This window comes from Emydura macquarii, unplaced genomic scaffold, assembly GCF_026122565.2.
Source record: "Emydura macquarii macquarii isolate MOO-44397 ecotype Brisbane River unplaced genomic scaffold, CSIRO-AGI_Emac_v2 contig_2897, whole genome shotgun sequence".
Lineage (NCBI taxonomy): Eukaryota > Metazoa > Chordata > Testudines > Chelidae > Emydura > Emydura macquarii.
In genome coordinates this window covers 51,083,709-51,357,982 of record NW_027133034.1, presented here as the reverse complement: position 1 = coordinate 51,357,982, position 274,274 = coordinate 51,083,709, and the positions used below count along the sequence as shown (strand labels likewise).

The 274,274-nt window shown below is 41.9% G+C and overlaps 3 protein-coding genes, 1 long non-coding RNA gene and 1 pseudogene across 9 annotated transcripts; 2 read left to right on the top strand and 3 right to left on the bottom strand.

The window, feature by feature from the left end:
• Window positions 1-1,933: 1,933 nt before the first annotated feature.
• Window positions 1,934-121,961, bottom strand: JMY (junction mediating and regulatory protein, p53 cofactor). The gene is made up of 10 exons (XM_067568754.1): window positions 120,625-121,961; window positions 97,771-97,944; window positions 79,667-79,817; window positions 66,285-66,454; window positions 36,446-36,611; window positions 32,146-32,333; window positions 19,144-19,230; window positions 8,705-8,800; window positions 6,357-6,915; window positions 1,934-2,292 (listed from the first exon to the last, which is right to left on the bottom strand). The coding sequence occupies exons 1-10, from the start codon at window positions 121,546-121,548 to the stop codon at window positions 1,985-1,987; spliced, it is 2,823 nt and encodes a 940-aa protein (XP_067424855.1). The 5' UTR covers window positions 121,549-121,961; the 3' UTR covers window positions 1,934-1,984.
• Window positions 121,962-155,171: 33,210 nt separating this feature from the next.
• On the top strand, window positions 155,172-159,956 carry LOC137167060 (uncharacterized). Of its 2 annotated transcripts, none has more exons than XR_010923954.1 (4): window positions 155,172-155,262; window positions 156,022-156,060; window positions 157,882-157,897; window positions 159,764-159,956. It is a non-coding gene; the product is annotated as an uncharacterized lncRNA (long non-coding RNA). The 2 variants fall into 2 exon arrangements; XR_010923953.1 differs by having other exon boundaries at window positions 155,221-155,262; window positions 156,025-156,060.
• A 3,201-nt stretch (window positions 159,957-163,157) lies between these two features.
• Window positions 163,158-195,291, bottom strand: LOC137167014 (betaine--homocysteine S-methyltransferase 1). The gene is made up of 8 exons (XM_067568959.1): window positions 195,135-195,291; window positions 190,990-191,122; window positions 177,352-177,470; window positions 174,401-174,592; window positions 172,949-173,096; window positions 171,986-172,168; window positions 165,269-165,497; window positions 163,158-163,983 (listed from the first exon to the last, which is right to left on the bottom strand). Exons 1-8 carry the CDS (start codon window positions 195,177-195,179, stop codon window positions 163,791-163,793), a joined length of 1,242 nt encoding a protein of 413 aa, XP_067425060.1. The 5' UTR covers window positions 195,180-195,291; the 3' UTR covers window positions 163,158-163,790.
• A 17-nt stretch (window positions 195,292-195,308) lies between these two features.
• On the top strand, window positions 195,309-274,064 carry DMGDH (dimethylglycine dehydrogenase). 5 transcript variants are annotated; one of them, XR_010923923.1, is made up of 18 exons: window positions 195,314-195,911; window positions 198,700-198,874; window positions 213,178-213,276; window positions 215,840-216,004; window positions 218,201-218,405; window positions 230,747-230,995; window positions 232,571-232,769; window positions 235,839-236,008; window positions 237,104-237,257; window positions 238,235-238,400; window positions 239,195-239,325; window positions 241,013-241,230; window positions 242,103-242,260; window positions 243,350-243,409; window positions 266,072-266,206; window positions 266,884-267,079; window positions 271,576-271,725; window positions 272,702-274,064. XR_010923923.1 is itself a non-coding variant. In XM_067568956.1 (17 exons), the coding sequence occupies exons 1-17, from the start codon at window positions 195,802-195,804 to the stop codon at window positions 271,617-271,619; spliced, it is 2,634 nt and encodes an 877-aa protein (XP_067425057.1). In that variant the 5' UTR covers window positions 195,314-195,801; the 3' UTR covers window positions 271,620-274,064. The 5 variants fall into 5 exon arrangements, 3 of the variants coding, with proteins under 3 accessions (XP_067425059.1, XP_067425057.1, XP_067425058.1); XM_067568956.1 differs by having other exon boundaries at window positions 271,576-274,064; XR_010923924.1 differs by having other exon boundaries at window positions 195,317-195,911; window positions 266,884-267,426; window positions 271,576-274,064.
• Window positions 207,278-208,091, bottom strand: LOC137166683 (sphingosine 1-phosphate receptor 3-like; annotated as a pseudogene).
• Window positions 274,065-274,274: the final 210 nt, after the last annotated feature.

Here is a 274,274-nt window from a genome sequence, read left to right as displayed (position 1 = left end):
ATCATAAAAGTATACTCTCACAGTGAGAGTATTTTAGGCTCAGGTAATATTGGCTTACAAAAGAAGATGGTAAGTGGTGTTCTATCAATACCTCAGATAAAAAAAAAGGGAAGGATTTTGAGGAAAGCAGTTTACAATATCCTGTGGTATCAAAGAGAATTCTTCCCAAGAGGAAAACAAGATTCAAAAGGATGCAATTATGCTTACAAAAACTACTATATAAAGCTAAATAACTAAAATATGTTTGGTCAAATGTCTAGGAAGAGTGACAGCAGAATAAATGCACTAAAAAAGTAATTCAGCGCCACACTATTGTCTTTCTTTGATTATAACAATGGCCACAAAAAATCATGAGAGACTCAAACCTGCTGTCATTGTGCAGCTGATGATAGTATTGAGGAGGATGTCAGAGTCTGAATGTTCAACAACTGTAGTGAAAGCCATACAACGCTGGAGATCATATCAACTTTTGACTGTGCACTCCATCAACTTACAAGCACATCTACATCTTTGGGTGAAGACAGTTTCACACATCCTAGCAACAAAGCTGGATCAGGAGAAACAAAGTTAAACTAAATACAATCAATTAATATGACTCTCTCTAGTGGATAATTACCAGGAGGACGTAATTATTTATTTTCTTTTTTAAAATTTAGAATATGGTATTAAATTGGCATTACAATTTATTTAATGGCTTTAATTTAATACTGATTTATAATCACAATAAAATATTGTAGGTTGTTTGTTTTACTGAGCTACCATCCTTTTTTAATAGCTGTGGTACTTGCACTAAACATCATTTCCCAGCTGTGGCGTTGTCCCAAAAGCTCTCTCAATCCCTGGGGTGCATTACTGCTTACTTATTAACATACAAATAGGGTGTTTTTTGCTACCACTATATATGGTTTGAACACAATATGTATTATTTATTTATTCCCTTTAACCCACTATATACACTTCGTGAGAGTCCATTACTAAGAAACATATTTTAAAAAGTTTTTTTTAAGAGATCCTTGTGCCTTTCTCCTTGATCTAGATTTACATTTTTATTTACTTACAAATGTTTATTTGACCCCTTTATTTATATTTAAATATGGCCATGTTCCAGCACATCTGCTACAGAAATACAGTACTCTGTTTATCCATTTCATAGGAGCAGCACAGAAGAATCTGTCTTTAGACTACCACCACAATCTTGATCTTAAAAACTAAAATTCCTTGCCTATTTCTGCATTGTTATGAATTCATTTAAAACTAGCCATCTTAAGTCTAATGTCAGCACTTGTATCACATGTAGCTACAATGCCTGGAAATTTGTGTGGTATTTTATGAATCGCATAGGTGTAAATTATACTGGCATATTTACTGTTTATGGTTTAGAAATCTCATTAGTCAGACCCTTCACAGATCTGAAAGAAAGCTATCCACACAGGGTAGCCAACAAGACCTCAATATGCTTCGTAGTCAGATCTAATCTTTGACTTGTAATTATTTGGCCTCAAGCGGGAAACACATTGGATTTTTACACATCAGAAGCAATTAGAGAACATTTAACATTAGAAAATGTAGGGGTATATTCAAGAGTGATTTTGTTGCATTATTATTTCTGAAAACCCTTTTCAATCTTATAAGGTACAGTCTCTTCAATTTACTGAAGTGTAGGTTATATGTGTACGACAATTTCTGTCAGTGGTTCAGCAACAAAAAAAAGTTTACAAAAACAATTTCTGGCAACAGCCCAGAAAAATATTTCCCATATTATAAACTTATCTCCCTTTGAAACGTCAGTGGATCTCAGATTACACATGCACATTTTACCAGTTTTTGTATAGATAGATAGATAAGACAGATAGGTAAGGTAAGGTAAGATGATTTAGTCACACTCTTAAGTCTCCTAGACTTTCTAACCCAAGCTTAGCAGGTATTCTAAAAAAAGTGTCAACATAATACAATTTAATTTTTAAAAATGTAGGAACTTTACAGGTTAATTTTCCCAGTCTGTGCAAGGCAAACTCTCTTCTTCATCTTCTGATTCAGGTGATGCCTCCTTAATTCTTCGCAGTGCTTCATGGATGCTACGTGTTAAAGGGTCAGTGTCAGGCAGAATTGTAAAAGACTCTCTCAGAACATCTTTCTGCACCTTCTTCAGTTTCACCCCTTTCCTTATCTGTGCCAAGATGTTATTGCTGTCATCTTCATCCGGGAAAGGAGGGAGACTTCTCTGCTCAACCTTTTTTAGGTGAAAACTACCACGCTTCAAGGAAGCCAGCACCTCATCCATTGGGGAACTCACTAGAGTAAATCAAAAGATTGAGTTAGTACTAAGTTTATTATATTTACACATCTCAGCATCTTCATTTTTATTTCCTGTATGACAAAAAGTACCCAAAATGTAGTTACCACAGCAATTTTGCACTCTAAATAGAGGGGAAATATTGGTATTTTAGATACTACCATGTGATAACTGTTGGTAAGTGCTAATTTTCTAATGGTGTTTTTATATCCAAATGTATTTTTCTCTACTGACAGGAAGAAATTATATTTGTACCGTGAACACAACAACATGACTTCTGAAAACCAAGTAACATCAGCATATGGTATACAGAATGGCTACTTTGGCAGGTAAGTTTTCCTGCCTGCAAGACAAAAATCAGTTACATATATATAATCAAAATACATTATGAAGTCCATTTCCTGTGGCTGAAGCTCTGGTAGAGAGCACATAACTTAACTGACTGGACTGCATACTCTGAGTAATGCAAGCACCAGAGGAGAAACTGAATTCTCAGGACATGCCTGTGGGTATCTGGTTTGTTCCCACTGCATGGCTTCTATAACAAGCCATGGAGAGTAGCAGATATGGTCAGCTGCAACAGCATATATTTTCCCCTCCTCCAAACTGAAATGCAGCATTTTTGGCCAGTGGATTTACACAGTACTAAATCCCAGCCTGCTCAGACACTCCCCTCCCCTGCAATTATTTTAAGCAGAGCAGCAATTGAGCTTTGTCAAGGTAAGCAGTGAGGGCCCTCTTTACAGTCTACCTGAAGCTTAACTTCACTGTGGGCTTTGCAAATCTACAGAGTAGGTGGAGACCAGCATTAATATGTGTAACCCTCCCAAAAACCCAGCATTTTCAATACAATGTGAACTAGCTATGTACTAGCATATCCAAAGAGAAACATTTATCCATAGCTGAAAAATTCTCTCCAGTTCTCATAAGTAGGGATAAGACTATCACGGAGGTCACAGATTCCATGACTTCCAGAGACCTCCGTGAAATTAGCTTTTCAGCTTCCACCCCGTAACCTCGGGTTGCTACTGGGCTGGGTAGGAACCCCGCTGCCCACAGCCACGAGGGGCAATGGGGGACTCCCCCCAGCCCAAGCCACTGCAGGACCCTGGAGCTGGATAGCTCTGAGCCACAGGCAGCAGGGGGACGTCAGAGCCCTGGGGTCCCTCTGCTACCCATGGTGGCTTTGAGCTTTGGGGTCCCCACCACCTGTGGCAGCTGATAGGGGTGGTCTCTGGAGCTACCAGCCGCAACAGGGGACCCCGCAATCCCAAGATGTGGCGGAGGACCCCAGCCTGTACCTCCCAGATCCCAGCTGCTGGGCCTGCAGTGGCTCTGAGCTCGGAGATCCCCACCACCCGCAGTAGCTGACGCTGGAATCTCTGAAATTTCCAGCCACTGCAGGGGGATCCCGCAGCTTCCAGCCACTGCGGGGGGATCCTGCAACCCCAAGCCACAGCAGGAGACCCCAGCCTACACACCCTTCCGCTCCTGCCCTCCCCCCAAAAACCTTCCTAGCTCCTGTGTGTGTAGTTTGATTTTATGTTTTTATTTATATTTATGTTAGCTTAACTAGATATCCAATTAAACATACAATTACAGAGGGGGCTGGTAGCCTCCTCTTGTTACTGACATTTTCAGTATTAGTTTCTGTTTTCAGTTGCTTATAAACTTTGCCAAACCAATCATTAGGGTTGATAATTTCCATATCAGGTGTCTGCCTCAAGCTGAATTATTTTGGAAAATTTAACCCAAAATGGTTTAGTCACTTCTGAGAACAAGATTGGAGGAAAATGTTGTTTTGTTCATGAAAAAAACAAAATCTGGTGACTTCTTCATAAGAAAGGTCTAACATCGCTATGATTTGGAGCAGGGATTTGAAAATTTGCTGAGGAGTAGCCTTTCTGTCAGGGCCCCTGCACTCCCCCTGTGAAAAGCTGCCCAAAGTTGGTCAGGCTAGCTCAGATTTTTGTAAAGACAAATGCATAAGGGTACATCCTAAGCTCCTTTTCTGATCTTCTACCTGTTGTGAATCAAGTATCTGTGTCTCTTGTATGGCATCTGCACAGCAACATTTTATAAGATGTAGTTGTAGGTCCATAAGCCATTTCAAGGCTTCTTCTGACACGTTGTGGATACCATCTAATTTAACTTTGAATCCGTATTTGGGGCATTGCGTTATGATGTGTTCAATGATCCTATATATACACAAACATTTCTTGTAACTTTGTGTGCCAAGCTGTTTGAAAGCATCATAACGTTGAGGACCAATTTTTAAACTGCTTTAAGCCTGACTAATATACTTCAATTGTCCCAAAAGTTTCCTTTCTAGTTTCAGACTGACCATTAGGAATTTCATGCCAAAAGAAGCTTTTTGGAAAAAACTAAAAAGGGAGTTAAAAACAGACAAAATTACAGAAACTTATATAATTAGCTCCTGAGGTACTAATATGATTCCATATTAGTACTAAACAAATGTAATTACACTCTTCATTTCACATAGATTTTGCAATACCTAAAATCGATGTAAAACAGAATTCTAGAGAGTAAGGATCATCCCACCTAGAAACACATGCATATACCAAACCCCCAATTGTGTATGGCATTTCATGCAGGAAGAGCTGTAAGGCACCACTGACTTGAACAGAAAACTGCATAGGTGCAAGAGTCTGCACACACAGATCTGCTTGCAGGATCAGGGCCTTTATGTGCTTACAAAAGAAGAGCGTTCTTTTGTAGATGGTAGAAGTTAAAAGCATCAGTAATGGTAACATCGACCTTTGCCACACACCAATCAACCTCAAGTAAGAGTCTGTGCTGACATCATGCCCATGATGTCAGACACCTGAGAACACTTCTGTCTCTAAGGAGATTTAAAAGCTCTTGCAACACTAATGAATTTCGACAAGGAAGATGATTAAAGGTTTGTACCCAAACTTTGTAAGTTGGTCAAATGCACAAGTTTTTATTCAGACTTAACTTACAATCTGTTTGAACTTCACAGATTTCAGTCATGGACAAATCTGGAAAACACTTTGTGGAAAAAAAAAATATTTGCCACGTGATTAAAAAAATGGACGGTTGGATCTACGTCAACTCAAAATATCCTATGGTCTCATTCACCACAAGAAAGTTCAAAGAAGACCTTCTTTTTTTGAGGGAGTCAGGTGATTAGCAATAAAGGTTGCAAATAAAGTCTCTAACAATGGAGTCACTACCATGGCTCTGTGCATGAGACAAAAGGAGCTTCTCTTATGTCCAACTGTAGTTCTCAGCATACTTTTAGTTAAGGTTAATTAAATCACAGCACTGGCACAGAGCTAGAAAGGTAAGTATTTTAGAAAACAAAATAAAATTTGCTAAATGGAAAAAGTGTGAAATCCTGGCTCTATTTAAGTCAATTGGAAGACTCCCAGTGACTTCTTGGAGCAAGGATTCCCCCAAAATTGATAAGGAAAGACTATTTTTCCATGTTTCCCAGAGGAAACAATGAAAATTAAATAGGAAAATTTTAAAATTCATCACCTATACCTCAATGTTTATTGAATTTCTAACTAGCACTTTTAACTAGCACAATATTTATTTAATTTCTAACTAGCACTAGCTAGTGGCAGTTTACTCAAGGCTGCCAACACCAACTGGATTGGTGGGGAAGAGACAGGATACGCAAAGGTGGCAAAGCGAGACAGATAAGGTAAGTATTGCTATTAATTTCATTTTTGTACACAGCAGAAGTTTTTGCACCCATGTCTGATCAAAAGAAGTCTGTCATGTAATGTCTGTCAACTGAAAAACTGAACTCTCAGGTGCAATTTGCAGTTTATGTGGAGTTATAGCTAACTGAACCAACAGCATATACTATAGTACAAATCCCCACCACCTGAGTTCACCAAACTTATCAGTCAAGGGCACTCTAACAAGTGTTGCAATGCTAATTATACATAAAATCAAACACACCCTTAACCCTTTTCTGTATGGCAATCAAAAAGAGGGAAAGAAAATGACTACAAATTCATTTCTTAGCAGTTAATTACATTTAAATAAATATAAATACAAATATTACCTCTCCTCCTTTGTAAACCCTCTAGATCACCTGTCTTCTTAAGTTTCTTCTTGGCACTGACTAACTGATTGCTATCTAAAAGATGGGCTGATGGAACAGTGGCAGATTGTGAGACTCCCTTATCCTGACTCTCCTGTTTAACGGGGCTGTCACTTTTCTGTAAGGATTCTGTGGAATCTTCCTTGACAGGCAGAGGCAGAGGCGGTGGTGGTGGTGGCGGTGGTGGCGGCAAAGGAGGGGAAAGTGGAACTACAGTAACAATATCTGGTTGAAGCTCATTACTGGCAAGAAGTGGAAGTGCAGTATCATGAGACAGTTCAGAGGTAACGCCATTGGGAGGTAATGAACTATCTTCAAGTTGTTCTAAGCTTCTGGGCTCCTGGGTTTGTAAAGGTTGGATTACTTTTTCTGATTCCACCTCCTCAGTTTTCTCTTGGATCTGTGTGATTACTGGTAGAGAGCGAGGTTGATCTACACAGGGCACTGAGCTGGCTGTACTTGTTCTTGCATGAGCCAGTCGCAGTCTGGTTGATTTAAGTATTACTTGCCCAGGGTACCGCTAAAAGGAAACAGTTATTTAAAATTAGATAAGTATATGCAATATATTACACTAGAAATGAAAGAACATTTGATCAGGTGTTTGCCTTTGTGACAAGGAAACTCATTTTAATTTTTTTTCTTTGCTTTTGTATTGCAATGGAATCATACTGAAGGTCTATTGCACTGCCGTATATTTTCAAAGAAAATGTTCCAATAAGATGTGCCAGCATAAGGCAGCACAATGGTGTACCACGGCATATTTATATAAGGGGAATGTCTTAGTTTAAAGTTTTGTAAGCATGTAAATCCATAATTCCAGATTACATCTTCCACATGTTGCAAGCCGCCTTCACCCCTCCCCTTTCCCCATTCATACCAGATTTATGTAACCTGCAAGGATGCTGCACTTGGGTCTGGAGGTGACAAGCACATTCCTCAAAGATTATAAATGCTGCACCACTGGGATAATCCCAGTCGTCCTCTCTCCTCGTTATGTAACTACTGGTTACAACAAAGGCTGGAGTGGCAGAAAGATCCTAGGTTCTATTTGAGGTGATCCCTTGTCTCACTTCAGGGTCTTGGTCAACTCAATCTTTGTGCTTAGATCAACTCAGGGATGCAAATGAATAGAAATCATACTTCTCCAAGAACCAGACATTTCATCTGAATTGATGGTTCCTGGCAAACAAAAATACAATCTTCTTTCTCACCCCATAAAACAGGGCAGTGAGTCTTGCAGCAGTACGTTCAGACCATCAGGTCCATTGAACTGGTCTCAAATGCATCACTGTACTACTCACCAAGATAACAAGAAAACCTTTAACACTTTTCAGTGGTTTTCTTCTACTGGCTCTCAAAATACTAGAATTTTCTGTCAAAAGATTAGCTTTTGAAGTGGTCTTAACCTGGCCTCTACATCTGCCCCCCTACCCCAGTTTGTGTCCTTGCAAATTGCAACTGTGCATAAAAACTGATGAAAGTGAAATTAAAGGCTGCATTTGAAAACTGAGCTCAAAGAGTATTTTAAAATAAATTACCACAAATGCCTAAAACACAACATTTTTATAAAGCTACACAGACCCTAATTATATGGATATATTATACATAATGTAGCCATTATTAATTTGATTAATATTCCATTGCTCCAATATGTGAATTTACTACAGTGTACAGAGGCGGTATGTTTCTAGCAGTCTTGCAAGCAATTCAGGTGGGGTGGAAAAACCCATTTTTTATATCACTACTAAACAAGATTTCTAATAATGGAAATTCTCCAATTTTGCTATTTGTTCAGTCTTAGACAAATAGACCATAAACCATTAACAGGAATTAATATTGTCCCCTTTCCTTGTATTCCCACGGCTGTATCCATCTGTTGTGTCTTGTCTGGTAATGAACTGTAAACTCTTTGTGCCAGGAACTTTTAGGTGCTGTGGTAATACACACAACAATAGGTCACATGACCCAATACATGTGGAAAATAGTACCTGGATCGTGTCTATATAAGGAATAGAAAGACCCTGCTTCAGCTCCTGATCATTTTCCTGTAAATGTTAATTAATTGAGAAGAGAAGCTGGAGGGTAAGCATAGAACTATGGAGGCAATACATCCAAAATATTTTATTTACTGCTGCACCTTATTTCCTCTTAAATTTTAGAATATGGGAATTTTAACACCTATTCCCCAAATGAATGCTTTTAAGTATTTAATGAAAAACAGATCTCAGCATATTATCAGAATATAATTGAAGTGTATTTTTTAAAATAAACCCTACACCAGGGTGAAAAATGGTCATTACTTTGATTACCTGTTTAAATGTGCGAAGTCTGTCCAGTGTTTTCTGTCGTTCCTGACTAACCCAAGAGCTCTTTCTTTCCTCTTCATCTTCCAGGTCATCTTTCTTCTAAGAAAGACATAAAAAAATACATCAATTATTACATATAGAACAACGTTCATCAGAAGAATTCAGATTCAAGGTATTCTTGAGGTCAAGGGCTTATTAGGATTCCAAAAAGATTAGATACGTATATGAATAACAAGAATATCCTGAGTTATAAAAGCAAACTAAACAAGAATTTTGGAAGGTATATAAACCCTTGAACTTTAGGACAAACTCATCTTTAACTTTTGGGCACTAGAAAAATGGTTACTAACCTTTCTGTAATTGTAGTTCTCTGAGATGTGTTGCATATGTCTATTCCAAAGTAGGAGTGTGCATACCCCGAGCACAGTTACTGGAATTTTTTCCCTCAGTGGTATCCATCAGGTTGCCTCCAGCAACCTCAGGTGCTGCATGTTCATAGCGCTGGCATAAAAGGCCCTGCGGACCCTGCGCCTCCTCAGTTTCTTATTGGCTGACTCTGATAAGAGGGGAAGGAGAGTGTTTTTTGGAATGTCCACGTGCAACAAATCTCAAAGAACAACAATTACAAAAAGGTTAGTAACCATTTTCTCTTTGAGTGCTTGTATATGTCCATTTCAATGTAGGTGGCTCTCAAGCAGTTGTACAGGAGATGGGTTCGGATTTCAAAGAACAAGATGACTAAGACTGCATGGCCGAAGTTGGCATCGTCTGTGGTCTGCTTGGTGATGGCATAGTGTATTGAGAACGTGTGCACCAAAAACCTGTTTGCTGTCCTGTAGATATCCTGAACAGGGACTTGCCCTAGGAAAGCGACTGAAGAGACCTGAGATCTTGCTGAATGATTGGTCAGGTTACCTGGAGGCAGAACACCAGCCAACTTGTAACGTACATGCATCATTTAACCCGGGACAAAATCCTTTGAGCAGAGATGGGAAGGCCATTCATCCTCTCTGCTGTCATTATGAACAGCTACGTTTGATCAGAGAAATGGCTTGGTTCTTTGTATTAAGAATGTCAGGGCATGTCTGATAACCAAGAAGCGTAGACACTGCTTCTCCCCGTTCTGGAAGAACACTGTTAAAATGATTGCTTGACTGCAGTGGAATTGCAAAACCACTTTCAGGAGGAATGCCAAGTGGGGATGCAACTGCATCCTTGGAGTTCCTATATGGGGGGCACAGATCTCCTAAACACTTATGGCCAAGGTGATAGCCACTAAGAAGGCTACTTTCCAGGAGAGGTGCACCAACGAGCAATGTTGCTAGCAGGGTTTCTCACTCCAGGAGGCACAATGCCTTAAAATGGATTAAATATGTTATGCAGAACTCCCACAGCTGGATTGCTTCCTGGCATGGAGGGAAAAGTGAGCTCCATCCTGCCTGTTGATGTAAAACATGCCAGTCGTGTTGTCTGTGAGAACCGACACAATTTTGTTTATAATGTGAGAACGCTTGACAGGCTAGGCAGACTACCCTGAACTCTCTAACATTGATATGAAGAGAGAGCTCTTCTGGGGACCAAAGGCCTTCTGTCCTGAGAGACCCTAAGTGAATTCTCTAGCCTAGCACTGATGTGTCCAAGTCTAGAGACATCAATTGTTGGTGCCGCAAAAATGGGCACTCCACAGACCACACAGTGGTCCAACCACCAAGTCAGAGGACTTGAGCAGGGACGTGAGCACTGAATCTAGAAGATGCTGCAAAGATGAATATATCATGGCTAACCAGGTTGGAGAGGTCTGAGACGCAGCCTTATGTGTTGCACTATGTAAGTTCATGATGCCATGTGGCCCAGAAGACTTAGACATTTTCAAGCTGTCATGACCAAATGAGTCTGCAGGGACCTTATCAAGACCATGATTACCTAAAACCAGTTTTCTGGATGCAAGGCTTTTGTGTGGATGGAGTCGAGAACCACACTGATGAACTCTATCCTGTGCACTGAGGCAGGGTGGATTTCTGTGTGTTTATCAGTGGGCCTAGGGCCTGGAAGGTAGATTGGATGAAATGGATGTTGGATTCCACCTGAGCTCTGGACCATCCTCTGACTAGCCAATCATCGAGATATGGAAAGACACGTACTCCCCATTTCCTAAGGAAAGTCGCCACCACTGCCATACATTTGGTGAAAACCTGCAGAGCGGCTGACAGGCCAAAAACGGAAGCACTGCAAACTGGTAATGTACATAATTCACAACAAATCTTAAGAACCTTATGTGGCCTTGGAAAATTGATATGTGGAAGTATGTGTCCTTTAAATTGAGGCCTAATCTCCGGATCAGGAGAGCGAATGATGGAAGCCAGGGAGATCATGCGGAACTTTAAATTCTTGAGATAGTGATGGAGACAACACAGATCTAGGATAGGTCTGAGACCACTGTCGACTTTTGGGATTAGGAAATAATGGGAATTGAACCTCTTTCCTCTTATGTCACGTGATACCTCTTCTCCGGCTCCCACCCAAAGGGGGGGATCGGATTTCTTGTTCCAACAGTTGCTTGTGAGAAGGATTCCTGAAGAGGGATGATGGGGGTGGGAAGGTGGGGTAGACAAAAACTGGAAGGTGTATACCACTTCTATTGTGCTGAGTACCCAATGGCCTGAAGTAATATGGGTCCAGGCACTGAAGAAGTGGGAGAGGCAGTTTGAAAACAGAAAGGTAGCTGGCTCTTGTATTGTGGGGATTGAGATGCTGACCTCAAGCATCTTGTCAAAACAAGTGTTTCAAGCTCCCCATGTGTCTGGAGGCATTCTGCATTTGCCCTTCTGAGGAGACAAGTGGAGGAAGTCTACGCATGAACCCCCTGCTCTTCCTTCTCTGCTGGTCCTGTCTGTCTGCCTGGGCAAAGTAATGGCCAGTAATGCTTCCTGGAGTATATAGCTCCAGGGATTTCAAGGTCACCTGAGAGTCCTTAAGCCCGTGGAGCCTAGCATCGGTTTGTCCAAAAAGAGCAAGGACCCTTCAAAGGGGAGATCTTGGAGGGTTTGTTGGACCTCCTGTGGAAAACACGACAACAGGAACCACGAGCATGTGTGGCCATAGATCTTGCCGCAGAATCAGCCACGTCCAGAGTTGCCTCTAAAGAGACTCTCGCTACTGTTTTCCCTTCCTCAATCATTGAGAACTCCTGTCTGGCATCCTGAGGGAGCAGGTCCTTAAATTTTTGCATAATCTCCCATATATTGAAGTCATAGAAGCCCAGCAGACAGAATGTCCAGCAGCCTGTGAGTTGCCTTCTTGACCACCTCTGCCTGGATGCCTCGGTTCAAGGCTGCCCACTTTAATAAGTCTTGGTAAGCCTTGTGGTCATCTTGCAGAGGGAACACATCCACTGCCACCACAGCCTCATCAGGGGAAGAAGAGACTAGGACAAGTTGAGGGCCCTCCACTCCTCTCTCCATATCAACCAGGACCTGCGGGGTGACCTGTTCTTGAGGCTTGGTACTGGGCCCTGTAGCGGAGTCTGGATCAGGGGCCACATGGTGAGGTACCAGAGGTGCTCTGCTCTTGGAGGCCGCCAAGTAGGAGAACCTCAAGCGAGTGCCCTGACCTTGGGGGAACCCCTAAGGGTTCCAGAAGGGCCAATGCATGGGTGCCAGCTCCCATGGACCTGATGGCCAAGTGCTTGAAGCCATGGCAGAGTAGGAATGGCCAATGGAGTAATGTGGGTGGCTGCGATGGTGGGAAGAATAGGACTCCGCTTTAGACTACGACAAAGAGTCCTGGCATGGTGATGCAGATCCCCTTGGTGCCAGCGATCAGTGCCACAGAGAAGCCTGCGAAGAGACTATCATAGGGGGTTTTCCCCAAGAGGGCAGTCCTGGTACCATACAGTGGCTGGGGGATAATTCCTTGATGCTTAACACTACTGGTGGTACTGAGTCCTGTACTGCCAGAGACACAGGAACCCGTAATGAATGCAGGTTCCCAACATAGTTAGCTTTTTTGATTGCCATTGCACACTGAGTGGATGTTTTCAGAGAACTATCCACAATGACTCCAAGATCTCTTTCTTGATTAGTAACAGCTAACTTAGATACCATCACTTTATAGACATTACTCTGCATTTATCAACAATTAATTTCATCTGCCAGTTTGTTGCCCAATCTCCCAGTTTTGTGAGGTCCCTTTGTAACTCTTTGCAGTTTTCTTTGGAGTTAACTATCTTGAGTAGTTTTGTATCATCTGCAAATTTTGCCACCTCACTGTTTACTCCTTTTTCCAGATCATTTATGAATATGTTGAATGATACTGGTCCTAGTACAGACCCCAGGAGAACACCACTATTTACGTCTCTCCATTCTGGAAACTGACCATTTATTCCTACCCTTTGTTTCCTATCTTTTAGCCAATTACTGATCCATGAGAGGACCTTCCCTCTTATCCCATGACAACTTGCTTTGCTTAAGAGCCTCTGGTGACCGACCTTGTCAAAGGTTTTCTGAAAATTTAAGTACACGGTATCGACTGGATCAACCTTGTCCATATGCTTGTTGACCCCTTCAAAGAATTCTTGTAGTTTGGTGAGGCATGATTTCCCTTTACTAAAACCACTGACACTTCCCCAACAAACGTATTCATCTGTGTGTCTGATAATTCTGTTTTTTTACTACAGTTTCAGCCAATTTGCCTGGTACTGAAGTTAGGTTTATCGGCCTGTAATTGCCAGGATTCCCTCTGCAGCCTTTTTAAAAAATTGGTGTCACATTAACTATCCTCCAGTCATCTGGTACAGAAGCTGATTTAAATGATAGGTTACATACCACGGTTAGTAGTTCTGCAATTTCACATTTGCGCTCCTTCAGAATTCTTGTGAGAATTCCTTCTGGTCCTGGTGATTTTTTAATGTGTAATTTATCAATTTGTTCCAAAGCCACCTCTAATGACAGCTCAATCTGGGACAGTTCCTCAGATTTGTCACCTAAAAAGAATGGCTCAGGTTTGGGAATCTCCTCACATTCTCAGCCGTGAAGACCAATGCAAAGAATTCATTTAATTTCTCCACAATAGTCTTATCTTTCTTGAGTGCTCCTTTAGCATCTTGATCATCCAGTGACCTCACTGGTTGTTTAGCATGCTTCCTGCTTCTGAAGTACTTAAAAAGTACCATAAGCTACAACCAATCTAGGAGACTTTTTGAAGCCTTTAGTTCTGTCAAAATAGGATGTGCATAGAGTACTTTCTAATGAATGTAATCTCTGTTACCCTTTATCAGAATGTGGTTTTGGAAAAAAAATCTATGACCTTGTTTAAATAAAATTTGAAGCCACTTTAGATAGAAACTTGGGGATTGATTCCATAGAAACCTTGTCATTGTGGAAAACTGTGTATGGCAGGCCTGTCATCAGTGCAACTCCCTTACCCAATGATCTTGCCACCAGGAGAGTTGCCTAAATGAAAGATGGAAAAGGGTATGTGACCTGGTGTTTGAAGGGTGAGCCAATGAGCCTTAACAGAACTAGATTTAAATCCCAAACTGTAACAGGGTCTTTGACTGGAGGAAAAACTTTTGTTAAACCTTTCATAAATCTCTTCACCACTGGGTGAGAGAACACTGAGGATCCAGGTACAGGTGTGTGAGATGGCTGCTAACTATTTTCAGGGAGCTTAATCAAGGCTCCAATTTGTTAAGGTGCAACAAATTGTCAGGAATAGTAAAAATCTGATATTTTGATCATGACGTATGTTGTAGCACCGATTTGGAAAATCTCTCCAATTTTACTAGATACATAGAGACCTGGTAGAATCTTTTCTACTGTGTATTAGTTCTGCATGTCAGAGGAACACCCGCTATCTGAAGAAGATAACCATTCAGCGTCCATTCTGTCAGATGAAGTATTGCAAGATTCTGAGAGATCAGATCCAAAATTAAAGATAAGGTTATGAGTGGTCGCATCAAGAGGCTCTGAAGGTCTGCATACCAGAATTGCCTGGGGGCACACCAGGACAATCAGAAGTAATCTGGCTGCTTCTGCTTGATCTGCTTTATTATCCTTAGCAGGAGAGGAATCAGCAGTATTTCGAGAATATGCCGGGTGTAAAAGGGACTAGAAATGCATCTGATATGGCTCCTGGGCTTTTTCCTCCCCTGGAACAGAACTGATGATACTTGTTGTCTTTCGTTGAGAACAGGACCATGCAAGAGAAACCCCTTCTCAGGGGATGGTGTGAATGGCTTCCTGTTTTATAGAACTATTGTGACTGTTCACAAATCACCTGCTTAGAGTGGCTGCTAGCACACTGTGGATCCCAGGAAGGCACACAGCAGTTAAGGTAATGCTATGGAGGACAGAGAAATTCCATGATCTTATTGCCTCTTTGCATAAGGAGGAAGGATCTTGCTCCTGGTTTATATAAAATAAAACAGTGGTTGTGTTTTCCATCATTACTTGAATAGTAAGGCCTTTTTTTCCTTGGAGAAAAACCTCACAGGTTTGTAGGTGGCCCTTAAATGCAGTATGTTTATGTGGAGGGACTTTTCCCAAGGGGACCAAACTCCTTGAGCTGTTAACCTGGCCATGTGGGCTCCCCAGTTCAGAGCAGAGCTGTCTGTTACAAGAATTTTTGATAGAGGAGCTGAGGCAAAGGAGACTCCCTTACACAAGTGTCTCGAAAGTCCATCCACCACTTCAGTAACTGGAGAGCCTTGGCTTGGCTGTATACTAACACATCCAGGTGATATCTGCTTGGTCAGTATACTGAACCCAACCAGCCCTGTACATTTCTCAGATGAAGTCTCATATGTTGGGAGACAAAGATGCATGTTGTCATGAGGTCTAGCCACCTGATGTACATTCTGACAGAGGTCAGTTGGTAGATTTGGGGGAGATTATATAACCAAAGCATTATTTGGAACCTTTCTGGAGGTAGGCAAGCCATGGAGTCTAATACAGCTCCAATGAATTCTATTCTCTGAGAAGAGGTCAATACAGACTTTTCTTTGTTTACTAAAAGGCACAGATGAGAGAATAATTGAAAGATATGCTGACCGTTTTCCTCCACTTTTTGTGATGTCCTCTGAACTACCTAGTGATCCAAGTATGGGAATACCTGCGTACCTGTTTTTCTGAGGTAGGCTGCTATGACAGCTAGACACTTTGTGAATACCCTAGGAGCTGCTAATAGTCCAAATGGTAATTACCAATAAAGGGTTCTATCAGCCTCAGAAAATGTTTGTGAGCCAGATGGATTGTGATGTGAAAACAGAGATTCTCATATAATCACTGAATCCAGAAGCTTGGGATTTATGGAAAAAACGGCAAATAGGGAAAGACTTGTAATAAAATCATGTGAGTTGGTGACACCGTGAAGGCAGCTCCTTAAAGCTTGTTGTAGTGTTCAAGAGAGACAAGGCAGACTGATTTCAGTATGTCAGGATATGCTTAATAAAACAGTAAATTAAATTAACTTGGAACACCAGAGTCCTTTACTTTATAGTAAGAGCTGGACTAAAACGATCAATTTTCACTGAGAGAGTGAAAATTGATATTTTTTAAATTTCTTGAAAGAATATATAAATTCATATGTGATCTTTCACAAGCAGCCTTTTCATGATGAAAATCATGTATCACGACAAATTTATCATACATGTATGATATAAAATGTGTCTACTTTCACCACTTTAATCAGAATTTGACACTGAAGAGACAACTTGGATTGTGGTGCATCTCTGTCCCAAGTATTACTACTAAATATAAATATTACAGTGTCCAAGACCCACAAGGAGTTTTGAAAATTCACTCCATCTAAAAGGAACTGTGTGTGAAATATGGCAGTTTAAACAGCTAATACAGCCACAGAGATGGGGAAAAAACCAATGCCATCAAGTATACAGCTGAAAGATTCTGGGACTACGTATAGTTTTCTATAACATTAGGTAACAGAGGAAGTTACTTTTCGGAAGGTGCCTATAATTTCATCCCTAACATCTGTTGTAGGAGATAGTTACCCAGGATTCTCAATGTTCAGTTACACATTGCTATGGAGGGCGGCAGGTGTGGACATGCCAATGTGACTGAAATATTGTTTTTCCACAATTTGTAAGCAAGTGGATTCACCAACCAACGTTAGGTTCAGTTATCTGGCATGGCTGTAATTAACAGGGCTGAAAGCTCATGTTCATATAGGGCCACAGACTGCCGATTCTGAATGACAAGTATCAGGGATGGATACAGTGTTATAAACAGCCTTTGACTGTAACTATATTTGGTACCAGACTTAAATACAACTGTAAACCCTAATGTAACTATAGCTTACAGGACAAGATTCATTGAGTGTTCAAATATGCAAAAAAGGTCCTTCCTAGGCTTTTCCAAGTTACAGTATTTTACTGCTTTTTGCAAGACAATCTTTCAACAGTTAATGGCAGTGATACTACTTCATATTCATAGACCATCACAATTTGCCATTTACCTAACTTACTAAAAGAAAACTGATGTTTCTTGTTTCTTTGCAATTGTTTCTTGCAATTTACTTAAGATACTGTAGCAGAGAGACCTCAATAGTGTTGCAAAATATTACATTATAATTTTTTTGATAGGTCATTACAAACTACTCTGCATCTTCACTGAATATTAAGATATAGCTACAAGTAGGTTTAGTCACAATACTTGAAAATATAACAATACAAAGCTAGCAAAACTTAATATGTCAAAGTGTTCAGGCTAATCAAAGAAATTCCATGAAGTTCCAAGGACAAGCAAATGTCAGGAAGCCTCCTTAACCATAAAAGCACGTTTATTACCCCAAGATTGTTTATATTAAGAAAAATCTCTACTTCTCTTTAAAACACCAGGAAAAGCATTTGTAGTTGGAAATGTTTTAAACCTTTTTATTTTTTAAACGTTTGTGAAATGCATACTTGCAAATATGTTAACTAAATGCTAAGCTCCTAATATCTTTGCTATGTAAAGAGTAAAATGCTTTATGTACCAAGATGGAATCTAATGAACTTGCTAACTAATTACTAATGTAAGAAGCCACTAAAGTATATGATATTTATATTCATGGGAAAAATTAATTCATTACTGGCAGTGCTCAAGGAACTTTCACACCTCACTCAGGAAGACAAGAAGAATCATCTTTCCAAAAATTGTCACGTAGAATCAACAACTTCTTTAATAACTGATTAAGCTAAGTACTTTGTTTTGAGAACAAAATAATTTTATATAAAGAATAGGAAGACTTTTTGAAAGCAATTTCATTTCCTGCTGAACTCTATTAAAACTGAAAGAATATCTCAGAAAATGGACCAAATAAAGAGTTAAAACTCTAAACTTAAAGATGTTGAGACTCTCCTGCCACAAAGGAAGAGAAAATAAAACGGTCAAGAAAGAAAGAATTACAACCCAATGCCTATAAAAGTTAACAAACTACATAGTCATAAGATGAAGAGGCCCCTAAGGACAACCCATGGAAGTTGAACCCAGTGAAGGGGTGACAGCAACCAACTTTAAATATTTAAATTTAAATATTTTCTTTGATTTCATAGGATTTAACTAAGATTGCTTACTTTGGCCATCTATAAAGCTGACTGGTTATAACTGGACAAGTCTCATTTGCCCTTAAACAAATTGTTTTGCTCATACATAAACAGTTTAAGTATCTAATAAAATACTAAGAGTGAACTTACATTAATTTTGGGAAACAATATAATTTGGCCTTAACATAAGAGGCAAGTTCACTCTCAAGGATGTAATCTCTATTAAAAGCTTTGCACACAGAAACATACAGAAGAGATTTTAATGGAAGTAATGAGTTTATCATTTATGTTCTGTCACACGTCTTGTCTAGTTTAATTAATTGTTTTCTTTTCCTTTCTTTATACCCATGGTTAACAATTATGATTATTTTGCTTGAACTCAATTGTGATGTCCCCACAATATATAAAAAAACTAAGTAAAATAATGGAGTCACAGAAATGACAATAAAAAAAACAATTAGTAAGAGTTGGCCTACCATTTCTTATTTTTCTAAACTAAATATTTTTATAATTTTTAAAGTAAACTTACTTGGCATCCAACAATTTAAATGTACCTCCTTTTCATCCCACAACACGTTTCTAACTATATTTTATAGTATTTCTTTAAAAATCACTATAAAAACAAGTCCAAAGACCTTAGTGAAAGAAAATATATAACCCCCAATACTGTGTGGGAGTCATTAGTTTAACAATTACTTTGGCACATTCAGTTTTATTTCCAAAAGTAGAAGATATCTTATCTTGAACTTCTACTTACTCATCTTTGTCCAAAGTTTCCAGGAAATGTGCCAACTGTTCAAAATAATAATTCATCTGAAAACACAGCTCTAATTAGTTCATGGTGAGGGATATAAAAAATTAACCAAAGACTAATTCCAGGAACAGAAAACCCAAAACTCACTAGCTGCACAGTATGATGCAGTCTGTATTCTTCTTCACTCTTATGGTGCTGCCGGATCTTTTCATTATGCTTTGCGATACAGATCTCCTGTAGAGACAAAATATTATCTATAAAATATATATTCCCAATATCAACTTATAAAGGCTTACTGTAATATTTTGCAAACCGCACTAAGCATTAAAAAGTAAAACTATGAAAGGACGACTGCTCAAACAAGCTAATTTAACTTTTGAATAAAAACCCAAAATCTAAACACTGTGTTAATACTGTTTGTTGACTACTACCAGGGCATATATAGCCTAGCCTAACACCATTACAGATTTAGCACAACTCACTGATTTTTCAAAAAGTTGAGAGTGCAAAACTGTTCACACAATTCTATGTCTGATTTATGTGAGCAATGACTGCTAACATTCAAGCAAAGTTAGATATTTTATGTATTCAGCTAGACAACTGGCAATTTACAAGTGCAAATTCCTAATTTCCATGTGCAATTGGTGCCTTCACACACAAACGTGGATACGACTGTATCTACATTTTGGCATACACACCTGCACCTTATTTCCAAGAGTCGTGTCTGCCATGTCTAATTTAAAGAACTAATGAAAAATGGCTCTTTAGCCTTGAGTAAGATTTTAGCCTTGAATAAGGTTAAGATTTTGTCACTGTTGTTTTTAGTAAAAGTCACAGACAGGTCACGGACAATAAACCAAAATTCACAGAAGCCCACAACCTGTCTGTGACTTTTACTAAAAGGTAATAGGGGGCTGACTGTAGGGGGGATGACATCTCCAGGTTCCCACTGCAGCTCAGAGCTGCGGGGCCCCCCGCCACCCAAGGGCTGAAGCTGAAGAAAATGTCACAGAGATCTTTGAAAGTCACGGAATATGTGACATCAGTGACAAAATTTTATCCTTAGCCATGACACTTACTGTGTTACATTACACGCACAGTTACCTTACATTAATTACAGGAACATCTCACAATATTGTAAACTTGGCCAAACTCCAATTGGATTACCACATGGAGCACTGATTGCAACATGCCCCTCCCTAAAGCAGAAGAGGTACACAGTGTGCTCATCCAATACAGAAACAGCACCACTGCAGGCATCATCAAAGGCAGTTGATTTGACTTCAGCCATCAAACAACAGACACCTACAGTGGTGTTAGGAAGGCTCAATTAAGTCAAGAAAACAAAGGAACCAAAATGGCGACCAAAACATAGCAGAAGCCTAAACACTAAGTTTCTTGAACTTTAAGAAAGGAAAATCCTTTACAATCAAAAAATAAAAAAGGAAAAATGCTACCTTCGCCTTGAAGAGGGTAGTGGTGGGCAGAGGTAGGCAGACAGTGTGTGTGCGCACAGTCTCAACTTTCAGAAAGCATTGCCAGGTTCCAAAGAGCAGACACCTACTGTGGAAATCCATGCAGGTAACACTCAAAGAAGAATGTAAGTTTATAACTGAATGCCCTTCTCAACTTCAGCTCTAGCATTTGTTACTGGTAAATACTAAAACTTCTAATTTTTAATAATTTAATTGGTCACAAGAACTGCCTGATTAATAGAACTGGAACCTTGAATCCTCTATTTATCCATACAATAAAGGCACTGGGCAGCAAAAGCTTCCTATAAACTAAACTTCACAGACTACAACAGCAAATTTAGAATGACAAGCGACTTTCAGAAGCTTAGACTTTTTTTAAAAATGTTATTAATTTATCTCTTTTGTTCTCTCTCTAGCTATTATCTTCGTTAAAAGATTATTGTAACTTTTTGGGGAAGGCGCTGCATTTCTGAGCTAATATATATTAATTTGTGAGAAGCATGGAAGGGGAGAGAAGAGAAAGTATAGAAAAAATGACAAAGGTTACTATACTTGCAGATAATTTCTCATAGACAAATGTACCAAAAAGAAGTTGACACTTCAGAGTTGACAATCAAAAAATAACAAAAATGAAAGCGTTTCTAAATGAGTCAGGCAAGTAAATAATTAGCATAAAACCTATGCTGAGCTGCCTTTCTAGTAATCAAGAAATGACCCATTCTAATATTTTAGGTTTCTACTTTAAATATTTATATATAAATAAAAAATCTGATTTGGAATTATTAAAATAAGACCTTTAAAATATGAGATGCTCATTAGGATGTTGCTCTGATGTTACTTGAGCAGGACTACATATACAAATTATCCACTTCCCTTTATCCCCATTTTAAAAGTTGTTAAACTAAAACAAATCCCTAAAGAGAAAGAGTAATTCAAGGTCTAAGATAAAAGAGACAAACATGAAAAGATGACTACATGTTCAAATTTTATTTTTAGCAGCTGCCCTTTCTTTGGCTGTAAGAAGTGCTGATTATATGCTAATTAAAATAGGAATGCTAAAAGTTAAGATGGGGAAAATAAAGGATGGTATTAATGTAAGAAATCAAAGTCTTTTGTTCTGATTCTCTTTAATTTAGAAATTAGACATTCTTAAGATCATGCAGATTTAGTTAAAGATGCATGCTATTTGCATTTTGCAGGCTTTGTTTCAGAAAGCATATGGGAATATCTACCAAAGAGCAGGCTTCTTTTGCGGATTCTATATCAATACGTCATCTCTCTTTTAACCACTGGGCTAATTTCTACAGTGATCTCAAATTGTGCTTCTATTTCTTAAAAAACAGAAAACACAAGTTTACAATTGTTTTCACTTTTTCTCACCAAAAGCTGGTTAACCTTTCAACCTTTGTCACTTGATAAAACTACTTGGTTAATACTACCAGATATGAACACAGATAAAAGTGACCTGTATGAGTTTTATTTTATAGGTTGATTTTGTAACTTCCATACTTTGCATTCATATTTAAATACAATGCAATAAAAATTTGTCTTGCATGGTTTATACTCCAAAGCAATGCTGTTATAGGCAGAGATGGCCACACTATCTATAGTTAAGTTTGTCTAACACTTTCTGTTAAAAGACCCTGTTTTCAGTTGCTAAATTTCAACAGTGAGTGAAATTATCCAATTTAGCAAGGGTTGCGACAGACTCTCCATCACCGGAAATTTTTAAATCAAGACTTTTTTTTTTTTTTTTTTTTAAAGACATAGTCTAGCTCAAAATAAATTATTCTGGGGAAGTCCTATGGCCTGTGTCATATAGTAGGTCAGACTAGATGATCACAATGGTCCGTTCTGTCTTTGGAATCTATGAATTTAACCATTCAGGCTGAAATTTTCAATTCCAGTTGTCTGCCTCAAGCTGAAGTTCTGGGAAAATTTCAAAATGGTTCAGCCATCTTCAAGAATTAAGTTAGGGAAAAGAGTGTGACACTGGCAAAATAATGAGTATTACTACTGTTTCATTTAGAAGACTGAGAGCCTGTTGGAGCTGTCATGGAGGGCAGTCGTGCTGCCCTCTTTCTCTGAAATCTCTATCTCTTGGAGGCTCATGGATCTATGGAACCTAGAACACTGAGCAGGATGTGATCTCTGGGCACTTTGTGACTTAGTAAACATTTTCTGATTTGTAGATGTATGTATGCTCAGATATCATAAAGTAGCCCTTGAGTCCTTTAGAGTGTGCAAGGACTCACCCCATGGTTTCCAAGAATAGTTTACGACTGTCAAAGGCGAGAGTCTCCACAGTATTCTGTACTTCTCTCAAAAACCCCATGAGATGAAGCCATGATGTCCTGCGCATAATCACTGCTGTGGTGGACCTGACAGCAGTGTCTGCAGCATGTCAACATGTTTGAAGAGCTGTTCTGGCCACCAGCTGGCCCTCAGATGACAGACTGGAATTGCCCCCTATGTTCTTGTGGCAGAAGTTCAATAACAACTGTGAATATGTTATAATTTGTAAAATTGTATTTGGCCACGACTGCCTGACCATTTGCAATCCTGAACTGCAGGGTTGCTTACAAATAGGCCTTTCACCCAAACAGATGCTGCCTTTCTTGGTCCTTATATGGGGTAGACTTAGAGAAGTTACTCACCTTGTGTAGTTCTTCGATATGTGTCCCCCTATGGGTACTCCACTGTTGGTGTGTCTGCATCCCTGCACTGCTGTTTGGAGAACTTTGGTAGCAGTCCATCCCACCCATGAATGTGCTGCTCCCCGCCTACCACGAGGCTAGCCACGGTGCATGGGCAATCCCCGCTCAGTCCTTCTCTACCACAGAGCCAACTACTAGAACTCTGAAGTAGAAGGGAGGAGGGTGGGTCGTGGAGCACCCATAGGGACATATATCTGGAAGAATCATAGTTACTGCACAAGGTGAGTAACTTCTTCGAGTAGTGTCCCTATGGGTGCTCTGCTGTAGGTGACTCCTGAGCAGTGCCTACCACTAGAGGCTGAGACTTTGGAGTCAAGTCTGATGTGGGTAATAGTACAGTGGCACTGAATATGGCATCTACAGCCAAATCCCTCAAGATGGCATAATGTTCTGTGAAGGTGTGTGCAGATGCCCAGGTAGCTGCTCTGCAGATTTCTGATATAGAGATACCCTTGGAGAAGGTGACAGATGAGGAGACTGACCTCATAAATTGCATGCATATTGAAGATGGGGGTGTTATGTTATGCCATTGGTAACAGAGTATAATACAGCCCAAAATTCACTTGGAGAGTCTCTGAGCTGAAATCACTGTAGCTTTTGACTTATCTGCAATGTAGAGGAAGAGTCTCTGAGATTTCCTGATGGCTCTCATCCTGTCCAGATAGAAGGCTAAAGCTCTCCTCACATTGAGCATATGGAGGATGGCTTCCTTATTATCCTGATGGGGTCTGGGATGAAAGGCTGGAAGCTGAATAAGCTGATTTATGTGAGATGCAGAAGTCACCTTAGGAGTGAACTGCGGATGTGGTCTAAGTGTGACCTTGTCAGGGAAGACCACCATAAAAGGGGGATGTGCCATCCAAGCCACTATTTCCCCAACCCTTCTTGCAGAGGTGCTAGTGATGCAGAACGCCATCTTCATGGAATGGTGAGTTAACGAACAAGTGACCATGGGTTCAAATGGTGGCTTAGTCAGACCTTTTAACACTAGGTTCAGGTCTCACTGGGTTGTGGGAAGAGATTCACTATGCCTTGAGAAACCTCTTCATAGTCAGATGTGAAAAGATTGAGTATCCTTCTACCTGCTCATGGAAGGCTGCAATGCTGCTTGATGAATTTTCAGTGAACTGATAAGAGTCTCCAGACTTCTTGAGAGTCAACAGGTAGTTTAGGATCACTGACAGGATGAACGTATTAGGGATGACACCTCTGGGCTGGCAGCTGATCTGAAATAGCTTCCATTTCTATAGATATAGTGAGTAGCTCCTTTCTTACTGTGCAATAACATTTCTTGCATTTCTTCAGAGCAAGGTGTCTCTATGCACGGGAATCATGAAGAAGCCAAGTTTTGAACTGTAGAATCTGCAGGTTGCAATGTAGAGAGCGTCTCTCATTCTGTGACAGAAGGTAAGGAGTGATTGGAAGAGTTATCAGTGGACATAGTGCCAGCTCTGACAGGTAAGGGTACCATGTCTGTCTGGGCCAGGTAGGAGCAATCAGTGTGACATTTGCTTTCTTTTTTTTTTTTCAACAGGATTTTCAACAGTATCAAAGGGAATGGGAGAAAAGGCATAAAGAAGGCCCTTGTCCCATAGGAGGAGGAGAGCGCCTCCCATGGAGTGTCACCCGATCCCACTTTGGAGCAGTACCGTAGACATTTCTTGTTCTGGTGAGTAGCAAATACAGCTATTATTGATATCCTCCATTGCTGGAATACGTTGTGGAGTACCACCAAATCTCTCCCCTATTTGTGGTCCTGTGGGAATTTACAATAGACTGTCCACAGTTGTGTTGTGTATTCCCAGCAAGTAGGCCACTGATATTAGGATATCGTGGGAGATGCACCAATTCCATACTTTTAGTGCTTCTAAGCACAGGGAGTGAGACCTGGCATCTCCGTGGTGGTTTATGTAATACATGCAACCCATATTGTCTGTCCCGACCCTCATGTCTTTGATCAGCAGAAGGAAGTGAGCGCGCACACATTTCTGACTGCTCTGAGCTTGAGCAGGTTCATCTGGAGGTACATCTCTGCTGGAGACCACTTGCCATGGATTGTGTGACCACTGAGATGCACACCCATCTTATGAGGGATTCATCGGTTGTCAGGAGATGAGGATGACTGAACAAAATGGATTCCCGTACAGATGTTTACTGGTTTCCTCCACCAGTCCCAAGGATTGCATGACCCTACTGGACATTGATAGTAGTTTGCTTATATTGTCTCTGTTCAGCCTGTAAATTGAATCGAACCACACTTAGAGGCATTTCATGCATAGTCTGGCATGAGCAATAACTGGTGTGCCCAAGGCCAGGTGCCCCAGGAACTGGAGGCAATATCTGGCTGAAATTTGGAGGCTGGATTGTACTGTCTATCAATGAGGAGAGACTGAGAAATCTGTGCTATGAGAGGAGCACTTTTATCTGAATGGAATAGAAGTCAGCTCCGATGAATTTCTACCCTCTGTACCGGTGATAAAAGTTGACTTTTGTTTGTTGATCTGTAGGCCCAGATTCTGAAACAGGTCCAGTGTGGTCTGTGACTTGTTGGGCCTCTGTGAAGGACTGTGGCCCGAGAAGGCAATCATTCAGGTAAAGTTAAATCATGATGCCTTGAAAGTGTAAGTGGGCCAAGAGGACCTTGGAGAATACTCTGGGGGCTGATGAGAGGCTAAAAGGGAGTCCTCTGTATTGGTAGTGGTCCTGAGATAATGTCTGTGGCTCAGTATGACGGAGATGTGAAAATACGCACCTTGAAGGTTGAGGACTGAGAACCAGTCTCCTTTTTTTAACCCTAGAGTAACCGTTGATAACGTGATTATCTTGAACTTCTGAGCCTTGACAAACTTGTTGAGTGTTCTGAGGTCCAATATAGGTCTCCAATCTCCTTTAAGAGTAGAAGCCTCTGCCCCTTAGATGTGTGGGCACTGGCTCTATGGCTCCTATGCCGAGGATATAGTTTATCTCCTGACGTAACAAGCTCTCGTCAGAAGGATCTCTGAAAAGTGACGGAGAAACAGATGGAATATCCATTTGTCAGAGGTTATCTGTCCCCACGTGCTGTGGAATGGGGCGAGATGGTCTCCGAAGGGATGGGTGGGATTTTCCAACGTGAAGTGAGGAGAGTGTTCCACGGGCACCTCACTCAACCAACCAGTCAACACTACCTCTTCGAGGTGGAAGGCCGAGATAAAGTTTGCTGAGATCCTGATGTCTTCCAGCTGGGGAACCTGGTTTCTTTCTCCAGGGTTCATGATCTCTGTGCATTCTGAAATGGATATTGGGATGAGTATTGTGAGTGAGGCTTGAATGGTGGCTGAGGGCTGTACTTTCTTTTATGCAGATCCCACAGTATCGACGGGTGGCCCTCAAATCTTTTAATGTGTGGAGAGAGGCACCAGTCTTTTTAGCAAATAATTTCATTCCCTCAACGACGAGGTCCTCCACTGTTGTTTGGACCTCCTTGGGGAAGCAAGAGAGATTAAGCAATGAAGCCCATCTCATCCCAATGGCAGTTGAAATAGAATGTGCCACTACGTCAGCTAAATCAAGTGCAGACTGGAGAAATGTTTTCATCACCAGCTGGCCCTCGTTAACCAAGGCATTAAATTGGTCCTTGTAAGAATCGGGGAGCTGTTCAATAAAAGAATTAAGTTTCACATAGTTCTGAAAGTCATACTTAGCCCACAAGGCTTGACAGTTAGCTACTCTGTATTGGAGGGTGGCCTTAGTGGTATCTAAAAGTCTCTCAAAATACATGCTTCATCTACTGTGTAGGAGATTCACTAATAATGAAAGATAAGGTGTTTCCTTATTGATTTTAAATTGTAATAGTTTCTTACTTTGTAAAGTTTGTTACGATGGTACTATGATTTGACAATATTAACAAAACAGGAAAAAGAACATGAAGAACAAGTACTAAGAAAAATCTTACACTACTACTGAATTTCAGGTACTATATGTATTTTCAATTGTACATTACACTTTATTTTATGTCTACTTGACATCAGAATTTTATGAATAAAAAGGATTTTTATGACAGTTATATTTTAACTTTTTCAACAGAATCTGAGACAGGGTTTTCAGTTTCTTCGATGATTAGATTAGCTACATCTGCAAAAAAACATAAGCAGGAGCTAGCAAAGGAGAAGCAATCCTAGTCTTCTCCTATTCAGGATTTTAGCCAGAAAGAAGTAACTGGCTCTAGAGTATCTTAAACACACAAAAATTTATACTGCAACAAGAAATATTGGACAGCTCATTAAATTCCTGCTACAGAAGAAGCATATGCCATCTAACAAAGCTTATTTTTTGTGGGGTTTTTTGTTTTGTTTTTTTAAACTGCACAGGGCTTTAAGGCCTCAATTCAGGAAAGATAAACGTGCTTAAATGCTTTGCTGAATCAAGCCCTTAATGAATGGGAATATATTTAGAAAAGTGACAGCCTACTCTCCCTGGAACGTAATCATAAATTTAAAGAGACTCAAGAATGGAGAGATCAGCCAAGAAGTCTCTAAATCCCTCCTCAAAACTCACTTTTTTCACTTAGTCTACAATCAATAACATTCTCACTTCAAACCATCTGATTCTACTGTCACACCTCATCCTGAAGTATTGTTCTGATTGTTCTGTATGTTTAATTTAGACCAGGGGTTCTCAACCAGTGGTACGCGTACCACTAGTGGTACGCGGAAGCCGGCTTGGTGGTACGCGAGGCAAACCGCGCCGCCGCCGCCGATTCCCCCCCCGCCGCCAATCCCCCCCCCGCCGCCGCCGCCAAACGCTGCCGCCGATTCCCCCGCCCGCTGCCGCCGACAAACGCTGCTGCTGATTCCCCCCCCAGGGCCGAGAAACTCGCCGCTGTTCCCCCTGCCGCCGCCGATCCCCCCCCCCCGCCGCCGAGAAAACCTGCCACCGCTGCTCCCCCGTCTGCTGAGAAAAGCCGCCGCTGCTGTTCTTCCTTCCCCCCTGCTGAATCATGCCCCCTTGCTGCCGCCGAAAACGGGCAAATGGCTGTAGGGTTTCGGCGGAGGGTATTGACTGAAAGTGCGTACTGCGCTTATTTTCCGAGTAGTACTCTGGCTAGGTACAGTCAGGCGAAGTGGTACTTGACCTGACTCTACCTGACCGGAGTGGTACTCGGGGAAAAAAAGGTTGAGAACCGCTGATTTAGACTAACTTCCCAGGGTTGGGACATTGTCTTCTTGTAAAGCATTCTGGAACTACAGGTAAACGTTAATACCGCCACTGGCAATAAAAATTCAATGGTACTTTGAGACCTAACATCTGAGTCAAAGCCACAGGACTTTTTCTCCTTCAAATAATTACTAGTAGGTTTAACTGGGCATGGAATTAGAGATGAAATCAGTAATGAAATTTAAAATTAGTTTGAACAACTACAGTAAACAATGCTTTGACTTAGATACTCATCCTGAACTTCCTAAGGATCTTTCCCTAAAACCTGCTGCCTAATAACATAGGACTATTGACATTCCCTGTCCTTTCTCCCTAAAGGTAACCCTGCACATTTAAATACATGTTATTCTGCATGTTTTTTTTTTTTACTAGCTGAAGACTAAGTGTGTGACTCAACCATGGCTGTACTCAACTGAAACAATCACATGCCTGAAGTTTTGACGGCTGCTGCCGAGAACCAGAACTTTCTTCAACAGAAACAAGATATTTCATCACAACCTTTAAAACACATGAAACTGAGTTGAAGACAATCAGTTAATTACAGTTTTAAAATGTATTCAGAAAAATTTCTGTTTTTTCTTCTGCGCTGGCTCAACTACCCTGCTGTAGACATGTCCCTCACCCCGCAAACAGAGCACCTAGGTATACCTCCTCCCAACTTCTTGCACACTCCTACACAGAGTGCAAGGACAGCTGCGGTTCCTGGATTCTCCCAACTGTAAATGTCTGATGCTATTTCAAGGGCCAGTGTTTACCTGTCTACATGGACACTAGAAAGCCACCCCAAAGACTAAAAATAGGCAAGTTTTTCCTGTACAAAGACCAACTGGACTTGTCCTTCTAGTGAGGTCTTCTACACATAAAAGTTTTGCCAGTATAACTATATCAGCTAGACGTGTTTGGAGGTGGGTGGGGTGGAAATCACTCTTAACTGACAGACATGCTGGAAAAAGCCCTAATGCAGACAGATGCCATCCAATATAAAAGCAGTTATATAGACAAAAAATGTCCTTTTGTTACTATAGCTTATTCCACTCAGGGAACTGGTTTGAGCTATACTAGCAAAAAAACCTCTTCTGCTGGTATAAACTGTGTCTCCACCAGGAGGGTTTGCCAGCATAGCTATACCCTTTCTAGAGTAGAAAAGGCCTGAGTCTCAAAAGGTGAACAAGATCATTAATCCATTACTCAAGGGACACAAGTAAAATATTCAAAAGCATCTAACTGACTTAAAAGCCAGTCCCGTTTTCATAAGCGACTAAAGTATTTAGAAGCCCATTAACTTTCAATGGAACTTGGGCTCTTAAGTGCCTAAGCTTCTTTTGAAAATGGGACTGAGGCACTTTTGAAGTCAACCTGAAATAGTCTTCTTCAAAATGTGAGTTGTTGTTCCAAGTAGACCTATAACAATTACCCTTAGCAAGACAGTATATGTAGTGTCGTTTCCAACTGTTTCTTCCCAGTAATTTACAAAGTTCTAATGAAATTTAACACACTATTTGAATATGAAATTATTGTACTATAGCATGTTTGTTATTAAAAACAGAACATAATAGGAGGAAATCCTGAAAGAGTTGAACAAACTATTTTCCATATTCTTTCACATTGAAAAGGCACTAAAACACTTAGACAAAACAAGATTCCAAACAAGTGAACTTGGTGACTGAGCTAACTATTTTCCATGACATTTGCTTTATATAACTGGTTCTCAAACTGGGGGTCACACCTCCTCAGTGTGTCTTGATGTGGTTAGATGGGGGTCAAGAGCTGTGAGCCCCGACCTCGATCGGGTGTGGGGCTGTGAGCCTCCCCACTCCCTCCCTGTGGAAGAACATTGGGGCCGGGGAGAACAGTGGCACAGATACTGTCATACCCCCCAACATTCCTCTGTGCCCTCTAGGGGATTGTGAGGGGAGGAGTGAGGATACAGGAAACCCTGACGTTGCTCCTCCCTCATAGCCCCCTAGGGGGTGAGTGGAGGAGCAGCATTCAAGTGGAGAGAAAACAGCAGTACCAACCACTCCATGCATGCAGGTCAGTTTTCCCACTGGGGGTAGGAAGGAGGGAGAAGGGATTAGGAGCAAAGAGGGGTAGTGGGGAGCCTGCGTTAGGGCAAAGGGGGAGTGGAAAACCCATGCGGATTAGGGACAGTGGGGGGGTGCACCACAGGGGCCTGAGGGTCGCACTCAGAGGCTTGCTCTATGAAAGAGGTCACCAATACAAAAAGTTTGAGAACCACTGATTTACATTATTTTTCTGTTTGTGTTCTTGCCCATGCAATCTTGAGTGAGATATGTGAGACAGTGGTGACTGAAAAGCAGACAGTACAAACGAAGTATACAGTTAGTTATCTGATATCAACTGCTCATTGACTGGATTAACTCTTCAGCTGTTCTTCCAATTTGGTAGATAGCAATGGATGGGGAAAAAAATCAAGACTTTATAGTCCTCTCTAGTATTGTGATGTTTCTACTTTTGTTAAGTAATACATTCACTCAAATAATGAATGTTCATATAATTGTATGGGCTCCAAGGAAACTATAAACAAGTCATTCAGGGAAATAAATGAATGAATGTGTGTACTGAAATTTGACATATGACTTGAAAACGTGATCCATATTTGCAACAATTCTGTGTATGAATCACAACTGTTAATCTTTCAAGATAATCATTTATATTGAAGAGATAATCCATACAGTAATTCAAATCTATTTAAATATTGATTACAAATTAAAGTACCATGAAAAACTTTTGCTTCTCTACTCAAGTGTTTTGATTTTTTTTAATTGGGGAAAAAATCCTAACATGTCTTTAAAAGTCAGTTTAGTTTAATCTGGGAGCCCAAACCCTGATATGCCCTAATCATAACAGTGCATGGTGTCACTATAGGACAGAGTTAAGGTTATTTCAGTGCCTTAATTGTGAATTTCCACACTTCTAACAGGACTGATCCCAAGCTGCCCAAAGAAAAATGGTGGCCCCATTCTGTTACGAAGCAGAGAGGATCACTGAGCAGCAGGTGAATGAAGACAATGATCATCTTTGTTAGGGGCAGTCTGTGGTCTCCATCCCACTGAGAACAATCAAAGATGGAAGCCATTTTGAGAAGGACATCTTAACTGTGGGCGTCTGTGTTCCATTGAATAGGAGATAACAGCTATATTGAAAGAAGACAATTCTTGGTGGAATTCTTTGTAGAAGAATATTCTTCTCTACTAGAGGAGAAACATTCAGTTGTGAAGAACAGCAGTAGCCACCAAAATAAACTAGCTAATAAATATATATTTTTAACCCTAACAAAAACTTTTTCAAAAACAACAAAATGGCCTGAAACCTTGATTATATTGGAAGTCTGAAGAGACTGTTTTTCCATTATTAAGATTACTAGGGACAAAAATATTTATTCAAGGACCCATTTTTAACTAAGAGACTGATTTATAAATGATCTAAAATGAATTGTGTGTTCAAAAGAATAAGTGCTGCAATTTTGCGGTACAGAAAGTTTGAATAGTTGCAAAACTCCTCAACCTTCACTGTGGAACTGTAATTGATACCTCCATAATTTTAAGGCATATCAACAACTTGGTATCCTATATCCCTTATCTCAGAACACTTACATGCAGCCACTGTTCCTGGAGATACCAAGTTTACTGGGTGTTGAGTCTCTCTGTGTGGGCTCCTATCCAAGACTGAATGCCTCTATGGGTTTTACTAAAAGGGGGCAGTCTATACTACAGAAGAGCTGTACAATTAAATATTACCTTTTTGTTTCTGAGGTAGGCTTTCTTGGCTGAAATGCGTCCACGCCTTGCTTCCAGCTGGCGGATTTTCTGTTGCAACTTCTGCAGCTCCTCTCTTTGTAAGTGTATAGATGTTGCTGTATCTTCTTTTTCAAGCATGGCTTCCATACTTTCATAAGTATCATAATACACCACTTCATCTCTCTTCTCTGTTTATAAAATGTCAGCAATAAAATAAGTCAAATCAGTGTATGTGATTGATATAAAACACTAAGTGGGTGGGTTTTTGTTTTTTTGTTTTTGTTTTTTAAACATTAAATCCCGCATTAGACAATGCATAGGAAGAGCTGGTTTTCCTGGCAAAAATAATTGTTCAGTGCAAGGTGTTAAAGGGGCACAACCTTGTAAAGCTCTACAGTTTAGCTAAAAAATAAAATTCCACAGAATTGATGTACCTCCTGTTATTCTTAATGGCTCACACTTCATTCTAAGAAAGATAACTATAAGTAGGCATCTTGAAGGAAACATAACCCCATGTCACCTCAACACTACACGCCTAAAAGTGTCCGAATTTAACTAACATGAGAGGAGAGATTATGCTGCACAGTCATCCAATGTGGTCTCCACTGTAAAGTTCAAGCTATATGGCCACTTCCTAGGGTTTTCTGTTGTGGACTCTTCTGCAGACACCTCATATCTATTGCATGGAAGATAAATTAGGCAACATAACACTAAGATTTCTCCCATCAGAAGGTTTTTCGGCTCCCAATTACAGCTTCTGATCATTGGAGATAGGGATGAGGTTTACCCTGAAGACTTCACATTTAAGAGGACAATGACATTACGAAATGTTTTATCAGTACCTATTAATTTTAAATATGTATTTCACACTTCAGTCTCTCTTGCCTAGAATGGAATGCTAATACACTAATTACAGCACTTGAGTTGAACTGTTAACATTTGCCCTTTAATCTCTTACCAAGAAAGAAAAGAATAAGCTGATGAATCCTTCACTGAAAATGCCTGGGTAAGGGAGACACAAAGGCCTTCTCAACCCCGTCTATCCTCTGCTGCAGGCAGATCAAAGAAAGCTACAAGGAGGGGAGTTCAGTGCTGGTGGCTCAAATCAGAAGGACAGTGAACAGTAAGCACTGGCCTTACTACCAGATGCTCAGCCCTAAGCACATAAGAAGCACTCCCTTCTTATTTCTCCTGCAGCCAGCCACCTCTCAGGAAGGCTGCTACTCTGGTTGCATACAACCCTATAACTTCCTCCTACCCATAAATAGGATTCTTTGGGGGGAAAGGGCTTCCCTCCTCCCTTTATGAGGCTGCCCACCTAAAAAGCAGCACTTTATCTGCATGTACCATCTTCTGCCCCTCATGCTGATTATATCCCCTGATAACAAAGAGCAACTCAATAGAATCCAGTGATTCTAGCAAATAAGGGCAGAACTTCATAAAATTAAAATATAGAATAACAGAAAACATTTGTCATTGAACCTAGAACTCACTTGGAAAAAAAATATTAGCAAAAAAATTTAGCCATACAAGTCACTGGACCGTTTTATGAAACATCAGCCTGCAAAATTTCACTTTTGAATCACCTAAAGAAACTATTTTCTTACAGCTATCAAATGGAAAATCTGTGTGCAGGTTTCATTCTAAAATGAGGCAAAGCTGTAAAATAGGATTTTGCAAATGAAACTGACAGGCTCAATTATACCTTTAAAAAGCATTGCAAGGCTAAAACTGGGACATGAAAGGGGAACTGCATACGTACAAATATTTGAAAGAAAACTCTTGCAATTTTATTGTGTGTTCCATAAGAAAAACCTAAATGATTATTTTAGACCTTTAAAACATGTCCGTGAGGTTGGTAAGTACTGAATCGCTCTAATAACTGGAACATTAAAAAATATGCAAATTAAAAAATTCCTTTTCTGTTTAGGTCCACAACATTCAGACTTACCAGATAAATTAAAATACTAATCCAGCAGCCAACTATTGTCTGTTGATGACATTCCATCCACCACAAATCCCTCATCAGAGATGAAGCTGCACTTTTTGGGTATATTGTCACTTTAAAAGTCTTATTTAATAATTTACAGAATGTGAATTCAAGTACAGACCTTCTTCTGTTGGTAATGCTAAAAACCACCATCATGGGATTCCCTGTTTACTGTCTCAATAGCTTCCAGAGCAAATTTACAAGTAAAAGAATGTTTTTCCCCCCCCTAAATACCAATCTGGACATTTAAGTTAGGATTCTGAAGTAAAGATGTGTTTCTTCTGGCTTTAGGATTATCACAAAAAGAGTCTCAACCGGAATTTAGTTAATTCTGCTAATGCTGCAAAAATCAGTACAGAATCCAACTCTCTTCCAATGGCACTACAGAGTGAATGCAGCTAACAGAAATAAACAGTAGTTACAAATTACAGTGGTTACTAAAATGTACATAGTACAGATCTAAGAAGGCTGCGACTTTTCTGATCATAACTGTACTTTAAAGGAAGTATGGTTGATGATCCAATAAATAGCATTTTTCTCTCTGAGTCAGTGGTAAACCATGTGTTTAGAGGCCATTGTACTCAGAGATGCAATCTTTCAGGAGATGCAGGATGGTCTTGACCATATGTGGCTATTTAAAAATCCTATGGTATTTTTCACAAGAGTAACTGCACTAGCTCCCTTCTGCTGGATAAGTTCCAAATAGGAGTTTCAGTCTGCCTAACTAAAATTCCCCCATAATTTCAACTGGAATAATGTTCTTCGTTTTCTGTCCTAACTTGTGTGTAGTGTTCCTATATTGTTTTAAAATGCTAACTCCTAATACAGACTTCTGTATTCAATAAAATCAACCAAGCCCTTTAGACTTTTTTGGATAAAATCTTTATATAAAAGTGTATTCAATATTGCAAAATAAGAATATTTTTAAAACTTAAAAAAATTGGAGGCAGCTTAAGCAGTGAGCTATGAAGTATTTTTTGGATTCAGTAATGATCTGAAAAGCTTGCTTAAATGTACTATGAGGAAATGTGACGTACACTGCTCTTACAACAGTTCCTCTGTTTTGGTGGAAAAGTTGGTAATAGTGGAATAATCTCAATATCTAAACTGAATCAAAGTACTGGTGACAATGTACCTCAACTCAGAACTACTTCAAGTAACTCAGTGAACCTTCCAGACCTGAAAGTCAACATAACATCATAGTTTTGCTAATATTAATTTAAAGATTTAACTACTTCTCCCTCCTTCCTCCTCCTTTGTCTCTCTTACTAGATAGGTTCCATTCTGGCTGCATGAAAATAAAATGAAGTGGCATCAGAATCAAAACTAGAATCATATCCTAACCTAAAGCAAAGGTTCTTAATCTGTGGTCTCTGAACATACAGTTTTGTATTGAGCACTTACTCATAGCTTGCACAGAGCAGGCTGGGCTGACTGCTAAATTTCATGAAAAGACAGCTAAAAATGTATTAAGCTCTCTTTCGCTATGGGCTCAATTACAGTAATTGCCATAAGGATGTTATAGGATCACACATGTAAGAGGAGGCAGTCCACACTATTGTGAACGGGAGAAAAGTTCCATGAGATGCTCTCTCAAATGTAACTCACTATAGGAGCACATTTGAAAACTTCTGCTCTAGAGTGACTTTTCTAATGAACACATTTCCTCTGCAAGTTATTTAGCACTGAGCCAGCATACAGAGCTAACATCTGAGAAAATCCAGAAGACTAGGCTGGACACAAATACACAATTTCTCTGCACTATCTCTATGGGTCCATTTTAAATGATTTTTGAGCTACATCAGGTCTAGGGGCCACAGTTTGTGTGTCCCTGATCTAAAGTCTGATACAAGGGCAATATAATGTGCTTCAAAATGTGTCAAAAGCTGAGGCTAGGGGTTTCTGATTTGCATGAAGTCTCCTTGAGAGCCACATACTTCTCAAAATTTCTCAAATGAGTGATTTATGTGTGCAACAACTCCTGTAAGTTAGCTAAACTTGCAGACACAAGAACATTTACGAAATAATTCCTTCCTTTCTAGCCCTAATTTTTCCAGATATTGCATAAGAACTCGGGTATGTGATTCCAACTGAAGTTAAAGAGACAAAGCAATACATAAAGGTATAAAAATTTACCCCCTCCTCCTAATGCAGATTTTAACTGAATTGAATTGTACTTATGTTCAAAGTCCTAAACGTTTACTTATTTAAAGAATGCTAAAATTGTTGATTCTCTTAAGTTTTACAGGAGTTCTAGTACTAGTACTATCTCAGGTAACACAGATTATGCACATTAAATGCATACTGCACCTGATACGAGTCTTTTGATGCTTTCAAGCTGTGCTGTCAGCAGCAGCTCTTCATACTTCAAAATCTCAAACTGCACTTCATACAACTGAAGCTGTAGATCATAATAATCAGCTTCCAACTGGTCCAAATGGGCTATGGCTTCTGTACCACCTTGCAAATTCTGCATCTGAATGAAAGGAAAAAAAGAAAAGTGAGCAATAGATGACTACAAGATCCTAGTAACACAAGAACCAAGATCTAGATACAAATCTTTAGGTTTAAAAAAAATCATGCCAAGAAGTAGTTGTAAGAGGTGACACTTCAGATTATTATAAATACGGTTAAACTGAGTACTGTCAATGCTGTAGGAGAATTTTTGACTATTCTCACAACTTCAGATATAATAGTCAACATATTTTCTGTTTAGCACTAGGAGGTCTATGACATAAGGTTATAGTTTGACTGCCCGTTCTTTCAGGATGAAGTACACTCCGAACTTCCTGTTTCTTCTGTTTCTGTATTTCATGGGTTTTTGTGGTTTTTTTGTAGATAGAGAAATAGAGGTCTAATGTAACTATTCAGTGCTGTGTTGCTTAGATGCAAAAATGTTTTTAAATTGTTAGAGATGTTATATCAACAAAACCTAGAAAACTGAAGTTTAGATTGACAATCTAGATTCATGGGTGGGTTTTTTTTTTTTGTTTTTTTTTTAAAACAAGGATTAGGTATATCTTTTTCTCAGTGATCAACAACTGAGGAATCTTCCAACAAATAAAATATAGATAAATATTTTACTCCATGTTTTCCTCTCTCATACACTATGTGCTAACTTTCCTAGATGCAGATATAAAGCAGCATACTTGCCTAACCATAGGCTTTTGTGCCATTTCTCAGGCCTGCTTTCAAAATCTCAGGACATACAGTGCTGCAGCAATGAACAGAAGAGAGAAGAGGACAATGGATCCTTTTTAATTAGAGAGAAAAATCTACAGTTCTTGAGCCTCACTGCTTTGAGGGTAAAGTAAGAGAATAGAGCATTTTCCTGGTTTAAAACAATTATGTCAATTTTTCTGGTTATATGTCAGAAAGAAACATGTAGGATGACATTTTAGAAAACAGCCAAAATGAAAATTCCAATCTTTTCCATTTCTCATTCTAGGCAAGTATGCATAGCAGCCAGATCCTGTTTGGTTGGAAAGTGGGACTAGGAGTTCAGAACAGCATGTTCAGTTGAAATGGAAGAGAATCTCATCTGTTGCTGCATTTTAAATGAGAATCTATGCTCTGGATTCCTCTGGTCCTCCTTCTGACCTACCAATTAGGGCCAAGGCCAAACCCAAGTTCCTAACAAAAATGGGTCCCTGCAAGCCTCTACGGAGTCTGGATTCCCTCCCAGCTGAGGTAAAAGAGAAACACATTTTAGATTCAGTTGAACACATTTTTCTAGTCTGCCCATTCCCTCTTTCTGAGGAAAAAGGATCCAACTTCTACATTATAAATCTTCAACCAGGAAATGGGGCCATCTAGTGAGAAAATGCAAAACATAAGGTAAAAGCTTTGTTGTTTTTGTTTTTGAATTAAAAACAACATTTTGCTTGCCACTAGATTTCTAAGTTATGGTTAAGGATATGATTTGGTCAGGGAGGTCACAAATTCCGGGATTTTCTGGGACCGTTGTGACTTTTGGGACAGAGCTGGAGCAGCTTTCAGCCCTGGGCCTGCTGCTGCCCAACAGCTAATGGGCCAAGCAGCCATCACCATGGAGCAGCTGATTGGCCAGCCAATCTGAGGCTGAAGCAGCTCTCACTCCCCACAGCTGTTTTTCTCCTCCCCTAGGGTATTTTTTAGTAACAGTCAAAGACAGGTCATGGCCTCTGTGAATTTTTCTTTATTACCCTTAACCTGTCCCTGACTTTTACTAAAAATACCCGTGACAGAATCTTAACCTTACTTATGGTGTCCTCGGGGATTAAAACTACACTCTAACAAAGAGTCAACTATAAACTGGTTTCCTATTTTTTATTTATCTGAAATTAATATTTAAACGGTTTTCTGAATTAATCTAGAAAACTTTGTTTCCACACAAGATTTAAACATGGAGTGGACAAACATGGGAGAGGGACTAGCACTTTGTCAAAAACAGCACTGTGTCACTGGCAACTTGGAAGAAAATGATCATGAACACTTATGGATCAATAGCCTAACAGAGAAAGCAGAAGATGTGATACTGGTTGGTATCCGCTACAGACCACCAGATGACACTAGAAGAGTTTTTCCCAACCTTTTCCAGTCTAAGGTACACTTACTACAATAAAATATTTGTGTGGCGTGCTAAAATTATTAAAAGAAAACTTACTTTTAATGAGAAAAGTGAGCTTGCCTTGATGCCCAGAGTCATTGAATCCTGACAGGAAATGTGGAAAATGCAACTTTGGAGCTCTTGCTCCAACAATCTCAGACAGACACTCTGTTTTTTGATGCAAGGCAGGCTTGAAAAACTTAACTCAAGCAGACACATTGTTGAAAACAGCAAAAGAATGGAGATACCAAGTAATCTCACATTGTGCTATTCATCTGCCACCGTCAACCAGAATGAGTCCAAAAGCATCACCAAACTTTATTTTAAAGTACGGTCCATCCTTAATTTGGAAAGTAGCTCTTGAGCCATTTTTGCAAGATTCTTAGCACTTTCCATTGCGAAGGAATGCCAAGGATCTTAGACACAGACAAAGTCTTCTATGTAGGTTGATGGAAAACATGGGCTGAATTTTTCTTCCAGAACTTTCAAATGGTCAAAAATGATGTTGACCAAAAATACAGCCAGTAGGATCTACCATGTTTGCCAGGGAAACATTTCTGTTGTGACTTTTGCTACTTTTTCATGCCAGAGGGCTAGCTTAGATCTAAACCTATGGAGTTTATCCATGCAAGAGAGAAGATTCTCACTTCTACCTTGCATTTCTGCTCATTTCATTGAGGTGATGGAATACATCAGCCAGGTAAGCAAGTTTTGCACACCATGTGACTTGAGAGATCAAATCTGTATACATGGATTCCTCCAAAGATAAGAACATTTTTAACTCCTCTCTCAGCTCATACAAATGTGAGAGAACTTTTCCATGGGAAAGCCAGTGTATTTCTGTGTACAAAAGTAAACTCTGGTTTTTTGCTCCCATTTCCTCGAGCAGCGATAAAGGCGACATTTTAAAGACCGTGATTTTATTAAGTTCACTATCTTTATTGCTCCATCTAACACTAAAGAAAATTCTTCTGGCAGTGTTTTGGCCATGAGTGCTTCATGGTGCAGGAAACAGTGGGCCACCAGCACGTATGGGTTTTATTCTTTGATCATGCTTACGAACCCCTTCACTTTGCCATTCATAGATGCAGCCCCATCTATGCAAACACTAAGACAATTTTTCCAGTGCCGTTCTCCTTTCTCAAGATAGGCTGTTGTCATCCTGAAAATTTCCTCTCCGGTCATATGACCTGGCAGTTGTTTACAAAATAAAAAATTCTCTTATACTCTCAACATTAATGTACTTGATGTTAGCCAAAGAGTTGAGCATGACCACTGATATCTGTTAATCCATTATGCTGCAATGCAAATTTTCCGCTTGATTTTTTCTTAGAACACCATCTCAATGTCAGCTGACATGTCATCGGTGTGGCAATTATCATATCTGAAAGGGGAACTTTTGTGATTTCACTGACTGCATTATTACTCAAACCATTTCTTTGCATGCTGGTAAAATTAATGTCTCTGTGATTGTGTGTAGTTTTTCTGGCTTCATTACAAGCTCAGCGACTAAGTAACTTGCTTCCAGAGCTGTAAACAGTTATACAGTCTTTCATCATTTGTGCTTGTTTTACACATTCTGATCCTTTAAACACTCAAGAAAATATTTATCCTTGGATGGCAATGGACAGATGTTTGCTTATAAGGTGTCGTTTTAACTTACTCGGCACCACTGCATGATTCAAGAGTTTCTCTTCACACACGAGACATTGCAGAAGAGGGCAAGATGGTTCACCTGTAATCAAAAATCCAAATTGCAAATAACTCAAAGTAGCATCAGCTCACCATTAAGTTCACATTCAGCTTCATCATTGAAAGTAGATGAGGAGGCGCCAGAATCTCTTTTCTTCAAATATTTGTCCATTTTAGATTCTTCAATTAAAAATTCACCACCGTAACTTAATGGTTGATAAGAAAACATGGCTACCACAGGATATCACGTGAACAGTAAGGTCATTTGAGCATACCGTGATATAATGTCTGAATCACGCACATACACTCGGGGAAAAAAAAATCACAAATTGTAATTTGGTTCTGACACTAATTAAAATAACTAGATTTTTCCCCCACCTTGCAAGTGACTTTTTCAAAATTCTATGGCACACAAATTCTATGGTTTGGGAACACTGCACTAGAGAACAGGAAGACCGGTTCCTTAACCACGAATCATGGGGGACTTTGATCTGAGCAACATATATAACAAGTCTCATGATGTCAGTACAAAACATCCCTGGAATTGCTAAATATTACATATGACAGTTTCCTAACTCAAAAAGTGTTGCATTCAACACTGGGAAATTCTATTATTAGAAGTCATCTTGATGACTAAAGAGCAACTGATATCGGAACAAAAAATTTGTCGTAACTTAGGTACAAACAATCATGACTTGATCAAATTAGTTATGTGCAAAAAAAAAAAAAAAAGTCTAAACTAGTAACAGATATATTTGATGCTTTAAAAGGGCCAGTTTCACAAAGCTGAAAACAACTTTGAGCCAAGTAGCTGGGAGAAAGCATTTAAACAGAAAAAATATTAATGATAATTGGAAATTGTTTAAGACTGTTTTACTAAATGCCAAAAAATCACAATTGAGAAAGCTAAAAAAAGGTTAAAAGAAAAATATTCAACCTGGCTTAAGGAGAAGTAAAGGCAGCTAACAAACACACACGAGGAAGTTGATGGTAATGAATATAGAAATTACAGAAAATTGATAAGGAAAGCAAAAGGATGCAAGAAGTCTATTGCCAGCACAGTAAAAGACAATGAGAAGAAGTGTATTAGGAACAAAAAGAATCCTAACAATGGTACTGGTCCATTACTAAATGAAAATAGCGGAATAGGTCAAAATAGGTCAAAAAATGTTTAATTATCTGTATTATAACTGTTGTTCTGCAATATGTGATGCAGACATGCATTCCATGTAGGTGGTATGCATGCCAGCACACCACGCTCAAGAATTTTGCCTAGCAGTAGCCGTTGGGATGGCACTCACGGTCTGTGGCACTAGCCCCTCACCTGACTACATAACCACAGTGCCATCCTCCTTCGCACTGAACATCAAAGTACAGGCTCCGATGCAGAGAGGACCAAGGGTTGTGGAATACGTCTGCATCACATCTCAAACAACAACTGTTTTAATACAGGTAAGTAACAGTTTTTGATTCCTTGATAGATGCAGCTGTATAGTCCATGTAGGTGACTCACAAACAGTACTTGAAGGAGGTGGGGCTCAGAGTCTATTTAAACAAGGACTGCAGGATTGCCTTCCCAAACTTTTCATCTGATCTGGATGCAGTAATAATGGAATAGTAGTCTGTAAACATATGTACAGAGAGCCAAGTGGCAGCCCTGCAAATGTCCAATATAGGAACAGCACTTAGAAACACCATGGACATTGCCAGCGTCCTCATGAAATGACCTTACATCCTTTGAGGAAGCATAGTCTGAGCTACTTCATATGCTGTCATAATACAGGAAGTTATCCACCTGGAGATCATCAGAAGACACTGTTTGCCCCTTCTTTCAGTCTGTATATGAAATGGATGAAATGAAGAACAGAAATGTTTAAAGGTCAAACAAGCATCGGCAGACATCCCATGTGTGAAGATGCTGCTCACCTGGAGTTGAATGAATCTTAGGGAAAAACACTGGTAGATACATAACTTGGTTCAAATACAACTGAGAAACCACTGTAGATAAAAAAACTTTGGGTGCGGTCACAGGGTTACTTTGTCTTTGGAAAATTGTGTGTAAGGAGGCCCTGCCATCTAAGCCTGCAATTCACATATACTCCTTGCAGATGTTATTGCTGCAAGGAAAGCAGTTTTCTGACACAGAAGGGAGAAAGAGGAAGTTGCCAGATGGTCAAACAGAAGTCCCATAAGAAACATTAAGACAAGTTAAGGTCCCACAAAGGAACCATTTCTTTCACCCACCGGAGGAAATAAGAGACTCCTTTCAAAAACCTCACCATCATAGAGTTCAGAAACACTGACTTCCCATGGATGGGCAGATGAAATGCTGAAATTGCCACCAAGATGCCCTCTCTATTAACTAAGTGCAAGACCAGAAGACTGAAGGTGTCTACTCCACAATGTTCTGGATACAAGCCATCTTTGGCTGAATTCCCCAAGCTAATGACCACATTAAGAACTGCTTCCTATTAGCCAAATAGACCCTCTTGTGAAGGGCTTTCTACTATTAAGCAAGATTTGCTGGACCACATACGAACATCATTTCTCCTCATCTAACCACACAATACCCACGCCATGAGATGCAGGAAGCTGAATGCTGGATGCAAAAATCTGACCATCTTACTGTATCAGGAGGGTAGGATGAAAAGGAAGAGATACAGGAGGCCGAACAAACAATGCAAGGTGGTCAAAGAACAAACATGGTCTCGGCCACACTGCAGAAATGAGAACAAGCCTAACATGATCCAATTTCAGCTTGAGAATTACCTGCAGGATGATCAGAATTGGAGGAAAAGCACAAAGGATTGCAGATCACTAGCCCAGCTGAAAAGTCTACTGTCATTTGGCCCAGACTGAGACACGCTAGACAGCAAGACAGATGGCATTTCTTGTTGTCTCTTGTGGTGAACGGGTCGATCATCAGACTGCTCCAAACTGCAAAGACAGACCACAGTACGCTGGGCTTCAGAGACTACCTGTGATTGAGGGAGAAATTTCTGCTGAGGGGATCCTCCAAGTGATTATCAATCCCAGATAAATGACCAGCCATGGAGGTAATGTTTTCACCAATGCAAAACCCTGCCAGGGCCTGATGAACTCCTGACACAGCACATGGGAGTATGCACTCCCCCCCACTCTGTTCACATACTACAGTGCAGTGTTATTTTCAGTAAGCATAAGCACCACCATGGCCCTGATATGATCTTGAAGGGCCATTTGGGCCATTTAGCTGGCTAAATTTGGAACCAGAGGGCTTTGCTTCTTTGTTTTATGCCCCTTTTGGGTTAGTTCATGACAGGAGGACTGCCCAAAGAAATGCTGCAAGCAGTATTGGTGCTGTTGACTATCATCGTGATGTCTGTATAGCTGGAGTATAAACTCTGAAGGAACACAAAATAGCTTGGGAATACTTAAGATAGCAGGGTCTCTGTCTTTTCTGAAAACAAAACCTGACCATCAAAAGGTAAGTTCTCATTGGTCTGCTGCACATCAGGTTAAATGCCCATATTCTACACCATGGGGCTCCCTTCATGGGTCACAACTGATGCCATACTTCTGGCTTAGGTATCCACCACATATAGAGTTGACTGTAACGAAGTCTTGGCTACCATACAGCCTTCAGGAATGAACAACTTAAACTCTTCCCCAGAGGCTTTCTGGCAACTTGTCTGCAAAATTAGACATGGCCACCCAATTAAAAAGTCATATTTAGAGAGCAATGCCTGTTGGCTTGCAATGCACATCTGCAAGGAAGAAGTATAAATCTTCCTTCCCAACAAAGTCATCCTTTTGGACTCTTTGTCCTTGGGCATATATTTATACCTTCTGTCACACCATGTCACTTGCTGCAGTTCCCATAAGAGAGTTCGGGACCAGGTGAGAGCAGAAACCCTCAAAACCCTGCATGGGGATGAAGTATTCTTCTCTGCCTGGTTTGAGGTGGGAGGCAACAAAGCAGTAATATTTTAGAGGGCCTTTTCATGCACCAAGAGAGCTTCATTAAATGGGAGGGCTACCCTTCCTGGAGCCAATGGTTGGAGAATATCCAGCAGCTAATGCATATTCTGCAGAAATTCATTCTGGATGCCAAAGGAGATCTTGATATGTTTTGAAGTTCTGAGCACTGAGTGAGAGGAGCAGCCTGGTAGAGTCGCCCAGAGAAGACAAAGCAGCGGTTTGCTGAGCCAACGGATCCTGTTCTTGAACAGGATCCAGTCAGGATAGTTACGGGAGACCCAGAGGGAAAAAAGTGTTATTCAACTTTTGTAACTGTTGTTCTTCAAGATAGGTTGTACATGACCATTCAATTCTTGGGTGTGCACACACCCTGCACACAATTGCCGGAAATTTTCTCCTCGGCTATATCTGTCAGAGTGGTTTGAACATCCTCTGCTGCTGTGCACCACTGGCATTAGTATAAAGGACCCAGCTGACCCTGGGCACCCTTAGGTCCTTCTTTCCAGAACCTCAGTGTAGAGGGGTAGGAAGGCAAGTTGTGGAATGGACAAGTGCAACACATCTCAAAGAACAGTTATGAAAGTTTAATAATAATGCTTTTCTTCGAGTGATTGCACATGTGCATTCCGCTCTTGGTGATTCCCAAGAAGTGAGGGACCTGAGTCCACAGACTGCAGTACAGCTCCACCAAATCTGTCATCATCTCTAGAGTATTGAGTGATGGTGTAAATGGGACGAAAAAGTGCGCACCGATGACCAGATTGCTGCTTCATAAATCTCTTAGACAGAGATCTGCGCTCAGAATGCTGTTGAGGATGTTTGCAATCCTGGGGAGTTTGCAGTCAGCTTGTCTGTTGGTGAACACCTCCTAGATCATAACAACCACTGATAGAGAAAGTCATCTATGACTAAATTCTTTGTGAAGAGATTGGAAGGCTTTTCATTCTGTCTGCTATAGCCATGAACAGTTGGATGGACTGCCAAAACAGTTTGGTCCTAAGAAGAACACCAGTGCTTGTCTAACATCCAATGTGCGTAGCCGTTGTTTCTCCCTATTAGTGTGTGGTTTGGGGTTTAAAAAAAAAAAAAAAAAAAAGAGGTAAGTATGTTGATTAATTGTTATGAAAATCTGTAACTACTATAGAGAAAAAACTTGAATGATGGTGTAAGTATGTCTTATCTTTAAAGAAGACTGTATATGATGGTTCAGAAGTGAGGGCACCCAATTCAGAGACCCTTCCAGCAGAAGTGATAGCAATTAGGAAAACCACCTTCCAGGAGAGGTGTAGTAAGGAGCACATTGCTAAAAGGTTCAAATGGTGGTCCAATAAGTCCAAACAAGACCGAGTTAAAGTCCCACGGGGGAACGGGCTCCCTTAAATGAAGGTACAACCTTTCCAAACCTTTAAGGAATCTGATTGTCATGTCATTAGAAAAAACAGTTATCTACATGAGGGTGGAAAGCTGATACTGCTGCCAGGTGAATCTTGACAGAGGAAACTGCTAAGCCTTGCTATTTCAGATGCAGCAGATACTCAAGTACATGTTGGATGGACAAATGCATCAGCAAAGTGCTTGTTTGACAAGCCCAGATAGAGAACCACTACCATTTTGACAAGTAGGCGGCCCTGGTGGAGGGCTTTCTACTACTTAAGAAGATCTGGCATACTTGCTCCAAGCAAGTCTATTCTCTGGGAGTTATCCATGAAGCTTCCAGGCCATTAGGTGAAGGGACTGCAAGTTCAGATAGAGCAACTGACCATGTCTTGGGAGATCAGATCCAGGTGCAGTGGAAGTGAGATTAGAGAGGTCACTGAGAGGCCGAGTAGAATGGAGGAACTAATGTTGGCAGGGCCACTTTGGGACTATACTGACATGGTCCTGCTTGATCTTTAGTAGCATTCTGTAAGAGTGGGACTGGGGGAGGAGAGGAAGCGTAGTAAAGCTTTTCTGTCCATGGTAGCAGGAAGGCATGATTGAGCCCAGACTGTAGTCTTGCAGGGAGTAGAATTGTTGACAATTTCTGTTGAATTTATTTGCAAATAGGTCAATCTGGGGTGTCACTCTCTGATGGAAAATGCATCTGGTTACATCCAGGCAAAGAGACCATTGATGGTGACTAGAAATGACTTACTCAGGTGGTCTGCTAGCTTGTTCTTCACCTCTGGAAAGTAAGAGGCCTCACAGTTGATTGAATGAGCTATACAAAAATTCTTACAGGTAAACTGCTTCACAAAGGAGGGATGAGCAAGCTCCTCCTTGCCTGCTGATGTAAAACAGCTTTCGTTTTGTCTATAAGAACAAACGGGTTTTCCCCCCTCTGATATGAAGTAGGAAAACCTGACAGGCAAGATGAATAGCCCTGAGTTCTCTGATGTTCTCTGACGTTGATATGAAAAGACAGCTCCCTCGAGAACCAAAGACCCTGAATCTAGAGAGGCTCCAGATGGGCTCCCCATCCTATTAGCCAACTCATTTGAGACCAGAATCACTGACGGCTGAGAAAGAGAATACCTGAACAAATGTTGAGAATATCCAATCACTAATTCAGCAAAATCAGAATCTGACAGTATCGTGAGCACAGTGCCCTGATGAAGATGACTTGACAAGTACACGGAGGCCAGCTATGTCTGAAGGGGCCCGAGTGCAGCCTCGCATGTTGTACTACATATGTGCATGAGGCCATGTGTTCTAGTTTTGGGCTGTTGTAATTATATGAAACTTGAGATCTAGTCACTAGAGACTGAATAGATTGGAATCTAGACTCTGGGAGAAATGCTTTAGCCTGGGTAGAGCCAAATACCACCCCTATAAACTCTATCCTCTCCATTGGGCAAAGGGTAGACTTGTATGCATTTGATCAATAGGCTAGGACCTTGAATGTTGACTGAATGAGTTGAACACTGAACTTAGCCTGAGCACTGGATGAGTCCTGAACTAGCAATCATCCAGATAAGGGTAGATGTACACTCCTATTCTCCTCAAGAAAACTGCTACCAGGGCCATACATTTTGTGAACACCCAAAAAGCTGCAGACAGGCAAACAGAAGCACAGTGAATTGGGAATGTGAGCGCTTCACTATGAACCTGAAGAACCTTGACTTTAGCAAAGCTTTTGATACTGTCTCTCACAGTGTTCTTATCAGCAAGTTAAAGAAGTATGGGTTGGATGAATGGACTATAAAATGGATAGAGAACTGGCTAGAGCATAGGGCTCAACGAGTAGTGATCAATGGCTCCATGTCTAGCTGGCAACCGGTCACCAGCGGAGTGCCCCAGGGGTCGGTCCTGGGGCCGGTTTTGTTCAACATCTTCATTAATGATCTGGAAGATGGGGTAGACTGCACCCTCAGCAAGTTTGCGGATGACACTAAGCTGGGGGGAGTAGTAGATACCCTGGAAGGTAGGGATAGGATACAGAAGGACCTAAACAAACTGGAGGATTGGGCCAAAAGAAATCTAATGAGGTTCAACAAAGAAAAGTGCAGAGTCCTCCACTTAGGAAGGAAGAATCCCATGCACAGCTAGACTGGGGACCGACGAGCTAGGCAGCAGTTCTGCAGAAAAGGACCTGGAGGTAACAGTGGATAAAAAGCTGGATATGAGTCAGCAGTGTGCCCTGGTTGTCAAGAAGGCTAATAACATATTGGGCTGCATTAGGAGGAGTGTTGCCAGCAGGTCACGTGAAGTGATTAGTCCCCTCTATTCGGCATTGGTAAGGCCCCATTTAGAGTATTGTGTCCAGTTTTGGGCCCCCCACTACAAAAAGGATGTAGACAAGTTGGAGAGAGTACAGCGGAGGGCAACAAAAATGATTAGGGGGCTGGAGCACAGGACTTATGAGCAGAGGCTAAGGAAACTGGGCTTGTTTAGTTTGCAAAAGAGAAGAATGAGGGGGGATTTGATAGCAGCCTTTAACTACCTGAAAGGGGGTTCCAGGGAGGATGGAGCTAGGCTGTTCTCAGTGGTGGCAGATGACAGAACAAGGCGCAACGGTCTCAAGTTGCAGTGTGGGAGGTCTAGTTTGGACATTAGGAAAAAGTTTTTCACTAGGAGGGTGGTGAAGCACTGGAATGGGTTACCTAGGGAGGTGGTGGAATCTCCATCTTTAGAGGTTTTTAAGCTGAGGCTTGACAAAGCCCTGGCTGGGATGATATAGCTGAGGTTAGTCCTGCTTTGAGCAGGGGGTTGGACTAGATGACCTCTGAGGTCCCTTCCAACTCTAATATTCTATGATTCTAACCTTCTGTGCCCTGGATTTACTGACACGTGAATGTAAGCATCTCTTAAATCGACAGCGACGTACCAGTCTCTAGAGAGGGATGAATGGATGCCAAGGTGACCATGCAAAACTATCTTTTTAAGATAATTGTTGAGCTGATATAAGTCTAAAATAGATCTGAGATCTCCCTTTGCTTCTGGGATAAGGAAATAATGGAAAGAGAAACCCTTCCCTCTTCAGTTCTGGGGAACCTCCTCTACGACTCCCACCTGAAGGAGAGATTGAACCTCCTGGACCAGAAGTTCTTTATGAGAAGGATCTTTAAAGAGGGACATGGAGGGCGGGACAGAAACAAACTGGAGGGTGTATCCCACTTCTACAGTGCTGAACACACAATGGTTCACGGTAATACAGGACCAAGCATTGAGGAAATGGGGAAAGATGGTGCACAAACAAAGGAAAAGCGTCTGGAGTTCTGGGAACTGGCACTGTGTCCTCAAGCATCCCATCAAAAGGCCTGTTTAATACCCCCTAGATCTGTAGGTGGGGCAGGCATTGATACAAAGGTAGAAGGCGAGGGTGACCTATGTCTATAACCTCTATTCTTTTTTCTTTGCAGGTCCTGTTGGACAGCCAGAGCAGAATATCAGAGGGATTGCTGAGGCCGGAAGTGCTTCCTGGCAGGGCTGAGTTGTACGATCCTAAGGACTTGAAGGCTGTCCTTGAGTCCTTTAACTCACAGAACTTAGAACCAGTCTGCTTCGAAAAGAATGAGGATCCCGCAAAGGGCAGGTCCTGAACAGTCTGTTGGACCTCCTGTGGGAGCCCAGAGGACTGCAACTAGGAGCTCCTACGTGTGGCCACTACTGAAGCCATGGACCTGGCAGCCAAGTCAGTCACATCCAAAGCAACTTGCAGCACAGCCCTTGCCACCAATTTTCCCCTCATTCACTAGCATGGAGAACTCCTGCCTAGCATTATCTGGTTGCATGTTTTTAAATTTTAGCATGGAGTCCCAAACATTAAAATCATACTTGCCCAAAAGTGTATTCTGGTTTGCTATCCTGAGTTGCAACCTTATAGTAGAATAAACTTTCCTACTAAAAAGGTGCAGCATTCCCCTCTGCAATCTGGATTGGTGAATTGCTGTGTCACCTCAATCCCTCAACTCCTGGAGCCCGTCTTACCTTGCCCCGCTGTGTGAACCCCCATTCTTGGGTCAGCCAATGCACAGCCTATGGCAAGCAAGCTGCTGTCAACTACGTGCGCCTTTCTGGCCAGCCACTCTTGGGATCATGCACTGGTATGACCCAAGCCAACACCACCAGTCCCAGATGCAACCCTAGAAATTTCCGTTTTACAATATTCAGTGCTGCCAATTGCATACTGCAGGCTCATTGGTTCATCAATTTATCAAAGAAATTATTATGCACCAGCCTTGTCACTTCAAATTGAGTCTTAACACACCTTAAACCATATGCACTGCTATATATAAAACAAACAAATTTATTAAGTACAGAAAGATTTTAAGTGATTATAAATCACAGGAAAGCAGGTCAGATTTGATAAAAAGTAAATAAAAGGCAAATCACATTCTAAACTAAGCTTAACATTTTCAGCAACTTTACACTTTTACATGATTCTCACCACAGGCTGGCTGGTCTGCTTCCAGCCAGGCCCTCCCCCTGTGATCAGCGTTTCTGTTGCTTGGTGGTGTTTGCAGATAGAGGTGGGGGTGGGAGAGAGAGAGAGAGAGAGAGAGAGAGAGTGCAAAATATCTCTCCTTTTTATCATGTTCCTTCGCCCCCCTCTGGGGCCTCTCCCCCACCCCACCCCATTCACGGTCAGGTGACAAACAATGTCCTTGTATGGCTTCCTCCATACTTGACTCAGTGAGTATTCCCTTATCAATGCATAGGTTAGTCCATTATTCCTGGAAAAGCTGGTTTGTTTTATGCATGCCTTAGTGAAGCATGAACTGCTCTTCAGCTCTCTAGAGTTTTGCCGAGATCTGACTCAAGCCATGACACATATTTGGGAATATTACATAGCAAAGCCTCATAACTACACACATGACATTGCAACAAACATATCACTATAACAATAATGTTCATTGTGCCATGAGCATACCAGAAACATCTTATGAGACACACTTTGCATTAAATACACAATTACACTATAAGGGTGAGCATGAATGATACACAATCACACCATACATGGGGATGCAGTGTGTCACAACAGGCCTAAGTTTTTTCTTTTAATGTCTTTTGATTTTGGAGTTGAGCTCCAATGCCCCTGCCTTTCCCTTTCATTGGCAGCAGATACTATCGGGGACCACAGGGTGATGGTAGAACAGGAATGCATAATTTTGGGTGGGTACATAATTCTTGTGTTTGGCCCTTTTAGAAGTGGGAAAAAGGGATGCAGGGGTCTGCTACAGCCCATTAACTAGTACCTTAATGGCCTTATTGAGTGGCAGGACTTCTCTGGAAGGGCCTGCAATGGCTAAAATATTGAACAGGTGATTAGAGGATTATTTTACTTCTTCCACCTGCTTTCCCAGACTTAGGGCAACCCGCTTTAACAATTCTTGTGTCATCTGGGAGAGGCGACATGCCCCCTCCTAAGTCTATCTCATCAGAGGAGGAGGAAGAGGAAACCAGCACTAGCAGTGCTTGCTCTTCCTCCATTTCTTGATCGGCAAGGTCCTGTTGAGCCAGCTCTTTATGTCTGGTACCAGGCTCATTACTGAGTCAGGAACAGGTGCTGCCCAGTGGGGTAGATGCCACATGCCTTTCCAAGGTCATCAAATAGGAGTGCCTGGAACATTATCTGGAAATGGAGAAAGCCCCGCAAATTCCAAAAAGACCAATGAACACGTGTAGGTCCCCAGTGACCTCTTGGCCAACAAGCGATGGTACTCCTGTGACAGAATCCATGGAAGGATGGAAGTTTCTGGAGGAGGGGTATCAAAAGCAGCTCCAAGGGTGGGAAACGTAGGACCTGATCTCCAATTTGGAAGAAGACTCTCCTTCCGCTGACCACAGAGGCACAGATCCAGATGGTACCAGTAATCAGTTGCAAGGCGGAGAGGCCTGAAGAGAAGCAAGCATCATGGATTTTTCCTCTAACGGTACCAAAGGGTGAGACGTCAGAGTACATGAGGCTGGCATGGTACTGAGCGCCGTAGTGATGCTGCTTGGTCTCCTGTATCCGATAGCATCAACTCTTGCACTGCTAGTGATATTGACACCAACAGGGTCAGGAGGTCGCTGGCGGCCACAAACATCTCTGGGGTGGTTGGTATGGAGAGAGTGTCAGTATGGTGCAGTGCCACAGATGTGGAAGGAACTACTTCTGGCTCCAGATTTGATGGAAACTGCCTACACACCAGAGTCAACAATGCACTCTTCTGTGGTACCAAAGCAGAGGTACCAAAGCTTAAACTGCACTCTATCCTTAACCCCATGCCTAGCAGATTAAGTGCCAAAGATCTCCCTCTTTCTGCAGTCTGCTTCTTATGCTTCTTCTTCAACACTGGGGATGGTGAATGGTGTTGGGACTCAAGCACAGGAGGAGGCACACTCCTTACTGACTCCAAGGCACTCAGTGCCAAATCTAACAGACTTGGCTCAGGTGGAGACTGCCTCCGTGAGTAGAAACTTTAGTCTCACTTCATGATCTTTCCTTGCATGAGGCTTAAAAGTTTCTGCAAATTTGGAAATGCTTCCCAATATGAGCTTCCTCAAGGCACTTCAAGCAACTTGAGTGTGGGTTGCTCATGGGTATAGTCTTACTGCAAGAACTCCGGTCTTGGAGCCCAGTGACCAAGGCATCCCTCGGCACTGGGAATCAACCAAAACCCTCAGGTGGAGTAAAAACCTAGGTAACTAAACAAACACTAAACTATTTACAATAAAATACAAGAGAACACAGTCCAATGAGAGTACTTGCAAAAGCAAGATGAACAGTTCCAGCAACCATCACGGCCCAATGGGTACCACTGGGAGAAAATTTTCTGGCAACTGTACATAGGGCACACACGGCCAAAAGTGGAATGCTGCGGTGATTCAGGATGGGAGACAGCAATGGGACTGGCGATCTTGCTCTGGACTGGATCAAAGAATGGGACCTCAAAGATCAAGGAGCATCTCAAGGATTCCAAGGAGGCCACTGGACAAATGGATATGGCATTGGTGGAGAGTAGGCTCCGACCCAAGATCCCCTGTCCTGTCAGCACGAACAATGCCAATCCTAGTACCAATGGTGATTCAAGGAGAGTATCTGGTGCCTATTGGGCAACAATGAAGCGGATGACCCTGATCTGGATCTTGAGGAATCCCAGAAATTCTCTGGTGACAATGGGGGAGCCAGCTCTGACTGAGTGAATAGACGGCTCTGCTCAATTCCACGTGCCAGAAAGAGAACAGTGCCAGTCAGCACTCCTCTTAAAAGATGAGGAAGAGTCTCCCCAAGCCCTGAAGCAGTCCCAATTAGTCTCCTGGGACATCTTCACTGCACCAGAAGAAGAGTAATGCCTTTTCTTTCTCTTTGGGGAAACAGCAGGATCCAAATGTGAAGCAGCATCACTTGCCAGTTCTGAACACAACCGCTAATCAGAAAAGGGCCTCGGTGCCAAAACTGGCCTTACTGCCTGCTCCAGAAGGTGTTGCTTTAGCCATAAGTCTCTCAAACGACTTACAAATGGAGCACCATTCTTTAATGTGTCCCTCTCCAAGACACAACAAGCACCTCATATGGGGATCATTACTGGGGACGGCCCTCCCACACAACAGACAATGCTTGAACCCTATTAAGGGCAACACACACAGCACCCAGCTACTATAATTAACCCTATATTAACACTAAACTAAATCTAAGGCACTAACAACTATTATCTAGAGGAAAAAACCCTCAGAAAACAGAGTGAAAATGTAAGGTGGAAACACCATACCAACCTCCAACTCCAATCGGAGTATTGAAAAAGGAACTAAAGTGGGTCGAGGCAACACTGCTCTCATATAAAGCAGGGGAGGGGCTAGGGCCACAGGGCATGAGTGCAACCCATGGGTACTGCCAAGCAAAATTCTCCGGCTTCCATGCCTTGGGTGCGCACACACCTACACGGAATTCCCAGGGTGATGCTGTGGCCAAAGGGGCTAAAATGATCCTTGGGGAAACAAGGGAATCTTGAGTAGGATTAAAGGACTGGAAAACAAGCCTTGTAGCGATAGATACAAGGAGCCCAACCTGTTTAGTTTAACAAAGAAAAGAATAGAGGTGACTTGATCAGAGAGTCTGTAAGTACCTACATGGGAAGCAGAACATTGATAACGGGCTCTTCAATCTAGCAAAGGTAAAACAAGATCCAACAACTGGAAGCTGAAGCTAGACAAATTCAGACTAGAAATAAGGCACACATTTTTAATAGAGAGTAATTAATCATTAGAACAATTTAAGGGTTGTGGTAAATTCGGTATCACTGGAGATTCTTAAATCAAGACTAGATGTTTTTCTGAAAGATATGCTCTAGTTCAAAGAATTAATTCAGGGAAGTCCTGTGACCTATGCTACACAAGAGGTCAGACCAGATAATCACAGTGGTCCCTTCTGGCCTTATAATCTATGTTATTTACCTGTAACACCATCTCACTGCTAATCAAGTATTCAGATTCGTATTATTAAACAATATAATATTTAACTTTAAACATTTTTACTGTATATTTACTGAATAAATTTGTGTGTGTTTAATCAGCAGTCTGACATGACTGGAGCATCTCGTAGAGAAATAAGGTTCTACAAGTTGATACTGTAGTAAAACACTGCAACTGCAAATATGAACTTTGTAATTTGCATAACACAGTAACACCAAGACACATTATGTTAGTCTATTACTGGGCATCCACATTAAGTTCCTGACTGTGACCAACAGAACAAGTGGAACATTGATGGCACATTCAGAGTATTTTACAAGCTATTAATAGTTTGAAACAAGACAACAGGCTTGATTCTTCCCTAAAAATAGGGGGGAGGTATAAAACACAGAAATACTGTTCGCCAGACAGTGTAGCATTTAGAAGTGATTTCTCATTGTAAAAGGAAAGCTCTATAGCAAAAGTGTCACTGTTGCACCAAACCTGTTCTGTATCATTCAAATTTCCAGCATACCAGGGACCTTATACTGTGCAAGTCTCTGAGAAAGGAACTTAGCCAGACATGTATCCAAAGTATATTTTTCCTTTAAACTGTTTATATTAAAAGTTAATACAAGGCATTCAATGATTATCTAGAGTGATAAAATTAGCACTAAACTTCCATCATGTTAAGAAAAAAATCAGTATTGTTAAAATTACATAGTATTTTATAGCAACTAAAGAGTAATTTGACAGTTCTCAAGATCTGAGTTGCCCACCAATTTGGAATATTTACTGACTGATGGCATCCATGAATGGTAATGTATGTGTAAAATCACATGATGGTTAACAGTGAAAGAAACAGGAACCGTCTGGAGTGAGAAAAGAATGAGAAGATTCATGTTTAGACATTCGACACACTCCAGCAATCTGGGTTCAACTTCCTGCTCTGCCATCAATGTCCTGCATTAATTTAGGCAAATCACTTAATCTCTCCGGCCCCAATTCAATAAACCCTTAAGCGCATGCTAAACCTTAAGCACTTGAATAATCTCACCTCTATTCAGCAAAGCATTGAAACAGGAATTTAAAGTTAAGCATATGCAAGAGAGAATAAACTTTAACATTGATGTATCTGAGGCTATGGCTACACTGACAGCAGCAAAGTCGCTGCCATCAGATCGATTTCTCTGGATCAACTGAGTGGTCAGTGAAGACCTGCTCAATCGATCCAGAAATTGATGTACTAAGATCACCTTCACAAGTGGCATAGCTGCGTTGACGGGAATGCGGTGTAGACAGTGCACAGAAGAGAAGCAGAGAAGTCAACAAGAGTTACACAAGTTATTTGCGTAGCTTGTGTAACTCCCGTTGACTGCCGCCGAATCTCGGAGGTAAGTGTAGACAGGGTCTGAGAAATATTGTCTGTATACTGACAAAATGCTCATATTGTTACTGCTAATGATGGATTTCACACCTAAGTGAAACAGACAAAGCTGTGTGGTGGCAAGGCTACTGGATACAAAACCACACAAGTGTTGCTTGGATGCAAGACTTTTCCAGATTAAGTAATACACAACAATTATAATCTTTGTCCTGGCTAACTAGGCTTTCCTGAGGTTATAGTCATGATTTATTTTGCTTCATTTAGATTCTCACTCTCTACATCAAAAAACCACTGTCAACATAATTCGATCAGTGACTGTTTTGGGGGACAGTCATGATCAGGACCTTCCAGAAAGCAGGAAAACAAAACTCAGGCCTCATATGAAAATGTGATGAGAGTCTGAGCCCTTGGTCAATGGTGCAGGCATAAAGGCTCATTCTCAAAAGATGTACGTTGTGGTCGGACACGGCACTGGGTGAGCCTAAAGACCAGGAGCAGATCTCTAGCCTTTGGAGTTCTCTGGTAACAGTTCTATATGGTAGGAAATTTTAAAACTTTTTTTTTTAATTAAAAATCTAAAAGGTGACTGAAAAGACCAGTCTTCTACAGATAAGTCAAGTTCCCCCTCCCATCCAGCATCTTGATGGGCATGAAAAGACAAACAGCATCCCCCATCAGCCAGGATGAGGGGGAAAAAAGGTAATGATTTTGCTTTCATGTGATGCTGTGTTAATACTGCGTTGTTATGACATCACATGATGTAATGTTATTACAGATTGCAAAGCAATTTCAGGATGCCAGCTGTTGACAAAGTGGCTCTCCAGCTGTTAAGAAGTTTGCTCAGCACTATACAAAACAGTAAAATCCTGCTGCAAGTCATCACTTTGCCAAGCTATCCTTTTTCAACTCTTCAATTTTTTCTAATAGATCAGTTTATTTCAGACCCTTAAATATTTTTGTGAACATGCTAGATATTTTATGTCTAAATCACTGAAGAAACAATTTGGCTAAAATATTTGCATGGAGAAGACGGCGGTTGGCTTGGTTGCTGTAGTTTTTTAATTTAGAATGAAGTGTTTTCAAGTGAAAGATTGATGAGAAGAGTCTTGAACTTGCTTGTTCTTGCCATAAACAGATGCAGGATGAGTCACAATGAGACAGGGTAATAGTCTGAACTCAAAGACTTAGAAAGTTTAGTTTTTGCTGTGGTAATAAACACATGATAAACTTCCTATTCTTAAAGATTATTTTCAAAGTCTCAGTTATTCTCTGGGAAAACAAATTAAATTAATAAAGAAATAAGACCTACATTATCTTCTAATTACTGTAACTTTCAAAGAGGTTATTTGGGGTTTTTTCACCAACTATTAAAAGCAAAGTGGGTTATCGCTGTTAATGAGTATTTCCCTATTCATTTGTTATTGCATAATTATAAATCTAACTGTTACCACTAGCTGTGTTAATATTGACCATCGGTACATTCTCTTCAGGTACTTGACACTTAGGGTTTCTTTTTAATCATTAGGTATAGAAAAATGCCTGTCTGCAGCAAGAGATCTACACAGAAGATATATTACAAGATTTTTTAAAAAGACCATCTCTGTTGCTATCACCTTTTTATTTGCATGTTTTTGGAGGGAGGAGGGCAGAAGTTTCTAAAGCCATTCTTATGCATGCTAGTAAAAATGGACACCTCAGTCCTACAGCATCTCTCTATTTCTACTAGAATATACACATTACACATCTTTAATACACAAATGTGTAGAGATGTAATATAAGGCAAGCACAATAGACTATTTTGTTTGTGAAGATCACCATCTCATTCCACCACTTACCAAATATTCAAACATCCCAAAAAAGTTTCAAGCTCCAATTTAAGATTACAGTTTCAGACCAGTGTGTTATAACAGCATGCAATTTATGATCACATGTGGTACAAACAACTACCTTTAAAATAAAATTTAAACAGCATTCATCAGAAATTTCAGCAAATCTACATTAAATGAAATGCAGGTTCCATTTTAATGGAGATTGTATATACTTTCACAGCTAACTAATAGGGGTCGGAATTTTCAAAAGAGCCTGTGAGTTAATTTGCCAATTAAAAAAAGTTAAAACACGAAGGAAAGGAAAGATGTTAAAATATGTATGGTGAGCAATCATGGTGAAACATACTTCTCAGGAAAACCTTATATCAAAGGATTATATTGTACCTTTATTGTTACCCCATTGTCTCCTGGACAGTTGATTTAATTGTCAGGAATGCTTATAACATTACAGGAAATGTAAGCTATCATGCCCTTGCAGCTTAACTGTCTTTTTATTATCGTCCTTTTTCCCCGCAAAAAAGAAGACTAAAGGAACAATATGTATTCTCCACTTTTAATGGAACAAATCCCCAATGGAAGTCACATTCCTCCCTATGGTCCCAATTCAGGAAAGCATACCTATTCAGGAAAGGGACTTAAGCAATGCTTAAGTCCCACTGCAGTCAATGGAAGTAAGCACATCCGTAAATGACTTCCTGACTGTGCCCCATGCAAAGAAAAAGGAGAGCAGCTTTGGGATAGGTAAAAATGACTTGGAAACAAAAATTCTCTTTTAAATTGTTAATAATATAATGCAATGTTTTCTATAGATGTCTTGTAATAGCTTTATAAATAAACTATTTACACAGCAGGTTGAGTCTAAGGAATTCAGCAGTACAGTAATAAGGAAAAGGTATGCAATGAGGCACTGGTTGAAACGCATTGACCAATCACACTTCCATGTAACCATGGAATTTTATATATTTAAAGACTTACAAAGGGAGCACTCACTGTGAATACATTTCTGTTTGTCATCATGACGACATGAGTTGGCCACCAGTCCACAAAATGGAATCTGGTCTACCTTTGAGGACATTTACAAAGTTCCTCTCAAACAAGACATGAGCACAAGAACCACAGATGGAATTTAAGAGGTACAAAGGGGTAAACAGAAATTTAGTTATATAAAGATGTGGCTGTTCTTACAGACCACAACAGAAAAAAGTTACATTTTAACTATTATGTGAAACAAAAAAAAAAAAAACAAGACTAACTTGTCCCTCTCACTCCAATTCAGAGGCCCCAGATGTTGATTAATAATTAATAAATTCCAAGACTGCAGATACACAGGCATAATTAGGACTCATAATTCAATACTGGTGAGGCTCAAAAATTGAAGCAGAGGTATAGATGGTGGTAAAAATCCCGAGCCCTTGCTACAGTACAGCTTCCATCATGGCTACCACCAGTGGAGCTGCATCAGTGGTGCATCATGGGCCCTAACAGAAATGTAGGACAGGAAAGGACCTCAAGAGGTCACCTAGTCCAGTCCCCTGCACTGATGACGGTAGTTTAGACAAAGCCTTAAAAGCTGGGACTGCATTAGTTCCACCAGTGTCTTGTTTGAATATGGTCAATTTGAACAGCTAACACCTTTTTAAAATGGCTTTTTCAACAGATATCTTTGTGGGGCTGCAGTGCTCTTCTTCCAACTTGTATATTGGTTTTTTCCTACATATAGGTTTGTTTTAGTTTATTTTAGTTAAGAACATTGAAAAGAATTTATCATTATGATGAAAATGTTGATAGAAGTATTATACGGACAACATCCTTAACAAGATTTTAAATCACAACTTCTGAAATGTTAAGACACTTTATCCCCTAAGTAACCTTTTTTTAGTTATCCACAGAGATTTACCGAAGTTAGTCAACTAAATGCCAGCTATTCTACTAGTCTCTAAATACAATAAACAGTTACAAATAAATAACTTTAGAAGCTGCATTAAAGGGCTTATTGATTACTCAACCTATTCCCTAGCTTATATGTATAGACAGACTATATGTATGTATGACTTTTTACCACGGTAAGGAAGCAACAAACTGGTCCTGGCTGATCATGTAATCATGGCATTATTACAATATGTGGGCTTCAGAGACAATCGTAAGTTTTGTGGATGAAACACAAAATAAGAAGGCAATAAGCAGTATATCTAGGTGCAAGGATTCAAGAACTGAGGAGAAAATTTTGAATGTATTAAAAATGAGGCATAAGTGTTTGAGACCAACAAGCAGTTTGTTGCACTTTCCAAAATATGAACGGCATCCAGACAAATGACACTACTTTGTATTTATCTTTTTAATGCACTAACTTTGTGATAAAAGTGATCATGTGATTTAGCAATGCAGAGATTAGTTCACATGGAAAATTCTGAGTTGAAATCAAAGTTAGAAGAGTGTTTGTACACATATTAATCATTTATATGATTCAGTGATTCTGGAATCATTTTGGCTAGTGAAACAGGCTTAAATATTTCTCTAGAGAAAAAGAGGCAGTATCCAGGGTAGTAGTAAATTGGAAATTCAGTAGCATTCTAGCTGAAGGAGCAAGAATTTTTCTTCACATTTTCATTGTCCTATGTTCTATAAATAAAATATATACGACAATGAAAATGTAAGAAAGTTACTCACCCTGTGCAGTAATGATGTTTCTTCAAGATGTGTGTCCTTATGGGTGCTCCGTTGTAGGTGTGTCTGCGGCCCTGCACTGCTGATTGGAGAACTTTGATAGCAGTGTCTGTTGAGCCTGCGCATGCACTGTCCCCCTCGTGCTGCGCCACAATGCTAGCCAGTGTGCATGGGCTAACCATCCTCAGTTCCTTCTCTACAACAGAGTCAACCATTAAAACACAACTAGAGGGAGAAGGATGGGTTACAGAGCACCCATAGGGGGACACATCTCAAAGAAACATCATTGCATAGGATGCATAACTACTTTGAATAGTTTCCCTATCCGTGCTCCACTGTAGATGTCTACCGAGTAGCACCCCTTTCTGATGGCTAGGACTTTGGAATCGGGTTAGTCACAATTGATAGCACTGTGGAGCCGAAGATTGCATCAGAGGCAGAGTCCCCCATAATCATGTAGTATTTCATGAAGTTATCGACTGATGCTCATGTCACTGCTCTACAGATTTCTGAAAAAGGGAGATATCTTTAAGGAAAGCAATAGATGAGGAGATTGATTTCAAGGAGTGCATACAGATCGAGTCTGGAGGGGTCATGTTACGACTCTGGTAGCATTCAAGATCCACTTGAAAAGCTCTGGGTTGATATAGCTAACCTCTTGGAAAGAAAAGGTCTAGAGGACTTTCTGAAAGGTTTTGTCCTATCCAGGTAGAATGCCAGGGCTCTCCTGACATCTAGCGTGTGGAGTATAGGCTCCATGTTGTGAAGCTTAAGTTAGAAGCTGAAGGACTGATTCATGTGAAGTGATGAGGCAACCTTAGGAATGAATCTTGGATGAAGTCTAAGTGTGACCTTGTCTGGACAACATATTGTCTATGGGGGATGCCGATTTCCCCGATTTTCATTGCTGAGGTGACTGCAATTAAGAGGGCCATTTTCACTGATACTCCTACTCCCTCATGGGACCTAAACCTGGTGCTGTCAACCCTTTCAGCACCAGGTTTAGGTCCCACGAGGGAGTAGGAGGCAAGGTTGTGGAAAGAGGTTTGTTAATCCCTTCAGGAACCTTTTAGTGGTAGGATGAGAGAGGACTGAGTGACCTTCTTCAGGTTGGTGAAACACTATAACTGCCAGGTGGACTTTGAGGGAGCGCAGAGACAAGTCTGACTTTTTAAGAATCAGGGCGTAGTTCAGAACATGAGGAATAGATGTCAAGACTGGAGAGATTTGCCTGGATGTGCACCAAGCCTGGAACCTGGACTACTTTTGCAGGTAAGTGTGGCATGTGGAGGGCTTTCTGCTGTGGAGCAGGACCTCCTATGCCTCTTTTGAACGTGCTTATTCTAAATGTTGGAACCACATAGGAGCCAAGCCTTGAGGCAGAGAACCCTCTAGCTGGAATGTGTGGTGTGTCCCTTGTCCTAAGAGAGGAGATGTGGCGTGGCCAGAAGGGAAATTGGTGGGCATATCGTGAGCTGCATCAGTTAAGGGTACCAGGTTTGTTTCAGCCACGTGGGAGCAATAAGGATTACATGGGTTCTATCCCGTTTTATCTTTATTGGGACCTTCAGTAGGAGAAAAAACGGGGGAAAGGCATAAAGGAAGTCCTTGTCCCAGGGGAGAAGAAGAGCATCACTGGCCGATCCCCACTCTGGAGCAGTACTGTTTGCACTTCCTGTTACAATGGGTGGCGAACAGGTCTATGAGTGCTGTCCCCCAACGTACGAACACGCCATGAAGTACTGTCAGGAGTAACTCCCATTCATGGTTGCTTGGGAATCTGTGCCTCAGACTGTCCGCTACTATGTTTTGTGCACCTGGAAGGTAAGCTGCAGATAGGGTGACATTATGAATGAGGCACCAACTCCAAAGCTTCATTGCCCTCCCTGTGCTCAGAAGCAATCTTGGTGATTGATGTAATACGTGAAAGCTATGTTGTCCATAAGGATTTTTATGTGAGACCCTGTTATGTGCAGTAGGAAATGAGCGCGGGCATTCCTGATCGCTCTTAATTCTAGGAAATAGATATATAAGGATATCTCCGAAAGTGACAATTTTCTCTGTACTTTTAGGTTGTTGAGATGTGCTCCCCATTCCACAAAAGAGATGTGTCAGTAATGAGGAGCACCGATGGCGATATCTGAAGAAAGGGAGTCTCTTTGCCAATGTTGGCCGGGTCCCTACACCAGTTGAGGGATTCCTTGACCGTGAGGGGAAGCGACAAAGGTTTTTGCAGACTGTCTCTGTTCTGCTTGTACATCAAGCCAAACCATATCTGCAGGCATCACATGTGAAGCCTGGCCTGTGGAAACACCGTGGTGCTGGCTGCCATATGCCCCAGGATTTGGAGACAGACTCTGACTAACACTTGAAGGCTGAATTGAGCTGTGTCTATATAAGTGATATCAAGGACAGGAATCTGTCCTCCAGGAGAAAGGTTTTGGCCTGTAGGGAATCCAAATCAGCCCCTATGAACTCCGGACACTGGACCAGAACAAGGGCTGACTTTGGAGAATACTCTTGGGGCCGATGTCAGATTGAAAGGAAGGACTTTGTATTGATAGTGATCATTTCTTAGGGTGAACCCTCAGGAAGTGTCTGCAGACGGTAATATTGAGACATAAAAAATAGCTGATCTGTAGGTCGAGGGCCAAAAACCAGTCTCCCTGTTCAAATCAGGGAATGAGGGAATGATCGTCGACAAAGTAACTATCTTCAATTTCTGAGCTTTGATAAACTTGTTGAGAGCTCTGATGTCTAGGATGGGTCTCCAACTCTTCTTTCTTTTGGGTATTAGGAGATAAAGGGAGTAGAACCCATTGCCTCGAAGACATTGAGATACTAGTTCTATGGCTCCTAGCTGCAGGAGGCAATTTATCTCCTTCCTTAGGAGATTCTTGTGAGAGGGGTCCCTGAAGAGGGACAGGGAAGGGTGTTGGGTAGGGAGATGAAGTGGATGGAATAACTAACCTCAATGATTTCCAAGACCCATTAATCTGCAGTTATGCACTCCCAGGCACTGTGGAACACTGCCAAATGGTGGCCAAATGGGGTAGATAGCAATTGGGAACGCCCTCACAGCGCCTCAACCTACCCTTCAAAAGTGTCTCTGGGCAGGTGGTTGGGAAGAGGGCTAAGGGTCAGAAGGCTTGCGTCTAGAGAATTTATTTCTCTTTCTCTGTGGCTCGTAATTGCGCTGAGACGTGAAGTGGACTGAGTATTGTCTCTGTTGGTATTGACCACTAAATAGTTTCTTTGTCCCAGCAATGGGGGATCTCTGCTCCCAATGTTAATGAACCCACACCTGCACACCCCCAGCTCAGCAGTTATCAGACCAATTCTAGTAATGAATCCTCTATTGGCATCCAAATACTGAATCTGCCTCAAGTTTTACTCCCTTAAGTCATCGTTTACCCATAAACAAATCTAGTGTTTCACTTGAAACATTGTTTCTTCCCTACAAAAACACCTCCCCATATTCAAAACTCTGTTCTGATGCCTGGATCCAAAAGCTGCATCAGTTCCACTGGGACTTTACCTTTTCCTGACTGATTGTGTTGGGGGCTCTGCCTGGCTCCAGCACTCTAGACCCTCAGCTACAACAATCACCTGGGAACCTTGACTGATTCAAGTTTCATGGAGTGGTGAGACCCCAACTCACTCACTCTCTTTTTTTTTTTTTTTTAAACTCCAGGTATAGTTTTCTAAACCAGACTTTTGTAATCAAATTTGAGCTAGATTTCCCCAATGCCCCAATTGAAATTGTGTAATATTGTAACTGTTTGGTTTGTTTGTCTCTCCTTGTATGGCTATTACCACTAGTATCATAAGTTTTATATATCTGGCAATAAAATAACTTCTATAATCAAGCTGGTTGTCAGACTCTCTCCAAACTTAATTTACTCTTGCATGTTCTCAGCTTCCCTATTTTGCTCTACAGCAACACTCCTCTCACCTAAGCCAAAGATCCCTGTAACGTCCAAAAATCCTGTGGTGTTTGCTCATCAAGAGGGTTATTGCCAGAACAACTGTAGCTTGAAAGTGGGGATAGGGATGTGCTGTGGCATGAGACTGGCAGTTTGGAAGTTCTGCTCGACCCAGCCTGCTGAGTCCAGGGGCAGATAAGGGTTGCAGCTTGAAAATGCTGCTCGACCTGGTCCGCTCAGACGCACTCTGTTAATCTGTGTGCGTATGTATGTGTGTGTTCATCTGATTCTGGGGCGGGAGGAACCCAGCCCTGGAAAACCTAGGTCTTGCAGGGTAGCTCCATTGGGAGAAGACTTGCAGAAGGGTGAAGTAGAGTTCCATATGGAAACACAAGTAATACAAGCAGTACATTGATAGAATTACAAAACCACTCCCTTGCCCCCCTGGAATGTAACCCTAATAAATGAGCACAGTCCAAGGTGAAGGGCAAATCTGGTAACAGTTCTGCCATGGAGATGGTCCCAGCTGCTGTACTGGCTGGAATCCCGAGAGATTTCTGGCAATTTCTCAATAAAGTCATTTAGTTTACCATAATTTGTGTAGTCGTACTTTGATAATAGTGCCTGGTAGTTTGCAATTCTAAACTGCAGAGAGGCTGATGAGCATGCCTTCCTACTGAAGAGATCCAGGTGCTTCCAGTCCCCATTGTATGACATATATCTGGCATGGTACTGGCATCCTTGGGAACTGACTGCGTCCACCACAAGGGAGCTGGGTGGCAGATGGGTAAAAAGGAAAATTTTTGTCCATCCACTTGCAGATTGGGGCTCCTGAGGCTGGAGTTTGCAATATGATCTTGGCCGGGTCTGAAATGGCTTGATTAACTGGCAGAACAATTTTGCTGAAGCATGGAATATGTTATCAGCTCATGGTGAGCATCTTTCACCTTCTCCAGGAGTATATGAAGAGTGTCAGTTATCATTTTTCCCAAGTCTTGAAACTGTCTGAAGTCATCTGCCAGAGATGGTGGTGACAGCATGACTGCACCATCCGGGGAGGAGGAGGATATGGCCTTGGCTACAGTATCTTCCTCTACAGTCCCTTTTTGTTCCTCCACATCTCGGGCCAAAGCTTGCAATGATGTGGCTGATGGAGTGTATCTGGAGGAATCTCGGGCCACCCTGGGTGCTCCGAAGGCTGGCTGTCGGTGCGACACTTCTTGAAGCCCGATGACCCATGAATACCATTATCCAGGAGGGGCACCCGGGGCTGATGTACAACAAAGCATTGTCTTTCCTTTTTTGTTTTTTTCTAGGCACGGACCAAAAAAAAGGGTAAAGGAAGCAAACTAGGAGGTTTGCAAAGTAAAGCTCAACAACTGAAAGGGAAGTTAACGATCCACTAAGACAGCTAAATGCTCCATCTCTAGCCAGGGACAGTTGACAAGGAACTGAGAATGGTTAGCTCGGGGGCGCTGGTTAGCCTCCTGGCACAGTGCAAGGGGAGATAGCGCATATGCAGGCTCAACAGGCACTGTTACCAAAGTTCTCCAATCAGCAGCACAGGGATGAGGACACACTTATAATGGATCACTCATAGGGACACTACTCGAAGAAGAAACAAAGCTTCTTACTTCCGCAGCTTTCACCAAGTATGTTACCAGAGAGAAATTGTTTTGGGTTTTTGTTTTGTTTTTTATTTTTTGGGGGGGTTTTGGGACCAGGGAGGGGGAAGTTTGTCACCATTTTTCTGGATCTCAGATGCTGATGTACACAGTCATTTTAAATCCAATATTGCTCTCAGGCCTCCAAGAGCTCTTTGGAACAATGAAGTATTGAGACTATAAACTAAGAGATTTCTGTTCCTGCCCCCACCCCACTCCCATTCTATTTCCTCCACTAAGATTTATTTTTGTAAACACATACTAAAATATTTAACTGAATTAGGAGACAAAAAGTGTCTTCTCAAAGAACTGCTTATTAAACAGTATAAGCAAGGAGACAACAAAGGGTACTGGAGAAAATAGAAGCAAAATGGGAATGAAGGGCACAAATACAAAATCTATATTGCAACTGGCTACCATCTGCCTAACAAGACTGATGACAGCATCTCAATAGTGAAAAATCAAATAGAGATTTTTTGGTAAATAGCATTATAAATAAAAATCTTTAAGAAAAATAAACTCAGAATTAATCCCCAACAAATCCCAATATTTTTAATTTTAAACTGATTCGTATGAGAAATTACCTCTTCTTTCAGTGCATGTTTCTTCTGCTCCAAACATATTTCTTTAGCTCTCATCAGCTGCAGAGTCTCCTTAGAAACTGCATACTGCAGCTTTTCCATACGTTCTATGGCTGCTGCCCACGCTGCCTTACCAAACTTTTTCTGATCTGCTCTCATTCGATCATACACAGCTGTAAAAGAAAACCAAAGCTTTCTTAATAGAAATAAAACAAATACATGAAATTTGATGTGCTGTCAAATTTCATATACAATTTGTTAGTGTATCGCAATTCCTATAAACACATCAACTATTTCTGCTTCAGCGATAGATGCTGACAATAGCAATTATGAAAATAAGTTTCCAGGAGCTTAAACAGGACGCACGATTTCTGCAGTCACACGATCCCCCCAGAACTATTGTTCTCAATTATACTTCTGCTCCTGGCTACTGCAGAAGCAGTTTGAAATTTAGTAAAATTTTAGAAACGTAGTTTGTTTCAAATTTCTGTTTATTTTGTTTTGAGGCACTTGCCATGTTAAGTTTCCCACTTCATCATAGTATTCCTTAGTTCTGCAGCCACAAAAGACACCCACTGACAGAGAATCTAAGTCTTAAAATAAACAACAACAACAGGGTAAAAGATACTCACCTAAATTAAATCTGACTTGAAAGTACATAAAAAGTTGTTATAAAGAGCAGGATGATAAATTGTTCCCCTTAACTACTGAGGACAGGACAAGGGCTTAAATTGCAGCAAGGGATATTTAGGTTAGACATTAGGAAAACATCTTAACTGTAAGGGTAGTTAAGCACTGGAACAAATTACATAAGGAGGTTACGGCATCTCAGGTCACTGGAGGTTTCTAAAAACAGGTTAGACAAACCTGTCAGGGATGACCTAGATCAGTGTTTCTCAATTAAATTTGGCCACGGAACCCTTTTGAACTCCATAAATAATTGCGGAACCCCCCAAACTCTTAACAGTCTTCAAATGTCGAAATAAGCAACGGTCAGCATTTCTCACTTAAATTACACTTACACTGGATACCCTCCGCCGGAAAATCCGAGACATCTTCCCTTTTTCGGCAGCACGGAGATCAGCTGCTCTCGGCGGCGGCACGGAGATCAGTTGCTCGCGGTACCCTAACAGTGTTCCGCGGAACACCAATTGAGAAACACTGACCTAGATAATACTTAGTCCTGTCTCAATGCAGGGAACTGGGTTAGATGACCTATGAGGTCCCTTCCAATCCTACATATCTATGATTCTGTGATACCACCACAGCCCCACATTTTAGCTTTACTGGTGGCAAAGAAAACTCTCCAAATGTGAACTGAATGATATAGGCCCAAGTCTGCAAACAGCCTGAATAAGATCTTTAAAACAAGCATGAGCTGCCATATTCACCCCTGTGGAGGTTATTTCACTGCTCATCATTTTATAGCACAATGGTGCCAATTATCTCCAGAGGGACCCATCCCCTGTCCCCATTCCAACTCACTCCCATACAGCAGCATGTGAGGGACAGTATAACTGCAACTTCCTGGTGTCTATTTATGATGTCCAGGTTGAGGCCCCTGATTTAACAGAAATATCCAGCTGATGTGCTTAGCCCAGGAGTCGTCAAACTTTTGACCCCGTGGCCCCCCTTACCCCTGTTTGGGTGGGGGGCTGGGTGGCAGGACCGGGAATGGGGGAGCCTAAGGCCGAAGTAAGGCCCAGAACAGAGCTCGGGGCAGCACAGGCTGGGTGGCGCTTTCTTCCTGCCCCCGCCCCCACAATGGGGATGGGCTCAGGCCCTGCTGCACCACCCCTGAACATTCCTCCGCGCCCCTCTAGGGGGGCATGACCCATACATTAAGGAACTCTGGTTTAGCCTGTCATTCTAAATTGCCTCCCAGATGTTCCAACTGTTAAGAGCTCCAACTGTTACCTTCCACCTACCAAAACCTCCAGTTTCCCTTGACAACTTCTACGGTACAGTTGTGTGTTCAATACAAAATCGGCAGCACTATGAAAATTAAGAATTATGGAGCAACAAAATTACACTTAATATTAAATTGAACACCAGAATGAATATTGTATTGACTGTACATTTAACATAAAAACATTTTATTTTACTATTTGAAGCTGCTGGAAAATCCAGGCTCCTTGCCACAGAATTAAAGTTCAAGTTAACCATACAGAGTACAGAATGGCCTGGTCATCATATCAAGAACCCTCCAGGCTAGCAGAAATCTCTTGTCTGATAAGATTAGGACTCATTCCTCTTGAGCACCAACCACTACTTGGGCGGAGACAGATAAGCCATTCACTAATTTAAATTATGCACTGCAATCACATCACACTATCTGAACACTTCTGCTAAGTAAAACACGCTGAAGTTCAGGAGTCCACAGATAGAGCATTCTGTCTCCAGATCCTCAAATGAATTTAGGCCTAAATCTGGGCCCAGGTATTTAAAGCAGTGGTAACCTCAATAAGGGATAGCTGTTGAGTGGCAGTCTAGTAACATGGTTACTCTCATCTTGCTTCCTCACTCAGTGACAAATTCCGTCCTTATTTTTATTATTCTTAGAATTACCACAGTGCCTAGTAGCCCTAATCATTGTGGTAGGCACTGTAAAATACGAACAAAAAGACGATTAGCTCTTTGGGGCAGGCACTAAGTATAAGACAAGAGACAACAGAGGGATGGATATATGCAGTGTTGTAGTAACGTCAGTCCCAGAATATTAGAGGGACAAGGTGGGTAAAGTAAAATCTTTTACCGGACCACCTTCTGTTGGTAAGAAAAACAAGCGTTTGAGCTTACCCAGATCTCTTCTTCAGATCTGGAACATTTATTCAGAGCATCACATATAAATATAAGGTGGAATGGAGTGTTTAATGTAAGTAGTTAACACATTTTTCAAGAGATCATTCAAGGCTACTTCACCAGCATTGACAGCAAATAAGTCACAGGAAAACATTTTTCTTTATCAGTTAACATGCTTCTGACTTAAAGTCTTGTCTATATTAGACAGTGCAGTGGTTTAACTAAGGCTTTGTGTACACAAAAAATAAGTCAACCTGATATAGGTCAAATTATAGCTGTGGCTGATGTCCACACTGCCCTCGAGTCAGTGGAGTGCGACCTCACCACCAGGAGCACTTCCACCGACCTCCTAAGGAGCAGTGTGGGGAGCTGAGAGCCCTGTCTCTTTGGTCCCTGCTGGGAAGCTCCCTTAGCTCAGAGCCCCGTCTCTTAGCTCCCTGTGGGCTTTCCCCCTCCCCACTCCTCAGACCCAGTCGGGAGCCTGGGGAAGCTGCCAGGGACTTCTCCCCTCCCCTTTCCCTGCCAGGAACCAGGGGAAGCCACACAGGGGCTTCTCCACCCATGTCAATTTCACATCTCAGTGTTGCAATTGACAAGGCTTCCCCAGGCAGGGAGCAGGTGGAGAAGCACCCAAACTTCTGGTCCCAGATGAAAGTGGAAACCAGCAGCCCAGGCTTGGGCTCTCACTAGAGCAGTAAAATTGACAAGAATGACAGCCCCACAGCTGATGTAAGGGGATGCAGTATCTACATTGACACTGCATCACCCTTATTAAGCTGACAAAAGCCCTACACCTCTCATCGAAGTGGTTTTATTTTGTCAAAAAAACAGGGCAGTTCTGTTGGAGGGGGATTGATTGCAATGTGTACACCACCTCTGTTTTGTCAACCAAAGCTGACTTTGGTTGACAAAGCTTTCTAGTGTAGATCAGGCCTAAATCATGTTTTTAAAAATTCACTTTAGTTAAACAAGTTTAACCCTTGCTTAAATCAGTTTAGCTTGCATTGGTAAGATACCGACTTAAGCTAAATAAATGCAAACAAGAGTTAAACCCTAATTTAGACATGCTTAAACTGGTCTAACTAGAGTGATTTTCAAATTCATTTAGATAAATTGATGCATTTTCTAGTATAGAAAAGGCCTTAGATACATCAGGGAGACTTCCAACCAGAACATACCTTTTGCAGATGAACTTGGATACAGTGTTCTCTGAGTAGTGTAACAAGATAGAGTAGGTTAACAAGATTCTTACAGGTATGTAAGGTCTAACTGATGAAAGACAGGAACAGGAAAAGCTGAGTCAGATGAAAGGGTGAAAAAAAATTGATGTTATGGTTGCCAGCTGCCAGAAAAAGAAGAAAATCCAGCAGGGATTCTAGTATGCATGGAAGGAGCCTAATCACAGAAAGTACTACTGAGCAGGAGCACAAACACCATTGCACTGAGGGGGGATTTTTGTCTGCTACTGTCAGTGTTCCAGAAAGAGGACTGATTAAAAAGTATGTCTGTCAGAGAGATGGACAGGCAGAAACAGATTGAAAGAAAAAAAGAACGAAAGCTCCAGTTTCCTCTGGGGAAAAGAAAAGCACCACAACGAAAACTCATAGACTTTAAGGTCAGAAGGGACCATCACGATCAGCTTGTCTGACCTCCTGCATTGCAGGCCACAGAACTTCACCCACCCACTCCTGTAATAGACCTGTAATCTCTGGCTGAGTTACTGAAGTCCTCAAATCATTAAATCCTTTAAAATCATTAAAAACTCCTAGTTACACAGAATCCACCATTTACACAAATTTAAATCTGCAAGTGACCCGTGCCTTGCGCTGCAGAGGACAGCGAAAACCCCCCAGGGGGTCTCTGCCAATCAGACCCAGGGGGCGGGGGGGAATCCATTCCCAACCCCAAATATGGTGATCATTTAGACTCTGAGCACGTCAGCAAGGCCCACCAGCCAGACACCTCGGAAAGCTCAGTCTTGAAGCCAGTTAGGTTTTTTGCCCCCTCTGTTCCCCTTAGAAGGCTGTTCCAGAACTTCATTCCTCTGATGTTTAGAAACCTTTGTCTAATTTCAAACCTAAACTTGTTGATAGACACTTATATTCATTTGTTCTTGTGTCCACATTGGTGCTTAACTTAAATAACTCCTCTCCCACCCTGGTATTTATCCCTCTGCTGTATTTATGACAGCAATAATATCTCCCCTAAGCCTTCTTTTGGTTAGGCTAAACAAGCCCAGCTCTTTGAGTCTCCTCTCTTAAGGTAGGTTTTCCATTCCTTGGATCATCCTAGTAGCGCTTCTCTACCACTGTTCCAGTTTGAATTAATCTTTCCAGCTGAGGTTTCCCCAGTGCCTTGTATAATGGTACTAACACTTCCCTGTCTCTATTGGAAATACCTTGTCTGATGCAACCTAGGACTACATTAGCCTTTTTCACGGTCACATCACATTGACGGCTCATAGTCATCCTATAATCAACTAATACACTGTAGGAAGGTGCAGTGGCCTTCCTCCGAGCCTGGGCCCGAGGAAGGGTCACAACTGTGGGGCCAGACAGAAAAAGGGCCAGCAGCCCAGTCTGCCTGGCAACCAGGAGGCCGGCTAGCGATAGGTCCTGCCGGCCAACCAATCTGGCAACAGAGGGGCAGAGCCTCAGCCAGGGCTGAGAGTATAAAAAGCAGGCCCCACAGCTGAGAAAGGGAGAAGCTACCGCCGGAGGCAGACGTGCCCTCCCGCCGGCTGCAGCAAAGGCCTGAACCGGGCCGGGCCGCTGCCCCAAGCGAGCGCCTCCCGGAGCGAGGACCCCGGGAGCGGCCCAAGCGACCAACCCCTAAGAGTTGGATAGGGCCCCCGGAACCCCTACACTGGCCTAGGCCTACAGGCCCCAACGACCGGGCCAGGCCTCTAGGCCCCAGTGACTGGACTGAGCCCCGAGTCTGAGGGCTGGGAGATCCCCCCCCACCCCTCCCGAGGCCGGCCCTGACCTGGAGGAGCTGCCTGAGGCCGAGCCATCCCCCGAGCCCGGTGACCTGGAGGAGCTACCCCTCACAGAGGAGCTCCCCGCCTTGCCACCTGTGGACAAGGAGGGACTGGCGGACCTACCTGGGCCGTGTACCCCAGCGATTCCGAGGACCTGGCCGACACAGGTACCTAGGGATACGGGGAGGAAGTGGCCCAGGGACAGCCATAGCCGTGGCTGAGACGGGTCAAGACCCGGTCGGCGTGTTGCGGCGGGAGCCCCGCCGACTCAGTGGCAACGCCTTTGCCACTGCTAGGGCCTTGAGCTGAGTCGCAGTGGAATCGGGTGGGCCTGCGTCTACCTCCCCTTACCCTTGTCCTCGCCACCCAGGGAGTGATTACCATCTTCTGCTCTCCTGACTAGAGGATACTGCTTGCTTGCCTGCCCTGCCTGAGGGCTGGGGCGATAGACTGTTTGCCTGCCCGCCCTGCCTCAGGGCTGGGGCACCAGACTCATAGCAGACACTAACGTTCCCCTTGTAGGAAGGTGCAATGGCCTTCCTCCGAGCCTGGACCCGAGGAAGGGCCACAACCACAGGGCCGGACTGGACCCTATGCTACATGTGGTGGAGAATGCAGACATCCTCCCCCCCCCCCCGATGCAAAGGGGGGGAACGCCTGCCCTGCTAACAAGACCTCAGAATCCCATTCCAGGGGACAAGCTGGATATGGAGATCGAGAAGCTGCTGAAATGGTGGGCTGTCGCCCAACAGTAGCAGCAAGTGGCCCAGCTACATCAGCAGCGGCAGTACTACAGACCCTGTGCACCCAGCAACAGCAGCTGCTCCGGGACCTAGGAGCCCAGAAGCTGGAGTTGCAGTGGCAGTTGATGCAGCAGCTGGTTGCCTGGCTGCGCCCACTCGCCGGGCTGGACAAACCCCGAGAGGGACCCAGGGGCCCGGGCCTATGCTTTGCCAATGGCCCACCAGGAGACCGCCGCTCTCCGTGTCCGAGCCTGAGCTGTACTTACGGCATGGTGTACGCCGGAGAAGGGTGGGCCCGGGGACCCTCGGGTCCGAAGACCACAATCACGGTGGGCCTGGCCGGGAGACGGGTCAAGGCCCTCGTCGACTCCGGGTGTGGGCAGACCCTCTTCATGCGCGGCCTGATCCCCGAGGATGGGAAGCCGATGGGCAAAGTGGGTCTGCGCCGCATCCACGGGGACCTACGGCTCTATCCGACCATGCAGGTCCTGCTAACTATAGGACCACGGACCCGCGTCCTGTCCGTAGGGCTGGCTCCCCGTCTACCCTACCCGGTGACCCTCGGATGGGACAGGCCAGACTTTGCAGAGGTCCTCCAACGGGTGGGTGATGCCGAGGACCCCAATGCCAGGGGCCCCGAAGGGGAAACACCCGACCCCCCGGAGGGCGAGGATCAGCCGGACCCCAACCCCGAAACAGCTCCAGAAACAGAGGAGCCGGGAGGCGAGACAGCTCCGACTGACGGGGACCCGCCGCCCTCAGGCGACCCCACGGCCGACTTCTGCTGGGACCAGAGGGAGGACCCCATCCTCATCCGGACTTACAAACAACTGACTGCGGTAGACGGCGTCCCAACCGACCCCCAACGAGCCGAGCAGTGGCCTCGCTTCGAGTTGCAGCGGGATCGGCTGTACCGCCTGGAGAGAAGCCCGCTGACTCAGAAACCTCACGCCCAGCTGGTGGTGCCCCAACCCCACCATAAGGCCATCTTACGGTTGGCCCATGATGTCCCGGCAGCAGGACACTTAGGCATGGACAAGACCCTAGCCTGGGTCCTCTCCCGGTTTTATTGGCCGGGTGTACACTGGGAGGTCCAGGACTACTGCGCCTCCTGCCCCGAATGCCAACGAGTGGTGCCGGCAGGAGTCCCACAAGCACCCCCTGTCCCCATCCCTGTGGTCGGGACGCCCTTCGAACGGGTGGGCATAGACCTGGAAAGAAGCGTAGCCGGGTTCCGCTATCTCCTGGTCCTCGTTGACTACGCCACCCGCTTCCCAGAGGCCATCCCCCTGAGGAATGCCACCGCCTGGACAGTGGCCAGCGAACTTAAGGTATTCGCCCGAGTAGGATTTCTCCAGGAGCTGCTCACCGACCAAGGCACAAACTTCACCTCCCGGCTGCTGCGAAAGGTGTGCGCCATCCTCGGGATTCGGAAGCTCTGGACTTCCATCTATCATCCCCAAATCGACGGCCTGGTGGAGCGCTTTAATCGCACCTTAAAGCATATGATGTGGAAGTTCCCGCCAGAGGACCTGCGGCAGTGGGATCAACTAATCCCACCCTTGCTCCTTGCCATCCAGGAGGTCCCGCAGGCCTCCACGCAGTTTTCCCAATTTGAACTATTGTACGGCTGTCAGCCTCGGGGGATCCTAGACTTAATGAGAGAGCACTGGGAGCAAGCCCTGTCCCCATCTCAGGGGATGCTCCAGATGTGCTCGCTCTGCAAGAAAACCTCCGCCAGGCTGAGGCACTTGCCCAGGAGAACCTGCAAGCCGCCCAGCAGAGCCAGGCCCAGTCCTACAATCGGGGAGCTCGAACCCGATCCTTTGAACCCAGGGACCAGGTCCTGGTACTGCTGCCCTCTGCAGAATCCAAGCTGCTCGCCAGATGGCAGGGACCCTATGAGGTCCTCCGGGCCATCAACTACAAGATCTACCAACCCGACTGGCAAAAAAGGAAGCAGATGTACCACCTTAACCTGCTAAAGCCATGGTGGGAGCGAGAGAGGCTGTTCATCAACCCGCACCCCCCAGACCCTGAGCTGGGCCCCCTACTCCCCAAGCAAGAGGAGCCAGGAGGACCTCAACTCGGAGACACCTTGACCAAACCCCAATTACGACAGGCCAGGCACCTAATTGAGACCTTCACCTCCACTTTCATGGCGACCCCTGGAAAGACCGACTAGGTGTATCACACCATAGAGACTCGACCCAGGGAGGTGGTGTGGATGGGCACGCCCTCCCCGCCCCCACCCCACCTCCAGGCAGCGGTAGAGAAGGTGATCCAGGCCATGTTACGCCTCTGAGTCATTGAGCCCTCAACAAGGGAGTGGTGGAGTCCAGTGGTGCTAGTGCACAAGCCCATCGGGTCCCGACACTTCTGTATCAACTTCTGGCGGGTCAACGAGATTTCAAAGTTTGACACCTACCCCATGCCTCTCATTGATGAGTTATTATACCTGCTCAGGGAGGCCCAATACTTCTCCATTCTCGACCTTACGAAAGGGTATTGGCAGATCCCGCTGGAAGCACGCTCACGAGAGAAAATGGCCTTATCGACACCTAGCGGCCTGTTAAACTTTGTCAGGATGCCCTTCGGACTTCATGGGGCCCCTGTGACCTTCCAGCAACTGATGGATCAGCTTCTGGCACCCCACATAAGCTACGCTGCCGCCTACTTAGATGACGTGGTCGTCTATAGTCGGGACTGGAGTGACCATCTCAATCAAGTGGCCGCAGTTCTATGGACCCTCCGGGACGCGGGCCTGACCGCTAATCCCCGGAAGTGCCACAGAGTGGCAAGAAACTACATACCTAGGCTATACACTGGGCTGAGGGGTCCTGTGACCCCTGATTGATAAGGTGCAGTCCCTACAAGAATATGCACGGCCGACCACCAAGAAACAGGTCAGACAGTTACTAGGGTTGGCCGGATACTACCGACTGTTTGTATCGAACTTCGCCACCCTCGCCACACCCCCTTACAGACGCCCTGCGAAAGGACTAACCGACCCGTGTCCAGTGGATCCCAGAGCGGGACCGAGCCTTTGCAGCGCTCAAAGGGGCCCTGTCCTTCATAGCCCAGACTTTGCCCGCCCGTTCGTTGTACAGATCGACGCCTCGGCCATTGGACTAGGGGCCGTGTTGACTCAGGTCTTCAGCAGGGAAGAGCACCCCATCCTCTACTTAAGCCGCAGACTGTTTCCCCGTGAGGAGCAATATGCGACGGTGGAGGCGGCGGCCTTGGCCGTGAAGTGGGCCCTGGAAGCCCTGCAGTATTATCTACTGGGGAGCCCCTTTACCGTGGTCATGGATCACACCCCCCTCCGCTGGCTCCAGCGGATGAAAGATACCAACGCCCGGGTGATGCGGTGGTACCTTGCCCTGCAGCCATTCGCCTTCACCATCGAACACCGCGCCGGGAGGGACCATGCCAACGCGGATGCCCTATCCTGGATGGACCCACCGGAGCAGGCCAGCCCCAGAGACCGGGGGCTGGACTTTGGGGGGGGAGGAGGGGGGAGTGGCCTTCCTCCGAGCCTGGGGACAGACAGAAAAAGGGCCCAGTCTGCCCAGCAATCAGGAGGCCGGCTAGCGACAGGTCCTGCCGGCCGACCAATCCGGCAACAGAGCGGCAGAGCCTCACCCAGGGCTGAGAGTATAAAAAGCAGGCCCCACAGCTGAGAAAGGGAGAAGCCCTGGACTGGGACGCAGTGGAGTCGGGTGGGCCTGCGTCCCCCTCCCCTTACCCTTGTCCTCGCCACCCAGGGAGTGATTACCATCCTCTGCTCTCCTGACTAGAGGACACTGCTTGCTCGCCCGCCCTGCCTCAGGGCCGGGGCGATAGACTCATACCAGATGCTAACGTTCCCCTTGTAGGAAGGTGCAGTGGCCTTCCTCCGAGCCTGGGCCTGAGGAAGGGCCACAACCGCAAAGCTGGACCTGACCCCATGCTACATACACTCAGGTCTTTCTCCTCCTCTGTCTTTTCCAACTGATATGACCCCAGTATATTACAAAAATTCTTGTTGTTAGCCCCTGAATGCATGACCTTGCACTCTGCCTTATTAAATTTCATCCCATTTCTATTACTCCACTTTACAAGGTCATCCAGGATCTTCTCATATAATATTCCATACGGGGAATACCTCCCAACTTTGTATCATCTGTACATTTTATTATTAAAGTTTTATTTTATTATTTATTTACTCTCCCACTTTTTATGCCAAGGTCAGTAATAAAAAGGTTAAATAAGATTGGTCCCAAGATCGATCCCTGAGGAACTCCACTAGTAACCTCCCTCCAGCCTGAAAATTCATCTTTCAGTATGACCCGTTATAGTTTCTTCTTTAACCAGTTCCGAATCCACCTTTCAATTTTCAGATTTAAACGTTTTATTAGAAAATGTTTAAGCAAAAAACAAAAAAGCAACGGTCAGGGTTTACAAGGCACAGTAATACAATATCCAGGGATGATATGCAGTGGGGGGGTTGGAGGGTGATCGGGGATCAGGGGGTGGCAGCAGCACAATGAGCTGTGGCCCCGTAGGAGGGGCTGGAAGTGCAGGACTTGAGGGTTGCAGGGGGGTATGTGGGGAGAGGGGGACGCTATCCAGCGTGGGGGGAGGATCCTAGGGAGGCATTTGCCAAGGAAGGCAGGTGAGTCCATGTGCGGGAGTGGGAGTGGAGGCCTGGGGAGTACAATGGCGTGCAGGGGGATATATGGGGAGAGGGGGACGCTATCCATCATGTGGGGAGGATCCCTGGGAGGTATTTGCGAAGCGGAGCAAGTGAGTCCATGCATAGGGGTGGGAGTGTGGGTCTGGGGAGGACAATGGTGGGGTGGGCTGCAGTATCCTGGATGGGGGGTGGCGGTGTTAAACTAATATCCATCTTTTCCAATTTCACTAACCATTTTCCACGTGGAACTGTATCAAATGCCTTACTGAAACCCAGGTAGATTAGATCTATTGCATTTCCTTTGTCTAAAAAAAAAATCAGTTATCTTTTCAAAGGTGATCAGGTTGGTTTGGCATGATCTACTTTTCATAAAACCATGTTGTATTTTACTCCAATTACTGTTAACTTCCATGTTCTTAACTACTTTGTTGGGATAGTATTAAATTACTATAAATCACTGTGATTGACATAAATCAGTAAAGCTTGGTAAATCTGAGTGCTAAAGGATTATGGGAGCAAGACCTTTTAGCACTAGACAGATTATATGGCAAATCACTAAAAATACAGAACTGGCACTTGGCACTGATATAAGCCATAAATATTTATCCAGGGCCCTTTGTATGTAGGTGTGCTGATGTGATAGATCAACTACCATGGTCAGCCAATGGCCAGTTCACCTAGTGTATACATGTGGGTGTGTGTAATGGTGAATCTGGGACTAACTGACCTGGGTCAACTGACCTTGTAGAACAGCACATCATCAGGTGCACGGGTGACTATCTGACAAAATGTACATGTCAGCCAATCCCTGTTGTCCCTCCCCAAATTAATTAGAAAAACAAGTTATAAATAATCATGATATGCTAAATAAGTGCTAGCAGAGCGTATTTTGGGAATATGCGACTCCTTTGGGAAAAGAGTATAAATACTGGGGAATATCACATGCCATAGAGACAGACATTACAATTAACATCTGAAGAGGGACTTTGTTTCTAAAGTCAGGTAGCCAACACCCTACCATAAGAGACCATTAAATAGATCAGGTACTCAAGAAGGAGAAGAACCAGAAAGTCAGGGTAGCCAAGACCTTGCTAAGGGGGACTCAGAAAACAGATGGAAGTACCCAAAGGAACCAAAAGGAAACAAACAAACAAACAAACAAACAAACAGTCTCCATCTAGAATTGGTATCTGTACCTGCTTTGTTTGCTAATTAGGATGCTATGTGGGGCCAGCATAGTTAATGAGGGTTTATGCTTGGTGAATTGAGGCTTACTAAGGAGAGGCATTGTATAGCCTTTTCCGTTTGTCTGTGATATCTGCTTTCCAATAAATAGCTTTGCACTGAAGAGATTGAATCCTAGTCTTCACTGGTATGGTTATTGGGTGCCCAGCTGTGGGTATGTGAATGGATCCCGGCCCAACACATTGTCTTTTTCAATATCTGTTCCAAGACTTTGCATACAATTGAGGCCTAACAGGCCAGTAGTTTCCCAGATTGTGGGAGAATAAAGAGTTAAAAACTGGACAAGTGGTCAGGCCTAAGCTACTGGGAACAGGGTCAAGACACAGGCAAAACTTGTTTCTGTTAATTGGTGTGAATTCTAGTTAGTCTGTTATTTTTCTTCTTTTCCTCCTTTCCTGGCCATCTGTGCCAGGGATGAGGCTAATAAATAATTATCACCATTTTTGTGCAGGGCCTTTTGGTGGGAAGAAAGTATTATCTTCCTTCTCCCCCTGGCATACCTTTACTTCAAAGAATGTTAGTGTAAAATTTATAGGTTTTAAGGTGATGTGCCTGCCCTCTGTATGGTAATCCTGTAAACAACAAACAGGGATGGGTATAATTGTATTAATTATGTACTTGTTAATATTCATTTTATAGGTGTCAATGTAACCAAATAAGGGTCTATGGGGAGTTGCTGGAAATGTATACATTTACATACTGTTATGGATAAAAGGATTGTAAAGTAATCCCTTCATCACTCACTCGTGGCATTGAGGTGGAACGAGCAGGCAATAAAGAGTTCCATCTCCCCAATCCGCCCCAGGGACAACCTGTTTGGTTATTTCTAACACAGATCACTTTTTTCCCCCTTTCTTAAAAATAGGAACTATTACAATTAAACTTAGATTTCAAATAATCTTTATGTGAAAAGTATAAGACAGTGGAAAATGGTTACCTTTCTGTGCTTTGGCTGTTATTTCGAAGTACTTAACAGTAAGATCTTGAATAGAAAGGACAGCCATGTGGGCTTTCCGCTGCCAATCTGCATCTTCCTTTTGTAGACTCTCAATTCTCCTGGGGCCTAAGTAATCATTCTCTATGGAGATCTGAAAATAAATCAGTTCATCATTAATATCAACAAATTAAAGTTGTCCCTATTTTGTCAATGACAGCTAGTTACAGTCAACCAAAGTGGATAAAAATCATGATTTTATTAAAAAGAAAAAAGAAAACAAGTCCATGGCCTCACTAACTTTCTTACTATGCAAACATACACTCAAACAAAAAAAATTGGTAAACCAATAGCTCATACTACATTGCAACCAAAGCCATCTTTGACAATTCAAAACAGCTTAAATGCTTCAACCAGGAAGGCTATACATATTCCTCATCAAGGCTGGCAGTCTAAAGTCAATTGGAGTTGTACTTCGACGTAGAACTGGACAACATTTTTCAGCAAATTGCTTATTTGAGTTGTGGGGCTTTGGAAAGAAGACAGGCAGGAAAATAGCCTGGTTGTCATGGAATAGCGATATCACCTTTGGCAAGAATGCTGGGTGAGGGCAGCTGGACCTTGTCCTTATACCAGTGGTTCCCAACCTTCTCTCTGCCATGGCACACCTTGATACCTTTAATTATTTTGAGGCACACCATCATGTAGTTTCCAAAGGAACTCATGAATATTCATGAGCCAATCCAGAACTCAAATAGTTTTTCAAAAAATTCCATGGCACACCTGCTCAGGCCTGACGGCATACCACTGTGCCACAGCACATTGGTTGGGAAACACTGCCTTATAGAAAGCCACGTAAGGGGGTTCAGAAGCCAGGGCCTTCAGCTTCGAGACTCACCTTGCTGAAGTAATTGCCACCAAGAAAGCAACCTTCCAAGATAGGTGTAGAAGAGAGGGGATCAAAAGGGGGCCCAGTGAGCCTTTATAGGACCAGGTTGAGGTCCCACCGAGGAATCAGGTCTCATACTGGAGGAAACAGCCTCTCCAGGCCTTTGAGAAATCTGGCTGTCGTCTCATGTGAGACCACTGATCTGGCCTGGATCAAAGGGTGAAAGGCCGATATGGCTGACAGGTGTACCTTAACTGATGATAAGACTAGACCGTGTCGGTTCAGATGCAGCAAGTAATCCCAAATGGCTTGAATAGATGATTTAGTCAGAGAGATATTTCAATCAGATGCCCAGTAGGTGAAGCGCTTCCACTTGGCTAAGTATGACGTGCTAGTGGAGGGTTTTCCACTTCCCAACAAGACCTGAGTGGAGCAGGAACATTCCCTCATACTTAGCCATGGAGCATCCATCAGGTGTTGGGAGGCTAGCTGTGGGTGCAGTAGTCAACTAGGATCTTGAGAGATCACATCTGGCTGGGATGGAAGGGCCCAAGGGGGGGCCAACTGCTAGCTCTAGCATGGCCATACCATCACTGGTTTGGGATGCTGCTTGATCTATCAGTATGACATGCGCTTTGTTCCTCTTGTCTTGACCTTTATGAGGACTTTGTGCATGAGGATAATTGGTGGGAAGGCATACATCAGGTCACCTAACCATGGTAGAAGAAAGGTATCGGAAAGTGAGCCACGGTCGAGTCCTTGTAGGGAAGAGAAGCAATGACTCTTCCTGTTCCAACTGGTAGCAAAGAGGTCCACTTGGGGAGTATCCCACCTTTGGAAGATGGACATGGCAAACTCTGGGTGTAAGGATCACTCCTGGAAAGAAGAAAAAGACCTGCTGAGGTGATCTGTTAACGTATTCCTGACCCCCAAGAGGTGCACAGCCTCTGGGAGGATGGCATGACCCACGCAGAAGTCCCATAGATGGACAGCCTCTTGGCAAAGGGCTGGGGACCAGGCTCCCCCTTGCTTGTTGATGTAGTACATTGAGGCCATACTGTCTGTCAATATTTGCACTGCCTTGCTGGACAGCTGGGGAAGAAACACCTTGCAGGCCCCTGGGGTCGCTCTGAGCTCCCTGACATTTATGTGTAATGCCAGCTCCTCCTTGGACCAAAGGCCCTCGGTCTTGAGGTGGGTCCCCCACCCTAGATCTGAAGCATCTGACACCAGCAACAACGTCAGCCATGGTGCTGCAAAGGGGACCCTCTGACACGTGATGCGGTTTTGACCACCATGATAGGGAAGTGAGTATTGGCTGAGAGACTGTGAGGACCATGTCCAGATGGTGTCTGATCGGTGAGTATACTGTTGCCAGCCACATCTGCAGAAGTCTGAGGTGTAACCTCAAGTGCTGGATCACACAAGTGCAAGCTACCATGTGTCCCAACAGCCTGAGACATGCTCTCACTGTGGTGAAGGGACGCACTGATAAGCGGGCTATAAGTTTCAATATGGTAAGGAACCTGGCCTCTAGTGGGAGCGGTCTGGTTTGGGTGGAATCGAGGAAACACTCGAAGAACGTTCTGTTTCAACCCATTTCAAGACAACTTTATTTAGCTGTCTGGCATTTTGACAAATGCCAGAGGGCTATGTTCAGAAAAGATTTTGAGGGATGAATATTGAGGGGGAGAAGAACCTCCCTTATAACCTTTAGCTCAGCGATTAGAGTACTCTCCTAGGATGTGGGTTCAATTCTCCCTCTGCCTGACACAAAAAAGGGCGTAGAATAGATTAACTGACTTGCCCACGTCCCAAAGTACGTCTTTGGTTAAGCCAGAAATTAAACCCAATTTCCCAGTTCAGTACTCTATACATTAGACTATCCTTCCTCCCCAACTGACTCTTCCACGAATAGCAAGAGTTTCTATAGGACAAATTGGATTTTTACTTACACAAGTGTAACATTGCCTTTAAATTGTGCCCTGCAGTAACACCTGTGTATTGCCATTGCATTCAGTGGACTTGTAAACAATTATCTTCATGTACAGAAACAGAATCCATTTACTCTCCCTGAAACATTGTGGTTCTGCAGTGCTACCAGGAGTAAAAAGCAATACAAATTTTGCCATTATGTAAGCACATCAATTCTGAATACACCCTGGGGGCAGGATATATTGAGTAATATCATGCCATTTTTGCATAGCCTCTTTTCAGATTAGAAAGACATCTTAAATTAAATCTGACTGTTCTGGAAAGGGTCTTAAGATTAACATCTTATTCTAAAAATTGGAGAATCAGTCCCAGAAAGCAAACAAGTCAGCGAGTCATTTATTACTGAATGTTAACATTCTGAAGTGACAGATTTGATAGACCGTCTTTCCTTTTAAGAAAGTTGCAACTTATTGAGAACCTATGCTTCCCGGCTTGATCAATTTTCTCAAATGAGTCACCAAACAATTTACTGCGTCTGACAGACTTATGTATCTACAGAGTGGTGTGGTAACAATTGCCCTACAAATTTATCCTAATTGTGATCTCAAGAGTGAAAAGTGAGTGAAAGTGTATAAAATGTCACGATAACCTGTAAACAACAAACATTGATGGGAAAAGATGCAAAAAGTGAAACTGAATTATTCCAACTGATGTAACTCAAGAACTTTAAGATCATGCCTAGTAAACATGAAAAGTGAGAGTCAATAAACCAAAATTCGTGTGTTGGAAATCAGGCCTACTGGTAGACAAAATAATGAGAAGATGGACTATTATGCCATTGGTCTCTTTTGAGGTCCTTAAAAAGAAAGACAGAGGAAAATTGACAGAGAAGCAGCAAAGGCGGACACATACTGACTGAAAGAAGGTGAAGTTTGTTTCTTCCCCAACATGGCTGCTCCCCCCGCTATCTCCTGGGATCAACTGTAACACATCACTGGGCCTTCGTTGTCTTGATTCCAAGAGACATCCTGAACAGACCAGGCAAGGAGAGGGACTCAGATGACATCACCACCTCTACCAGCTTCAGTTAAATTCTGACCACCACCAGGGATGTGAGACTTCTTCTCCATCTCTCTCTCTGACAGACATACACAGTCTTTTTCCTTCCTCATCTTATTTCTTCTCTTTCCTATCCTTGCAACACAAGGGAGAGAGTCAACACAAGACAGAAGCTGTATTTTCTATCTTTGCTATTCTTTTCTTTCCCCTTTCATGTGTGTTTGTCTTCTAGGAAACAGGAACGGACAATAAAAGCAATAGCCCAGCTCAACTACTTTTTTTTCTTTTCCCCCAAAAGGACAGTTATTACCATCTTTAATATAACCTCAGAGATTGTCAAACAAGGGGGTTTCCTTCTGAAGTCTCTCTATAGTTAAAGAAATGGGAACCAGGGATGTTGTTAAAATGAAAGTCTTATTTAATATTTTACATTCCAAATTATCTGTTTTTCCTTTTTTCAGAATCTTAATATTTTATTAAAGGATTTGTAATGATGTGTTTGCCATGGAACTAAGCAGCCTGAGATCTCTTTATACCAAACCGTATTTAAAACTGTTTCATGTCAGACAATTTCAGGGTCATGTTAACACTTTTTACTCTTTAGATGGTTTATGTGGGCCCAAATAAAACAATGTCAATCTTCCAAACCTACAGGTTCATCTTAATTAAGAGCTTAAAAAAGGAATTGAGGATGGGCGAAGCAGCTAGTTATAAGCACATATCAAGCAGAAGCAAGAGTTCTGAAGACTTTTGCTTGGTATATTATCCCTTCATCTGTGTCTGTTAAACAGAGTATACTTCTACAGCTAAAGCAAGGGAAGCTCAAATATATGTATACATGCCACCACAGTCTGCAGTACAGTCACAATGCTCTGCAGCTTCTTTTTGAGGGATCAATTTTTCTCCTAAACTACATTTTCTGGTGACAGCACCTTCCCTAATTTATTTTATAGTCCCCAAAGTGCAGCAGGGATTGTACAGAACAGAAAGTTATAATCAAAACGACTATAGCCTAATTTAGATATGACCGTGAAAGCGGGAATAGGAAGAGATGGGGTTAGGAAGGACAAGGCTAACAGCAGTGAAGTTACTTGGCCTATGCAAATGGATCTCTTGTTGATTCAGTTTAAAAAGTTTGTTTTGTTTTAATTATAAATGAAGGAACCCTATAATTATAATTAAAATGTTTCTGTTCACAGAGGCCTTTTCAGTTGCCTAGATTTTTCTCAAAATTTTTATATTTCAGGCTGAAATTTTCCACAGTTGTGCTATAAGAGTTGCAGAACAGAGACAGATGAACCCTCTTAACAAAAAAGTTATATTCCAGGTGGAGCCCTTACCAAATCTGCAATATCCAACATGGTGACCATTTTCTTAACTGGATGTTCCAGCTAATCCTTTCTAAAAGATTTAACCACTTTCTGCAGAATCCAAATCCAATGAAGCATGGAAGAAGTTATCCTATCCTCAGCTATATCTTTACTTTTGGAGGTTTTTAATGCCTAATTTGCTATTATCTTACCCTGAAAGAAGTGTTGGAACAAGGGTAATTACAAGGACTTCAGAAGCTGTGGTTCTAGGGAAGAAAGGTGGTGGAAGAAATACGGGCTTAAGTCAGCACCTTCAGAGCTTAAGTCAAAGAAAATAGAGATGTTTCAATTCATTATTTCAGAGTAAAGTGGAACATATAAGCAAGCACTGCTGACTACTATGAATACATTTCTGAGAAGACATTTGCTTAGTTATTCAGAGAAAACTAACTGAAGACAGGAGACACAGTTCAGGGCAACTGCATCTCTATTCAGTGGTCCAGCCAGGACAGGCAATCTCAGACTTCTAGCAACGCAGCAGTTGCCTCTCTTTGGTGGAGACCCATGTCTCACTCCCTTCTGAGAAGTGTATATCCAGGCTGAACAGTTTCCTGCCTTCACTGTGTATTTCCCAATCTACCTAAACAGACCTGCTTGCTTTCTCTTCAGAGACGGATAGAGTGATTGCTACATATATAAGTTACCACACAGCTCTTTCTAAGCAAGCCTCCTTTATTCTTAAGGGACAAAGCCTTACAGAGAAAATAAAAGAACCTGCACCCATGCTACTAAGCTTAACAGAGTTCATCCCACTTCTAACACAGGCTTCAGCAAAAAAAGTCTTTCAGCAGCCCACACTAGGCATTTCCTTTGGTTACAAGTGTTGAGCTGAAGCTCTGAACAAGCACACAGTTTTATAACGCTTTAGTAGGCCAGGCCCTTCCAATCCTTCCCTAAGGATTGGGGCCCTCTGTGGACAGGAAGTCCTGTTCATTTGCTGGATCAGAAAGAAAGCCCTGAGTTAAATTCAGGCTACTTAACCAAAATATCTTCTTTTTTTTTTTTTTTTTTTTTTTTGGGGGGGGGGGGCAGGGGGAGGGGATGTTGGTCTCTGGAGAATTTGAACTAGTATATAAACTTGTGTCTCCAGGGGGATAGCTTCAATAGTTGATAATGGAGGAAGTTCATTAGCATGCCCCCCTTCCTATGAGAGAAGGTACGTAAAATGCCACAACACCACATACACAATTGTGTTTTTAACAAAATGTATCCCAAAGGTATTAAGCCTAATTCAATCAGGTTTAATTTGATTTAATTACATTTATTTTAATTCCATATGGTCTGTTCAGGATATTACATGATACTGTCTGTCTGCCACAGCAGGTTCCTATTCCCACCTGGGGTCAGATGGAATTGAATGAGCAAGAAGAGGCTCTTGCACTTAAAAGTATGTCATTACTTCCCCAACAACTCCTTGCTCTGAGCAACCCCCCACCCTGGGTCCTGCACTCTCCCCATCGGCATTACCTGGGTGGGCAGGGACTTTGTCCTTTTCCTGCTGCACCCCCACCATCATGTTTCCAGCTCACTCAGCCCATCCCCAGCAGCCAGGCCGGGCAGGGAGTGAAGGGGTCATGCTGTCGCCGCCTCCCCACCCGGGCTCTTCTGCAGGCAGCCGTTACTCTGCACAGAGGCAGAGACCCTGAGCAGAGTCAGCCGGTGTGAGAAGTGGCTCCATACTGCCCCCCTGCTTCCCACCCAGGCCCAACTGCTGGGGGGGAACGGGCAACCCAGCTGTAAGTGCTGGGGAGAAGTGCTGCAAGAGAAGGACAGAGCACTCTTCCCCCACCACCGGGCTGAGCAGAGCAAGCTGTACAAGGACAGCTCTGCAGTTGCAGAAATATGGGGGGGAAAGGCGGGGGGGCGTGGTACATGACCCTCCCTGGGCGTTGTCTCTGCTAGGCATCATAAAAGCAGACCAGCCTGTCCCCAAAGAAACGGGAGGGTGACAAAAAGAGGAAGAACAACAACTAGAACAGTGTTCTGAACCAATGAATCAAAATAGGCGCTTAGCAGGCGCCAAAGGAGAGTATGCAAAGTGCTTCCTCTTGTGAAACCTATCCCTCTTCCTGGGGTAGTCTCTCTGTCTCGGGGAGGTGGGAAGGGGAAGGGCTACATAAAGGGCTGCTGTGGCCATTAGGGCTGCTGTTGCTGCACCTTGTAATGGCATCTCTGCAGGTGGTATACACACCACAAAAGACTTGATGGTAGCCCTTGAATCCTTAAAGAAATGCAGGGTTTCATCAATTTTGTCCAAAAACAAGGACCTGCCATCGAACAGCAAGTCCTCAATAGATAGCTGGACATCCAGCACAATCCCCGAATTTTGGAGCCAAGAAGCCCTCCTCATAGTAATTGCCAAGGCCATAACCCTGGCCAAAGTATCCACTGCATCCATGGCGGATTGCAATGAAGTTTTTGCTGCCAAGCAGCCCTCAGCAACAAATCCCCACAAATTCATCCTGAGAAGCCTCAGGCAACTGCTCCTCAAATTTGCCATAGCCATCCCCTTGAGGAAGTAAATATTTGGCCAACAGAGCTTGTTGGTTTGCAATCCTCATCTGAAGATTAGGTGTATATCTTCCTGCCTAGAAGATGGCACTTGAAGTCTCTGTCCTTGGGGAAGGACTTGAATCTGCTCTATTGAGCCCTGTGACCGCCATGACCACCAGGGAGTTCAGGCCTGGATGAGAATAAAGCCCTTCATATCCCTGCACCGGCACAACACAGTGCTTCTCTAAGTGCTTGGCCACCAGCGGTACCAAGGCTGGCTTAACCAAATAATTCTTGTGGGATTGAGGAGTACCTCATAAACCGGGAGGGCCACTCTCCCAGGAACAGAGATTTGGCGAATGTCCACAAGTTTATGGGTATTCTCCTGGAGAAACTCCACCTGAATACCCAGGAACAAGGCCACCCAACATAAGTGGTCCTGGTATGCCCTCAAGTCTTTTGGGATGGAAGGGGAGGATGAACCAGGTAACATCACATCATCTGGGGATGAGGATGATGTTGCCTGGACTACAGGGAGATCCTGCTCCTGAGGTGGCAGCATCTCTGGATAAGGAAACTCCAGTGGCTCCATGGGATAGTGAACTGCAGGCATCTGGATTTGCAGCTGGCCTGCAGTCACCAATGCCGCACAAGCAGGGGATCTCACTCTTGTCTTTGATGACAAGTGAAACTTTCAGAAGTGAGGGGCTTCCCACTGGGCCCAAGGCTGCCACTGGTATGGGTAAGGCATTGGTAACCCAGTAGGTACCGAGGCAGGAACCTCCATCCCAACCTCAAGGCACATGCCAACCATGCCAGTGTTGGTCCACCGGTGACCTTCTGACTCCCACACATGAAGTGGAGCAGGAGGATGAGGAGTCTGACTCTGAAGCATAGGAGTCTTGGGACCTAGGAGACATGAAAGCAGCAACTCCAAAGAGAGCCAACAGGTAATCCAGTCATCCAAAACTCAGAACGAGGTCAGGATTAGTGTCCCCAAGGCAGGCAGCACCACCAGTGGCAAAAAGGTCAGTGCTATGGGCAAGGTCAGTCCTGATGCAAACAACGGTACCAGAGTGCCCACATGCCTCAAGGTAGAGGGCAGCGACAGCCTCCATGGAGCCATCTGCAGCATTGTGTTGGTGCCCAGGAAGAAGGGCTCGATACCGAAGAACCCTGTATTGTCTCTGTACCAGCCCTCAAGAGAGGTGCTTCATGGTGCAGTGCTGAGACTTCAGAAGCACGCTCCAACTGGGGTGCCACTGTGGGCTCCAGCCTTGTGAAATTTTGGACCAGCGGTGAGGATGGGACCAAGAAGCAGGGTAGGTCTGCCGCAGCCTGGTATGCCAACATCACTGACACGGTCAATGCTGTTGTCGTTCCCATCGGTGCCGGACTCACCAGATACTCAATGATCAGAACCAGAGTCGATGGTACAGGGTATCTGCCCTCCATACCCTGTACTGAAGGAGGGTCAGAAGCACCCACACCATCCTGCGCACTGGAGCTGGCATCATGCCAGTCCACGCTCTTAGGGGAGGCAGAAGAGTCACTCCAGGACCTGGAGTGCTCCCGATTGGTTTTATGCAAGCTCTTCTTTGGCACAGAGGACAGAGAACTACTCTTGTGCCTCTTCGGAGAGATCCCTTCCCCAGAACGGGAGACAGCAGCACTTTCTGAGCACGAGGACTATCTGCAGCCCAAGGAGTGTCTTGGTACCAGGCCAGGACTCATGGCCTGTTCAAGCAGGTCCTGCTTAAGGTGAAGGTCCCACACCACTTGAGTCCTTGTCTTGAATGATGTACAGATCAAACAGAGCTTCTTAAAGTGGGTTTCACTGAAGTAGAGCAAGTGCCACATGTGGGGATGACTGTTAGGAATTGCCACTCCACACAAAGGAGAATGCTTGAACCCTGTATTGTGATACCCTCACTGGGGAGCACTACCACTAACACTATACTACATTCTATAAAACTTACCTAAACACTAACTATATACAATAAAAAACTAGATTAAGATAAACTGCGAGGTTGTGAAGCTACAACTGTACAGAGCTCCAACCCCAGGCAATGGGTGATGAGAAGGAACTGGGTGGGGGAGAAAGGGGACGTGTTCAGGGCAGCATTGCCTCATATAGCCAGGAGAGACTACAGACACGAGCCCCACCCCTCTATGGGTACTGCTAAATAAAAAAAAGTCTCCAGCTCCAGCATGTGCACACCTACTTGGAATATATGTCTGCATCTACTCGAAGAATTGGGCTAGGTTCCCCTCCTTCCCCAAAATCAATTACATATAGCCCCAGTGTCCCATGCCCCCTTTCACTGAGTGTGATCAAATGGGGCAGAAACCAGGTTGGGCTCCCTGCCCCCATAAACACTCTTCCCAGTTCCTGAAAATTCACCGCCTAGCCATAACAGCTCATTCCCAGACTCCCTCTCATGGCAACATATGCAGCTGGAGCTTCCCTGAACATCCGTGAGCATGGAATTTCCCTCAGCTCACCAAGGGTTGGGAGAAGGAGTAAGAGACAGATCAGGTCTTCCTGCCAACCATCCCTTGGTCCTAGAACACTGCGCCAGCAGACCATTCCCCAAAAAATGGGATGACAGCCTTCTCTTGTTAGTAGTTAACAGTTTGTCCTGTAGCTCACGTAGTAGAAGTCAATGCTCAAGGCCCAGGGTTCAAACCCTGCAGATGATGCATGATAAGGGATTGTTACAGTTGTAAAAACAAGTTCTATTGTGTGTTCCCCCACACTTCAGGAAATCTAGGAAACTGCATTTTAAAACCCTTTGTTAAGAGAATGTTACTTAGTCTGGAAAGTGAAACACTTAAAAGTTAGGAAGTGCCAGATTTACAGCTGCCTGCACAATTCTGCCATCTCATGCATATCCATAATTATACCATCTTTAATTATATGATCATACAATATTTAAATAGTACACACAAATGTACTGTAAAAGTTCTGACAAAGAGACCTAGGTATCTGAATAATGTCACTCTACCTGCCCAGACCTTTAAAATAGTGTAGTGTTTATTACAAACCTGTAATGATGTGGTTTTTTCCTCCCCCTTATATTTAAACTTTAAGACCTCAAACCCTTAATATATAGGGAAATTAAATACATAGTAAGATGAAGCTGTTGAACATCAGTTCAACCTTTATTTACCTTCCAAGTTCCAATTTCAGAGTTGTGTGTTTTTCCTGGAAAAGAATCACTAGAACTGCTGTTCAGGATGATTATGATTTCATTGACTGAAAAACCCAGAATCCTAAACTCAGGCATTAGCAGATAAAATTTTCACTTCATTTTTAAAATGTATTTAAACTTAATTCTATATATAATCTGTTAGTTATATGGGATCTTGAAAATGGGTGTGGGGGACAGTTTTCTTTTTAAAAGGTGTGTGTGAGTGCTTTAAGATGTCCTATAGGCCTTTTGTAGATGAAGGGTTAATATTTAAATAGCATCAGTTTTCAATGCCCATACAGATTTTATATATAATACACACACACGCGCACACACAATTTTGAACACATATTTAGACTGGTATAGGAGAACATTGCACTATTTTATTCCCATAAAGCTGATAATTTAAAAAAAACTAGCAAATTGGGAATACAATTTAAGAGCTTAATTTTGCACAGGTCACAAAGAAAGCATAAGAACAAGGTACTTGATGCATTAGACAACAGGAAATATGAACAAAGCAGCCAACAGGCTGAAGAGCAACTGAAGAGCATTCAACTACTTATAGACAAATTCAGAGCTGTTATAAGTCGATATAACTATATCCATTTAGAATTTCACCTGCTTACACCAGGGTCAAAATTTTGTCTGGATTGTTTTATGCACAAGTAACTTACTACATTAAAAGGTCAGCCACTTTCTTATAGACAGTAATAGGGTGTGTAAGAATAAGATTGTTTGGTCTTCCTTCTCTTGAATGTAAAACTGCTGCTTGGCAATGCACATGTGAATTTGTTCTAAATCACTGTGACTACCAAAAGAAAGAAAAATTTTGATTTCTTAATATTTCATGCAGCATTCATAGTTTAAAAAAAAAAAGACCAGAATTAAGCATGACTTACACTAGATTTGCACAATAGTTCATACAATAGTGTCAGTGTGTATTACTGTACTACAGTTAATCAATAAACTGTCACAAAGAGCAGGAACATACCGCCTTTTACTGAAAGTCATAAATTTGTAGCCAGACTTGACAACCATTTCATAGTCTATCCCATATCATAGTATCCCACAGTAGTAATAAGGGAGGAGCCTCTGCAGATACAGCCCCAGCAAAAGCAGAAAAAAACCTGACTTCCATCATATAAGTTTCTCACTGCTGCTGGGGAAGAAATAGCAGCAGCGGAAGCATAAATACAACTTATTCCATTGGATCAAGAGATTCAGATAAACATTGGATTGCAAGATTCCTGAAAACCCATGCCAAAAAACGTTTGTCCCTTTACTGGCTTCCCCTTTTGTTTCCCATGACACTTAAGTCACTCTTCCTTCCCTCAACATCTTGCATAATTTTATTTCAAACACAAACTCTGTTCAACACTTATCCTCTCTTTTGCCCCTTCACGCTACCCCATCACACAATTTATCCCTGTGTGTGTGTTTCCTCTCACTCAATGTGCCTTTTCCGATTCTCCATTAACTGGTGCTCCTTGTTAACCAGACAACCAATGCACACAAATCCAGAAGGAGGAGATCTCTCCTGTGGCTGCTAGATGGCACTGCAGCACTGTACTTTCCCATTCTCCAGTTTATCCGGATTTCTGATTATCTGATCTGGCCCCAGTCCTAATTATATCAGATAAACCGGGTTCTGCTGTATCTTCCTACACTCCTCATTGTCTCATCCCACTATATTGCCACCTTCCTTCATTCAAATCATAGCTTAGCACATCCGTCACCCCAAAAGCTTATGAACTCTAGATTTACATTTATAAAGCATTTTGGGATCCTTCGGATTAATAAAAAGGACTATATAAAAAGTATGATTCAGAATTTAAACATTCACTTGCATACAAACTCTGTTAATCAGAACAACAGACTGGATGGTTTAAACAGTAAAATGATCAGAGTATATTTCACTGGTTGAATTTGTTATATCACACCATTTCCTCGTGTCATGAGAGATCATTTGGAGCACTGGGAAAGTTCCCAAACACTGGAAGAAAGCTAATGTTGTGCCAATTTTTTTAAAGGTGAAACAGGATAACTTGGGTAATTATAGGCCTGTCCACCTGACATTGATCCCAGACAAGATAATGGTATGGCAGGTAGGGGCCTCAATTAATAAAATAACTGAAGGGAGGGTAATGTAATTAATGCAAATCAATATGGGTTTATGGCAAACAGATTCTGTCAAACTAACTTGATATCTTTTTTTTTTTTTTTTTAATCTATTACAAGTTTCGCTGATAAAAGTAATAGTGTTGACATAATATATTTAGACTTCTCTAAGGTGACTGACTTAGTACCACACAACATTTTGATTAAAAAACTAGAATAATATAAAAATCAACATAGTACACTTTAAATGGATTAAAAACGGTTTAACTGATATGTCTCAAAATAGATAGACAGGGTGAGTGAGGTAATATCTTTGAAGAGACCTGTTGGTGAAAGATAAGCTTTCAAACTACACAGAGCTATTCAGATCTGGGAAAGGTACTCAACTAAATACGAGTGAGTGTCACAGCTACAAGGTGGAGCAGAATTAGCATCAGTAGTTAACACATATTCTAAGGGACATTCAAGGTGAAGTGCTACAAGAGAAGCATGAGGGGGGATTTGATAGCAGCCATTAACTACCTGAAAGGAGGTTCCAGGGACGATTGAGCTAGGCTGTTCTCAGTGGTAGTAGATTACATAACTAGGAGCAATAGTCTGGGGAGGTCTAGATTGGATATTAGGAAAAACTTTGTACTAGGAGTGAGGAATGGGTTATCTAGGAAGGTGGTGGAATCTTCATCCTTAGAGGTTTTTAAGGTGTGCCTTGACAAAGCCCAGGCTGGGATGACTGAGTTGGGGTTGGTCCTGCTTTGACAGGGGGTTGGACTAGATGACCTCCTGGAGGTCCTTCCAACCCTAATCTTCTATGATTCTAACACCACCACTGCAACCACAGGACAAAAAAAAAAAGGGGGGGGGGAGGTTAGATCATTGTAATAAAGCATAAATCCAGTGTCCTTGCTAGATGCTAAGAAGCCTAGTCTTAATAAAGTTACGAATTTAAGTACCAGGCTTGTCCTTTGAAGATGTTGTACAGGTTTCCTTTGAGAATGAGGATTGAGAGGTCAGAGTGATCATTTTGTGAAAAGTGTACGCTCATGAGCGATATGGTGTATTTGTCTTTTATTATTTTTCTGTGTGAGTTCATTCAAGAGCATAGTGATTGCCTGGTTTCACTCACATAGTTGTTATTGGGGCATTTAGTATACTGGATGAGGTATACCACATGTTGTGATAGGCACATGTAGGATCCCCATAGATTTTGAAAGGTGTGTTGTAGGGGCATTAATCATTGTAGTAGTGGAAATATACCTATAGGTTTTGCATCTGTTGTCATGGCAGAGTCTTGGACTGCTTAGAGCTGGTGTGTCCTGGTCTGTGGAAAGCTTGCTTCTAATGACCTTGGGGAGGTAAGGGGTTGTTTGAAGGCCAGAAGAGGGTGTTTGGGATAGATTTCTTTCAGGGTGTGGTCCCCATCGAGTATGTGTTGTAATTATTTGAGGATACCCCATAGATAGAGCCCTGTATGGATACACAAATGTGGATCCGCATCTGATCTGCATCCGTCCTAATCATCTTACCACCATCCACAGTGTAGTCATCCACACCCATATGCACCTGCAGCTCTTGGGCACCCAAATCAGCTGTTTGGAGGCCATCCCTGCTGCAGCCTATGCCACTGATCAGCTGTTCAGGGGCCAGCCCCTCCAGGCAGCTGCCCAATTGCTGATCCATGTGCAAGGGAGCCCCACGGAACAGCTGATTGATTGGCAGCACCCCCCCACCCCCACCTCCCTCACCACACCCTTCATCTCCCCCACTCCAATTCCTCACTTCTCTCAGGCCTGGTATATGCAAAGAAGTTTTACCAGTAAACTATTTCTTAGGGGTCTGAATTATTACCAGTAAAAAGCCCTAATGTGACTGCAGATATAGCAGTATTAAGGTAATTTATACCAGTTTATTATTTGTATTATCATAGAGCTTAGGAGTCTCAGTCATGCGATTCCCCTTCACTAATAAGACTAGCTTTATCCGTGTAAGTTTTATACCAGCATAATTGTGTCCACACTAGGAAGGGTTGTACTGCTCTATCTGTACTGGTATAGCTAAAGCAATACAATTTTCTAATGTAGACAGGGCTATATTTGAGTCAGGGTGCCTCTTGCCTTGCCTGGACACCAGAAGAGAGCGCATTGAGATCACAGAAGAGTGTCTTCCTGCTCAGTTTTCAAGCCTTGTGCCACAGAAGCCAAGAGGAGCAACTGCAGGGAAAATCCTGCTCAACCTCTACAGACCTGGGATGAATCATGCTCAGTCAATTGCAGATAAGTACCATGAGGGGAAGGAGCGTGTTCAGTGCAAACAGAATTACAGAAGAATTTAGCTGCCCAACTCTAATAAGTCTCTACTCAGCACGTGTGAACTAAGATTTTTTCCAAGGCTTAAAGTATCACCAAATTTTCACAGCAAATGCAAAACTTACATCCACAAAACCAGGGCAACCTCCCAGGCAAATATCAGGCCTTTGCTCCTAATCACAGGGGGCACCAGACTTTAATCTTATAGCTATTTCATTGGGAAAGACAAAACAACATATTTTCCCTAGGCTCATTCTCTGAAACAGCTGAATTGTTTTAGCTGAAGCGTTTTTAAAAATAAATCCAGTTCAAGGCAAAATACCCAGCCCAAAGGTTCAGCCCAAACAGTTTAAGCTTAGTAAAGCTATAAGCAACTGAAAACAGGGTCTTTTAATGGACTGTGCGGGGCAACCATAATTGTAAGTGTCACTAGCTGTACCACCTGTAGTTACAATTAAGATTTTTTTTTAAACTGTTATGACATTTATTACAACTATTCTGCAGACATGCTTGTCTGCAGAAGCTGGGTTTCATACAAGCTGACTTTATTATTTTACCTCTTTTATCTATTTTCTTTAGACAAAATGGTGTAGCATTTGTACTGTGTGTCCACAGTTCCTATTGGCATTCAAATACTGAGCTCCAGAAGTATTTCTACTGAGCTCAAGAAAGCCTCTGGCCCCAGTTCCAAGAGGCTATAGCAACCCAGTGGAGTTTTGCTCCACTTCTAAGCTTTCCAGAACTATATATGCTGTGAGTTAGTGTAAATAACTTTATTGCCAACAAGTTTCATTTATAAACAAAGTCTTCTACCCTAGCTATGAAGATGAACATAATTTGTCATCATAGATACAAGTACTGCTTTCTTTCCACCAATGAAATTAAAACAAGAGATGGCATCTTTCTCTGTCACAAGATCCAGCTGACTAACTTGCATACCTCAAAGTTTTCCAAATTAGGAAGAGACCTTAACATACATTCACCTCACGAGACTCAACTATGTACCACTCAAGCTCTCCAATTCAGTAGTTGCAAACAATCTGCCAAGACCCTGGAGTTTAATAAAAAAATATCTTTTGTATGTAATTTTTAATTTACTTTTAACAATGATTTAACATCAGTTAAAGCTTCCTCCTTGCTAAAGCATTAGTTTCTCTTTTCTTGCTTAGCAAAAGAACAAGAGCTCACCTCTTCCTGTCCACTAAAGAGCTAAGTAAAATAGGGAATATTTATCTTGTAGTGAAGGCTTTATTAACTATAACGTTGATGATCTCCAGCTGTATAAGAATTCTGAGCTCTGCACCAGAATTCTCTGTTCATTAAAATTTATCCAACAGGAAAAAAAAAATATTAGAAGTTCAAGTACCTATATACTAACTCACTGTGTTGTCTTCAGCCTGCTAGAGATCCTGAAAGTTACCTCAGTTATAGGCACAGTAATAGGTCAAAATAAAAAGCTCTTTTTGGAAGCTCTTTAATCAATCATTCCCGCAATCGCCCCTCTTTAAAAAAAATCTGAAGCCACCAAGTACCGTTGATAAATGTATGGAAAGAATCATAATGAGACAAAACGACAACATATTCGCTATATAGATTAAACTAAAATACCTCATTTTGGCTCCTATACCTACAATACACGTCTACAGAGCTAGAAATAGGGGCTGTTCACTTTATCAAAAGTGCAGAATATTTCCAACCAACTGTAATGATGAAACTACCTGTGTCGTGATTATTTTTGGTTCATTAATCGCTACATGAGGACAATAAGATTTTCTAAGGAGTTTAAACAGAATAACATCTATAAAAACGTTTAATGACTTTAACGGACTATGTTTTTTCTTGAGTTAAAAGATGTAAAAACTTAATTTAAAAAAAGACCACTAGTGTTAGACCAAATAAGTTTTTAAAGTACATTGTTAGTATTCTAATTAATGGAAACATTGAACACAGACAGAGGCCTGGTCTACACTGCCGCCAGTGGTCAACGGGAGACATGCAAGCTACTTAATGTAGCTTGCATACCTTCCGTCAACTTACTTATGCTGCCGTACCGCAGCATCTCCACTGTGCTGCGTCGATGGGAGACACCCTCTGGTTGACGCAGACTTACTCCTTTCAGGGGGGTGGATTAAGGGTGTCGAGCAGAGAGCACTTCCAGGATCAACACAGCCCGCTCAATTGATCCCGCTGTATCAATTCCTGAAGCCTCAGCAGTGTAGACATACCCTAACTAACTAGCAACTTATTCCTAATGCTTTTACTAGAAAGTCACTGAAAAAAGTCATTCTCCAAAATAAACTTGCTAAATAATTAAACAGTAACAAAGATTTTAGAAAGCATGTTCTCTTCTATTTTTACACATTAGTTAATACTTCCAGTGAGTCACATGACAGTAAACTTCATATACTAAGTAAGAACTTGAACGTGGAATTAAAATGTTCACAAGCACATAAAATTAAACAAAATGATGGTTAGCTGCATGCATTAGGTACAGACTTAAGACAATGACAGTATGTAGTCATTCTAAGAGAAGTTGTAGACGGAGGAAAACAGGTGCAGGCTTTAAAATTCACTCATCTAAAGATAGTTTAATACAGACAGAAGATTCTCAAGCAACAACAGATTTTAAAACATGAAATTCCACATTCCACATCCATGTCTATAACTGGCTTGGTTTCAAGCTACAATGCTATTTTATATGCAAGCAGAAAGCATAGTTTATCTGTTGATAAGAAGTTTATACCTTGATCTGCTGTCTTCTGAGCATTGCAAGTTCCCTCATATCTCGGAATGGCTGTAGTAGGTATTGATACAGTTCTGTGGTAGCTTCAGCAAGACTACTGTAGGCTTCATCTTCCATTTGATACAGTTCAAGCAGCTCAACCATGCTTTCTGTATTCTTGTGTTTTTCCAGCAGCTATATAAAGAGAGGAGAGAAACATTGCTTCAGAAAGTGTGCTCAAAATTTCCTGCTAACAAATTTGATGGCTATTTACAGCTAATGGCTAGCCCTGTCCTTTGCTACCACCCCCACAAAGAAAATCCACTTAGACATGCAAAGGTTCTATGGCATAGTTGCCATACTAAGGAAGGAACTAAGCCAGTCAAGTCTGAACAGCCCTTTGACAACCGCAACTCTGGATGTTCAGTGCACTCCCAATAATCACTGCTTTCCAAGAGCTTCCTTAAGCATAGTGGCACTAGGGACATAGCCATAAGTGGAGATAGGAGATGAAGTCTGATTTACTTTTCACCAATTATGCCATTTACTTATTGCATTTCACTCCATTTAGACAAGAGAGAGGAATCATGTTTTGATTTTTCTAGTTATTTTTTAATACCCACAAAGATAAGAAAGGCATTGCAGAAAAACACAAGACAGGGACATTACCATAAAGGCCTTACAATCGAAGTCCTGACCTTTCAAGCTGCTCTGCATAAGTGGACACCATGGGCCCATACAGAGCCCTAATAAAGTCACTGCATTTCCACATAGGTGAAGGGGTTTGCCTGTGTGGAGCAGCTTGCAGGATAGCGGCCTACATTTCTAGTCTATTTTACTTTCTAGTTCATGTGCTTTAGCACAACTTATTGTCTAGGACTACAAATGAAGCTGGTAATGTCTTAAGAGTTTAAGGCCAGAAAGCACCACCAGCTCATCTAGTCTAACCACCTGTATATCACAAGCCACCAGCACCACCCAGCACGTACACACTAATGAGCCAAATGTATTGCAGCCCACCAGAGATTAAACTATTATGTGCAGAGAACAGGGGGACCAAGATGCACAAACACCTAAGGCCCCCTAAATGGCAGGGAAATGACAGAGATACTCAGATGATCCTGGCAAGTGATCCGCATCCTCATGCTTCAGAGGAAGGCAAAAAAAAAAAAAAAAAAAAAAAACCTAACATTTACACAAAGTTGTCATTAGAATTTAAAAAAAATTTGTGGATGTATTTTAAACTTCATATAAGTCCTAAATTTGAGGCCCAAGTCAACCTAAAACGGTCTCCTCAAGGAAGTCACTGCTTGTACAATCTTCTCTTAAAATACTGTCTGGTACATAATCATAGTCAGTCAAATAAAACAGGGCAGATACACTGACTTCAACTGCCCATGCACAGAGCAGAGGTGAAGCGTGGAAAACTGCATCACATAAGTGCATGAAGCCATGTGTCCCAGAAATCCGAGGAATGGCTTTCATTGGATTCTTGAGTAATCTTGAAGTTGGTGAATGAAGTTCACTATTGTCTGGAAGTGTTCCTGGGGAAAGTAAGCTCTTGAAGACCTGGAATCTAATATGGCTCTTATTAACTATGCACAGTCAGAGTAAATTTGGATTTTTCTCTAAAGTTGAGTCCCAGAAAAGCCACAACTTTTAACATCACTTGAATCAAGCTGGTCATCTGCTGGAGTGATCACCACAAACCAGCCAGTCATCGAGATATGGGTAGATCTGGAACCCATCTCCTCAGGTGAGCTATCACAACTATCAACCACTTGATGATTACCCTCAGTGCTGTGGAAAGACTAAATGGTAGGAACCCATACTCGCAGTGAGATTTTCCCATCAGAAATCTTATGTACTTTCTGTGGAATTGATATGTTGAAATAGGCATCTTACAGGTTAAGAGTTACAAAACAGTCTAGAAATTCCAGTGAGGGAATTTAGAGGCTAAGATCACTATCCTGAACTTGAAATGCAGGATGAACCTGTTGAGAATTCAAAAGATCAAGGAGGGGCCACCAATCCCCTTTATTCTTTGGGATAAAAAATAAAAACCCTGCCCTTGAACTCTGAGGATACAGCCTCCATTTTTCCCAGCTGTAGAAGGGACTTGTTGCTTCAATAGTATCTAGTGAGAAGGGGCCCTGAAAAGGGACTGGAATTGAATAGAAGATGCCATGTTTACAATCTCCGGGACCCTCCAATCTGAGGAGATCCCAGTCCAGGCTTCCCAAAATGACAGGCAGTTGCCAAAGGAGGGTGGGGGAGAAGAGAGAAGAGATTAGAAAGAGAAATCACTGTGGTTCTGTCAGGCTCTCAACATTGGCATCAAACTTGCTGTCTAGTGGAAGCCCTAAACTGTGGGGCAACAGAGTTTTGTCTCCGATAGAATCTGTTTCTTCCTTGCAGCTCTGAAAGACCTCTAGGGCAGATGGCAGGACTGGGTTGAGGACTACTGTCTGAAGGAAGAATGTTGGTGTTCTTGCTTCCTTCCTGAGGATGGAACACAGGGTTTGTCTGCACAGCAAAGAAAAACCCATGGTTGGCTCATACCAGCCAACTTGGGCTCGCGGGGGGTTATTTAATTGCTGTGTAGACTTCTGGGCTCAGGCTGCCCAAGCTCTGGAACTACCCCAACCCGCAGGCTCCCAGAGCTTGGGCTCCAGCCAAAGCCCAGAAGTCTACACAGCAATCAAACAGCCTTGCAGCCCAAGCCCCGCAAGCCTGAGTCGGCTGACATGGCCCAGCCACAGGTTTTTCTTTACTTTGTAAACATACCCATAGAGACCCAGGAAATACAGAGTTGCCCTCACATCTTTAAAAGAATGGAGGGCCTCATCTATTCTAAAAGTTCACTGTCCTCAAATGGAAGATCCTCAGTTTTGGGGTAGATCTGTCTGGGCATCCTCAAGGACTGGAGCCAACATCTCGCTATTGCCACAGATGTGGCCACAGTACATGCTGCTACATCAGATGCATCCAGCACAGCCTGTAAGGTTATGTGGGCAATCAATTAACCTTCTGTCATGATGGTCTTCAGTTCCCCTTGATTATCTTTTGGAATCATGTCTACAAACTGCGTTAAGCTATCCCAATTTTAGGTCTTACTTGAAGAGGAGGGTGTGATAAATTAGCCACCTTCATTTGGAGGTTGGTTAAGGAATATGCTTCATGCCCTAAGAGATCTAATTTCTTCAGTTTCTCTCTCCCAGTGTGGGCTTTGGAGGTCTCCATTTTCACATCCTCTGGAGGCCATTAGGAGTGAACCTAGTACTGGTGAGAATAAAATACTCAATCCTCTGGAAGGGATCTGGTACCTCCTGACAGCTCATTTTGATATGGCTGGAATGGACAATGGTGTGTGTGTGGTGCCATAGGTCTTTCACAAGCTTCAAAAATTCTTCATTTATCCACATGGCAAGCTTGCTGGGCGTGGAATGATGTCAAATGTACAGGAGTCTGGTTTCTCCGGATATAGGTTATGACAGGTGTCTGATGAGGTCCTGGAATACCTTCAAGTCATCCATTGAGGCAGAAGAATTCACGGTGTCCTCTGAGGAGGATGAGATTACACCAGGGACCAGACCTTCCTTTCCTTCTCGTCTCTCAAGTACTGAGACTGTACTGGTTGGCTTGGTTGGGATAGTTTATGCTGCCTATTTGTGGAGTGATCTCCAATCCTGAAGACAGTAGATAAAGCTGACTTTCTGAAGTGTGGTTGCACATCCCAAGGGCCATGGTTGCTAGGGATATGAACACTGAAGTGGGGAAAACATATGAGAACAGCTGTCAGGAAGTTCTTTATGAATTTTTGGCCTCTTCCTGCTACCTCTCATGGAATCCCTTCCTGACTCTGAATGTGTTACCCAAGGAGGGAAAGTAAATGGGTGGAAGACAAGTTCCTGCTGTGTCTGGGAGGACAAGAAGAAATACACTTCCTCAAAGGGAAAGGCCTTTATATCAGCAGTGCTCTGGCTCTGAGGGGAAGAAGTCTACACCTGTGATACTGTCTTAGCCTGGTGTACCTATAACTCAGAGGCTGGTGGTTTGGATATTAAAACTGTCAGTCTCCCAAGGAGATGCAACTCCAGTACCATTTCCACAGAAAAGTTGCTCAGTACCATGTATTCTCTGGATGCCAAGATAGCTAGTATTGAGGTAGTAGGTACCAGGGCTGCAAGTACTGAGGTGCTTGATGCCAAAGCTCTAAGTATCAAAGCACTCTGAGTGTCTATGGTTGACAACAAGAAAGATGTAGTCCACAGTTGAGTGGGTATCACTGGCGTTCTCTTGGTACTCCATACAGGGCACCCAAAGGTGACCTTGTCAGGCTTTTAGCCTGTAGGAGGTTGAGCCCAAGACAAGTCAGAAATTTCACATCTGAAGTCTCAGCCTGCTAGGCACCAAATGATTTGAGATTTGAGGTGATTTGAGATTTGTTTCCTCACTGAAGCAGTGCTCTTTTCTGCCCCATCAGACGGCACGGATGCTGGAATTGTGACAGATGACCAGGGCCTTTCAGAAGGAGCTCAGGGTGGAATCTCTTCTGACCAGGGCACCCATGGAAAGGGGTTAACCAGATAACTTGTCTGGCTTTGATCTTCCTCTTGGTATCCAAGCTCCAAAGCAGGAACAGCTTCAGATTGGCTTCTCACTTTCTGCATGCACTTAGAGAAGGAGCAACATATGGAACATTGCTTGGAGATATGTCCATCACCTCGGTAGAGAAGGTATCAGGAGCGCTAGTTACTAACCTGCATCAAAGCCTCACATGAGGGATGGTCTTAAATCTCGGAGATTTAGCTTCCGTTATGTTATTAGCACCCTGCAGAGGTGCTGGGGTGGGGGGACGGAGGTGGAGAACAGGGGGAGTCATGTCTAGCCTAATCAAAAAAACACTTACCCAAAACCAAAATAAACCCCCTCACACACCACAACTCCAAAACATTTATTGTCTATAACTAATTAACAAGAGGAAAAAGTAGGCACCGCAGGGGCTCTGTATTGCTGCCACAGGCGGTAAGAAGGAACTGAGGGAAGATTGCCTGCTCCATCTTCTGTAGCCTAGGGTAGAGGGGTGCGAGGTATCTAGAGTGCAGGCATGGCCACAATGGAAACTGCTGATCAAAAGGAATACAATCTCATGTGTGAGAGGTGCATGCCCACCAAGAACGGAATGTGTGTAGACAATCAGTCAAAGAACTACTAAACCTTATCTTCATCTCCATATATATAGTCTCTCTATTTAATATTTGAATCCACTTAATATAGTATAAGACAAGTTAGACCCCCTAAATCCCATCAGGAAGCAGTCTACCAGACAGTTTAACTGTACATGTTGAAAGTTTCTCACAGGCACAATCAAGAAGAAATACTATGTAGGCACATGAAAATTCACTAAATACTTTTCTGTAAGATGGAGGCCTTTGAAGAGTTGGCTAACTGCCAAAATAAACTTCATGCATAAGAAGTGCACAGTTGTAAGAGAGTTAACATAAAATGTGTCACACACAAACAGTGTTCATATATTTTCCTCACACCTGTAATTCTCAGCACAAACAATTCAGTGTTATTTTAGCTACACACTTACGGCAGTGTGTGAAAAGTCTAACTTCTTTATAAAATTTGCAATCTTTCATAAAATTTGTTTTAATTGAGAAATGTGTGGTGAGGGGAAGAGTAATCTCTGAATTCTGTACAGACAAGAGTGATGTTGACTCTTAAAATAAAAGTAGTATTCACTGGATACATTTCACAGATGTTACATTGTGTTACACTATTCACAACTAACTTAATCTACATCTTGGGTAACTATTATGTAGACAGTCTGGCTGGTAGAAAAATCCAACCCTTCAACTGAACAGTCCACGCATTTGAAAATATAGCAGATTATTTCCATCCTTAATTTTAAAAAGTCAAATCCTTTGCCCATAAAGCTTTAAAAGCACTGCTTTGAATTAGAGGTTTGTGCAAACATGTATGTGCTGTTTTTAATCTTGGGCCAGATCCAAAACTCACTGAAGTCAGCAGGAGGCTTTCCATGACTACTGGATCAGGGCCCTTGGTGTTGCTCCTTTGTTTTACTCCTATATTGAATGTTATTGTCTTTCATAACCATATACATTTAACTGTTTTACCTAAGATGCTGAAGTGTTACAAAGACATCTCTCTAGGTTACTTATGTTTTCATATATACTTGTTATTTAAAAGAAACACTTTTGAGTACTGTAGCACCATATGAATGAGTGCAAGGTCCTTAGAAGCTTCATAATCCTTCCTGCCATTTTAGATTTGCATCTCAAGAAGGAAGAATCTCTGAGGTTATTTTAAAGCTTCGTTTTTATTACAGAGACATATTTAACTATTGTTTAGCTTCAACTATAATTTTAATTTACAAAGTAAGAGTGCACTACTCTCGCTAAAGCAACTGCTAAATACTCCTGCCCTTTTCTCCAAACATGAGCAGCTTCAAAGAGCTCTCTCCTTTTGTTGCTAAGTCCTTATATATCAGCAAGACTACTGAACATACAAGCCCCAGGAGATCACTTCCAATGCCAATGGAATTAAACCTTAGGCACAATATTAGCAGCAATTAATTAAATTGGAAACGATATGCATGTTCTAATGTTTAAGTTATTTGTATTCCCTTACTCTCTGCACCCATCAAAAGGCATCCCATTACCCCACCCCTCTACCTCCACAAACAACAACAGAAGCGCACACGCACACACACACACACACACACACACACACACACACACACACACACACACACACACACACACACACACACAATTAGTACAGACTAGGTTTGGCCAGAATAGTAGTCTTCAATTATATGGAATCAAGATTACAGAAACTACTTTTACCTTTCTATTCCCACTATGCCATTAACTATTGCACTTAGAGGACCAAGTAGCAGTGATGGTCAAAAAAAGTCTTACTATCTCAGCTCACCAGACTTAAGAGATGAGGATCTTGCTATCAACATCCATGCCTCTGTAACTTCAAGGTTATTATTTGTATTACTGTAGCATCTAGGAGCCACACTCATTGTGATAGGTACTGTACAAAAAGACATCTCCTGCTCCAAAGAGCGTACAATCTAAGTACACGATGAGACACATGATGGAGACAAACAGGGAAGTACAAGGACACAATGAGACAACACTGTTCAGCATGATAGGCCATTGTTATGCTGAGACTACAGGCTATCTTGTTGGACAATTGCAATGTACTCTACAGTGGCCTACATCTTTAACTGATTTGGAAACTTCAGTTGGTGCAGAAGGCAGCCATCCACATGATAAGTGGTGAGTCTCGGAGAGCACATGATACCTGTGCTATGGAACCTGCCCTGGTTAACTGGGAGCTTCCAGACAGGTTTTAAAGGTGTTGGCTTTTACCTATAAAGCCTGTATGGCCTGATACTAGCCTACCTGAGAAATTGTCTCTCTCCTCATGATACGCTGCCACAGCTGCAATCAGCAGAGGCACAGACATGAATTCCTCCTTAATACAACAGAGGGGAAGGGACTAGCATGGTGTTCTCCTTAAGGGCCAAGGGATTCTGGAATACCCCTCCTTCCCTGGTCCAAAATACCTCAGATTTGTAAGCTTTCAAAGTATTCTGCAGAGTCCAATTTTTTCACTTGGCCTTTGAAGAGTGTTAGGGGTTGAGGTATAAGCCAGTGTATGGTAGGGGTTAATATTTGATTATGAGCTGCTGCTTAGTACAAAGAATACATTGATTAAAATAAAAAATCCAAAAACATAATTAAAATGATTGGCAGGGTTATCAGAGTCTGTATAGATAGTTTTAGTTATTCTAAATAAAAAAAAATAAATGAAAATACTGAGAAACATCAAGCAAAGTTTTTCATGCACAAGCATATTCATGCTTTCCCCCATGCATCTCCATATACATGGCATAAGCTCCTTGTAAACATCCCAAAGCCTCTGTCCTGTCTTTGAAATCCCTCCTTTTCTGTGATACCTACTGAAAATTTGACAACAGTAAGGCACTGGTGTGAAAGACCAATACCTAACATGCTATCTAATTTTTGTATTGATTATGCCACACACCATAAAGAGTGTTTTAAAAATATTTGAGAATTTTTTCAAAAAATATACTGGAACTGCATTCTATCCCTTTGCCTTTAAAAAGGCATATATATGAGTCCAGCTGTAAAAGCCTCAGAAATTATACCCTTTAGAAACCTTGTCTGTCTGTTGTATTCACCTTTTGTGGTGTTTTACTTTGACTGGCAGCTTGAGATAGAAACAGTGTTTTTCATTATGTGTATGTACACTGCCTAGCATAATGTGGCCCTAAGCTCTATCACAGTACAAATAATAGACAAATCATTGCAGTCAGTGTAGAAGGGAAAAATGAACAGCTGAACAAGGAGGCTACAGAGGCTGAAAGAGTAGACTATTTACTACTAAAAATACTATTGTGGTTAAGTGAACCACAAAACGGATCTAATCTAATACATGCACTATTGACCATCATCACTATTTTTTCTATAGTTCTTAATATATATTTCCAAATAGCATACATATAATTGTGTGATGGGGATCACGGTTAACTATTCTATTGATTAAGTTGCTAACTCTGACTGTAATTTACAGTTACTATGGCACAGTAGACTTTATAGGCAATGCAAAAGATGTCAATTTAAAACCATGCATCTTTCATAAATAAAAAAAACGTGTGTCTCAAATTTCTTCTCTGAAAGTCAGTAAGCAAATCCACGACAGCATATACAAGTATTTTTGTTTTAAGATGGTAATTGTCTAACCTGCATAACTCACCTCCTAATGCAGCTGTCCTAATCTTGACTAACACTATCATACCAAATAAGGGCCAATAAAAATCCACCATTTGGTTTCGTCACATTACTCAGAAAAGGTGAAGCTACAAGCAGGTCACTCATGTAACTAGCCCTTGTTTGTTAAGTACTTTTTAAATTACTAACAGAAGGATGACATATGAGGTATTTATCTGTATTGGGATGTATTAATACTATGTATTCTGGTGAGAAAAACAGATGGGATGGATGAGTTCACTCTATTTCAAGGTAAACAGAGTATCCAATAACAACTATTCTTCGATTTGGGAAGGTGGAAAACAACCAAACCATAAATAAAGTCACTAATGAACACATTTTCCAACAATGATCAGTTGGGACAAAGTCCCTTTGAACCAAAAAAAATTCTAGGTAACACCTTATCCCCTAAGGGTTTGGCAAAGGACTCTTCTACTTAGATTCTTATAAATTCAGAAGAAATTTGCCTGATAAGAATCAGATCTAAAAGTCCCAAAAGACCAAGAATTTTCAAGAAGGAAGTAGCGTCACTATTGGGAAAAATCTACGCTCTACTATAAAGCACATTAACTCCTGGCCTAAACACATTCTATGTAGGATACCTCATGTAAGGCAAGGGGGGAAAGACAACACTATTCTAGAGTACCAAAACTTAATAGTATTTACAATAAATATATAGCAAGGCCAGTGTCCTCAGGTGCATTGAAGGACTTCATTCTCAAGACTTTTCATTAAGACAACAATGAAGTCTGTTGTTTGCAGAGCTAGGGCATGTATACCTGGCCCACAAAACACCAGTCCAGGAGTTAGGCAGATCAGATATTAGATTTGGGTGTCTGGTTCTCAGAAGACAAAGGTACGAAGTGCACCTTCTCTACCCCTTTTAGTTAATTCCTGGGAGTCACAATACTAGTACCAAACCATAATTGCTCTGCACTCTCAGATGCACATCACCACACTGGTAAGACTTTCCTTAACTCTACGATAGAAAAAAAATTATTAAAACTAAATTCAGACAGAGTTGGGAGGGAGGAGAGGGAAGAGGAGTGTGGCAAAGCCAGACTGAGGGCATAGCTGAGTTTCCTCTTTTCAAAGTCATGGAGGAGGAACTGAGTTGGTTGCAGGGACCACATCTCCTTTAAAGCCTTGGGCACCAAATGCCTAATGCCACAAATCGGCCTTGGTGTGCCCACCCCCAAATGGTCACCGCTCTCCTATATGGTTCCAAGGCTCCACAACACCTTATTCCAATAGAGGAAATAGGAAATGGCTACCTTAAGAAGAAAGTAATGTGACCCAATTTTAAAAGATTTAGGAAAAAGTTTCCAAACTGAAATCTTAAGTTATCAGCAACTAGTGTTGTATCAAAAATAACCAATTATTAGACTAGATGACCCTTACGGTCCCTTCTAATCCAATGGTTCTATGAATTAGAACCAAACCAAACAGAACATGATTCTATGTATTAACATTCAGAGAAGATAAAATGTAGAACCTATTACTATTAATAAAAGGCTAAACTTGTGCATGGATTTGTGGAAGTCCCATATTCCACACATTGTTCCTCCCACTCAGACAATCAAGTCCCATATAATTAGCAATCTATGCAATCATTTCTGTATAGTACAGCTTTCTTAGTAGCAGCAATTTAAATTAATATCAAAGGAATAAAATGCCATAGAATAAACTTGGAGAGTTTGAGGGGTTGTATTTAAATCAGTGTGTAAATTAGTATGTGTGTTATTGATATCCACATTGAAACATGAGATAAAAGCAATTTAACATACATCTCTTATCACCTCACCTACATCACTAGTCCACTTCTGCCAAAACTACTGCAACATCCCACAAGAGTGTCTAACCACCACATGCCCTTATCAACTCAAAAAAAGGCCACAATACCATATCCTCTCCCTAAAGTATGGAATTTTCCCTAAATTGTCCTGGCCTGATGTATCAAATGTCAGCTGGTGCTTGACCAGTGTTAAATTTAAGGTCCAGTCTTCTGATGCATCATAGCTAGAATCAAATATTACATCTCTTTGAAAGACTGGAAAACCTGTCTTTCCACTATTACAAGGCATTTGTTTCTAGCTGCGGTAGACAGAGCTGAGAATCTAAAACAATGGTATTATTTATAGAAAAATTGTAGATCATTTTTATAGCTTTCTAAAGGGTATAATTTCTGAGGCTTGTACAGCTGGATTCATGTACGTGACTTTTTAAAGGCAAAGGAATAGAATGCAGTTCCAGTTCGGTTTTTAAAAAGCTCTCAAACATTTTTAAAACACTCTTTATAGTGTGTGTCATAAACAGAATACTTAATTGTGTACTATGGCACAAAAGATGTTGGCACTCATTTAGGATGACTTATAACAATGACCTGCAAGTCATCTCAAATAAGTGCTAACAAAACATTTAAATTGCACCTCATATTTACCCCATACCAAAAAACTATGGTAAGGTGTTAATTTAAAGAGCACACATCAATAAATTAGGGGGTAAAAATGTTTTACAGGGATGCTGTAATTATCCCAAAAAACAAACACTGAAACCCCAAGAAATTCAGAGTTAAGACTTTCAACAGTGGTTGTCAGCAGCACGTCCCCACAGTCAGTACTGGAAACTGGTTAAATGCTCATGTTGACCATACTTTTCAGTATCATTTTGTAATGTATGAAACTCAGTTATGCTTTCTGAAATGGTAACAAACAATTCTGCCAGGATGACACTAGTACCATTTTTCAATATTAATTCGGGGGAAATGTGTTGCTGAATCACAGGATCAGTAAGCATTCCATTGTATAGCATAGACAGTGTTTGCCTGTGCCATGGACTGCAAAGTAAGACAAACTTCAATAAGTTTCACTGTGAAGACAACAATACAGACAAAGGAACAGCAAAAGACAGAGGAAAGAAGAATGAACAGAACATGGAGGGAAGGAAATGTTGGTCTTCCATATGCTAGGGTTTTGATAGCAAAACATTTTCCACTACCGCCAACACGCGCGTAAACTGTTCTAGGGACAGTCCCAATGTAGACGTGGCCACCAGTGTTAAACACCATGTCATTTAGACCTTCTCAAAGCAGGTTTAAGCAACACTGCATTAAACACCAGCTGTCATCAGAGCCTTGTCTGCATCAGATCTCTTGATACTGCCAATGGAATTGCACCAGTTGAAAAGTTTTGCTACCCAAAAATAAACGAAACACTGAACATGCAATACTACCATAGACATCACCTATGCTGAGGAGGGAGAAGGGTGGATGAAAGTCAAGATATATGAGCAGAGAGATGCTTATAAGGACAATAAAAGGAAAATTTAGTTCTACTGTAAAGTGGATGCAACTCCCCTGCACTCCATGGACATGTACCCATTAACACCGAGGATTAATTTAAGCCGTAGTTCTTTTAATTAAATTAACCTTTTAAGGTATTGTCAATCACTTCCCCAGTCTATGCTCCAAAGTCAAGATCCACCACCTTCCCCCGACGTTAGTAGCTCTGCAAATTTAGACAATGCATCTTCACTAGAAAAGAGTCCTACCCTTATTAATTCATACCACTTATGGCTCAAAGAGACCTATTAAGTCATCTAGTCTATCCTTCCAACAGTAAAGGACTGTTCCTCCAGTGTGTTTTCCAGTACTGTTTTGGTTTTTGATCTAGTTTTAAATAATTCAAGCAACAGCATTTCTACTACTAGCCTTGAAGACTATCCTATAATCCACTAACAAATCTCAGGGTCCAGAGTTCTGGGAGGACATTCCATCATTTTATATAATAGTATTATAATATTTTCCATCTCAGTCTTTACGCATTCTGACATGGTTTGCTTTTAAATATCACTGCAAGAGGAGAAGGTTTTCATTGAGCTACGCACACTGACATCAAGATCTTTGTTCAGACTCATACAGTGAATTTTAGTATCCTACGGAGTATGAGAGTAGTTCAAATGCATTGTTCCAAGATCTAATGTCTTTTGTCAACATTTCTCTGACAATTTCACTCATCTCATCCTGATAAGCCTAAATAATTCTGTGAAATCTGCAACTCTGGATTCACCCACTTTCCTAGCTCACGAATACACTGAACATTGATCTTAGTAAACAACATTTGTGCACCCAATTTTCAACATGGCAAAAGGTTAACTGTGACAGTCCACCCTGTTTTCTATCTTTTAACTATTTTCTTAATACACAGTATTTTCCCTCCTACCCCATCTATTAGGGGTATTTTAATAGTCTCTTGTGAGGGATTTTATCAAAGTGTTTTTGAAAGGCCAAACATCAGCTGGTTCTCCTTTAGCCACTATATTGTTGACAGTCCTAAAGAACGTCTTTTTTTTTAAAGTTGATGCTGACTTATTTTTTTGTGGAAAATAATTGGTCTTCTTATAAGAAGTTACTGGTACGGGGCCCGTGTTTAAAAGGGAGTTCCCTGATTTTAAACAAAGCATTCAAACCATTTTTATGTTAATTTTCCCAAACAAAGGCACCCCCATATCTATTCCATCTATACACAGCCTCTCTTTAGCAATTGGTCTTTTAAGCACCAGTGCTAATATCTCTCTAAACATAAATACCAAAACAGCAGGAGGTTAATCTGGGTGGATGAAGAAGTTTAGAATTAACCTTTCCTCTCCCCGCTGTATGTTCTTTACTCAAATTTTGTCATCTGAAAAGCAAGAGAGTCTCATAAAATTATCAGTTAATTGGATCAAGCCTATATTTCTGCAGACATTCTTCCCTAATAGCAGCTATTTTAAATAGACTAGAATTGTACCAACCATAGTGTACTAGATTAGAGAAAGGGATGTACAAAATGTGTCCTGGCAAAGATTACATAGTGACCTATGGACAACTGCCAGGTCCAGCCATTTACAAGATCCTGTTTTTTAGTGGCTCCTCTGTATCTACTGTATTAACATTACAGTTATGAAAAGCTATATAACAGCTAAGCCCTGCTGGTCATTTGTAGCAGACTATAGACACACTATAAAGGGAAATGGCTGTAAAAAGAAGATGCAATGACTGGAAAGAAGCAGCTGCCTAGTTCTGAGCCTACATATGTGGAAATATTTCTCAGAGAAAAGAGTTTGAAGAAGACAAAATAAAAACTGGATTTTGTAAGCAACTTGGAAAGGACTGACTTTAAAGCTAAGCCCTGCAGGACATTTAATAAAAGAGGGAGAAAGATGATGTAGGAATAAGGGAAGGAAACCAGAGAAGGAGAGATGAAGTAAAGTAGAAAGTGGAGGAGGGAAGCAACACAGCAATAGGTGGAAAGAGAGAAGGAACACCAAGCAACAAAATGTCCTAATTCTGGTCCTGATAAGCAGGAAAGAGCTGGAAGAGCTGAAAAAGTGTATATTACATAGACATCCACCCCCTGTGAATTCTGTCACACTAATGTGATATAAGTGCACATCCCTAGATTATTACCACTATAAAAAGAGTTGAGATATTTATTATGCCTAGAGTCTAGGAGCATGAACAACTCAAACTTTGACACTGAATACAAAATAATTTAAACTGACCTAATGTCAGCAATAAATTCTCCAGTGAACAAAATCCAAGGTGCTTCCTACTGTCAGTCTTCACAGTTAAATAACACACTCAAAGATACTATTTTACTACTGTGTAAGCAGTTCATTTTTCCCCAGGCATTTGCAAAGAAAGCAGAATTGTGAGAGGGGACTTGCTGAAGAGGGAGAGTGACTTCAGTTCCTGGCTCACTAGTCACAAACCATACTGCATGGTATTACTGCATTTTCATTATGTTAGTGTTACTTTTAACATGGGATTTTTAAATTGGGGCCCAGAGTCTTTGAGTAGGTACTCTTTTTTTCAGTGTATGTATAAATTTAAAGCCCCTTTTCTCCTTTGAGTTATATATGGTATTACATACATTCTATTGATTTTAGATAAAACAGTACCCATGATTATTTTTAGTAAAAGCAATACACAAAGAACTAAAGAATTTCTTATTTGCAAAGTTCATCCACACATGTGCACCATATGTAGATGTTAAACATTTTCTTATATCTTTTTTACATGTATGCAGCATTGTCCAATTTTCTAGGACTCTGTTACAGAACAAGGGCTTGTCTACTTGTACAGCACTGCAGCAGTGCAGTTACACCGCTGTAGCGAAGACGCTACTACCCTGACGGGAGAGCTTCTCCTGTTGCTGTAGTTAATCCACCTCCATGAAAAGTGGTAGGTTGGAGTTGACATTGCTCTCCATACCAGGGGTTAGGTCAGTATAACTACATTGCTCAGGGATGTGGATTTTTCACATCCCCGAGTGACACAGTTATACCAATGTAAATTTGTAGTCTAGACCTGGCCCAAGTATCCTACAATGCTTGAGAACAAGAAGGCAACAGTTAAGAGGAGAACTCCCATTAACCTATGGTCACAAGTCTCTCGAAGCATAAGGATTTTGAAGCATAAGTCAATTTTAGAGGTTTGAACCACTGAAAGTGCTTTTTCAAAGATGTATTCATCTATTATAGATGAAGTGCACTAAACTATTAATTTTGTACACTTTTAAAGCAGCTCATTCTTGTATTGTTTTCCCTAGCGCTCTGTTTTGTCAGCAAAGAGCAAAATTACATTTACTATAACCCTAATTTCTGAGAAAAGATACAGCATTACTGCTTCAAAACACACACAACAAATTTCAATTTGTTGCTGTACACAGAATAGAAGTAAAAGAGAAGAGCAATGTATAAACAAGTGAAATGTAAAGACAACAAGGCAAAAAGGTGAACATATAGGTTGTTTAAAAAAAAAAAAAAAGTTAAAAGGACAAAATAATTCCACACAGGACTTCAGAACTTGCATTTCCGGCCCAAGAATTCTTTATAATCTCCCTCAGTCATATGTTTCCATGTCTTCAAATTAATCTCTCACCCTTGATATTAAACTGCTTTTGTTTAATTGATAACATTTTAAGTCACATGCACATGTTTAAATAAAATACAATTGATATTTCAGAAATGCAGAGATGTTCATTTTGAAAAAGGAAAGTGTTGATGTATTTACATTTTTAATTTGCAAGATGGGAAAGATACTCAATTTGTGAATTCCGTTTATCTGAAGATATCATCATGTAGTATCTTCAATGCTACGTTTCACAGCTGCAGTGTGAGTCAGGTGACAAACTCCCTAGATTTTAAGAGTTTTGACTCTGTAAGGCACTTGTAAACTTTGACTAGTCCATGATAAACTGAAAAAACTGCCAATGGGCCTGAGTGCAAATTTTAAATCTAACTCAGACTAAGTTGAAAAAAACAGCTGAGTACAGACAGTACTGAAAAAAAAATCCTCTCTGGTTAGGCTCCCAACTAGGTACTAATTACTGCATGTTATGATTGGGCTTGGAAGGATTAGATTAGTGGTAAATGTTGATTTCATCTCTCTCACTCACACACTCACCAACAAAAAAATATTTCCATCAACAATAAAAATTTACAGATGGCAAAAGAAAATGCTGCTTGAAAACTTTTCCATTTAAAGATATTCACTTATGTTTTGACATATGATTTTGACAATTTGTATTTTAACAATGAACTCCTGGGGAAATTCTGTGCCACTACACAATGCAGAATTTGCACAGAATTAATGTTCTGCGCAGAATTTTCTTTTGAAATTCCTTCCAGAATTGGCACTGCAGAGCTGCTAGCTACCACAAGGGACCACTGAACCCACCAGAGCCCAGTTCCCCAACTCACAAATAGAAAACAGTGCTGGGGTGGAAGGGGATGGAGTTGGAGGGTTCCCGTCAGGCCCTGAAGGAAGGAGGCAACACGCAGTGAACTCCGTATGAGCCTGGGAGCTAGCCTCAGGCTGTTTCTCCCTCTGGATCCCTGGGCTCGGTGGGGGTGGGGGGGTGTGCGCGCGCGCATGGGCAGGTGTCTGGCCCCATGGCTGGGCTCTGGGGAGGAAGACGGGGGAGAACAGAGGAACTGGATTGTCGTAGGGATTTCTTTAACTCACTACTCCTGGAGAAATTGTATTTGCAGACAGATATTTTGAAATAAATTACTAAAATAATTGAAACTGGTGCGATTATACAGTATTATTTTGACAAAATATGCAGAATTTTAAAATACTGTGTGCAGAATTTTTATTTTTTTTGATGCTGAATTCTTCCAGGAGTAGCAATTAAAGAGCTTTAACGTTTTCAATTTCAACTTCTACTGTCATTAAATATATGTCTGATCCCCTGACACACACACACACACACACACACACCCCCCTTCCCTCCCCCCTTCCCATATCTGTGAAAATGTAAATGGATAAAAATAAAAAAGTGCTGAAAATAAATACTGATTTTATCCATCAATATTATATAAAATAAAAATCTAATTCTGCCAAGCCCATTTATGATGTGACAACAGAATGAGGACACAGGCTCATTCCACATAGAATATTATACCAAAAAACTGGCTGACACTAACTTATGTTATTAACCTAGAGTGTGGTTTCAAGCCAATAAGTGAAAGGCTCCAAGCTCATTTGTTTATATATTCAGTGTTGAATCAAGACTTCAGAACAACATTAGTTTCTAATAAAACTATTGCCAATGAGTATTTAACGCCTGTTGACAATCAATTACATTTAGGATTTTCAAGGTGCTCGGTGCTGTCTTAATTCTGATCCCTTTTACTTCAACTGAAAAAATCCCATCTTATTAACTGATGACTACCGCCACAGAAAGGTATATAAAGGGTTAAGAATAAAGAATAAACCAAGATTTCAATCCTCTGAATTTCAAATCGAAGTATAAAACAAATGTATGCTTTATTCTTCTTCCAATAAATCTTGCAAAACTTTCAGATTTAACCATTACAGTTACTAGACAGGATTTAACTTTCTTTACCTTCTGCGGTACTCAAGAACATACTAACAATAATTCTATACACAAACTATTTGATAATCCAGAATGGATATAAAAAGGGAATGCTCTGCTTTAAACAGCAGGACACTGAACTATGAGAAGAGACAACTAGAGCGCATGGCTACATATTTAACAGATACATTTATGTCCAAACTAAAGCCAAATGGTTAGTGATAGTCAAATAACTATGGTTTAGTTTTTAAGTTACTGGAATTATCATGCAAACACGACTTTCTCACTATATTGCCTTCAGTGTAAGATGTTTCCTTTACCAGAACAGAAGCAAAAACATCAAATATGCTTGAGACAGAATTCTTAAAAGAGTTTTTAGCTACTATTTGAATTGTTTTATACTGAAGTTTACAAATTAACTCCTATATTGACAGCATTCCTTTAAAGAAACACTGGTAAATCTAATCAATTGCCAGATGTGAAATAATTCACTGCCAATTTTGTGACTTGACTTTTTGTTGGTTTGTCTCTCTCCTCTATGGCCAGGTAAGAGGACACCACCTACAAAAGCATCTCACTGACTCTACAAAGAAAACAGCATGATTGACTACATGCACTATTCTCAAATACAAGGTGTATGCAAATAGGAAAAAAATATTTTTTTTTCCAGTGATAGCAACCTTAGTTATTTATAATAGTAGATAAGACTTCAGACAGACTTCTTAAGGTTGTCTGCCACTTTGAATCCAAAGCAAAATTAAACCAAGAGTTGAAAACTTAAGATGTATAAGACTATACAGCTGTTTAACAAAGTACTTTGTGGCACACTAAATGGGGGAAGAAATTACAAAAAAAAAAAAAAATCTATTAGTCCCAAAACAATGGTAAGCTAGACAAGAGAATTACATCATGAATTTAAGTTTCATTAAAATTGTTTCTAGACCTTAAGGTCATGAAAATAAACAGAATGTAAACAAATGAAGCAGAGTGATCTTCCTGCATCTGCATTTAGACTGCTGCAATGCCCCTTCAGTTGCTGTTAACATATTTACCAAGCAGCAGCAGGATGAAATTAACATATCTCTAGCCAGTTTCACAACTGCAATTTAGAACCTTGCTGGCAGCAGGGCAACTGTCAAGACTGTCAGCTTCATGCTGCTGCAGTAGAGATGAGCAGCAGCAGAGAAAAGGCCTGTCTACACATACAACACTGCAACAGGATCACTGCAGCAGGTCTGCAGAGAGCTCTCCTATCAGCATAATAAAAGCACCTGTGCAAGTAGCAGAAGCTATGTCTGCAGGAGAAGCTCTCCCATGGACACAGCTCTGTCCACACCAGCGCTTACCTCTGTGTAATTTATGTCGCTCAAGAGGGTGTTTTATTCATCCCTCTGAATGACATACGTCTACACTATAACTTATGTCATCAGAATTTATCCAAAGGCACTGAAACTGTTCACTGAAGGACCCCATAGAGAGGATGCAGAAGGCATATAATATAAGCATTTCCTCAGATCCTTCACTTCATAACTGGCTAAGCAGGAGGGGAGTAAAGCAAGGCTCAGTCTACACTAGAAGTTTGCCAGTGTAGCTACACAGCAAACCCTTCTAATGTAGATGTAGCTTCTACCAGCAAAAACCCTCTTGCTTGTACAGTAAAGTGCATTTCTTGAAAAAAAGAAAAATTACTAAAATAATTTTAAGTAGATTTGGCAGAATTTGATTTTTTAATATAATTTCCATTGATAATATCATTGTTCATTTTTAAACATTTTTTCTGATTTTATCAATTTAAATTTTCACATGTAAGGATAATGGGGAAGGGGGTCAAACCATTATTTAATGACAGTAGATGCTGAGATTCAAAAAGTTATAATTTAAAACAAATGATCACATCAAAATATACAAAGCAAATATCGTTAAATCAAACTCTAAGAAGTTCTCAAGCAGCATTTTTCTTATTTTGTCTATCTGTACATTTCAATTATTATCCAGGGAAATATTTTTTTCATCAGTTTGTGTATTGTGCAATTGACGTTTACTGACATTAGCTGACAAAAATCAAATCCTTCCAAGCCTGATTATATGCTTCCTGTACAACTATTTTGTCTTCCTTATTTTGGATCTTTGTTGCACATTAGAGCCACTGCAAGTGGAGAGAAATGCTTATGGTTTATTAAAACTACAGTTCAGGCAAAGAAAGATGCCTAGTACAAACAGCACCAATTATTAACTGTTGTAAAGATCAATTGGATCATGTAGCACTTAGGAAAAGCAACAGATGGCAGAGTCTGGGACACTACAACAATGAAACTGAGCAAAAAAACCCTTTGTATTGCATCCCCCCATACTCCCTTTGAATTAACGGAATTTACACCTAGGCATATTACAAGTATTTTAGAAGTAATATTACACCATCTTAAAGTGCACAATGAAATTTATCTTATAAAAAGTTACATGAGAAAATGTAAGCCTTAAAGTGTTAAGATGGTATGTATTGTTTGAAATCTTTTTTACACTAATGAAAACGATCTACATTTAACACCACCCCGATGCTAAAAATACACAGCATTGCCCCTCAAAGCTCTAATAAGATATATAGTCATACAAAATTGCAGAAATCTAATACTTCTAACCAATGACAAGTAGATTTCAAGTACAGATGGTGAAGGCAAGTTGAAAGGGAAGATATGAAATGTGACCCAATAGGTTTACATTTCAGAGAGTAAGCCAAGCCCATCTCTAAGGTGTAGAAAACGTCTATCTTCAGAATTACCTATTAACAAATACTGAATACCCCATCATCTGTTCCTCCATTTTCTTAAAATTACAAAGCCAAATTATATGAACTATTTGTTTAAAACAAAGCTATTACCAAGCAAACCGCTTCAACAGGTAGGGAAGCAGAAACCTGAGAGCCAAAAGTGAAAGAGTAGGTCAACCAGTTGGTCTCCTTTCTTAAACATGAAGCACCTTTTAATTAAAGAGGATTGATTTACACAATAGGCTTTGACAGAGATACAGCTGTACTGACATTAGGTATATGATCAGTTCAGTTACCATGGGGAGGAAAGATTGTACTGTAGTCAAATACACACATGCTGCCATGCCATTTTGTCTTCACCAAATTATACGCATTCATCAAGAACGCAAGATATTGATAGCATCTAGAGTGAAAACATCTTATATGACCTCCTGATTATTTTTTTTTCTGCCTGTGATTCTGGTGGAGAAACAGCACAGGTGGAGACCCATCAGGACTCTCAACTGTAGGGTAGTAATACTGAACTAGTGGCTCTAGCACTAAATGAAATTCAAGGTCTTACGTGTGGCTCTCAGAGTCCACTGGCCTCATAGGCACTTCTTTTTTACCACTGGTTCTCAACCAGTACTCCTGGGAGTACGCAGAAGTCTTCTAGGGAGGGGTACATCAACTCATCTAGATATATGCCTAGTTTTACAACAGGCTACATAAAAAGCACCAGTGAAGTCAGTACTAACTAAAAATTCTTACAGACAAAATGAGAAAGTAAGCAATTTTTCAGTAATAGTGCGCTGTGACACTTGTGTCTTTTTATGTCTGATTTTGTAAGCAAGTAGTTTAAGTGAGGTGAAATGTGTACGCAGGATAAATCAGACTCCTGAAAGGGATATAGTAATCTGGAAAGGTTGAGAACCACTGTTTTATACTATACAGTGCCATACAAAAGAGTGCTAAGCAAATGACCAAGAGTCTCCAGGCTGCTTCTCCTTCCTTTCTTGTAGACAAGAATGTAAAACAAGAGGAGTACTGGGCACAATTCATCAGTGGCATATCATCAATTAAGTTAACAGTAAGGATGAATTTGGCCTTTTTGGTAAGAATGCCACAAAAATCACAATGTTCAGTTATGACATAGCATTGTGATGTACTGATGCATAAAAATGCTGCATTGTGATGACATTGTCATGACTCAACATCATTGCATGATCCCCAAAAATGAACATGTTGTGGATCTCCAGGACTCCACTCACTGAGTGAAAGCTGGATCTACCTGAATCCTGATGATTTATGGATCAAAGATCCTAAACTATATAGTCAGAATAGAGAACAAATCTAGCTACTTCCACATAAATAAACCCAGACCTCAACAAATCGGAGCATGAATGCTACAAAAACCCAGATCCAGTGATTGGATCCTGCAGGATCTATCCTATTTTGGCCCAAATTCTATTACATGAATCAAGTATGGCTGCTCCCATGACACTAAAGAAGTGCATCCAAGCACATGAACTTAGCCAAAACCTGGACCTGGCACCTGGATCTTGGCAGTTTTTTTGGTCCTACATTGTACAACCTAAATAAAAAGACAGTAACTACACTGGAAAAATCTAGATCCTCAGCATCTGAGCCAGTAATATTGGAGAAACAAAATCTTGTACCTAGATCCTGCTAATTTGTAACTCCAGTCCCTCAAATTCTACTCCCTAAACAAAACAAAAACAGCAGGTCCCAGTCGACTTAAAAAAATAATGTAGATCTTTTTGCAAACTGGCACAACAGCAACACAAATAGATTCTTCTTGAGCCAGGTCTTTTTATAAACCCCAAATCCTAGAATTCTACTAGCTAAAAAGAAATGTAATTCCAATTCTACTGCAAAAATCCACAAGCTGCTCACTAGCACTGCAAAGACATATCCATATCCAGAGCCTGTTGGAGCCTACAATTTTTTGACCTCAAGCTCCCAAACTGTACTGTCCAATTAAACAACACATGTTGCTGCTCTAACTCAAACAGAAAAATCCAGACTCCCAATGCTTCTTGGTGCAAGAGCAATCTCGCCAGATCCAGCAAATTTTTATCCACAAACCTCTGAATTCTGTTTATAGTTTAGCTGGTCCTAGGACACCAAACAAATCTGGCCCTGACACAATGAGCATTTGAAACAATCTAAATATGGACCTGGATCCAGCAAGATCTAGCCCATTCCCCCCCCTTACATTCCCAAAGTTTTACCTTTTAGCTAGACCTGAAGTGGAGGTTTCCTTTTCTACACTTGTTTTCTATTTAACTTGTATAATTGGAGGGGGGGAAGCAAGGAGGTAGCAACAACAGAGCAGAGTTACAGGGGGTGACACAGAGTGGGAAAAAGTGGTGACTATGGGGTCCGAGCTGAGTTGGAGCCTCACCTCCTGGATGCGTTTGCGGGCCCGCTGCAGCACCTCTTCGTAGCCCTTCTGCCGTAGTTCGCTCAGGCTCTCGTAGTACTCTTCGGGGTCGTCGGTCTCGGTGAAAAGCACCTGGGAGAGGATCTTCCATCCGCAGGTATCCAGGCTGTGGCCCAGGTAAACCTGCAACTGGTAGCACAGCACGTCCATCTCCTGCTCGGACAGCTGCGGTGCCCCAAACAGCACCGTCCACATGCCCGAGGGTTCCTCCGGGAAGACGGGCAGGCACGGCTCCAGCTCCGAGTTCACCGAGCACAGCTGCTGGTGCACGGCCCGCAAGTCTTGGAAAGAGAAGAGGCCGGCCCAGCTGCACTCCTCCCCCAGGGAATCCGGGTCTGCGGCCGGCTCGTCACCCAGCTGGACGGGTTCCGGCAGCAAGAAGAGCGGGGCCGCGGGCTCGTCCTTCACCAGCTCCAGCACCTCAATCTCTTCTGCGGCCCCTGCTAGGCTCGGCGCCGCCGCCGTGCTGCGCGGAGACCTCCGGACCAGACTGGCCTTCACCCGCAGCGGGCTCTTCAGCAGCACCCCTGCCCCAGCTGCGGCGCCTTTATCTGCGCTCCGGGGTAGCGAGTCCGCGCGGGGATGCGCGGAGCTCCTGGCCGGGCCGGAGTCCATCCCACAGGGCGGGGTCCGGCGAGCCGCGGGGGCGCCGGCCTGGGCGGGGGCCCTGTGCTCCGACCCCCCGGGGCTGCCCCGGCGCAGTTCCCGCGAGCCGCTACGCTGCCGCTGCGCCGTCCGGTTGTGGCAGGTGATGGCGAACTTGCCCTCGATCTCGTTCCAGGCCACGATGAAGGCGAACTTGTGCTTCTCCCGCTCGAGGAAGGCGTGAGGCCTCACCGCCACCCAGTCCGCCTCCAGCGTCTCCTCCAGCGCGAAGGCGGACATGGTGCCCCGCTACGCGCCCGCGCTCTGCATCCGCCGCGCCGCCGCCGGCTCACTCACTCACTGCCCGCTTTCAGCCATCTTAGCCGTGAAGGATGCGCCGGAGCCCGGCTGGGGGGGAGGGGAAACCGCCCCTCGCGAGCTCGGCGGTTGCTGCTGCTGCTGCTGCTGCTGTTCGCTGCCTGCCCAGCGCGCGCGACGCTGGCTTAGCCGGCCCCGCCTCCCGCCGCGGTAACGTCCTGTACCGCACTACCGGGCGGGCCGGCGGCTGCTGCCGCGGACAATACAGTCGCCACACAGGTACTTCGCACGGTCACGTGGCCACGAGCGGGCTCTGTTTACAAGCGTCGGCGCTGCAGCGTCTCACGGCGCTCCGCGCTAGGACCCTGTCCCGCCTCCTCCTGTGTGAGCGCCGGTGATGGCGGTGGGTGGCGCCCATCCCCGTCCCCTCCCCCACGCCGACAGACACTGCTCCCCCGCCCTCTTCCGGCGGGGATGCTACTCTCCGCCCTCCTTCCCTTCCCGTTCAGCGTCACCGGACCGGTCCAGCTGACTCGGTGGCCTGCGCCTGAAGGGGCGCGAGGAGCGGCACGTGCGGCGTTCTGAGTCACGGGGGCCCAGTGACGGGGGAGGAGGCGGACTGGGGTCGGCTTGTCCGGAGAGCAGACGTCGGCGGCTGCACGGGCAAGCGCAGTTGGAAGGAAACAAAAAAGCAACAGTTGGGGGAGTTAAAACAAGGACAGTCCTGTAGCACTTTAAAGATTAACAAATTTAATTTCTGCAGGCATAAGCTGTCATGGGCTGCAACCCACTTTGTCAGATAGGGGGTGTATATATACATCCAAGGGTAAGGAACAACAATGGGAGCAAAGTCAATTCAGTTGGAGTAGATGAGGCCTATTCATAACCCTTGATTAGAAGGTGAGGATGTGTGAACAGTGACAATTACTTCTTGTAATGAGATAACCATTCCAAGTCCTTATTCAGACCCAGTTTGATTGTGTCAAGTTTGCATATGAGTTCCAGCTCTGCAGTTTCTCGCTGAAGTCTGTTTTTGAAGTTTTTTTGTAGAAGTATGGAAATTTTCAATCAGAGTGTCCTGGGAGATTGAAGTGCTCTCCGACTGGTTAATGGATGTTACCATTTTTCATGTCTGATTTGGGTACATTTATTTTTTTGTGTAGTGACAGTCCAGTTTGGTCAATGTACATGGCACAGGGGCATTGCTGGCACCTGATGGCGTATATTACATTAGAAGATGTGCAAGCGAATGAGCTCCTTATGGAGTTGGCAACAGGGTTTGTTGCAGGGATAGAGTATTTGCTTCAGGTTGGGGGGGGCTGTCTGTAAGTAAGGATAGGTCTGCCTCCCAGCTTGAGTGAGTGAGGGATCATCTGCTAGGATAGGTTGTAGATCCTTAATGATGTGTTGAAGAGATTTTAGCTGGGGGCTTCTGGGTGACTTCTGGGTACCCGTCTGGCTCTGTCAATGTTTCTTCACCTTCCAGGTGGGTATTGTAGATTTAAGAATGTTTTATGCAGGTCCTGTAGGTATTTGTCTCTGTCTGAGGGATCGGAGCAAATCCAGTTGTATCTTAAGGCTTGGCTGTAGATAATGGATCGTGTAATATGTCCAGGGTGGAAGTTGGAGGCATGAAGATATGTACTGCGGTCAGTTAGTTTTTGGTATAGGGTGGTATTAATGTGACCATCCTTTATTTGTATTGTAGTGTCCAGGAAGTGGATTTCTTGTGTGGACTGGTCCAGGCTGAGGTTGATGGTGGGGTGGAAATTATTGAAATCCCGGTGCAATTCTTCGAGGGACTCTTTCCCGTGGGTCCAGATGACAAAAATGTCATCAATGTAGTGTAGGTAAAGGAGAGGTGCTTGGGGATGAGTTTTGAGAAAGCGGTGTTCTAGGTCAGCCATAAAAATGTTCGCATACTGTGGGGCCATGCGGGTGGCTATAGCTGTGCCACTGACTTGAAGGTATAGATTGCCTCCAAATCTGAAGCAGTTGTGGGTCAGGACAAAGTCACAAAGTTCAGATACCAGGTGTTCCATATCATCATCATCAGGGAAAATGTTCCTGATGGCTTGTACTCCATCTCTTTGTGGAATGTTGGTGTAGAGAGCTTCTACATCCATAGTGGCTACGATCATGTTTTCTGGGAGATCACTGATGGATTGTCATTTTCTCAGGAAGTCAGTGGTATCACAAAGATAGCTAGGAGTGCTGGTGGCATAGGGCCTGAGGAGAGAGTCCCCATAGCCTGACAGTCCTGCTGTGAGAGTGCCAATGCCTGAGATGATGGGGCGTCCAGGATTCCCAGGTTTGTGGATCTTGGGGAGCTGATAGAATAACCCTCGTCGGGGCTCGGGGTGTGTCTGTTAGATTTGTTCCTGTGTTTCTTTAGGGAATTTCTGGGAGTAGATGTTGTAGTTTCTTTTGGTACTCCTCAGTGGGATCAGACGGTAGTGGCTTGTAGAATGTGGTGTTGGAGAATTGTCGGGAGAGTTGGGGGAGTGAATGAACAGCCCGCACCTGTGCTGGCTGGGGCCTGAGTGGCACGTTTCCTTCCTCCCCTCTGCCCCCTCCCCCCCAGCCACCTCCGTGGGGGGATTTAGTCTGGAACCTTTACCTGGCCTTCCCTGTACCGAGGGGTAATTCAGAGTAAATCCCGGTACCACCTCTGCCCAACTCCGCAGCTGCTGGCTCTGGCTGACTCTTGACTGTCCAGGCATAAGTGCCATGGGGCGTCGCCATTTCTGGGATAACGGGGAGAAGTCCTGAGGAGTAAGGGAGGAGGGATCAGTTCAATTCCTCTATCTCTGCCAGATTCTGGGGTAGCTCTGCTTTCACACTTCCATTTGTCTTTGAACACCCGTGTCTCTCTTGGTCACATGATTTAGTTTCTCTTCCATTTCTTGGCATATCAGTGCATTTTTCCTTGTCACAAATCAGTAATCCAAAACATTGTTAAGGGATTCTCCCCTCATTAGTTAATTCTCCATACAGGCATCAAAGGACAAACAACTAATCACTACCCCATCCTGCTGTTTCACTTTCTCCACTGTCCTACCTACCTCTCACACACTCCCTTTCATTTCCAAAATTGCTTCCCTTGCATTTCAAAAAAGACACACCTAAAATGTAGCTTTCTATTTCAAGCACGGAGCCCAGAAAGGATTTAATTGGGATTGAAGACATGAAGTCTCATGCTGCAGTAATGAAGCCATATTCACTAATGGTGGGTACAGATGGCCTGATTTTTTTTTTTTTTTTTTTTGTATTCCTTACATGCCCCAAATACAGTCTTTCCTGGAGAAATGGGAAAGGGTTGGTGTTTTATGTAGGTTATTTTATTTGCTTATAGAGAGTTATTCCTACCTGGACACGTATTACAGAAGTTAAAAACAAACAACTGTTGCCAGTGACTGAGAAATAAAGTCCACCTCTGTTACTAGAAATCTCTCTCTCTGACTAGAGATTGAATAAATACATCTTGCTTGACATCCTAAAATCATCAAATGGAGGTGCTGGAATGCTTCAAAAGGGTAATTTCCAGAGTCAAGGGACCTCCAGCAATGCTCATTGCTGCTCTGCCTCCAGGAGTTCATGCCTGGGTTGTGAATATACAGCAAAAGCATCCTGATGGATTGCAGTCTTTGTGGTGAGACTTGGGGATGAAAGCAGTCTCTGAAATAGTCAGGTCTTGGGTGGTTTTATAGATGATATTTTGATGTAGACTGAGAGCACCAAGGCATCGCAGTTATGTGTTCATGTTTGCCTGCCTACTTAAAGGTGTACATCTGTATTCTGCATTAGTTGAAGCTTTGTGTTGTAGAGCACGAAAGGATTCTTTCCCCAAGAATCAAGCTGCACAGACAACACTGAAGAGAGAGATTTATTCACGATACCGGGAAATCTGCTAAAACAGCTTCAGCTTCCTGATGTTACAGTGATAAGTTATATACCCTTTCTTATCGATTACCTAATACATTTTAAATTCTTTATCTATTCATTTACAAATACAGACATTGTCCCATCTACAAAGAACAACCGTGATAATGGTCGTTAAATACATACTGAAACACTTTTAATCACTTCACTTACATCCAGACTGCTAAGGTTACACTCAGTGGGGGAGGTAGGGTGGAGGTAGAAGGGAGGAGTGGAGGGAGGGGGGGGGAAACCTTTACAGATAGGTGGCAGACAGACAGAAACACAAAAGCAAAGGTGGTGTTCTTATCGAAATTAGAATTACAAGAGGACATCTGGCTTTCTGGGTCAAAGGATGTTTGCATGGGCCATTGTCCTTGAAGATTAGCCATTTACATACGTTTTGATGTACAACTTGTTAGCTGAAAAGTTTCAAGCCTTACAGTGTGGTCTTCAGAAGTAATTCCAAATACAGTACAAACTATACCCAAGCTGGACTATTATACTGTAACGCCCACATCAAAAGAGGGATAACTAGTCACCTGTAATTCAGCTTCTCTTTTTTATATAATTTGACTGGATTCCTGCTTTTAAGTCTCAGTTCCTTAGTATGAGACTGGCTGAAATCTCCCTACCTTTCGTAGATTTTTGGCACTGAGAATTAAGACTCAGTCTGAGACTGAGTCTGAGGCAGTTTTGCAATGCCTTTAGATTGTCCCATTTCACTTCCTGGATGAGTGGGAAACAGAATTCTCCCTAAATTCTAAAAGTAACAACAATAATGGAGGCCCCAAAATATTTGTGAGATAGGGCAAGGCCATTAGAGAAAAATCAGTCATTTGAAAAATGTTCCCCCCCCCCCTTCTAGATCTGAAGGGAGGTGGCATGTGAGTAAGAATAGCTTCTTAAATGAGATTGTCAGATAAGTAGAATAAATAATTTAAATTATCCCTTCTCCAAAAAGCAGGAGTCATAGGAGGCTCTAAAAAAAGTCCTATTTTTGGAAACTTCTGAGTTTGAGGAGAGCCTCTGCAAACCCAAATGTTCTCCTACATGAAGGAACAAAGACACTGTGCAAAGCCATTTCATGTACTCTGGAAAACTATGGAGACCTCCTGAATGCCAAAACTTAGAGCTGATGGGAAAAGCAAGGGAAATGTAGACTCAATGGCAAACAGCCAGAGACAGGACCATACATATGGTCCTCAGGCTGAGAATGATATAAGTTTTGTATTTCAAAGCAGGTATGCAGGAGGAAATGCATTTGTTTACATTAGCATAAATTCAAGCATTGGACCAGACACATGCAGAGTGTCTGGAAAACTTGACTATACCATACATAAAAGCTAGAAAGGAAAAACATCTCAGAGAAAAACTGGTTCAAAAAAGGGAAATGCTCCCATAAAGGATAACCCACATTATAGATAGAAAAAATGTAGATGTGTAATACATACCAGTAAATACATCCAGTCTTTCTGCTAGCATTAATGCTTTTGAGACAATAAAACTGTGGAATCAAGATCTCAGGTCTTTGTGATTCCTGATAGACATAGTGCTGAGGACCTGCACAAAGAAGGATGTATTATCCTAAAAAAGAAAAACTCACGATTGGACCTATGCTGAAGGTTTGTTATACTCTATCCAACCATAATCTACTGCAGCTCAGAAGAGAATTTAGTGGAGTCACTGCATTTGTTAGACACATCACTGTAGGAGCAGGCAACATTACACCTGGGAAGAGAAATGGGGTAGAGCTAGCTGGAAAAAGGATTTTGAGGTCCATGACAAAATTCACGTTTTTGGAAAATGTTTGTCCCAACTCAGAACAAAAATCCAAACTTGACCTTTTTCATGGCTCTGGAAGTCTATATTTTGTTGCAGAAGCATGAAGATCTTCCTGCTGTGGGACTGTTTTGGTGTTTCTGAAATGAAATATGCTCCCCAGACTCCCAGATTCCCCTAGAGTTCTGGTTGTATCGCAGTCCACCACTTGAGCTGGGGAGTTTAGGCATGCTTCTATACGCTGGAGGGGTGTTATATCGGGTGTAGTTTAAAGCAGGCCCTAGGCTACTCTAACCTATGTTGGGACCGTCAGAGAGCCAGTCAGAGCAGCAATCAATTCTTCTGCAGCCTTCAATTCTTCTGCTGCATCCAGCAGAGAACCTCAGTCATCATCTCTAGAGACTGTGCTATTACATTTTGCCAAAATTCTACCCTAAAGGAAAAAGATTGCAAGGAGATAATGTAGTTTCTTAAAAATCACATCAGTTGTGAACATTGAATAGCCTTCAGATTCATTCTGTAAAACATACTTGATTTGCCATCCCATGAATATACATAGGAAAGTTCAGACACATGATGATGAACTAGCATCCGTTTTTAAAGGGAGTTGAAGGAAATTATAGGAAAACTCTAGATATTGTCACCTCAGGATAGGGTGGGATGTCACTTCACAATACAACATCAACAATAGTCAGAACAGAACTGAAATAGACTGTTCTAGAGAGCACTGAAGCACCAGCAGTTGGATTCTAAATGGGGCTGAACTGCTGGTGCTTCAAAAGGCAAAAATCTTTGAGAGCTAGAAGCATTCACATGTTAGAGAACAGAGGCCCAATAGTAGGAATTCAATCAAAATGATCTCTTTAGAAAAAGAATGGTTTCACTCCCTGACAGCAGTTAGGCTGCCAGTATCCTGAGACAACAGTTTGTCATGCTGACCAGTACTGTCTCATTATTTCCTTGAATGCCCCAATCAGTCTGTTTCCATCTGTCATCTCTTGTTTTATACTCTTTGGAGCAGGGACTGTCCTGTGTTTGTACAGAACATAGAACCGTGGGGTCCTGGTTCCTGACTGGAGCACATACATGCTATGAGAATATAAATAATTAATAATCCTCATCATCCCAGGGCCAACTAAAGATGGAAAAAGGCACTTTGAGCCACTGCTGTCACCTAGGAATCTTTGAGTGCCATTGAGCGGTGATGTATCTAATAAGAATCTGAACTGGCAAGCCAGTAAGGAGATAGATTTACTACCTCATTGTAATGTGGGGAGATAACTTCCATGGATTCCTCAACATGCTTTTTCCTGCCCACCAGTCATCTTATCCAGTTTGAGCCTATGCCAGCTAGTTTTCATACAAGATCCTAATTCAGCCAGGCACTGGGAAAGCAAGAAAACTACAGAATCCAGGCTCAATGAGGAGGAGACACAAAGCAGAGTACTATCATCATGTTAGTATGTTAGAATGTTAGTACAGTTCAAAACATTTCACAATCTCTGCTAGCAGCCTCTTATATAGTAAATGTTGAACAGGAGTGGTGGCAGGATGAAACCATGTGGAATCCTACATGTGAGTGCCCTTCAGGAGGATGAACAATTGAATATCACTAATCTCTTGGACCTCCCTGAAATGAGTAATGTGAACCACTGTACAGTGATCTCACCCGCCCCTGGATAAATCATCTTCTGTCTGCTAATGCCGTGAACAGGAGAAACATTCTTTAAAATGTTTGCCTAAACATTCCTATCACCTAATTTGTGACTCCTACAGAAAGAAAAGTGCTTCAGGCTTAACCATAATTACATCCTCTTGAAAGGAATCCAAATGTTTAAACACTTCGGATAAACTAGTTCTAGAACTAAGTCTTTTTGAGAAACCCAAGTTCCATCACTGTATAGTATATTGGGAGAATTTAAATAATTTTCAAACAGTTCCAGACCCATGCTGTTGTAATGTGGTTTGTGTCCATACTGTCACATGCTATGTTTACCAGTTATGCTACTGTAGTAAGGGAGCTAGTCAATCAAATGGTGTGAAGCACTGTAGCATGGGGGTATTGTTTTTTAAATTGCCTCTGTTTTAAAGAATTTTTATTAAGTTTTGGTTGATCAATGTTTTACAATAATTTTGAATAGGTTTGTGTTGCTAATATGGTTCAAATTGCAAATTTCAATCTATTGTTTGTAGATATCTTTTGTAGAATTTAGCAACTTTTCTAAAAGTGTGTCTACACAAAGTGAGGCAGGGCAGTTGATTGCATGAAGTGGTTGTTTGTCCTTGTGATGGTTTACTGCATATAGATAGCAACATTTTTTACAGAACCACTTTGATGTGTCCACTCATGGCACATCTTTTAACTGTATCAGTGATTTCCAGGACTCTTTAAGTACCTATTTTATCATGCCCACAACTGTTTGCTGGAAGCGGAGACTTTTGGTTAATAAAAGATGGCATGGGCTTAAAGGAAGAAGTTGATATTGGCAGCATTCAAGATTCAAGAGCCTTTGGAAGCCTGGACAAGATATGAAAATGAAATCTGTTAAATTTAGACACAACATAGGAATGGAAAAAGATCAGGGTATAATTTGAGTTTAATGAGTAACAATAAGAATGTATTACTAAGAAGTAAATAATCGCTTTCTTTTGTGGTAAACCAAAACCAAATTGTAATTAGAGAGAAAACTGGTACAGCCCACACTGAAGGGGATGCAGAGCTGTAGGTCTGCAGGAGGCACCCTCTGCTACATCCGTTTATGTGTGCAGTGTTTTCCTGACTGCTGCTCCATTTGGTGGTTCACAGATCAATCCTTGCACTCACCCATGTACAGTAACTGCTGAACTGCAATTCCAACAGGCTGTTCCTCAAGGTGTGCATGAGGTGGGAGAGGCCATGACTAAAGGCCAGTCACCATCTGGCCATTAGTTATTTGTAAACAGAATTCCTTCAGACATCTTAAAGGTAGAACAACATCTCTTCATGCTTAAATATCTTGTAACTGGACAAATCTAATTTCACCAAACAGTCCCACAGAAATTCACTTTTGGTTTGATAACAATAATGAGAAATCACACCCCAAATTATTTTGATTCCTCCAAATAGTTTTATAAAAAAATGTCTCCTCAGCCATAATGGTATGTCTAGTAGTGCTGTACCACCAATATTAATGGAGCATAGGAACACATTCAAGAAAAAGGGAACAATACAGTTAGCCACAACCATAAGTCAACGCAATCAGTAAAGAACATTTATTACTAGAAAGGGGAAACCACAAACCACAGAGAAGATAATTCAAATATAATCCACAAAATAGCCACATACATTTTTTTAAATGGAAATTATAGCTCCTCTATCGGTTAATAAAATATACCCACAGTCTAATCTGCATGGCATTATAATGCTGTGCAGAAGTTTACTCTAAAATTCTAAAAAATGAAATGTATACTTGGATGTTACAAACCATCCCCCTCTTCCTGCTAAAATCATTTTCAGAGGAGAGTGGATATAAAACTGGTTTTCTGTCTGAAGTGGCTGTATCACACAACAACATAGACTCATAATATCAGTGGTCTCTTGAATGGCTGTGCTTGCTGCCAATCTGACTTGCCATCACCAATCATCATCATCATCACAGCCCTAATGAGGATGTATTTCCTATTGAGAGAAGAAGTCTATAACATGAAGACTTCCCTTCATGTGGATGCCTGCTAATGCTTTTGCTCACCAACATCTGTTCTGGGTCCTCTGAAAAATATCACTTCCAATTGGGAGGAGGAATAAGATGTGGTAGGTGAAGGATTGTATCTATTAAAAGATAAATGGGTTAATTACCCGTGACTGATTATTTAAGTATATTGTTAATTCACATAGATCCTCACTGTTACGTGTGTATGGACCCTCTATACTGAAACTAGAAACTTATATCAAGTCATGACTTAGAACCATGCACATGCTCTCACACTCTATTGAATATTTAGATTTATGGTAATATAAAGAGCTGCAGGCTTGAGCCTCTTCAGTTCTTTCCACCTAATAAGAATCCATATCTTTAAACTCTTAAGAAGTGGAGACAGAGGATGGGAAGCAGGGATCTATGGTGCCAACCTACTGGAAGAACCACAGTTTTCTTCTTTTCCTCTCTTGGAAGATTAACTAGCAGTAACAGCACTCACAGGAGATGGATCTGACCAGCTAGTTAAATAAGAAACTGTAGAACTGCTCTTCTGAATTAATTCTAGAAGCTGAATCACGAGAATAACTGTGTAAATGTGTGAGGAGTGTCAGATGGCAGCCTTACAGATCCCAATAACAGAGTTATATTTGAGATATGCTGTAAAGGCCATTGTGTGTTAAGAGAATGCTCTACAAGAGAAATATAGTTCTATATACTGTATGTAGATAGTTCATACAAAAAATGTCAGTAGATGGTGCTCCAGAATATGCATACTAGTTTTTAAGTTTTGGAGGACCAGTAAGTTGTTGTACACTGCAAATAGCTTCCAGTGTGCAACTCTTTGCATTCAGTTATGTGAAGAATGTGAGAAATATCTGTATTTTTTATTAATATGATATGTACTTCTATCTGATTACTATCATTCTAGTACAAAGAGTTAACTCAGTCCTGGATGGTTTTACTCATCTTCAGGAAGGCAGACAGTGGCTGTAGATAACAGGTGTCAATTCCGTTGAAGGTTTATCCCTACCATTCTCTGATCAACCGTCTGTTTGATAAACCCTTGTGGGGGGTGGGATTCCAAATGGGAAGAATGAAACAAAGGATTGTGAGGGATTAAAAGCTTCATTCCTCAATCTGAGAGAGTCAGAAAGAGTCAGTAACTGCTGAGGAGACACTGACCCTCCTCTCCCAGATGTGGGGGTACCAGAACTCCTTTAGGCCTACCTAAGTCTTAAGGGAAATGCTAAACTTAAGGTGGATAATACGCAGGTAAGCCTTTTTGTTGTTTTAACCCTTTTTCTCTCTTTTGGTTATGTTCATATGGATAAATTAATAATGCTTTGTTTTGAAGAATCTGTTTGGAGTCCCTGTGTTTACCTACTATTTAAAGCTCCAGGAAGGAAGTTTGTAACTGGGGCCATACCCTGTTGGATTGGCTGAAGAGAGAGTTTGTAAACAGGGGTGCTGAAATCTGGGAAACCAACCTAATGTTGGGATGGAAGTCCATTTTCAGAGATGTACAGGTGGTGTCTGTCACTTGAAAGAGGTATCCATGGAAAGCCTGGAGAGGAGGGGTCAAAGGAACAGCTTGCCCTCGAATCCTGACAGCTGTTAACATTGTGAACTTAATGAGATGTTTTCTATGACTGATGTATCTGCAAGGTCATACCAGGTCTACATACAAACTTGGATCATTTCGACTATTTTTTGTGCAGAGATTTCTCTAGGGCAGGCATAATGGGGACAAACAAAAATAGAGATTTCTTGCACCCAGTTCAAGAAGAAGGCGTCAGTCAGGGAACTATCATTTTTTCCTCCTTTAGACAAAATTGTTGACATTTGGTGTTCACTCTTTTTGCAAAGAGGTCTATCTGAAGTATTCCATATTTGCCGAAAAGAAGTTAAACTATAAGGTCCTTGAAGTACCATTTGTGCTGGACATTGTAATTACTGCTCAGATGATCTGCTAAGATATTGACTTTGCCCAGAAGATAGGCAGCTATATGTATTTCAGTGATGAATACGTGGTGATTTAGTACATGATCTTCGAATTGTATGTAAATGCCTAAGATGTCTTTCTCTTGGTATAAGGGAGAAAAGCTTTGAATACTAGATGAGACACTCATAATGTCAGTACATTTATGTACCACCTGACTTCTGCAGGATTCTACAGGTATTGTATCATTACATTAATTAACTGAGCATAATTGCCTGTTTTAGATGCAACCAACTTTGTCATTACAAAAGGATCTGGATGCACAAATTTCTGACTGCATCCACCACAAAAAGAGAATTAAGGACATGTTGCAGAATAGCCATCATTGACTCAGTTATCTGATTAGAGGGAGATACACTGTCTGCAATTAATAAGTGTACATGCCTCATTTTGAGTTTGGCAAATGGCATCTATTAAAGATAGTCTAAAACCCAGAAGTTCTGAGATGAGGTGAAATGTGTTTCTTGACTGAGATCTATCTGTGCTGCATATAGCTTTTAAAACTGCCTCATCAGTCAAGGAACACTGCATTCTTAGATTCCCAGCCAAGATATCAAATTCAAGATGAGTGACATTAAAACTATTTTATTTTGATTATACTACATCTGTCTATTTAAACTTAATTTATATTCTGTATCACTGATTTTTAACTTGCATATTTTGTTCAAAATGTAACAAATAGCACTGTGCCTATCACCTGGATAGTGTGGTAAATTTACATGAGTTGTAAGTATTTGTACTACAGACTTTGCAAACTGCTCAGCAAAGTGTCTATTATCATAGAAATCAAACAAAGTTGAAAAGCGTACCATTGAAAAGCAATCTGTAGCCGGGAGGGGTGGTCCCCCTCTGAGGAGGACCCAGAGAGGGAGCCAGACCCACCCTGGCTGACAGAAACCTGCCCCAGGGAAACACCTGACTGGAAGCAAGGGGGCGGGTCTAGGCCTTTAAAGGCCCCAGTGGCCCCACCTGACCGGAAGCAGGGGGGCGGAGCTAGGCCTTTAAGAGCCAGGCCGGCGAGCTCAGTTGGTGGGAGGCGGCCAAAGGGGAAGGATGTATCTCCTCCGGAGCCCCTAGCCAAGGCCGGGCCGAGAGGGAGTGGCCGGCCTTAAACCCAGCCTGGGGATCGACCGAGGCCTCCCCCAGGTACCCTACGGCCTGGGAGTTGGAGGGACCGCCAGAGACCCCCTTGGCCTGGGAGCCGGAAGAAGGCCCGTTGGGGCTCCTAGCGGACTACGAGCTGGAGGAGAACCCCCGGAGACACCCGGGGCTTGGGAGAGAGAACCAGACCTGCCAGAGCAGTGCCGAGCCTGGGACCCTGAGGATCTACCGGCTCTGCCCGAGGCCTGGGGGCCGCAGGACCTGGAGGAGCTACCCCCCGAAGACAAGCCCATGGAGCTACCTGAGCTGCCGCCCGTGGACAACGAGGGCCTAGCCGGTCTACCCCACCTCAGCGACCCAGAGGAGGCAGGTACCGGGGGTTTCGGGGAGGAAGAAGCCCAGGGATAGCCGCACGTTGGTGGCTGAGTCAGGGGCAACCTGGGCGGCGTGTTGCGGCCGGATCCCCGCCAACCCAGTGGTAAACACTGTTGCCACTGCCAGGGCCCTGGGCTGGGACGCAGTGGAGACGGGCGGGCCTGCGTCCCCCTTTCCCTATCCTCCGTGAGGAAGCCTTCCCCGCCGTGCCGTTCCAGAGAGCGGCTTGCTCACCTGCCAGCCCTGCCGGAGGGCCTGGCCTTAAGACTGCTTGCCTCGCCAGCCCTGCCGGAGGGCCTGGCCTTAAGACTGCTTGCCTCGAAAGGGGCACAAGACCGCTCCCGGTGGGAGGTAGCCGGGAGGGGTGGTCCCCCTCTGAGGAGGACCCAGAGAGGGGAAAACCTGGACGCTGCTCCCCGGTTCCAGGGGCACGTCCACACAATCCTTTTTCAAATAAATGATAGCATTCTGTTCATGGAAGGGTTCTATACCACCACAAACTATTAAATGGAGAACAAGTGGATTGCAAGGTGATATAGATTCTGAGATGACTTAATTTCTTTGATCAAAATATTCCAGTGTTTTATGTTTATTTGTTCTGTTCCTCCTTTATACATCCCAGGGAAGTCCCTACCCACTTATTAAGGAACCTTATTGATCACTTAGTTTCTCAAGAGGCTCAGGATATGTAGAAGCACACTTGAGTGATATTTTGAGTGATTTGCCAGTCTCACTGCAGAGATTATTAAATCACCAGTGCTGATACACAATAGCAAACCAAATTATAAAACATAGTTTATCCAGTGACTTATCAGGAGTCCCACATCCAGCCTGTGAAGGTCTATGCAATAAGAGGGGAACTCTCTGAAGGTGCAGGTCCTATTACCTATTCCAATCAAATTATTGTTCCACAGTCCTTACAGGACAGCATATTGGAAAGGATACATGCAAGACACAGGGGCCTCACAAAATGCCAATAGGAAGTTTGAATGTCAATGTAGAGACCCAGCTAAGGGCAGGACCTAAAACACAAGGCAGAAACATATTAGCCTTGCAGAGTAATCAGAAAGACACAGCTAATCCTCTCATACCACAACATTTCTTGATAGACTATGGAGTATAAAATAATATTAGACTTGTGTGATGAAAAGGGTCATATCTATCTAGTAACCATGAACTATTTTCTAGATACTTAGAAATGCTGCTTCCCATTAAAACAAGTCCACAGATAAGCTAAATGATATCTTTTCTCATTTTGGCTTTCTAGAAGGAATAGTCACTGACAATATACCATGTTTGCCAGCTCTGAGTTCCAAGATTTTAGGATACAATATACCAGCTCCCACCTCACATTAAAAATAGATATCCAAAAAGCAGTGCATATTGGTAAGAGAATTCTGTTGAGTCATAGGGCAACCCCCTACACCAATCAGCGGAGTAAGCCCAACTCAGTTTATGGGTTGACAGATCAGAACAATGCTGTCAATTTCAAAGGCAAATCTTCATTTTAGGAGCTCCTGCTTAAAGTATATGAGGCTAAGAGGTCCTAAGTGTTGTTCTTTAGCCATTAGAGTAAGGCCTGAACTTTATCCAAGCTTAAACCAGAAGACCCAGTCCTGATCAAATTGATTCTAGAGAAATATTGAACAACACTTGCAATTGTCACTGGACATAGCTGCACCTAAGCTCCTATATATCTGAGACTGACCAGAGTGCTCAGTACAAGAGAAACAGATGGCATTTTCATCTAATTCCATCCTCAGTTGTATTACTATGTGACCATAATAGCAATAGTACACTCACGACCCTCTGTTTCCTACCACCTGGTCTTGGCTACCTCTTGTCACTACCAAGCTTCACACTTGGAAATTTTACCTCCGAGCACTCCTCCCTTCTGTCCCATGTAACAAGAACATGTCCCCAGAAGCAGGATTCAAGAGAAATATGAACCTATAGGAACTGTATAAAGTAAGGTCTTTTCCATCTTTAGGGAAAACAATCACAGTAGCTTCTTTCATAGATTGTGGATGTTCCTTAACAGGATAGCATTGAAAGTATTTCCTTAAATACCTTGTAAAATTCAGGTGGAAAGCCATCAGATCCTGGAGTTTTACCACTCTTCATACTTGTATTGCCTGTAGGATTTCTTTTCTTTATCTAAAGTTTCTTTAAACATTTTGCTTATCTTTGGCAAACCTGTACTTCCAGATATTTTTTAGTAACTTCAGAGCTTGGAGTATCTGAAGTATAGAGATTTTTATAATATGCAGCAAAAGTAGCACATATTTCATTTTGCTGATTGTTCTTAACTGGTGGAATAATATGTTCCTCTTGAATCCCTTTAAGCTATTGAGCCAAGAGCCTATCACTTTTACTTCCTATTTTACAAAACTTCTACTTTGTATAACTAAGGGCTTTTTCAGTGGTATCTGTCATCAGCATTTTCAACTTGCCTCTAACATTAGTTAATTGTTTATATTTTTTTCTGAGTCTGTAATCTCTTGTAACCTTTTTATTGCTTGTTGTAGTTCTATTTTTTCTTGACTTTCTTTTTTCAATTGAAAAATGCTCATCAGCTGACCACTAAATACTGCTTCACCTGCCTTCCAGAGAAATCCTCTTTTTATATTGTCTCTATCATTTATTTTAAAATATTGAACAATGTCCTCTTAATTGCTGCAATCTGATCTTTTTCTTGGAGAAGCAAGCAGTTAATTTTCCAATAAAGTGATCTTTGGGACCTAGGCCAAGCCAGCTAACAAATATTACTTTCACTGGTGCATGATCTGACCATGTAATGTTGCCAGTTTCTGCAGGTCTTGTCTACTTCAATAAGGATTTTTTTAGATTAACTTTAAATCTGTTCTAATATATAACCAACGAGAGTGTGAATAAAATATATAATCTCTTTCCTCAGGTGCAATTCTCTCCAGCAATCTGAGAAATTGACTTGTTGGCACAGAGTAGTCAATGCTGCACCTACTTCCCTATCTCCTGGGTCTTTTTAATCAGTTCTGTCCTAGTAAGTAGTTGGTGCATACTTAAAGTCTCTTCCAAGTGTAATTTCCCCTTCCCCAAAGTGTTGCAGTGTAGTCCTTAAAAAAAGTTTTTTCCTTTTCGTTGGGAGCATAAACTGAGCCCACTGTTATTAATAACCCAGCAGTTGTGCCTTTCAATAATATAAATCATCTTCCTTATCCTTAAATTTACCTTTAATCTGAAAAGGTACATGTTTAGCAAATTTTATGCCCACTTTTTTCTTTTCTTCAACTGAAGCAAAATATATCTGTTGAAACCAGTTACCTTTTATGCCCATAATTTGCCCCTCCTAAAAATGAGTTTCTTGAAGTAGAATAATCTGAAAGTGGGGTTTTAAGTTCTTCCACGGCTTTTTTCCTTTTAAAGACATTATTTTGCCCTTTGACATTCAAAGATGTTACTTTAAAACCAAGAGACATTGAAAGTAACCAGTTTATTGAAAAATCTGAAAATATTGCAATTCATTAGCTGTTTGATGGCATGAACCCTTATATTGCCAATGTCTCTCATGTCTAATTAGGTTGCATTCACTATTGTGTCCCTGAATATGACTTGATTTCTGTTTGTAAACTTCCACATCTACCTCTTATAGCAATTCCTACTTGCCTCCCCAGTTCCCTCCCCTTTTCTGTATTCCCCTTATTCTAAATCCACAAATGAAATACTAACATAACATGCAAAACAGTCCCCAAATGACTGTGCTTCTCTGAACCCTAACCCTCTGTACTCTCCCCATAAGCACTTGGACTGCTTCTCTTGCAATCCAGAGAAGGTATGTTTTCCACCAATGGGACATTGACCCTCACACTTAGAGAGAGAGTGCCATCTGATCATTTGAGTTACAGGAATGGCCTATGCAGAACCCCTAAAGGCTCCTCCTCCTCCTCTCCCCTCTGTTTTTCTCCAATCTCTTCCAACCTTGAAATTACCACCACCACTCTTCTCTTATTGTCCTTTATTTCCTCTGTTTGTAAAGTACAGAACACAGCTATTACTGATCACCCCCAATTTAAGTAAACTTCATACTATTTTCTTTATAACATTAACCTAACTACTGTTTAGCTATTCATTCCTGGTGACTCCCAATAAGTCCCTTCTGGTTAGTTTTAGGATTATGACTCATGTGTCTTGAGTTCTCTTGTTCAGCTTCACTTCTGCCATTGCCAGTATGATCTCTACAGTATTTTGTCTTTTCATATCCTGTCTTCTTTCGCCTGGATCTTACCATTTGCAAAGAGCTTTTCAGCAGCTTATCTGTAGTTACTATCTCTGAATAGGTTTCTTGTACATCTGAGATTTGGGTTTCTATCCCAAGTGACTGGAGTATATTTTTTCCTTGTTTACAGTCTCTTATTATGTAATACTGATTTTGGAAGCTGCCATCCTGAGTGCTCCTGTAATTTCCTTCAGCTCTGTTCTCTTTTTTAAAGTTAGGGTAGAGAGGTCATGGGAAATTTGCAGATTGTGGCCTTTGAGTATGAGCTCTGAATGCTCTCTGGCTTTTTTCATAATTAATTTTTTCTGCTGATAATCATTAAATTTCACAGTTAGCTCTGGATTTATTGTTATTATGAGACCTGGTAAGGGGAGCAGTACCCTGTGTGCTCTCTCCACTTTTACCTCTTCAAGAGAGCTCAGATGTAACAACTCTGCAATTAAAGTTTTTACATACCTGATTAGGTTCCTCCCCTTCAGAGTTTTTAGGCAATCCCTTAATTCTGATGTTGTTCCTTCTTGAACTGTTTTCTACACTGTCCAATTTAAGCTGCATCTCTACCTCTCTCTTTGCTCCATCAGTGCCATGCAGCTCTGTTTTACTCTCACTTTCTTCTCTTAGGGCAGTTTCTAGCACTGTGCTTTTTCCTCTTCCAGGTCAGCAATTTTCTTCTTTACTGTGAGAAGTTTGGTTGTCAGATCATTTCTCATGGTCTTAAACTCAGAGATCATCTCCAGAATGTCTGCTTTGGTAGCCATTTGATTTTATTCAGCTCTGCCATTTCTGCCTGATTTGGCTATCATGTGTTCACTGGGAGCCTGAGAGGTTTATCCACATTGTAAGCCAAAAACATTACTTTTAGTTAGTATCTTTTTTAATTTTGGATTTTTTTTTTTTTTTTTTGATAATCCATCTTATGCAATTGTGCTCTATTTTTAGGGGAGTTTAGTAGGTTTTGAGGATTAATGGAGGCAGATTGCTTTACTATCCCCTCAAAGCTCAGGCTTCAAGTAGCCATGTTATTCTGGCCTCCTCCTATTCTGGCCTGTTTTATTTGTTTCCTTTCTTCCAGGAACTGTTAGACTCTCCAGGTTAATTGTACTAGGTTAATTTTTACCATCCTACTCCTCATTTTGACCCTTTTTAGTCAGGGTTCTGAGTAGGTCATTTAACAGAAACTGATCTACTAAAGATATCCATTTGCTGTGGCTAAGTCAAGTGAACTGTAATCTGTCTTGATTTTTATTGGATCTGTCAGTAGAGTTCAACATGTTGAATCACAAAATACTATTGTCTCAGCTTTTGTTTATACTTGTTCCAGTGAGGTGCTATTCTGTTCCATCTGAGCATGGAGATATTTAATCGTTGACAACACTTCCCCTATTAGCATCAGAGGAACACCCATCAGACCCCACAATTATGTGTACTTTCACTCAGACTACAGAGATTGCATACCGCCCATTTAGACATTATCTAATTATATCTACTGGTACCATAGATGTTTTATTTGGCAACAAATAAATCCTTTTCACATTGGTGCAGGCCCCTGTTTTCACCATCTGGAATTGCAGATGCCTGAACTCATATGCTAGAACTCATATGCAAACTTAACACAATCAAATTGGGTCTGAATAGGAACTTGGAACGGTTATCTCATTACAAGAAGTAATTGTCACTGTTCACACATTCTCACCTTCTAATCAATGGTTGTGAGTAGGCCTCATCTACTCTAACTGAATGGACTTTGTTTACACCTACTCTCCCCATTGTTTCTTCTTACCCTTGGATGTGTATATATATACCTCCTATCTGATTTCTATTGCATGCATCTGAGAAAGTGGGTTGCGGCCCACGAAAGCTTATGCCTGCAGAAATTTGTTAGTCTTTAAAGTGCTACAGGACTTTCTTTTTGTTTTTGCTGTATACAGACTAACACGACTACCCCTCTGGAACTTTTCACCAAAATGAGTCTATCCCCAAAATTATATTAATAAGTCCACTCCCCCCTCATTGTGGGGAAGACATATAACAGCTTTTGTTCCTGAGCTAAGATTTTTAGACGCTCCAAGACCACACTGGTTGAGATAAAACATTAAACAAGTTTATTAAATACAGGAAAATAGATTTCAAGTGATTATAAGTGGCAAGGGTAAAGAGATTAAAAGTAATTAACAAATGAAATAAACATAAGATTTCAGTCAAAGTTCTACATACTATCAAGTAGTTAAGGATGTCAAGGTTAACAATAATTGGGACAAAATACAACATGGCTTTACAAAAGGTAGATTGTACCAGACCAACCTGATCTCCTTTTATGAGAAGATAACAGATTTTTTAGACAAAGGGAATGCAGTGGATCTAATTTACCTAGATTTCAGTAAGGCATTTGATATGGTTCCACATGGGGAATTAATAGTTACATTGGAAAAGATGGGGATTAATATGAAATTTGAAAGGTGGATAAGGAACTGGTTAAAGGGGAGACTACAATGGATCATACTGAAAGGTGAACAGTCAGCCTGGAGGGAGGTTACTAGTGGAGTTCCTCAGGGTTTGGTCTTGAGACCAATTTTATTTAATCTTTTTATTACTAACCTTGGCACAAAAAGTGGGAATGTGCTAATGAAGTTTGCGGATGACACAAAGTTGGGACTAATAACAAGAATCTTTGCTACAAGCTGGGGACGCATCAGTTGGAAGTGACAGAGGAGGAGAAGGACCTGGGCATATTGGTTGATCACAAGATGACTATGAGCCACCAATGTGATGTGGCCATGAAAAAAGCTAATGCGGTCCTAGGATGCATCAGATGAGCTATTTCCAGTAGAGATAGGAAGGTATTAGTACCATTATACAAGGCACTGGTGGGATCTCATCTGGAATACTGTGTGCAGTTCTGGTCCCCCATGTTTAAGAAAGATTAATTCAAACTGGAACAGGTGCAGAGAATAGCTACAAGGATGATTTGTGGAATGGAAAACATACCTTATGAGAGGAGGCTCAAAGAGCTTGGCTTGGTTAGCCTAACCAAAAGAAGATTGAGGGGAGATATGATTGCTCTCTATAAATATATCAGAGGAATAAATACCAGGGAGGGAGAGGAATTATTTAAGTTCAGTGCCAATATGAACACGAGCAAATGGATATAAACTGGCCATCAGGAAGTTTAGACTTGAAATTAGATGCAGATTTCTAACCATCAGAGGAGTGAAGTTCTGGAATAGCCTTCCAAGGGGAGCAGTGGGGGCAAAATACCTCACTGGCTTCAAAACTGAACTTGATAAATGTATGGAGGGGATGGTATGATGGGATAGCTTAGTTTGGCAATTGACTGGTCTTTGACTACTGGTGGTAGAGATGCCAATGGCCTGTGATGGGATGTTTGATAGGGTGGGTTCTAAGTTATTACAGACAATTCTTTCTTGGGTCTCTAGCTGGTGAGTTTTGCCCAGATGCTCAGGGTTTAACTGATCATATTTGGGAAGTAATTTTCCCCAGGGCAGATTGGCAAAGGCTCTGGGGATTTTTCACTTTCCTCTGTAGCATGGGGCATGGCTCACTTGCTGGTGGATTATCTGTACCTTAAAGTTTTTAAACCATGATTTGAGGACTTTAATAACTCAGTCATAGGTTAGAAGTTTATTACAGTAGTGGGTGGGTGAGGTTTTGTGGCCTGCATTGTGTAGGAGGTCAGACTAGATGATCATATGGGTCCCTTCTGACCTTCGAGTCTGAGTAATATTTAAATTAGCAATGTCTCACCCTTGTTAGCTGGTACAAGCAGTTTCTTAAATGCAGGCTGGACAACCTTCGCTGCCTGGTATTCCCCTCCCCCCTTTCAAAGTCCTTTCGTCTTCCAGATGATCCTTCGGGTGTTGAGTTGGGGAGAGAGAAAAACCAAGTCATGATATAAGCAGTCATGGGATAAGAGGGAAGGTCCTCTCCTGGATCAGTACCTGGTTAAAAGATAGGAAACAAAGGGTAGGAATAAATGGTCAGTTTTCAGAATGGAGAGAGGTAAATAGTGGTGTCCCCAGAGATCTGTACTGGGACCAGTACTGTTCAACATATTCATAAATGATCTGGAAAACAGGGTTGTAGGAAGGCGCAGTGGCCTTCCTCTGAGCCTGGGCCCGCGGAGGGGCCGCAGGCGCCCAATCAGACCCTAGACTTGCCGGCAGCCCAGTCTGCCCGGCAACCAGACTACTGGCCCCCGATAGGTCCTGCCGGGCGGCCAACCCGACAGCAGGGGGGCGGAGCCTTAGAGAGGACTGCAGCCATAAAAAGTAGGCCCTGAAGCTCAGAAGGGAGAAGGCTGCCGGCGGAGACAGATGTGCTGCCTCGCCGGCTGTGGCAAGGGGCTGAACCACACCAGCCTACGGCCGCAGGTAAACCCCCCCCGGCCTTGCGGCCGCGGCGACCCGCCTCTAAGGCCTGGGTCGGGCCTCCGGGCCCTCTGGACTGGCCGAGGTCTCCAGGCCCGAGGTGCCGGGTCCAGCCACAGGCCCGCAGCGGCTGGGACGAGCCCCCGGGACCAGAGAGCTGGGAGTTCTACCCCGAAGCTGGTCCGGACCTGGAGGAGCTGCCAGACGCCCAACCCCTGGAGGCAGGATCCGACCTGGATGAGCTACCGGAGGCTGAACCGTACCCCCAACCCAACGATCTGGAGGAGCTGCCCCTTGCCGAGGAGCTCCCCGGTCTACCCCCCGTGGATGCCGAAAGACTGACTGGCCTACCCCGGGCGGTATACCCCGACGACCCCGAGGAGCTGGCGGACACAGGTATTGGGGAACTCGGGGAGGAAGGAGCCCAGGGACAGCCAGAGGCGTGGCTGTACTAGGGGTGACGCCCAGTCGGCGTGTTGCGGCAGGAGCCCCGCCAACTGAGTGGCAACACCCGTGCCACTGCTAGGGCCCTGGGCTGGGACGCAGTGGAGTTGGGTGGGCCTGCGTCCCCCTCCCCTCCCCCCTGATCCTTGCCAACCCTCAGAAGGGAATAGACTCTGTCGCCCGCTAAACTCGAGCCACTGCTCCCTTGCTCGCCCGCCCTGCCTGAGGGCCGGGGCGAAAGACTCCTTTGCTCGCCCACCCTGCCTGAGGGCCGGGGCAAAAGACTCCTTTGCTCGCCCGCCCTGCCTGAGGGCCGGGGCAAAAGACTCCTTTGCTCGCCCGCCCTGCCTGAGGGCCGGGGCAAAAGACTCTTTGCTCGCCCGCCCTGCCTGAGGGCCGGGGCAAAAGACTCAAAGAACAACATTCCCCTGTTGTGTAGGAAGGCGCAGTGGCCTTCCTCTGAGCCTGGGCCCGCGGAGGGGCCGCCAGGACTGGACCGGGCAGGAGCCCGTCCTACAAGGGTAAAGAGTGAGGTGGCAAAATTTGCAGATGTTACGAAACTACTCAAGATAGTTAAGTCCAAAGCAGACTGCAAAGAGTTACAAAGGGATCTCACAAAACTGGGTGACTGGGCAACAAAATGGCAGATGAAATTCAATGTTGATAAATGCGAAGTAATGCACATTGGAAAACATAATCCCAATTATACACATTAAATGATGGGATCTAAATTAGTTGTTACCAATCAAGAAAGAGATCTTGGAGTCAATGTAGATAGTCCTCTGAAAACATCCACTCAATGTGCAGTGGCAGTCAAAAAAGCTAATGAAATGTTGGGAATCATTAGAAAAGGGAGAGATAATAAAACAGAAAATATCATATTGCATCTTTATAAATCTATGGAACACCCACATCTTGAATACTGCATGCAGATCTGGTCGCCCCAAAAAAGATGTATTGGAATGGGAAAAGGTACAGAAAAGGGCAACTAAAATGATTAGGGGTATGGAACAGCTTCCATATGAAGAGAGATTAATAAGACTGACTTTTCAGCTTGGAAAAGATGACTAGGGGGAAATATGATAGAGGTCTATAAAATCATGACTGGTGTGGAGAAAGTGAAGAAGGGAGTATTATTTACTCCTTCTCATGACACAAAAAGTAGGGGTCATCAAATGAAATTAATAGGCAGCAGGTTTAAAATTAACAAAAGGAAGTATTTCTTCACACAACGCACAGTCAGCCTGTGGAACTCTTTGCCAGAGAATATTGTGAAGGCCAAGACTGCAATGGAGTTAAAAAAAGAACTAGATAAATTCATGGAGGATAGGTCCATCAATGGCTATAAGCCAGGATAAGCAGGGATTTCTGTTTGTCAGAGGCTGGGAATGGCTGATGGGATGGATCACTTGATGATTACCTATTCTATTCATTCCCTCCAAAGTACATGGCATTGGCCACTGGCAGAGGACAGAATATTGGGATAGATGGACCATTGGTTTGACCTAGTATGGCCATTCTTATGTTCTTATGATGTCACACTCCTTCTTTTATAGTCTGTTTCAGTTTTTTAAAACAATCTGGGCTCGTGACTTGTGGGGTCGTCCTTATTGGTCAGTAAACCCACATTGTGAACGTGCACCGTAAACAATTCCTGGTAGTGGAATCTATTCTTGAATGGGTGGGATAGAGCCACTAATGCTGTCTGGCTATTCCATTGTTGTACTTGAAAGGCTCTTTGTGTGAGTCTCCCACCTTGCAACATGTTCTAATAGCATGTTCAACAATGTTTCATAATTTCACATGCAATGGTAGCGCATACAATCTGACAAGATATTAATGTTCAGCAGATCAAGACTTTTAAAATACCACCAAAAAGGTGTACCTTGTACAGAACATATTATTATTACATAACATTGATGAATATGGAGTTTCTAGGGTGGTGTTCTCAGACACAGGGTGCCACACCCTTATAAAGTTCTAAAAAGTTAAAATTATCTGTTTTATCATGGTCTGCCTCTGCTTCTCACAGTTAGCATATGTGCATGGCCTGTGTCACTGCACTTTTCCCTCCATCTTCATCTTCCTTAATTACATAGAAATCATGAAGATCTGGCCCAGAATGTTGGGTGGGAAGGCCTCTGACTGACAGTGGCTGGAATTTATATTTTTTAGGAGAAGAAATAAATCTATAGGAGGAGGGATTGCAATGAGGAGAGGCTAGAAGCCTGGTACAGTAGGACTGGGCGGTCATTCCAAGTACAGAGGACAGCATAGAAGAAAACACAGAGACTGAAGTGAGTGAAGGAAATTAACATTTTGTCAAGGCTGTCATTGGTGGAATGAAGGGGTGAAGAAAAATGTGATAAGGATTAATATCAGGGATGTAGGCTGTGACCTGGGGTAAGTGACTGGTCTCTTGAGATTGGGAGCAACCTGAATATTTTGTGATCTTTGGTGTGTAGCAACGATCTAATGCTTGGGAAGAGGAAGAACTCAGGATGACCCTCTTCTCTGAGTTCCCACCCAGGACCCTTTGTTAACAGCTATAGACTGTTCTGTCAATCCCTCAACAATTCCCTGGGCTGCTCCTATCTTTTCCCTGCTTGTCAGTGTTTTCCACAGGCCTGCAGACTCTGCTATTCCCACCCTGGATGTGTGGCTCCTTGCAGCTTCTTCCTAACCAGATACTGAGGCACTTCCTCAGAGCTGCTCCCTCAGCCTCTCTGGCAGCATCTGGGTTAAATTTCAAATAGTCCATTTGGTTTCCCTCCTTCAGACAAGCGCCTTCCTCAGCCCTCTTCCTGGAGTGGGGATTGTTTCACTGTCTTTCCCTGTAAGGCAGCCATCCCCAGTCTGTGCTTAAAGTGGTCTGAAAAAAGTATTGGGGTGAGCCGAGGAGTGGAGGTCTTTCATAATTTGGGAGCAGCAGCTTTGGTAAGAGAATGTTTAAAGCATACCCCTCATCAACCCAGCTCAATTTTTTTGGCCTGGTCTGCAGCCATTTGTGATGCCTCACCACTCCCACTTTAAACATTACCTCTCCTCCTAGGAGCTGCAGTTGTGACTTAGACCAGCTGTAGGGCTTTAGTTAGCTGCTTCTTCAGCTGGCCCCTTTATGTCAGTTAGTCCTCAGATGGTTCAGCAGGCAAGCCATCTGCTGGTGTCTCTCCTACTACAGGGGAGGAGACAGGTGTGCTGGTCCCCTTCCTAAAGCTTATCCCCATTGGCAGGGAGGGAGGAGCCTTGCCCGGCCCATTGTGCAAGGCTCTATTCCAGGCACTTATATTAACAGTATCAGGATTTCCTCCCCAACTCTACTTATTAGTAGGACCTCTTCCACTCTACCCTCCTACATCCTTGTATTTATCAGATATCCCAAAATCTTAAAGAGCCATGCCACATGACGGGTGTGCTCATTAGGCACCACTACCCTTAGGGGAACAGACTACCCTGTCACACACAAGCATAGGCATGGCCTCACTTCTTTTTCTCTAGACATGCACCTTTCACCAGGAGTGAGGATGGAGGTGGCATAATAGTCACTGTAGTGGCCCAATACCATCAAAGGATCCCTACACAGGGGAATCCTACCAGGGCCATCCAATCCAGGGTTATGGATATATTGCACCACCAGATCAATTCAAAATGACCACTTGTACTGGATTACGTCTGGAAGAATCAGCCCCCCTTGTACTGGATTATGCCTTTTAGCCTTGTTATTAAACCACACTTATGAGTATACTTCTTGTCAGACATAGTATGATAATATACACTCGCTGGTGAAGGAAAAGAAATACAGAGCAAACTTTCCTAGGTGAAAATGGTACCTCATATCAGGGGGAGTGCAGATCTGGTGCTCCCACAGTCAAAGGAGGATTCAGAATCACTTCTGCAGATTTGTTAGTACCGAGGAATTTTTCAGTTTTTGTGAGGTCTCCATTTACATCATCCTGACATAAGATTTTAGCTTAGTGATGGTTGTGGAAATTTTAAACTTCTTAGAATATACCTGGAACATCCAAGTTTTTGCTAGATAGTTGAAACTATTGTTCTATTCTTAGCTAACTTAAAACAAGTCTCAGCCTACTATGTTCAGTTTTTCTCCTTGTATTTGAAAGTGAAGTTTCTACATTGTCACATATTACTAAATTACTATAGCATACAAAAATTCTAATCCCCAGCAGTGCCAGGCACTATACCAAAACATACCAAGACACAGCCTTTGCCCCACAAATTTTATAATCTATATTCCCAATCCTTCCAGGAGCTCTGCACAGGCAGACCCTTGTGTCTGCACAAAGCTTCTTGTAGGATGGAGGCTTTAGACAAAGTGATATACCAAGTGGAGGTGGAGAGGGATCCAATCAAATATAAACAATTATTAATATAAATAGATAACTCTGTTCTTCACAGAATCTAAAGGAATACATATTTGGATACAAGAGGACCACGTGTTTTATGTATGAAATTGTGGCGACAACATAATATCTAGTGACCGGCACTCGCCCCCGCTCAGCCCCTCCCGCTCGGCAATTACAGAAGACCTGAGACCTGACCTTATCGGGACCTTTACTGACACACCTAAGATAGCACGTCTGCAATGGCAAACAATGGGACGTTGCAAATAGCCAGGGGCAGCCATCAACTGTTACGAATACGGCACATAGCCCAGCAGCCATTAGCTGTTACGAATACAGCACATAGCCCAACAGCCATCAGCTGTTACGAATATTGCACATAGCCCGAGTGCATAAACACTGCTGCATCTCGGTGGGTCTGACTGAAGAGAGCTGTCGGCCCACCAGACTGCACGCCTGAAGCTGCTGCCTCCCTTCCCGCCCCCGAGTCTTCTACTGGGCGAGAGTCGAGTCGAGTGTAACCGGTCCGGGTCTTGAATCCGAGCGTTTCTCGTATCCCCCCATTGGCCAGGCGTCATGACCCTGTTCCTCGTGGTGGTAAGATTTTAAATAGCATGCTTGTTATAGTTTTCAGGTATAATTAACATTAATTAATTATACTATTGGAAATCATCTAATCGTTAATTAGTGTATCCTGTGTCTTGTTATCCTTCTAATCTGCTTTAGTCCCCCTATTTAGGAAAGTAGATAAGTCTGTTATATGTGATGTTCCTTTTCCCTTGTAAAACCCCACACCCTCTTGGCCCCAAATAAACTTGTAAGTAGTTAAGAAACTGTTTTCTCTGCGTGGTGCTTGGTAACCTGGGGATTCCTTTACCTGTCTACAACAGAAATATATACAATTATACTGTAAACAAATTTTGCTTCAAGAACATTTTTGGCTCTGCTGTGAAATAGCACAAGTCTTTGTTATGCTCTCAGCAGAACTATTTATGTATTATAAGTGACTTGCATGAGAACTGATTCATCTAATGTTTTTCTTCCACAAACTCAAAATTAAAAATATATTGATATAGATGTTTATATGAGCAGTAGTAATTAACAGTATCTAACAGACAAAGAATTCTGCAGCTAACAATGGGCCTGACCTACACACTTCACATTGCGATCTGGATCAAAACTTTCCCCAACTTTGGAGGAGTGTTCAGCGCAAGGGCTTTGATTCAGTTGAAATGGAAAATACAACAAAAGGCTCTGCATAATTCACACCAATTACACTCATCTTCAGTTGAGGTGAAAATGAGGCTCACAGTCTCTTACACAAAAAAAGGAGGTCACGAAACGAGAGGGAACTAATTGGATTCTGGGGGAAAAGAGATCCTATAGCAGAAAAGGTTTATGAGCATGTGCCAGTGTCTCAGGCAGGATTTTTATGGTGCTGGATAAGGAGAGTGAGCTGTCAACTGCTCCACCTAAATATTCTTAATGCCACTAAAGTGAAGAAGTGCTTGCAAAAGACCTCCTTCCAAAAATCCTTGCTGTCACTAAATAGGAAATGAAGGATGGTCCAAGGGCTAGGGTGAGTGTTGGACTTGGCACATATGGGTTCAGATCCATCCTCTGCCACAGAGTTTGTGTGACCTTAGGCGAGTCACTTAGCTTCTCTGTGCCAGTTTCCCATCTGTAAAATAGGGATGCTAGTACTTGCTTATCTCATAGAGGTAAAATACTGAGGATATAAATAGAGGTAAAATTCTGAGTACAAATAAATTAAAAGATTGTGGGGTACTCAGTACTGTGGTAATGGGTCTAGGTAAGTACCTAAGAAACACAGGAATCTCTCTCCCCAGGATCTTGCAGTAATGGAGTCTAATGAACAAAGACTATAGGCTATCCTTATGGGATGGCAGACTCCATCTTGGGAAGCAGTGACTCTGAAAAAGATTTGGCAGTTTTGCTGGATAATCAGCTGAACATGAGCTCTCATTGTGGCCAAAAGAGCTAAATGTGATCCTGGGATGCATAAGCAGGTAAATGAGGAGTAGAAGTTATTTTACCTCTATATTTGGCTCTGGTGAAACTTCTCCTGAAATATTGCATCATTATGGTGCCCACAATTCACAAAGGATGTTGATAAATTGGAGAAGGTTCAGAGCAGAGCCGCAAGAATGATTAAAGGATTAGAAAATATGCCTTATAGCAATAGACTCAAAGAGCTCAATCTATTTAGTTTAACAAAGAGAAGATTAAGGTGTGACTTGATCACAGTCTGCAAGTACCTACAGGGGGAACAAATATTTAATAATGGGCTTGTCAGTCTAGCAGAGAAAGGTATAACATGATCCAATGGCTGGAAGTTGAAGCTAGATAAATTCGGACATAGATTTGGAAATAAGCTGTAGATTTTTAATGGTGAGAATAATTAACCATTGGAACAATTTACCAAGGCTCACGGTGAATTCTACATCACTGACAATATTTTAATCAAGACTGGATATTTTTCTAAAAGATTTGCTCTAGGAATTATTTTGGAGAAGTTGTATGGCCTGTGTTATACAGGAGGTCAGACTAGATGATCAACAGTGATCCCTTCTGGCCTTGGAATCTATGACATAAGCTTCTTCATATTTGTCATGTTCTTTCCTTTGTGTAGCTTTTTACTGTATAATTATTTATTATTAGCTTTATTATTTTATGTATTTATACATCACCAAAATTGTGCATGGTGCTTTAGAGATAAATAGCCCTTCTCAGGAGAATTCATTCTAATGGCTTGCTTGTGCCCCTTCTTGTGTGACTGTGCAAGATGGAGGGGAGAGTCCAAGAAGTGTTCCTTCATCTCTCACACCCTTGTGCAGAGGCTGGGTGCCATGTAGGTGTGGAGCACTAGCATTGTTCCCTGCTATTGCCCTATGGGCATTGGCTGTCTAAAAGAGGGTGGGGCAAAGTAAGTTAATGACTGCCTCGTTCCACACCAGTTGATAAGCATGAATGGAATCCTAGAAGGCCTAGGAAGAATTCTGAGTCAGAAGGCCTGAATTTTAGAGGTGCTAGATACGTGCAGCTCTCAGTGACTTCAACTGAAGTTATCAGTACTCATTACTAAAAATCAGGCCCAGTGTTCCTCCTGGGCATTCCCACTGCATCATACCCCATCCACACCATTTCCAAGACAGGCTATAACTTAAAGGCACAATCTGTCCCTAACTTCAATATCACTCAAAAAGAAGGGATAACAGATACCAGTTGTGGGGCATATGTGCCAAGCACAGTACATAACCCAAAGTAACTTGGTAACATTGTTCGTTCTCTATGCTTATGAGCTGTTCCTTGGCATAAATCAATTCTCAAACAATTTTTATCTTTAAAAAAACAAACACTGGCCTTTGCCTCTGAGTTGAGCATTGTTGTTACTTCACTGATAGATAATGTTCTGCTGTTTCTTCAAGAAACCACTGAGGGGCAGCAGGTTTTCATAAAGAAAATATTATTTGCATCGTTCATAAGTAAGAAAATGTTGAATTGTGACTGACAGACTTCATTGTTTTAATGAATGTTGTGCATCAGCTCTCAGCAGTTTAAAACAAATATGCCATTATAGGGAGACTCCATAGTAAATTAACATTGTTTTTATTATTTATATAGTAGCATTGGTGTGCATGCAATCTATAGGCAAATAAAAATAAATTGGAAGTATCTTTCAGGAAGTGGGGGGGAGCACCCCCGAATGGCCATAGGCGTGGTAAGACAGAGTACCTGAGTACATTTATAAGCTCCCCAACACACAGCTGGGTATTACTTTGGGAATGAGGCCAAGATACAAGAATAAGAAACGCTTTGATTTATTAACCTGCAACTAGCCAGATGTGTAGTAGAATATGATGTTACCCATATATCTCTTTATGCTTTGGATAAATAACTGATTGTTAACCAGTCATGTTATTAAACCAGATATTATTCCAGATAGCTTACTAAACCAAACCATGACCCATACACAAGTACATAATAGTGAACACCAATATGCCCCTGTTCTTGATGTTCTTGCTATAGTTAATTTAGCTATGCCTATGTAGCCTGATTCTCCACAGCCTTGTAACTATATAATCTTTTACACCTGTGGAAAATAGACTGATGTGGAGTACAGGCATGGAGAATTCCAATTTAGTAGCATTTCACATTCACTTTGCCAAGTAATAAATAATTATATAAGGTGCAAGGCAGCAGAGAATCAGATCCATGATTTTTGACTTTTATTTGCAAGATTAAAACAGTTAATCAGTTTTGCCCTAGACCTAAGGTTTTCTGTGTGGTTCATTCATGAAAGTGAAAAAACATGGGCCAGGTCCTTGTCTGGCCAAGCTGTTTTCTCCATAGGACCCAAGATGTGGTGACATTGGGCATTGACCCATTTCTGCCTTCTCCCTCCCAGATGGCAGTGGCCATCTGTCTGACACAACTTTTCACCATTACCTCAGAACTGCTCTAAATTACATGAGCTGTTCACAGCCTACCAGGACGATTCTGCTAGCCCAAGATAAGTGGAATGCAAGGTGTTCTGGCCACACTCTTACACCCTTGGAATATCACCTATGCCCAGGGGAGCAGGGGATAGAGAGCCAGCTGTGCCAGTTTTATGTCACCCAGAGATTCCTCTATGCAAGGGAAATCTGTAGCCAACTCTCAATGACCTTTCTATCCCTTTTGTGCTGCCATAGCAGTGCAAAGGGAATGGATCAGATCTGGCTTCAGTTCAAACAAGCAAAAGTTAATTGTCTTTCCAGTCAACAATGTGAATATTAATCTAAATAATAATACTCCAGGAATATCACTCTGTCTGCGTGTCACTCTGAAACCTATTATGTCTGTAGAGTTAGTGGAAAGCAATGAAAACAGCTACAAATGTGGTTGAGGGCTCTTTTAGTTCAGAATGTCACCAGGTTGAATCATCACAGGGTTTCACAGTCTGTTACCATCCAATTTTTAAGTTCTCAGCCATTTGGATTTACAAATTATACCCATGCAATGTATAGCCACAGCAAGGCATGTTTCTATGTCAGGCCAAGAGTCCTGGACCATTGTGATATCAGATAGCTCAACCAATTACCACCCTTACTCTACAGCTAATTTGAATGCAACAGGTTCATTAGTTGTATGAGAAACATTGCAAAGCTGGTGGATTACTTGGCGCAGCTACCACCCACGCAAATCAGCACAGATGTCCCAGTACAATCCACTTAGATACAAATCAACAAACCGCACACACAATAAACTCAAACACACATACCACAACACCATGCCTCTCATTCACCACCTATACAAATCATTACAAAACTTCCACCACAACCCCCAGACACAAATCAACACAACCACCCATACAACAACACAGCTAGCATATACAATAACCCTCAAAACACTGTGGTGCTGGCAAACCAGCTAACCAGTGTCTGACCCATAACAACTTAACAAGAGGCATTGCAATTGTAATCAAGACAATCCACTTATGTATGCATATTAAAGAAATGTTAATTAGGATAGCAATCCCCAACTCATTCACTTTATATTGGTAATGATGAAAGAATAGATACTAAGTGTACTAGTCTGTTTACCTGTATCCTGTTAGAAGTTTAACAATGTAACCAAATTAGTTTGTAGATGCTAATTCTCTTTTGTGTCTCAGTTACCTTTATATTATGTATTCATCTGTCTTCAGTTAACCTTAAGATCAAAGATGTGAGACAGTGCAGGAAACTAATAATATTATCTACATTGTCTTCAGTTTAACTATCTCTGTTATAACAAATGATCAGCTGTTGTTTTATAGTGTAACTAGATTACTTGTATATGCATAGGAAATAGAATGTTAACTTCAAAGTGATGGGACAGAGAAAGTGCTCAACAAAGAAGCTGCCTCAATCACAAGCTTTGCTCAAAACACTTAACAGCCCATTTCAGCTATAAAAATGAAACATTGGGCCCGATCCTTTCATTTCTATCTTGCTGAACTTTAAACAGGGAAAGTATAAGCTGTGGGACTGAGACCTTCCAAGCCAAGCAGTTATTTGGAATACCTTAGAAAATGCATGGAAAGACTCTAACAAACTTTACATCTAAACTATTTTGGATTCTGATCTGTTGGGATAATTCCAAAGAGACTTTTACAAGCCGGCAGATATAACATCACTGCTATGATCCTAATCTATGAACACTGAAAATCACTTGTATGTATATGATTCCTTAATCATTCATTAACTCTCTTCTTTTCTTTCATTAATTAATCTTTAGTTAGTTTACTAAGGATTGGCTGACAGCACGATATTTGGATAAGATCTGAAACATATATTGACCTTAGGGTAAGTGTCTGATCCTTTGGGATTGGTAGACCTTTAAATATTGCAAACAGAGTTTAGAGTGACCTATCATTATATTAGACTTGTTTGCCAAGATGGGAGCCAAGGGCTAGAATGCCTAAAGGAGACTGTGTTTGGCTTCTTATTAACCAGTGTGGTACTACAGAAGCTCTTTTGTTACTGGCTTTTTATATTATAGAATAAACCACCAGTTTGGGGGATTATCTGCCCTATTTTTTGCAGTCTGGTCTGAATATGGCATTCTCAGTGTGGCCCATCCAGGCACCCAGGCACATACATACAACCTCACCCAGTACTAGCAGAACAGTCATACTAAATATCTAGATGTAGTACAATAATCATAATAATAGGGTGGAACAGTAATAATGTGTCAGACTAGAATCCTAACATATATAAAGTCATTAAGAAAGATAAAAGACGCTTTAAAGAAAATGGTCTTGATTCACTTTGGAGATCCACGGGCAGTCATGCAAGGGGATAAGACATAAATTCCAATTTCAGTACCCTCCACAGAAAACACACATCACTGCATTCTTACCTCATCACCTTAATTCTGTCCCTTTGTATGCATGCAGTATGGTACAGTGTTTAATTATATGACCACATTTTCCCACAGGAAATCAGTGCACAGGATGAACACATACGGGAAAAGAATTAAGGTTGCTTGGGCATCTCCTGACTTTCAAGTGCTTGACTTTGCAATCTAAATAATGTTATTTTAATGTAGTTTTTGTTTTATTTATTTATGTAAATAGAATTTGTTATACAGTTACTTATTGTTAAGATTTTAACTACATGTTTTCCCCATTGTCCTCTTCTTTATAATCAAAATCTATTTTTATAATGTACCCGATTGACATATTACTTCTTGGTATTTTTCTGAGAAGTGCTGACTTGACCATGTCCTTTTCCTCAGACAGGCAAAGTGAGAAGAAAGTAACAACCAAAGGCTTCATGGTTTGGGACTTAGTTATCTGTGATGGGTCTTTTAAAGAAAATGCTTCTTTTTGCACAGTAAAAATACACAAGTGAGTGATTCTGTTTTCAAATGAAGCCTCTTTAATTAAAAAAATTACTTTTATAATGAATATCTCTGTATGCATATGCAAACATGAAAAGCAGTTTGAAATTAATCTTCCTCCATTTTGTAAGCATATAAAAAAACCACAAGGAGGCAGTGTTGGCATACATTTTAAAATCCCATGTGGCTGAAAAGAATAATGCTTTGCAATTTATTGAGGGAAAAACTGTGGGAAATCATGTGATCTGTTTGGGGGGACTTTCAGGAAGCTATATTCAAGTGATAATTCTGAAGAAATCCCTTTTTATATTTTAGAAAGTACTAGTTACTGCACAAGCAAACTAACAGTAAAACTGGACAGTTTGGATGATAAGGATATCTAGTTTCCTAAAACAGAAACAAATTTGGGCTTTGCAAATAATCGTGGACTTTAGTCACTTATGCCTAGTCTACTTATAAGATTTGCCAGTATAGTGATACAAGCTGTCAGAACCCTACCCGTGTAGGGTATGTGAGCAAAATAAGTGAGTCTGGCAACTCAATGAGCAAAATAAGCTATACAAGCAAAAGCACTTTTATGCCAGTATAACTGTGTTTGCACTAGTGCTTTTGTCAGCATAGAAGTGTGGGGGAGGGAGGAGAGGAATCGTATGCCTAAATGACATTGCTATGCTGACAAAAGTTTCTAGATTAATCTCGACCAAGATGGCCTTTTATTAACAATAATTTGTAATGAATATTTTCACTATTATATCACATGCCATAGCAGCTGAGGATTTCTAAGAACTCTGCAACACTCTGTGAGGTAAGTATTATTCTGTAGATACTAAAGGCACTATAATTCCCTTTCCTGGATCTGAGCTTCCCGTATGAGATCAGCCAAGAACTCTCAAAGTTCTATATGATGGGTTTTTTTGGTTTTTGGGTTTGTTGTTGGTTGTTGACATTTTTAAGGTTCTGGTGAGCTGTGTGTCATGCACAGACCAACAGCCAGAACCACAAGCAGGCCCACTGACAGCAGTTCTGGGCCCCAGGCAGGGGTGCCATTTCGGATTTTGGTACCAGGGAGCAACTTTAACCGTGATTCAAGGGTCTACTTTAGGCATCTGAAAACTCTAGTTTTTTTGCAAGCAATAATTTAGAAATTAGCTGTGTGGAGAACTGTACCTAATTCCTATATAAAGAAAAAAACCCCACCAATTAAAGTAATATTTTAAGTTTATTTGTAAACTTAGAACGATCAGGAGATAATAAAGCAAAATATTCCCAAATCTGACTAAGCAGATAATAATGACAACACAGACTTAGGCTACTACAGATGAAAGAATTTAAAAATTGAATGTAGGTGATAATTACTTATGTGCTTTACTTTCTGCATTTCTTTAAGTGTAGAGAGTGAAAAAAATCAGTACTGCTAACTTTTAATTAATTTCACTTTGTGTCCTAGTGAGTGCCCCAGTGTTTAGGTTTCAGATACTTCACAGGAATCTTGGTCTAGGAACTTTTTTTTCAGTCAGATACATAGCCTTTTAAAAAAAGCTTTGGAATTTTTTTCTTTGAGGGGGAAAAAAAAAAAGTCATAGGTGCTAGAGGAAGGGTGCTGGGGGTGCAGCATCCTTTGGTTGAAGTGGTTTACATTGTATACAGGGCCAGCACAGTGGCTTCATGATCTCTAGATTATTCTTGGGCATCATATTTTTGGAGATCTTTCTAAACCATCATGAAAGAAATATTCAGATTGCGTTGTAACTTGATCTTTCACCACTAACATAAATGAGCTGATGCTAAACTACAGGGGTTAAGATGAACATTTAAAAGTTTGTCAAGGGATAAAGTACTATTAGAGAGAAAATACATACATTAATTAACAAATGAAGGAGGGAATGAAATTAATGGTGGCTCATAAGGTAGCTGAGACACCAAACTTTAAAAAAAAGACTTTTAAAAAATCGCTATCTGTGTGTAATTAAATGATGGATGTTTGCAGAATGGATCTATAATGAACAAATTTTGGCAGCAAAATCTTAAACTGTTCAAGATTGGCTTGTTTGTGGGCAGTGAAGGTTTTATACAAATAGTTATGATAAATACAAAGGATTAAGCTAGAAGGAGGTTTCTAGTGTGTTGCTGTAAGAATTTGAAAGAGTAAACATCACTTTAATGAAATTCACTGAGGTATTCAAGTTTGAGACTCTGCCCCACTCAGAAATATTAAAAAGTACAAAAGGAGCTAAGATTACTTACCAGTTGGAAGAGAAAGACATACAGCAAAGCAGCAAACATATAGCTACAAAACGGCTGCTTGTGGGCAGTAGCTTCTTGTATTTACACATAGAAAGGACCAGCAACTCTGAAAACAGTCCTGGAAAAGTGCAACTCTGGGGAGATTTGGTAAAACCAAGCCATTTACAGCATTTGTGTGTAACAGCCTATATGGACCTACCTGGTAATCTGACCCAAAACCCATTGCAGGCAAAGGAAAGATTCTGAGACAAATAGGATTAAATGGCTACACTAGGGTACTACATTCACTAAAAAATTAGAGAGTTGGGGAAAAATGGGAAAGTTTTAAGTTTAATTTAAACAATATTATGTGGTGTGACAGCACTTGCTTATTTCTTCACAGCAGGGAAAGATTCCAGGTGATCATTCTTCAGTGCTGCTCTTGCAACCTGAAACTTCTAAAGCTGGGCTGTCTGTGAGGATAATTATCCCCTGAATGTGGCAGGGGCAGCCCCTTCCCCACCTGACAAGCCCTGTGTCTACTGGTGTCAGAAGGAGATTGCTCCTGCCTTTTTAAAACCTCGACATGTGACGGGGAGAGTCAGATCATGACGAAATCTGCAGCATCTTCAGACCTAAGCACAGAGCCTGAGAGCTTCCTTCCTCCCACCAGCTGAGTGTGTTTGGTTCAATCAAGATTGAAAAAGTGCTGCAGAGGCTCCCAGCCCTGCTATTGGCTCTGCCACATCTCTGCATTCTTATTAGCTGAGCAGAGATGAGGTCACTGAGGGGAGGATCAGACCAGACCTGACTGGACCAACCCAACCCAACCCAAAGCAAAGCAAAGCCAGGCAGGATGCCGAGTCCTAGCTATGATTATGAAAAGGGGGCTTCTGCCCACCCTTGCCAAACCTAAATGGTGCACTTGGCTCTAGGGCAGAACAGCCAATGGCACCTGCTGCCCTAGAAAAGAATGGCTGAGGTTTACGACCAGAAGTGGCAGGTGAAGCTTACCCTAGGGGAGGCTAGCTCCTCATCCCACCTCTTCTGCCCACGGCCCTGCCCATGCTCCACCCCCGCTCTGCCTTACGCCTCCCTTGCCCTCCCCACTCTCTGCCACATCCCTCCCCCCTACTCAGTCCTCCTCTTCTCTTCCATGCACCCTTTTTCCCCATGTGATGAGTGACAGCTAGGGGGCTGAGTGGAAAGTGGGGAGGAGGGATGTGGTGAGCAGCAGTGGGGAAGGTGAGCAGGAGAGGAGAGATTCAGTGGCAGGGAGGTCAAGCAGGGAAGGGCGTGTGTGGAACAGAGTGGAGGGGCCAAGCAGGGAGGGATGTGGCAGCAAGGCCTGGGGTGGAGTGAGGGTGGACTGTGGGAGGGCCCACAGGTGGAAGAGGCAGGACAGGGAACTAGCTTCCCTAAGCAGAAGCTTCACCCTCTGCCTGTGGCCCTGGCCCTTTTAAAATTGATGGCCACTGGACAATTGCCTCCTTTGCTCCCCCTCCTGCTGGTGGGCCTGACCACAAGACACCTTTTTCATACCATTGTTGAGTCCTTTCTGGGAAGTCAGTGACAGAATTCCCACAGTGACTCAGCATTCTCCTCATTGTTCTTGCTCTTCAAAGTTCCTTTGTGGTGTTTTCTGGCTTCCCTGTTATGGTTAGTATCTATTCAAATCTGGCCAAGATTAGATACTAAAAATATTTGAGCACCTACATAAGTGGCCTGATTTTCAAATGTGCTGAGCACTCAGCAACTCCCATTCACTTCGGGAGGAACTTGTAGTTGCTGAGCAGTTTAGAAAATCAGGCTACTTATTTAGCTGCCTATTTTGGAATTAGGAACCTAGCTGTTTGTACTATCTTTAATAGGAGAATTATTTAAATTCCAGTACCAGGTTCTTTTTCAACCAATGTACTGAACACACAGTCAGTATGTGCAAAGACTTGGTTCTGTGTTGCTGCTGCTTGGGTGCGTCCTCAAAGCACTATTCAGTATGTACAAGTGGATTGTCAAGGCCAGCTGGCTTGTTAAGATTCTACTCTTCAGTGAGTCCCACCTGGGCTTGAGTCATTGAGATGTGCTGCATTAATGCCAGAAGCTTTGGTCCCCATACATATGAGTCAGTACACTTACTTTGAGGTTTTGGCCTCACAACACTTAATGTCTGTCTTGCTTGCAGCTTCCTCCTTTGTTGGAGCTCTAGATTCTTCTTTGTTGAACTTTCACATGCACAGATTATGGTTTATTGAAAACTGTATTAAAATTGTGATCTCTCACTTTAGGTCCTTGAAGGGCTTTCCTGATCCTGCTTGCAGACTAGCGGCTCTGTAGGACGCATACAATCAGAGTCAGTCTTTAGTCATCCAGCCTAAAGTAAGATGGAGTGAGTGGTGGGCCTCTGTTTTTTAGGGAGCAGCCTGCTTTTCTTGTCTATCTTGTGGTTCTTGCATGTTTATCATTCTAAATTCTAATAAATAAAATAGTGTTACACTGCAACCTTCCAGCAAGAGTATTTGTTTTTAATCTAACCTCTATATTTGCTGTGAACATAACACAGATACTGTACCATCTCTGTTTTTTCTCTATCCTAGATTACCAGCCATGGATACAAAGAAAAAGTTTCTCTTCTCATTATTTGTTTTGCAGTAACACCCACATTGTCCTTGATGCTTTCCATCCGTATAGGAAAAAGCAGACCCTGCCACTAAGAGATTAGTTTTAGGAACCAATTCTATAGCCTGGGTCATGGTAGCAGATACTTATGCCTGTGCAGATTCTCACTGAAGACAATGGGGCTCTGCACAGGCACAAGTTTGGTCACACAATTCGAACTGCAGCACCCAGGCCTGAGAAAATGTGTGTCATGAACGCTGCTGGATTATTTCTTTGACTGACATCTGTGAGTTATGCCTTAGAGCGGATACTCCATCATTATAGTCATTACTGGCTGGGATTCAAAGATGTCACTCTAGTCTATCGGCTCCAGATGATTCAAAAGGGACTTTAGTAAGCTTGACCCATGTGTAGGTTTCAACCCTATTGGAACTGGCAATGACAAATTTCAAGAGGCTGAGGCTTGGTTTACCCTACACCAAGATTTTTTTTCCAGTCAGCGTGACTCCTGAGCAGGTAAAGTTCCAGGGGCATCATCAAGGGCTCTGGTATGGCTGCTTCATGGTACTGCCAGTGCAAATTGGCCTTAAAGCCAACATAAATGGTCCAGGGAGAAGCGCTTATGCTACTCCTCCTCCTTGTTGTTGGTAGAATAGTTGCTGCCAGGATGCCCCTATGTCATACTAACTTGTTTTTGGTTCCCTGGCCTGTTTGCAGCTCTTGTAAATCAGAGTACCTCTTTTGGCAGTTCTGACTTCAACCAGGGAAAAGGGCCTTGTACAGAGCCTGTAAATGGATGAAGGGAGTGCAAAAGTGTGTTTTAAGCCACTACTGCACTGTAGGAAGCCGCTGTGGCCTCCCATGGAGCCAGAGCCTGAGGAAGGACACGAGCGCTCTGATTGGCCCAACTCACACCCTGCCCAGGGTCTGCCCGGCAACAAGGGACCCGTGCCAGGCCAATTGGCAGCCGTGGGGCGGAACCCCAACAGGAAGGGGAAGTACAAAAGCCTGGCCCCTGAGCTCAGTAGGGCCCAGACTGCTGCCAGAGGCAGATGTGCTGCCCCGCCGGCAGAGGCCTAGGCCAGAGCCTAGCCGCTGCCGACGAACCCTGGCCCCACCTGGGCCCGGGGATTGGATAGGGCCCTCGAGGAGCTGGACAAGGCAACCCGGCCAGGACAACTGGGCCGAGTTACCCCGACCCCGGGGCCGTGCTCTGGAACCGCCTGGCTGGGCCGAGACCCCAGAGCAGCCCGAGTGGCGGGCACCCCCGGAGGCCGGGCCAGATTTGGAGGAACTGCCGGCCGCTGAGCCCCTCCCTGCAGTGGGACAGGACTTGGAGGAGCTGCCCGAAGCCGAGCCACTCCCCACCTACAACGACCTGGAGGAGCTGCCCCCTGAAGAGGAGCTTCCTGCCTTACCCCCCCATTGATGAGGAAGGACTGACGGCGCTACACCAGGACTATCCCCGTGCCACGGAGGAATCAGGTACTAGGGTCAGTGGGGAGGAAGTAGCCCAGGGACAGCCATGGCCTGTGGCTGAAGCCGCCTTATAGCCGGTGTGTTGCGGCGGGAGCCCCGCCGGCACAGTGGCAGCCGCTTTTGCCACTGCTAGGGCCCTGGGCTGGGACGCAGTGGAGACGGGTGGGCCTGCGTCCCCCTCCCCTTCCCCTTTTCCCTAGCCACCCCAGGAGAATTGCTCTCCTGACCCCGCCTGAAGCTGTTGCCTCCTTTGCTGACCCTGCCTAAGGGTTAGAACCTAGACTCCTTGCTCGCTCGCCCGGACTGAGGGCCTGAGCGATTTGCTCACCCCTGCCTAGGGGTTGGAGCGATAGACTCCATGCTCGCTCGCCCTGACTAAGGGCCTGCACGACTAACTGCTGCTCACCCTGCTTAAGGGTGGATGACTAGAACTACTCCCTTGCCAAGTGAGAGCTATTCCCGTGTAGGAAGCCGCTGTGGCCTCCCACGGAACCAGGAACACTTACATGCACATGTACCTAACTTGTGCTGTTTACACTGTGACTGTAGCCAAAGATATGGCCCATGTTGTTTCTAAGGTCTTATGTTTTCCTGGTTTCTAGAAAGAAGCCTGTCAGCAAGACGTAAGAGGAGAAAGTATGCAGTGTGGTGCAGATACATCTAAATGGATGCTTTTAAGTAATCTGCATAACAATTGTTTGGATACTTTCTTCATTTGTCTGCATCTGTCTTAAAGACAAAATCCCCATACAGAAGCTATTTCAATGTATCATAAACATGCTGAAGGCAGGCCAGTTTATCTGCAGACTTATTACCATTGTGTTTGGTGCTCAAAGTAGTATCTGAAATCCCTTATTAAAAAAAATCCTGACATGTAGGCTGGTAGCATGGTTGTATAATCTGATGTAAGCTTCTTTTGGGCTCCTCCTTCCATGGAAACTCAAGTGTCACATGGGAAGGGCTGTTTTCCTGGTGGTAGTGACTTTAGTTTGCAGAGGACATTTAATGAAACTGATGCAACTTACACATTTTACAAAGGTAAGGTGGTAGATGGACTGTATCCTAAATTGTTTACAAAGGTGAGCCAATCATCCTGCCAATGTTTCTCCTAGATCTGCATTCTTAGCCCTATGAGCCCCTTCTCCCCAAGTTCAATATCAAAATCTCCCTTCCCTCCCCCCACTTTTTAAAAAAAAAATCTGGAGTGGACTAAAGGTATCACAGAGTTTTTTCTTCTGTCATTAACTCATAAAATAGCTGAACCCCTTCGGGGGTACCAAAGGTGAAACAGGGCCTACCACTGTGCCCTTGTCAGTATCTGCAGCCCTGTCTCTGGCTTCAGTTCTCAGCTCCTTCTGGGCTAGCTTTAAGACTGTCCCTGCCCACTTATGGAGCACTGCTCCCAGAGCTTTCTCCCTGGACACTATCTTTAGCAGTTCTGGTGGCCCTTTAAGTCCTTGCCTTTCACTTGGGCCTTTAAAGAAGTCTTATCCCCTTCTCAGGGGTAAGGCCACTTCCTCAGGGGCTGGAGGTGAGACCCACTTTTACAGCTTCTTTTCTGGGGTGGGATGGGGTGTGCTAGAACTGCAAGGGTTCCCACAAGGGGCCTCAAAGGGCCCAGTACCCCGCCTCTTGCACACTCAAAATCAGTGGGCATTTCTGAAAATACCTCCAGTAACCCTAGACTCATGTTTTCCAGTCATAGGAACTGGTTTTTTGTTGTAAAAAACAAGCTCTAACTTCACAGGGTTGTAGGCATGCTGGGTTAATATCACTACTGCTGCCTATTGCAGGCTTTGACATTTTTATTTCATCGCTTAAGACTTTCAGTGTGCAGCAGTGGAAATGCAGAGCATATGGTACCTTAAGACTGGAGTAGAGAGAGTTATTTATTTAATTCTTGGTCTCTGGAAATTCAAATATCACTGTGCTCCTTTTTTTTACACCAGCATGTTACCAAAGAACAACATTAAGCAAATCCTAATGGTAGCTTTATTAATACATGTCAGAATTATATCCTATGTGTTAAATGAAGTTCTAAAGTGTTCTTACCGAAATATGTTTTATTGTCAAGGTTTGATATCATTTGCAATCAAATTCTGTCTGCTTTTAGCTTCTTCTATTACATGTAAACTGATACATAGACATATGTTTTCAAATTCTTTTATGTGAAGCAAGCACATTTGGAAGTTCTCCATACATATTTCAAGCTAATACTTAAGCTACTATATTGGATTTGAATTTCTGTTTCTCAAAGAGCTCTTTCAGCTGTTGTTCAGTTGTTGCTTCTTTCTGCTGCATCAGCTCTGCAGCTCCTTTGGTCACTCCCCAGTCATCTGGCTTTGACATTGAAGGGCAGTACGGCCTGCCTGAAGCAGGCAACAGATTTTCCCAGTACTGTTTTCTTGCCCTAAATAAGGAAAAATGTTTATTTTTAATAAAAATGAGCTGCGCACATGTTACAACAGTCTAAAATATTTTAATAACTGTGGCTCAAACTTTAATAGCAGGTGGATTTAGTTCATTTGCATACGTTTTAGCTCAATGTGATTTGGCTAGAGGAAGAGATTTATGAAAACATGCACTGATTGATTATGTTAAAAAAAGTGCCTTCCATTTTTTAAAACATTAAGCCATTCACCAAGCAGGGGTTATTAGCATGGCAGTCTATATTAATTCTGTATCTTAAAAGTTGCTAAGAGTTACTTTCATGTTAATCTAAACCACATTTTCATAATTTTAAGAGGCGTCTAGTTATATGTTCCCAAAACCCAATAGGGATGTGTTGCATTGGATTAACTACCATCAGCAGGAAAAAAAATACAAATGTCAAGATCAATTCTGGTCAAAGTCATCTGTGAAGTCCCCTTGGGCAAATGAATTAATGTCTGAAGATCACTAAAGTGTAAGAATTAAATTCTTTTAACATGCTAGAAGGCAGTCATTTAAGTTTGTAAAAACTGAATATCAAGAGATTTTGTAGCAGTCTTCAAGGTAATATAGGACCAATATCCCCCATCCATTTGTACTGGTAGCGAAGAGAAAGAAATAGAGCAGCATATACATTCATTATGTTTGCACCATTACGGAAATAGTACATTAATAGCCCTTTAGTGTAACTAGCATAAAGTAGTGTCCACGACCACATTTTGTTTTAGCCTACAGCTGGCTAGAAGAGGTTCCTGGAGTTTAACTAATGGCTACCAACTAATTAATTTGACCTTAGGTCAGCATATCAGTGTAAGCTTCTTGGGGAAGGTACCATGTCTCACTGGCAACATTATACATGAGGAATATCTTAAGAAGTTTACATTTCATAGTACTATATTATAAATATAGGTCTTAATCTTGAAAGAGACTGCCCACAACCCCACAAAAGTGTCACTGGAGTTTTGGGACCACATGGAGGACAAGCTACCATGCTCAGGGCCTGTTAGGATCAGGCTTTCATCATAAGCATAATTTAGTGACTTGGGTTGAAATCCTGGCCCTAATAAAGTTAGTGGGTCCAGGATTTCACTCCTTGAAAGTTCAGGTCTAATTTCTAAGTTATGCTAATTAACATACATGTTCCCAGTTTCTTCGAAAGATCCATAACCATCAAGCCATTTCACTATATGGGACAACACAGAGTGCTGGGTATGGTGCACGCTTAGTGTGCCTTTTAAGCTAAGTACTATAGTTAATATACGTACCTTGCTCTGACCCAAGGTTTGGTATGCATGCTCAAACCACTACCCCAGCTACCATGTTTCTCAGAAGCCGGTGGCAAAAATCCTCTTTCAGGGGCCAGCTCCTCAGCTATTGCTCTGATGTGATAAGGCTCAAATCCACAACAGCCTCCAATGTATCGAATCCCTAGGTTATAGGCCTCTCTTGCATATTTCTGAACATCCCATCTGGTGACAATTCTTGGCTCCAACGCTACAATGATATGCATCAGCTTTAACTTCAATAATATTTAGTTTTAGCAGATATTTAGTAAAGTCACTTTACATTTTCATCTACAGTTAATTTCGCAACTATTGTTCAAAGTACAAGGTCACAGGCATGATTGGGCTAGTGCAGTAAAGATCTAAAATTTGCTTAAACATTGTTAATCAGGCTAGTTAATCAGACACTACTGATGCAACATTTCATTACATTTTAGCTTTTAGATGTTGCAATGTTCCTTTATTGCATACTTGCCAGAAGTTTCCTTGTTCCAGAGAGATAGTGCCTGCTAAATTCTGACCTGACAAAACCCTAAATCAAGTGCCAGCTTTTGGGTCAGTATTTAAGTGTAAATCAAAGAAGTCACACTTAAATACAGGCTTTATTCATATTTAGTTAATTTGTAATTGATCTTTAATGAAAAATGCAAGTACCACTTAAAATAACATAAATGTTTAACTCTACTCAGGTTCTGATGTATGTGGAGTATCCATATTTAAGGAACCCAGTGTTAATCCCCCATACTTGAGGGAAAAAAATATCAACAAGTGGGCACTTGGCACCTGGGGAGACAGACTTCATTACTTTAATTTAGTATATCACAAGGCTGTCAACTCACCTGCAACTAGGTGAAACACACCAAAAACACCTTGAACTTCTCTCCTGCTTTTTAAAGTATGAACTAAGGAAAAGCAGATGTGGCCAGCTGCTTCCTCAGATAACTGACCCAATAGACTTTATACATTTCAGATTACTTCTACCCTACCCTTTGCCGCCTCTGTTGTTGGCTGGGTCCAAGTGATGACAACTCTGCTTCCCTCCTTCCCAGGCCATGAATTGCTAGCAGTGGAGCAGGAAGTGCTGCACTGAGCCAATGTAGCACTGCGTCTTCCTCTGCAGTAGGCACTGTGTTCAGGTGACTTAGAAGAAGAGTAAGTGCTTTCTTTTCTCTGAGCCCCCCTTGTTGTTGCAGAGATGGTGAGTGGAGTACCAAAGCCATAACATTATAAAGAAGAGACTTTGGGGAGGGGGAGATATGAGAAGAAGAAGAAAGAACCAACAAGGGAAGGGACAAAAGTCAACAAAAGAATGGGGGAGGGCAGAGGAAAGAAGGAAGCAGGAAAACCAAAGAGGGAATGAGGGAGGAGATGGGAGAAGAGACACAGAAGACACAAGAAAGAACTATAGCTATGAATAAAGGAGCAAAGCCTGCCACTGCTAAGAGGTTTTGAAGCAATTGAACCAGTGGGGTGGTGCTGCATGAGAGTGAGGGACAGGTTTGCAGGAGGCTGCACAAGAAGCATGAACCTCTTTGCTGGGGCAGGAGACCCATGGGAAGGTACTAAGGTAGCCTTCTGCTCCAAAGCAAGGAGGCAGGATTTATTTGCAGAAATCCATAGCATCCAACCAAATTACTCTGGGTGGATGCTGCTCACGGTACAAGGGGAGGTTAAGAAAGGCATATTCAGAAAGAGAAAAAAATGTTTTGAAAAGAAAAAATATTTAAAGGAGAATAATCAGCCTTAAGGGCAGAGAATGGACATTGGAAAAGTAGGATGAAATGCTTCAATACAAAGAAAATGGTAAGTGAAATCTAAGGGTTGTTTGAAAAAAATAAACACTCAGATTTGCACTAGTCCTGCAGAGTGCGCAAGAGGGGAGGGGGAGAGAAAGCACAAGGAGCGCCAGTTCACCATTGCCCTGTATCTTGACGTAGTTACTCTTCAGTCCAGAGCTAATGCAAAGTGTCTGTAAAATACTACCAGACCAGAATATAACATTTGGCACCTCCTTTGTCCCAGTGTTAATGGCTATACAGAATGCAGAGCAACAGTAAACCAGGCCCAGAGAATGTTCTCACCTTTTCCTCCTCTCCCTGAATCCTTGCCACTATCAATTCTATGCTCACTAACCTGTCAAAAAGGAGTGGGGCTCAGAGGGGCCATGGTACTAGACCTGTTCCTGCATGTAGTGAAGGATGAAGGTTGAAATCAAGTGGCACTTGTAGAAGGATGCAACAATTGCCACTTTCTAAATCCCACTCCTCTCAGATCTGCTGACTCAGGCACAGTACATCTAAGAGCTCCCACTAGGGCCATTTGCCAGGCTCAGTAGGAAGGTATTTCTCTTGTTTTATAGAAAATTGGCTTTATTTCGCTTTTTAAAATCAGTGGTTTAATAATGGTTTGGCCATTTATCGTATTAAAAAGACAAATTTACCCCAGCTTTAGATGAGGTTACACCACTATCTGGACCTAAGCCCCTTTAGACATTACACCCTCTTGTTTTGAGTGAAGTAGTTGGGTATGACTGTACTGACCTGACTTTTAGATTTCTTGATCATGCACAGAGGAGAAACTTTAGCTCTGCCTATATATCAACATTTGAGAGCAATTAATAGGGACAGAGGGGAAAAAAACAGGGACATGCATCTTTTAATCCTTTAGTGAGACAGAATGGAAAAATTGGAAAAAAAAAAAAAATGTTCCTAAAAAAAAATACCGTGGCAAACTGAAGAGCAGGTGCAAACTATAGCATAGCTGACATGCTCCTAGAAACTGAAACCTTGTTGGCTATAACAGGAGTAACACACACTTCTGGCATCTAAATACTTCCTGTATAATATCCTGTTTGTCAGCAAAGGTGGGAATACAGCAGACAGCTTATACTGATGACCTACCATATAAACATTTGCAGTCAAATAAGTAACTGCATTCTTTGGGTATCAAAGGCATTCACAGTAAACTGACTTGCGTTGTTCAAACATGAAATCCATTTCTGAAACAAATATAATCTTATAGACACTGTTTATAATTCATAAACCAATAACCATAATCATGGAGAAAAAAATCCTTCACTGACTTCATTTGATTACAAACTAGTGCATTTATTCTACTTATTGGACTTGAAGTCAGAGGAGTTACACCCAGGGATGAATTTTGCTCAATGAATTTCCAAGAACCTGGTTAAAACTCCCAGAATAGTATGTTTTCAGAACCCAGAGGCTAAGGCCTGGTCTACATTAGAAAATTAAGTCCACTTAACTACATCAGGGTGTGAAAAATCCACACCTGTGAGCGGCGTAGTTAAACAGACCTAACTCCCAGTGTAGACAACACTAGGTCAATGGAAGAATTCTTACATCAACCTAGCTACCCCCTCTTGGGGAGGGGGATTACCTACACCGATGAGAGAACCCCATCCATCAGAGTATGTAGTATCAATGCTGAAGCACTGCAGTGAGGCTGGTATAGTATTTCAAATCCTAATGAATGTTTTATCTCTTATTCCTTTAGCATAGGTAGAGAGAAAGACAGAGGAGATATCATCTCCCTGGACACTCATTGCAAGACAAACTAAGGGTTTGATTAGTTTAGTGCCAGCTCTTATGAACCACTCTTGAAAGAAAAGGAAAGACATTTTAAAACACGACCTGAAAATCTAGACTTTTTCTAGCTAGTCTAGAAGATATTTTTGCTGCTTTTGTCCTGTTTTCTTTCAATATAGCTTTTGTTTTCTGACTCCATAAGGGGTAGGGTGGGGTGGAGGAAAATTCTAAATACAGAAAGGCTAACTGCACATGAAGTGGCTTATTTCACCAAGCTTTGCTGGTTCCTACTAGCAATTAATTCATCTTCAAACTCCCAATATATTCCTTTATCCTCCACTAGAAGCTAACAAAGCCTCACTTAAATCAGATAAAGCACTGAACCTTGCACCAGTGTTATTGAATCATTACAAGCTGCAATGGTGCTGTTCATGCACACTAACAACCCAGTTTTTAGTGCACTGTATACACTACATCCATAGGCATTGCAAGGCTTGTGGATTGTTCTATGTATTCCCCCACTGCATGGCAGCTCCACATAGAAGCATTTGAGGTCTAAGATTTATAGTGTAGTTGCTCTTGTTCACCTGTTTTGATTGTTCCAAAGGATGCTTTAAATGGTTCTGTCCTGCACAGGGAATCGATGTATGTGCCATAAGGGACGGACATTATGTCCCCTACACTCATTCTCAATGCAGCTACCACAGTGAAAAGTTACCAGCACCTCTCCTTCTGAGCAGCTCCCAACCAGTTCTAGGCTTGGACCCCCAGAGTAGTTATTCCATGGAAGAGAAAAGGAGTTCACAATATCTTTATTTTCTTTCCTTTATTCAGCATTTTTATAAGTTTACTTGAAATAGTTTTCCTCTGTTCTGTAGCCAAACTAAAGCTCCCTTCTCTCATGTCTTTTCCTGTAGGAACCAGAGATGGGAATAGCCCAGGTCTAGGTCCGGAGGGAGGACATCCCTTCATGAAGCCAAGCAAAATTCCCTGCAGCCTTTCCTTCCCTGCCCCACACAATTTAGTGGGTTGCTGTGGTACATAGGTGTCCCTGCTCTAGGTGACCAGAGTGGGGTGGGGTGGGGACAGAGTAATGAGTGGGTACTGGATCACCACAGTGATGTATTTGCAGCGGAATAGCATGCTGCACGCCCTGTAAGTAATGAGCATTCCTGTGTTCAGATCTCAAGAGAGCAGGAAATGCTTCTGAGACAGTGCCCAGACGGCCAGGGCAATCCCAAATAAAGTAAAGACATGGCACAGAGAGTCCCAGTGTCCTCTAGCCACCCTTTGACTTTCCTCTTGCAGGTGAATCCCCTTGAGGCAAAAGAAAAACAGTTACATTTTTATAAAAATGTTTTGGGGTTTTTTGTATTCTATTTTCACTTCCTTTGCTGCTCAGAGGTTGGGGTGATTGGTGAGTAACCCTAGAGGGAGGACCAGGCAGAGCAGAGGCCAACTAAGTGCCAGCCTGGGTACTCTCAACCCCAGAGGCAGCCTGCAGGTGAGTGGTCTGACAATTGACCAGGCCAGCACCTGAGCCATCACAGCTGTCAATGAAAGATGGGCAGGAGTATTTGGGGACTCCACTAGGGGACTAACAGCACTATTGCAGCTGTGATGCCAGCATTTGCTTCAGTGTTACAGTGGTGGATGACACACAGATGGCTTAAGTACTTGTGTGTGGTTACCAGCATTTAACTATGGCCGCATGCTGTGTTACAGGTATAGCAGGGGCTTGCTGAAGTGCTAGCAATTCCACAACACACTAGTATCAACAAGGCTGCTGCAGACATTCTTCCTCTGCAGCCTCTTTCCACCTGCCCAGACACAACCAGTCTAATTTCATTCTTTGACAGAGTTACTAGTCTAGTGGATAAGAAAGAAGCAGTCAATTTGATATATCTTGATTTTGGTATGGCTTTTGAAATGACATCCATAAGCAAACTGGGAAATGTGGTCTAGATAGGATTACTGTAAAGTGAGTACACAACTTGTTGAAAGACTGTCCTCAAAGACTAGTTATGAATGGTTTGCTGTCAAACTGGGAGGCTATATCTAATGGGTTCTCACAGGGGTCAGTCCTGAGTCTGGTACTCAATATTTTATATAACGGAGTGGAGAGTATGTCTATAAAATTTGCAGATGACAAGCTGAGAGGGGTTACAAGCACTTTGGAGGGCAGGATTAGACTTCAAAACTACCTTGATAAATTGGAGAGAATATTTCAAGAAGATAAATATTTAATAAAGACAAATGCAAAGTACTTCATTTAAGAAGGAAAATATCAGATGCACAACTTCAAAATGCTGAATAACTGGTTAAGTAGTAGTACTGTGGAAGAGAATCTGGGGATTATTGTGGATCAAAAATCAAATACAAGTCAACAGTGTGATGCAGTAGCAAAAAAAAATATTATTGGCGGACGGTGCGGGGGGGAAGGTATTAACCTAAGTATTGTATGCAAAACATAGGAGGTAACTGTCCCTCCCTACTCAGTACTTGTGAGGCCTCAGCTGGAGTAGTGTGTCCAATTCTGGGCACCACACTTTAGGAAGGATGTAGACAAACTGGAGAGAATCCAGAGGAGAGCAGTAAAAGTGAGAGAGATTTTAGAAAATCTGAGAAACTAAGACTGGTACAGGGGAGGGGAAAGAGACTTGATAACAGTCTTCAAATACATTAAAGGCTGTTATAAAAAAAGAGGAGACTGATCAACTGTTCTCCATGTGCACTATAAGTAGGACAAGTACTAGTGGGCTTAATCTGCAGCACGGGTGATTCAGGTTAGATATTAGGAAAAACTTTAAGGGTAATTAAGATCTAAAATAGGCTTCCAAGGGAGGCTGTGAAACCCCCTTCATCGGAGGTGTTTAAGAACAGGTTGGACAAACACCTGCCAGAGGTGGTCTAGAATTACTTGGTCCTACCTCAGTGCAGGATGCTGGATTTGAAGACATCAAGATCCCTTCCAGCATAACAGTTCTATAAATCTAAGATTCATTTTGGTTAATATCAACTGCTCTGATTTCCCTTGATTTTAAATTCTCAACAGTAGTATATGGATTGATGTCACCAAATGCACTGATACCACTGCAGTTTTAGCTTTGCTAAAAAAGAATCACCAATTTAAAAATCCTCTCTCTCTTACCAAAAGGAAATTCTGGAAGATCAATAAAGCCCTGCTTCCCACAGTCAGGGGTATGGTAAGCAAGTGGCTGAGACATCAGGTGTGCTTTCAGTTTAGCAGCCTCCAAGCCCTCTTTCATGAGCTTCAGAGTTCTCAGGCAAGTCTCTGGGTCAAAATGGCAGTTCACTCCAACAATACAAGCACCTGTGGGGAAGACAACTTTTCAGTTACACTGCTTCCCAGGAACTGGCAAGGACTTAATGGCAATTAGAATTCTTAGCCAGAGTGCTTTGGAAGCAAAGCATTCAAACTCTACACTACCAGTATGACCACAAGCCAAATCAGAACAGCATCAAGTGGCAGGACAGGAGCCAGAGACAATCTCTTAAGACCTCGCATGGTTTTTCCCCATTCTCCAGAGAGAAAGCTAGGTCTTTTCTGCATGTTACCTATTCTGCATTAGTTTCCCTTGCCTCCTGTCTTTCCCTCCAACTCATGCCATCACCAGTGTTGTCACGTGCCCCATAACTATCTTCTCTATGATCTTGCTGCTTACCCCCTTTCCCAGCACCAACATCCAGTAGTATTAGCCCATCTTTGTGCCCCCTGTGATCATGGGACCAACTACACCAGGGTCTATTTCAGCAGCCCAGTCAGCATAGTCTTAGGACTACTCAACTTTATGCCAGCTGTTTACGGCCCAGTGATCTATTCCAACCAATGACTACCAAGGCAGAGAGACTACCTGGCTGTGCCTCCTTTTTTGCAAGGCTGCTTTAATAAATCTTGAGAGATGGAGAGACTCAAAGGAGGGAAAACAAACTTGGTTACATTAATTATAACCACTAAGCTACCTAGTTGAGATGTGTGCTTTTATGTTCCTTGCTAAGGGGCCTCAATTCATCTCATACCCCTAAATTTAAAAAAAACCAAAAAACAAAAAAACCAAAAACCCATACATGGCGGGGGGAGGAAGTTTCTTACCAGCCTTTACCAGTCGGACAGCACATTTTCCAGGCAGTACACCATGCAAGTCTCCCTCTGGACCAATGCACATAGTAACTGCAACTGGCTTCCCAGATTCTTTTAAGGTTTCCACAGCCCATGCAGCTTCTTCAACATGTTCAAAATACTGAAAGAAAGTAAATCTACTCTTGTGGGTGAGGACTCATCTTAAGTGTTACACACGCCTTAATCTCTATCATTCCCACTTTTGTAGATCTCAGGCCCCAAGTCTCCTCATTTTACACCGGCATAACTATGGACTCCAGTAGTTACTCCTGACTTACACTGGTGTAAGGATGAATTGAATCAGACCCTCAGACTCCACCACTGGCACTTCTGCTCTGTGTAAAGGGTTGTGCATAGCAGCACCACCCAAGGAGCACCCCAGAGAAAGAACTATGCCTCTGAAGCATGATTCCTTCCCTATTCCCCCCTTGCTCCAAGTGGGTGGTAATTTGTTACTGATCAGTGCCTGAAGCAGATTAACTCTCCTATCTCACCAGCTCTGCTGTGCTCTGCCCATTTCTTGTTTCCATTCACTCCCACATGCCTGCATGCCCCCTGCTTACCCTTCCACACCTGCAGTGAGAGACCACAGTGGGAGGAGAGACAGGAGGAAGGTTTTATACCTCCTTATGCTCCTGTGTGGCCACAGAGTGCCAGGCCACAATTTGGCCCTGAATAAATCACAAAGATTCCAATTCTACAAGGAATAGTGAGATGTGTCATCAGCATCATTTGAAAAATTATGGGCCAAATACTGATGAACATTGAAGTCAACAGGAATGGGAAGTTTAAAATGAAGACGAAGGGCTCAATTCTCCATTCTACCTTGTCCTATGGCCCCTTTACACCAGTCTAGCAGCATAAAGGAGCGGTTAAGGCAGCAGACTTGCCTAGCAGGGAATGTTGCTGGCAAAAAGTCTTCCACAGATGACAAAACTAACATAGCCAGTTCCACATCATCCCCCTCAGAGGGTGTGCTGGAATGTGGCCAGGGGAATGGGACCATGGCTGGAGCACTGCTGCACCCAGCTATTCTCAAGGGTCATGGGCAACAGAATACAAGTTAGAACACTGTGAAAGTTACTCTAATTTAGGATAGTAGCTGAGAAGACAGAGTATGGGGAGATGCAAACATGGGATAAAGCCCTACCTTTTCTTTCCTGCACAGAGCTGATTTTGGCTGGAACCCAGATTTGGGCTGAGGGTCTCAGTTGCACTCTACACTGCAAAGTCTGCCAGTATTGTATTTGGAAAATATATCTGCTACTATTTGCATAAGAGCATAGTAGCGATTTTTAAAAAGGAGGCAGTAACATATGTCTGAATTCCCAAAAAACTGACTAGAGACTTAAATTTTAAGGAAATCTGATCAGTTGGCAAACTGTATCAACTGAAGGCACTTTTTTTCTTTATAGTTGGATTTACCTCTGCAATCAAGAAGTCCACATTCTTTTTGACAAAGACATCCAACTGCTTTTGAAAAATTGCTTTAACTTCAGCTTCGTTCTTGCCACTCAGGTATGATGGTGTCTGACTGACTCCTCCAGCTACCAAAGCATCTCCTTCTTTAGCCACTTCCTTTGCAATGTCACAAGCAGCTTCGTTCACTGTCTTGCCCTGAAACATGAGAACAGTTTACATCAATACTGATTTATTACAGAGTTGCCTGCATTTCGGGGGGGAGAGAGGGGGAGGGAGAGAGAGAGAAGAGAAGAGTAGAGTCCTGGAAACCATAATCAGTTTCCTGTTTAAAGTTTCAAATTAGTTTTAGAAATAGACTTTGGTTCATTAACACTGAACAAACATTTTCAAGTACCAAGTAATTTCACACCATCTGAAAGTTATCATAATATGAAGACAATAAATTGCTTCAGCAGGATGTTAAAATAAAAGTCAACATATCATGTCCTTCAGGTTAGCTAATAGGGCACATGATGATCTCTTACACTTTCACCTGACACGAACATTATCATCATCTGACTCCTGTGGTGATATATTGTTACAATATTTTGCTTTTATTTATAGTAGCCTCTTGAATTTGCAAACTATTTTGCAAATACTTTTGATTAAGCCCACAATTGTACAACATTCATTTTGATAATTCTGAATATTCGTCATAAAATATGAGATGGTTTGTGATAAGTTGCATTATTAAAGATCACGAAGTCCATCTGGTTTTTCCACACTTCTCCAGGGATCATTAAGAAGTCTGTTGGTTAACCTGCTGTATTGGGTACCTGACTGGTTACTCACCAGTTGTTACAGTATGGCTATTTAAAGTTTGTTTGTTTTGTAAGTGAACTGTATTTAAAAAGGCAATAACATTTCCAAGAGATTTTGTCATACTAAGATGTTTTGGATCCCTCATAGCTCAAGCCATAATTCAAAGTAATTAATATCTATACAACAATCCTCCGTCAAAGTATTTTATATACCCACATATAAAGATATTTCTATGATTTTTCTGCTTATTGAAATAATGCTAATGCAGTATAAGCAAATATTTGGTTTTAAACAGATTTTTCTTTACAGTTCAAAATACTAGCTAGGGGGCCTAATATGAGTATGTCTATGCATATTTTTTATTTCTATGAAAGAGAATGGATTTTTATAAATGCAGAAATGTTTGATTGTTTGGGGTTGTTATAATTTAAAAAGTTAAATTACTTAGCTGAATCTTGCACATACATCTGTGAAGATCAAAAGAAATTTTAACTGAGTAGCATTAATTATCCCATTGTACAGATAACAAAAACACATTTAAATATATAGATATATGAAGGAAAACAGATATTAGTATATATGATTAATGATCTAGACTGAAAGCCAAGTTCTCCATACACCTAAATTAGCAGCGCTAAGAGAATGTGAAAGAAAGATTAAACTGTGGGGAAAAAAAATAGTAATTTGTTTAAAATTTGTCCTGATCTGGAACTGATAGAACAAACACCAAAGTTATGGAAGTACTTCCAACCAATAGAAACAGGGATAAAAAAATACTAAAGCATTCATCCTCTTTATATAGGCTAAATTACCTCAATCTGAATGAGTTAATAAAAATACAGGAGAAACATATGCACATTTTAAATGGGGATAGGAAGAATTTAAGAAAAATTTTTACAGAAATGTTAGAAATAGTTATTTGAGTGCATTCTGATTATAGAGTAATGTACAGCCAGTCTGTTTTGAGACACTCCTACATTAGGATCTTCTTGTCAAAACACACACACTGCCACAAATGAGTAATGCCTCAGAGCCTAATGCTTCCCCCCCCTTTGGGATACAAGCAACTCTTTTTTATATTCCACTGGGAATTACTAGTATCTTCTGGATAGAATCAGGCTGAGGATATTTAGCATTGACTGGATAGAAGTATGAAATTAGACTGTCATAACTTATATTCAGCGTAAGTGGGCAAGATCTGATATGATATAAGAGCAGCGCTAAGTATCTTATTTTGATACATCCAGTGGCTTTAGGGTAACCTTGATTTGTTAATTAGGTCCCAAATACTGGCCCAGGACCTAACCAGAGTAACTTCAGGGCACAGAGATCTCCATAGGGATGACAGAAGGAATTTCTTCCCCTCATAGAATCCTCTCCATGTACCAAAGGCTTGAGTAGGCAATATGACCCCCTTCACAGGGAGACGAACCAGGGGACCACAGAGTGGCAAACCCTCCATTCCCAAAAGATGTGCTATACATGGCTCTGCCAGAGCCCTGAGGAGGCCACCCTCACCCTTGTACCCTGGGGGCTCATAATATCTTTCTCCTCCCATATGCAGTACAATCACAGTAGTTCTGCTGTGTCAGGGCCCCTCTTCACCTGAAGAGGGGGCACGATTTATGACCAAAATGGCTAGTTTGGATCTGCTAGTTATTGCTGTGCTGTAGAGGATATGCTCTTAGCATAATCTTTCATTCTGATGTTATCCACATATTTTCTCTGGGATTCTTCATCATTTCTGGGATTGGGTTGTTTCTCCAGATACCAAAAGATTCCCTGGTACCACTGATTTTGGTGTTTGTGGATTCAGTCCTTAATGTACCCCATTTAAGATAGCTCAAATAAACTAAGTTCCTTAAATTGAATAAAAATATGACTGTATTCCCTTCTCCCTGTTCTCTCCACTACCCAAGTTTGGATTTTTTCCCCTTTGCCATTATAAGCAGGAGGTCCTTTCCACCACTTCAGACTACTAAAATCATAAGGTCCCCCCATCCCTCATTTAACTGGAATTTTTATTCCCATGGTCTTGAATATGGCTAAATTAGCTCTGACAAGCTGTAAAAGAAGCAATATGCCTCTGTGTTCAAACCAGAGAAGAGTATCCATTTTCCATAGATCACCATCAAAACCAGTATTTTACTCACAGATATTGTCTCAGCTACGTAGTTGCCCCTGTTTTCTAATTTATCTTCGCTCGCATAAAAGGTGAATGTCTGTAAAACATTTGATCCAGCTCTGAGGAATTCCCGATGAAGTTGACGAACTGCAAGGTATTAACAAAAAAAAACCAAAAAAACAGAAAAAAGTTTGATATGGTTGCTACCATTTTAGCACCTGCTTGAAAAGTTACATGTTCATTAGATTTAGGTTAGGTTATGTTATCTTTCATTCAGAACCTTTCTGAAGTTATAGTATTGTAAAAAGACACTTTCTATTTAATTTTGGAACATGTATAGCATGGGCAGTAAACACTGCCACCTTCCCCGTCGATTTACCTCCTGATCTTGAGTGACCATTTATAGGGGAAGCAGACAATTCAGTCTCCTTGGCCAATCAAGCAGCCTCTGTTGAGAATGCTTGTCTCCAGTAAAGTGATGTTGACTGTTCAGTCAACCATGGAGGACCTTTTACCTTACACTTATCCTGCCAGTAAGCTCACTTACTGAGTCTGTGGCACCTTGCCAATCTTTTGCTGCAGTCTGTAGTGCAGACCACCCAAGTATCACTTAGCAAGATTGCTATAAGGTGCTAAAGTGAATGGGAAGGGAAAGTAGATGTCAGCAAAAGGAAGAGGAATGTGTCAAGAGACCAGACTAAGGGATCACCGGGAGAAAGAACACAGCAACTAACCAGAAGACTAGTGGATATAGAAGATAAGCGAACTGCTCTAGTCTGTGAAAAAGAGAATAGGAATAGGAATTGTAGCACTGTGGCCACTTACTGCTGCCCAAGTATCCCTTTTCTTTCTTTCACATAGCTCTTTAAACTCCACACAGTCCAAAGGGAAATTAAAACATTCTTCCTCGTGGGTCCAGTTTATTCAGTCCCCATGTACATACGGGCACTCCAGGCCCCAAACCCAGTTCAATGTCTCTCTTCCCGCAATTGTGGGTGAGGGTCTCAGCCCTCTTTCCCAGAACTAGGTTATAGTTCAATGTATCTGCAGGGACCAGTCTTGCTCCCTACAGCTGCTTCTTCAAGCCAGCTACAGCTTCTCTGGATTCTGTTTCCTGAGCATCTCCCAGGTTACTACCAGGCATCCTACCTATAACAGCCTCTAGTACTCTCTTAACTACTTCTTCCCTGTAGCTTCCGGCAGTCTTTTGTGTTAGAACCACCTGATTCCTCTCAGGTGGATCTCATCTTGTAATCAGGGCTGGCTTAGCCCCAAGCCCTCCAGCATAGTCAAGCCAGCCCGTTACAGGCATGCCAGCCTGTTATAGGAATAAACATAAATCCTGGAAGTTAAAGAGCACAAAAGCAATATCTTATGTGAAAATGTTAGTGTACTGCCAAGCACCCTCCCGTTCTGACCAGCCCTTGCTATTCCCGCTTTTCTACCCAAACTTACTATTTATTATTTTTACTGCAGTAGCACCTAGAATCTCCAGCCAAGATCAAGAGCCCATTTTACTAAGCATTGTACATATATAATGAAAAGAAGGTCCCTGCCCCCAAAGTGCTTCACAAACATCACTGGTCCCATAAAGTTAAAATAATGTTTTTATTAGGCCCAATCTTGTACTTTTGGAGGCAAAACTTCCAGTGATTTTAGTAGGAATTTTACCTATGAGGTCAGGTCCATTAGAAGTAATCCGACCTCATCAGTTTCTAAGTAGAGCACTACAATTGTCACAGTACCTATTGAAATCCTTGAGTGGGTGGGCGCAAGCCTGCCTGTATCTGAGTGCCCCTCCCCCCAGCCTAAAGGGACAAGCTACTGAACCTGGAGTTCAAATGAGATCAGGGGGCAACAAATGAAAAAAAACAGGAACAGGTGTGAGGGGCATTGGGTCATAAGTAGGGAACTGGAGAGTGACACCAACCAGTACCCACTGCTCTTCCAAGGTGTCTAGGGAGCCAATAGATGTGGCTCAGAGGAACTCTGCCCAGATGTGATCGAATGGAGAAACGGAAATAGGCTCCACAGTTGCAGAGCACCTCCCTGTCCAATGTTATCAATGGCCACCTTGGCCAGTACGAGGAGAAGGTTGACAAGGAGGTCTAGCAACTTCATGGGGCCACAGAGAGGGGCAATTTTCACAGTAGATGAACAGTGATTAGCAATTTATTTTACATACAGTCCACTAAACAGCAATCAGGTAGATGGTAATTTCTTTTGGAAGACAACCATCCTAGGTAGATATGAAGTAGTAAGACAAGTGTAAGGTTCTGTATCCCATAGCCAATGCTGAGCCACTCTGTCCCTTGGATGGTAACACTGTAAAAATGTCTATTTCCATAGCAGATGTTTGGAGAGGTTTTTAAAAAAGACTTTGATGTCATATCACATTGTTGATAAACAACCTGCTTCATTAGGCAACTCTGTGAATGCAACATGGGACTAGAAATCAGTCTTCAAGAAATACAGACTTCTAACCCAGAACTAGCTCAAAAAGTAGTCACTAGACTAGAGTGTATCTATATACGAGCAAGTTTGATTCCACTCAGTGGACGGCAGTACTCAGCACACAAGCCAGACCACTCTGTTACTGCAGGATTTTATTTTTAGTCAGACTCCTGGATAACCCAGCAGGCTGCTTTAATAGAACACTGCTTATGCCAGCTATTACACAAGAGCCACCCATGAACATAGGTTATTGCTCAGCTTCAGAGTTCTGAAAGTTCTTGAAAACTTGATACTGCTACTTGATGTAGGATTCCATCTCACATCCTTAGAACACAGTCAAAACACTCCAAGTATGAGCAGCATAATTTTAATTATAATTTTAAAAATGGGTCATTCCGTCCAAACAAAAGGCCACTTCAGAATATTTCTAGGATCCATTAGCTTGTTTTTCTATTAGCCACTTTCCATAAAGAATCATTGATACAGCTGTAAAATACTTTACAATTGTATTGTAAAATACTTTACAATTTTCACAACCTTTTTGTTTAATTTGATAATTTCTGGCTAGTTCTCCTTATGGATCCTGTTTCTGCTGTGTAACACTACAGCATATCCATCACTGTAGTAGGCTGGTGCCTATGTTTCAATCTAAAATAAGTGCTGTTCCCCCTGTGAAAATCTTACTCTACTTTAAAACAGTCAGCACATGCTGTGGAGATTTAAAAAAAAAAAAAAAAAAAAAAAAAAAAAAATCACCCCCTTCTGAGGATCTGGATTTATTAAAAAGCCAACACAAAAATCCAGCCAAGCCTTCTCTGGGCTTGGCTGTTCCTAACGTTTCTATATTAATGCAGCTGAGCTCCAGAACCTAGATTGTGCTGACCTCAGGAGCCTTTCCCATGTCTTTTGTATCTAACATGGGTCAAGGAGCTGTCAACAAGGCTGAATTAGCATCTCCTTACAGGGATCCAACTTCTGCTAGGAGTGAGGGTTAACAAGAGAGACCACACTCTCTTACATCCCCTTAATAGTGCTTGACTTATTCCCTTCTCCCCCACTCCCCGAGGCTTCAAGTGCTCTTTGCTTATGGCATCCCCACCAGTGTGCATGGTTCACAAAATCAAGGCGTTGATGATGCAGGTGAGCTAATAAAAAAAGTTTAGTAAGCATGCAAAGTAGATGAATACCCCAAAACAACCAGGTATGGGATCAGCAGCATCTTAAATTTGTCAATATTTAGAGAGGAAAGATGGCTTTATGGTTAAGGCACTGACCTGAAACTCAGGATAACTGTTTTTAATTAATCAATTTTAAGGCCCAAAGGGACCATTATGATCACTTAGTCTGACCTCCTGTATAACACAGGCCAACAAATTTCACCCATTAATTCCCAGCTGGGCCATAGACTTCTAGGTGACTTCTGGCACATCACTTGATCTCTTTGTAAATTTTTAAATCTCTTTGTAAAAGAGGGATGTTACTTCCCTTGCCTGATGACTTGTCTACTTAGATTGTAAATGCTTTAAAGGCAATGGTTGTCTCTTCCTAGGTGTACAATGCCTAGCACAATAGGCCGCATTCTGGTTGGGGCCTTAAGGAACTACTGCAGTCTTAACCATTTAAAAGTTCTTTGCAGTCATAGTTGAGGTGCATCAGCTAAAGATGTGCTGTAATTGTCATTATACAACTCATTCAAATCATTTTCCATTTCAATCCACCATGTGGAGAAAATGTAACCTTCCACATAAGAGATCTTCCCAAGGTTTCAGTATAGTGGTAGCATTTTAAATTGTTTTCATATATTTCTCACATTGTAGGTATGTAGGGCTATTTCTGAACTCTCTAATCCTACTCAGGTAACATTCCTCCCCCCTATAAATAAAAGCCCTTGGCCTCCCAATCGCCCACCCAGCCTATCTCCTCCCTCCCATATTCTCCTTCTCTTCCTAGGCTCCCACTCCCTTCCTGGGTTCTTTTTGCTTTCCTGCCCAAGGCCTCCATCTTTTATCTGTGTTCCTTACAAGCAAGGGTGCTAGGACAATTTGTTTAGTGGGGGTGCTGAGAGCCATTGAACCAACTGTAACTCCTGTATATGATGGAAACCACTTTAAGACAGGGGGTGTGGCAGCATTCCTGGCACTCCTAATTCCAGCACCTATGCTTAGAAGGTAGGAGGGATTTAATAGCTCTGTTGTTGTTTTCATACCAACTGGTCCAGCCAACTGCTTCCTCTATTTTCCACACCTACTTTCTGACCATGCAGAGTGCAGGAACAAAAAAGTCAGCAGAGGCAGCACACTACACAGATGAAGAAATGTTCACACTTCATATTAAGGTAATACATTTATAAATAATATAAAAAGGGTTAATAAATGTTATAAGCATGTTATAGACGTGAATAATGTGTTATATAGACAGTAATCAGCACACCAGTAGCAAGTGTCATAGGTAGTTTAAAGGCATGGTTAAAAGTAACCTATTGAGCTATGACAGTCTATAACAATTAACCAAGCATTAAAAAAATATATTAACCAAAATCTATTATAATCTCAACAATATTTAAGATATTTATACAGGTTCCCTTAAATAAAGTGTGTCAGAGGAAACCAACCAGCTCAGTAGCGTTTGAGGAGTCTCTAAATGCAGAGGCAGATGTCTGTCACAGTAGTTGCCTCTGAAGCATCATATGAGAACAAGGATTGGTCCTCAGCTAGGAGCAGGATCTCAGGTTATGTTAAGACCCTCAGAAGGACAAATAGTTAGCCTAGCCCCACCCAGTGAATTGTCATTATCCCACTACCAATAGACAATTCCTAAACAATATACACATTAGAATGCGACTCCAGTTATCGATGAGTTAGAAGAAATCAAAGTGATCTAGAGAAAGGCAACAAGTTTTTTAAAGGTAAAGCCTTCCTCTTTAATAAAATTTACCATCATAATTGTAGAGATATTTACATACACATAGCTTCATATCATCTGGAAAGAGAGAACAAACGGAACACTTTGAAGTGCAAAAGAATCTTAATATTTTTATCTAATTTGTTCATAAAGATACTATGGTGATGGGCCTATAACAAGGTAGGGTCTGCTCCAGTCCTAAGATCCCACACAAACAACAGTGCACACTTTCTGTTAATACCTCTGAGTTTTATTTGTATTACCTCCACCAAACCACCATCACAAACTCATGTAGCAACTGTACAATTTTCCCTAGTATCAGTCCTCAGCTCTTTCTCCAGGGAGAGGAAAAACAAGGTTACTTACCAGTAACTGTTGTTCTTTGAGATGTGTTGCTCATATCCATTCCAATTTAGGTGTGTGCGTGCACCCTGTGCACAGATTGCCAAAACTTTTTTCCCTAGCAAGCCCCGGATAATTTAACACTAAGGCACCTTTGTCATAGAGAGGCTATTGTAGGAGTTTTTATTGCCTTAGTGAGAGAGTTTGTTTATTATTTAATACCTGCAGGAAACGAGAGGGTTTTAATAATGAATGTAAAGGCTTAAAGAGCTTTTAATATAAAATTTTCTCCTTTGTGAAGTGTAGAAAAAACTAAAGGCTATAAGAACATAAATGCCAAAGTGGAACAGACCAGGCATCTTCTCTCTGACAATGGCCAATGCCACATACTTCAGAGGACCACATAATCTCCTCCTTCCATCTCCTGGAAAATGCACCTAACTGAGCAATTCATTATGATGGGGAGGAATTTCTTCCTGACCCAGCAAGTGATCAACTTCTGCCTCAAAGCATGAGAATTGAAAATTAAAGCATAACAAGAGTAATGTTGATGCTATTATCTATTTATGTAGGCAGTCTTTTCTAGAAATGCTGCCATAGGATATTAGGACTATTACATGTTCCACAAGCCAATTTACAAAGGGTTGAAAAGTATTTCCTTTTATCCATTTTAGATGTGTTGCCCTCAAACTGAATAAAGGAAATAGGAGAATCTGTGTAGCCTTCTCTATATCAGATTTATAAAATAACTAATATCTCCTCACTCTAATTCTTCCAGTCTTCTTGTTGTCTATCTTTAGATAGACATTGTGAGAAGGCTTCCATCTATCTATATTAGTACTTTCTATAGGGCCCTGTGACAGTGCTGAGAGCAAGTAGCTGACCAAGCACTGGAATCACTTAAGCAATAATTAGTTCCCCCAGAAAAGGCCTGATGGTGGAGTGGAGTCCTTAATTACTTAATCAGACTGTGGAGTGGGGGGCTGATTACCCATTAGCTGAAAGAGCAGTTAAAAAAAGCACTAGAAGGAAATGCAAGGGGGAGAGTTGGTAGAGCCCAGAGAAAATAAAATTTCAGGGTGGTGAGAGTTGTTCTCTCTTTGAGTGATTGCTCATATCCATTCCAATTTAGGTGTGTGCGTGCCCTGTGCACAGATTCCCAGAACTTTTTCCCTAGCAAGCCCCTCAGGGCCAGCTTAGGCGCCCCCTGGAGTGCCACGCTCATGTCACGGTATAAAGGGCTCTGCTGGCCCCGCGGGTCCCCAGTTCCTTCTTTCCGCCTCTGACGGTTGCTGGAACTTCTGCCACTTGCCATTGCAAGCAGCAGTCCCTAGCCTTTTGCTCTAGCAGAGATCTAGATTCAAAATCAGTTGTTGAAGTGTTGCTATTCAAAGGACAGTTAGTTGAAAGCCGTTGCTTTGTGTTCAAGGGCCCTTAGGGGTTTTTGAGGGAGCCATGCCAGGCTCCGCGGGCTTCAAGAGCTGTTCCCTCTGCTCTAAGCAGTTTCCAGTAAGTGACCCCCATGATCGCTGCCTCCGTTGTCTCGGAGAGCAGCATCGAAAGGAGAAATGCAGAATCTGCAAGTCCTTCAAGCCCTGTACCCAGAAAGAAAGGGATGCGAGGCTGAAAGCACTTCTCATGGAGGCTGCACTCCGATCGGCATCCAAGCCGTCGCGATCACCAGCACCGAGTGTACGCTCGGTGCAGAGCGCACCGCCGGCTCCGGCACCAAAGGCTTCAGTGCCGAAGAAAGCAAAGACATCCGGCGCCACCTCCAGGGACTTTTCCCGACCACTGAAGCACAGAGAGGAGGGAGGTCCCTCCGGCACCGGTGTCTCCTCGCTCCTCGTAGGGAGCCTCCCCCGACTCTGAAGGGTGGAGGAGCGCCCCTACAAGGGCCGTCGACGCTAGAGGCGTTCGCGGCGGCAAGGGCCCTCATGGCCTTGCCCACGCCTCCGTCCCCCCCCTCGGCCAAGGGGTGCGGGACTTGCATCTCGGGGCAAACCCGCGCTGGGTAGCCCCGGTGGGTGGAAGGATCAACGCTCTCAATCCTCACCCCGATGGTCACGGAGGGTGGAGAGTGCATCCCCTCCGAGCTCCGACTCTCGGTCGTCAAGCGCCTCGGCACCGGCGGCGGTCGAGAGGCCCCAAGAGCCGGCGCAGGAGTGTTAGCGCTGACTCCAGCACCACCCAGGGGTCGGGATCGAGCTCTCCTGCGCACAGAACGTCGCAACGCCATAGCGATGTTCAGGAGACCCCCCCTGCGGTGGCACCGACCGTTGCGGCTATTGCGGGGTCGCCGGCACCGGTGCTGTCAATGCTGCCGGATCCCATGACGGCGCAGCAGGCTTCCCTGATGTGGTCAACGCCATCCATGCCTCCGGCTCCTCTGATGTCCAAACCACCGGCAACCCAGATGTCGGCGGCTCCAGAGTTTCCGGCACTGATCCTGCCAGCACCAGCACCGGCACCGATCTTGTCGGCACCGTTGTACTCTGCACCAAGTCTATCGGCAACGACGACCGTGGCACCGGCACCGATGCACGCACCGCTTGCTCCGACTGCTTCGGCACTGAGCTTCGCGCTGGGGGAAGTGCAACATCCCCGGTCGGCGTCCTCGACGCGTAGCCGCAAAAGCCGCCACTCCCGCTCCTGTGGCAGAAAACGCCGATACAAGCGGTCAGGCCGCAGACGTAGGATGTCCACTAGTTCTTCTAGTCGGTCTTCCTCCAGGAGGCATCGCAGGCGTCGACGCCACTCATCCTCCTCTTCCCGGAGCTGCTCCCTGCAGAGATGTCGTAAGAGACGATTTATGGGTTCAGGCCACCGAGGTCGCCAGGGGGACGCCCTGCAGTTACCTGTGCCGCTTGAGGGGTGTACAGCCCTAAGGACCTCAGGGTGGACCTCGAATCTTTAAGGGCATGCAGCTTCTCGTCCGTCCTCTCCGAAAAGAGGCCGGACCCCTCAAAGGGGAGGTCCTGAATAGCCTGCTGGACCTCTACTGATAACCCAGACGCCTGTAGCCAAGAGCAGCGGCGCATGACGATGGCCGAAGCCATCGCCCTACTGGCGGTATCGGCCGCATCACTGGCTGCCTGCAAAGCTGCCTGGGTCACGGCCTCTCCCTCCTGCGCCACTGTGGCCAGGTCCGCCGCCTGATCAGGGGGAAGAGCGGCAATCAAACGCTGCAGCGAGGCCCACAAATTTTGGTTATATTTGCCCAGTAGGGCCTGATGGTTAGTCACCCTTAATTGTAATGCCACCGTAGAGTATACTTTGCGGCCAAACAAATCTAACTTTCTCCCCTCCTTATCCTTAGGGGTACTCCCCTGACCACCTTGGCGATCTCGCTGATTCGCCGCATCCACAACTAGGGTTCCTGGAGCAGGGTGACTATACAGGAACTCCAAGTTTTCCTTCGGTACATAATATTTTATCTCTGTTCCCTTGGATGTTGGGGGAACAGAAGAAGGAGTTTGCCAATGGGCCTTGGCAATACTCATGACCCTGTCATGGACAGGGAGAGCCACCTGTGAAGGGCCTGAAGACCCTGAAGGGCCAAACGGGATCGTCCTCCTCGGACATCTCCTTAAGTGGTAGCCCTAAATTGTTAGCTACACGCTTAAGAAGTTCTTGGTGCGCCCTAAAATCAAAAAGGGGCGTCTTATGGTCCCTGGAGGTCTCTTCCCCCAACCATAACACAGCCACCTGCCAAGACCAGCCCCTAGACCCGCTCAGCAAAGGAGGGGGCGGGACCGCTTTTGAGGGCCTAATCGCTGTGAACAGCAGGGCTCCTCAGCGTGGGCGCAGCATGGTGGAAAAGCTGGCGGCGCAAATGGTAATAAACGCTTTTGACAGCGATTATGAGAGTGGCATTTTTTCCTTCCCCCTCGGCCCTAACCTACCCTTTGGAAACAGGCTTTGGCCATACTATCATGCTTGGGAAGCAATCACTATGGACCGTTGGGTCCTGGGAGTCGTCCTCAAGGGCTACGCCCTACAGTTTACGACTTTTCCCCCGGAGCCACCTCCCACCCCGTCCCTTATGGGGACCCTGCGCATGAGCAGCTCCTCCTACAGGAGGTCCACTTACTCCTGAGGCTTGGGGCAATTGAGGGGGTTCCTCAAGCAGAAAGGGGAAGGGGTTTTTACTCTAGATACTTCCTGATCCCTAAGGCCAAGAGGGGGCTGAGGACGATCCTGGACCTCCATCGACTGAATAGACATATCAGACGTACTAGGTTCCGTATGGTTTCCCTTGCTTCCATAATTCCTGCCTTGGACCCAGGGGACTGGTACGCTGCCCTTGATCTTAAGGATACATATTTCCACATCTCCATTTTACCAAGACATAGGAGGTTCTTGAGATTTAGATTATAGGGAGGCCATTACCAATTTGGGGCACTCCCATTTGGCCTGTCCTCAGCCTCGAGAGTTTTCACTAAGGGTATGGCGGTAGTGGTGGCCCACCTGTGCCGCAAAGGGGTACAAATCTTCCCTTATCTGGATGACTGGCTCAAAGGTAGATGCCGGGATCATGTGCAGAGCAACCTGGAGCTGGCTTGCACCACATGCACCAGACTGGGGCTGCTCATCAATGAGCAGAAGTCCACACTCGCCCCGGTGCAGCGCATAGACTTTATAGGGGCCACCCTGGATGCCATACAAGCCAGAGCCTTCCTACCACTGCCGCGCTTTGAGGCAATTGCATCCATCGTCGCAGACCTGCAGAGGTCCCCCTTGACGACAGCCAGACACTGTCTGCAGCTGTCTGCATGTTGGGACACATGGCGGCCTCCACTTATGTAGTAAGGTTGGCCCGTCTCAAGCTAAGGCCCTTACAGGCATGGTTAGCTTCGGTCTACGCACCCTCCAAACACTTACTGACTAAGGTGGTCACGGTTCCCCCCCAGGTGCTGTCCTCCCTCAATTGATGGAGGGACCCGAGAGAGGTGCTCAAGGGAGTTCCGTTCAGAGACCTGGCTCCGTCCGTGACCCTTATCACAGATGCCTCGGATGTGGGATGGGGAGCCCACATCAGCGGAGACCTGAGTACCCAAGGGTTATGGTCACCGGGCAGAGAGAGCTCTACATATCAACCTTCAAGACCTTCCTCAGATTCCTGAGGGGCAAGAGGGTTCGGGTCCTTACGGACAATACAGCAGCCATGTTCTACATGAACAGGCGGTAGGGGGCACGCTCCTAGGCCCTGTGCCAGGAGGCTACGCATCTGTGGGAATTCACAGTAAGACATGATTTTCATTTATTTCCCTCTCACCTCCCGGGGATCAGGAACGACGAGGCGGACCGCCTCAGCAGGTCGTTCTCTCCCCAGCACGAGTGGTTGCTATACCACGAGGTAGCAACTTCAATCTTCCGAGTGTGGGGCATTTCCCTTCTAGACCTCTTTGCGTCCTCGTGCAACAGGAAGTGCCCGAAATACTGCTCGCTCAGAGGTCGCGAGTGGGGCTGCCTGTCCAACGCATTCTTAATAGAATGGTCGGGGTCCCTGATGTATGCGTTTCCCCCCATCCCACTCCTCCCTCAAGTCCTTCTCAAGATCAAGAGAGACAGGGCGAATGTAATCCTGATCGCCCCAGCATGGCTGAGGCAGTTTTGGTACAGTACGCTGCTCGATCTATCTATTGCCACGCCAATCCCACTTCCCAACCGGTACGACTTGCTCTCCCAGGACCAGGGGCGCCTGTTGCACCCGGACCTGGACTCCCTCCATCTGACAGCTTGGAGACTCTTTGGCTGACAGAGGGTGAAAGGGCCTGTTCCTTACAGGTCCAACAGATTCTGCTTGGTAGCAGAAAACCCTCCACGCAGTTACATAGCGGGCTAAGTGGAGGCGCTTTACTGGTTGGGCGGAGGCCAGGGGTATCACACCAACCTGCTCTCCTATACAGGTGATCCTGGAATACCTTCTATATCTTAAACTCCGAAGCCTGGCTTTGGCCTCCCTGAAGGTACACTTGGCAGCTATCTCGGCTTTTCACCAGCTGATGGAAGGGCAGTCGCTGTTTTCCCACCCCATGTCAGTCAGATTCCTGAAAGGAGTGGAGAGGGTGTTCCCACAGGTTCGAGACCCTATCCCCCCCTGGGATTTAAACCTGGTCCTCACCATGTTGACAGGACCCCCCTTTGAGCCTATGGCTACATGCTCCCTGCTCCTCCTCTCTTGGAAGGTAGCATTCCTGGTGGCCATTACTTCGGCCAGGAGGGTCTCTGAGTTAAGGGTGCTAACTTCAGAGCCCCCCTATACTGTTCTTTACAAGGACAAATTCAGGATGAGGCCCCACCCAGCCTTCCTTCCCAAGGTAGTGTCCCAATTCCACTGTAACCAAGATATTTTCCTCCCTGTGTTTTTCCCAAAACCGCATGGTTCGGAGGACGAACGGAGATGGCATTCGCTGGATGTCAGGAGGGTCCTGGCACACTACATGGAGAAAACCAGACCCTTCCGTAAATCAACACAGCTGTTTGTAGCAGTGGCAGAACGGATGAAGGGCTCTCCTGTCTCCATCCAGCGAATCTCTTCTTGGATCACGTCATGTATTAAGGCGTGTTATGAACAAGCGAAAGTGCCACTGCCAGGAACGGTAACGGCACATTCAACCAGAGCTCAGGCCTCATCGGCGGCCTTCCTAGAGAATGTGTCACTGCAGGACATCTGCAGGGCAGCCACCTGGTAGTCAGTTCACACTTTCACAACCCACTACGCCATTGTTCAACAGGCGAGAGACGACGCAGAGGTTGGCAGAGCTGTACTGAGTAGAGCTGCTCATCAGTGACTCCTACCCACTTCCAAGAATAGGGCTACTCAATCACCTAAATTGGAATGCATATGAGCAATCACTCGAAGAGAGAACAACTCTCACCACCCTGAAATTTTATTTTCTCTGGGCTCTACCAACTCTCCCCCTTGCATTTCCTTCTAGTGCTTTTTTTAACTGCTCTTTCAGCTAATAGGTAATCAGCCCCCCACTCCACAGTCTGATTAAGTAATTAAGGACTCCACTCCACCATCAGGCCTTTTCTGGGGGAACTAATTATTGCTTAAGTGATTCCAGTGCTTGGTCAGCTACTTGCTCTCAGCACTGTCACAGGGCCCTATAGAAAGTACTAATATAGATAGATGGAAGCCTTCTCACAATGTCTATCTAAAGATAGACAACAAGAAGACTGGAAGAATTAGAGTGAGGAGATATTAGTTATTTTATAAACCTGATATAGAGAAGGCTACACAGATTCTCCTATTTCCTTTATTCAGTTTGAGGGCAACACATCTAAAATGGATAAAAGGAAATACTTTTCAACCCTTTGTAAATTGGCTTGTGGAACATGTAATAGTCCTAATATCCTATGGCAGCATTTCTAGAAAAGACTGCCTACATAAATAGATAATAGCATCAACATTACTCTTGTTATGCTTTAATTTTCAATTCTCATGCTTTGAGGCAGAAGTTGATCACTTGCTGGGTCAGGAAGAAATTCCTCCCCATCATAGTGAATTGCTCAGTTAGGTGCATTTTCCAGGAGATGGAAGGAGGAGATTATGCGGTCCTCTGAAGTATGTGGCATTGGCCATTGTCAGAGAGAAGATGCCTGGTCTGTTCCACTTTGGCATTTATGTTCTTATAGCCTTTAGTTTTTTCCACATTTCACAACAGAGAAAATTTTATATTAAAAGCTCTTTAAGCCTTTACATTCATTATTAAAACCCTCTCGTTTCCTGTAGGTATTAAATAATAAACAAACTCTCTCACTAAGGCAATAAAAACTCCTACAATAGCCTCTCTATGACAAAGGTGCCTTAGTCTTAAATCATCCAACGGTTGTTTCGATACTTCTATTTAAAAACCTGCTAAGAATTCCATTAAATAAAAAAATATGTAATTTGTTTATTATATAGTCAACAATTTTTACATTATCCGCATGATTACAGTTTCTTGTTAAGACTGACCTGCTTCTGGGTGTTCTACTGTAGCTTCTGGAGTCCAGGGTCCAGCTTTTACATAACCTCTCTTTTCAAGAGCTAACACAAATCCTCCATCTCCAATCACAATTTCTCCAGCATCTAGACGTTCTAGAATACCCTGAATAATGAGGAAGGAAAGATTAATGGACTTAGTTTTGTAGGCTATCCACTTTTCAAGATAGGGACTTTGTCTTCCTCTGGGTTTGTAAAGAGCAAACCATGTTTTGGGGGCTACAGGAATAGAACAAACAATAACAACAGCAATAGTAATAAGTTACTCTGTTTCTTTAATGCATCTTTCAGGTTTAAACTATGGTAGAACGTCAGTTTTAAAAGAATGTAGGATTTCATTATAGCAAGCGTACCAGACTCCCGACTCAGCTATGGGCTCCCGACTATGATCACACTTTTATTAAATTGGAAATGCACAGCTCCAAAATCAGAAGCCAAGAGTCCAGTCATGCTTCTGTGAAAGTAAATGGTTGAAATCCCATGCACTAGGGGCCCAAAATGCTCCCATAAGATTTATGTTAACTTTTGGAAGAGAAGCACTAGTGCCACAGACTTCTTTAGTGATTCATCTGCTCTTCAGCTGTAATAAAGGTCACCTATGCAATCTATAGCACGACTAGCTTGTGTTGTGAAAATAACACAAGAGGTACATACCACAGCTAAAAAAGCATGTATGTAAGATTTTACTGATACATATGACATCTTGAAATGCTGCAATTTCATCTTGGCTTTCTGTGCAAGCGGTTTTCATTTTGTTGGATTTGCTCACTCACATTAGCAAAAATCAAAGAGAACATTGCCCATTTTGCACAGCCCTGAAGTTTTAAAAGATGCCAGGTTACAAAAAAATTCAGCTTTTGCATGTTTAGCCCTGCTTCTTGTCTTGAATTATAAGATAGTGCAAAGAAAATGGATATAATTTTTTTAATATGAACAATATTGGAGCAAGATAATACTGCATTAGTTGTACCTGAAAATATTATGTCTTGTATTCCTCACTGGTTTATGGACCCAAAGTCTTCTAATAAGTGGAGCACTATCGCACAATATGCCTACATACTAGATTCTACATTTGGATCGGATATTTGTTTGCATTTGATTGAAAAATCAAATATATCCAGACATTTTTACAATGACTGCATAATCATGGATGTTGAAGAGTTCAAAGTTACTGTATTACAATTAAGGCTAGCCACATTACCCTCTATATGTACCCTTTTCAGATTGCATAATACAGTTTATTGTTTTATGCATTAGTTTCTGAGCTCTGGAGGAAAATGAAAGCTTTGTGGATATACAGTTGCTGCCATTCTTCGATAGATTTTCTTTTTGAGAGATGTGAAGTAGAACCTCTGCAATTAGCACATCACTAATCCATGCACCCTCACAGATTGCACACGCTAAAAAGATGACCAGTTAGAAATCTGCATGAGCTCTCATATCAACTTTGTTCTAAAAATTTTACTATAAGAACATTGACTTGTATACTATGAAATTTTAGTGTATATATTTCAGACTAAATGACATTTTCCAAACAAATGAACAAAGTCAATTTCATAATGCAGTGTTCCTGCTATTTTTTTAAACTATTCACTAATGCACAGTGGGCCTGATACTGCTCCAATTGAAATCAGAAATAGAAGTTTTGACATTGATTTCAATGTGAGGAGGAACAGGCCTCAACATGCAAAATTCAGCAATGCAGATTGAGTTTTCCAGTCATTAGTGTGCATTAGTGAGTTTCTTTTGTAACTATGAAACTTCAGAGCTTTTATTGAGATTGTTTGTAAATTAATATATGAGTGTCTGGAATGGGGCCTGACTAAGCAATCTAAATCAATCTGCCATGTAGAAGATCATTGTCTGGTTCTCTGTTTCCATAGTCTCCAAAGAATCTTTGATCAGGAAAGTTCACTTCAAACGTTTAATAAGAAGGAGCAGACTGAGATTTTAAAGGGAAGGAAAGCTGGAATGTACTTATCACCTCATGCATTAGTTACAAGCTACCACAAAGGACCATCTAAATGTTAATGTGAAATATGGACACTATATTTTAGTGTGATAAATCATACTTTTTAACACAAACTTATTGGCCATTATTCTGTTAAAAATGAATTCAAGGCAGTATCCCCTGAAACTCTTTGACAATTGAAGTGGTTTTAAAAATCACATTTTTATTTTTAAAAAATGTTCTTCAATCCCTTTCGCTGTGTGAAAGCCCCACACAATCACCATGGAAAACTAACAAAGGCTTTTTTAATCTAGTCTGTTCCTCCTAAAATTTCCAACCCTTTCTACCAGGAGTGGCGTTGCACCAGTGCTAGCTAGGACAGGAAATAATAGGGCTAATTGGTTGTGTAGATACAGCTTAATTTACTGGATATTAAAGGGAACAGTAAAAGTGCTCCCCCCCAGTGCTTTATGTAAAGCAAAATTGAAAAAAAGAAAAAAAAAAGAAAAATATTTTCCTTCTAATCCCTTTCATTTATAGTAATCTGAGGTATTACTTATAACAATAGGTAAAACATTTTTACACAGAAGTGCAATGTTCATCAGGATAATACCCTTCCAAGAAGGTGGTATGATTACAGGGTTTCACTGACCCTTTCATGAAGAGATATCTGGTATATGCTATTGCTCTGAAACCATCAAGTTTTGTTTAGATATTGTTCAAATATTTGGTCTAATAAACGTACTGGATTGTATGTAGCCTGTAACTTTTGACCTAAATATATTTTCTTCAACTAACAGTCTGACTGAGGATCAGGAAAGGATCTCATTTATCTGAGTGCCCTCTAATATTACAAAGCCATAGGGATTTAGTCATATAAATACAGGGAGGAGTAACTTTAATCTTGTATAGTTGCAAGGAAATTGGGAATAGAAATGCCATCTGATTAAGATTTGTACTTATGGTATTTTAATAATTTAATATAGAGCACTCCTAGAATTTTAAGGAATAATGAACACAGTTCATCTGGCATACCAATAATATAAAACAACAAATAATTCTAACTTATTCCTAGTAAGAACTCAGAGGTGGTGCCATTTCCTCACTCATTTGACCAAGCCATTACATTCCAAATATGAAAGGTACAGTATAAAGTTGTAGACTAGAATAACTTACCAAAATACTTTAATAGCTCACTGGATACATTTGTAATCATGGGGTTATGTTTTGCTTCTATTAACTCTTCAACTTTTCACTGTATCGACCTATTTGTAGGAATGTTTATATCTTTACCTTTTTGATTTAAATATAATCAATCAGATAGTTGTAAAAGTTTTACAAAAGGTAAAGTCCTAAACCAGTGATTTTGGGGGTTTGCAGATTATGTCAAAGGGATTTGTGAAAGGCTGTCATTTCCATAGAACAGTGGTGTTCAACCTGTGGTGTGTGGACCCCGGAGGTCTGCAGACTATGTGTAAGATTTCCAAAGGGATCCACACATCCATTCAAAAATTTTTAGGGGTCCATAAATGAAGAAAGGTGGAAAAAGTCACTGTGCCACGCAAGAGCAGGACTGAAAGTTTTGTTACTAAATTATGACAAAGCCTGTTGAATTTGTTAACTACAGAGAGTCCTTTCTCAGCCTTAAATTCTGGAAAGGCTCCGTGCCTGGAAGGACGTCAGTGAGCACTGTCGGAGCGCTGACTCGCTCACAGTGCTGGTCTCAGAGCGGGCTTTTGGCCCCTTCATACTGCTGCATGAAGGTTCTAGTCCCACCCACGCCCTCAGCTATGGAGTGGCTGGCGACAGCCGCCCGGAGTGGGAGCAGGGGGTGGTTCCCGCCTGTGGTACCTGGTGGCGAAGCGCCCGTCTGTTCGAACGAACACTTCTATTCTGCGGCGCCGAGCCCAGACTTTGACAGTGACAGACTCAAACCCGTAGCGGTGGCGGCGGAAGCTTTGGCAGCAGCTTCTCCTTGGGGCGCAGGGGACAGCGGGAGCAGCCGCACACGGCTACCCCGAGGGAGCTAGCTGAGGGGCCGACCCTCCAGCGGCTACAGCGAGCCAGGCAGCACGTGGCACTGGCTGGGGCGGGGGAAGGGGAGGCTTTCAGTTCCAGCCCACTCCCAGCGCCTTCTAGGTGGGCTCGAGTCCCAGCGGGCGTTTACCTTCTTGGCGTGCTTGGGGGTCTCTCCGACAGGTGGCACCTGCATCTTTCCGGAGACAGCGGCGCTGCCTTTGCACCCAGGCACTTACTGCCGCCCGCAGGCTGGAGCCTTCCCTCGGCGGTGCAGCAAGAGGTGGACTACACTGACTGACCCCGTGCGGCGCCGGCCCGCCTCTTTATAACCCAGGAAGAGAGGAGGGGCGCGGGGTGGGTCCCGGGTGGCCGGGGCTGCCCCCAAAACCCATTGCGTAATATAGGCAGCAACTCCCGCCTGTCCTGTCCTGTCCTGTCCTGTCGGCTAGCGCTCCCTGACTTCTTGCGAGAAAGGGCCCCGCTCGCGCGGCTGCCAATCCTGAGAGCCCCGCGCGGCTCTGCCCCCCGGCACGGCGCTTTGGCCCCTCTTTCCCCCTCCCAGCCGATCTGGTTTCGTTGAGCCAGGGACGTTGTTGGCCGGGACCGGGGCTGGCTCTGTGCCGCTTCCCCTCCCCTCCCCTCTCTGCAGGGCAGCTCCCCTCACCCCCAGCCCTCTGCGGGGCGGGCCCGGCTCCCTCCGCTAAGGGGATGGCTCTGGCTGGGAGGCGCCGGGCTGGGGCACCGGGAGGACCCAGAGAGCGTGTTCTCCATTTCTGCCGAGTGAGCGAGCCCGAGGGCCAGGCCCGGTACGCGCCATGCTCCGAGGAGCCCTGAGGCTGCTCCCGCCCCAGCTGCGAGGCCAAGAGCTCGCCTCCGTAGCCCGGCCGCGCCCCCTTAGCAGCTGCTCCAGCAGCCCCGCGGGACGGTGAGTCCTGCCTGCGGGCTAGCGCCTGCCTGCGCTCGGGGCGGTTCATTGCGACGCGCGCTCTCTACTCGTGTTTGTCTGGAGGGAGAACACGGGCGCAGATGGAAATACTGCGCTGGGCGAGGGGCAGGGCTTCCGTGGGCAGCCGCTGCCTCAACTTTCCCCAGCAAGGGACGCCCCACAAATGTTGTGTGGCCCCCGTGAAAGAGGCGAGGGCGGGCTAGCTGACCTAATAGATCTCTTCCCTGTCCCTAATTCTGCCATACCCATTCCCTTTGTGTGGTTAACTGTTGAATAACCCAGCAAACGCTGAAAGGCACAGAAAGAGGCTCCCCCTCCCCCAAATCCCACCAGTCTGCTGGGTTTTTACAGTGAAGAAGGTTTTAAAATACTGGTGAAAAGGCGCCAGCTAGTGAAGAAGGGAATCTGAATGTAGCAGCAGCTGCTAAAATTAAACACATTCAGAACAGCGCTGCATAATTTACAACCCTCAGCCTTAAAGCAGCTAGCCAAGGAGCTCCCTGATCCACTAATGTTAATTTTCAACAAATCTTAGAAACGTGGGAGGAAATTCCAAAGGATTGATGGATTGCCAAGGCAGTTCCAATATTTGGAAAGGGAACCACAGACCATATTAGTCCAACATCAATCCTGGGCAAAATAATGGAATGGTTAATCTGGAACTCTATAAAAAAATTAGAGGCTAAAAATATAATTAATGCCAGCCAGCATGTTTCTATGGAAGGTAGGTCCTGTCAAACCTTACCTTTTTAAAAAACAGGATTACAGCATCTGTGTTTATTTTGTGTACCTGGATTTCTCCATTGCATTTGATTTAGTACCACCTGACATTCTGATTTTAAAAATTGCATTGTATGGAACCATCAGGGCACGTGTTAGATGCCCTGTCTCAGTAACAGATCCCAAAATGTAGTTAATGGAGAAATATCAATGAGTTGGGGTATTTCTAGTGGGGTCCCCCAGGGATTGGTTCTTAATCTAACATTATTCAATATTTTTATCAACATATCTATATAATCTTTGCTGGTAAAGTTTGCCGATGACACAAAAATTGGTAGGGTAGTAAATAACAAGGAGGACAGGTTACTATTACAGAGAGATTTGAATTGCCTGGTTAGATGGCCACAATCAAACTAAATGCATTTTAACAAAGCTGAATTAAAGGTAATTCATCTGGGAACAAAGAATTCGGGTTATACCTATAGGATGGGATACTTGGTTTTTTGAAAGCAACTACTCAGAACAGGATTTAAGGGTCATCATTGATAACCCTTTAAGATGAGTTCTCACTGCAAGGCTGTGGCAAAAGGGCTAATGCAATCCTAGTGTCGAATATGTAAAAAGGTGAATATCAAGTAGAAGTAGAGAAGTGATCTTGTTTTTGTACACAGTCAGCATTGGTAACGTTACTGCTAGAATACTGTGCCCAGTTCTAGTGTCTGCACTTCAAGAAAGATGTGGAAATGCCTGAGGGAGTTCAAAGGAGGACCACAAAAATGACCCAGGAGCTGGAAAACAAGCCTTACGTTGTGAGGCTTAAGGAATTCAATCTTTTTGTTTTATCTAAGAAAAGGTTGAGAGGTGACATGATCACTGTGTGTAGATTACACATTGAAAAGATGTCTGATAGCGGAGGGCTTGTGAGTGTTGTAGACAAAGACATAACAAGATCCAGTGGCCGGAAGTTGAAGTTAGACAAAGTCAGCCTTGAAATATATAATTTCCTAGCTGTGCAGGTGATTAACCATTGAAACAGCTTTCCAGGGGGAGGACGAGGACTCCTCTTCTCTTGGAGTCTTTAAAACAAGATTAGATATTTTTCTAAAATACATTATTTAAACCAGTTTCTGGGGAAAATTCTATGGCCTGTGCATGCAGGGGGGGTCAAACTGGATGGTCATGGCGGTCCCATCTGACCTTTGGATTTATGAATTCCCCCTGTTCATTCCCTCCCTTCATGGGCTATGGAGAGAAGAGAAAACTCTGCTTTGCCCTCCACATTGTCCTAACTCTTGCAGTTCGTCATTAAGACAATGCCTATAATTAATTCTCATGGTTCAGGACTTCAGCTGGCCATATGCATGGTCAGGAAGGAATATTTGCTCCGAGGCACAATTGGCCAGATATGTTCTGGGTTTTAGTTCATTTGTTTTGGTGGGGTTTTTTGCCTTCCTCTGAAACATCAGGGATTGGCTATAATTGTAGATGGGACACTGGACAGGGTGGACCAATGTCTTAGAGACATAAAGCGTAAGGCCAGAAAGGACCATTAGATCATCTAATGCTGTGGGATAGTATAGAGGGTCTTCTGCCTTAGATGCCTGGCTGATGGCCTTGCTCACATGCTCAGGGTTTTACTGTTCACCAGATCATGGGTCAGGAAGGAGTTTTCCCCCAGTTCAGCATGGCAGGGACCTTGGGTTTTTTCATCTTTCTCTGCAGCATAGCGCATGGATCACCTGCTGGTATCATCTGGGCATATCCGACCTAATCAGTTCCCTGCCATTGCAGGGGCATTGGCCATTGGCAACACCTCAGTCTCCCCTGTTCTCTGCCTGTGTCATACTACTGTTTAGTCTCCTGAGGATAGCAATGATTAAACCAACCTACTCTAGACAGGGGTGACTGGATGAAATTTAATGGTTTGTGTTATAAAGGATGTCAGACTAGATAATGGTAAACCTTTAAAGGTAACTTTTAACTGCTAGCTTAGATGAGAAGATAAAAGATCAATTTTGTGTCCTGTTTGTGACTTCTTTTTTTCCAGGGAAGAAAAGCCATCTTCTTTCCTGGGAACTAAATGGAAAGATACAGCAGAGACAGTGATTATTGGAGGTGGTTGCATTGGTGTAAGTCTTGCTTACCACCTGGCGAAGGCTGGCATGAAGGATGTCATTCTTCTTGAAAAATCTGAACTGACTGCTGGATCTACTTGGCATGCAGTAAGAAAAAAAATTGTTAATCACTAAGATCTCAAATATGAAAATAGATTTCAGATGACTTGTAAAATCTGATCGTAGAGCAAAGATTTTATTTCCCCTTCCCATTGCCTTCCAAGAAATCAGTTTCTCTATTGTTTATCTAGATATAAAGGATAGCACTGGATTCTGTTCCAGGCTCTGTGATAGACTCACCTCTGACCTTTGAAGAGTCACTTAGGATATGTCTAGACTGCAGTCACTGGTTGTGATGCAGTTTGAGCCAAGATACCTGAGCTACTTTTAATCTAGCTAGATCAGGTCACCCACAATAGTGCAACTGTGGCAGGGTGAGCTTCTGTGTGGGCTAGCCCCACAAGAAATAACCCAGGGTTCTGGAAGGATTTTTACAGCCTGCGTTGAAGCTCGTGTTGCCATGGCTTTACTGTTCTGGCATCCAAACTAGCTAGATTAAAGCTTATTTGAGTATGTTGACTGTGATAGCCTCCTGTGATTGCATGTGTGCATTGTATGTATAGACCTACCCTTAAGATCCCCATGCTCCCCATCTGAAAAGTAGAGATAAATGTTGGTAAAGTGTTTTAAATCCATGATATGCCCACACCTTGAATACTACATGCGGTTCTGGTCACCCCATTTAAAAATGATATATTAGATCTGGAAAAAGTACAGAGAAGGGCAACAAAAATTATTAGGGCATGGGACAACTTGCGTATGCAGTCCCCTGATTAAAAAGAGTGGGGCTGTTCAGTTTAGAAAAGATATGTCTAAGGCCATGTCTACACTGACGGCGGCAAATTCACCGCCATCAGATCGACTTATCTGGATTGACTGAGCGGTCAGTGAAGACCCAGAAATTCAGAAATCGACATATTAAGACCACCTCCTCAAGTGCGGTTCCCGTCAGCGCAGTGCATTGAAGACGGAGCACAGAACAGAAGCACAGAAGTCGACAGGAGTTACACAAGTTTTTTGCGTAGTTTGCATAACTCCGGTCGACTGCCACTGAATCTCCTAGGTAAGTGTAGACAAGCCCTAAGTGGGGACATGATTGAGGTATATAAAATCATGATTGGTGTAGAGAAAGTGACTAAGGAAGTGTTATTTACTGCTTCATATAACACAAGAACCAATAAAAGATATTACCTCACCCACCTTGTCTCCCAAGAACCAGGAGGCACCAATGAAATTAATAAGCAGCAGGTTTAAAACAAACATAAGAAAGTACTTCTTCACACAATGAACAATCAGCCTGTGGAACTCATTGCTACGCCATCTTGTGATGGCCAAAAGTATAACTGGATTCAAAATAGAATTAGCTAAGTTCATGGGGGATAGGTCCATCAGCGCTATTCGCCAAGATGGACAGGGATGCAACCCCATGGTCTGAGTGTCCCAAAACCTCTGATTGCCAGAAGCTAGGACTGGATGACGGGATGGATCACACAATAATTGCCCAGTTCTGTTCATTCCCTCTGAAACATCTGGCACTGGCCACTGTTAGAAGACAGGTTACTGGGCTAGATGGACCATTGGTCTGACCCAGCATGCTCATTCTTATGTTTTTATGTGAGGGAAGGTGCCACAGAAGTGAAAATAATTATTAATGTTTATTATAGAAGTGTGGTAGTACTGCTATAGTTTGGGTTATTAAACTTTAATTTTTACTTCTAAAAGATTTTTTTATACTGAAAACAGTAATGCAAGAGATCATGATAAATTAAGAGAACAACTTTTTTCTTAAATTGAACAAAAATATTCTTGTCCCTCCTTCCAAACCCAGTGTCCCATTCTGTCACCTCCGTCGGCATTGCCTCTCTGTCAAGTGGTAATGTAACCCACATGCTTGTACGGTAGCAACTAGTGTATGTGTGTGTGTGTAATTTTTTTTGTCTAAGGAAGGGAGAGAAGCAGTGAGGAGAGCTGGATTTCTTGTTGAATCTTCTGTGTCTCTGGCATCTGAATAGTGCAGAGATCAAAGCAGGACACTGAGGCCTGGTCTACACTAGAAAATTAAGTCAGCTTAACTATATTGGTCCAGGGTGTGAAAAACCCACACCCCTGAGTGGCATAGTTAAACCAACCTTACCCCCAGTGTAGACAGCACTAGGATGACAGAAGAATAATGTCTCTTGGGGAGGTGCTCTAGCATTTCAAGTGTAGACAAGCCCTTAGAGAAGGACACAGAGGCATGTCGAGGAGGAGTGTTTGGTAGTTACTGGGCATGCTCAATAGCTATCTCTGAAGCTCTGCAGAGCCTTTCCATTAAGGGCAATCAGTCTAGCAGGTTCCACACAGTGTCTGAGGACTGTGTCAGTCAGAGCTCAATAGGGAAAGGTTATAAATGAGGGGATTTAGAGACTGCTCTGTGGACTAAGTGGCTGAACAATACAGGACTAAGATGTGTCTAATGTGAGAGCTGTGTCCCAGAGCCTGTGCCATTATGGATGCAGATTGTCTATCTCTCTGGAAGCTGAGGAGATAGCCAACTATGGATTCCAGCAGAGCTGCAGTTGCTGCTGGCCATGATGATCTTTGGACTGTTGTTGCTGAGTTGATTCCAAGGAGATGAGAGAGGAACTAGCTCTGAGAAGTCCAGCTGACACACATACACTTTTGGTGCCACAGTGCAAAATCTGAGAAGTTATCGCTGTGAAAAGATTGGGTGGGGGGAGGGAACGGTGTATGTATGTATATCTTGCACTGAAATTTATGTAACATCAATGAAGTAGTCAAATCCATGTGGGAAAACACCTGTAGAGTTACTGCATAGTAGTTGCTTAAGAGGAATTTTCACAAGGATTCCAAACGGTGGTTGCAGATGTTTATATATTTAAATGTTAATCTTTAAGAAATTGATTGGCCCTGTCATGGGGTGATTGGCTCTTTTAGAGGGGCAGCTGCATGGAGTCCATCCATGACTAATGCTGATGAGCCAGCCTGAGGGTAATTGATTGCCTGGTGGCTCTTTAGGGCTTCATTGTTAAATTAGCACCTGGCCTAATAGAAAGCTTATTTGATCTCAGTGAGGGCTGACTCCTATTGGAGAATTAGTTGAGAAGGAAGATCTAAAGGTTGTTCCTTTCAATCCAGCTCCAGGGAAAAGAACTGGGGTTTTCTTTGACTGATGAAAGCTGAGCCCCAGTTATGGGGAGGAAAATGGGGGTGGGGGGTTTCTTTGTATTATGATGATGAAAAGACTGCTGTATCCCAGCTCCTGGCAGAGAGCTGGGAGTTTCTCACTTTATAGGAAATTTCAAAGTTGACACTTCCTTCTAAACAGTCTCTGGAGACGAGAGTGGGACTGGATCCCTAAGTAAAGGAATTTCTTTTCTTGCTTGGTGGACTCTTTATTGAATACAGGGGTGTTTTCTAATATGAAGCCTGTCTTGAATTTATTGCTAGTCTCAGAGAGGGAGTGATTAAAATGGAGCATCTTAAAATGCCATGACTGACCACAATGGGCCAGCAGCAAGCAGAGATGTGAGTCTGTTACAGGTCCTCTCTTTCTGCGATTTAACTCTGTATAATATTTTTATAAAAAAGAAATTAAAGGACTGAACCTTGTCCTATACATCAGCAGAGAAGTGGGCTGAAGAGCGGGCAAAGGAAAATATATTAATTGTATATAATATTACCTCAGGAGCCGCTAACCCATTGCAGAAAATAGTGCCTGAACTATCAGGGACTTGAACATTATAAGAGTTCAGACTGTAATTTCCGTTTTTGAGAGAATCATTACCAGTTAGTCGAAGAGAGTGTAGTGATATTATATGATTTAATTTATTTTGTATACTATATTGACAACATTGTCCAAAATACTAGTGTAAGGATGTGTGGTATTAGAACCTAGGTCTGCGGAGCCTGGGATGGCTGATACCCTCCCATTGGCAATTTGGGAATATGCAGAGCTACATCCAAGAAACAATGTGGAGATTAGGTGCCACAGGAAATACTGCCCAGAGGCTTGGTTGGCCAAGCGCACTATATTTAACCCTGGAACAGGGGTAGTCAATAGGTGCACTGTGGGCCAATTCTGGACCGCCAGACACTTTTAAACAGCTTGTAAAATCATTTCATTTACTTATTATTATCATCATTATTGTTGTTTTTGTGTTAGTTTCTCTGGAGTCTGGACCTTGACTGTACCTTGAGCAAGAAATTTGGGCCTTGACAAAAAATAATTGTCTGGAGGGTATCTGAGCAACCACACAGACTTCTGGCCTCTTGTGACTTCAGACCACACCTGGCTTCTGATCTCCAGTCTCTGACCCCAGCCTGATTCTGACTCTTGTTTTTTGATCCCAGCTCTAGCAAATACTTTGATCCCTGCTCACTGACTACTGCCTTGACTTGTGGATGCCAGCCTATCTATGACTGCTAGGCCAGACTGCCTATTCCCTGGTCTCTTACACGTGGATACCTGCAGGCATTTTGGTTTTGATGCCCCCAGACCATTCTTTTCAGTGATGCATCTCATAATGATTGGACAGCAGCACTAAGGGGGGTTGTTAGGATGTAAGGCCAGATAACTGATATACGAAGAGTTGGTGTAAAACGGGTAGATATGCTCCTTTGTGCATTTACAGATTCTGTCTCTGTAATATGCATAGAGAGAGACTGTTTGGAACGTAGGTTAGTGAAAAAATGAGTTGTGACATCTATTCCCCCATGGGGTTGTCATCTGTATCCACTGGTATTGTACACAGAGATTTCCAGCACAGTGAGTAAGGTAATCCTGAGCATACTAACAGTTAAGATGTATTTATACCTGTGATTGATAGACAGAGCAGAGGGTTAACAATAGTGGACCTACACCTTTAACAGGCAGCTGACCAGTGGAAAAATCTACTCCTACTTTGAGCCTTTCTTCTGAGATTAAATGCCTGTTGAGGGGCTCTTGAAAAAGGCAAAACGAAGTGTAGTGAGTGCATCAGATCTTAAGGCTTATTTTTCTGAAACTTATCACATACTAGAGAACAACCTTCTGTATACTTGGGCAAGTTAATGCATTAGCCTAAATTCTTGAGGCTGGTGGAGTGAAAGACACATAATTTGACTCTTGCATACAAGACTAGTCTTTTATGAGGTTGTTGGTTTGAATCACTGCTAACCACTCAGGATCACAGGCACTAGTCCAGATGCCCGACAGGGAAACATTACCTATGCAGAACTCTTATTTGAAGTGAGATCTATCAAGAAGGAATGCTCTAATAAGGAGGAGATTTTGGACAGCTGATGGTTCCTTACACTCACTGTGAAATTAGAAGAAATCCTTGGTGGAATGGGCCACATAGAAGTAAAAAGAACCGTAGAGTGGATAGAGGACTTTTTTTTTTATTGGCCTCAAATGACCCAAGTGATAGAGAGGAAATGTCAGGCTTGTGAACATTGTCTCAGAAGGAAGGCAAAAGTACAGAAGGCTATTAAGCTTGTGAATATCCAAGCATTTGCTCCACATGATGTGGTCTGCATTGTTTTCCTAACTCTAGAACTTATGCATTTGATACCAGGAATATTCGAGTGATTACTGACCACTTTACCAAGTATGTTCAAGTGTAACAGACCAAATAGCCAGGACAGTAGCTAGTGTATTCAAGAGAATTTTATAACCCTTTGTGGTTTTCCTAGAAGGATATACAGTGATCGAGATGAGAACTTTGAGTCAGAACTGACTGCTGAGCTGCCTAAGATGATAGCAGCTGTCTGAGCCTTTGTGTGACAGCTTCCCAATGAAGGAGAAATCAGTGAGGCAGAGACTGTATGCCATCTTGAAACAGCATGAAGTCAGGGATCTTTCAGGGATCTCAGCCCAACACCAAAGTCCAATTCCCAGAGAGCATCTTTACCTCAAGAATTGAATCTAACTAGGCTAAGATAGACTGCAGACATCTCTGCAGCTTGCACAGCTCCCTCTCCAAGGACTACAGCCTCTACAGAGAATCTTTCATAGCAACACATGTCTTTCTAAGACAGAACATTTGCTGTTTTTTTAAGATCCAAGCACCACTTGCCATAATAATATTAGCAAGTGGAAGTATTTGTGCACAGCATGATGCACATGCCATAGCTAGACATTTTTTCTGCTAGTGCCTGTAGTAGGAATTATAATGAAATGAGGTAGAGCCTCATGCTGCACTAGATGTGCAAGCTTCTCATCTACAGATGGAGCTGGAGGAGGTAATGGAAGAAGCGTGTTCTTATCTACAGCAAGAGAGGGAAGCATAGAAAGCACCAAGTTGCTGTCTCTAGAGCTGATTGAACAGTGATCACAAAAAATAACATTTTTGCAACTTCTCAAAGAATTGTATTTGCTTTTCACAAATGTTGGCATAGATGTTCATAGACAGTAAATCTTAGGTTTGCAGTTAAGATTTAACTACAAAATCATAAAGGAATGAAAATCATACAAAAATAAGTATTTAATAAAGGTCAAATTATCTGGTTGGATTCAGAACAATACCATGTACTGTAGGTGACCAATCACACAGTTTGACTATTGAATCATGAATATCAAATTCTTAAAGTAATACCCTCTGTGACCCATACATAAATGAGCTGTCGGTTGAAATCCGTTCATACAATATCTGCAGAACAATTTTGAATACCAAACAAATCTGGAAAGAAATTAGTCTGTGGACAATATACAAAATTCACAGAATAGATGCCTGACTTTTTCTTTTTTTTTTTTTTAAAGATAAATTTCTGAAATGAAGCTACACAGCTATTTTGTCTGGCCAGTAAATGTTCCTGAAGCCATTTACAGACAATGTTTTTCTGCTTATTTAAAGGGTGTAGTGACAGAGGCAATATAACAGCCCCAATGCAGTAGGCTTTGTGTGAGGCTGTGCTTTTATAGGCTTTGCATGGGGGGGGGAGTGAATAGCTGTGTGTTGATCTATTCGTATGACATGGGGACCTCCATAAAAACACAGTTCACATGGCCATTTTCAATTGACATTTTATGTACAACACACTTTTATTTTATTTTTATAACGTTCCTCACCAAGCTCTATCTTTTAGGAAGGATTTTCCACATCAGGATTTTGTAATTTACTGAATGAAGATGTTCAACATTCCGCATTAAACTTTAATCCATTGGTTTGATTATTTCATCTAATGCGAAGTCTGGGTCCTCTGCCTCTCAGTTTTGTTCATCAGCTCTACCCTCTGAGCTAAATGTTCCTAGGTTAAAGAGAGGCACTGCAGTGTGTATCCCATTGTGATGATATTATTTAAAACACTTTCCATACACAAATTACCGCTAATCTTTGATTTTGCAGTTCACATCATCTATAGTCCAGTTCACACAGGCGTGACTTCTCTGGCCAGGGGCATCTATGACACACCCTGGGCAATCCTCAGTTTGCTTCTCTCTCAGGCAGTGTTGGATAATTCCGTGCACAGCAACTTGTACAATTGCCCGCTTAATGGTTTTATGGTTATAGCCTTGCACAAGCTTAATACTGTGTTTCTTCCACAACGTTTTTAGTACAGGCCTATAGAATAAGCATCCTGTTGAGCATCTGACTTTGGATCTCGGCAAAAACAGATCACGCCCAATCCATTTGCTCCTTTGGAGCTTTTGGTGCTCACCTTTTCCCAAGTCCTCTGAAGAACCATCACTCAGCTTCTGAGAAATTTAAAATGAAAACTCTGTGTAAGGTATCATTGCGCTTTTTTATAATGTCCTTTAAAAACCTTTTTACTTTGTGTGTCAAGAACCTTCTTCATCTTGTGGCTTTACAAAAAATATTCCGTCTGTACAGGGTCAATCCAAAAGGCTCTAGGCAATTGAGCCACCATTGCCAGGAGCCCTCCAAGCTCCTGAATGTTTTTACACACAATGTACCTGTCACTCATCTTTGTATAACCCTCCATTTGAATTGTTTGGGTTCTCCTGGTTGGGGTTCAGAGTCTCAAACAAAACTTGAGTCAGCGATCTGGTCTTGTGTTTCTCCTTCATATTGTCCTTGTGATCACATTCAGCGGCAGCCATCTCTGTTGCCCTGTTCCCAAGACATGTATCAAACTCCTTATGTGTCAGTACTTTTGGCTTATGTAATGTCTCTTTACAAGCTGCTTGTTCTGGTGTTTTTAGGTGTTTCTATCTTCAGTCAACAGGTCTGTTTGAACAGCTCATCTTTTTTTTATACTGCAGCTGCACTATACTCTTAGCCAACAGTTTAGGACTAACGTTTCAAAAATCCCTTGGTCTCTCTCCCTAAGCAAGGAGGAACTTCTGTTTAAGGGCAGAGAAGGATGCGTGCCATTGAACCCTTGATTTTGTTTTACTTTTGTATCTTTCCTGAGGTAGTTATATTACAAAATTATAACCCAAACCACAACAAGTTACATGATAAATAGGTAGTCTAAGTTAAAATGGTTATGTTTTTCTCTATGATTTCAGTGTGTGAAAATTTTGGGGGGGGAGGGGAAGGAAGAAAAGTAAGCGGATCCTAAAAAGCTGTAGACTTCCTTCAACTGTAATATGCTTTGGGCTGAACTGGCTAAAATCTGGCTTCTCTGGTAGATAGCCATAAACAAGGCAAAAGAAATCCTCCTCATTTCTTCACTGACCATAGTGTAAATGCTAAAATTCAATACAGAATTAATGACTGCTCAGGCATTGAACCACACATCCTTGCATAAAATGGCACACTCTTACTTCCAATGTACATCTATGAGCAACAGAATAAACAATGGAGAGCAACAGGTGATGAATACACCGACTACAATCACAAATATTGTAGGCAGTACCATAGATCTCTTTGAATTATTATGCTTAGTGACATTATGGCTATTGGACTTTATCAGTGTGTAAATATGCACATAAAGGATAATGATTATAACTGTTTTGGTGACAGACACTTTTGCAAAATACGACGTATTTCTTGGAAATATGAGGCAAAATTGTTGAACAGTGTGGTAAGTTATTGTTACTGCTCCAGGTGATGATTGGAAAGGTACCAAGGGAAACCAAAATAAGCCAGCATGTTCCAATAAGGAAAACTCTGTACTTTGTATTTGCATTATAAGGCCTCCTTTTAATCATACCTGTCAACTAAAAGTGGAAGCTCCTAGGGCTGCAGACATATTGCCTTCCCTAATCAACTAGATTATGTGGAACAGGCTCAAAGTTTTCTTTCCAGACATAGGAATGTTTGCTTTGTAAGTTATTCCAGTTAACAAATCACAAATTGCCAATAAAAAAGTACATACAGTTGTGAAATTTGTTATTTTTTCAGAGGACAATCAATACCATCAAGTCCTCCAGAACTGAGACTACATATAATCAAAAATGCAACTTTTTAAAGTCTATGAAATCAGTTGAATCAGTTGCCTTTTCTCTTAGAGTATATTTTGTGTATAATTATAAATTAGCAGTATCAGAAAATCAGCTGCTTCATTTCCTTGAGAGTGAAATTAGGCACTTCCATCTTTAATCAACAGGTCTTTTCAAATGGCTCATTCTCTTTTATGCAATGGTTGTGCAATACTTTCTTAGCCCATAGTCTTGGTCCAATTCTTCAAAAGACTGTGGGCCTCCCTTCCTAGGTAGAGGAGAAACTTCTGTCTGGATCATAATATGTTGAGATAAGGGGGTTGTTGTCAAAAGGAAAGTAGGGTTGTACCTTAGTTGTGAATTATACCTGTTGTTAGGTTACAGTTTGTCAACAGCGAAAAGCATACGAATGGCTTGTTCCCCTTGTGTTTGTGTATGTGTGTTAGGAATATAGGCAGCAGATCATGTGGGCCATCGCAAAGCGGTCCCTGAACCCCTTTTAAATCGTGCCTTCTGCCACTTTGGCTATGCCTTTTAATTTCCCCCAGGCACTCTGTGCTAGGGCTTTAGTTGTCATAATACCTCTATTTTCAATAACTTCCCACCATTTAATGCTGTAAAGCATCTAGGGTTACAGCTTGTATAAAAGTAAAGTGTAAAGTGTTATCTGAAAACAGAAAAATAATGCCTCATTAAGTTTCTGTATGACAGATGCTTACACATGCTAATTTATGACAGCCAACAAAGAGAGACTACCTACAAAACTGTTTCATTAAAAAAGATATTTCTGTTATCATGATTCCCTTAAAATCCAGAACAGCTCTCTTATCCCTCTTGTCTGTATTACATGATAAACTTTTAAAAGTTTATTTGATAGGATTAAAAACTGTATATTTAGCAAAAGAACATGACAGTTTTCAATTGAGGTGAGATTGGGGCTGTTTCTTCAGATTACCATGTCAGAGGCTACAGCCTTATCTGTGACAAAGTTATAGCTTTTGTTTTTTAAAAAATGTATTTTATTGTAAAAATAATCAGTTGTGGGTTTTGTACCGTACCCTAAATTTTAAAGCTTTCTTTACAAGTTACAAGTAGAAAAGTTTTTGAATTTTTTTCCCCTTCCTTTCCTGAACTTTTAGAACTCTCTGTTCTTTTTCCTGTCCTGCAGTTTTAAAACTGCCTTTCTCTCAAAACTCTGCTTTATTTTGTAAATTATTTTAAAAGGGCTTATTCTGTGTTTAATAAACTGTATTTAAAATATGTCAAAAACGCACACAAGTAGTTCTAATGCACCCAATAAAAACATTTTTTTTTAAATTTCAAAATCGCTACTGGGCAAAAAGTGTACATGTCCAAAATGAGTCTGGAGGTTGGGACATAAATCAAAAAAGGCTCACGGAAATGTGTCAAAATGTATATGATGAATAAAGGTACAGCGGTTAAACTACTTGCTACCACTTTTGTCTTGATGGGTTGTAATGGAGCTTCAAGGTGAAGAATTCTGTCACAATGGGGGAGACAAAATGGAAGAAAAAGTTCCCACAATGGGACGACTGTCATATTGTGAAATGCTAGTCAATTGTATTTGCTGCAACAGAATTTAGTAGTGTTCCATTAAGACAAATAATGTGCTTCAGAACATCTTGTTGTAATACAGGTTCAAAAATGGAGGCCTATTATGTAAAACCTCATGATGATGTAGCTTGCTTCACTCTTACAGTTGCAAAGGAGAGGGACCAAAATTATTACTGTCAGTAGCTCAGTCTCATGTCGTAACAATAGATACTGGCTCATATAGCAGCAGTTTCTCTGTAGTAATGCTAAGCAGACTCTTTACAGACAATATAACAATATATTGCTCCTGCCCCAAGGAGCTTACATTTTAATGCAGATTTAATTTGTTCCAGATTTTCTCTTTCATAATCCAGCCAACATTGTTAGAACTAAGGGTCACATTTTAAATCAATTGTATTTCTGCTGTTTCTCAGTGCTGAAAGTTGGCTTGCAAGTTCTCAGCTTTGGAGCAATGTTATAAAATTTCAGACAAATTGTGTTACTGTTTTAGGCACAGTACTGTGAAAAAGTTGTTTGACTTTCATTTTATTTAAATAAAAACAGTGCAGAAAGCATTACTTTTACATTAATGGGAGACACAACTGTCAGGCCAAATTTTGCTCATATTTACACCCATCTAACCATCTTTGAAGCAAGTGGTGGTTGCATGGGTACAAATGAGATCAGAATTGAGCCTTTGAAGGATATCGTTCTCTTCGAGCCATATTCTATCTTGAATCACTCTTTGTGCAATCCCATTGAAGTCATTAGGGCTTCATGAGGAGTAAATTTGTCAGGACAGAATTTGGCCCTTTGTTTTTAATTTGAACAGTTGTTTTCTAAAGCAGTGCTTATCATGTATCATTCCAAAAATCCTTTATGTAATATTCTTATTCTGAAAAATTCAGTGTAATATGCGTTAAATAATTGCAGAATAGTTAATAGATCATAGCACAAAGAAAATAAAGACTTAGTAAGGTTATGTGGTGAAGGTGTGGTCAAATCTATTAAGGGGACAGATTGTGTGTGTATGTGATGAAAGAAATAATGCTAATTTCCATTGAAATGCTGCTGTGTTGATGAGTGCAGTATAAAATCCAGAATAGAGATATAAGAAACCGATCATAAAAAAAGTTTTAAAAAATTACAGAAGAATCCTAAGATAAGGCTGGATCTGGGCAATATCTGTTTTGATTTTTATTATGAAATGATCACCATATCTAGAGCCATAAAATAGTTAGCTTTTCAAACCAGATGTGTATAGAAGAAAAATCTCCATCTGGCAAAGATAGAGCAAACTTTTCTGGGAATTTTAATCGTAAAGCAGGTCGGTCAGGTTATAATTGGCTCTAAATAGCACTCCTGAATTAGTAACATTCTTTATCTACAGCCAAGTAGCACTCAGAAAAGTGTGAAATTCTTTCCTACATTTAAAAAGGTCAAAGATATTACTTCCAATTTGATCCTTGTAACTAAATGCCCCTGGATATCTGTATTATTGTGTGGTGAATTCGTCAGAGCCATTAGCAAATGATTTTGGAAAGTAATTTGTGACCCATATAACTAAATTATTATTACCAACAGTGATCACTACAACTGAATTTCACTGTATATAGGGGATTATTAAATAATTCCAGGGGAGGAACGAAAGACTGATCAGACAATGTTTGTATGAATAAAAGAAAACTGTACAAAGATTATATGAATTAAGAGCAAGTAAATACATCTAAATGGCTAGATAAAAGTGAATGTTTTAAGAGTTAATAAATAATTTATTGCTTTATTCATTTTATTTAGCAAATCACTAGATCAGATCTTGAAAACCTAATTTTTAAGAAGTAATCAAGATATAAATTAATTACAAAAACTGCTGTGCTTCTCTTCTGCGCGGCGTCTTCACTGCACTGCACCGGTGAGAACTATATTCCCGTCGACGCAACACTACGCCACTTGAGGGGGTGGTTTTGCTGCGTCAACTTCTGGATCGACTGAGTGGGTCTTCACTGACCGCTCAGTCAATCCAGATAGGTTGATTGGACGGCGGCGACTTTGCCGCCGTCAGTGTAGCCATATTCTAAGATATTGTTGAACTGTTACCACATTTGATCTTAGTGATGCAATATATGCTTTTTATGGCAAAGTATAAATTGTAAAAGGAATAGCATTATAATTAGATTCAGTGCAAACAGAAAGCTGTTTTTAAATAGAAAGAACCAAATCCTACTGGTCTTATTCATGTTAGTACAGTGATCCCGTTGACTTGAAAAAATAAAGGCTTAAGAAAAATATACAATGTAAAGTAATTAGAGATGGTGAACTGAAAAATGTCAAAACCAAAAGTAGTTTTACGTATGTGCTTATTTGACAAATGTAAAGGTAAACTGTCACCATTCTTGAAAAAATTATAAGAGAACTTTCAGGTAGACAGGATGTAATCACTTGTGTTAGGATTCAGCCAGGATACCAGTGTTTATATCCTTCTCTTGCAAACCCCATGATCTTTTAATTATACTTTTTGTTCTTTCAAAAATAAGAGAAGAATAGACAAAAGAACAGAAAAGTGAAGGAATGTAAAGGAGAGAAAGGACAGGAAGGAAGAGGGGTAATGATGGGAAAGGAGAGCGAGTTTTCAGATGCTATAAATTATTTAAAGGTTTCTAAAAAGTTAGATCAAATCTTATTACATTGGTTTGAGGTCCCTCTTCTCTGAAACATTATCTGTTCTTTAGCTGCTAGGTCAGCCAGGTTCCTGTACCAAGCTTCTGTCCTTGGAGGCAGTCTACTCTTTCACCTGAGCAATGCCAATCATTTGGATACGAACATTGCTCTACCAAACCAAGCTTCCCATGAGTTGGAGAGTTTTTAAGATGCTGAGGTATATCCCAAAACATAGTTCTGAGATGTAATTTTTTGGGAGGTATCCATTATCCTATTATTCCTCCTGCTTTCTTCTAGCCAAAAGGATTGTATCAATAGATAGTTCCAAAACATGAGCCACTGGGGCTCCGGGAAACCCACATCTCCAGCAGCAGTGTATTTTGGCAAGGCCCATGTATTATAGCCTATGTGAAAGAGTACTACAGAATATTTAGAAACCACCAGCTAGTTGGGAACTCAGTTTTATGTCTTATCCCGAAGATTTATGTAGAAAAATGAAACATTTAAGCAAGGAATGAAACTGTAGTAGAGAACAAGTACAATGGGGATATTGTGACTTGACAAACTGATGAGAAAAGACAGATGGAAAAACAACTGTACATGGAAGGAAAGTGCTGGCAAACTACGAAACAGTTTTATTGTAAATAAATAAATAAGAACTATTTGCTCCAGCCATGTGTTGATTGTCTTTGTACTGGTCTCACAGTTCCTTTTGAATAACAGCTGGAAAAAGACTGCCTAGAAAGGGCGGAAGAAAACAGTACATTTCCAAAAATACTCATATGTTGTTTTTTGTTTCTTATTCAAGGCTGGGTTAACGGCTTACTTTCATCCTGGAATAAATCTGAAGAAAATCCATTACTATAGCATCAAACTCTATGAAAAATTGGAGGAGGAGACTGGGCAGGTGAAAGTTTTAACTTTAAAAATATTAATTCAGATCAATATTAGTCATGCTAAAAAGAAAGTATGGGAAGATTTAGAATGGATACAGTGTGTGTGTGTGTTCACGTGCAGGTGTTTGTAAAGGGAGTTCTCATACCACAAGGGCTCACTTTATTGGAATGTAGTCTGCTATCTCTCTGTATGTCTATGCTATATTCATTTTCTAGCATGTAACTCCAGAACATTTAGCTGTTCCCCCACAATCCTTCTAACTCTTAAATAGAAAGCAGATTTCAAAATTAAAACACTATGACTCAGAAACCAAGCAGACAGAGAGACTGCAGTATCAGCTTTCTATATGGCTTAAAACAGCATTCAGGAATGAGCAATCTGAACAATTATGCATTCCTGGTTTTAATTCAGATGGTTTGATGCTGTCCATAATTGAGAAGACTGCTGCAGTTCATCATATCCATTTCAGAGCTGTGCTTCGCTGGTGACTAAATCACTTTCTCTAGCCAACACGTTCCCTCCTTCATGTTTGACACTGCAGCAAAGACTCTGTGATTCTCACTTTGCTAATCTGCCAATTTGATAATTCTCACAAAATGCTCTGTGACCTCACCCTATTTTTCAGCAAAATGAAAGATATTAGCAGAATGCCATAGTGAATTCTGCTATTACTAGATCTAATGTAATACATGCACTCATATGCTGTGAGATATTAAAGCACAAATAGTTTAAACTACACTTGACAAAATAAATGAACAAAAGCATGTTCTGTCATGCATGGACTTCCTTTTTATTTCTGTTTGTTTGATTATTCTATAATTTTGCAAAAATTGGTAAATCACAGTGAGTGTTTTCATTTACAGGGCCCTATCATGCACCCATGACCTGTGCAAACTGAGGGTCCTCCACACATGATTCACACCACTCATGCATGAAAGAAGTGTCAATTGCATCTGCCACCAACCTTGCCTTATATCTTGTGGAAGGCAATCCACTGATACAGAGATCAGCTATATGTGGTGAAGCTGGGCAGTGGCAGTGGGCAGGTTGAGTGTGGGAGGGATATGCATTGTTCCTCGACTCGTCCATCAGAGATTCTGCATGAAAGCTAATATCATTCCAAGTTGTATTAACTTTCTGCAGCTCCTTCTCTGCAGTGGAGATACCCCTTAGAGTGGGAGGATTCCTTTGTCAGTCACCAGCTCAATAATCTTTGGTGGTGGAGCTCCAATAGAGCCTGGCTGCAAGGGAGTTGAGTGAACTACTAAAGAAAGTTATTGTGGGGTCACAGAATCTCCATGTGGATTGCCATGTTCTCTCACCAGACCCTCCGCCTGTTTGCAAGGGGACTCACTCCATTTCCTAACAGAACAATTAGTAGAAGAAATCTTTGTGAGGAGGGGTGAGGGTGATTGGGCCCCTGTCACTAATGTGAACATGCACTGTCTAACTGGATGTAATCATTTATACTTCATTTAAAAGATTATTTTTTTCAGTAAAAATGATTGGTCAGTTAACTTATTAAGAAACAAAACATTAAAATCTTCAATTATTAAGATGCTGATTCTTATCCCTTTTGACCCAAGCAGTTAGCCAAGTTTAGGGCCCTGTGGGTTGATTCTGTTAGGAGGAGAAATTGATAATGAAGTCAGGTATCTTTGTACATTGGTAGCAAATAAACAGGACTGCATCAAAGTCCTGTTTCCTTGAACACAGCAGCAATCAACCACAGGAGGTAGTTTCTCTGCTCACAGCTCTAGTCAAGACCCTTTCAGCCAGCATTCAGCTCAAAAGCTTTCTGGGCTTTTTGTAGGGCCATGTTCCTACTACTTATTCAAGCTATGTCTGGTGCTTCCTTGCTGCTTTTTTCCCCTGTTTCTCTGGTCTTTCTAAATTTCTCTCCCAGATATGCAAACTTTCACAAAACAATAGCCAGTGAAACCCCTTTGCCCACATTTGCCTTGCACATGCCTTTAATTTGGTGGGTGACATGGGCCTGTGTTTGGGGTGAAGGCTGCTGTTGTTTTATAAAGGAGCTTAATGGCTTCTTACAACTGTCTTAAATGAAGGGCAGTGATTACATCTCCTGGTTCCAGAGAAGCTTAACCCAACCCATAATACTGATATTCAGGTGATAATATTTATATAAGATACTAAACACTTACTTTTATATTTATCTGATCTATTTTTGAAAATGTATAAATGGGGGGGGGATACAGCCTACAGAGTTAGCTCATTAATCCAATCTTAGAGGTTCAAAATTAATAGAGGTTCATGAAATATGATATAGAGAATTTTTTTTTATAATTTATTTTGACGGTAATGTACGTTTAAGTAACATGCTTGCTCATCTTAGTTAGGTTTTTATATGGCAACAGATTGTTCTTTATTCCCCCCCAGTTCTGCATTTGGAGCCTGATCTTTCAAGGGGATTTAGGGCTTGACCCTGTGGCCACTGAAGTCAATGGCAAAACTCCCATTGACTTCACTGGTGTAGGATCAGGCATTTAGACAGGGATGAGACAAAGTCCTAATGGTAACTTATTCACTTATTTTTGCTATCCATGTTTTAGGCTGTGGGGTTTCATCAGCCAGGCAGCCTCAGAATTGCTTCGACCCCTACTAGAGTGGATGAATTCAAATACCAAATGACTCGTGCTGGTTGGCATCCAACAGAACAGTATCTTATTGGGCCTGAGAAAATACAAGAGCTGTTTCCCATATTGAACATGGAGAAGGTAAAGAATAGCATTTTGTGAAATCAACTTTCCATGAGATTAATTGATTCTGTAAATCCAGGGCCTGCTTCTCTTGCCCACTAAGGTCCTTAGTATAAAGAGTTTCTGCTCAAGTACTGTAAAGTGGCTTAGGGTAAATGAGAATCAGCCAGCCCCTCCCGCCCCTTGATTCTATTAATGCAACATTAACAGGATCCTCTGGAGTAGCTCTATTGCATGGGAGAGTAAATTTAGGAAGAAATAGAAACACAGAGCCTGTTCAGGACACAGAGCCAAGACTCAGAACCAAATATTCTAAGACAGTGTTTCTTAACCTTTTAAGTAGCAAGTACCCCTTAACTTCTGAACATTTTAATAAGTACCCCAACACTGAATTTTACATGAGATTTTATATTTACAGACTAATGTGAGCCATATGTTGGAAGAAGGGCTGAGTATATAAGGGTGTGATATGACAGATGTCAGATCTAGTGTGCGTAGTGTTACCACCTTTACACCAGGGGTGTGCAACTCAAGTATGTACCTGGGCTAGAGGTGATGTTGGCCAAAGCTAGGAGGCTTTGAGTGGCATGCCAATGCTGGGGAATATGAAGTGCTGCACCAAATTTTTTGCCATTGATTTGAGAGGAGGAAAGGGTGAGAGAGAGACAGGGAAGGAGGCTGAGAGAGATACAGGAAAAGAGGGTAACTGGTGAAATCTGGGGCTGTCATAGTTGTCAATTTCACTGCTCAGCTAGGAGCTGGGACCCGGCAGGAAGCAGGGGGCTGCTGTCTGCCTCCCCCAGAAGATAGCAACTGCCACCTGCCTCCCAGCTGGGAGCTGTGACTGGGCGGGAAGCGCCTGCCTTCCCCAGAAGCCGGGGGCTGCCACACGCCTTCCAGCTGGGAGCGGGTGGGAAGCGGGCTGCTGCCGCCAGGCGTCCTCAGAAGTCAGCAGCTGCCTCCCACCTCCCCTTCACTCTGTTTTTCCCTGGGTACCCCTGCCTGTGTCTCACATACCCCCAGGGGTACGGGTACCACAGGTTGAGAAACTATGTTCTAAGAGAAAGCTCAGCAAAGGCAAATATAGTTATAGTTGGTATGCTGTTTCTATTCTAAACCCCCTTGTTTAATAGCTCAGAATTAGGCTTGGCAGAATTTGATTTTCACTTTCTTATAGTTTCGATGGGTAATATGAATGTTTATTTTTCAGCATTTTTTATTTTTATAAATTTAAATTTTCACAGTTGCAGGAAATTGGGGGCATCAGGCAATTGGGGACATCTGATGGGGGTGGCTGACGGCAGATTGAGATTTAAAAATGTATAGCTTTATAACTATGAAAACAGAAATTGTCAGCATCTCATATCAAAATATACAAAGTAAATATCCTTAAATCAAACTCTAATAAGTTCTCAAGCAGCACTTTTCTTTCTTTGCTGTCTGTAAATTTTGATTATTATCAACAGAAACATTTTTCATTAGTTTGTATGTGTACAGAGAAATCAACGTTTACTGACATTTACCAATAAAAATCTAATCCTCCCAAGCCTACTCATAATGAAGCAGTGCTGTCAGGGAGTAGGATATGAGATGTATACTGGAGACCAAGAACCAGCCTGGAGGCATAGGGCTTCTGTATGGTACCGTGGGATTTGCACAGATCCTAGGGATCCATTGGACTTGTGAGCAAGAACTGTAGCCCATTTTGCAGAAACAAGATCATTTTTTTGGTGGAACAATTCACAGGGAACTCCATGAGGTGAATGTTGCAAAGATTTCTTCCCATTAACTCCCTCCCCACAGGTTTTCTCAGGGGAGGGGATTATCGGGGCCATTATATTAATTTTTAAAATGTGGTAAACGTTTTAGCAACTATCATAGATTTTCATTTTAATATGTGCAAATGACCTAAATCTTCTGAATGTTACTACTTATGTTGAATTGTCTGAAACCCTTTGAGATTTTTGGAAGACATTTAACACACTCTCCTCATTTGGATTTCTTTTTGAAATCTTCATCTTTGGCCTCTATCTCTATGATCACAGATAGATAGATTCTGATGGTGGAGAATCACACTCCCATAGGACAATTACAGCGTTAGCCAGCTAAAGTCTTGATTATGTAATATGTTTTTAACATTTGTTTTCACTTAACTCAAGAAATAAATGAGATGCAGCAAATTTAATTTGAATTAATCTTGTGTGATCCACTTAGGTTTTAGCTGGCCTGTATAACCCCGGAGATGGTCATATTGATCCCTATTCTCTCACTATGGCCTTGGCTGCAGGAGCCAGGAAGTATGGTGCCCTGTTAAATTACCCAGTCCAAGTGACAAATCTGAGCCCGAGATCAGATGGGACATGGGAAGTTGAAACTCCACAAGGAATAATTAGAACAAACAGAATTGTGAATACAGCAGGTAAGCATTAAAAGATACTTTCATACCTTTTAAAGTTTAAAAAATAAGTGATATAAGGTCAAGTAACTCAGGCTAAACAGGAGTACTCTACTATTTGTCTTATACTAACATGTGCAATGTGTTTAGTAGTAACTCTCTAGTTCCTGAACCCATGAAACCCAGGATTTAGTATCAGGCAGTTCAGATTTTTTTTAATGAGCTCTTGCTCCATAATAATTTTGTGGAAACTGAGTACTCAGTGGAAGCAATACCTTTAAGTTATCCCTGGCTTGACATTATTATTGTATCACACAGAACAAAACCATAAATAACATTTCTTCTCTTTCTCTCTCTCTGGTTTGTTTCCAACAAAATACCAGGGGTCAGACTATCCCATTAGCTCTTACAAGAAGATCTGGTGGATTTGGTTATAGTGCAACCTCTGCAGTATTGTCCCCTTCCTCTAAATTATGAAACCCCACATGGTGCACCTTGGGAAACAAGCTGGGATGAATAGATGGGGGTGGGCAGGGATTGAAAGACTGTCTGCTTTCAAGTATATCTTCCCTCTGAGACCTGTCTGGAGACAACACTTAAGATAATACTGTCTCCTTCAGTTTTATTTTACTCTGTGTTGTCCTCAGATATGAAACTGCATCCCCCCATCCCTTAAAGGGAGGATTTGTATTGGTTATTTGACTGGTAGTTTAAACATCTCCTTTTCTAGCAATACATTTTTATGCTCCATAAATATTGTTAAATTTATTTGTATTTATTTTCCTTCCTTTTAACCTTCATTGTATTAAGTAAGTCAAACTTACTTATTCAGTATTAAGCAGTATGCAAATAACTCCTCTTATTATATGTGGGGTAGTAGCATCCCATTTTTAGTCAGATTGCCCACTACCATTGTAAGACTCTATCTTCAGTTGCTTTCAACTTTGCCATTTGGGCTGAAATTTTCCATGCGTGGTGTCTGTTTCAGGCTGAATTTTTTTTATTTTATTTTTTTAATTTCAAAGCCAAAGCTGTTCAACCATTTCAAAGAACAAGGCTAGGGAAAAAATTGTTTTGCCCATGTTAAATTCTTTAGAGCTTTTCTTTGAACAGTTCTGGTGCCCCCATGCTTTGGAGAAGAAACTTGAAATTTGGCAGGAAGTGCTTTTGTATCCGAGAGATGCCTTGTGCCTGGGAAAATCCACCCAAATTTGGCCAAGTTATAAGCCTTTGAAAAATTGCAGTTTGCACATGTTCAGTAGAGACTTATTAGAGCTTGCCAGCTAAAATCTCCAAAGATTTCACCCTCACAGTGTGTGCCTGAACCTCTGACAGATCCTAGTGTTGACCAGACTGCATATGCACCATCCCTGCAGAAAAACTGAGCATGCTCCAGCCTAAGGCTATAGTGACTCAAAAGAACTTCCCCTCTAATGGCTGCTTCCAGCTGCTCCAGGCCAAGGTGGGGCCAGGCATCAGCCTGGAAAAGGGAACCCTCTGACCCGTCCCAAGTCATGTGAAGGAGGAAGCTGTCTGATTCACATGCAGAGGGGACAAAAGCTGGACCAAGAGGGAGGGAAAGCAGTAGATTGGAACAAGGACTCTGGTGAGATTGGGACTGCAGTGAGGGAGAAACTGAGTAGGCTCTGGACAGGAGAGACTGGTACTGGTTGGGCAAGGAGATGGAGTGTGGGAGCTGGAGGTGGGGAAGAAGGGCGGCTGGAACTGGGGGTCAGAGGGTGGGAAGGGGAGGCTGGGGCTTGTTGGGCAAAGAAAGTGGGCCTGGGTGCTGGTGATTGGGTGTGTGAGCCAGTTGGCTGGATAGAGCTTTGATATTAGAAGAGCAATTGTGGGGAAGACTGGGACTAGGAGCCAGTGGGGGGGCAAAATGGATGGGAGTGGAGGAAGAGAGACAAATCTGACATGGAGCTGGGGTGCGGATGGAGAACTGGGACTGGCTTGGCAAAGACACTGAGCCAAGGAGGCTGAGATTGTATGAGGAGCTTGGGATGGAAGCCTGTAAGCCAGTGGAGGTAGGGGGAGAGACAGGATGAGGAGCCAGGAACAGGGGAGCTGGGATTGGCTAGGTAAGGAGGCTGTGGACAAGGAGTTGGGGCAGGAGGGGCGGGGAGAACTGGGACAGGGTTTTAGGAGAGACTGGAAGTGGAGGAGAGATTGAAACTCAGACAGAGAACCCAGAGGGGAAGAGTAGGACTGGTTGTGCAAGGAGACTGGAATTGAGATGAGAAGCCTGAGAAGTGAAGATTGGGACTAAAGGAGCAAGGAGAGTGGAACTGGGAGAAGAAGCCAGTGATGAGGAAGAGACAGGACAGGGACATGTTAGAGGAGATGGGGGAGAAGGGGTTAAGCTTGGTGGAAACAGGCAGAAGTCTCTGCCCACTAGAGAACACTCCCCTCCAGAGTGTGCAATGGAATCCAAGATTCCTGCATCTCACCATTCTTCTGCTGTCAGCACATATCTGTGAAACCCTGCGCTAAAGTGTATGTTTCATCCCTTCTGGTCTACACAGAGGATGACAATGTACTATTGCTATCAGTTAGTCCATTAGCTTAATTTAAGCAGCAGAGGTTTGTGTGGATGTGAAAGGTTCCAACCCTGCTGACAGCCCACATGGGTGTCATCTGATGCCACATGATGGAATTTCTATTTTTTTCTGTTTGTTTTTAAAAAATCCTATGTAATTATATACAAGAAAACTGTATTAAAAGAACATTATTAAGGTTGCAAAGTCAAGCACTAATATGCCAGAATTAAGATTGCTCTTGCAACTGTAGTTTGGCTCCTTTGTGCATATACATTGTAAAAATCTTTAATTCCATGAATGCATGCTATATTGCAGAGGATGGACCTTCTCAGGGGATGAATAAGTTGTGTAGTAAATCGGACTGTTTTTGGTAGTTCTCCAGCCTCATTTGTTGTACAAGTTGGAGGCTGTGAAATGAATGAGGCTGAGGATTGCAGGAAAAGAAAGGATGGTCTTACAAATAAGAACGTTGAGTACTGCCCTGGGGGACAAGTCTATCCCTGCCTCTGCCATAGAATTCTGGCGCGATGCTGGGAAAGTCACCTAAGCCAAACTTGTTAGAGTTGGTCACTATTTGTATGTTCCTCATTTTCTGTAGCCCAATTTAAGACCCTTAGGCTTAATTTGCAGAAGTGCTGAGCTGTCACATCTGCACTGAAGTCAATGGGAGCTGTGCTTGAATATGTGAAATGCTTTATAATGACAAGTATTCTGCAAAATCAGGTCCTGGACATCTCAAACTGGACACCCAAAATTATTGGATTTTTTTACCTTAATCACAATATGCCTCAGCTCCCCATCTGGAAAATGGGGATAATACCACCCTTCCACCTCACAGGAGTGTTGTGAAGATAAATTAATTAATGTGTGTGAAGCATTCAGATATTATAGTGATGTTCACCATAGAAAGCCCATGAGGAAATTAATAATTCTGTATTGAAAGCAGAGTTTGAATTTGTGTAGTAAATAAAGCTAAGGGCCACCCTTTGAACAGTGATGAAAAAATATTGGATAGCTGCTCATCCATCATGTGTGTAGTATCTTACTGATCGGCATACCAGTGCCAAGATAAACTCTTTATCATGAACAAGATTAAGCACAGCAATGAGGTAACAAACTTCCTACTAATCTGTGTAGCTGCAGCCTGTAACTGTCCTATCCTGAGCTGCTTTGTCTCTGCCCCAGGAAGTGTGACAGGGAAACCAAAGGCTGCATCTAGTATGTACAGGAATTGTGGTATCTCTACACTTTCTGAAGGACTTAGTCTATTAAAAAAATAGTATCTGATCATTTAATTAGAGACTGTATCATAATGCATATACATAAGGGGGACTAAATAAGGTTGCACAGACAACCTTGATACTGGTATTTCCTATCTTTTGAGTGCTTGGCTTTGCAACCATAATAATGTTCTTTTAACGTAGTTTTCTGTGTAATTGTGTATGAAATAAACACACACCCAACTTTATAAACTTGTGCATGTTTTATCTTATGTCAAGTATCACGAACACTGGGAATGAAGGGATTTTCAGGCCTCTGACAAGTTCTGTCCCTCCCAGTCATCCTGTTCTTCCTCCTTATGTTTTTCACGCTCTCTCTTAGAGGATACCATGTTTTCTTCCCTCCTATTCTGTGACTTTCCAGCTCATCTAGTTCCTGCTCCAAAGTGATTTTACTCTTTCTTAATCAAACATATGCTTCCTGGTACTAGACCTGGATGAAAAGCGGGATTGCCAGTTTGTGGGAAATTTTGCTATTTCAAAATTTGAGTTTGGTCTGAATTGAGCCAAAACCAATTTTTTCAAAATTTCCTGCTAACCGGAAATCCCCCCCTTCCCCCTAAAAAATCCATTTCAGAAACACCAACCATAGTATTTCTAGAACTAACAATTGCTGAGTGAGACTGTCATTCTTGAGAAGTTGTCATTATTGTCCAGGGAAGTGGCAGGAAACCTTTCTGCTGGAACCATGTCTTTGATTTGCCAAAAGTTTGTTGAACCCAAGAAGTTGCCATGAAACCTGTTGGGTGTTGTACAAATTGGTATTTTCCAATGGAACTCTGTTTTGTCAGAAAGCTTCTGACTAGCTCTACCTGGCACCTTTGGATTTCTGATATGCTCCAGGATCTTTTTCCCTGGCTGACAAGTTCCAGACTTGCCTTGTCTTCGTTCTCAGAAGTTCCGAAGGCAGTGGGAGCTGCTGGGTGCTCAACACTCTTGGCAAACGGGCCACTTATTTAGGTGTCAAACTTCACACACCCATTTTCTAAACACTGGGCATTAAGAGCAAATGGATGAAGTATTGCATATTTAATAACTTTCCTTATATTTTATAGTGTGATTGGAATCCTTTTGGTCATATTGTCAACTGTCATTATATACAGCTCTTTTTCCCTCAGAACTGCTTTCCGGAGCTTATCGTTATATTTGTAAAGCCAATCTGCAGCTTTGTGAAATCTCTTAGGCTTTTTCATTTCCTTTGATAACTTATTAACCAAAGATATGCTTGGCTAAGCCTAATTCTAATGTGTAAGTAAATGTTCAGCCAGATATTGAACATTTAAAGTTGATATTGCTTAACATTCTGCGTCAGGGTATGCAACCACTACTATGACCAGTATATGCTATTAACATTCTTTCAGCCAGCATTCACTCTTCAATTCAACCCCAGCCCTTCAAATCATTACTGTTAGTTTTGATGCCAAATTTCTAAGCACAGAAGGGTTAATCAGAGAGCTGTCTACTTTTTTTTTTGCACAGTCAACGTCTGCTTTGGAACCGGAATGAACAAGTTTAAACCAACTTGTAGCTGGTTCCACTTGTGAGTTTTCTATTTTTAAATAAGCAGGCTCCTAATAAATAATCCCTGACATAAACTAACTGGTATTGAACTTGCTAAGGAGGCTAGCATTGTATTTATAATAGAGTCATTAATAAAAACTGCAGAAACGGTGACTTTATTTTAGGTATGTACACTGCATATACAAATATTTGACCTCACAGCAGAAATGGTAACTTTATTTTAGATATGCACACCGCATATACATACTTGACCTCACAGCAGCTTTTCCATTTTACAACAGTTTTGGTATGTTCTTAGAAATGAAAAATGATTTTTTTAACTGAGTTATTTTTTTCTTTTACAATAATGTACCTGACTACCATACTGTGCAAATTTGCTAAACAATGCTAACATTAAATATTTTGCTCTCAGATGTTTTCAATCTCTTCAATGAAGAAAAGTTCTAAAGATATAAATTATGCTTTTGCTTTAGCTATCTCTCCCATGGGAGGTGAGGTTTGACATCTGCTTCCAGTTAGAATTTTGTTTCTGAGAGCACACTTTCTTTAAGATTCTTTTTTTTTTTGCACATGGTTCAAAATTTTTAAGCACAGAACCAGTGATAGATCCCAACTGTTGTGTTAGGCTAATTAAGAAAGCAACAATTCAGTACTGAATCCCATTTTCAACCTAAAAAAAGATAAGTACAAAACCTAAATAAGTGGATTTTAAAAGTGGTGTTGAATAACACTGAAGGTTCTGCCATTGATTAACTCCTTAGCAGTTGTAGTAAAAAGTCTAATGAGATCATATACAGACAGCTGCACTGTAATATATTTCAGGAAATGTCTCCAATTTTAAGAAACTGTTTACTGCATCGTATAGTGCACATTTTAAAAGGGATACACATCAGGCTAGTAAACCTAAAATTAAACCTACCACTTTTATTTGCAGATGAGCATATATACATTGTGCGATCCATTTGTCCTTCTTGTGCTGTTTTTTTGAGCAAGTAAAATAATAAAAATTATTATAGTCCTGTTCTAGGAATGTCAGCATGTCACATTCCAGGGTGAGGCCAGACCAATGAGGTGTTGTTACTGCCTTCCCCGAAACTTTGGGTGCCTCAATACTATGCTGTTGTAGCTCCCAACCTGGGCTGCTCACAAAAAGCCTAACAGCATGCAGATCATACGCTGAATGTCTGTGTATAGCTGTTGCCCTCGTCCAGCACCTCTGATCCCAGCAACCTGTCAACAACACACTAGCCACACTCTGGTTTCCACCAGCCTTGGTTACTATGTGCAGGTTGCCCCAACACACTTCCAGCCCCAAATTTTCCGAAAACATGTGTTCTTCACTGTCCAGCCCTCTCCTGGACAGTTCAGATATTAACATTTGTTGCTCCTGAGCAAAGTCAATATTCAACAGTTTGTTACTTTAAATGGAGTTACCAAATGGTTCCGTTTAAACATAGCACTGGATTGGTTTAGATTAAAAAATAAAACCAGTTTATTAACAAAAGAAGACAGGATTTTAAGTGAATTCAAGTATAGGAGATAAAGTTAGAAATGGTTATAACCAAATAGAAGTGGAAACACACATCTAAAAATGTAAAACATAATTTAGCACGTTCTGGTTCAAGGCTTTGTTTAAGATGGCCTTTCTCACCCACAGTCTTCCAAGAAGATGGGACTGACTTTTTCCTTGGTCAGGATCACTCCCAGAGTCCCAAAGGGGCTGGTGCCTTTGTTTTCTTAGGTCAGAGGTTCCTAAACTGTGGGGCACGCTCCCCTGGGGGCACAGAGGAACGTTCGGGGGGGTGCAACGGGGCCTGGGCCAGCCCCCACAAGAGGTGGAGAGGAAGCATCACTCAGCCTCGCTCTGCTTCCATCTCCACTCCAGCGCTGCTCCTGGTCCCAACCCTGGGGCTGCAGATCTGGCTCCAGCTCCTGGCCTGTAGCTCTGGCCCCGGATCCTGGCACCGCTCCTGGCTATGGCCCAAGCCCTGGCTCCAGTCCAGGGACTGCAGGTCCGGCCCTGGCCCCGGGACAGCAACTCTGGCTACTGCCGTGTCCTGAGCCTCACTCCCGGCTCTGGAGCTGCAACTTCGGCCCTAGCTACCCGCCCTGCTCTTGGCCCTGTCCTGAGCCCCAGCTGCAGCTCCAGCCCCAGTCCCGACCCCAGGCTCCTGACTCTGGCCCCCAGCTCCCGGTCCCAATCGCAGACCCCAACCTTAGCTCTGGCTCCACTCCTGCCCCCAGATCCCTGTGGTGTGTGGACCAAGTAAGGGGGGGCATGACCCAAAAAGTTGGAGGACTTAGGTGAAAGAGAGAGAAAGCTTTGGGTTTTCTGCCCCTTTTATTTATAGTCCAATGAATCCTTGAAGTGGATTCTTCTGAAGATTATCCCTCAAAACAAAGTTTATTCAATCAGTAAAGGAGGTGACATGGAGTCTGATAGTGAAGGGGGTTCCATGCTCTTTCTTCCCACCTGTGTTGGCTGAAATGCAAATTTGCTTTGTCTCCTGCTATCTCCTTCCCCGGCTATCTCAAGGACCCTGTTACTACTTAAGTGTAAATTGAAGTAAACTCACATTCTTTTGTTTAGAATAGACCTCTTTAACAACCTTTAACTAGGCAGAGTTGTGTGGTTTCGAATACGTGCTAATAACACCATACAGGGGGATTTCATAACTTTACATGTAGAATCCTGCAGATCCACAGATATCCGCTTTATATCTGCAGATATCCTCATCCGCAAATGCGGATATCTGCAGACCATTTTTTGCAGATCGTGTATCGGATGGTCACAGAAGTCATGACAGACTTTCCAGGACCTCCGGGACTTTTGGGACAGGGCTGGATCAGCTGCCAGCCCTGGGTGCAGCCAGAACAGCTGATCAGCTGTTAGGTGGTGGGTGGGCTGAACAGCTGTTAGGTGGGGGGGGGGGCGCTGAACAGCTGTTTGGGGCAGCAGTGGCTCAACAGCTGATGTGGGGCGGCTGGCTGCGAACAGCTGATTGGTGGTGGGGATGCGGATACATCTAAAAGAGGGAGGGTGGAGTGCGGGTTGGATAAAAATTTATTCTCGCGGATGTGAATCAGATGCTGATCTACATATTTGTATCCGCACAGGGCTCTATTTACATGTTATGCTGCTACCTACACTTCACCATGATGTTATTGATCAGTGAGTTAATTTTCAAATGATACATCATAAGGCATATTTTGTACAAAGACTATTACAGTAGTGTGTAGGGTGTGAATACAGAGGTGCTTTTGGTCATACAGTATTTTCACAGTGTCTCCCTGAGTCCAAGTAGTTTTTGATGGGAAAACTATGTGGGATACTACAGATGGGATTATTGTCATAGTCTTTCTATTCTTCTGTATGAATTACATGGGGTTCATACTTTAAAGTACTCTTATTCACAGGGGATTTGGAAATACCTTATGTCAGCAAACTCCATTGATCCACTCCTTCCAGACTGATTTTATGCCAGTCTACCTCGTTCCATGGCTTATACCCCCACATTACAATGATGCAAAACAAAGTTAAGTAATAAGGATAGACAGAGGCTTTTGAGAATATAAAAAGAGAGATAGTTTGTATTCATAGAAATTAGCACAGTGAAACAGAGCAAACATCCACCTACTCCATTATCCTATTTCCAACAGGGGCCTGTACCAAATGCTTCTAAAAAAGATCCATTTTGGACAATTATGGAATAAGTTGCCCATAGACAACTTTTTCCTTACCCACATTAGTTAGTGGGTTGTTTATGCCCTTCTAAAAACAATTTTTATCCTATCTCATACAACTGTGTATGTTTTCATACACATATAAATGTCTAACCCTCTTTTGAATCCTACTAAGGTCTCGGCTCAATTATAACTTGTGGCAATGAGTTCTATAGGTCACTTATGTATTATTAAAAATATTTCTTTTCATGAATTTTACATTTGTTGCCTTGTTCTTGTATTATAAAGAGGATGTAAGTAGGCACACCTCATTTACGTCCTATGTACCATTCCTTATTATGAATACCTTTTTTGTTTTACTTCTTATTTATCACTTCTCTGAACAATTTTCTTTTCAATCTTTTGCCAACAAAAGTGTTTCTTTGCCTCTCCCCACTTTTGCTACTTGTCTTTGGATGCCTTTTTCCCCTCATACATCTTTTAAAAGATAGAGTGAGCGGAACTGAACACATTATTCCAAGTGAGGATGTCCTGCTGGTTTATATAAAGACAGTATAATATTATTTTCTATCACATCCTTATGCATGCTAATATTACTTCCTTTTTTGGCAGTCTGTGCGCACTGATCATAGATTTTCATTGAGTTGTCCTCAAAATTGCCCAGGCCTTTTTCTTAAGTGATTACAGATAATTTAGAATAGTGTATGCATAGTACAGGTTATTCTGTCCAATGTGCATTATCTTGCAGTTGTCAGCAATGAATTAATCTGCCAACATGCTGCTCATCCACGTACATGTAACTCCTCCAGGCCCCTGGGAAGATCCACATAGTCTTCTGTGTTCTTAACAAACATAGAAAATGTTGAACTCCAGTGATCCCCAACTGGCAGAAGGCAAAGGAGTGTACTGTGGCTGCTTTAAGTTATACCAAGAGCTGAACTGGCCCTAGCAACCCCAAGAATCAAGGGAGTCCATTGACATAGTCACTTTTTGATGAATCCCTTGGATTGTAGGCATATTTGCAGGAGTATTTTTGGGTGCCCATTGTTGGGGTTCCCTCCAAGACCTTTTCCATTAGGCTTATCCAGAACACCTTGTTCAGTTCTGGAAGAACACTCCATCCAGTTCACTGGGATTCGAAGCACTCAGTTTGTCACTCAAGTTCCTTTATTTGGCATACATCAACATTACGCTGAGTCGATCAGACTCAAACACAGGGGGATGGATGCAGGGGCATATCACCACTCCAAAGTTACACAGAAACCCTCTCTCTTTATATACATTTACACATCTCATTGCATTTACTATACATTACATCACACATTTTTGGATTGGCTTTGTTACTTTGCAGGAACCAATCCCAGCACAGCACGCTCTGTCCATGCCTTGTCCAGGAGACTAGGTAGCCCATCAGTCTAAATTTGTCAAATAAAATTGACCACTAATTAAAAAACCTAATTAATACAAGCCAGTTGGATGCACAGGAAAGAGGACAAATTAGGCCCTGATTCAGCAAAGCACTGAAGCACGTGCTTAACTACTTTGCTGAATTGGAGTCTTAATGTCCCAGTTTGTCATCTCCCCTATCCATGCACTGATAAACTCCCTAATGATTGTTGCATTGGACTCATATCGAATGGAGCAGACCTTATGGCCCATATGATCATTAATGAAATTACCCTATGACAAATTTTGAATAACCTGAATTTGACTAATTCATAGAATCATAGAATCATAGAATATTAGAGTTGGAAGGGACCTCAGGAGGTCATCTAGTCCAACCCCCTGCTCAAAGCAGGACTAACCTCAGCTATATCATCCCAACCAGGGCTTTGTCAAGCCTCACCTTAAAAACCTCTAAGGATGGAGATTCCACCACCTCCCTAGGTAACCCATTCCAATGCTTCACCACCCTCCTAGTAAAAAACTTTTTCCTAATGTCCAACCTAGACCTCCCCCCCTGCAACTTGAGACCGTTGCTCCTTGTTCTGTCATCTGCCACCACCGAGAACAGCCTAGCCCCATCCTCCCTGGAACCCCCTTTCAGGTAGTTAAAAGCCGCTATCAAATCCCCCTCACTCTTCTCTTTTGCAGACTAAACAAGCCCAGTTCCCTCAGCCTCTCCTCATAAGTCCTGTGCTCCAGCCCCCTAATCATTTTGGTTGCCCTCCGCTGCACTCTCTCCAAATTGTCCACATCTTTTTTGTAGTGGGGGGCCCAAAACTGGACACAGTATTCTAAATGCGGCCTCACCAATGCCGAATAGAGGGGAATAATCACTTCCCGTGACCTGCTGGCAATGCCCCTCCTAATGCAGCCCAATATTCCATTAGCCTTCTTGACAACCAGGGCACACTGCTGACTCATATCCAGCTTTTTATCCACCGTTACCCCCAGGTCCTTTTCTGCAGAGCTGCTGCCCAGCTCGTCGGTCCCCAGTCTATAGCTGTGCATGGGATTCTTCCTTCCTAAGTGGAGGACTCTGCACTTGTCCTTGTTGAACCTCATTAGATTTCTTTTGGCCCAATCCTCCAGTTTGTTTAGGTCACTCTGTATCCTATCCCTATCTTGCAGGGTATCTACCACTCCCCCCAGCTTAGTGTCGTCCGCAAACTTGCTGAGGGTGCAATCTACCCCATCCTCCAGATCATTAATAAAGATGTTAATTTTGGATGTCTGTATACTAGCATGGTACATGGAGGTACAGTAGAACCTCAGAGTTACGAACAGCAGAGTTACGAACTGACCAGTCAACCTCACACCTCATTTCCACCTCATTTCCACCTCACACACCTCATTTCCACCTCATTTCCACCACACACACCTCATTTCCACCACACACACCTCATTTCCACCTCACACCTCATTTCCAGATGATTCGTACACAATCAGGCAGCTGCAGAGAGAAAAGAAAAAAAGCAAATAGAGTACAGTACTGTGTTAAATGTAAACTACTAAAAAAATAAAGGAAAAGGAGCATTTTTGTTCTGCATAGTAGTGTTTCAAAGCTTTATTAAGTTAATGTTCAGTTGTAAACTTTTGAAAGAACAACCATAATGTTTTGTTCAGAGTTACGAACAGCCTCCATTCCCGAGGTGTCCATAACTCTGAGGTTCTACTGTATAATTAGGAACAATGGGATGAAATTAAGAAAAGGAAAAGAAAAATGTATACGGAATATCAGGAAAAATGTGACAGTGAGAAATGTGGAATGACAAAGTTCTTTGATAGCTTACCATAATGCAGAACAATTCTGAAAATAGCTTATAATTAGTTGCCATTCACTGACATAAATGTTTTTGTATTAGTATAGTTGTTTGTTGTGTTTTCTTAGGTTTCTGGGCTCGTGAAATAGGCAGAATGATTGGACTGCATCATCCCCTCATACCTGTTCACCACCAATATGTTGTCACATCAACTATCCCTGAAGTGAAAGCCCTGAAAATGGAATTGCCTGTGCTTCGTGACTTAGAAGGATCGTATTATCTAAGACAGGAAAGGGATGGGCTTTTATTTGGTCCATATGAAAGTCAGGAGAAAATGAAACTACAGGAGTTATGGGTAACAAATGGAGTTCCACCAGGTAATTTAAAAAAATTACATGTATCTTCAAAGCTTGATAAACCATAAAAAAGAGTTTAATAATATAAAGCACAGTAGCATATTTTCCTTTATAACACTTTCTTGTGTGATGAGAAGTAGAAGCTATGGAAAATTTAGTTGCAACACATGCTTTTTTTTTGGCATATCTTTCAAAATATAACTATAGCCTCTGTAAAGACAACGAGAGTTCTGTGGCACTTTAAAGACTAACAGATTTAATATTTGGAGACATAAGCTTTCGAGAGGCTAGCTCTCTTCTTCAGAAAGCTTATGACTCCAAATATTAAATCTGTTAGTCTTTAAAGTGCCACAGAACTCTCGTTGTCTTTGCTGTATACAGACTAACAGGGCTACCCCTCTGGAACTATAGCCTCTGTGACAGAGTGAACACAAATAATAAGCTGAACGCTAAGGGATACTATTTTATTTATATATATATGTGTGTGTGTGCATGAAATATATCCATAATGACAAATGGCTTTGACCAGCATTAGAGAAGTGTCCTGTGTCTGTCCATCTCCTTCCTGCTTCAGAGCTGAGACTTTGCATCATTAATGTTAATAATCATACCTAGCTCTTACATAATACTTGTCGTCAATAGATCTCAAAATGCTTTACAAAGGAGGGCAATATCATTATCCCCATTTTACAGATGGAGAAACACAGGCACAGATAAGTAAATGACTTGCCCAGGGTCATCCAAAAGGTCAGTGACAGAACCAAGAATAGAATCCAAGGCCAGGTCTACACTACAGACCTATCTCGGTATAACTACATTGCTCAGGAGTATGAAATATCCACAGCCCTGAGAGAGGTAATTATACTGACCTAACTCCTGGTGTAGACAGAGCTATGTCAACGGGAGGCAGAGCTATGTCAATGGGCGGAGGTGGATTAACTACGCTGATGGAAGAGCTTTGCTACAGTGCTGCACCGCTGTAGCACTGTACATGACGACACGCCCCAAGTCTCCTGAGGCTAAGTACACACTGGTAGCAAATTTGCCACCATCAGATCGATTTTTTCCAGATCGATTGAGCGGCAGTGAAAATACGCTCAATCGATCCGGAAGTTGATCTATTAAAACCACCTCCAAAAAAAGCATAGTGCTGCGTCGATGGGAACACATTTCCCATCTGTGCAGCGCAGTGGAGACGGCGTGCTAATGGGTAGTTACGAAGTCAATGGCAGTTACGCAAGCTACTCTGTGTAGCTTGCGGAACTCCCATCAACTGCCACCGAATTTTGCTGGCAATGAAGACCTGCAGTGTCATCCTAGTCCAGTGCCTGAGCCATTAGGCCACACTGCTTCCCTTGGGTTAAGAGAACTAAAATAAAAGGTCACTTTTAAAACCAGTTGCACTCAGCTTGTGCTCTTCTTACAGGTAAATGGGATTTTGTGCATGTAAATCCTAAAATTTAAGATAGAAAAGGTATGGGTATACAGACTGATGAATTACATGCTGCTATTGCGTATATATATTGTATACATATATTTAAAACAAATATTTATAGTGTATTACAAATATATAATATGAATAAAATATTTGTGCAGGTTTTGGAAAGGAACTTTTTGAATCTGATTTAGACAGAATAATGGATCATATTGAGGCTGCAATGGCAATGGTCCCAATCCTGAAACAAGCAGACATCATTAACACAGTTGCTGGTCCTATCACATATTCTCCAGACATTCTTCCTATGGTGGGACCACATCAGGGTGTCAGAAATTACTGGGTAGCAATTGGCTTTGGGTGAGTAAATTCATCACACCATTAACTTTTGTCCATCTTATATTAAAGTAAAGCTAATTAAAATTGCATTCAATCTGAGCATCGCTGACCTTGTTTTTCCTAAAAATACTGCACACCACTCCGTGATTGCAAATGACCTCCATCATCCGATCATGTGCACCTCCTTATATTTGGCCATATATTTGTCCCCCACTCCCATTCATCCTGTGGCTCTTTCTCACCAGCTCTTTTCTGTTCTCGCCCCTTTTCTTCTGTAGCATGGAACAGTTAACTCCAAGGCCAATGTGATTGCTGCCTTGTGGACTTGCAGGAAATGGGTAGTATTTAAAATATTGTGTGCATCAAGATAGAATCTTGTCAGCACTGTTTCTTGGCCTACACCTTTCAGTTTATTTGTACAGATAACTTTGAGCCATATTGGGTATGTCTACACGGCTGGCCCAGGTCTGCTGACACTGGCTCATGTGACTCAGGCTGCGGGGCTGCAAAATTGCTGCGTAGACACTGGGCTCGTGCTGGAGCCTGAACTTTGGGACTCCCCAAGAGGGGGAATGTCGCAGAGCTCAGGCTGCAGACCAAGCCCAAACACAGCAATTTTTAGCTCTGCGACCCAAGGCCTGTAAGCCCAAGTCAGCTGACCCAGGTCAACTGCAGCCATGCCAAAGCTCTTTTATTCCAGTGTAGATGCACCCAATTGTCTTCTCTATGGGCTACTTTGCAGCTGCAAAGGGTTGTGCACTTCCAGTTGTGGCAAGGATGAGTGGCTCAATGGAAGTTTAACATTTGAGGTGCTGACTGGAATGTTATGTTTTGGGGAGAGGGTTGAAGAAGCACTAAGCAGAGAGTACTAAACAGGTATTGGGAGTATTGGCTGTCGTGGAAGAGATGTGCCGGATGAGAATTCTGGTGGTGCTGGAGGGTGAGATGATGGATACTGTAGGTGAGTGGTGTTGTACGTTAGAGATAGGTGGGGGATTCTGGGAGAACATACTGTTTGGAGGGATCTGGGTGGTGCTGCTCATTCTTTCTCATTGTGATATTCTCATATTAAGATTTTCATTAATCATGGTCTACAACTTATTCACCTGAAATTCCTTGCCACATTTGGTTACCTAAGCTGATAATTGCTCTAAGATGAATGGATAATTGCCTAATCATTAGATCAGAATCCAGTAAGGCCTTATCCACTTTTTCTTTGCTTTACAAACCCTCATATATAAAACTATAAAAGAGATTAAGATGCTTTCCCAGGCTCCAAAATAAAATAGACTGATTATTTTGAATTGAATTATTGATTAAGTACACTTGCTGTTTGAATTCAAAAGGTTTAAAACATTTCACCTTTTAACTACACACTTAATATTCTTATTTAAAGGACCGGGTTCCAGAAAAGACTGTTTTGTTACATTAATTGCACTGCCTGTAGGCCCCATTCTCCTGCCATTGAAGTGATTTCAGTGGGAATAGGATTAAGGTCCATATTGGACTTACTGAAGACATTATAAACCTATTATAAACTTAAATAAAAATACTTTATATATTTGTTTAGCTTCTGAATGTTGGGACCCAAGGTTTAATGAGGATATTGATGAGATAGTCTCATGTTTGATCCCTCTGTACTTCAGGGGTCATTGATACGCTGCTGTCCCCTACCAGAACCCTGTAGAAGCAGATGTTTCCATGTATGTTGTAATTTTGTATGTACATTAGTAGTCTTTATCTCACAGTTCCCAGTCAGAACATTGGGATTGAAGTCTTAGTGTGCGTGTGTGTGTTTGTAATCATTTATTATTTGTGTGACGCCAACAGCTTGCTGGGCACTCTAATATGTAGACAGGTTAATAATTATAGACGGGACTGCTATTGCTACATATTATTAAGGTTTCCAGGCATTTCCCATTAGAAGACCTAGTTTTCAGTTGTTTATAACTTTGCCAAACTTTACCCAGGTGGCTTTGAAATTTTCCGTGATGGATGTCTGCCCTAGGCCAAATTTTTTTGGAAAGTTTCACCTAAAACATTTCAGCTATTTCTGAGAATAGGGCTCAGGAAAAATATATTGTTTAGTCCATGTTAAAAAACTTCTGGTGCTCTTTTGTTGAAAAGGTCTAGCGCACCTATGCTTTTGAATAGGGACTTGAACTTTGGCAGAGGGGTAGCCTTTGTGTCAGGGTTATTATGTCTTTTGTCATCCCTGTGAAAATTTGTCCAAAAGTGTCTGATTATTAGCCTGAGAGAAATCACTGTTCGCGTGTCCTCAACAAAGAATTGTCAGACCTTCATTGCCAAAATCTCTGAAGATTCCATCCACACTAGGCATGCTCCAGAGTCAGGTTGAGGACCACTGTCCCTGCAATTGCAGTTCTGGGCTGCTGTGGGCAGGGTTGAGTCCAGGCCCTGGAAGTGAGAGGAGGGAGCTTGTCTCTCCTGTGTTTTCATCTGTCATCCAGGCAGTGTGAAGGAGGAAGCTGCCTGATTCAAATGCAAAGGGGACCAGAACTGGATGGGGGAGTAGATTGGGACAAGAGTCTGATGGAATGGTGGGTTTGTGAATTGAGACTGGAGGCTGGAAGGGAAGAGAGAAATTGGAACTGGGAATTGAGGGAGGAAATGGGAGCGGCTGGGCAAGGAGACCGGGACTGGGAGCCGGGACAGAGGAGACTGGAGCTGGTTGGGAAAGCAGACTAAACTGGAAGCCAATGGGATGGGGAAAGGGAGGAGACACATCTGGCAAGGAGCAGAGGTCTGGGGGGAGAACTAACATTGTCTGTTCAAAAAGACTGGTACAAGAGGATAGGGTGAGAATGAGGGTTTTTCTTTGTCTCTGGGGAGGGCATAAATGTAAAATGTAGGGCAGGGAAGAGCTTCCTGTAACCTCAGGAACTCTTAAGTGCTATCTATTAGAGGCAGCTAATTTGGTTGCTGAAAATGGCAATAACAGTTGTTTTGAGTAATTCGTAGATGAAACATTATCAAACAGTGCAAGGAAAATTTGTAATAATTGGTGCCTTTGTTGAAAAGTTATTTCAAATGACTCAGTATTGGAGGATTTGTCTCTCTCTTTTAAAGATATGGCATTATCCATGCTGGTGGTATAGGAAAGTATGTCTGTGACTGGATCCTAGGTGGGGAGCCTCCTTTTGACCTGATAGAATTAGATCCCAATCGCTATGGAAAATGGACCACTACCCAATATACAGCAGCAAAAGCAAGAGAATCTTATGGATTTAACAACATTGGTAAGAAGATAATTTATAAAGTATTTTTCCATATCCTGAAAAATGGAACTTTTCACTTGTGTGAAACATCGCCTATCTTCTTTTGTGGATTAATAGAAAGATGAGCCCTCATTCCCCACAGCCTTGCAATTAGTGTAGTCACTTGGGCCTAGATGCACAATAGGAATTAGACACCTAAGTCCCATTGGAACCACTCCGATGCACAAAACTGCAGCCCAACCCAGTAGGCACCTAAGATTTCAGGGTAAAAGTGTCCAGGGTGCCTAAGTTTCTGCCCCTGGGCATACGCACTGCTGCCTCACTGTAGGCATCTGGACATGTATCTCCTGTCTGAGCCCAGGAGTGAGTCACAAACCAGGGGAAGATACGCGTTCAGCTGCCTAAATCACATATGAGGCTCAATCCAGTAGGCGCCCTGACAGCATATCTGCTGGATTGGGCCCCTAAGGCAAGTTCACAAAACAGATGGAGGTGGAGGTCTTCCCTCATAACTTTTAGCCCAGTAGTTAGGGAGCTCACCTGAGATGTGGGAGTCCTGGGAGCAAGGGGACTGGATCCTGGGCTTCCCACATGAGCATGTTAACCACCAGGCTATAGAGTCATCATGCTAGTGCGTGCTCTCTCTCTCTGTCCCAAATGACTCTTCAAGCATTTATCCAGAGTGCAAAAGCTTCAACAGCACACACTTGAATATCCCAAAGGTTAAAGAACTCACTTGAGAAGTGGCAGATCCCTGTTCAAATCCCTTCTCCCCTCATGTGGAGTGGGGACATGAATTGGGGATCTCCCACATCCCAGGTGAGTACCCTAAGCACTAGGCTAAAATGTATACAGGAGGTCCTCCTCCTCTTCTTCTTCTCTCCATCCCCAGCCTCTTGCTAAAACAGAATAGGCACCTAACTCCAGAGAGGGTTCCCAGCTAAGAACTTCTAGCAAAGATGGCAGACCCAAGCCAGCTGACTCACGCTCTCAGGCTAAGGGGCTGTTTAATTGTGGTGTAAACATTCAGGCTGGTGTGTAGTTGCTGACATTTTTTTTTGTACATGTTTTGCTTTCTTGGTATATGATATCTAATATTCTTTTTTACCTTTCTAGTTGGTTATCCTAAAGAAGAAAGGTTTTCTGGGAGACCTACAGAGAGAGTCAGTGGGCTTTATGAAGTGCTGAAATCTAAATGTTCAATGGGCTTCCATGCAGGATGGGAGCAACCTCATTGGTTCTACAAACCTGGAGATGAGACTGGATACAAGTAAATGAAAGATTATCATTTTCATATTGGTCTATTGTCCTGAAAGCAAGAATTGATCGAATTAGGATTAATGAGAATCATATACTTACCAGTCAGTTTAGCTAAAGAAGGTCTAAGAAGTAACTCTTCTGGTTTGTTTATTTTTTTGGCTGTTCTGATTTTATCATCTATATTTTAAAGTCTCTTTCACAGTAAAGATGCATACATTCTAAAGCATGCACATAGAATTATACTGTAACTGTACTAAAGGCTCTGGGTAAGGGGCAGCATGCAGCTGTACTGCCTGGGAGCAGTCTAGAGAACAAACTGTAACTATAAAGTCACATTTCCTCTCTTGCTCCCCGCTTGCTCTGCAGGGGAGTACATTATTTCACCTATTTTCATGGAACAAACTTATTCCCTCTGTGCGACTGGAATGGTGCAAAAGGTGGTGGGGCCCAAGCTTCTCCCCACCCTTCTCTGCTCTCCACCCACTGCCTTTTTGCTTCCTATGGGAGGCGTCAGGCAAGTAGCCCTGCTTTCCCATCCACAGCTGGAGTCACAATTTGAGCAAGGCTTGTAGGGGAGTAAGCGGAGCCCTATTCTTCCCTGTGCAGCCATGTAAAACCGTCAGCAATCTAATCCAGGCCATAACAAAGGATTCAGCAAAGTCAGCACTATATTTACCCAGGGTGAATTAATGAAGAACTAGAATTTTTTTCTAATACTTTAACAGTTCAAATTGTAACATAGTTTATTCTGTTGCCAGTTTTGTTTTTGACTCTCATGTTAATTGAATTAATATTTAACCCATTGTTACACTGAGGAAAATAATGGATAAACTACATAAAATAAGAGAGTCTAGCTTCTAATGCTTTTGAATGACTTGCAAAACAAAGAATTTCAGGAATATATTTTGCTGAATAGATACAAAATCGCTAGAGCGTAAATAACCAGATTTGCATTCTGTATTTTATGTGCTAAATATTCTGTTTCAGACCCAGTTTTCGACGAACGAACTGGTTTGAACCTGTGGGGCGGGAATGTAAACAAGTTATGGAAAAAGTTGGTGTGATTGACCTGACGCCATTTGGCAAGTTTATTGTTAAAGGGAATGATTCGGTTAAACTGTTGGATCATCTGTTTGCAAATGTCATTCCAAAGGTAAACAGGACTGGGATAATTTTATTAACCTAGGGCCAGGCACGCTGGAAGAGTTTCAGGATGGGAAACTGGGAAGTAGAGGCATAATAATCTGATCATCTCTGTATTTCATCTCACAGAAAGTTAAAAACCCCCCCAAAAACACTAAAGAGGAATCCTCTGGAAATACTTCTGTGTCAAATGATACCTTTTGCTTGATCAGAACCATGCACAGGGGAGATTATTTTGGATTAACTCTGAGTAGTAAACACCTTTTTGATACCTTTGGCAGGCCCGCAACGCGCACATCATTTTGGTAGCAAGTCCTGCATGCCTTATTCACATGACTCAATGGGAACAATTGGGTGAATAAGGCAAGCACAATTTTTGGCTTTGATGGACAGGAAATTTAAGAAAAAAATAAAATTGACTGAATTTGCATTGGAAATCTATTCTTCAATCAATTTTGGATTGAGAAAGTCTTCTGTAACAAACACTTAACAAATATTTATAAAGACCTTGACAAAACCTTTATTTCAAGAATTTCACTTTTAATCTTTTTCATATAAGAAATGTGAAATTTCCATTATAAATCATAATCCCGAGTAATAGGCCACTAATCTTCTACTAATGAGATAAAAAACAGAAGGGAGAGAGAAAGATTCATACCTTCTAATATAAATGATATGGTTAAAGATTTTAGTATAACTGATGTATGTACACAAGCATTTTGTTTTCGCATTTTGCACTAAGGACCTACAAGAGCTCAAAGGATTTATTTTGCAAATGAAATAATTATATGTTCTGCTATGTAGGTGGGTTCTACAAATATAAGTCACATGTTAACACCAAGAGGCCAAGTCTATGCTGAGTTAACCGTCTCTCACCTGTCTTCAGGGGAGTTTTTGCTGGTGACTGGTTCTGGGTCAGAGCTCCATGATCTGAGGTAAGTGTGTGTATATATAAATATAGATGAATACAAATAGATACATCTGTAAGTAATGCCTTATTCTATGAGTTGTTCCATTGGAATCAATGGGAATACTTGCATATTTAGCTACTAAACTTGAATAAAGGTGGCAGAACCAACTCAGTGTATTTATTTCTAAACAACTTCAACAGCCTTGTTTGGTTCCCCAACTATGGCTTGGAATTTCTTAAGAAAACTTATCAGACAATATGCTATAAGATTTTGAATACTGCCTTCTTAATTTATCTTGTGAACTTCATGAAAGATTTGGTTGTTAAGACTTAAAACTGAACTTTTCACTAACAATTTAAGTAATCTGCTGAGGAATCTACAGTGTGTGATTATGTCAGGAATATGAATCTGTTTTAAGAGATTTCTTATGTTCACATGTTTGTGCTTGCTGCTCTTTGTTTATTGGCTTTGTGATTATACACATTCTGGATGTAAAGGCATGACCATTTTAAGTTCTATGATGCTTTCAACCCTCTATTCTGGAACCGCTATTTCCCCTTTAAAACCTCTCTTTCTCTAGTTCTATACTAAACTGCCCCAGTTATTACACTTATCCTACACCTATGAAAATTTATTTTACCCCAGTTATTAATCTGGCTTTGCGATGCAATATACAGTCCAGCTGAGTCTCAAGTAGGGCTCGAGGCTCCTGGAAAGAATCATACTAAAAAAAAACCCTTTCTCCTTCCTGTGCTTTTCTGCAGATTTAGGGATCAGGCAGGAAAGGGCAGAGGGCTTGTCAGGCCCAGCTGCTTCACATATCAAGGAGGAAAAGGAAGAAGGGGGAAGTAGACTGGGAAGAGACTACCCTGAATACAGGAGAATGTGGGTTGTGCTGTTCAAAGCAAGTAGGCTTTCTGGTTATTTTGGGACTATTTGTGCCCCAGAAGGGAAAAACTGGGTCTGGAAGAGAGAATCTGGTGAAATGTGATACAAGAAGTGGGACTCAGAATCCGTTCTTAGTTGTTTTTGCTTGGGAGTAATAGCAGCACTTGCAAGCCTTACCGCTCCAACTGTTACAATAGCAATGGAAGCAGTAGAAGGAGCAAGAGCAGAAGGTTCTTGTCTGCAAAGCAACAACAGCAGAATAGCAGTTTCAGAAACTCCCCATTTGCATGAACATTCATTCTTTGTAAGACCTACAGAGGTCGTGATGGTGGAGTGGCTGAGCACAATGCCCTCTTCCACGCTGCCCTGACTATCCTCAGGATCAGTCAGGCTGGTGTGGAGCTTCCCTCCCTGGGAGTAGGCCTTAGGATTTGGCCCATCGTGATTAGTAATAAATAAATGTCAGTAATTACCAGATTAATGTGTTAAAGCAGGTAGTTTGGTCAATATGTCTGGTGGCTGTTGCCTGATACCCATGACTTCCATATTGTGTGTCTTTTCAAGCACTGCTGAATACTTATATGATGATCCATTTGCACTGTTCATTATTTGTGTGTGTACCTTGCCTAGCACAGTTGAGCTCTGGTCTTTGATTGGGGTCTCTAGGCACTACCACAAGATACATACATTTTAATAATCATCATCATGCTGAACACTTACTTTGAACATTACAATAAATCTATGGACTGTGGCCCCAGGAACAAATGCTAAAATAATTACCTTGAATGAGAATGTTAATAAAACTCTTGACCTTCACATGCAGATGGATAGAAGAGGAAGCAGTGAAAGGTGGATACAATGTTGAGATTAAAAACATTACAGATGAGATGGGAGTACTTGGCATAGCAGGTCCATATGCACGAAAGGTCCTCCAGAAACTGACCACTGAGGATCTTAGTGATGCTGCATTTAAATTTCTTCAGTCCAGGCGTATTAAACTTTCTGATATTGCTGTTACTGCTATTAGGATATCCTATACAGGTAAGAGGTAGGGAAAATAGACTTATAAAATAATTGGACATACAGGAAAATAACTGGTGTGCCTAAAATTACGCTGAGAAATTAAACTCATGATATGTTTGAAAGCACTAGATTAATCAAATTATAAATCAAATAAACTTTAGTACTATACACTGGTTTTCAAACATTTTTTGGTCAGGAACTGAGAAGGATTTCCAAGATCTTGCACAAAAAAATACCCCAAAGTATAAACTTATTTTTTTTTTTTACAGAATTAAAGTCCAGTTTTGAAACCAGGTAATCTTTGGTGGGAAAACAATGTTAAGGGACTATTTTGGATTACTACTAAATTAGTATCTGTGAAGTGTCTTGGAAATGGAAAGCATAGTTTTTATTATTTTCCCTTTTTTCTGTGTCAATCACTTTTTATTTTCACTTTTCTCTATGTCCATGTCTACACACTAGGCCAAATTCAAAACTCAGTCTGAGGCACTCCATGTTGGTGTAACTGATATCTTCTTCCAGTTTATATATTACAACAGTATAGACTTAGACTTACGTCTTTTAGCAATTGATAATTTACATGTCGCTTAAATGTCATCTCTGACTTTGGCCTTTTTACCTTTTACTGAATGCATTTTCCTCATGTTTGGGTCAGCATTTTAAATTAAAGTAATGGTGCTGCTGTTTATGTACTGAGGCACAATTTTTTCAGGAGCTCCTGCAGGGAAGGGAAATTTCTGCTCTCTCTTACTAATGAGTTCTGTGTAATAGGATAACTTACCCCTAATTTTCATAGTACTTATCTCTGGCATATTAATGCTAGCACTAAATATATTAGGATTATTTAATTCTAGACTTGATTAGTGTATTAACCTTGGTTTTTATAACAGGTGAACTGGGTTGGGAGCTCTACCATAGACAGGAAGATTCTGCAGCTCTGTACAATGTCATCATGGAAGCAGGCCAGGAAGAAGGAATCGATGACTTTGGAGCTTATGCGCTGAATGCCTTAAGACTGGAAAAAGCTTTCCGGGCCTGGGGAGCAGAGGTCTGAAAACAGTTATTTTTACCATTCTATTTATTTTCCTAGTTTCTCAATCTGCAATTGAGAGAAATTAAAGGGATTTTATTTCAGGCAGAAAAAGCTACTATTATGATTAATTGTGCCTTTCCCAGGTAAAAATAACTACTATACTCATTACATTTCTGGCAGAGAAATGGTTTTTTTGATTCACTGCCTCCTGAGCATAACAAACTGATGAAGGTTTTGTTGGGTGCTGGTGTCTGGAAATCATGGTGGCAGGTTTGGCTGGAATTATTATGTAGAGGAAAGCTTTGAAAACGTTTCATTTCTGTAGTAACTGTCATGGGAGGCTAATTATTCTTAGCTCCTAAAGTACTTGGAACTTCCCCATTTTCCCATTAAATTTTTTTCTGCCATAACTTCTCATCCATATGAAAGAGCTACTCAGGGAATAAAGGGTGGAAGTTTGAAGAAAAGCATTTTGTTTTCTGACTGCAGATTCATTTGCAGAGGCAAAGAAGCAGGAAGGTGCAGTGCTGTCTCAGACATTTACAGGATTCTTTTCCTTTGCTCAAAGACATTTTTCTCTTTGTACTATGCTCTTTTGCATGCTCTCCCTCTCCCTTCTCCTGCCCTCAACCCTATCACTCAGCTTCGCCGCCCCCCGCCCCCAATCCAATGGTCAGGTGGTGCCAAAGAACAAAAGTTTACATCACCAAAATGAATATAACTGGCAATTTATGTATTATTTTCCTTGCCAATTAAGGCATTCTGATGTTCTGGGATTGATGGATAGCCTTGGATGTACCTCAGTAGTTCATGGTTGTATTGATTTCATTTTGTTTTGTTAAGATGTCTAATTTCTTATTGAGTTGTAGTTTTATTTTGTAGTTAAAACATTCTACATTTTCTATTATGGATACCATTAAGTACTTTGCTTAAAATTACACACATGCAACTCTCAGTGAATTGCACCTGGGTAACAGAAGAATTTGACCCATTGTACATAAATATAAAAAGGAATAAATGGAAAACTAGAAACAAAAGAATGTGAAAACAATGGGGAACCGATAGGGCCATCATTTATGGATTAAATATTTATTTTTCTAACAGATGAACTGTGACACTAATCCTCTGGAAGCTGGACTGGACTATTTTATCAAGTTAAACAAGGTATGTCTGTATTATTTTTAAAAGTTATGTTATTTGGAAGGTTCTTTCCATAAATGTTTTAAAAGAAAAAACAACTTTCTATGCATTGCAAATAAATATTTGTAAATGAGTGAAGCAAAATCTTAGTGTTGCACTAAAGTAGTGCCTTTATTATATGTAGCTTTGTTGCAGAAAGATTTTATATTTTTCTCCATGTTTGTTTTTGCCAACATTATATATTAGACCAGACAATTGTAAATGTACCATCTACATACAAATACAAGTATGTAAGTCTTTTTAACATATTAAAATAGCATTTTCAGTAGATTAGGTATTTAAAGACCCTCAAGTAAAGTATCATTTTAAAGTACACAGTATCTATGTACCAGTTACACTGCTAAATTTGTATTATAGAGAAATGAAAATGTTTCAATCTGTCTTCTATTATTTTATGAGTTTTTCAATGCACCAGTCTGTCCAGCTGTATTCTCTCTGATCTCATGCTATATCTGATAGAGTAAATACTGGCATGAGGAATAGATATTTCAAAGAATTGCTGAATATGAACTTGAATTAGACACAATAAGCTAAATCTTTTCATGTAAAACTAAAGCCACTAAAGAAATTGCATCAGCAAAATTGATTGCCTAATTCAAAACGTAGGGTGTGGGACTGGGTTTAGGGCATAATTTTGGTTGTATTTAAAAATAGACTGCAGAAATTAACACAAGCTGTCATACGTGTCTTTACTGACACAATTGTTTTGTGATAATACATATTTTATACTGCATCCAACTTCACGTTCAACCTAATAGGTATAGATATTGTTTTTAATGGGCCTTTCAAACTGTCTAGCAATTAAAATAGTATAGGTTAGGCTCTGATTTGAATTATATCAGTGTGATTCTGTTAATTCTGATTGAGTCACTTCATCTTTAAATTGGTGCAAATGAAATAAGAATTTGGTGCAACATGACTGTTGTATCTACCCAAGTTATACAGAGAATAAATAGGTCAATTTTTTTTCATGGTTACACTTTTCAATCCCATTGAAATCTACAGAATTTCTCCAGATGTACACTCATACAAATGAACATCCAAGAGCCTGATATATATAATAGTTATTAAACATCTTTGCATAAAGAACTAACGAGAGCCTTGGATGCATAAACAGGAGAATCTCGAGATAGAGTAAGGAGGTTATTTGAGCCCTCTGCATTTGGCTGCTGGAATACTGCGACCAGATCTGATGTTCACAATTCAAGGATGCTGATAAATTGGAGAAGGTGAAGAGCTCCAGGAAGGATTAGAAAACATTCCTGATAGCAATAGACGCAAGGAACTTAATCTGTTTAGTTTAACAAAGAAGGTTAAGGAGTGATTTGATCAGTCTGTAAGTAGCTACACAGGGAATGAATATTTAATAATGGGCTCTTCAGTCTAACAAAGAAAGGTATAACATGATCCAATGGTTGAAAGTTGAAGCGGGACAAATTCAGACTAGAAATAAGGCATACATTTTTAACAGAGTAATGAATTATTGGAATAAGTTTCCAAGGGTGAAGGTGAATTCTCTATTACTGGCAATTTTAAAATCAAGACTGGATATTTTTCTAAAAGATCTGCTCTAGGAAATATTTTTGGGGAAGTTCTAGGACCTGTATTATACAGGATGTCAGCGTAGATGATCACAGTGGTCCCGTCTGGCCTTGAAATCTATGAAAAGACTGGGGATGAGGGAGAGGGGCCTAGACCGGCTGGGCAAAAAGAGAGAGACTGGAATGGGGGATGACAGACTCAGAGGAGGAATTCAGAGAGAGAGAGAGAAAGGATTGGCTCGGCAAAGAGACTGAGACCCATTCATTCTTCCAAAGTGACTGACAGCGAGGAAAGACCCTGCCTCCTTGTGCAGTCAGATGTATTAGGAATACGTTGTACCTGATATCATCTGCCAGTTCTCAGGTGGGATGAAGTCAGAGATTCTACCTCAGCAGGCAGAAGAACTGGCCAGTCATATGGGTGCTGTACAGACACCCAGGAAGATAGCTTACCCTCTCCTTGGATCTGCAGCCATGGAGTGAGGCTGCATCATGCAGCTATCGCTAGTTCTATGTTATGGGAAAGCCAGGGTCCAAGATTTGTCTCTAATAGCTTGAAGTTTAAGTACACTATTATCTTTAATTCACTATGGATTTATAATATGATCTGTAGAGCAGATCTGGTTTACATATGTTGTACTAGTTTCATAAAGTATAGGCCAGAAGAACCATTATGATGGTGTAGTCTGACCTCTTCTATGATACAGGCCATAGAATCATTCGCTGATTCCTGCATCTTCTTCAAGGTATGGAGCTCCCACTGATATCCGTAGGAATGTCCATGTGCAGTAGTGTTATTGCTACGTCAACTAGAGAGCATAATTTTGCCCTTAGTGTAGAAAATGACAATTGTGAAGCAAACACACAGAGCCCATGCACAGTACAAGGTGTTATTTACTCATTACCCAAGCTCTTTTCTTGAGGAACACAGCTGCAGTATTAGAACGGAATGTGATGAAAGATAAAGTTACTGTTAGTTTTTTTCCTTTCCATTTTAATTCCTGCTACAGTGTGTTTTTTTTTAGTACAATCAGCCATAAGCAGAAGAAACTCTATTAAGGCAAAATTGTCACTTGCTCGCTGGGCCCGTGCTGGGAAGTAAGGGGTCATTAAGTATCTCCTTATTCCTCTACACAGGCTACTTGTATCACTGGTTACAGTGCAGTGGGTAAAACAGTTTCATGGGGCTACTCACTATTCCTTCTCCTGCAGAGATGGGCAAGGAATGGGTAGACAGGGTGGAGCCATGATGTCACATGCTAGCCAGTGCGGCTGAGTTGGGGTAGAGGGGAGAGTAATCTGTGCAAAGTAAAGGGTCTCATGTAGATTCCTCCTCTGAGGGGAGGTAATGAGGAAATGAGAAAACAATCTGTGACTCTCTCTCTCGGTTCATTCATTGGTCTGCTCCTGGGGCAGGGTAGTTACATGCTGCCCCTTACTCCAGGCTAGTGGTAAATCACAATCTAGCCCTAGACTGAAATATTTTCCTTTTGTAAACTGATATGAAGATTTCTTATGTTAGGTCAAAGAAGAGGATATGATGTTCTATATTAGGAAATTTGTCTTCGGAAAAGATGAGATGCAAATGTTACAACACATCTTTTATTTTAGTGCTGCAGTAACAATTATAAATACAGGCCTCATGTACTCTGTGGCAAAGTCCCTGGATTCTGTGACAGAGTGGTGGCAGCTGCAAATGCTTTTAAAAAAAACCAAGTTTTTTCATATTGAATTAAATGTGAAAATGAATGTCAGTGCTGTGCCTCTGCCTTATTTTCATATTAAATTCAGTATTTGACACTGCTCTCACATTTGCAGTTTTTGATATGCCAAAGATTTTTGCCTTGACATTTCCTTGCTGCATTGTAGAAACTGGAATGGAGGAAGCTGTAAGTTTTGGCCGCTGGTGAGGTACATTGGAATTTTTGGCCTTTGGGGTGCCATGGGAGGCAGTTTGAGATTATACAGTAAACAGATTGGCTGGGTGTTTTTCCTACATGGATCAGTTTTTAAATAGTTAACCATGTTATTTGTATTGCCATCTTTAGATTTTAACATTATCAACCCAATATCATGAACTGGGCAACTAACAACTCTTAGAGGTATTGTTTAAGGCTGTCTGCAGGCCCAGGAAGACACCACTGCCTCAGTTTACACTAGGTTCACATTCTCTAGGTTATCTTTGCAACAACAAGGGCTAGAAACATTTTTTTAAATGAAAGCTAAGATTGTGAATCATCATTCTTTGGCAAGAGGGAGAATTCCAAAGCAAATTTCAGGGCTTAGAATCACAGACTAGACTGGGCTTTATACATGCAGAGGCATAAAATTTCTATGTCCCTGTTGAATACTGTACTGGTATGTTATAAATGTGAAGGCATTATACAGAACAGTAAAGCACTCATTCACATAAAAGGGTTGATGATAAACTAATACAATATTCTCAACAACAGTCTATTTTCTATAAGTTGTAATGGGCAGATATTCAGTGACCGTTTTGGAGCATTTATGGACATTACATTTGCCATGATTAAGAAAAGATACATTGGGAGGAGGAAGGGAGGTGGCAGGAGGAAAAGTACTTATTGGTAATGTTTCTAAAACGGGCAAGGCCCCACAACAGGTCTCAAGGGCAAAGGAGCGAAGTACATAGTGTGTTGTAATTAGCAAAAATGCAGTGCACAAAAAAAATGGAAGAATGGAAAATACATTCCCTGGCTGGGAAGTTATTAAACTTTTAGAGTGAGGGGAAAGATCATTTTGAAGGGGAAACTTTTACTGAGTTCTTCCCCTATATATAAATCAGAGACTTCTTTCTAATGGAATAATTGTTCATAAGCTTTACAAAGTGTTTTCAGTTAAACACTCAAAGATTAAAATGATACTTTATCCATGAAACACTGCAAAATCACAAGTCTTTTTTACCATTAGGAACCCTCAAGGATTCTCATGTTACAATGAAAAACTGCCATATTACTCCGTTCAGAAAGACTTTTCATATTTCCCAATGGCAAGATGAATGCAATATTGCCACTAGTCATCAAGATTACAGTGATACAAAAGTACTTACAGAAGTGAGTTTTCAATTTTCTTTTAAGCTGTACACAACAGTGCCATCATCTGGACACCAGTTGCAACAACTGGATAGTTTAATTTGTGGGAAGACACTTCTAGATAATGAGACATCCTTTGTGCTTCAACTGTCCACCTTCTTGGCCAATGCGGTTAGCCAATATTCAAGGTGTTGCAGGTTGTTTCTGTTAGAAGAAGAAATTGATGAAGGAGTTAGGTATTTCTTTGATGCAATCCTGTTTGTTTACAAAGAATGTACAGTCCTGTTTACCTGAACATAAATAGGTTTATTAATATAACATCTTAGTCTTAGGCCATAATGCACAAAACAATAAACATCTCAGTAAAATAAACATGTTTAAATTACAAAAAAACCCAACCAAAAACCCACAAAATCAGTGCTTCTCCCAGGTTCAATTAAACTTTTAAAATCACACTCCATAAAACAATATGCAAAAATAAAATGTTAGAAATGCATTATTTAAATCAGGATTGGATGTTTTTCTAAAAGATATGCTCTAGGAATTATTTTGGGAAAGTTCTATCGCCTCTGCTATATAGGTCAGACTAGATGAGCACAATGGTCCCTTCTGGGCTTAGAATCCATGAAACGCTAGCCATCAATCTGAAGTTTTCTGACCCTTCTAGGCTCCTTTTCCAGTCCAGTCTTCTGTCAGAGCAGTGGCCCCAGGGCTTCTCTCCGGAGTCTCTCAATCAGCTCAAAAAACAAAACAAAACACAGCAAAAGCCTCTTCCTTGTGTTTGAATTTTGAATCTGTCCTGGGTCCTTGCCAACTGTTTTTCTGCAGAATGCTGACTTTCAAGGGCAGTGGTTTTCAAACGTTTTGAATTGGTGACCCCTTTCATGTAGCAAGCCTCTGAGTTCTACTCCTCACCCCCATGGGTACCTGCCCTTGGCCCCCATGGGCTCCCTGTTCTACCTTCACCCCTAATTCCTGCACCCACCTGGGGAAACAGACCTGCATGCACAGAGCAGCTGGCATTGCTGCTTGCTTCCACCTGGAAAGCTGCTCCTCCACGCACCCCTAAGGAATTGTGCGGGGGAGCGAGGAGCAAGCTCAGGGCTCGCTGCATCCAGGTCACTTTCCCCACTTGGGCAGCGTAAGGAGAGGGCAGAGAGCAATAGCTCCTGATGCTGGCCTCACAGCACTACCCAGGTGGTGAAAGTGACCTGGATGCAGAAAGCCCTGGTGTTGCTTCTCACTCCCCACAGTCCACTAGGAGGGAGCGGAGGAACATTGGCAGGGGGTGGGAGGGAGGTGAGTAGTATCTGTGTGTCACCACTCGCCCCCTCCCCTCATGTTCCTCCTGCAGGAGGAAGCAGGGAAGCTCACAGCCCTGCGACCAGCCAGGGTCAGGCCTCACATAACCATTTCGTACCCTGAGGAGTCACAATCCCCAGTTTGAGAACCAAAGAGTTACCTATCTAGAGTCTCACCCATAGTCAGGGTCCTCAGCTCGAGTCTACCATTCAAGGCCTTCTGCCTGTGGATTGGTCTGCTCTCGGGCCCACTTCAGGACTCTTTTCTCCCTTGCTGCCCTCACCCATCAGGTGAGGGCAGCTCTTTGCTATCCACAGAAGGATTACAGAGACCAGTCCCTCTACCTGCAACCCCTTTTCCTTCTCTTTATAGAAACCTCCCAGCTCCTCTCCTAGCTGGGCCTCACCTTTAATGGGCCTCCAAGTGCAACCAATTACCCTAATTGACCTCTCAGGCCCACATTATCCCTCTCAGGGCCTGTGTGGTGTACATGCTCCATTGCATTCACCTTATCCTTAGAATGTCTAGGAATAAGTGAAGGTAAACGTCCCCTTAACTGAGTTGGAGGAAAAATTTAAAAAATTCCTTATATCCAGAATCCAGCTGGGCATCAAAAACTCCCAATAAACAGATTGATGTTGGAAACTCTTCCATTAGCAATCAATATGACATTCAAGCCCTCCTCTCAAAGACTCGTTATAAAAAAAAAGGTTGCAAATAAATGTTCAGAGCTAAAAGGACAGAATTAGTCACTAAAATAGTACTATAGGCCTGAAAACATGGATTATCAGATGTTAATTTATTAGATCTGACTTTTAATTTAGTGGAAATGAGAAGGGCCACACCACTGTGTCTCAACCTTTCCAGACTACTGAAACTCCCCTTTCAGGAGTCTCCTTTGTCTTGCATACCCCCAAGTTTCACCTCACTTAAAAACTACTTTCTTACATTTCAGTGCATAGTAGATAGAGCAGTATAAACAAGTTATTGTCTGTATGAAATTTTAGTTTGTACTGACTTTGCTAGAGCTTTTTATGCAGCCTGTTGTAAGACTGGGTAAATATGTAGATAAGTTGAGGTGCCCCCCTGGAAGACCTCTGCATACCCCCAGTGGTACATGTACCCATGGTTGAGAACCACTGGGCCAGACCACTTGCAGATCTACCCCTCTTAACACCCCCTTCTAAAAAAAGATTTAAAGCCCAATAAATAAAAGGATGCATCCTCAGAAAGCCAAGCTTCTTGGAGAAAAACTAAATCAAATTGAAATAAGTAATTCCTAATATCTAAATCCTTGGATTTATTTATAATGCCAGCAGTATTCCACGAAACAATTTTGAGGGGTATTTCACTGGAATCCCATTCAGACTCATCTAATCAATCCACTTTGTCTATGGCCTCAGTTGAAAAAGAGTCATGAAAAACTGCAGCATAAATTGTGTAATTAGGCCTAATTTTCCCAGAATTATGATTCTCATCTCTCTGAATGGCTTGAGGGTCTGAGGCTGGGACATTTGCTTTCACCAGAATAACAGGATATAGTCCAACAGCGTGTGCCTGGTTGACCTGGTCATTTATTTTGTTAAAAGGAACAGGTTATTTCTGATTGTATATTCATAAACTGTTTCCTTTTTATCTTTTCTATTGGATGCCCTCTAAAAGAGGGTAAGGGGAGCTTTCATACTCAAACTTTCTTAACCAACCTCCAGTCTTTAAACTCCATCTCTACTCTGTCTTTGATCCGATATTAGGGAGCCTTTTTACCATTAGAACTTGGTTTCTGGGTACAGAAAACACTGTGTGCTCCAGTAATACATATGTATATATGGTTTTGCAAAGGGCAGGAATATCAGGAATGGTATGGGATCTGGCATCACCTTTTTGAGATATACTAGGCTCAGTATTAGTGAGTGCAGATCAGATGCTAGAAACATCAAATGGACCTGGATCAAAAGGGATGCCAAACACCCTCTCCTGGTTAACAGGTACTAGTGAGGGAGCCTCAGGAGTAACATTTTCCTTAGAGTTTTTGAACTCTTGCCAAACCTGCCATAAATATCTCAGCCTAATCTTAAAATCAAAGAATGTTCCTTTGATTTCTGAAATACCTTTAAACATTGTGTCCATTAACTTCCCTATGGACAGGCAAGGCTCACAACTGAGAAAAGACTGCTAAAAATCCTGATTCCTAGGTGTCTCTCCCTTCTGTAATTGTGTGAACCCTCACACCTCTCCCAGCATTTAGCTGGCAGCTGCCTCCACACAGGAGAGGTGCAACACAAAGACATCATACCCACTCGCACTAAAATCCCCCAGACCAAAAGCATGAGGGGGGGGAGGTATCACCAGAAGTTTCACAGAAAGGGAAATCAGTGCCTGAGGTGTTGGGGTGGGGGTGGTCAGGATCTCCCAGATACACAGTTCAGGGTCAGCTGATGACTCAGTTACCTTCAATTCCCAGATCATGGCAGTAGAGTCCCAAACCCCTCCCGCTCCCCATGCTGACCTTGCTCTGTTTATTCCTGGGGCCCTGTGTCTACTGACCCTGCTGGTCAGTCGTAACACTCCTCAGTGGACCCATGGTTGTGAGGCACCTTGCCACTCCCTGTCCTTAGTGTGAGGGAATCTTGCTGTGCCTGCTGTGGATCAGCTCCCTGAAACCACCAGCCTGTAAAAACACAAGCACTACCTTCCAGGCCTCCGCAGGTTTTGCTGTATCTATATAGGTTAGCAGTAGCACACACCGAACCCCAAGTGCTTATTAACTAACAAGTCATTCCCATCTCCTGCACAATAGCTTACCCAAAGTCCTTTTCCCGTGCATTTTCAACTAGTTTGTCTGAGATCCCTTCCTGATAAAATCAAGCCCATTAGTGTCTTGTCCCCCCAGATTGAGGGAATATCTCAGGGTTTATTTGTATCCCAGCTATAATTTCAAAAGTTCAATATCTTACTACCTCCTGATTTTGTTTTGTTCTCCAGCTCCTGGCATCTATTGATTAGCATTTTGCTCAGACTGTAAATGGGCCTCTATTGTGAACTATACAATACTTAATTTGCACATGAGCAGCCAGAGTAAGATAAGTGTTTCCTTCCTCCTCCTGCCTGCAAGGAGTATATGGATTATTTTTCAGTGACCTGCCTTAACTCACAGACCTAGAGAACATAAGCTTTAGTATATATACATCATTTTTCACATTTTCTGTACATACATCTCACATCTCCCTCTGTTCCCCTCTCTCCGTCCCTCTCTGGCACTACCCCCAGTCCTGCTCAAAGACACCAGGAGCGGTGGACTCGTGCTGCTGCACCAAGGAGGGGCTGGCTTGCCAGGCACTGGCTGCACTCAGGATGGGCTCTGCCCACAGCACCATGCTGGGGCCTGCAAACTCTCCCTACTTGTCCTGCTGCTGAGCTGTGTGTGCAGGCGACAGGGCGGCTGAGATTTGGGTGGGCTGAGCCCACTCTAGACCTAGCCCCGGCCCCTGCCACGTATTGCTCAACTCCTACTCCAATACTGCATGGTGTGTGCTATTGCCATATATGGTCTGTGGTCTGGGCAGTGGCTGCTGTAATTTCAGCTATCACTAAACAAATGGGGTTTTGAAATGCTTCCTCATTTCACCTGAATGGAAGGCAACGATCATTCCCACCATCTTCAGTGAGATTTGTGACTGCCCATAGACAAGACACACTCACTGGGAGCTGCCCAACCTCCAGCATAACAATTTGTAATTTGTTACTTCATGGGGAAGCTACGTACAGCATTAATGAGTTTAATAGGATCACCTTCTTTGCTTCTATTTGAAAAATCAAACAAAAATTTTAGAACCAAGTAAAATTCCCACTGCTCTGATAACATACAGATATTTCCATACGTTTCACTTAAGCAGCATTTAACTTCAAACAGTTAGTTTGGCCCTAAATAATGAAGAAGACTGAAAAGAGTTGAATCAATTCTCAGATGAGACAAAAGAGATTTGGGGGTGAATTATAGCAATAGAAGGTTTAAAAAACTGAAAGAAAGGGATAAGAATGATTTAGGTAAAGTTGTTCAGTGGTAAAGCATTACAAATTTAGGGTGATCTCCTTTAACTCCTGAGCATGTTGATGCAGTATAGTTGTAAAGAATTCCAATGTTAGAACTAAGGCTCGTATTTTTCTGTGTGCAGTAGTAAAGATTTAAGGCCCCACTGAGTACTCACTGCAAGGTGCAGAAGGTAGTGAAATGTGGCAGGAAAGAAAACAATCATTGGGTCTGATTCTCGAGTGCCTTACCTCGTATGTAGTCAATTACAGCTGTGCAAAGTGGGTGTAAAATTCTCCTGTTCTGATGTGGTATGTTTTACACCCACTTTGCATTTACTTTTCAGAGGTGTAAGTGACTACACAAGATGTATGGCAGTGAAGAATCAAGCCCATAGAGTGGTTGAGCAGTAGCTTCATAGCATGTTCCTCCTTGAACCAAAGACACATTTAGAGCCTTTTTACTGGGTGAGGCTCAGTAGTTTCAGAGACATGGGGTCAGAATAGGGTGAGAAGATGCTGGGGAATAACCCATCTGCACAAGTAGCTGTGGCCTTTTGTTTACATATTTCACTGCTTAGATGACTTCTGTTTGTTTTAGTGAGGAGATCCCTGACCTCAAAATGGAGGAGGTGTTTGTCTAACAATAGCAAATGATTAATGTTCACCCTCCTACCACCAAAGTTGGTATTTGCTAACTGAGTACCCTGGCCACAGGGCTCCGGCACTTCCAGCAGCTTTTCTTCCCCGTCATAGATCCTTTCTTCTCCACCCGGCTGGCCTCTTCAGTCTGAAGGGGAAGGAAGATGGCAGTGCTCATCCCTAACCCTGCAGGACCTAGAGTAGGGTGGACAAATTCCTTGTGGCACCTCTTCCCTAGCAACAGTGAGAGAGTGAAAATCTGGGGGAGGACATGAGGCAGCATTAGAGAAGAGCTGATGTAGTTATGTAGAGTGCAGGTGAGAGAGGTAAGGAGAAGAGAAAGCAGAGGGTGTTGGGAAGGGATTGAGTCTTGGGTCAGAGGACCGTGAGACCCTGAATTGGTGGAGATGTAGCTTTTTGTTCTGTTGGCATTCAGATTAACCTCTGGGTTTTACACCTGTTCCCACCCTGCTCCCAAACTTGGCACTGCCATTGGCACCCCTACCATTTATTTGCCCACTGAGTCTTTTCCCATAATTTCAGCCCTGCTTTAGATCAGCTTAAAATTTAGGGGCCAGTTTCTCCGTTGGTGTAACTTAAAGGCAATTGAGTCGTGATAGCAGAGAATTTGTCTCTAGATCCAGACTGCTTGCACAGAGTCTGAAATCACCTGAGAAAATCCAGGATGACCTCAGAACTCTATTGTCTGCATAGAATTCATGCTTGGGTCACACTTACATTAGGCTGAACTAAAAGGATCCATTTGGCTAAACAATTCTGAGCTTCAGTGGGGCACTGGTGGTCACAGTTTTTATCATATGCATATCTATAGTCAGACTGCTTGCTTCTAAGAGTGGAGCTGGCAGGCAGAGCAAAAGAACAGTGTAGTCTGTCCAAATCACAGCTAAGTAGTTGTTGTTTTACACTGACTAGCCTTGATTGTGTCCTCTTTAGACAACTGTCTTGTCCAGTATAACTATAACTTCAGTTTGCTGCAGGAAAGGAAATCTGTCAAATATTCTGCCAACAGGGGGATATGATTTTCAGTCATCCTGTTGACAAGAGGGATATCATTTGGAGGGTTGCTCTGAAATTATTCAAGAGTATGCAGCTAAGAATAATTAATGTCAAAATATTGCATGGGCTCTGTCTCCAGTGTGTTGTAATGCAATGGTTATAGCAGATTGCAGCAGATGCTGGTGCTGCCTTACTCAGTTGGGCAGCTATGTATACATAATTTGGCCTTGTGCCAGCATTCCTAAGTAGTCTACCAAATCAATTACAGTATTTCATTATTAAAAGGTATTTGCATATCTTCTCTACCAACTATTTATCTGTACTGAATGAGGTTTAACATTTTTGGGTTTTAGAAGTCCATACTTCTTCATTATGCTAAGTTACTACATAACTGTAAGAAGACATACAAACTTTGAAAAGTTCAGTTTATGATTCACTTTTACTTCTTTTAAATAAGAAAGCATGTTTAGGAAAGTGTGGGATTAGGAACTGTACTAAGAAACTTTAAGAAACAAATGGCAGTGTCCATGAAAATCAAACGTGTTCTTGACACATACACTGTGAATTAGACTGTGCAAGGCACCAATCCACGCTATATGAATGGCCCATGAATATTCATAATAATTACATAGAGGAATGATACAAACCAGTTTATGCATCTTTCAATTACTAAAAAATTCAGCCTATTATAAACTCCCTTGGAATCTTAAGATCATTACATAGTTTAGTTGGCAGAACATTTGGTCATGTTACTTAGAATGGTGATGTCTCATGCAAATCCTTTTGATGTCACCCAAATTGCTCACCCAAGTATTCTAAAACCTGAAGAGACAGCAGCTGCAGTTTGTATTAATAGATGATAGAAACCTGAGTAATGATAATAATTAATAATATATTTTGTGCTTACACTATATGTATTGGTTTCCATCTAAAGGTTCTCAAAGACCTTACCTATACTAGGAAAAAGCACCATATTTGAAAACCTATTTACACATTTTAACTAGCATGGTGTTAATCACGATTTTGCCCTTATTGGTGATGACAGTCATGTTTAACAAGATAGCTGTTATGGTTAACCCTGGGGGTTTTCTACCTGATATTTCTTTTAATCCAAATCACAACTTGGTTATTTTAAGTTAAATTTACCCCTAGTGTGACAAGGACAGTTAGACTGAACAATGTGTTAACTGGTTGTGTAACCCTCAGGAGGGAATCTAGAGTTAATTACAACCTGCTAACACATAGTTAAATATGACTTTTTGTGTTCATGTGTTTAATATTGTCTTATTTAAAACATGCTATTTAACACGTTTTCTGACATGATGCTTCGGCTAGTGCAGACATGGCCAATATGCTTTACAAACTTAAATTAATGTATCCACATTTCTCCTCAGAAGCTTTATGTTCCTATTTTATAGTTGAGGAAACAGAGGCAAAGAGCAGGTATGTGGCTTGCCCTTGCATAAGAGGCTCCTAGAGGGATGGCACAGAGCTGGTTCTGAGCCTGTTAGGGAAGCTTACACTACTGAGAATATTCCTTGGTGCAGTTTTACTGCCTTTTTTCACCGATGTTTGCAAGAATCTTTATTGTGCTTAAAATGACTTAATGAATTAATCTTCCCTGACTCTTTGGATTTGTCTTCACTAGGAAAAAAGGTGTGTTCTTACCTTGTATCATCTAGCATGTGGTACTAACATGAAGTAAAATCCTAGTGAAGACAAGGCAGTTTGCAGTTTCAACATGTGTTAGCAGGTCAATCTAAACTCTGCAAATGTGTGAAAACTCCAACTACTTTGTCTTCACTAGGATTTTGCCTTGTTTTAGTTGCCATGTGTTAGTTGACACAAGGTAAGAACGCATCTTTTAACAAAGATGCACCCATAGTCAAGTCATTTGGCATGTAGATGAATACGAGGTAAATACTGTCCCTACCTTGCTCTTAAAAAGGATTTTAGATTTGGTGGTTAGCTTAAAGTCAGGATGTTTGGTTAGTATTATGCCTACCTCACATGAGGTGCCTATGGAAGCTCCTGCCGGGGCAGCATGTCTTCCAATTTAAATCTAACCAAACTACAACGCTCCTGTGATTTTAGGTACAGACTGCATTATCCCCATCTTACAAATGGAGGCACTGAGAAAGAGAGGTTAAATACATTGCCCAAGGTTGCAGAGGGAATCAGCATCAGAGCCAGGATATTGCTAAACAACTCCTGTGTCCTTGGCTAAGCCGACCAGGTCACACTTTACTCTGCACAGCTGAAACCTTCATTCATTAAGCTCCCTAGAAAATAATCTTTTCCAGTTCCATTTTACCTGAAAAGCTTAGAGTGAATATTCTTTTAAAACTGAGAAAAGATAGAACCAGGTTTAAATTTACCATGACCTTAGAATTGTTTATCATCGCTCCCCCCATATAAATCTACTTTTTCCTCTGTTTTTTCCTATTCTTTTTATAGTGAGTTATAATGTGCCTTTTAAGTGGAATTTTATGTTACATTTCATATTTAGAGTGACAAACTAAATGGAATAGTTGCAGTATACTGACTAATTTTCCTGATAAGAATAGGAAGCAATTGTTACCAAGTATAGACAGACATGGTTAGACTGAATCAGTTTCCTAAATCTTAATTTTATTTCAATAGTCAAAACCTAAAACCAAATCAAAGGTGCATAAATACTGGAAGTTTGTTTACCATACAAGTGACTTGCATATCCAACCATTATAGAAATAACAAGGCTGGATTAGCTACGCTGATTTGGTGAGAATTTCTTAAAAGGTAATTTATTTAAAAAAATAAATAAATAAAAAAGCATCCTAGTATATTTTTTAGCAGAGTCCAGGAATCCTAGAGCAGGTCATCCCTTGTTCACTCTTCCAATCAAGAACATGCAGTACAGCAAGAAGCAGGGATTGTCAAACTGTTATTTCCAGAAGAGCTGCCTAGGATGTGTCAGTGCAGAATGTGGCCAATATATGAAAATGCGGAAAACAGCCCCCCGCCCCACCCCCTTAGCATTAGAAATTGAAAGTTTGCCTTTTCTAGGCAGGCCTAAGTTTGGCCTCATTAAAGTTAATGGGATAAGGATTTAGACATTGAAAATAACAGTGAACTTGCTAGAAACATTTAGAATTTATATCTTGCAAACTGCCTGCTCTAAAGTTTTTATACATTCTCAAATTGATTAATTAACAGGTGGAAGTCAAAAAATTTTTTAGCAGTAATCTTCAATGTGCCGGTGATGTGTATACTCACTAGAGTTAACTGTCATCTATACAGTTAATCTGGAAGTGACCCATTAAAACAGCGCACATCTGTTGTCAGGTCAAACTCAAGGCTCTAATTATGCTTGCTGCATTCACCTTCATGCAAACTGTTTTTCCATTTATAAATGATTGATTTATGGGAGTGTGGATTGATCTGTAATCTTGAGTAGAAAGCATTGTGGAAATGAGAAATATTTAAATGAGTGGGTTTCTTCTCTCTTTATCCATATTCCACCTACAAGTAACTGAAGGGGCATAGCAACAGAACCATGATAAATACTCCAGAAAAGAGAAGTGTTAAATGACGGAGTTGAGTTCACCATAATAGGCACCATTTCAGTGCTATGTGATACTGTATTCCCCAAACTGTGGATCACAGTTCTCTCATGGGAAATTTAAAGGTGATCTAGCAAAGAAGATGGTCACAGTTGGGGTGATTTGCTGGACACAGAGTTAAGTGCTGGCAGATTCCCATATTTGTGTCACTATTTTATTACACAGTGCTCTAAAGATATGAATTTTTTATCTCTTTTAATAAACTAAACAGTCAGATGTAACTCTGTCAGCTTTCAGTCTGAACATCCGATAATACATCAACATGGGCAGGAAAGGCTTGATTCTGTAATGATATGTTTACTTGCAATATACTATTCAGCCATTTACGAACATGTAAATGAAATATATTCCACTCTGAATTGGAAGGAAGGGTAGGTGGAATATATAGGCACTAGTCTGAAGAGCTAAGCAGAAATTAGCAGAAATTATTATGATTTTTGTCCTGTTGTTTCCTTGTTTCCCTGGGCAGGACAGTCCTCTCTACCAAGATCTTCCAAACTGGGATTCAATCTGACTCTCTTTAGTTAGGGCATCTCTAAGTGCTCCAGTTTATCCAATAATGTGAGAAGGTCTCCCCTCTTCCCCAGTCATGTTCAAGGCTCAGTTGTGTGTCTGTGCATCGGCTTACCTGCACCTTTTCTTTCTCACCTTTACACTTCCATTCTCTTCCTATCCTCATTCACGCATATATTGCCAGAGTGGTACTGCTGGTCTGTCACTTAAGAGCCACAGGCTACGTTTACACTGACGGCGGCAAAATTGCCGCCGCCAGATCAATCTTTCAAGATCAATTGAGCGGTCAGTGAGACCCGCTCAATCGATCAAGAAGTCGACTGAGTAAGTCCACCCCCTCAAGTAGCGTAGCGCTGAGTAGTTTGCGTAACTCCTGTCGACTGCCATCGAATCGCACGGTCAGTGTGAACCAGCCCACAGTGAATAGCTCCCATAATGGTGCATTAGGGAACTGTACCTGCCTTTTTAACTTTCGTTTTAAGTAAATCACTTAATGTAAACTTATTTTAAATATGCTCCTACGGTATAAATATCACTATACTCTCTATAAATAAAGATCATTAGCAGAAATCTGGTCTTATTCTTCCATAGCTCTTAAAATTAATTGGTTGTGCATAAGACTTTCCAGAGGAAGGCATTTGTTGAGGCACTTGTTAAATGACCTTAGGGAAACTGCTCCAGTACTAGATACTTACAAATGGGACAGAGATTTGGGTTTTTATTTTATTGTATTATATTTGTAGATCAATTTACTTATATACTGTTAAGATATACTTTTAAAAGGTGAAATACATAACTTTGTTAAGAAAAATTAAGTTTTAAAGATCTAAAATAATTATATAATTACTGTATGTGAAGACTTAAAAAATACATATTTGGAGGAGGCAGTATGGCCTAGTGGTTAAGACACAGGCTTGAGTCAGGAGAGTTGGGTTTTAATTCTGGTTCTAACACTGATTCTGTGTGTGACCTTTGAGAAATCACTTCATCGTTCCATGCTTCAATTATCTATCTCCAAAATCAGGTTAATATTTAATATTAATATAATATTTCACATACCTAATTCACTGAAGTTTTCTGAGGCATAGTCCATTAATATTTGTAAAGCTCTTTGAGATCCTCAGACAGAAGATGCTATACAAATGATAAGCATTTTAAAGCATATATTACATTTCAGTTGTAAAAACAAAATATTGAAAATTAGTTCTTTTCTTACTCATCATGTTCTGACACAGGATACTCCTTTCCCTTGCAAAATTATCAAAAATACTTAAGAGTACAAGGAGCATTTTCCTGTTTTAATTGTTCTGGGTAGCTAAGGCATCAAAAGTTTTGATACCTTTCACCAAAGGGGTACTGTGTGTCAGAGAGTGTGTGGTGCTTTCTTGGGGTGCCCAAAGCCATAAGCCAGTGTTTCCCCTCTGCCTCAGCAAGACGGAGTTTTACTGAAGCTTTAACTCTGTGTCAGTTCCCTGTCACTCCAATCTGTCCACCTTATCAGCAAACTCCTCTGCCAGTCTTAACCTTGCTTTCAAGGTAACTTTCAGTGAATCCCAGTTCCCCAAACCCCTAGCAGTTGTGTTCCTCTGCAGCATCCAGCCCCTGTCACTGAATACCTACAGAAATATCAAGTTCGCTTTTTCAAAAGAGACCGAATACACACCAGCCTGTTGGCTCAACCGAGATTGCACATCTCACTTTAATATAACAACACTGAGATGACTTTATGATAAAACTAAGTTTATTAATAAAGAACTGAGATTTAAGTGATCCAAAGCAGAGATAATAGAAACAGAAAATGGTTACAAACAAAACCCAATTAAACATGCTTTCTAGTGTCTAAAACATAACAGATTACAATCTTGATCTCAGGCAGTTTCTCACCTACAGTCAGTTCTCAGCATCCTCAACCCACATGGTTGGGGAAACCACCTTTCACACATTCCAAGAGTGCTGTGCCCTTTTGCACCTTGAATGATGGATAACAAAGGAGTCCCCCTTCTTCCCTTTTATAGTCCAGAAAAACTGTGAGATGTATTCTTTGAAAAGTTATCCCAGATAGTTCCTTTCTCCTGCCTCTTGTTGTTCAGGGTGCAGGCCCCAGACCTTTTCTTCATACTCTGGCCAATTTGCTTTCACAAGTGGCTTGATTACTTTGTTTACCTTAGATGCAAATGTACTTTTATCGTCCTTTGCTTTTAATCAAGCCAAGCTATTTTCTCATCCTTTGTGTAGGGCAGACCAGTTTATCACTTGCCTCCATAACATATTTCCAGCATCATAGAATCATAGGGCTGGAAGGGACCTTGAGAGGTCATCTAGTCCAGTTCCCTGCACTCATGGCAGGACTTAGTAATATCTAGACCATCCCTGACAGGTGTTTGTCTAACCTGATCTTAAAAATCTGCAATGATGGAGATTCCACAACCTCCTTGAGCAATATATTCCAGTGATTAACCACCCTGACAGTTAGGAAGTTTTTCCTAATATCCAACCTAAACCTCCCTTGCTGCAGTTTAAGCCCATTGCTTCTTGTCCTGTCCTCAGAGGCCAAGAAGAACAATTTTTCTCCCTTCTCCTTGTAACAACCTTTTATGTACTTGAAAGCTGTTATCATGTCCCCTCTCAGTCTTCTCTTCTCCAGGCTAAACAAACCCAGTTCTTTCAGTCTTGTCTCATAGGCCATGTTTTCGACCTTTAATCATTTTCATTGCTCTTCTTTGGACTTTCTCCAGTTTGTCCACATCTTTCCTGAAATGTGGCACCCAGAACTGGACACAATACTCCAGTTGGGGCCTCATCAGCGCAGAGTAGAGTGGAAGAATTACTACTCGTGTCTTACTGACAACACTTCTGCTAATACATCCCAGAATCATGTTTGCTTTTTTTGCAACAGCATTATACTGTTGACTCATATTTAGCTTGTGGTCCACTATGACCCCCAGATCCCTTCCCAAAGTACTCCTTCCTAAGCAGTCATTTCCCATTTTGTGTATATGCAGCTGATGGTTCCTTCCTAAGTGGAATACTTTACATTTGTCCTTATTGAATTTCATCCTATTTACCTCAGACCAATTCTCCAGTTTGTCCAGATCATTCTGAATTATAATCCTATCCTCCAAAGCACTTGCAACCTCTCCCAGCTTGTTATCATCCACAAACTTAATAAGTGTATTCTCTATGCCATTATCTAAATCATTGATGAAAATATTGAACAGAACCAAACCCAGAACTGATCCCTGCGGAACCCCACTCATTATGCCCTTCCAGCATGACTGTGAACCTTTGATAACTACTCTCTGGGAACAGTTTTCCAACCAGTTTTGCACCCACCTTATAGTAGCTCCATCTAGGTTGTATTTCCCTCGTTTGTTTAAGAGAAGGTGATGCAAGACAGTATCAAAAGCCTTACTAAAGTCAAGATACACCACATCTACTGCCTTCCCCCATCCACAAGGCTTGTTACCCTGTAACAATAGAAAGCTATCGGGTTGGTTTGACATGATTTGTTCTTGATAAATCCATGCTGACTGTTACTTATTACCTTATTATCTTCTAGATGTTTGCAAATTGATTGTTTAATTATTTTCTCCATTATCTTTCCAGGTACAGAAGTTAAGCTGACTGGTCTGTAGTTCTCCAGGTTGTCCTTATTTCCCTTTTTGTAGATGGGCACTATATTTGCCCTTTTACAGTCCTCTGGAATCTCTCCTGTCTTCCAAGATTTTTCAAAGATAATCGCTAATGGCTCAGATATCTCCTCAGTCAGCTCCTTGGGTATTCTAGGATGCATTTCATCAGGCCCTGATGAATTGAAGACATCTAACTTGTCTAAGTAATTTTTAACTTGTTCTTTCCCTATTTTAGCTTCTGATCCTGCTTCATTTTCACTGGCATTCACTATGTTAGATGTCCAATTGCCACCAACCTTCTTGGTGAAAACCGAAACAAAGAAGTCATTTAGCACCCTTGCCAGTTCTGCATTTTCTGTTATTGTTTTTTCCCCCTCATTGAGTAACGGGCCTACGCTATCCTTGGTCTTCCTCTTGCTTCTAATGTATTTGTAGAATGTTTTCTTGTTACCCTTTATGTCTCTAGCTAGTTTAACCTCGTTTTGTGCCTTGGCCTTTCTAATTTTGTCCCTGCATATTTGTGTTGCTTGTTTATATTCATCCTTTGTAATTTGACCTGGTTTCCACTTTTTGTAGGACTCTTTTTTGACTTTTAGATCACTTAAGATCTCCTGGTTAAGCCAGGGTGGTCTCTTGCCATACTTCTTATCTTTCTTATGCAATGGGATAGTTTGTTCTTGTGCCCTTAATAATGTCTCTCTGAAAAACTGCCAACTGTCTTCAATTGTTTTTCCTTTTATACTTGCTTCCCATGGGACCTTACCTACCAACTCCCTGAGTTGCTAGTCTGCCTTCTTGAAATCCATTGTCTTTATTTTGCTGTTCTCCCTCCTACCATTCCTTAGAATCATGAACTCTATCATTTCATGATCGCTTTCACCCAAGCTGCCTTCCACTTTCAAATTCTCAACCAGTTCCTCCCTGTTTGTCAAAATCAAATCTAGAACAGCCCCTCCCCTAGTAGCTTTCTCCACCTTCTGAAAAAAAAGATTGTCTCCAATACATTCCAAGAACTTGTTGGATAGTCTGTGCCTTGCTGTGTTATTTTCCCAACAGATATCTGAGTAGTTGAAGTCCCCCATCACCACCAAGTCCTGTGCTCTGGATTATTTTGTTAGTTGTTTAAAAAAAGCCTCATCCACCTCTTCTTCCTGGTTTGGTGGCCTGTAGTAGACTCCTACCATGACATCACCCTTGTTTTTTACCCCTTTTATCCTTACCCAGAGACTTTCAACATTTCTGTCTCCTATTTCCATCTTAACCTCAGTCCAAGTGTATACATTTTGAATATAGAAGGCAACACCTCCTCTCTTTTTTCCCTGCCTGTCCCTCCTTAGCAAGCTGTACCCTTCTATACTAATATTCCAGTCATGCGTATTATCCCACCACGTCTCTGTGATGCCAACTATGTCTAAGTTATGTTTATTTACTATCATTTCAAGTTCTTCCTGCTTATTCCCCATATTTCTCGCATTCGTATACAAACATCTAAGATACTGATTTGATTTCCCCCCCCCCCCAGCCCCTTCCCCCCCCAGTTTTGTCCTGTCTCTCTCCTACCCCTGCTATAACAGCCCATGTTCCCCCCAAATTCCAGCCCTTCTCCCAGGTCTTTTTGGGCTTTGGTCATCTACCCCTTTCGAACCTACTTTAAAGCCCTCCTCACTAGGTTAGCCAGTCTGTATCCAAATATGCTCTTCTCCCTCCTCAATAGGTGGACCCCATCTCTGCTTAGCAATCCTTCTTCCTGGAACAGCATCCCATGGTCAAGGAAGCCGAGCCCTCCTGGCGACACCATCCCCGAAGCCAGGCATTTACCTCCAGGATGCATCTGTCTCTGCCTGGGCCCCTACCCTTGACTAGAAGGATCAAAGAGAACACCACCTGCACTCCCAACTCCCTAACCCTCGCTCCCAGAGCCCTATAGTCACTTTTGATCTGCTGAGAATCATACCCCACAAAATCATTTGTGCCCATCCATATATAGCTCTTTATACACAACCTGTACAAACATCACACAATGATATTTATGACCACCGTGTCACCAGGGTTCATATGACACCTCACAAGACATTGTTTGGCTAAGTATTCTGACAACAGTGTGTTGGGTGTAGTGAGTGTGTCAGACCTTTATTGTTACATAACAGTGTGCCCTTTGCCAGTTGGCATAGAGGGGCTCCTACGTTCACAGAAAGATGCAGTAGATACAAGAAGATATCTCACAACTATTTTTCTACCTTGCATCACTCTGTAATCTAAAATTATCCCAGTGGAGGAAAATCATTTATAAAATACAGGTCTCTTTTGGGGGGAAGGGCGGGGAAAGGGGGGTGTTTAATTTAATCTGGACTTCTCAAGAGTATTGTCCTCACAGCCAAGTGTTAACTAGGTTTAGGAACATGTTTTAGTTGCAGTTTGCAGTTAAAACATTCAGAGCTCAGGGCCATACTGACCACTAGATTTAAACAGGCTCATGCCCGGGTCTTGCTTCTGGGATCACAGTGGGTCTGGGATCTTCATCATGCACAAACTAGACAGTCTCCTCCAGGAGTTTGCCAAACTGGTACCACCATTCCAAGAGGATATTTTCCCTGATCTAGCTGTGAGAATCTTTAGGGAGGCTGAGGAAGTAGGCTTCAGGTGATACTGCTATTCAGGTGGCAGGGTAGGATGTGGCAGCAGAACTGCTACCCTATCCCATGAAGTAGCGGGTCCTGTGGGGAGGAGAGCACACCCTGACACAGAGAGCCTTAGTGGGTAGGGAGGAAACTACCACCTCTTCCTGGAGCAGAAGGACCAAAGAAGAATGTAGTGGGCTACTGTCACCCTTGCAGATAGTTCTTGTGTCAAAGCAGCATGCAGGATCCCAGTGAGACGCAGGGCCACAGAGATCTGTGTAGTAGTGTGCCAGTGGCCCAGATTATTTTATTATATCCTGAGAGAGGTACTGGCATTCTGGCTCAGACTACTAACAGGGCCAGTTTAAACAGCCACTATTGCAGTAAACTGCATCTTATTGCACATGTAATTTTCCTATAATTAGAATAATAGGTCTTAAATGTCTCAGATCTAGACAAAAAAAAAAAAAAAAAAAAAAGGAAAAAATAGCTGATTGTGTCATTTTTGTCATTTTCGTGGACAAGAAATAATATTTGCCAAAAGGTTTGATTTAATCTGTATTTTTATATAATGTTTAATTGACAAGAAAACAAGTGAAGACAAATTTAAATACTTGCATCTATAACCTTGTCACAGAGCTTGTATAATCATTCATCATCATTATCTTCTACTTTTTCAGCCCATAGACTTCATAGGAAAGCAAGCACTGAAGCAGATTAAAGAAAAGGGGCTTAAACGGCGACTGGTGTATCTCACCTTGGAAACAGCTAACATTGATCCAGAAGGAAATGAAAGTGTATGGCATAATGGCAGAGTAAGTACTATACATCACATTACAAGAAACTAAAATTCATTCTCTAGGACCAGAACCCCACTTTGTGTTTCAGATTATTTTTACTGAAACAGGACAGTTTGGGGCAATGATATATTTTTTTAATTTCCATGTATCACGGCAGGTACTAACTGTACACATGAGTTTGAAATACCATAGAGTCCATAAATTAGAAATGGAAAAAACCTACAGCATTAGATCACCCATTCTATCCTCTTGCAAATACAGGATTCTCCTTACAGTATATTTCAAAATTACTTGCATAGAAGAAAAGAACAAAACCACAAACTGAAGTTTAGGGTGCCGGGCCATCAATAGTTAATAAAAATATTAAGCATGAATATATACATTTAAATAGCATTTGTTTCAGATGGAATCTCAATCAAATGTAATAGGAATTCAGCATCCTACTGGTGATTTTTCCAGTGATTCTTTGCGAGTAAGAAATTCCCAATTTATCTGATAGCACCAAAAATGCAGAATCCTATGAACTGTGTGACACTAGTGAAACACTGAATATTTGACTGTAGTTGTTAGAGATACAAAAATATTTAAAATATTCAAAAATAGTGTAAGGTGTATTTTTAAAAGTAGAACTTAATATGTTACAAAACCATTGAGTGTTGGAAATAAGGATAAATGTTTGTTTGTTTTTTCAGGTTATTGGCAACACCACATCTGGAAATTACAGCTATAGTACCCAGCAGAGTTTGGCTTTTGCATATGTCCCCACAGAACTCAGCAAAATTGGACAGAAACTGGAAGTTGAACTACTAGGAAAAAATTATTCAGCAACTATTATAGAGGAACCACTGGTTCTGACTGAACAAACAAGAACACGTCTTCAGAAAAAGGGTGGGAGTGCCAAGGTGTAAACACAGAGGGCACTTAGAGTAAATTCTCCAATATCAAATGGTTTGACTTACAACCATGAAATATAAAGGAGTCAAATTATTCCAGTTCCCTAATCATCAAGGGCAATTTTCTCATTTGCCCTACACATCCATGCAGGGGATTAAGGGATTTAAATTGGCCCCTTGATTCCTTGAGTGGACTGCCCTCATCGTTGATCTGAGCACAGCAGGAGGAGAGCAGGCTCCTCTAAACACGTGCTCCCCCTTTCTCACAGTGCTTGTGGGCAGGAAGTGGATAAAGAATGAACAGAGCGATTACTCAGCTTCTACACACTCTAACCAGCAGAGGTGAGCTGGTGCACAAGGGGAAGTAGTCTGCTATTAGTATGGGCCAATAGCAAATTTCTTCCCCTCTTTCAGAGTCACATTTCTTTCCCTGGTTTGCTCCTGGGGCAGTGCAGTTACACATTGCCTTTTCCCAGTAGCCTTGGCAGAGTCACAGCCTTATCCCCAAAGGAGTAGTTACTTAGTTCCACATGGACACGTTCTATACCAAACTGAAGTTACTCCTGAACATTGGCTTTAGAAATGCTTTTTTTTTTTTTTTTTTTTAAAGCAAACTGAGTAGATAATATTTTTTTCTCCAGCTATGTTATTCTGGCAGAACTTTTGATGGAAGATAGAAATTCAGTCCTTCCTAATCAAGAAATTCTAAGAAGGCCACTCTTCCTATTGATTGAGTATTTTACCATGAATCAGCTAGTAGACTATATGCAACATTATTCAACATGCACAATATTACTGCTCAATTTCTGGACACAATCAACATTTACTAAATCATGCACCCATATTTGTTTAGCTGTTCCTTTCTCTGCTAAAAATTAAGCAGCAATGATGACAATGTATTGTCATATACAAGTAATAAGTGAATATATGTATTTAAACTGTGGTATTTCATTCACTTAAGTTTTTGATCATCCAGTTCAGTAAGATTTTGGATATTATAGGAGGTCATAAACAATGGAAACATTAAACTATTATAATAAAATTGTTAATTCCATAAAATATTGAAATCTACTGAGACACAACATTATCATAATAACACCATCCTAAAAAAAACTTTTAAAAGCGAGAATGTTTGTTCAGATAGCACTCGTTATTAGGCTGCTGATACTCCTTTTCAAAAATCATTGAAACAGAAAAAGTGCCCCAAAGTGCATAGCCTTCCAAAGGAATTGGTATATCTAAGCCTTCAGCAAAGAAGCAGAAGATAAATAGAATATGCCAGTAGAAACACTGTTTGAATAATGAGCACCTACCTTTCCCAAAGATTTAATGAAAGTTGACATTACATTTTGCCGTTTGGAATATCCTTTTACAAAGCAGGTCAGACTAAAGTATCAGACCTGACAGGCTTGCACATAGTGCTATCTTGAGTGAGAAATCCATTTGGAAATTATTCTCTGTTATATTTTAATAAGTGAGTTAGGGCCATTTTGTTGAACCGATCAGGGATGTTGTTTTTCCTAAAGGTGACATTATTTGTAACTGAGCACTTTGTGTACGTTACTTTGCCACTTTATTTTCCTCTGGTCATTAAAGAAAACTAGAATACAAAACAAAGCACTATGATTTTATTTAGAACAAGGGGGGAAAATCCTTAGTAACATAGTTTCTAATTTCAATATTTCTCAAGAACATGCAAATTCACTATTCATTGATATGCTGGAATATAGAGTACAGTAATTACTTTGAGGTTCACATTTACATCTTCCTAATATGCTGCAGTACACAGAAACATTTGTCAAACAATTGTGGAAGTCACCTCTGCTTCAGCAGTGACTTCCTCATTTACATGTTGAAGCTAGATGCAGGGCTGCAGTTCTTCGGTTGGCTTGGGAAAAGGTGCTCTGAACAATGTGTGGGCCAGCCTGTTGGTATGCAGGTAGCAGGAGAATGCCACTAGCTTGCTTTATTACCTTGTAAGGCAGTACCTGGGCAAGAGCTAAGCAGAGGAGATGAAGCAGGTCTGTAGACCTGCAGTGCAGGGATTCATCTCACGATGCAACATTCCTGGTCTGCCTGTATACTGGGTACTCAACTACACCTCTGTACTACCCTGTTCGTGGATAAATAGCTAAAAAGCTCCAACTCAGTAAAACACCTTAAACATGAACTTAATTTTAAGTATGTACTTAAGTCCATCCCTGTTCAGCAAAGAACTTAAATATGCACTAATGCATGCATCTAATTAGCATGAGACATTAAATGCTTTGCTGAATTGTGGGCCAAAACCTAACATTTACCCTTCAGGATCCTGGAGCACAGAAAGATCCACAAGCTCTAAAGACTGTGGGGACCTACACTCTAAACAGAAAACTATCCCAACACTGGAGGAAGTAGATATTGATCCCATCCTCTTCCTGGGTGCGTCCCATTGACAGCCAACAGCACTTAAGTTATGTCTGGATTGAGTCTCAGCCAGTTAACTCTCATCCATTTTTAAGTCTGAGGCAAAGGGTGGGGGAATAGAACAACTGTGGGAAAAGATATAAAGCAGAGTATTATCTCAGCATACTGGTGATAGGCCAGAATATCTCAATGTTCCTCGCTGGTCTTAGATGTGACAAATGGGATACTGTGGGAGCTCTCCACAAGGATAAGTAGCTACAGCACCACTCCTTGACATCTTTCAGAGGAAAGAATGGAACTACAGTTGAACCTCAAAGATACAAACATCTCGGGAATGGAGGTTGTTCATAACTCTGAAATGTTTGTAACTCCGGACAAAAGGTTATGGTACAGCACCCTGCAGTCAATGTCTTCCAGCTGAGGCTGGGAGAGATCTCTTCAAGGTGGCACCTGGCAGCCCGGCCTGGTTTGCAAGCAGCTTCCTGCCCTATTCCTGTTTCTTGCCTTTGGGCTGAACTGGGGAGGCCTGCCCTGGACCCTTGGCACTACAAACCCCAGCTCCGAGCTGCCTCTCCTCAGGGCTCGCCCTGCTCAGTGCACTGCTTGCCATGCTCCAGAGGCAGCACATTGCAGGGGGTTGGTGCCAGCCCGCTGCCAGCACCCCTCCATCCCTTGCCTCTTGCACTCCCAGAGGTGTTGGCAGGATCCATGAGTGTAGCCATGGGCAAAGCTTGGGCCACATTGGTGCATAGGCTGTGGCCCTTTACAATTCCTCCAATGCAGCTGACTCCCACTCCTAGCTCCCGGCCAGGCTTTGGCTGCAACCTTCAATTTCTTGCAGCAGCATCAGCAGGGAGCTTTCTTTCCCAGGGCTCTGGAGGGGGGTGAGGGAGGGTGTAAAAACAGCTTCACCCTCCCAGTGGGGTGAAACAGTGCCCTTGGCTTAAAGAAACAGTGCAGACCCTGGACTGTTTCTGCTGTGCATGCCGACCTTGCAATACAGGCAAAGTATTTGCTTTCTTCCCCACTCCCCTCTATTCCCTCCCCCCCTCTTCTGCTGCCTGATTGCTTACTTCTGGTTTCACAGAGTATTTGGTTGACCGGTCAGTTCGTAACTCTGGTGTTCATATCTTTGAGGTTCTATTGTACTATGTTATGGCCACACTGTAGCTCCCACATGTAAGTCAATGACTCATAATCAAGTATGTGAAAGGCTTTTGATAGTGTTTAACATGGAACAAAACAAGAGGAGGAACTCACTAATTTCAGTAGCTGGCATCACTTGTCTAGATATGTGGTGGTGTATTATCTTGTGGTGATAGGATGCAGCAAGAGGACATGAATGGGAACACTATCTGAAACACATTTGCTTCATAACACATAATCCAAGCAGATTAATAACTCGTCGAACAATCATATATAGGTGGAAAGACTGGAAACTTTTAAACATTTAAACTTAAGAAGGATAGAAAACGTGTAATGATGTAAAAACAGACAAGAATTGGAGGGGCAGGGATTCTTTAGAAATACCCAATTAAATATCCTGCATATGATAAGATAGGTATTTTTGAGAGCTAGACTTTGCAAAAATATATTACATGTCATTTACCTTTTTTTTTTACCAATGCCAATGTCCAGAGAGACCCTTTTGGACATTACTTATAGATCTAAATTACTGTATTTAGCTCTTATATATCAGGATGTGATGTGCCTTAGAAATACTTAATATAGAATAAGAATATGGATTCCATAATTCTGTCCATCACCATAATGCTTTTACTAACATGAATCTCAGAGCAATATCAGTATTATGTGGTATCTATGCCTGAAACCAGCTTGACTAGAAGAACACAGAAAATATATGTTGCCCCAAAATTGCCCTCAGCGTTGCCATTTCCAATCCTTGTTGATGTCTGTGGTCTTGGAAAAGATTCTCTGATCTTGATGATATTTTCTCCAAATCTTTCAAGTGGAAATAGAACTAGTAGGTTACTGATAGAAGCACTATCCAGCCCTTGACTATGAAAAATAAATTGTTTGCTATGTACATTTTACTCAATTTGGTGTTTGAACTTCTGTTACCAGATGACTCAGACAAAAAAGCAGAGACTTCTGGAGGAGTGGGATGAATCATTAACAATTTAAGAGACTCTCCTAATGGAGGATATTTATTCAGATACATCTGAGGGAAGGGAAAAGAGTGGAGACATTTTGAAAAGAGACCAGATGTCAGAGGTATTATGAATTCTTTATATCTAAGGTATGTGTTTTCAATACCACCTACACAAGTTCAAAAGAATTAATTGGAATGAACAAGAGTTCTTTGCAGTGGGTAAACCTTGCAAATAATGAGGACATTAAACAGGTTAGTAAGATATGGCTAACTCAGCAATGCAGTGCTAGTTGCTGCCAAGGTCTGAACTAAAGATGAGGGCAGACTAAAGTTAGACATTCCCAAACTTTTTTATAATGTGGTCCACATTTTAACAAAGAGAAAGTCTTGCAGATGCTTCTATTCTCATTCATGGTCAAATAATGTTGTGACAACTTACAGCATTACCAGGAAAAGTAATATTAGGAAAGTATTGTTGCCCTTTTTTCCAGCACCGGTGTCCTAGTCTGACACTAGTGTCTCCCCTCTGCCAAGCGCTAGCAGATGTCTGAGGCCTTGCAGATCAACTTTCCAGTGGAGGCAAAATCAGCAACATAGAGTCGGGGTATATTCTAAGTGTAACTTTTTTATTTTCACATCAGTCCTGAAACAAAGGTGGCCAAACAGCATGCAGCCAATCCCTTCTTCCAGAAATCTCAGCCCAGCACCAACGTCTGGTTCCCAGAGAGCATTGCTGCTTCAAGAATTGACTCTAACCTGTGACTCAAGCAGAAATAAACACCCTTGATGCTTGCATAGAACCCTCTCTAGCAGCCATTGCTTCCACAAAACCTGCATAACAAAAACTAACAACACAGCACATCTTCCCAAGACCAAACATTTGCTTATATAAGAAAAAGAACTATGTAAACTATGACTAGTCACTATGACTTGTGACTATGTAAAACAGTGCCACCTGCCACAACAGTATTTATATAATACAAGTTTAATCACACTGTCTACATTTGCTCTTAAATTCATCTCCTCTTCTCTTCTGTTCCATTCCTCTCTCTTTTCTTTTTTGTTGGGACCTCCTCTGCCCTGAACATGACCTGACAGCTACCTAGTCGTCTTCTCTCCCTGCCCTGGACTGGCTATCTGATTCTCTTTTCTTCAGGACACTTCTCTCATTCCTCTTGTTGCCTTGTCTGTATAAGCAGCAGGAAGCAACCAGCCACCCAGCACTATGTGCCCAGCTACCCATCATGGCCCACCACTAGTCCACAGACCACACTTGGGAAAGCAGAGAGAGAAATCTGAACATGCTAATAAAGATATATTGCCTTAAACTTACTTCTTCAAATCACTATAAATCAGGGATCTCTCAATTACACAGAAAGATGCTAGCCATGGAAGGAGACTGACAAAGTATTTGACCCTAACAGCGTTATCTCTTCTTACAACTTCCTGATAACATTTTAGTGCATTTTTTGTTTTTCAGTGTCACTGTATTTTTATGCTACTGGGGCTGTACTCACACTGCTTATTGTCATACATAAATAAATTTAAAATATGGTGTCAAAAGGCATTACTATAATTTTCAAACCACAAGGAAATACCTTGGGATTTGGATATATGCATTCTGAAAATCTTGTACATCTGGACAATGGAACCTTATTCACAGGAGCAGTAGTTTGGATTTTACAGAGGTTTGCTGGTCAAGGAGGAAGAAAATTGGGTTAGAGTCTGTCAAACTCAATTTTCTTCTTAGTTTTACTGATGAATTTTATTTTTAAATATGGATTTTCCTTTCATCTTTTACCCACTGGCTGTACAGGCTTGGGAGTATACACATGCACAATTTCAGCTAATTGTCAAACACACGATTGTTTGTTCCTTAAATGGAAACTGAAATTCATATACATTTCTGAACAAATGATAAATTAAGCAAAGGTTGCAGCCATTTCTGCTCTTTCACAGAATCCACAATGTTGGCTTTTACATCAAGATGATAATTTGGTAAATAAAGTCAGCAGTAGTTTATGATATATAGTCAGGTTGACTGAGAAGATTTTCCTGCCTGAAAAAAAGGCTCTGTTGACATAGCTGTTATTTCTGCTGCTGGGTTGCTTCACTTCCCACATATTAACAGTCACAAGTAATACATTACAGCAATGAAACTGGCTGAGCTGCCTTCATTTTGCATATGGACACAGCATTAAAAAATGGTCCAGCTACCCCTATGCAGGGATTATATCATGCCACATTTAAAGGAGATTTCTGCCATTTACTTCCATGGAGACAAAAGCTCTTTGAAACACAACCTTGAAAACAGTTTGTTGCTGTTGCTTAAAATGGATTATATGATTTGACCCACATTTTAGAATTTTTACTATTGTATTACATATACATTAAAATTGTTAAATAGAAAGAGAGAGTCTACACAAATCAGTAACTTCTTTAAACCTTCCACTGAAAAAATAAAAGGTAAAGAACATATCAAACCAAATATACTTCTCTTTCTTTCCCCAATAGCACCATAGGCTTTGTCTGTATATCTATCTATCTGCATTGCCAGTGTGCCCACTACTGTAGTGCCAAGATTTTATCTACATAAATAAAGACATCCCTACGGCCAATTAGATTGAATTAATGCAGTTTTAGAATATACAAACTTGGAATCAGCAACCCA

Coding starts and splice junctions, on each gene's coding strand:
- JMY (XM_067568754.1), bottom strand. CDS start 121,548: ATGTCCGCCTTCGCGCTGGAGGAGACGCTGGAGGCGGACTGGGTGGCG. Junction 66,455..79,666: donor AACAGCCAAAGCACAGAAAG/GTAACCATTTTC, acceptor TTTCTTTTACAG/CTGTGTATGATCGAATGAGA. Junction 8,801..19,143: donor TGCATCATACTGTGCAGCTA/GTGAGTTTTGGG, acceptor TGTCTTTCTTAG/AAGAAAGATGACCTGGAAGA.
- DMGDH (XM_067568956.1), top strand. CDS start 195,802: ATGCTCCGAGGAGCCCTGAGGCTGCTCCCGCCCCAGCTGCGAGGCCAA. Junction 232,770..235,838: donor TGGGTAGCAATTGGCTTTGG/GTGAGTAAATTC, acceptor TCTCTTTTAAAG/ATATGGCATTATCCATGCTG. Junction 238,401..239,194: donor TTGCAAATGTCATTCCAAAG/GTAAACAGGACT, acceptor TCTGCTATGTAG/GTGGGTTCTACAAATATAAG.
- LOC137167014 (XM_067568959.1), bottom strand. CDS start 195,179: ATGCAGGTGCCACCTGTCGGAGAGACCCCCAAGCACGCCAAGAAG. Junction 165,498..171,985: donor TCTTCCAGAATTTCCTTTTG/GTAAGAGAGAGA, acceptor ATATCATTGTAG/CGTTGGAGCCAAGAATTGTC. Junction 163,984..165,268: donor AAACCTTGGGTCAGAGCAAG/GTACGTATATTA, acceptor TTCCTTATTTAG/GGCAAGAAAACAGTACTGGG.